This window comes from Melozone crissalis, unplaced genomic scaffold (assembly GCF_028551555.1).
Source record: "Melozone crissalis strain CALT ecotype California unplaced genomic scaffold, PUWL_Pcris_2 ptg000034l_1, whole genome shotgun sequence".
NCBI classification, from domain to species: domain Eukaryota; kingdom Metazoa; phylum Chordata; class Aves; order Passeriformes; family Passerellidae; genus Melozone; species Melozone crissalis.
The window spans coordinates 1,914,213-2,202,570 of NW_026535812.1; the positions used below are offsets into that span (position 1 = coordinate 1,914,213).

Consider the following 288,358-nt stretch of genomic DNA (forward strand, 5'->3'; position numbering starts at 1 on the left):
CGCCATGATGAGCGTGGCAGCGCCCTCACCGCCGCGGCCCCTTGGCGGGCAGCGCTGGCGCCGTGAGCCCGGGGCTGCCGTGATTTCACGGAATCAAATATGCTGAGTTGGACGGGACCCACAAGGATCATCGGATCCTGCTACTGGCTCCGCACAGGACCATCCCTAAGAACCCCACCGTGTACTCCTGAGTGTTGTCCAAATGCTCCTTGATCTCTGTCAGGCGTGGTTATGTGGCCACTTCCTTGGGGAGCCTATTCCAGTGCCCAGCCACCCTCTGAATGAAGAGCCTTTCTCTAATAGCCAACCTAAATCTGCCTCGACACAATTTCAGGCCATTCCCTCAGGTCCTGCCACCGGCCACCACAGCTCAGTGCCTGTCCCTCCTCTTCCCCTCACGAGGAAGTTGCCATGAGGTCTCCAGGCTGAACAGACCAAGTGTCCTCAGCCTCTTCTCATATGGCTTCTCAGGACTGTTCTCCATCCTTGTGGCCCTCCTGTGGACACTCTGGAATAACTTAATATCTTTTTAATATTGTGGTGCCCAAAACCCTCCAGGAATCGAGGTGAGGCTGTCTCTGAGCAGAGCAGACCAGAACAATCCCCACCCTGGCCTGACTGGTGATGCTGTGCCTGCTGCCCCCCAGGACACAGTTGACCCTCTTTGGTTGCCAGGGCACTGCTGATTCATATTCAACTTGGCACTGACCAGGAGCCCCAGGTCCCTCTCTGTGACACTGCTTTCCAGGGTCTTGTTCCCCAGTTTGTAGGTACATTGGGGTTTTCCCATCCCAGGTGCAGAATCCAGCACTTTCCCGTTTTAAGCCTCACACAGCTGGTGATTGCCCAGCCCTCTGATTTATCAAGGTCTCTCTGCAGGGCTGATTTATTGAACTGCCCTCTAGAAGCCTTATGGAATAAGCAGAGCTTGTTTCTCCCTAGCCTGCAGCAGTCCAGGAGGTGCAGTGGAGGCTGGAGCTGCTGCCTCAGCATTGCCTTGCTCCATGGGTGGCTCCATATCACCTTGCCACACCTCAGCACCTTCCCTCCCTGGGCTCCTCTGCCCTGCCCCACCTCACTTCACCCCACCCCACCTTACCTCACCTCACCTCACCTCACCACCGGGCTGCTCCAGCAAAGGGCTGCTGGGTGACCAGATTCCCACCCCACCAGCTCCTTTAGGTCTCTTCCCTGTATCTGTATCAAGAATAGTTTAACCTGCAGGACCAGTGGAGTGATCATCCCCTGTATCAGCATGGGTGAAGCCACACCTCGAGTTCTGCATGCTGTTTTGGGCCCCTCACTAAAAATGACATTGAGGCGCTGGAGCGTGTCCAGAGAAGGGCACCAAGGTTTAGAACACTTGTGTGATGAGGAGTGGCTGAGGGAGCCGGGGCTGTTCATTCTCCAGGGGCTCAGCAGGGACCTCCTTGCTCTGTACAACCCCCTGGCAGGAGGCTGTAGTGACATGGGGCCGGTCTCTTCTGCCATGTCTGCACTGAGAGGGCCAGAGGAAATGGCTTTAAGATGAAGCGGGAGAATCAAATTAAATATTAAAACATATTTTTCCCTGTTCAAGGGGTCAGGCATCAGGACTGGTTGTGAGGGAGGTGATGGAGTCCCTACCCTGGAGGTGCTCAACAGGTGTCTGGACCTGGGGCTGGGTGACGTAGTTTAGTGGCTTAGGGGTACAGGAGCAGTGCTGGGTGGACAGTTGGACAGTTGGGTGATCTGAAAAGTCTCTTCCAATCTCAGTGGTTCTATGATTCTGTAGTTACCCACACATGCCTGAGCAGGTGGTACAGTTGCCCCTGTGGTGCCCTTGGTGCCAGCCAGGGTGCCTGCTCTCTGGCACTGTGCTGCCCTTCCCAGCACCTTCTCCATGCCAGCAGAGCTCTGCAGGGCTGGAGAGCTGTGTTAGCAGAGAACAGTCTGCTGTACACACCACCAGCCTCCTGAAATTAAATGGGAAAGCAGAACAGGTGTTTGCTTTGAAAGTAGCTTGTAAGTTGAAGATGTTACATGCACCCTCCTGGTTCCCTGTTTTGCCATGGACATACTCATGGGACAGCAAAGCCACCTACAAGATACCAGACATGCCCGGGCCACCAGGCTGAGTGCAGAGCTGCCAAAATCCAGCAGCAGAAAGCACAGAGGTTTATCTCAAGGGCACACGTGGAGGACAAGAGGCAGCAGTCACGTATTGCAGCAGGAAAGGTTCTGCACAGGTGAGAGGAACACGCTCCACAGGAGAGTGTTGTGCAAATCCCAGCTCTGGAGACCCCTCTGTTGTGACTGGACAAGGCTTGGGTGACCTGAGCCAGCACTGAAACTCTGCTTTAGTGGGAGCTTGGCATCCATGTGGCCTCAAGTTATTTTGTAGTTCATGATGTGAAGGCAAAGTTAATAGCAAGATGAGAGTGATCTGCATATTATAATTGCAAGTAGTTATAAGACTGATTAGTTTATTAAGATGTTGTGACAACTTCAGGAGCAAAATTACAAAGTCATATTCTTTGGAAGTGCTAGGAAATGAATTAACATTGTTCCTCTTTTTTTTTTTTTTTTTTTTTCTCTTTTTATTTCCCCTAACTAGTAGTGAAAAGATTTTGCCTTCTCACCCCAAGGTCAGTCTCTGACGAGAAAAAACCTCTGTGAGCTGTGGTAGGAAACTGCTCTAAATGGTTTAGTACCATATTTAAATTTGCATTTTATCTCTTTCTGATTGTGCTGGTGGCCATGGGTCAGCTCAGAATTTGCATGAACTAAGAAGTGATTAGTAGGTTCAAAGATGTATATTGCTGATGTTAGAAATGCATATATATAAAGGGGAACCAGTGTTGTAATCAATGCTCTTTCTCTGTTTTTCTATGTAACAAAATAAAAAAAGAAGTAAAAGAGGTTTTTAACTTTCCATTTTAGACACTTTTACCAAGCATTTTTGCTTCCAAAGACCTTATCAGCAGTAATTTGTTTATTTAGGTGACTTCAATATTTTTCTTTGCTAACCCTTCCTGTGCTGTGTTCAAACCTCATACATTTTGGCTGTGCTGTTTTTAATGTTGTTACAGTGATCCTTTTTGCTCCCCCAGGGTTTGTTTTTATCACATTACAGCTCTTACCTGCGTATAGCCTATATGTGTACTTTGTGAGGGAAGATGCTCTGGACTTTGTGTGTTTATTCCTTTTTGGTTTATTGTCATTCTCCTTTGGACAGTTGCAGTGCATATTTGCTATCAGCTGTGCCATCACCTCAGACTTGTAACCAGGGCACTGTGTGACAGCTGGTGCAGTCAGGTCCTGTGGGGCAGGGTGTCCACGGCATGGGCTGAAGGGATGGATGTGCTGTTGGAATAAAGTATGATATGGACAGTTCTATGGGGTTTGTGTGGTAGAAAAGAGTCAGGAAGGGTGATGAGGGAGGAGGACAAAGAGAGGAGGAAGAGCAGCAGTAAATGGCTGCAGAGCTGTCCCAGGCTGCCAGTACAGTCTCCTTCAGCCACGAGCCCAGGAGCTCTGTCCTGCCTCGGGCCATGGCTGCAGCCACAAACACTTTGGGTTCTTAATGTCATCCACTGCACAGGGGTCCAGCTGCATATTTCTCCTTTAGGATGCATCCTAAAACAAATGCATAAAAAGTTTCAGGTAAACCAGAAGTGGAAGTTGTAGCAATGTTTCTGCAGTGCTTTGCACTCTGATGGTGCTTGGGCAGCTCAGTGGCCCTGACAAAGCAAATGATATGCCAGGTGAAGCTGAGTATATTTGGTACTAATTTACATTATTTCCTGGTAATTTTCCCTTTCAACATGCCAGATCTTTGTGTAACATTTGGCCAGAGCTTTGACCCTGGGTCCTTGATTTTTAGAATGGGACAAAGGTCCTGAAGAGTACAAAACTTTTGTTTGGGTGATCAAACAGGTCCTCACAAAGTGCTGACACTACTATCTTGCAGGAAGGTAGAGAAAACAGATTAGAAACATACCATAAACGTGAGTATCACAATTTATCTTGCTTTTAATTTGTATTGGTAGATATTGTAATTGGGAGATGAACCATTTACTAAAGCATTTGATAGTTTGCATTTTAAAATGAATTTCGAGTTAGCAAACAAGTAACAAATGGACAAAACATTGCAAATTAAAATTAGAGAATTCTTTGGTTGTCTCCTGTGCTTTTGCTCTGTTTGCATTTTTTTTGTGGCAAATGTGAACAGCAATAGAAGTTTTCCCAAGAAAAAATAAGGTATAGAATGTTCAATTATTCCAGTTACTTGATGGGATTTCCATTTAGGGTGGAACAGATTCCACCTCTACAGTTCCCTTGTGTGATACATTATGTTATAGGTAGGCATTTTTTTTAATGTTTTTGCAAAGGTCAGGCTTGTGTAAAGGTAATGCCATGTGTGTGTGTGAACTGTTTCAACAGGTTTCTAATACCAGAAATTGTGGGGAACATCTTTGAAGAGAACTTCTGTCACAATGGCATCATCCTGTCTACAGATCTGTGCATTGCTGCTGGCTTTAGCAGGATTCACTACATTACTTGTTACCACCATGTCCAGCAGCTGGAAAGTTTTGGACTCCACAACAGAGCTGGTCTCTGCAGACTGGGTTTCTGAAGGTCTTTGGATGGACTGTGCAGCAACTGCTGTTGGATCAGTTCAGTGCAAGAAATTTCTCTACATGCTGAGTTCAGACCGTAAGTGAACTCAGCTGTCATGGCATTTGTTCAAAAAATCCAAGCATGAGGTTCTGTCCCTTCTTTCTGGACAGGGTGTTAGCAGGCTGGGGGGCACAGAGTGCACTGCAGTTCTCTGTGCTTTATAGTTCTCTGTGCTTAATTTCCATTTGCCTTTTCTCCATCAGTGTCTCTCACTGAACTAAAAAACTTCCAGCTTTCAATTTTGTTTCTCCGTGTGGTGTGCTTGCCCTGTGTATGCAAAAGAATGAGAAGGGTTAGGGCAAGATAAAATCCCTGTATACCAAAACCTGTCTCTGCTATGATGACATACCAAAAAAAGCATTGCAGCCAAGATTCAGCCTAAGGATTGCAGGGGTGCACATGTGTGCGCTCTAGGTGGTAGCACATTGTCACCTGTGTCCCTGCATCTTTGTGATGGGATATCAGGGAGCAGCCATGCACTGGAGGTGTCAGAACAGCTCAGTATGGGCTTCATGTCTAGTACGGCCAAATCCAGTCCAAAGGGCCACCATGGAACCCATGTTTCACCCTACAGTTCAGCTCACTCACTGCTGTGGCTTTGCTGCCCTGTCTGGTGTGTTGACATAGAGGTATGGGTGATGTACAGTAAATCTGAGAATTTTTTAAAATTTAGTTTTGGAAGAAACATCATCTTTTCACTCAGCCTGGTTTTTCAATACAAGCAGATCATAGTTCCATGAGCACTGGTGTTTGTTTGTGCTTTGGTGTGAGACAGCAATTATTAGATATTCCAGAACTGATTTGATACTTTGTGCTAAACCTGTGTAGCTGGATTTTTTTCTAGAATTTCTCAGAGGTGGTGAGCTTAAACTAAAATACATCTGTGCAATGGATGCTTCTGTGTTTTCTAGGGTCAACCATGCCAGCAGAGTAATTTATCTGCAGCTAGAAAGTGAAGAAATGTCTCAGTAGGGGCTGGAGAGTATTAGTTTGAATCGTTCTGGATTTTAAAAGTATCTTTCTGTAAACACTGTCTTTATGGTAAAGGGCTAGGAAGGACTGACATTGAAGTTCTTTCCTCAGCGGACTGAGTGTAGAAACAGTAACACTGTAGCTTTTGGAAGTAGTATTTTGTTAAGCTTTCTGTCTTGAACAGAACCTTGCATTTATTGTTTTACAACTTTCAGTTTTGTGCAGTCACTTTATGAGTGCTGTTAATATCATTTCTTCAAGACTTCCGTGCTTTATAGGTTCCTGATTGCTGTCACTGCTATTTGTCTGGACTCTTCCAGCAGTTTTATTCTGAACGTGCAGTGCTTAAACCTTAAAAATACCACGTGTCACAGACTATGAACTTTGTTTTCCTTGACACAGATGTGGACTTCCTTGGAGTCAGAGCTGCCTAACTGTAAGGCAGATCTCCAAAGGGTGAGAATTTAACTCTCAACATGCAGCATGTTCATGGTTCTTCTGCAGGGCCCTCACTTTGGTGGCCTCACCTGCCTTCATCATGAGGAGGCCAGTTTAAGAATAAGTATCAGCATCCATAGTGAGGCCAAAGTTTGTAGGCTCAAAAGGAGGCTAATCACATGCTTCCAAGGATTTTAAAAATATGGCTCATTGCATCAGAGGCAATGTCAGCTTTTCACACCGTCCTGGTACCTGTTCAGCTCCTCTCCAGGGCCTCCTCTGTGTAGGTACCAGGATGGCTTAAGTTTCTGGAAATCAGAGTGATGAGATGGGGCCAACAATGACAGCATTTGGTTCCCAAGCTGTGGGAGGTGCTGATGTGAAGCTGTCAACACCAGCTCTTAAGCCCTGCTGATGCAGAGCCTCCTGCAGAGCAGCACTGGCTGTTATGCCCATTGCCTGACAAGCCACAGTTTTACAAAATGTACTGAAGAATATCCTTGTGGTCTTTAACACATTGGAAAGTGATTTCCTGAAGGGAATTATTAAAATGCCTGGTTCTGTGTAGGAAAACTCATGCACTTCAGGTCTGCAGTTTAATCTTTTCTGTTTATATGTGTGCTTTATGACTGCCTGTTGAAATACATTTCTTAACTAGGAAGAGATTTTTTAAAATTATACTCTTCATTTTTTATTTCTATCCTTGGCTGCAATACAACAGCTGTGGACACTTGATTCAAGGTCCCAGCTCTCTCACCTTCTGCTGTCAGCAGAAGTGATTGCTGAGCTCACCAGCATAGCACCAGGATATGGGGAAATTAGCAGGAAACTCTTTGAAGGACTTTTAATGAAATGCAGATACTCCAGGTACTGGTACAGTGTGTTCATTTCACTATGCCATCATTTTTCAAGTTGCAGTGACTAAGCAGAAGGAGGGAATTCTGTAACAGTCACCCGAGATCCATTCTTACCACACACTAGCTGGTTTCCTTAAAAGATTGCACAGGATCCCACTGCCAAATCTAGTCTTGTTTAAATCAGTGGCAATGATCCTCTTGAATGCCATGGGAGCCAAAATGTCACAGTGGCACTGTAATACCTTTGGCAGCTGAACCTCCCAACCCACAGCATCAGCTCAAAGTGACAGTGAATTTTGATGAAAAACAGCAAATACCTGTTAGGGACAAGTTGGGGCCCTCTCAAAGGCTAACCCTTCTGGTAGTGTTTACATAAATGCTGTGGAACTGTTACCATGTTGCATCATAGCAGAATTATTTTATGAAGAAACTCTGACTCCATTTCCTGGAGATAAAGGTAGGTTATCACTGCAAAAGATGGTTAACCACGTTTGGATCCACAAGTACTTTAAAGTATTAACATGAGTGGGTGATGTGAATTGAGGCTACAATTCTATCTAGCCAAGAGCAGAAGCAACTAAACTGAATTTAACATATGCTTTGCCTAGAATAGCTTTTTTTTTAATCCTAAGATATTCTAACAAACAGATGCAATTTGCTGAGATGTATTATTTTTCTTATAGCTGTATTTCTTCATAATTTGATTCCTTTTGAGACAGGTCTGTCACACTAGCTCCTTCATTTCCTTACATTTCAATTCCATGGCACATACATTATTGCAATTTTAATACATTGTACAATTGTACAGTGTAAGCAGGATGGTTGTTAAGACTGACTGTGTTTAGCTATAGATCAATAGACAGTAAAATATTAATGGAAACCACTCATCCATAAACCTTACCTTCCTGAAGGAAGCTGGCAGTACAGTTGTTGTGGATTACTTATGACCATAACTCCAAAAACTGCTACATTTTCTAGCAGAAGTATAAAGATTCTGTCCTCAAGCTGTTTTATGTTTGAATCCTCAAGAGAATATTACACAAAAGCTTCTTGATTTGACAGCAAAAATAAAATTACAAGCAATCTTAATCTAGTGTAAAATCTAATTGACTTCAGAAAAGAGATGGAAATAAAATATTTGCCTATATTATCACTCTTACAAGGTATTTTGTAGAAATACTGACTGGAGTTTCTAGACTGAGAAAAAGAAAAGGCTCATTTTTCACTTCCTATTAGAAAAAGAATTAATGTGGTCACTTTTTTTACACACTTATATCTTTATCATGAACTGCTCCCACTTCTTATTGTCATGCCCAGCAAGCCTTATCTATGGGGAAAGAGCAAAGAGCAAAGGTAGACTCATTTTGGAGCGAAACCCAGAGATAAAACAGCAAGGAGGCTTCTGAAAGCTTCACTTGATTGTAATCTAATTATAAGGATATTTAACTGTTACTACTCAAAACATGACTGCTACATTGGAAATTGTTGGTTTTATTTTGTCCTTGGGTGGGTTGGCATTTATTGGAGCTACTTTGCCAAATAATTACTGGAAGGTCTCCAGCCTCCATGGTTCTGTGATCACAACATCTACGTTGTTTGAAAACCTGTGGAAGAGCTGTGCAACAGACAGCACTGGAGTTTCCAACTGCAGGGATTTTGACTCTATGCTTGCACTGCCTGGTAGGTGACTTTGTGCAGCCTTGTTTGTATTGCTTAAAAACTTCTTGGCCAAAAGTAGTAAGGCTTTTGTTTTAGTAATCTGCTAATACTGGAAAATAACTGGCCAAGAAGGACTTTGTGGGCTGAAGTAATAAAAATCTCTCAAGCAGCGGAATGTGTCAATGTGTGGCTGTAAACTAAGGCAAATGAAGTCGGTTGATCAAGCATTTAACAAGCATTTAAAGTGGGTTGTAATCTCTAGCATCTCATGGGATGTCTTAGTAGGAGACATTTTTAAATATTTATTTATTTGGAATTATTGTTTAGACCTCATTTTGCAATACTTCATAGCTCATGTACTGTGGTTGGAGTTTTTCATGTAATAGGAAATACTGGTTTTAGCTGAGAAGTGGTAGTGGTTTTTGTGAGTTGACACTGAAAATTGTAGATAATCCAAGAAACACATGATAATATGGTATACATATTATAAGTTATAGAAGGAATATATGCTATAAATTAATATATCTTTAGGCTTGTCAACTAATGCTAACTACTGTCAGTTAGTTAACTGACAGTAACTAAAGTCTATTTGGATGTGGTTTTAAATATCAAGAAATTCAGATCTGCAGTATCAGTCTTCATCATAATTGTGGTTGTCCTCAAATGCCCAACTAGGTGATATTCTGTGGATAGTAAAGCATGTTTATAGACAGTAAAGCTTTTTTTTTAATTAATCCTGAATAATTCAGTATGAAGATACTTATTTGGAATAAAAATGCCTTCCTTCTAGCTGAATCTGCCCTAGGAGGTGGCTAAACTAAATAGGTAGGAGGATACTCCTAATCTGTAGAATGTGTAATATGGGATTAGTTTGGAGCTGGTGTTGGTTTGGGACCAGTGTTGGAGCTGGTCAACAACAAGCCTTACCCTGAAGTAAAGGCTTGTTGTTGACCAGCTCCAACACTTGCATAGCAATTCTCTGAAACTGTGTTCAGTATTTAGGGAATAATCTGTTCTTTTCATCTTTCAGTCTTCTCTAACAATTGCTTTTAGAGAGAGAGAGTGTGTGTGTGTGTGTATGAAGAGGAACATAACCCTATTTAAGCTTTTTAGCCTCAGTAACAGCAGGATCATTCCATCAGACATTATTCTCTGCAGATCACCTATGTCAGTGTGCACCAGCACTGCTGGGTTAGTAGCTGGACTTGATGGTCTGAGAGATCTTTGCCAGCTTTAATGATTCTGTGATTTGATTTATTCTTCTAAAAACCATTCCAAGGGCTGGTTTGTAGCTTGGTGCCAGTGACTCCAGGCAGCATCTTGTCATTGATGTGTTTATATGGAGTGAGTATCTGCAGATCTGGGCCATGGGCCTGCAGGACATCAGCATCTGGAGAAAAAAGTGGGTTTGAAAGAACATGGTGGGGGTCAGAGAAGAGCACCACAAGTGTTAAAGCAAACAGAACAGAAGGCAAGCAGCAGCAGGGCTCCTGAGAGCTACAGATAACAACATGGAATCAGCAAGAAGGTAAAAGTGGGGGCAGAAAGTGAATGACTGAGACAGGCTCTGAAGTGAATTTGTGAAGATTAACTTTGCTCTGTTGAAGAGATCAGTCCTGCAGTCCCACAGTATAGTTGAGGGGTAAAGACAGGGAGAAGCAGAAGGGAAACCTTGCAAAACTGTGAAAGTAAAACATTTTTAGAAAGGAAAGCTGAAAAAGAGAAGTCAGAAGACACTGGATGGCAGGAACAGTTGAAAGGACAGCTGGGCAAAGCAGGAAAGAGGAAGAAAATGGGTTTGGCATAAGGGCTCAGCAGCCAGTGGGACCTCTGAGAAACAGCCATAGTGCTTGCAGACATGAACCAAGGCAGATTAAAAATTACCATGGTCAGTTTAGGTGTGTTTCAAATTCCTGTTTAGAAACTCAACTGAAACTGCTGCCAGGACGTCAGGGACTGGAGGGAGGGCAAAAAGGAAAAACAAAAGCGTGTCTTTGTTACCTGTTATCAGATGGTCAATGAAGATTTTCCTTGAAAGTTTCCTTATTGGCATCTGAGCTATATGGAATAGTTCTGGATTTTGCTTTATGTATGGGAAAAGAAAGGCTTGGTTCTTTTAAACCAATTTAATGCTTTTGAGTTCACTATACCATTTGTCTAAATGACAAATATTTGAAGTGAGGAACTTTTTAAATGCAATATTGAACAAGATTGAAACCATGACTGGCAAGTCCATATGGCTAGCACTGCCTGTCTAGTCACAACTAAGTCAAACATTTGATATAACTAGTTGCCAAAGCATTGTAAACTCCCTTTTTTTTTCTTCCCCTTCTTTTTAAAGTTCCATAGGTGTTTTTTCCAATGACAGGATTTGGAAATAATTTCTTACAATTGGTGTGGACTAATAAAATGCACTGACTTTGTATCTTGTTAAGTTTAAAATAAAAATTTGAGTTTTCTGAATTGTGAACTAAGGTCCTCAGTTAAGGCTGCTGAGGTTATGGTATTGTGGTACAATTTTATGAAATCCCTTTCCCACTGGATTGCAAGCAAGGGTATACTTGTGTGTCCTGGAAAGATATGGGGAGTCCCATCTAACACTGCAGGAGTCCCCAGGAGCTGAAATGTGAGTTGTGGGACTCTGCTGGGTGATTGGCACAGTGTAAGATCCCAAACCTGAAAGCAGCATTGTTGAGTACTTACCTTAACAGTATCTTCTGCAGGCAAAAGCCTTGAACTGTTAGTGATATTTTGAGGGGTCTTTCCACTTTTACTACTGTCTTCATTTCTTTCCATGGAAATTTTAGAATTAGTGCTTAACAAAGCATTAACTCCTCAAATGATTTTAGCCTTTAATTCTGTATATTTATTTCATGGGTGCTTATTGCTACCTTTGGTAACTCTAAAGCTGGTAGGACCAGTACTCTTAAGCCACATTAGGCTGAGTTGGGGTGTGAGAATCACTTTGCCTTCTGTCTCTGTGTCTGATTTTTGTTGTCTGGAGACAGACAGAACTAGCCCAGCAGGTTATTGTGAAGGATGTGGAGGGGGTCAGGGAACAAGAGCTTGAATGCTGGCATCAGTGATGTGAGTGTCCAGTTGGAATCAGGTCTGACCCTTTTGACGTAGGATTGAAACTGTAGAGTCATAAAATCATTGAGGTTGGAAGAGAAATCAAGTGAGCAGTTGTGACCCTGCCAGGTTGTGACGTCTGACATGCTTACCTCACAACAAAGGTGCCGAAACGCCACTGGACCTGGAGCCTGCCAAACGCAGGCTGCCATGTTAAAGGACCCCAAAGTCCCCATGTGACCTTCTTTCTTAGGCTGATTAATACTCTAGTCCTGGCTGTTGTGCAATTGATACCTAGATGTGAAGACCAGGAGCTTAAAGGACACAGAATTCCAGCACAGCAGACTCCCTAAGGTGCCCACAGCAGCTGTAACCTCTGCACAGGAGAGTGTCCCAGGGAGGAGCTCTGCAGCTCTCTGACACACTCACCCCTGCTCCTTACACTGAGTTTGAAGTGCACTGCTAACTTGAGCTCCACTCTTTCCCGTCTCTCCCTGGCAGCAGCAAAGCTGGCACCTTTCTCCAGTTCCTCAGAAGTGCCAGGGCCTTGCACAGCTTGACCATCACCTGGATTTCAGATGTGTCCTGTGCACTCAGCTGTGCACATGTCAGGAATTCAGAAACACTTGTGAGTAGGAGACTTCTTCCTGCTCCTGCAAGTGACCATGTGTACCACTGGGCATTTCCACAGGAATGAGGGATGAGTGGCTTGCTGTAGTTCTTCAGGGTTTACTAAAGACACAAGAAGATTTACTGAGCTTGTAAAGTGTAGGCATAGTTCAATTCTCAAATCTGTTTGACTTGAAGGCTAAACACACTTGGGTTTGGAGGCTTCCTAAGCACACTTGGGTTTGGAGGCTTCTCTGAGCCATGTGACAAAGTTGGACAAGATTCACTCATTACTGTATCTGTTAATTTTACTTCCTCTAATCACTTTTCTTTCTTTCAGCACAAGATAAATGTAATTTCTGTAGAGATCCTGATTTGTTTTCTCTTTTTCTGTCTCAGCTCACGTTCAGGCATGCCGTGCCCTGATGATTACTTCCATCCTTTTGGGATTCTTAGCTGCAGTACTCACATTGCTTGGTATGAAGTGCACAAACATTGGGTTGAGTGATGAAGATGGAAAAATGAAGTTTACTGTCACAGGAGGATTTCTTTTTGTTTTAGGAGGTAATATTGACACTGAAATGAGAGCACTATTGATACTTTTTATGGCTTTCACAGCCAGACTAAATGAAATAAACATTCTTGTTTTAAATCTGTTACAGCCCTTAATGGAATCATTCACCTGTGTGCTTTTTAAACTTTTTCTGGTAGGTCTCTGCTCCATGGTGGCTATTTCTTGGTATGCTGCAATGGTTACTGCTCAGTTTTTTGACCAACTGTATGCTGGAACCAAGTAAGTGAATGTGTCTGTCATACCAAACCCTATCGTGTGTTGGACAGCTGCACTGACCTCAGCTGCTCCAGAGTTTCAGAACCTGGATGGATCCCATTATCCAGTCCTACAGGAGGGATAAATTGTATTCAGGGAATCTTTTCACCTCAGAGATATTGGTGGGGAGGGAGGAGAGGTGTTTCTGCATGAGTTAGTCAATGTGAGAGGAATACCAGCCCCACGTCTGAGGGGGTTTTGTACTGTGTTTGCATTTTCTTCACAGACTCACTTAAGTGTGTATCTCAATGTTATGAAGAAGAAAAGGTAAAAATTCTTAATCTGCTTTGGCATTTAGACCAAAATAGGTACAAAACTCAAGTTCTGACTAGAATAAAGTACCTCAGATGTACCTGCAAGGGAAAATCACCTGCAAAGCAGCTCAAGCTTTGTACTAGAGATGGGCAGAGAAATCTGCTGCCTGTCTTATATATGTCTGTATATTAACAGCTCAACATTTGTTTGCCTTATGAGTTAAAACAAGGCAAAATCTGTGGGATTATCAGCTAGTGCAGTTGCATACAAACAAGTTTTGAGGTATAAAAGCCCTTGCTCTTTGTCTGATATAAAAGTAACAGTTGTCAAAACCAAATGGCAGCTTATGGCACCTTATCTAGGTGCCCTGTTTAGGAATGAGGAACAAGGGTAGAGGTGACTGTACCTCTCCTTCAGAAAGGGGGAAAAGGAGAGGGAAACATTGTCTGTGGAATATGAGCCATCTATAACATACTTCTACCAAGTATATACATCATAGATCAGTAAACTATGAATTGTTAGTTGCTAGGCTCATATTTGAAGTGTTTTGTAAAGTTCCCACCCAGGAATCAGTTCAGGGAAGTCAGAGGTGAAGTGCTTTGTGATAAATCAAAGTACTTTAAGCAGTTGCTTTTGTTGTTTGTCAGTTTTCCCTGGGTTTTCAATGAAGTGCTTGGAAATAAATTGTATTTGTGCAGTTACATTTGTTGCTTTATATCCCCTCGAGAGAACGATATGAAGGGTAATAAATGGATTAGAGAGCTGAAACAACAGTCGATAAGGAATTTCGGTTAGTCGGATAGCTGGTGTGTTTGATAGTTACCTGCTGCAGCTTTGGGGCTCATCATCACTGCCTGTTAATCAGTTACCAGATGCTTTGCATTCAGTAGCTAAAGAATTTTTTTTTTTATATCTCAACTTCATGTTTAAGTTATTGATTCGCTGATGAATTAAGTTTGATCATTGGTGAAGCTGAACATGCAGCCTGTGGGACAATTTTAAATTCACTGGCATGCCAGTATTGATCTTCACTCTTAACAGGCTGGCAAATCTGGTTTTTCAGATTGCATTTTTTTGGTCTGACTTCAGCAAATTACTGATGTTGACGTCTGCTAATTCTTAGAGGAGTTTCTCCTACAGCTCTGAAGGCAAACTAAGTTCTCCTGCAGATATCTCCTATATACTTTGCTTTGGTATGACATCTACAGCATTCTTGTCTGTAGGTGACTGGTGAGCAGAAATGATTGCAGGCACTGGGGCAATGTGCAGTTTGTGCTCCTGGGTTTGTTTGATAATGGCTCTCTGCTTGTTGCATGTTTGGAAGTACCTGAAGCAGTGGAGACCTTGTGGCTCCCACGTGCAGTGGGACACAGAGAGCTGTGAACCTGTGTAAACTCTGAATCCTTCCTGTTAGCAATGAACTCCAGAGTCAGAACCTTTGGCACTTTTCAGTAATTGTGTTTCAAAGTGGAAAGAAAACACAAATCTCTGGTTCCATGGTACCTTAAATGCAGTCCAGGACTTTTTTTTGCCCTTATATTGGGTATCTCAGACCAGAGATGTACAGGTGGATTGTGGATGTAGTTTTTGTCTGATCATGAAAATTGGTTTTCCTCTTTTTATGAGACTCCTGCCAGACTGTTCCAGACTCAGTTGTGTCTAGTCTTTGGGACAAATTCATTATCAATTAATTTCTTGGACTGGACTAGGGGGTTTCCTGAAAGGCATAGTTTTGTACAGTAAAATAGGGAGCTACTCTTTTTCAGCCTGGGACATTCATAAATGCCTTTCAGGCATACAGCCACAGAGGCTGCTGAATATCCTTTAGGGTATCTAAGTTTGAAAATGAGCCCTACTCAACCCTATTCATTGAAAACAGTTTGAAAACTAAACTTCATACTTCTAAGTGACCTAGTGCTGTGTCCATAGAAAACTGATGTCTGTGGTCAGCCTTCTCTCAGCATATAGACAGCAAGATCTGAATGATTCAGTTGCACAAAATCCTTTCAGTGACACAGCCAATAAAAGGGCAAAATAAGTGTTGTGGATTGCACAGAAGATTGTCATTATTATTTATTATCAATAACTTGTTAAATATTGTTAAATTATTCATTGCTACTTATCTTTATGTTGCTTAGTACTCTCTGTACTGTTAGTAATTTTGCAGATCAGCTCCATACAAATAAGAGTTTTACTGAGCAGACACAAAGCCAGATCTGTTCTCTGTTAACTGTTGAAGTGGCTTTCAGTTAGCTGATTTCTACACAAATTAGAATTTGCTTGCATGGTTTTGTGATCCTGTTATAAGTTGTTTCCATAAATTCTTTCATGTTTCAGGTATGAACTAGGAGAAGGTCTGTACTTAGGCTGGACTGGATCTGTCCTTTATATACTTGGTGGGATCCTACTGACCTGTTCCTGCAGAGGGAAGGAAAAACAGAATTACAGGTAATCTTGGATTTGCCAGTTGAAGTAGCAGCTGTCAATCACACACCACTTTCTACCTGTGCACTGTTCTGTCTCTCTGTCACCCCCTGGTATAAATATCTATAAATTACAGACACTGCTGGGGCATGTCACAGACTGCTGATGGCAGGGGATGCTGTGCCAAGCACTTGTGCCTCCCAGACAGGCTGCTTGATGCATCATCATCAGCACTCACCTTTAACTTGTACTTGGTCATTCTGGGCACTGCTGATGGTGAAAATGGGCAGTGAAAGAGCAAACTGTCACCAAAAGAAAAGTATATATAACCCCATAATGAATTATGATCCAGTTTCTCTCAGTACTCACTGTGAGTAAAATATTCACTGTTCAGTCTGCAGAAAGTGTAAAGGCATTTCCCAAAGCACATGGAATTGATCACTAGAAACATTTTTTTCCTTGTTCTTTATAGAAGTGCCTTGTTGCACATCAAATCAGGAAAGGTGAGATTTCTGGCCTCAATATTTAACCTTCCCTCCTTTCTTGTTTCAGTCTTAAATTTTGACACATACAGAAGACCCCTTTTTGAAGGAGAGGGATGAAAGAGGCAGAAATAGCAGAGGTCCATGTCTGCCAGAGCTCAAATAGCTTGGAGGTTGTACTAGCTGAGCTTGAGAGGGTTATAATATGCAAGGAAGAAGCATATTCACTGTTGGTCTATTTAATCTTAGGAAAATTATATCAAAATGTAGTAAGTGAGTGTTCCTCTGGTACTCCATTGCCTAATCCGAAACCATTTCAATTTTATGGTAATATTTCATCAGCCTCGTTGGACTTTAGATCTTGCTCACCTTACTTTGTTACAAAGTACCAAATGCCCTGAAGTGTCCTGAAAATCAGGTACAACTGATCTATGAAATAGAAGTTCAACATGATGAATGACAGCTGAAGGGGTAGGGTGAAGATACTGCTGTTTTCTTTCTTTGTCATCTTGATTCCTGTATGAAAACCTGCAGCTTGTACAAAGGTGCTGTGGGCTTCTGCTTGAGGGCCTTGGCTGAAATGCCTGGAGGAAGAGCACATGGGAGTTAGGAATGCAGAGTGTGGATGAGAGATGCTGCGCAGCCCATCAGGGACCCCATCCATTCCCCCTTAGCTACCACAACAATGAGAACAGGAGGCCTCTGATTTCTGCCCTGTTGTGGAGAATGTGCTGTGGGTGGGCTGGATACCAAGCTGAGTAACTTCTAAGTATCTGAAACCATGGGCATGTGTCAAAATAATAACTCTTATTTTCTATGTTTTTTTCTTGCTTTACAGTCCCAAGAAGTATGCATACTCAGCAGCCCAGGGACCTTCTCAGCCACACATGTACCCCAGGAACTCTGAGACTATCATAAGCAACAAGGAGTATGTCTGAGCTCCCACCCTGCATCACCTGTAGTGTCAGTGGCTTATGAACTCCAGTAAGGAAGTGAATGAACTACTTCTTTATTCTGGTTCCAAGTTGCAATCCTATGCCTTAGTTTGGAGCAGTACCAGCAGGAGGTATGGCTTTCAATGTAAATAGCAATGGTTTTCAGATGTAAATAGCTTTCTACAGAAGATGCTGTGATGTGAAATCCTGTGCCATGAAGGTTTCTGCATGCTGAGAAGCCTGGTAAAATTTAACTGAAGGGCAGTATATGCTGACACTCAAGAGCAATGGTTCCTATTTCAGCTGACTCAAACATGTGGAACTGATAGCTGTATCTGACTGCAAGTTCATATGCCTCACAGTTAGAAATGTGTTTTGTTTTCATTAATGTTTAGCTTCCTTCTTTTGTTTAGCAGCTTAAGCTTTTGACAAGAAATAAACTTTGTTCCACAGACAAACAGATTTTTTGACAAGTGGAATTCTCTAATAAGCATCTTATGTTATACTGAAATTCTTATTATATATGATAGTCAAGGTTTATAAAAGCTACAAAAATATCTCTAGCAAATCTGCTAGAATCGCCTTCAAATCTGCAGATGTGCAACAAATTTTTTGTTGGCTGTAATGTAGATACAGAAGGTAAACAATGCATAATGAACAAAACACAGCTGGGAGTGGAGAAAGCATCTGGTGCAAAAATGCCTTGTGGTAACTAAGAAAATGATAGCCTGAAATTTTAATTTTTATTCCTATGGTTTCAGCTTTTAAAATAACACTACTTTAACTTTGGGAACTTGTACTGCATCTGAATTTTCTAATTCATGTAATTCCCAAGTGTTTTGATTTTCTGTCATTGTTCCATCATTAGAATTTCTGCCTTAAATGACTCCACTGCTGGGAACATATGTTTACTTGTGTGAGCACTCAGGCACATGGCAGTGAGCTAACTTTACTTTGTATTTATGCTTTCAGCAAGGTGGAGTGGAATTTCACCCTGAAGTTCTCAGGTTCCATAACTTGTCCCTTTTAAATTACAATGTGTTCATGCAGTTTGACAAAGCTCTCTTTTGAATGGCTGGTGATGAACATGTAACAGTCTGATCTGGAAGTTTCATGCCCAATGGATCATTTCAGAGGGCAGCCTGTAAGCAGACTCAGCAGAAATGATTTGGCCATGCTGCTTGCATGCAGGAACAGCTGACTTGTAACACATTAAGGCACAAACTGGGCCCTGTTAGACTGAGTAAATAAAGCTAAAAGGAGTGGTGATTGCTTCTAGAGTGCCAGTGTCATCTTCCCTCCACCATCATCTGCAGTTTTTAAAATAATTCCTTTGGTATTTTAGAGAACAATTTCAAAAGCTGAAAAGGCACTTAGCCTGCATGGTGGGAGCAGAACTCCTTACCATTACCGTATATTCTGTCCTCTGGATTTTAGGTAATTTTGAAAGTGCTTTGTTCTTGTTGAACACAAGGAAAATCACAAAGACAAAGCATCAACCACTGTCAGTTTCCCACCAAAGGCTGTGTCAGCTCATTAATATGATTAATGATCCAGTAGGTGAGAGAGAAATTCAGAACTTCCTTGGTCTGGCATCATGTCTTCTAATGGCATCGCTGGGAAGTTTAATTAAAAACCAGGAATAAAATCCCTGCGTGGTAACTCCTTCCTTTGTTCAGTACATTGTTACCATACTCAGTGTCATTCAGGGGGAAATAACTGCTGAAGATTCCAGGCCTTTCTCTGTTTGTTTACAGTCCTTCCAACCATTTTCTGTTTCTGCAGTTATTCCCTGCTTATCTGCCCTCTTTCCATGCATTACCCACAGAAATGCTCTGCATGAATTTAATGAACATCATCTCAGTTATGGGGGTAAAATGTTTTACGTACAGGTGATTTAGGAAGTGATTTTTTTTCCTTTTATTTTAACTCTGTAGCAAGTCACTTCACTTTCTTTAAAGCATCTTCAACATTGCTATTTTCAAGTCCTTTGCTCAGTGGATCAGAGTGCTTTGGTATCTTCAATTCTTCTTCATATCTCTGCAGCTGAGACCAAAATCCTGCATTCGGCTCTGCCACGGGTCTGGCAGATTTCACAGCCTAGAGAACAGGAGAGACACAGTGGAAGCAAGGTATCCTGCATTTGTGGGAGTCATGCAAATGAATTTTGAACTTAAAAATTTAGAGAAGCTTTACTTTGGTTTTGATTTGGCTGCAGAGTAACAAACAGCTATTTTGGTGAGCTGACTTCACTGTGTGCTTGCTAGGAACTGCCAGGAGGCCTGATTACAGAATGGATTCATGGACAGGACACCAGACAGAGCTGTTGATCTGCTGGAAATGGGAAAGTCTCACCAAGTGCAGTGACACTGCTCATGCTTAAGGTGATAGTGTGAAACTTGGTCACTCTCTGCACACCTCAGTCTAAATTAAGCAAATTGGCTGTCTAAAGTGACAAATGGGTGAAGACAAAACCCAGAGAGCACAAGCAGTTTGTATTGGATGGGCTTCCTAGGAAAGCTGGCACGTCATTGCTAACAGCCATGCAGCTGTGGCTGAGAGCAGCTCCTGGGCACTCTGCATGCCGGGCTGGATGTTCCTCGCTGTGAGGGGCTGGCACACAGCAGCAAACCCTGCACGGCAATTCCTGCACCCACTCACTTTGTATCTGTCTTCACTTACCCTGAATGTGCAAATGATAGAGAGAATGCTCCCTAAGCAACCAGCTCGGTATGTTTGCTACCTGTAGAAACCTCACACGGAAAACTTACTAGATCAAGCTGGGCATGAAAAAACTCACAGGGGACTGTTTGATGAAATGTTGAATCTCTGTATAACTGCTGATGGCCAGGCAGGAGGAAGCACCAAAATAATTCTACAAGAAATTACTCGTGAGAAGCATTGCGTTTCTTCCCCAAAAGGGCTGTAAATAGGAATCCGGACGTCACACATTACCTCAAAGGCGTCCTTGAGCGGGAGCTGCCGGTGTCTCATGAGATAAGCGGTGCAGATGGCGGCGGAGCGGCTGCGGCCGTTCTTGCAGTACACGAGGCAGCGGCCCCCGGCCCGCACGGCCGCCTCGATGGCGGCGCCGCAGGGCTCGAAGTAGCGGGCCAGGTCCTCGGCCGGGTCATCGAACACGGGCACGCGGATGGCGCGGACGCCGCGCAGGGCGGGGAAGGGCTGCTGCCGGGTGACATTCACGCACAAGGTCACCCCCTCCCGCAACAGCAGCTCCTCGTCGCACGCTGCCCTGGCCGTGCCCAGCAGCAGCGAGGCCGTGACCGGGCAGAGCTGGGGCATCGGCGGGCACGGGGCACCCACCGGCCCCGGAGGCGGCGCGGGGCTCCCGGAGCCGTCACGGCCACCGCGCTCCGCGGGTGTGTTGCACATTGTGATCTTACCCTGCTATATTTATCCCTCCCTGTGGGATGGCACGTACAGGCTCCAGGCAGGTCCTAGTGCCGGCCGCATCCCGAGAGCTGCGCTGGGAAAGCTGAAAGCACTTTCGGAGCCACAGCTCACTTGTAAAGGCAGTGGGTTTGTACAGTCGCCACCCCCAGAGCAGCTGATACCGGCTGTGTTCTGCAGCATTCCTGCCGGGAATGCTGCTGCTGCTGCTGCTTACCTGCTGTGTTCTGCACAGAAATGCTGCTGCTGCTGCTGCTTACCTGCTGTGCTCTGCACAGAAATGCTGCTGCTGCTGCTGCTGGTAGTGCTGTTGGTGCAGTGATGCAATGTTGAAGTTGTGTCAGGGTGGGTTTAGGTTGGATATTAGAAAAAGCTTCTTCACCCAGAGAAGATCCAGTTGGGCACTGAACCAGGCTGCTCGGGGCAGTGGGCACAGCACCGAGCCTGAGAGAGCTCAGGGAGTGTTTGAACTCTTGGGCACGTGGTGTGACTCTTGGGGATGTTCTGTGCAGCACCAGCACTTGGACTCCATGATCCTTGTGGGCCCTTCCCACTCAGCATATTCTGTGATTGATTCTGTGATTTTCCAGAGCCTCTCGGTGCCCCTTTCCTACAACAAAAACTCCAGAAAATGATTTACCAGGCTGGCCAGATAGCATAGTGCTGATCTGTCTGGACTTCAGTAGAATTGCTGGTGTGCTGCCAGGGCAGAGAGCATCCTGCACCTGAGTGTGCTGCCGTGGGTTTAAACTGCACGGGATGGGTGGGGATGGGCCAAGCCCAGCCAGGTGAAGGTCACCTTGGCCAGTGTGGGCAGGTGCTCAGGGCTGGTCACAGGTGCCAGCTGCTTCCTGGAGGCTGAGCTGCTTCAACCCTTTGCTTTCAGGCCAAACGGGAGCATTTGATTCATACAAAAATGAACCTGACACAAAAATGAACCTGAACTGTTGCAGCAGCTGAGCACAGACTGCTGTGAAGTGCAATGCCACCCATGCAGGAATGAGAAGTGAGGTACAAGGAGGAGCTTATATTCGACCATGGAGGGAGGAGAACTGGACCTGCCACACACCTGCCATCCTTTGTGCCAACAGCAGCCTGTCAGTGAGATGTTGGCTCTGGGGCCAAGGGATTCAGCTCTCTCACATAAGCACAAGAGCAGGCTGTCCCTCCTGTTACCCAGCACATGAAGGCTGATTCACCTGCCCCCTTGCTTCCTGTGCTCAGGGCATGGCTGCTGCAGGGCCCCAGGAGGCTCAGTTCAGGCTGGGAAGGAGAAAGCTCAGCAGGAGACCCCTGATGCTGCCCACCCCAGCAGCATGGGGAGGGCTCCTGGGCCCCTCCACAGCCATTCTTTCCAGGGATATTGGACCTTCCCTGGCAGTGACTTGCCCAACTTAGCATTCCATGGCACACCCCTTATTACCATGATGGGGGCATTCAGGCAAGGAGCCTCTCTGCAGTCACTGCCATGGACTCCCCTGTGGGACAGGCACACGGCAATGCCCCACACTGTGGGAAAGAGCTGCTGCCCTGCCTTCCTCTGACAGGGGCTCACCCTTCTGCCTGCACCCATCAGTGACCTTTCCTGGGCCCCTGCAGAGTCCCTGGGTGGTGCTGTATGGGCACACTCCAGTTCATACCTAAACCGTGACCTTGGTTTCACTTGGCATCACACTTGCTGTGCCACGAACCCTCACTGATCTGCTGGGTGGCAGTAGCCCATCAGATGGCTCTGGGATCCCCCAGACAAGCCTGGTGGGAGTTACTGGTTTACCAGTTCCCTCAGCCCATCCCAGCACTGATCCAGGTATCACCCAGGTGACATCATCTCAGGGCACCTTTCTTGTCACTTTTGCTCCACTGGGGCTGCAGCTGAGCTCCCTGTCTCCGAGGCTGTGGATGTTTTTAGGCTGCCTGCCTGCAGCTGACTTCAGAATGGTCATTCATGCCACCAAGGGGAGCCCTTCCCCCCAGCCCTCCCTGCACCGTGTCTCTGTGCAGAGGAGGAGGTGGGGACAGGGCAGTTGTCACCACACAGAGTAACTGATAAGTTAAACACAAATGCCATCTTCTGGCAGTGAAGGCAGTTGCTGCCTCTGTAAGAAGATGCTGAACTGCAGGGTAAGAGCCTCACCCCTCGTTAGAAAGGGTTTGATGCCTCAGTCCAGATTTCACTGGGTATTCCTGGTTTTGGTGGCCCTGGCAGCCAGGGTGCAGTGCCAGCAGCCCTGTCACCATGGCTGTCTCCTGTCCCCCTGCCTTGGTGAGCTCCCAGGCTGGGCTGGGCTCTCCTGGAGCCCTTGGAGCTTCCCTGCCTGGGGAAGCAGTGATGTGAGGCTGCAGCCGAGGGGGAGCTGGGCTTGTACCACACCCTCCACCTCCTGCAAGCTCTCAGCAGTGAACTGGCCAACATGCAGTGTTCAGGGACATTATGGACTGCAGAAATGCTTTCAGACACCTTTAGTAAACACCAAGCTGTAAGAGGCTGTTATTTCAGATCGTAATTAGACACGGAGGAGGCAAAGCAGGCAACTGGTGTGCACAAAACCTCCAAGGAGAAGACCAATATTTTTGCACTTGTTATATTTATATAAATGTGTGGATGTGGTGCAAATATCTGCAGGAGAGGAACCTAAAGAAATACCTACTCACTCAAGGGTATCAGTCAGTTTATTAAATGTAGCTGATATTTGCTTCCAGGCAGAAAGATACACTTTAGTTTTCAGTTACCAAGTCTCTCAGACATTTCATGAGCAGCTTCCAACTCCTCACCTTGACAGCTGCATTCCCCCTGTTCTGGAAGTGGATGGAGCTGAAGCACAAACCCTTCCGCTGCACCAGTCCAGTCTCAGGCACATGCTGGAGCTCAAACATCCCCCTCACTGCTCTGCCTGCTGTGAGCTGTCCAACAGCTGCACTGGTGCAAAGCCATGGTCTGTAATTACCACAACACCTTGTAATGACCAATACCAAGGGCATTTCTGATTTTTGCACTGCTATGCCATGACTTTCTGTGCTTCTAGATGAGAAAGAGACAACTTAGGATCCTCAAGCCAGGCTCACCTTGTTCCCACAAACACACATCCACAGAACCCAGCAGCTGCTCCTCTAAGTGGTGCAGGAATGCAGGAAAATCCCTGCTGCCAACACTGCCATCAGCCCAACCTGTGCCTAAACATGGTTTCCTTCCTCAGGGCTCCTGACCTGCCCTTTATCTGTGCCTTAACAAGTGAAAAAGAAAGAAAAGCCAGACTTGGCTTAAATGGAGAAGAAATAATTGCCCTGTAAATCCAGATTTGTCTCCAGCCTTTTTATTTATACAAGGATTCAAAGAACATATTTCAACTTTAGATAAACAGTGCAAGAGAGTTACAAGTACCTTGGTAACAGAAAGAAATAGATAACTGTCCAGCTATGCTGATAAGTGAAATAATTCTTACTCCTGCAGATAGAAATGCATCTGTTTAAAGCAAAGGTGGACTTTAGATATTCTGCTATACCTTAGCCCCTACCAAGCCCACCACAAAACAACAGGCAGCTTGTCATCTGTAAATGAGAAGTAGCTGTGCTCTTTTGAGCCTTTTGAGACCCTCACCATCGTTTAAAACATACACATTATGGCACAAAGAGCAGGCTGAAAGACAGAGACACTTGGAAATCCACCGTTTATGGTTCTCCCCTTCCCAGGGATTGGGCCTTTGTAAAGATTTTTTCCTACACCACTACCCCCTCCATATACCTGCCAAGTATGAGCCTGTTCACACCAGAACACGATGGATATTTCCATCCTGATAGCATGGGAGCACATGTTTCTCCCAGCCAGCCCAGTTGCTCAGAGATGCCCCCATGCAGCCAGCCCAGAGCAGCCATGGGGAGGTGTCACAGTGTTTTCCAGCAGGCAGCAGCCCAGGAAATGTCATTTAGAAGCACTGAAAGGCCCCAGGTTCTGCACCAGCCCAGCCACAGGCTCGGGACTTTTCTGGACCTGGGTTGATTTCAGCTTGTTCAGCCACACCAGTGGTAGTTTAGTCAGCAGTAGTTTCAGTTTGCTTTAGTTTGGAGTTGATATCCTGGGGGCTTTCAGCCATTGCAGCTCCTGGGGAAGGTGGCACAGCCAAACAACCCCAGGGCACTTCATGGCAGCAGCTGGGGAAACACCTTCAGGGCAAGGGAGAGCAAAACACTGAGTAACCAGGGAGCAGCAAAGAGCAGCAGTGCAGGCTGACCATGGGCAGATGTAAAAATGAACCCACAGGGCCACCACTGAGCACTGCTGGGCCCAGAGGGGCTGAGCCCCTGCCCTGCCCCACCCCAGGCTGCTCTCCTGGCTCACCCTGGCCTGTGCAAGGTGGCAGCTGCCACCCTCAGGGCCACGAGGGATGTGGAGGTGGGAGCTCAACCCCAGCCCAGAGGTGAAGGCTTCAGGAAGGGTTTCCCCTGCAGAACAGATTTTACTGTTTCTTCAAGGTTTTGCCTTATTAATTTGCACTATCAGGTTTTTATCTTGTAACAGAACCACTAGTTTGGGCTATTAAATTGTTAAAATACTAACTGGATAATCAGTAAATTCCTGGCTTCTCATTTAAGATGTGAAGGGGCCCATAAGAAGCTCTTGAGGATAACAGGCAGACAGCAAAAAGTAATTGCACAGAAATGGAAGTGATTTTCAAGCTCCCATTCTGCAAAGCAAACCACTGACCTCAGCATCCACGTGTTAAAACCCCAACCCAGCTGTGTTTTGAAGAGAATACAATGTTTTAATTCTTCCTCCCTCCCCCCCAGCTTTAATTTTTTCCCCTTTGGATGTAAAACTTCTGCAGAATTGGTTGTGGGGATTGTTGGAACTGAAGGTTAAATTTGTATTTGCAATTCTGATTTAAAAAGTTAAAAAGAAAAGATAGGAACTCTTTAGAGCAGTAAAAATCATGTGAATTTGCATATGTCTAGGAGTAAATAAATCTAGACAAAACCACTGCTTACATTGATCCTCTGCAGGGTTCTGATGGGTGTAGTGGCACTGTCTGTCCTTCAGCCATTGTCCAGCACCCAGTGTTCATTTCTGACACCCAACCAGATCAGGTCAGGGATTTTTGCCTTTCAGGGAGGCGAGGCCAAGGCAGAAAGGATGCACAGTCAGTGACATTGGTCACTGTGGCTTGGAGAGGCTGTCAGAGCTGGCCTAAAAGCTCTGCCTATTCTGAGGCACCCTCAGTGCCCCAGGGAGGGCAGGGAATGAACTGGCTTTCAGCATTACCTTGCTCATGTCCTCATCTTTCCTTAAATTGCACACTTCAGAAACTGTTCATGTTAAAAACGGGGAGTTTTTTCCCCTTTCTTAGAAAACAGCCAAAGCCCAACCCCAAATGTTTGCTCAGCCCAAAGGCACATCTCCTCCGGCAAGACAGAGCAGAAATGCTCAGATGCTGTGCAAAAGCAGGAGACAGCCCAGCTGTGCCCTCCCTCTCAGCCCAGCACAAACCTGTGTGAAGCTCAAACCCAAGCTGTGAGTGCTGCTGGCCCAGGCAGTCACAGGACTGTGCTGTACCAGCCTCTGCTACACCTCTGGCTCCAGCCCAGGCCTGCTGCCATCAGGCACAGCAGCCTCTGCAAGCCCCAACACACAGCCCTAACAAGCACAGACACTCCTACAGCTACAGGAGGACATTTGTAACTTCACCCACCACCCCCAGTCTCAAACCTGGCCCAGAGCCCACCCCACTGAGCAATTTGGGCTTAGGGCAGCTGCCACATCACCCAAAGGCTGTGAGTGGTGGGATGGGAGCAAAGGGTGAGCCTGGCCCTCCCCTGAGCCCAAACAGAGCTGCCAGGGGGGTCTGACCCACTGGCTCAGCCCGTGCCTGCAAGGGGTTAGGGAAGGTGAACTGGATGATGGGGAAGGAACAGGGAAAGTGGGAATCCATTCAAAACCTACAGTACAACTGAAACAAACACCAAAGGTAAAAAGAAATCCCAAACAAAATGTTTCCTTTTCTCACATTCCCCCCTGAGCCAGTGCCCTGGGTAGGGCCCATGGTGGTCCCCAGCAGCCCCTCTCTGCCCTAAGGCAGCTGCTTGAAGGGGCACAACCAGTCCCAAAGCTCCAGTTAGTAAAATGTCCCTGGTCTCTCTCATTACCAAGAAAAAACCTGGATTCCTGTCTATGGCTGGGGCCAGAGAAGGAGGAGGCAGCACAAGTGTCTGTCACACAGAGAATCCCACTGTGCACATCTGCATCTCTCTGTTACCTACAATGGTACTGCACTGCAGGTACAAATTGGACCATTGTTACTTGGGTAAAAAATGGCTTTCCAACTAGCATGCAAAGAAAAAGTACCCAAACCCCAACCCCTAACACTCATTCCCAGTCACGTAGATGTAGGAAACCTACATTTCAAATTGTCCTCAGCTACGAGCTCTAGTCAAGAAACCCACTTGTGACCTTTCCAAAGAAAAGCGAGTTCTGCATTTTTGGGTCCAACAGCCGCTGCCAAACTCGTTCAGTTCAACCCACCAAAGCTGCTCACGCTCCTGTGTACCCCACCGGAGGTGAAGGGCCATCTCTGCCCAGCTAGGAAGCACAGAGGAAGAGCCCAACGAGCCCCTGAGGCAGCACGGGCCGTGCCGAGGATCCCGGCGGGACAGGGGCGGGGCAATTGCATATTCCACTGAGCAGCAGCACAGCTGCCCGTGAGGGCTCGGCCCGGCTCCCCGGAGCCCTCTGCAGAGGCTGGCTCCAGCCCCAAGAGCCAGTTTGTGGCAATAACAAAAGTAAAACAATGAGGTATGGAAAGAAGGGCCCAGCATTGGGGAAAGACCTAGAAAGAAGAAAACAGCTCGAGCACTGCCAGAAATAGCAAACAACTGAAACCTTCTGAAAACCTTTTTCTCCTCCTTTTTTTTTTCCCTTTTTTTTTTTTTTTTTTTTTGCCAAGGTGAATTAAATACGTCCTTTGGTTGGTTGGTTGTTGGTTGGTTGGTTTTGGCAAAGTGAAGCCCTCAGCCGCAGTCTGTGTCCTGGCTGTGCCAGCGAGTTACCGCCACAAGTGCTGCGGGGCCACGGCAGCCACCCAGAGGAGGAGGAGGAGGAGGGAGGCAGAAGGCAAAGATCGGCTGCTGGCCCCATGGACGCCGTGTCCGGACTGCTTAGGAATGGCGTGTGTTTCTGGCTGCCTGGTGCTGGGGCTCTTAGAGAGTCTTTTGCCACAGACGTCATCAGGACAGCTGTCCCCGCTCCCGGAGCCGCTCATGTCGTCACCTGTGCAGAGACAGCGTGGGGTGAGCACACACTGCACACAGTGCACACACACTGCACACACACACACTGCACACACACACACTGCACACAGTGCACACACAGTGCACACACAGTGCACACACACTGCACACACACTGCACACAGTGCACACACAGTGCACACACAGTGCACACACACACACTGCACACAGTGCACACACAGTGCACACACACTGCACACAGTGCACACACACACACTGCACACACACACACTGCACACTGCACACACACAGTGCACACACACACACTGCACACAGTGCACACACACACACTGCACACACACTGCACACAGTGCACACACAGTGCACACACACACACTGCACACACACACACTGCACACACTGCACACACAGTGCACACACACACACTGCACACACACACACTGCACACAGTGCACACACACACAGTGCACACACACACACTGCACACAGTGCACACACAGTGCACACACACACACTGCACACACACACTGCACACAGTGCACACACACTGCACACAGTGCACACACACTGCACACACACAGTGCACACACACACTGCACACAGTGCACACACACTGCACACACACACACTGCACACACACACTGCACACACACACACTGCACACAGTGCACACACAGTGCACACACACACACTGCACACACTGCACACAGTGCACACACACACACTGCACACAGTGCACACACAGTGCACACACACACACTGCACACACACAATGCACACAGTGCACACACACTGCACACAGTGCACACACACACACTGCACACAGTGCACACACACACAGTGCACACACACTGCACACACACACACTGCACACAGTGCACACACAGTGCACACACACACACTGCACACAGTGCACACAGTGCACACACACACACTGCACACACACACTGCACACAGTGCACACACACACACTGCACACAGTGCACACACACTGCACACACACACACTGCACACACACACTGCACACACACACACTGCACACAGTGCACACACAGTGCACACACACACTGCACACAGTGCACACAGTGCACACACACACACTGCACACACACACTGCACACACACACACTGCACACAGTGCACACACAGTGCACACACACACTGCACACAGTGCACACACAGTGCACACACACACACTGCACACAGTGCACACACACACAGTGCACACACACTGCACACACACACACTGCACACAGTGCACACACAGTGCACACACACACACTGCACACACACACACTGCACACAGTGCACACACACTGCACACACACACTGCACACACACACTGCACACAGTGCACACACAGTGCACACACACACACTGCACACAGTGCACACAGTGCACACACACTGCACACACACACACTGCACACAGTGCACACAGATATGGGATACAAGCCCATATCTGACCTCCTGCTGGCTTTAGTCACTGTTGCTGCAGCAGCTGCAAACTCTGGAGCAGACAGAGCAATGGCCCTGTCAGCAGGGCTGGCACTGGGGACAGCCCTGCAGGTTTCAGTGAGGCACTGGGAGCAGCACAGCCTCCAGCAACCCCACAAATTATCTGCACTCAAGCAGCCCCTGAGCAGCCCCAAGCCAAAAGCCACACCAAAAGACAGACCCTCCCTGCCCCCATCTGCAGGGACACTGTGCAGGCTGCAGGGACACCTTGCAGGCTGCAGGACTGCTTGCCCCCCTTGACCCCCCCTTGAACCCCTGTGGTTGTGCTGCACTCACTGGTGTCCTGGAAATCCACATCGTTGCCGATGTTGGCGTTGCCCAGGCGGTTTGTCATGATCTTGAGCTGCATGATTTGCTGGCGGATGGTCATGTCCGGCTTGGTGATGTCCACCTCCACCTCTGGGTTGTTAATCTGGTTAGCCAGGCCATCCCCCATCACCTCGGGCAGGTAACTGGGAAGGAAGGCAGAAGGTTTAGATGTCTGCCCCCAGCTCAGCTCAGCTCAGCTCTCCCTACAGACACCAGGGATAACCCAGGCTCTTTGAGCCCCAGAGAGGCTGCAGCCAGTGCCACTTCTGGAACAGCCCCTGCAGCTGGTGTTTGCTGGGCAGCCCAGCTCTCTGGATGGCCAGAGCCCAGCAGAGGGGTCTCAGCTTGCAGGAGGTGGCTGGGTGGCTTTGCAGCACCCCTGTCCCAGCATGGGGAGGGATTTCCTGCAGGAAAGGCACAGGGCTTGCTCTCAGGCTGGTACCAATGGGCCCACAGTGACACTCCCCTATGGAAAATCTCTGTTCAGATGGGAGGCTGAGGAGCATTTTAATTCCTGCTTGGTTAAACCCTGTGGAGACTGAGCCCCTGGGACCACTGAATGGCCCCAGCCCAGTTTGACCAGACTGGCTCCCAGGGAAGCCTAATTAGCTGGGAGCTGTCAACCAGAGCTGCACTGCTGCCTTCCACAGTGCCCTGGTCCTCCTGCTCCTGCACATCTGGGACACTGCTGGCAACAATGTGAAATATGGAAGAACTGAAAGTGTTGACTTCAGGCTGGCAAAGCCAAGCCCAAGAGGACTGCAGAGACAAGAGGAGAAAGGTCCAGCAGCTGCCAATGTCCCCTCAGCCATCCTTTGACCTTGGCTGGGGTAGGAACTGTTTCTGCAGCTGTTTAATGTCACCCAGGTGTCCCCTCTCAGAGCAGGTATGGAGAGAGGGATGTGTGTGCAATTCTCTGCAGCTTGTGTGGGAAATCCAGCCCTGCTGCCTTCTGAGTGCATGTGGAATTGCAGAACTGCTTCCTTAGTAGAAAACTGCACAGTTATTTCATGCTGAGTGCATTACAGTGCTTAACCCTCAACACACAGCAAAACCACACCAGGCTTGCCATTCCCAGGTACGAGATTTCCTGCAATGCAGCCTTTCTATGGACAGGCACAGACTGCTCACTCTGAACAAGCAGGGCTGGCTGTGATGATGGGTAAGTGCCTTTTCAAACCCTTCCTCTCAGCAAGGATGAGCACTGTGGCACTGTGAGCCACTCCATACCTGCCCTTGGTCATCCCATTCCAACATTTGTCATCTGAAGCTGAGCTGGCCATTACTTTTTTGCTGCACAGGCTGCTGGGCAGGGTGATCCAGTATGTCTTGAGAGCTGTCAGATTCCCTTTGGCATCTAAAACCTGTAAGCAAAGGGGATGCTCAGGGCCACAGGAAGTCTGGGGTGCCCCAGGGCAGAGGAAAGTACAAGGATTCTGCGTATTTTTTGTTTTACTGTCACAAAATCTGTTTTCATGCAAAATAGGTTGTACCATCAACCTTCCCCTAAAGACCAATCAACAACCCAAGTGCCCAAGGCTAAAGGTTACATGCCAAGCACTGCTCCAGTACCACAAGACCAACCAGGAGAAGACCATCAGACTAGGAGCCTCTTCAGGTAAGTCTGGCACCAAATCCCTGGGAAATTGCTTATCAGCAAATTGGTTATCTATTGGTTATTATTCCCAACCCTGCAGAGGCAAGAAGAGCAGGTGTGCTGGGTTACAGCAGCCCCTGATGATCTGATCTTCTCCAGCCCCAGCACAGTGTGACCCAGCCTGCAGGACCCAGAGCAGCTCCAGCTCAAACCCACCAGCATCTCCAGGGCCTGGGCAGAGGACTTGGCCTCCAATGTCACCTTGCCCCGTCTCTTCTTGTCCTCACTGCTGGAGCCTTTTGTGCTGATTTTGGGATTTCCACAGCCTTGGAATACCTGAAAAACAAACCAAACTCTCTATCCCATGTTTCGATGCCATTCCTTTAATTATTTAACACTCCACAGTTATGGGGTTTTTTCCTTCTTAAGTATATTTATCCTTCCTATTGCCAAGATTCTCAGAGATTCTGGCTTAGTTTCTAGTGCCAGATGTGTTTTCAGCACATTGTAACTGGTTTTGGTTACCACTATCATGCAAAATATTCAGCAGTAACACATGTTTTTGGATGAGTCGCCAATATTGATATTAAATTATTTATAGCAATTTTATCTGTTCTTCTTATGACTGGAAAATAAAATCCTGGGAAGAAAAAGATGGGAGTTGCTCACACTCTGCATCAGTGGTGTGGGCTTCGAGACTACAGAGCATGGGAGCTTCACTGATGGACAAGAGACTGATGTGGGACTATCCCCATGGCTCCTGCAATCAACATCCCCACTTGGGAAATCAGTGTGCCTCCAGCAGGGCACTGCCAGGACAGCAGATGTGCCACAGTCTGTCAGGTTGGATGTTTCATGGGCAAATGAGGCAGCAGAGCTGATTTATCTGTTCTCTTCAGGTACCTCCTATCATCCCAACTACCTACCCGGGTGTGCTTTGTGGCCAGAGAGCAGCAGAAGCACTGGGAAAGTCCAAACCCTCATACCTGGCCTCTAGGGTGAGGTGAAGGGTGGAAAATCCAGCTTCTCCCAGCCTCTGCATCAGCAGATCACCAGGGCTGGGCAGCAAGCCCCACTGGTGGCAGGAGAGCTCAGAGGGACAAAGCACCAGAGCCCAGGAGGGACTTGGCACTGTCAGTCTGAGTCAGGATGGGCCAGCCTTTACAAAGGAACCCACCTGATTTGAAAAGAGGGCTCCAAGCTCGTTGTGGTGCCAGGCTGCTGTCAGAAGCTGCTGATAAACCTTGCCTGGTGTCCCCTTGAAGCAGAGGAGGCAGGGCCAGGCAGAGCTCTGCTGACACAGCTCGTGCCACCTGCTGAAGGCGCTGGCTCAGCCACGTGCTAACCTGGCCAGGAGCCCCTGGCTGTGAGGGAGACACTGTCTGAGGGACACTCAGCCTCCAAAGGCCCTCCTGGGTGCCCTGTCCTGCTGGCCAGATGCATCTGATGACTGCAGCAGCTCAGCACCAAGGCACTTTGTTTGTTCATCAGTCTTGTTAGCTCTGTGCAAAAAAACCCACACCCTGAAAAGTGCATGTAGAGCATTTTCAACTTGGTTCTACCAAAACAAAACCTTGGTTTCACTGCTCTATCTTGCTGGCCCCTTCCCAGGAGATAAAATCTGGGGAGGTGTCCAGGACAGTGGCAGCTCCAGCACAGTTGAACCAAGGTGAACCTCTTGCCACTCCAAATGCTTCAGGTGAGAGATGCAAACTGCTGCTGGAGAAAACAACTGCAGCAGACTGAGGGGCCAACAGTCCCTGAACAATGAGAGCAAACATGCATTTGCAGCCTCTGACAGCTCCTGCTGCCTGAAATCCATGAGAGCCACAGGGAGAAGGGGAAGTGTGAGGAAGCAGGGAGGGCTCCATGCTGCCCTGAACACAAGGCTTGGTACCACAAGTGCTTCTTTAGAGCTTCACCCAGCTCCCAGGACAGCCTGTGACAGGGTGGCACTGGGGCAAGGGCCACTCCTGGCTCCTCTCCAAGAAAGCATTCTGCGGGGAGGAGGGCACTCTGTGCAGGTGCAGCTGCAGGAGCCAGAGGCTGTGAGCTGCCCACCCTTGGCATAATAAAGGGCACAGGACCTGTGGCACCAGCCAGTGACCAGGCACTGAGAGGGCTGGGTGAGACTTCTGCATGCTTGGACTGTGAGGGGATAAAAGCCCAGGAGTTCCTTTGTTGGCCTAAGAGGCACCAGCTCAAGCTTTATTTGTGTTACTCTGCTGTGAATAAATTGCTTTATGGAAGGAGAGGTCTGACACTGCCATGGGAAACCTGGGGTGGAACCAGTGAGGAAAAGCAGGGACCTGGGGTTGTGCCCTGCCACTCCCAGGGGCTGCAGGGACAGTGTCTGATGGTGGGAGAGTGGCTGCCAGACGCCTCCTGACTGCTCACACTGGGAGGTTACCTTAACAGCAGTGCCCTTGGCCTGGGTCATGGCCCTGCCTCTGAGATGGCCAGGACTGAACTCAGCTGACAACACCATCCTCCATCTGATGGCTTTGCCATGCTCAAAACCAGAGCTCAGAGCTTGGCAGCTGCTGCCCTCTGCTACCTGTGCCACCAGCAGACTGCTCCTGCTCCCCAGGTCATACTGAGGAGCTTATCAATCCTGTTTGGTTGCTCCAACCAAACACCAGTTAGACTGCTTAGCCCCTTTCATGTCACCAGATTTACTGTATTCCCCTTGGAAACACCTTTCTCTGCAGATGATGCTATGTTTTCCCACACCATGGATTTGCTTTTATGTGGAAAGCCTCAGTCTCACCTAATGAGGGAAGAAAGAACATTGCCTTTCATGTCAGAAAAGAAACCTAACCCAGCACTTGGATGCACTCAGCTGTTAGTGTGTTTGATGTGTGCCAGTGAATTCCTGTTTGCCAAGCAGCACTTCTGGCCCTACCCTTATCCAAAACCCAGTTAGAACCTGTCCCACTTCTTTCATCTGCATCTCTGCCCTGACTGTGGGATAGCTGCAGGACCTGAGGAGTGTCAGGGCAGAAGGCAGGAGCCCTGGAGGGCTGCTTTTGTTCCCCAGGCTTCCCTCACCTGCAGCTACAGAGGTGACTGTGGTTAAGTGGATAAATATATTAAACATAGAAGACCAACAGAAGAGACCTTCATGATACTTCTTGGGAGACAGGTGAGCCTCAGGAGAGCCTGGTTTGTACTCTCCAGATGGACTGCCAGATTGCAGCTCTGTCCCCTGGCACCACCTGATAGCCCAGTGTTCCCCCTGCAGGAGATCCCCTGGAGGCAGGTTAGAGCAGCTGCCTCCTGTCACTGGGGACTGTGCACTTGTGTAAATGCCTCAGCTCAGCCAAAACAGCTCAAAGCTTCAGCACAGAGGGCCCTGACTGCAAATGGCACATGCACCCCCATCACTGTGTGCAGTCCCACCTCCTGTGCCTGTGGCCAAAGGAGGCTGCCTGGATATGGCAGGGAGCACCTGCAAAGGTGGAGAAAACAACTCTGCCTGTGTCAGATGGGTGGTAAGAAACCAAGGTAATTTATCATTAAAAGAGTGGGCATTTGCTCTCTCTCACTCTTCCTCTCTCCCAGTTTGTCACAGACATCTTTTGTGAAAAATCCTTTCTTTGGGATTTTTTCCTTCTGGGAAGCTGAGGCCCCAGAAAAGGAATGTAGACAATGGTTGTCTGCTGCTGTGGAATGCAACAGGTGCATCTGTGATTGGCCCATGTTGGATGTGTACAATTAAGGGCCAATCACAGGCCGAGATCTCTCTGGGACAGAATCAGAGAGAGCTCCTTTGTTTATTCATTCCTTTTCTATTCTTAGCTTGCTAGCATTCTGAGAACCTTTCTCTCTATTCCTTTTAGTATAGTAATAATGTAATATATATAATAAAATAATAAATCAAACCTTCTGAATATGAGGTCAAGATTCTCGCCTCTCTCTTCACCCTGCAACCCTTGCAAGCCCGGCAACACCAGTTCAGCTGAAGAGTGAGCACAGAAGAGCACCTGGTCCTGGCAGTGGCACATGATGTATTCTCAGGCAGGCCCAGGCACACTCTCCTACCTTGCTTGTGATGGAATCCTTGTTCTCCTGCAGGTTGGAGATGGCTTCAGCAATCCTCATGTGGATGGTGCCTATGACGGTGTCCACGTTGTAGGGCCCGTCGATGCGATCGGCCACCCCCATGAGGGAATCTGCAGAGCAAGGCAGGCACAGCTCTCACCACCACTCTGGGCACAGCAAGGCACAGATAGCTCATCCTGAGTGGGACAAGCTGCTGGGCCCTTGGCAGCTCTCCTTGCTGGGAGACAGCTCTCCATGTTCACCACTGCCCAGGTGCACTCTTGTTTTCCCTAATTTTTGTTTTCCCTACTTTAGGTAGGCAAAGCCACTCTTCTGTGGCAAAGGAACCTCCTGCAAATGGTAAATACACTTTGGGTAGTGTTCACCCAAAGTAACCAGCATTTCCCTGGGGGACAAAAAGGAAAGGAAAAGCAGAAAACTGGTGCAGAATTATTAAGAAACACCAATACTTGGCCCTCACCCTCCTAACTCAGTGCATGTCTTCAGCAAAGCACTGCAGCCAGGAGAAAGTGGGAGAACTGGGGTCAATAAGGTGCCAGGGACAGTGGATGTGGGAAATATCTTCTGTGGCAGGGAAGGAGGGAGAAAAGCAGTAATTGTTGTCACCTTCACCTCTGGAAGGACAGCAGCCAGGGAGACATCAGGCTATACAGGTACACAAGCAGACCAGTATTAACTGGTAAACAGCACAGGGAGTGACTGAGGGCTGCCTCAGCTCCTCTAGAAAGCTCTGCTGTCCCAGCACTCCCACCTGCCCTGGAGGCTCCTGCTTGCATGGCTGCTTTGGGACTGTGCTTGGATACTGCTGGATTTTGGATGGTTGGATTACTGTATAGAATTTTCTGTAAATCCATTTCCCACAGCTTACAAAGAATTACCAACCTGTGCCTACCCCCAAAGACAATTCTCAACACTCCAGCTGGGTCTGAAGGAGGGACAGCCGATATGCTCTCAATATAAGGGGGTAAATTTTGGTAACTTTTTGTATTCTGGTAAATAAAATCTCCTGTAACACTGAAAAGCTTGCAGTTTAACTTTGCTGCCACTCAGGGGTTGTGGTGTCATCTTTGTGACTGTATATTTCAGACAAATAGTGCCTTGAAGAGGCACTAATCTTGAGATACAAACATTTAAATCAAAGGTTGCAGCCCTAAACAGTGAAAAATTATATCTGAACCACTTACTATAAAAATCTCCCTTAATTTGACCTGCCCTAATTTGTCAAACTGAAAGAGAAACTCTGTTTTTAGTGTAACAAAATCATCTCTGGCTACACAGAAGGGCCTGGAGAAGGGTGAAGGAAGGACACCACCAGTGAACTGCTGCCTCTGACTCCATAATTTGCTCCCATTCTTGATCAGTCTGTGACCTCTGACACTGAAATGTAAAACTACAATTTGAAAGAAGCTCCAATTTCCTCCTAGCTGTCACCCCTTGACAGTGTCTCTTGGGAAGAGGAAACCAGAATAAATGCAAAATGCACATGGAGCTGCTTCCCTGTCAATCAAGGAAAGCTGTACAGCGGTGTTTCAGGAGAGGCTGTCATCTTGCCAGGAGAGAGTGACAGGAACAGTTGGCTGGCTCTGGTCAGAAAGGCCAAAGGGCCACCAAAGCCCTGGGGAAGGGACAATTCCTCCCCTCCTTTGCAGCAGGCTCCCAGTTGCTCCCACAGAGCATTTCAGTTAGCGGTGGCACAGCTGGCCTGGGCACCTCTCCAGAAGTGCCTGCTGCCTCCCCATCCATGCTGCAGTGTCCCTCGAGAGGCAGGTGGCACTCCTTGACTTTGTGGGGTTTTGTCCTTAATGCCAACCCCGAGCCAGCCTGGGGGCTCCAGCTGGGGCTGAGCTGGCAGCTTTGCTGCCAAGGCAAGGCAAAACAAGGCCAAGGCCAAGGCCATGTCCTCTGGTGCTGCCCTCCCTGAGCCCAGACAAGCAGCAAGGCCCCCTCAGGGCTCAGTGGGACAAAGAGAGGAGCTTGCTGGGCAATTCTGTGTGGCCATAAGGAGCTCTGAGAGCTTCACCAGTGCAAACAACATCCCTGAGCCTCCCACCGCCCTCTCTGCTCGCCCAACACAGCCTCGGGGAGCCAGGGGTGATGAGGGGCAGCTTAGCAGGGAGCGGCCATCTCACCCATCAGGTACTTCCACTCGGTGCTGAGGTCGGCCTGGTTGGCCAGGCAGCCCTTGACGACGTTCAGGCAGTAGTTGTTGCAGGGCCTCACGCTGGCCATGCCGCGGCAGTGCGGGCAGTACATCAGCTTCATGATGGCGCGGGTGCACTCCTGGCTGAGGGACACCTGTGGGGACAGGACAGGGTCAGCACAGGGGGGGACAGGACACAGTCAGCACAGGCTGCTCAGGGGCATGGGGTGAGCCCCCCCTCCCCTGGGCTCAAGGAGCTGGCTGTGCTCTGAGAGGCAGCACATCCCCCTGGGGAATGGACTGGGAAAAGCCATTTCCCCCTCAGTGCCGCTCCTTCCCCAGCCATTTCCCTCTCACTGCACCTCCTTCCCCAGCCATTTCCCCCTCAGTGTCCCTCCTTCCCCAGCCATTTCCCTCTCACTGCACCTCCTTCCCCAGCCATTTCCCCCTCAGTGTCCCTCCTTCCCCAGCCATTTCCCTCTCACTGCACCTCCTTCCCCAGCCATTTCCCCCTCAGTGTCCCTCCTTCCCCAGCCATTTCCCTCTCACTGCACCTCCTTCCCCAGCCATTTCCCCCTCAGTGTCCCTCCTTCCCCAGCCATTTCCCCTCAGTGCCCCTCGTTCCCCTGCTCCTCCTCCTGAGGGGCAGGAGCTCAGGGGCAGCTGCAGTGCCTCGGGCTGTGTCTGAGCTCAGGCTTCGGGGGAAAACCTGAGGGCACCATCCCGCTCAGCCACAAGGACACCTCGGGCTGTCCACCAGCTGTGACCTGGGCCCTGACATGGTGCATGTGTGCCATCAGTGCCACCACCATGCCCCTTCTGGAAGGTTCCCTGCCACTGTCCTGCAGACACAGGTGTCCCCCACACTGCACCTCCAGCTTCCTGGGGGATACTCAGTGAGGCCCTGCACACAGAACCTTCCCAGCTGGTATCATTGGAAAGCAGAATAGTCCTGAGAGAAGACTTGCACAATTCAAATGTGAGAGCACTTGACACAGGGAAATGCTGGCTCTCTGTGAGCTTCAGGAACTGCAGGCAGGCCTGGGCCAAGGCACGCTGTGCCAGGAGCTCACAGGCCCTGCACGTGCAGCTGGCTCTTTGCAGGACTCTGGAGGTGGCTCTGCCACCTTAAATTAAACCACAGAGCCAGCAGAGAGCAGGGCCACAGCCTGAGCAGCACAGCAGTGTCCCCCTGGCCCATCAGCCATGGGCCAGTGTCCCCAGCTGCCATGGGCAAGGGCTGGCAGTGCACTGAGGGGTGAATAACAGCCTGGCAGGCCCTGCAGGGCTGCTGGCACAGCTCCACCTCACCCTGTCTTGTTCTTTTCTCTTTTGTGGTCATTTTCTGTCTTTGCTCAGATCCATTTGCAATTCCTTTGTAAATCTTTTAAAATCAATTACTAAACAGAAACTGAATGTCTGCATGAAGTCTCCCTTCGTTCCAGATACTTGACACTCACAAGGAGCCCAGAGGGGAGAAAAGTGACAGAAGGGGCAAATCTTGAAAGGAGAAATCCCTGGGCCTCCAGCTGCAGCTGCAAAGCTGAGAACTTTCTTTACTACTTGTGAAAAATACTTTGAATGTGGCATTCTGGGGGACTCCAGATTCAGTTCTGTACTCTTGGGAGAGTGTGAACCTGCTGAGCCCAGTACCAGAAGCTGTATCAGAGAAAATCCCTGAGCTACCCTCTCCTGAAACTGCCTGTGTGGTAGCTCCTCACTTCCAGTAAACCTTGGAAAAATATGCTGGATGATGCTGAGGCTTCTTTTGGGCAGGTGTGCACTAACATAACCTTGTGAGAATCTTCTTCAGGATGAGGACAAAAATTTCTAAGTTTTGGAGAGAGAACCCAAGCAGAGCCTGCTTCCCTGGCCTGGCAGCCCAAGGGGACTGAGGATAAACCTGTGATGGAGGGGCTGAGCCTGGCAGGACCCCCCACATCCCAAATCCTCCCTCAGCCTCCTGGGCCAGCTCTGGGTCCCTGTCCTGGACAGCTCCTGCAGGCAGAGCCGGCTGCCATGTGCCTGTGCCACCAGGAGATGGAGGCTCTGTCCCGCTACATCACACACACACACTGCCCCTTCACACAGAACAGTGCAACCACCTCAGCACTGCAACAAAGCACAGGGACAGGCTAACAAAGGAGCAGCTCGTTTTTCACCTCAGGGTTTCAATAACCACGGCTGAATAGTGGCTGAAAAGACACCAGGTAAGAGCACAGTGCATGCCAGCACAGGCTGTAGCTCCAGACCTTATGAAACAAGAGCACTCACACAAAAAGCAGGGATGCAGATAGGAAAGGGGCTGTGACCTCCCCTTCCCCAGGCACAGCAATCACCAACATGACACAGTGACACTCACAAACCAATCTTGTAGTCTGCCCAGGCCATCAGCTCCTGGCACAGCCCATGGCAGCTCATTCTGCTCATCCAGCTGTGGCCATGGGCACTGTCACCTCCCACTGCACAAACTGGGACCTGGGGCACAGCTGAGTCCTGAAATGTGGGGCTTCCCACAGCACTGAGGGCAGCCAGAGCATCCCACCGTGTGCCTTTCCCACACACAGCCCTGGTTGCACTGAGCAGATGTTTGGAGCAGAGGGAAATATTCTGGAAAACAGGAACACAGCTCTGCCTGCACGAAGCACCCCTGAGGTGCTGTGGGTCACCCCCCCCCCAGGCTCAGAGGACAGCCACCAGCAAGGACACAAAGCTGCTGATACCCTGCTAGAGCCCATGGCAGGCACTGGGAGAGGCAAGACACAGATTTTGGCTTAAAAAAGCATCTCCAAGGCCCTGTGCTGCAGAGAGCTGCCTTCTGTCCTCCTGCCCATGCCACTGTCACCAGCCACAGTGCCCATCACCAGCCACACCCCCGTGTCCATGGCCCTGCAGCTCCTCTGGGATGCTGCCACTGCCCTGGGGCAGTGAGTGCAGCCAGCAATGGCGCCTGAGCTCAGTTTCAACTCCTGAGAGCATGGGGGGGAAAAAAAGTGCTTGTGCACCTCAGTTTCTGTATGCCAGAGGGTGCACTGGCAGCCTGTCACTCTCACAAGGTGGCTTTGTCTCCTGCAGGACAGTGCAGTGTCCCACTGCCCCAGGAGTGGGGCCTGGCCCCACAGCCTCCTCTGAAGACAAGCAGGTGACCATCCACCACCAGCACTGCTCTGTTCAATCTGGCAGGTGTCGAGTGTTCAGCCTCATCTCCTGGCAGAAAGGATAAATATTAATTTTTGCAGGTGCAAGACACCAGGCTCCACTCCCTTTCCCCAGAGAAGGACCCCAGCCTGTCCCATTGGCAGCAGCAGTCCTTTGGCACAGGCTGCAGAGGTGAACTGAGAAAAACAAGGATAAGGGAGCAGGAAGAGGAACCACACCAAAAATTTTCTCTGTGTTTTGCTTGGCCAGAGCTCAGTTTCTCACTGTTCCACCCAGCCCATGGACTACTGCTCCACACAGGGCAGGAGAGAGAGGGCTTGGGGCTACCAGAACCCTCCCAGCCCTGATCCTGCACCTTCTCTTTGGGGCACTTGAAGCATATTAAAGAACAGAGTCTTTCAAACATCTCGGGGTGCTCATGGATTAGTTTGCTGATGTGAGCTTCCAGGTTTTTTTCATCCATGCAGTATCCACACAGGGGAATGGCAGCCCCAGTTTGGAGGGGCTGAGGATCCAACAACACAAGCAGGGGGTACTGCAGCTGTCCTGCCTCCCTTGGGCACACAGCTCCAGCAGTGCACTGGGGAGAAGAGCTCCTGGGGACACACACACCCCTCCCTCCCTGGCAGCTCCTCCCAGGTGAACTCCCCCAGAGACAGTGAAGCAGTTTCTCCAGGCTGACCTCCACCTGCACACTGAGACATCTTCACTTCCCAGTGCTCCTGCTGTCACCCCTCAGCCTTCCCAGGAGCCTGAAACACTGAGTTACCCCTGCCCAAGTGGGTGTCAGGTGAGACCTGCAGGGAGTCCCTCAGCTTCCCAGACAGACCTGAACACCTGATGGGTCCAAGAGCAACATCCATTCACACAGGTGGTCTGAGGGGAGGAGCATGGGAAGTCCTGCAGTTGGAGTGAAACCTGATCACACTGCTCCAGCTTTAACTGATCTGGCACAGCGTGAAGGAGTACATGACAATAATTGATTTCTCTAAGTGCCATAAGCTGGCCAGCCTGTGGCTGGTTCTCCTTTAAGGAGGCTTTAGTGGCACCTAAAGTCTTTTCTTAGCTCACTGACCTAGAAACTGCATTAAGATGTCAAGAGAACATGCACAATATGGTGGAGAAGCCACTTCCCAAGAATCTGAAGAAAAGATCATTATTATTGAGAGATATGGCTTGGAGCCAGGACACTCATTCAGTTGTCAGAGGTATAAATAAAAATGCAAAATAAAGCTAAGCTCAGCTTAAAAATACATCGATTGTACGTCACTGCTCAGCTAAAATCCACATCCTCTATTCTGATCACAGTGACATCCACAGATACAGTCCTTTGAAGTGTAAGCCCAGTGATGAAGTGATAAGGAAAAAATGTTATCTTCTAAGATACACCCAAAATAGGGGAGAAATCTTACTGAGCAATAAATAATTTTAATTAAAACTACTTTACAGCTGGGGATCCAGTAGTAGCAATGACTAATGCAAGGGGAACAGGTGGCTGCCTCATAAAAAGCCCAGTTCCACCACAAGCAGTGCCATTTCAAGGAGGCTGTCAGCAGCTCCAGCTCTGTGCTGTTTCATGGCCACTTCCCAAAGCCTCATGTGCCCATGTTTTGGTGGTGGAGCCACCCAAGCCCTTTGCAGGCTCTCCTGCCTCCTGCTCTGGTGCTGGAGCTCATCTCAGGTTCTGTGAGCTGGGATTTGCTGTGTGACTCCCTGGCACAGTGTTTGCTCAGCAACCAGCACACAACAGGCACGTGGGGAGATAATTTGACAGAAAATTGAGAACACATAATTCTCTATTCAGAGTGGCATTGGTTTCCTTAATTTTTCCTCCTCCTGAGCAACGTTTAAATCAATTACAGTGAAATTAATGACTTTCACAAGCCATTTGCTGAGAGGATGGGCTGGGGGATTAAGCACTAACTGGATTCCTTGCCACCCCCCAGCCAATTTAGAAAACATTCAGTGTGAAAGGCTTTTAACAAAGGAAAAAAAAAGGCTCCTGCCATGTAGTTTATTAACATGCTTTCCAGGCAGAGAATCACAGACACACAGGAGGCTTGAGGATAACAAGAAGTCACCAACTCTCTCCCTCTGCACTTCAGGAGAGCAAAGTTACCCTTCACAGCACCTAAACACAGCTTTAGAACAATTATAAACTTTCTGAAGCACAAACACAGGGAGGACAAAGTACCTGTATATGGGCAAGCACTCAGCTCCAATGCATGAGACAGCCCTGCAACGAGGGCCCAGAGACACCTGAGTGCTGCCAGTTCTGGCCATGGCCAGGCCTTTAGAGCCCACAGGACACAGCAGCACTCCGGCCAAAATGGGCTACATTTCTCCAGAACAGAGGATAAAACCTTCCCATCCTTCCTCTGTGCCTGTGAAGAACAAATCCAACTTGTGATTTGCACGTTCAGCCCACGTTACCCACGTCTGCACACCTGCAGATGTTCAGAGGTAACAAGAGCAGATCCAGAGCCATGGAACACTTCTCCCTCAGCCCCACCGTGGTCTGTTCTGAAGCTCCTGCCCAGATTCTGTGCTGATTTCCCAAACAGCACCCACTGACCTGCAGGGCTCTTTTTGCAGTGTAAGATTTGGTGCAAAGAGGGGTGCAATTCCTGACCCCAGACCTTGCTCAGCCTGCAACACTGGCAGGGATTTTACTCTTCTGAACTGGGACCTGATTCGAGAGGTCTCACAGAAGAACAGAGGGGCAAAGAGGAGAGGCATTTTCTGTTATTACCTTAATGTCTAGTGCTTCAAAAATATCCAAAGCCTCCAAAAACACCTTGGGCTGTACTGGGGCATGAAAGGACCAAGGAAGTGATGATCTGACTTGCACACAGCTAAAAGCTGCTATACCCTCCTCATCCCAAAAACCTTTTCTTTATACAAGTCAATTATTTCCTGAAAAGGTGTCGGAAGGACCAAAGTGTGGGATGCAGAGAGGAAAGCCTCAGGGAAGTGAAGAGATATTAGTGCTGGGAGCAGCTCTGTCACATCCTGCAGTCACAGGGTCAAGCAATGATCCTTCCTTCCCATCCCAGCTTCCTGAGAGCTGGAGAAAAGTGGAGCTTTAGGAAGCCACAGGCACCTGGACAATCCTTCCCCCAGTGGCAGCACCAAGCTCCAGCCAGAGCAGCACAGAGTGTTTGGGCTCTGCTCTCAGGATGCCCTCCAGGCAATGGACTGAGCCCAGGGCCAGTGGCAGGGCTCCTCTGTGCCCAGCAGGAGATGGGCAGCTCCTCTGGCACCCAGAGCCTGCAGCCAAGCTGCAGATGCTGCTTTTGAAGTGGTGGCTTCAAACAAAGGAAGGATAAAAAAAAAAAAAAAAGAATAAAAGAATTATCCGACCCCAAATCCTTTTTCCTTTTGAAGCCTGGCTTAAAAGCAAATGAGAACCTGCAGCCTAGTTGCAATGTGACTGGACTCCTCGGCCTTCAGGAACCTTTAAGTACATCTGAAAGGCATTTAACACCAATAAAATAAGTTGAGCTCTTGCTGCTATTTTTCCTACTCCCCTTTTCCCCCTGCACATTCCCCCCAGGCTGCTGTGAGCCATCTGTGCCTTGCTTCCCAGGGGAAGCAGGGTTAGGTAGAGTGGAGAGACATGGGGATGGAGAGCCAGGCCAGCCTGGGTGAGAACTCCAGGCTGCTGGAAGTGCTGTCACAGCCCCCAGATGTCAGAGGGGCAGGGGCAGGGCAGCTGATGCAGGGATGAGGCTGAGCTGGTCCTTAGCAATGCTGGTGGAGGTGATGTTCTCTGGGCTCCGGTCCCTCTACAAATCCCACCCAACGCAGTGTGAGGGTGGCCTGCAGGGAGCTCTCTGTGCTGTGGAGTTGGTGTTTCCCACATTGACCATGTCCCTGCCCTGTGGCTGCTCTCCCATTCCCTGCCTGGCTCTCATCTCCCAGGAGCAGTGCAGACCCAAGGTGGGCAATGGGACCTGTGGTTTTGGTTTGGTGTGGGGTTGGTTGGGGTGAAACAAAACAGCTCCAGATATGTCAGATATCTGTCAAAATATGCCTGCACTGACTCTCAGGTCTGTTTTCCCAGGTAGAAGGCCTTGCTATCTGAATGGCCATTCTAACCTCCAGAAGCAGCAGTTAAACCCAGTGACATCAGAAAATTTAGGTTTCCAAAGCAAGGGATGCTCTGGAGCCAGCAGACAGAGGCAGGTCTCAGAGGCAGGCACTGGAAGCAGGAGCACCTGGAGCTGGAGACCTCCCCAGGGCTGGGGCTGAAGCAGCCACAAAGGCTGAGCCATTCCTGGCACCCTCACTCATGGGATTTGTAAAGGCAGGAGAGGGAAGTTCTGCCAGCTGTGAAAAAACCTTTCATGGCAGTGTCTAAGGGAAAGCAGGTCAGCTCTTCAAGCCACAGATCAGGCTGTGTGTGCTGGGAAATGCAGGCAGGTATTCAAAGGCACTCCAATTACCCCAAATCCCTTGGCTGGAATCCTACAGCTGGGATAAAGCTGTCAGTGTGAAGAACAGCAGCTACAGAAACAGGTCAAGCAGAGGAGCTGATCCTGCTGGGCCAGCAGTGAGGAGTGCTCCTGAGCTTCCTGTGGGATGCCCAGCAGCCCAGGAATGGGCTCAGAAAGCCAGCCCTGCTCTCTTTTAGAACAAACCAGCACTCTGAGGAGAGGTTTGTGTCTCGCAGGGGAGCTGGCCAGCTCTGTGGTCAGAGCTGTCTGCAATGTGCCCATTTCACACTGAGAAACATTTCACTTTTACAGTCTCCCCGTGGAGGGACCCTCAAACATTATGATCAAAACCCAGAAGGGCTGTGATGTTCTTTGCAATTCCACATGCATAACTGGAAATGTGCTCCATCCACTGGGCAGTCAGTGCCCAGTTCCTCTGGTGACAGGAGGGGAGCTGCAGGTGTGCCCAGCCCTGGGCTGGTGCAGGGGAGCTGCTGTGGGGAGCACACCCTGCTCCCTCCAGCACATGGTCAGCAGCTGCCTTGTGCATGTTTATGCCAGCCCTGATGTAATTAGCACCTTGATGTGTGTTAAATGAACCAAGCTTTCCCATTTTTCAGAGTGAAACTCTAAAAGAAACAGCTGCAGGGCTGACAGAAATATGATTCTTTCAAAGTCTAATGAATTGTATAATCACTTCAGTCATTATTTTGCATCTTCCTTCCATAAATGCACAGCCACGAGTCCTTGGAGCACGGTGAGGTCTGAGCCTCACCAAGCCCATCATTCAGGATCCATCCAGTTCCCAAACCTGGCAGGGATGAGGGGCAGGCAGGGTACAGGCACAGCGTGCTGGGGGTGGCTGTGCTGGCTCTGGTGGCACAGGGGACACAGAAAATGCCAGCAGAGTTCAGGGCCCCTCCTGCTGTCACCCTTGTGTGATCAGTGCTCGCTGTGGGAGGGATAGGGAGGATGGAGGCTGATGCCAAATCCATGCCCTTCATGCTCCAGCACACCAGAGCTGCTGTTGGGCCTGGGGCCAGACAGACTGCCTGGGTCCAGCCCTGCCAGCCCAGCAGCCACATGGCCATCCTGCAGACTGAGGGAAAAAAAATTAAATATGATGGCTGGGGTAATCAAGGCAAACTGGGGCAGCAAAACAGGGAGGAACACTGTCCCCATCTCCCTCCAGGCAGTGGTGAGGGCACCTGGAGAGGGCAGTGACAATGGCTCCCACAGCTAATTGGGAGGGTCTGTGTCTTTAGATTCCTGTCTAGTACCTAAGTGCCTTCAGATATTAAAAAGAGAGAGATCCACGTAGACAGACAGACTGCTGTCATGTCCTCTTCCTCCAGAGGAAAATACTGCAAGCCAACACCTGCCTGTTCCACACACTCCCTGCTCTGCTCATTTAACACAGGTATTTCCAGCTGGTACAATTTTCAATCCTTTGAAAACTAGATTCAATTGACTTTTAACCGCCAGGTAAATATGGGAGACATATATCTACTTTCCTGCATTATTTCTATTCTATTCAGAACACCTATGGATTTTTATCCCTGAAGGGTTGTGATTGAAACATAATAAGGGATAGAAATACTGAAAAGTAATATGTGAAATACATAAGGATGTATTCAAGACCGCATGCTTCTCATCCAGCTTCATTTGAATCTATCCAAACAAATTCCAATGTTATTACAAAATTCCCTCCCCAGCAGTGCTGGAAAGGAGCAGTGGTGTGTGTGGGGTTGCTGTACCAAGGTGTTTAAAGCAAGAAGGCAGCTGCTGGCAGGGTGATGATGCAGGGAGCACAGCCAGTTCAGGGAAAGGGATATTAAGCTCCTGGGTTTGCAGGGGGAATTGGGCTGACTGGAGCTTAGCTCTAAAATGGTTTCAGCCATGCAATCTCACATACAAACTGCCAGGGACAGCTGACAGGGCAAGAAAACATGAGGCACTTCAGCAGAGGGGACACTTCCCTTGGGAAGGAAGGGCAGGTCCAGCACCCTTCAAGGTCACCCAGCTGTGGGCAGGGCTGGGCAGCTGTGCCAGAGGTGGCAGGGACAAAAGGCAGCCAGCCCAGGAGCTGCTGCAGGACCGGTCCCTGAAGGTCAAGGGTTTATCTCAGCCTGGAGCCTCAGCTGGTCACAGAAAGGGGTGTCTGCAGCACTGCAGGGTTCCCACCTGGCCCTTCAGTCCTCCTTGCCTTCCTCCTGAGCACAGCCAGCCCTGAAAAGGCTCCCTGGGGCTTTGTGCACCCTGTGGATTGCTGCTGAGCCTGTTGACTGCTGCAGCACCACAGACCTCCAGCACAGGCACTGACAGCTCATTTTTGGAAAGCCACACCAGTGGTTTGCCATGACAGGAAGGAAAACCAAGGAAAAGCCCAGGCTGCTCCAGCAGCTGCTGTTGGTACCTGGCTGTGGTGAGCTGCAGCCCTGCACCCTCCCACATCCACTCCTGCTGCTGGCACCAGCACCTGGGGTCCTGCTGCTCCCTGCTGCCACAGGGAAACTCTGCAGGACACAAACCCACACATCTCTGCCATGCAAACCTGCACAGCTCTGGGGCATTCACATATTCTTTGAACAGGGAGAGACATAATTCTCTCTCCCAGGATTTTCCTGGAAGGCTGAAAGTCTGTGAGAAAGCTCAGACAAAGAAGGGAAACAATTCTTATCTTCACTTGCTGCATCTGTTGTTTGGCACATGTAGAATGTGTTATGGAGATTGTTTACCAAAAGGGATTTCTTAATTGGACTCTGGTGATGGTGTTTTGATTGATTGACCAATTAGGTGAAAGCTGTGTTGTGGCTGTCTGTAAGGGTCACAGGTTTTTCTTTAGTACAGTAATAGTGCGGTATAATACAGTATAGCTTAATAAAGCATTTGTTCAGCCTTCTGAAATCATGGAGTCAGAGCACATTATTCCCCACTCAGGGAGCTCATTGCCACAATACAGCTCCAAAGCCAGAGCTGGGATAACAGCCACGGACAAGGAAATAAAAATGGGGATATGAGGGTATTGCCACTCAACACTGCTGTGGAACAACACTCTCACAACATCTACTTACAAACACTAACACTGACTTCTCAGGATCAAAAGGAAGCCAATTTAGATAAATGATGAATCCTTTTACAGAAGTGAAATCCTTTAAAAGAAATAACATGTTATTTATGGATTTGTGTGCTTGCTGCTGATGCTCTCCAAAAAGATCAGCCACTGAAAGGATGGAGCACATGGCACCAGAGTTCACTGCTCTTGAGATGCTTTAGCCCCAGGGTTTCATAGGTGGGAGAAGAAGATTTTATCTTTGTTTAATTCAGTAAGATCAATTTTATTTCTACTTCACCAGAAAAGCAACTGAAAGCTGAAAGACAGAAGTCAAATATGTCCTTTCAAGCTGTGGAAAACAGTGGGTATGAAAGATGGCTGCAGTCTTAAAGGACATGAGGACCATACTGTCTTTGTTATGTTATTGACTTGCTAGAAATGCAAAACATGTTTAGATAAACATTATTTTCCATATGTCCTATCAGCACTTTCACTTAACCATTAAGAACATTTCTAAAAATCTATTTTTAGGACTTTTTAATTGGAATTTGGTTTCCAGACTGACCCACCATGTGTTTAAAAATTACTCATGTGGTAAATAGAAAAGCTGCCATGTACCTTATACTAACAGAAAAGTTAAAAAAAATAAGGCTGAAATAGATTGTGAAACACAGTATTGGCTAAATAAAAATGTACTGATAGCTGACTTCAACTTTCATTGGTGAAATGAAATACAGCATTTAGTGAAAAAGCTTATAAAGAAAATCATTTTATTTTGTTTCAAACTCAAATGAGAACCAGCCTTAAGAACATCTACTGAGAAAAGGAAATGCAAACAGCAATTAAAATCGATTATTTGAGTAAATGTTTTTTGCTTATGTAGCTGGTCTTGCTTCACATCAATCTCCACTACCTTGGGAAAACTTAAAATTTAGAAACAAGAACCAATGAAGACCCAGCAAAGGAAGGATTGTCATAATAACTCATTTTCTGACTGATGAGCAAAATTCATTTCAAATCACTTCCTCCTGCTGCCTTTGGAAATGGAGCATCACGTGTGTGCTCTCCTGACAGGCACAGGCTGCCAGGGCTGCAAGGCGGCTTGGAGGGCTCTGGGCACTCTGGCCTGCCCAGGGCAGCTCTCCTGAGTGCCCAGGGATGCAGCACAGACTGGGCAGTGCCCTGTGTGCCCCTGTCCCCAGGGCACTCTGCAGCACAACTGACCCAGGGGGGCTGAGCAGTGAGAGCAGCACGGGACAATCCCAGCCAGGGTCACAGCCACCACTGTTTGTCACCCTGCCTCTCCCTCAGGGCTTTCTGCTGCTGCTTATCAAGGGTTACCTCTCAGCCCTTGCCATTCCTTCTGTCCCAGCTTTGCTCTCCCACTCCTGCAGTATCCCAGGTCACTTCCAGCACATCTGTCCCAGGAGTGTGCACAGCAACTGCTCTCAGCAGGGAGGGAGGAGCTCAGGGCAGCAGTGAGGAGCTTTGGTTAGCAGCGAGGGAGGGATCTCTGGGCTGCAGTGAGGGAGGATTCAGGGCAGCAGTGAGGAGCTTTGGTTAGCAGCGAGGGAGGGATCTCTGGGCTGCAGTGAGGGAGGATTCAGGGCAGCAGTGAGGAGCTTTGGTTAGCAGCGAGGGAGGGATCTCTGGGCTGCAGTGAGGGAGGATTCAGGGCAGCAGTGAGGAAGGGTCTCAAGGCAAGAGGGAAGATCTCAGGGCAGCAGTGAGGGAGGATTCGGGGCAGCAGTGAGGGAGGGTCTCAGGGCAGCAGCTGGCAGGCAGTGACTCCACCAGCACGAGGCCCTCTCCTGTTTGCATGATGCTCAGAGCTGGAGCAAATGCTGGTTTTGGGCAGCTGCCAATCTCACAGCCAACGAACAGGATCCTAAACAGAACTGGGAGATGTGTTCTCTGTCACCCTGGCATGCAGCATCCCTGGGGGAACTCCTTCCTCAAGTGCCCTGCACTGGGGATTTTGTGGCTGCTGCTGTTTTGGTGGCTGCTGCGTCAATGCCAGAGATGAAAAACTCACTTGGCATTGTGCAACTTAGATGAACATTGTGCAACTTAGATGAAATCCTGCAATTTGTGCTGAAAGCACAGCTACAGGAACACAGAACCTGCCCATGAACTGCTGCCCTGACCCCCCAGGCATGCCCTCACTGTGTGTCAGGGCAGGGTGCCAGCCTGCACATCCATCCTGCCCTGCCAGAGCCACACCAAGCCCAGCCCGGTCCCAGCCCAGATGGCAGCACTGCCACTGCTCTCTGTGCCAGGCCAGGTCAGTGCAGCAAGCACCAATCAGAAGTTTTAGGACTTAGTGTCAGAGCCTGCAGTCTGTCAGGGTGACTTTGCCTTGAAAGCTGGGATGGCAGTAAAGATGAAAAATGGTTCTGCCATTTTCTCCTCATCTGCCCTCAAACTATTTATGCCCAGCAGGTCTCAGAAGGGCTGCTCCCACACGTGGCTCCTGTTCCTATCCCTGGGCTGCCTGGAGCTGTGGCTTCTTCTGAGATTGGGGCAGCTGAAGGCTGGGGAAGAAACACCCTGTGGGCACAGTGGAGAGGGAGCAGGGATTAAAGAACTCTCATGAAATCCACGCCTGTAGCTCACTCAGGGAGGCTCTCCCCCACTTAAAGGCAGCCAGGAGCTCTGGCAAACAGCATCAGCCCTTCTCTGGAGTGCCCAGTGACACTGCCTCTGCACAGGGACCTGAGACAAGGACAGAATACAGGGGATACACTGAACTGGAAGTGTCCCAGAAGCTGAAACCAGGAGTAAAAATCTGTAGTTTTCCTGGGATTCGCAAATAAATAAATAAAATCTATTTGTTCCTGAAGTCCAAAGCTAGCTAATTTATTTCTAGGTGTTCATTTCAACAGGCCTCCTCAGTCCTCCTGAGCAAAACACTCGCCAGTGCCCCATATGAAATTCTAACTCAAAAAGATACTTTTAAAGACTGCTGTTACCAGCTGACAGGAAAGTTGAACTCCAGTTTCTGACCTTCTTCTGATGTCACAAGTACAGAACAACATGAAAAATGACTAGAACCAAGGCACCAGTTGTGGGTTGAGTCAAGCACTTCACATCTATTTGACACAAGTGTAAATCCACAACTAAAATGGCAGTAAAGAAGACAGGGAAAATGAGCCAGTTTTGGTCCTCATAACAAAATCAGCTCTCAAGAAGGCTGTGCTGAGGTTTTCTGACTCAGTTCATGCAACAGCAACACACTGGGTTAAGTGCAATGCCAGGCAGGGCTCCAGTGAGAGAGGAATGGTTGGGACCCTCCTGGAAAACTCCCATCCTGAAGGAATGGACTGGGGGAAGCTGAGGGAAAAGGAGGATCTGTGACTTGTCATGTTCCCCACATCCTGTTTGACAAGTGATGCCCAAGAGAAGGAAAATTCAGAAAGGGGCAACCAGAATCAAAATCCAGTGGGCCAGAAGCCTACATGAAGGTGGGGGAAAAAATCTGCTGTATGTTGGTATCTCAGGTCCTTCCCCTTGGCTGATGCCATGCCTGCAGTTTCCCTGCCAGCCTGTTTTACCCACCAGCCTCAGCTACAGGCAGGATCATGCCCATTGAGCTGGAAATCTCTGCCATTCAGAGGATTTATGAAAAGTATTTTGCTTTTGTCCCCCTGAAATTACATCATTCTCCTCTTTTATCTGTCTTAAGTGCTAGGAGAGTGTGATGTTAATGAGATGTACAAAGGCTTTTGGGTAGCTGAACAGTTTTATAGTCCCACATTGATAAATTAAAGCATTTGTCACTGTTACCACATTAATGTTTCTTCCTGAGATCAAAGCCTGGATTTGCTGCATTAAGTGGGACCGTCCCCTGCTCCGTGTCACCACACGGTACCTTCTGAGGAGATGAATTGTGCTTCTGCATTTCTGCATCCACAGCTTCATCACACCCTGATTCTCACACCTGCTGATTCCCATCTCCACATGAGGCATGTAAGCCTTTTTTTTTTTATGATGGATATTCTCCTTGCTACCTGTGTGGAAAGCCTGACTATCTTGTTTCAGGACAATCACTTTCTTCTGGCTCTGAAAGGCTGTTTCTGCAGTAAAGAAAAGAGACAATTTCCTTCCTTCTGCAACCCTGGATTCAGTCATATTAATTTACATTTATATAGCACCTTTCATCTCTGAGGATCCCAATGCACTTTACAAACTCCCCCTCTCTGTACACAGAAGCTGTACAAATAGACAGGCTACATAAACAGCCACAGGATCCCAGTGCCAGCCTCTGAAACACATTCCTGTGCCTGTATTCCCAGCACACTCGTGGCCATCCAGCTCTGCACACATCCCCATCAAGGAGGAAAACATGGCAGTGTGATTTAGAGGCATGTCAGGAAGCACAAAGGATCTGGGCAGGCAGCAGAGTGGCTTCACAGCCTGGCTGAGCGACATCTCTGCTGCAGGGGTTAAAATGAGGCAAAAGCTCATTTGTTGTGAGTTACATCTCAGTGTTTTAGTGCTGTTGGCAGTGCCTGTAGAAGTCCAGGTTTGCTGCTCCCTCCCTCTGATGGGTAACCCTCGAGTGTGGTATTCACATGCCCTCTGAACAGAGCTGTGAGACAAGCAGGGAAGAAGGAAAACACAATTCTTATCTTGCTTGCTGTGCCTGTGTTGTGCCAAAGTAGAATGCAATATGGAGATTGTTCACCCAAAGTGAGGATGTTTTGTTCCCTTGGCCCATCAGGGTCAGGTGTGTGTGTGGGACTGTCATGGGACAGTCACCAGAGAATGAGAGGTGAGTGCAGGGTGAGCAGTTGTGAGCAAGAGGGAATGCATGGCAGATTCAGTTTGGATACAATATACATAGTATAGTATAATACAGTAATTCTTTAGCTTTCTATGATGGAGTCAGATGCATCATCCTCTCTCTGTCACAGACATCTTTTCATTAAAATCCTTTCATTAGGATTTTTCCTGCTGAAGCTGAGAAGTTTCAGCAACTAAATGTAAACAATGGTTATCTGCTGCTGTGGAATGCAACAGGTGGATCCGTGATTGGTCTCATGTGGATGTTTGGATTTACTGACCACTCATGGCAGAGCTGCTCTCGCTCTCTGCCAAGACACAGACCTTTGTTATCATTCTTCTCTATTCTACTCTTAGCTTAGCTAGCCTTCTGAGAACTTTTCCTTCCTTTTCTTTTTAGTATAGTAATAATGTAGTATATACATCATAAAATAATAAATCAAGCCTTCTGATCATGGAGTCAACATTCTCGCCTCTCTCTCATCCTGCAAACCCTTGTGACCACGGTCACATCTCTCCCCTGTGCTGGAGTCACCTTTGGTTTACAATACTCGAGGAGTTATTTTTTTAAAACTGGAAAGCATCTGCTTGCTTTGCAAGGAAAACAAGGGAAAAGAACCCCCCCTCCCAACAGGTGAGGATGGAGGAGAGGGGAGCAGCAGCATACCTGGGACACCTTTCTGACCACGTCGCTGCCCACCAGGAAGCCCTGTGCGTAGGAGCGCGCCGCGATGAAGGCTCGCGTCGCCTTCAGCTTCAGCTCCCGGGGCACCTCCCCGAAGGGCTTGTGCTGCTCGGCGTGTTTGACCATGCAGTCCAGGTACTCGTCTGTGATGTGGTACTGAGGGTTCAGCAGCTTGAAGAGCCTCTCCAGCAGCCGTGTCCAGAACTCGTTGAGGGCCTCCTCCAGGTTGATGTTGGAGCTGCGGTAGTAGCGGCGCAGCTCGCTGTACAAGTCCTTGAACACCTTCGCGTTCTGAGTGTACAACTCTCCGTACAGGCTTGGAAAGGCATCATAAAGGGCCTTCTCTGACTTGTTCAACAAATCCTGGAAATAACCTGAAAGATGAGAAAAGGAGAGGTGATGCATCAGCCAGACAAGCTGGAATCCAGCAGGCTGTGTTATTGGGCAGCACAACTGAGTACCCTGAGAACAGAGAAGGGCTCTAACAGAGCTTCTCCTCCAACCAGCATTACCCACACTCAGGTCTGAGCCCTAGCCATGAAGACAGGAGGAGGAACCTCCCCCTGCCCCTTCATGCTGGAGAACTGGTCTGGGCCTCTCTGGCAGCCTCACCTGGAAGCAAAGCTGGGTCTCTTTCTGAATCCTCAAGGTGTCACAGTGTCATTCATAAGTTTTCCTCACAGCTGGCATTGCTTACACAAACCCTAAGCTGCCACATGTTATTTCCAAAGCCCTGGTGAGATGAAGCAGGGCTGCCAGCACATGCCAAGCCTGCCCAGGGACATCCCAGGTGGTGTCAGCCAGGCTGGCTCTGGGCACAGCCAGAGCCCAGGTGGGTGTCAGGAACAGGCACATCTTCCTGGGGACTCCAAGGCAGTGCTTTTTACCAAGGCCAACATCATCTGGGCTTCTCAGCCCATTTGCTTACTTGGGCATGCATCTTGCTTTTGCTCCAGTGTAAATAACAGAGTGCTTTTACACCCCTGGTTCAGTGGTCTCAGATGTGACAGAAATGTCACACAGCAGGGTAAGAATGACAGATCTGACTCCTCCCTTACCAGCATCTTTAGGTATTTCCATCATCCCAACTGCCAGCTACCTTCAGGCTGAGACTGCACAGTAGGGAACTCATAGCAGGACTGGCCTGATCCAATTAATAGATTTACATAAGAAACTTTAATCATCATTGAAGTTAGTCAGAGGAAAAATAACTTAAATAATAATTTTAATTTCCATTACACTTGCACTTTTGGGGTCTTTTTGAAGCAAACCTGATTAAACTATTCTTTAAATCTAAATGACTACTATTTTTTTGGGTGATGTGTGATAAGCTCTAGTTGGAAAGAAACTGTTATTCAATTAAAATCAAACAGCATGTATTTAGGTACATAAATTACCTTCACGGTGCTAGACATATAAGAAAAGAAAGTGAAGCTCCTGAAAAATGCATACTGCATGTACAAAGCTTTATTAAACAAAGTATTTTTGAGGGAATGGTGCTGACTACAATTAAAGATCTCTAAAATTGTAGAACTAGTAAAGCTCAGATCCATAAATCTTGCTTATATTCACTGACTGAGAAGGGTCATACAAGCTTTCCTATATTAATAACCTCTCACTGGTTTCTCAGATTTGAATGAAGCTAAAACTTAACAGGTGAATTGACCAAGTGAAAAGAATCCTCTGCATCTGCTCCACAGGTTGCTAACACTGAAAATTCCTGTGCTATTTTAACAAAGCAACACTGAACATTAATAGCCTGGCCTTCTGCAGCCCCCTACAATGTGCTGCTTAATAGATTAAAATTTGATCAAAGAGATTTTTGTTTTTAAAAGACTGTGAGCAAACTAGGTGTTAGCAGAAGTCTGGTTTAATTACTTATGCAGAAGTAGAAAGTAAAAATCTGTTATCTGGAATGTTGAATAAAAACTGGTTTTCAAATGTACTTTGGGAAGAAATTTGTTCTTATTCAACATGACTGGGTGGGAAGTTTGTATCTCCAACCATTTTCACTGGGATCCCTCCATCTCTCAAATGACTGGTCATGCACCTTCCCCACCAAAACTGGATTTCTCCCTACAGACACCAGGTATCAGGGCATCCAAGTCACCTATGACCTTGCAATGGAGTGCTTCTCAATAGGGGAAAAAGACAAAAGCTGATCCCATCAGATTAATAAAAAGAGATGCTGCACTCACCTGCAACAGAAACAAAACACAAAGTTTCTCTGATGCTGAGAGGAATCTAAAAGCTCTTCCCTACCTTAATGTATCACTCCAAACACTGCTGGTTGCCCATTCACAAGTTAATTAAAATGAGCTCAAACTCCCTTCCTTGTACAATCACTGTTCTTTCCTGTGTGACAAGAGACATGAACTGAACAATTTGCTCAGCAATCGAGGTAAGACATGCAGCTTTGCACTCACCATCAGGAGGAAGAAAACACCAACAAACACAGCCCAATTTGTCAATTCAGGGCAAAATTACTTTCTTTGTTTTGCTACAAGAGAAACAAGATATATATCTCCCTGTCAAAAAATTGGAGACTGCTCTCAAAAAAGTCAGAGCTAATTAAGGGCTGATGAACTGTTACTTCTCACCCAAGTGAGGGAACACTGATTACAGCCAATTCATCTGTGGCTGGTTCTAACAAAGTTCTTCTAGATTTCACACACTGAGGGGAAAAAAAATCTACAGTAGCCAGGGAAAATTAATAAGCAATTAAGTCTACACGTGTTTGTGATGAATGGCTGACCTGGCAGGGAATTTAAATGCCCATTTTGCAGCATCAGAAGGTAGCACAAAGTGAGGTTTGTCTAGAGGGATGCAATGTCCCTGTTCCTCAGTACAGTGTCAGCTGAGCTCTCCCAGGAACACTGCATCTTCTCCTGAACACCCTGCCTGCTGATGTCCAACCTTGTAATGAGTTTAGGCACATGTCACAGATTAAGGATGTGCAGGGCCTTGGGACAAGACAACTTGCTGAGGCACAGTTCAGGCTCCTGCCATTCTACCTTGATTTCAGGTAGAGGGAATGATTTATTTGAGGGGGAGCAGCCCATTATCTGCAGCCATGGAGGGTGTGGGACTCTCAGGTAATGGGGTGCTCCAAGTCTCCACTGCTGCTACCAGGAGATCCCAGTAACAGGGCCAGCAGGTCCCTCTGGATGTATCAGTTCCCACTTGGTGACCACTGCAGGGTCTACCCTGGCTCCCAGAGCACCACTGGAGTGTTCAGCTCAGGCAGGGCATGAATCCATGGAGCAGCTTCACCCAGGTCACAGCTGGACACAGCCCTGAGCCCCTGAGCTCTGGTGCCACCACGTTCTCTGTGCCAGCAGCAGGCTCAAGCCATGAACTGCAGCACAGGGCTCTGTCACCCTGGGAATGGCAGGGATGGAAGGAAAGGGCTCAGTGGCACTGCAGCACAGGGCTCTGTCACCCTGGGAATGGCAGGGATGGAAGGAAAGGGCTCAGTGGCACTGCAGCACAGGGCTCTGTCACCCTGGGAATGGCAGGGATGCAGGGAAAGGCTCCCAAGGAGCCCGTGCTGCATCTCTAAAGCCCTTCTGGCTCCAGAAGGCACCACTGCCCTGCCATGCCTGGGGGCAGCAGCACAGCTGAGGTGGCTCTGCAGAGGGTCCTTCCCTCTGAAAGGATGGATTTGCTTCCACTCTGAGTCACAAGAAAGCAGATTCTACAGATTCTGTGGACCTGTGCTGAAAAAGCTCATGGCTGTTCTTGGCTTCTTGGGGCCTTGGGAATTTGACAGTACCAGCCAGAGACACCTCCCTGCAAGTCACCTGCTAAATCCATGACTGGCTTTCCTCTTTTTCAATTAGTTTCCTTCAGGAGCCACTGCCAGGTGAGTCCTTCCTCACCACTGCCAGCTGAGGGACACAACAGTGCCAGGCCCAGCAGGTGGCTTCCAACACCAGTACTTCAGACAAATCAAACTCAATTTTCCCTGGGCCAATGCAAGGCACAGCTCCTCAACCAAGGCTGCTCCTACGTGAAACATCACCTTTCACACCCTTTTGCTGCAAAGTATTCAAAAGAAAAATAAAATGAAATGGAAGTTTGTTTTATTACTATTATTATTGCTTCTCACTTCCAGGCTCAGAAACAAGACAACTGGCTTTGCTCAAAGGAAATTTGTCTTTTGGCAGAGGCCAGGTCTCAAGAACTCTGCCTCAAATGCAAAGGTGCCAGAAGTTATGAGTAAAGAAATCAAAGGTTTCTACATCCAAAACAATTCTGCCACTTTGGCTTTCTCTTGCTGTTGTAGTGACAAAAACTTACTTCTCAGAGAATTAGGTTTTCAACCAGAATCTATAACCTTTGCATTCAAGAGAGATTGCAAATCCCCACCCATATCCCTGCTTCACAGCTTCCCAGTATTCGCAGCTCATATTTTCACAGTTTCCACATTTTCACAACTCTGGATTCAAATTGGGAAGCTGTGAACAGCACGGCAGGGAGCGGCAGTTCCTCTCTGAAGAGAGAAAGTTTTGAGTTTCTCCTTCCTCAGCCCCCCCAGCACTCTATCCAAGCTCTCTGCTACCATTTGATCACTCAACATCTGGAACACTCTGGGGTTTCTCCAACTAATCCAATGATGGAATGGGAATGGATGCAGGAGGGAAAGAGATCACTGAAGGAAGACCTAAATGCTCTTTAGGCAGGCAGCAGAGCTGGCTTCCTTCAAGCTCCATCAAATTTGAGAGGCATGCTAGAGGAAATATGAGAAATGGAGAAAGGTGACTGAGTTTCAATCTCAATATTATTAAAATTTTAAGCAGAAAGCTATAGTACAAAATGTCTTACACACAACAGGGAAGAGTTAAGACTGGAGGAACACCAATGGTGTTCTTGTGAAAATGCTGCAGAACTTTTGCAGCAATGGGTAAAATGAAAACCCTCCTGCTGCCCAGACAGCTTTGCCTGGTGGGCTCTGTTTGTGGTCTGAGGGCCTTGCTGTGAACTGCCAGGACAGATGGAGGTGGGGCAGCACCATGAGGAGGAGGAAGTGTCAGATCTTCAGTTTGGAGGATCAATTTCTCAGTTTTGAGTGAGCACATGAGCCTGTGGTGGAATTCATGCAGGGCCAGAGCCATGGAGCTCAGGAGGAAGGCTGGGCAAGCACTCTGTGAACAAACTGTGGTGTGTCAGGACTGGACTGAAACAGGAGAGGAAATGCAGCTGCTTCTGTGCTGTCCTGAACCCCAGCCAGAGCAGGGAAAGAAAGAGATGGAGGTGTCTGCTGCAGCAGAGCTCCTGCTCAGTGCCAGCCCTGCTGGTCTGAGGAAGAGTCTTTCCCTGGGCTGTGCTCCCTTTAATGCCCTGCTGCACTTCCCAACACCAGTTTGCTTCTCCAGGTGGTTCTAATGCTGTTTTTCAGTTAACCTACTATTAGGAGGGAATAACTCAGCAACAGGTTTAAGCCATTAAAATCCAAATCTAATGCATTCATGCCTATTTTATTCACTTCAGCAAGTACAATGACACTTTATTTATAAAATTGTTATTACTAATTTAAGCACTAGCCATGGCTGTGCTGAAGAGCTGATATCAATCCAAGAGGAGTGATTGACTCTGGTTCACACCTTGGCTGTGTCCTTCCACAGGAAATAACCCCAGTGAGACTGAGAGACTTAGCTCCACATGCAGACAGCCCTGGATGCAGCAATGCTGGTGCCATTTTCCTCTCTCCTCACAGCTGCACACTCCTGTAAAACTGCTGCTCTGGGGCTCTTTCCTCAGTCCTGGGCCCCTTTGGAGAACACAATCCCTCTCTGCTCCCTTCTGGATCACTCCCATGTACATCCCTCCCAACGCCCCTGCTTGGTGGCTGTGACCAAAGAGGCATCAAGATAAACCAAGACTCACACTGCAAAATACCAAACCAAACCAAACCAAAACAAAAGCCCCAAAAAATGGAGATAAAACCAGCTTTTCCCTAGAAGTCAAAGGATGAGTGGTGTGAATGAATGTGCTGGAAGGCAAGAATTATGAATGTGCTGGGATGCATGAATTATGATGCCTTCAGGTAATACAACTTCAAAACTTTTCGGATTTGCTCCAAAGCGCCACTTGACTCATATTTCCTCTGCACAGTGTGTCCTGGGAGTGTGTGCTGAGAACAGGGTGGGAACACAGAACTGAAGAGATGTTGTGGGTCAATGACACACAAAATGCCAGCTCTGCCATGGAAGATCAGTTTTGTACTCTCCTAAAGCTGCTCAGTCCCAGCACAAAAGCACTTGAAGACTTTGACCTCACTCCTGCTGGAAGGTTGGTCCAGGGCACCTCCTCTGATAGAAGGATTTCTTTTCTCAATTTCTGGTCAAAGTTCCTTCTTTATCCACTTGGTCTTTGCCAATACGGTGCTGTAGTTCAATTGTTGGGCATTTTTTCCTGGAGTTCACTCTTTGAGACATTTACTCACCAAGTCTCACACTTTCTCAGCATCCATGCTGCCTTCCTACACAAATGAAGGTACTTTCCCCTCTTTACACCTGACAGGCTCTCCAGCCCTCTGGATCACTCCACTAGCACCTCTCCTGGTTGGCATTAACTCTTCCTAGGTGTGGGTGGTCAGAAGCACAAAGAACAACTCCTTTCCTTCACTGGCAATAACACTGTGAATACTGCAAGGACTGCACTTGCCTTTTTTAGGAACACATCACATTAGCATTTCACAGACTCTCTGCCACCAACTGGTACATCTCTAATTCTCCCCCTTGCTATTTCCAACCAATTAATCCCTAGCTGTATGCCTAACTCTGAAATATTGAATTTCATCCTATTTCTATTATTTTGGTTGTCATGGTTATCCACTATCCTCTTCAATAGTGACAACTTTTCCCAGCACTATGCCACCAATTAATCTCATGACTGCATTTCCTATCATTTGTGCCAGTTTTTAATGGGGCTGTTAACTAGGATGGGGTCTAGGCCTGTCTTGAGAACCACAACTGGGACCTCCCTCCAGGCCAGGAGCTCATCTTTCAACACAGTGTATTGCTGCCTCCCCCTTTGCTAGTTCACCTGATAATTCCTTTACTAATTTCCATCTTCTTCAGCTTAATTAACTACTCAAGGCACAGATGCAAATGTCTTTGAAGTCTCCTGAGATGGATTAGCTGATAGAACAGACACGAGCAACAGTGAAAGCAGCTTTGGATATAGGATTTGACAGAATCTCTGCAATCTCTTACTCAAGCTGCCTTTGGGTAAGAGTAAAAGCTGGTCTTTCTTAAACTGGTTTAGACTGGGACACACAGCAGACAGCTTGCTTCTTGTGCTAGGGAAAAGGAGAGCTTTTTGAAACAACAAAAACCTCTCCCTGCAAAGGAGAGATGCTGTTGCATGGAAATGCTGTTTGGAGCAGGGCTCTGCTGGTGAGCAGAGGAGTTCTGCCTGGGAGGAAGCACCTCCAGCCACTCTAAAGCATCTGCACTTTTCCTGCCAGGACCTGGACAACATTTTCATTTCATGGTGTTCAATGGCAGAGAGATGTAATTATTTGCAGCTATTTCTTCTTCTGCATATTGCCCCTCCTCTGTTTGTACAGTTTTGCAAGACAGGTTGCCTTTATCTAAGTGAAGCAGGACTGGATGCAGCTATCACAGCAAGGGAGTGGAGGATGTTCCCTGGAAGGGAAGCTCCCCAGAGGAAAGAGCTGCCCTTACTCCAGGAACAGGGGGAAGCTGGATATTCTGCTTGTCCTGATAAACACTAGGGCCCAACAGGGTGTCACCCAAGGTGACAGCAACAAGCCTGGGTGTCACAAGCACAGCCACAGAGACCCTCTCCAGCCCCAGCAACAGCTCTCTCCAAAACATGGCTGGTGAAGAAACCACTTCAGGCTTTGATGATCCCAATGAACTCAGTATTTCCATCCTCATGACCCTTGGAAACAGCTCTGTGCAAACCTCAAGATACCCCTGAAATGAAGTCCAACAAATCTTCAGAGAAAGGAGACACTTGGAGCTGGGGGTAAAGAACCCAAAATGATCTGTAGGAGGGGCTGGACACAGAAGCAAAGCCTGTGATAGACTGCAGCACTACCAGGAGTCAGTGATGCCCTGTGAAGGGTGACCTAGAACAGAGACCAGACAGAGCTAAAGAATAAAGCAGGGATTTGTTAAAAGGCCTCAATGGATCCACCTTGGGCAGCACAAGAGCCCAGCCAGGGCTGCACCCAAGATGAACCAAAATGGGCACAAAAGGGACACGAGGTCACAGGGTCTGTCACTGTGATCAGTTCTGCTCCATTTGCACCTTGCAGTTCATTGTCCCATCCCAGCTTTAGCCCATGCAGTCCCACCCTGCTTGTTTTTCTCTCTCCAGCCCACGGTGTTTGTGCTCTTGGGCTGAGATTTGGATCATTTGTCCTTGGTGCCCAGCTGGAGCAGGAATTGTTTCGTCTCCCTGCTCTGTGCACAGAGCTCACCATCCCCTGATATGAAGCCCAGAAGTGCACACTAAAGCAGCACAGAATGTGAAAAAGATAAAAACTAAAACCTGAGGTATCATTTCCCCCCTCTTGGAGCACCTGAGCCTGCTCCAGCACTCCTTCCTGCCTGGCAGTGTAAGGGTGAGGAGGGAGCTGGAGCAAGCAGCCTGCACCTGCCTGGAGAGGAATTCAGGCACCACACAGCCCCTGGGATATCAAATGCCACAACACATTCTGCCAGCTGCTTGGTAGGTCCTTGATAGCTTAGCCTTGGAATTTTCATGTTGGGAACTTGGGAATAGTGTGGGGTGAGGGCACTGGTGCTCCAGGGGTGGAGTGATGGAGCAGGAGCTGGCATTGAGGTGTGCCCAGTTTGTGTGGCTGTGAGCGGGTCAGCAGGGCTGCACTGCTGCTCCTGGGCACAAGAACAGTGTGTGAGAACCTAAGGCAAGCTGCACCCAGGCCAGACTGTTCACAGAGGGTTTTCAACCATCTAATTCCAACCCTGCTCTCCAGCCTGCCTGGCAGAGAATGAAGAGCTGTGCTGCTGTGAGGAAATCTCCTCACAGACTGGAAGCCCTTGTATAGGGGATTTGCTCTGTTTGCATCCAGGGTGGGATAAGCAAATACAAGAGATGTGAATCTGAAGATTATTTTACCCACGTGTTTTCCTGGGATCTGAGCTGGCGAGGGATTTTAATCATGGCACCTTCTAAATATACCTATGCTACAACCAGAGACTTGCAGCAAATGATGAACTGCAAATATTGCCCCAGCAGGCTCTTATCAAAGAGATTTCAAAGCAACCTCTCTGTTAGATAAGGACTGGGGAGATGTGTGGGTGGGATTCATAACCTGGGAGTCAAGTCTGACCTGGCAGCTCAGTCCTCACTTGAGGAAGGGCAGGCACCTCCCTCTTTAACATGAGCTGAGCTCTTCTTTACAGCCACTCCTCTCCCTCTGGACTGTAGTAGGAGTTGGGATAACTGAGCCAGAGCAAGCTGAACTTTTGGATAAATGAAATTTTGTGAGATAAATTTAGCTCTCATTTTTCTCCTCCAAGAAAGCCTGCATTTAAAGGCAAAGCAATAAGCACCACAGCTATCACTGACAGGAACATAAAGGTACTAAAATTAATTGCTAATACTGCCTGTTCCTTTCCAGGTTTACTCAGTAAGACCTGAAGGGCTCCATTTCTCCAAGGGTAAAATAAACTCAGATGTTTAACAATACTGAGGGTTGCTGGCAGTTTTAAAAGGTGTGATATACACCCTGGATTACAGCACAGACCTCTAGAGCAAAGGGATTTTTCACTCCTTTATTCCAGCTGAGCACTGGAGCTGGTGAGGAGCATAGATAAGGCAGGAACGAGACAAGCAGTGGATCTGCTCAGGATGTGCCCATGAAGGTTGTCACTTTCCCAGGAACACCATCCCAGCCAGCCTCACTGAGGCTGAGTTTGAGTTTCTGCCCTGTCTCAGGTTGGCAATGGGTGTGTGTGTTCTATCCCCCTCTGTCAGAGCTGGGGTAGTTCTCTGCTGTCCCTGGGGCAGTTGTTTCTTTATCTCTCCCACAGCCAACCCTCCCTCCAGGAGATCTCTGCTGTCCATGGCCACTGAGTGTCCCTGCAGGGCTGATCCAATCCCAGCATCCCATGGGGAGATGCCCCGCCCAGGGGAGGAGCCAAGCATTCCTCCCTGGATCCAATCTGAGCCTGGCACAGCACAGCAGCCTTTGCCCCCTGCATTGCCAGAGGAGCAGCTTTCTGCTGCCCTGCATGGCCAGAGGGAGCCCAGGCCCATCTGCAGCAGCCCTGGAGCTGCAGAGGAAAACTCCCCCCTTGTGCAGGATCCCTGCTGCAGCAGAGCCACAGCTGGCACTGCAGGAGGGCTGAGCCCCCATGGCATGGGGCTGGGACACCTCCCCCATTCTGACTCTGTCAGGGTTGTTTTGTATTAGTGGGATTTTTTTTTGTTTGTTTTTTAAAATTTTTTCTATTGCCTAATAAAGAACTGTCATTCCTGCTCCCATACCTTTGCCCCTTAATTTCAAAATGATAATAATTTGTAGGGAAGGGGTTTACATTTCCATTTCAAAGGAGGCTCCTGCCTTCCTTAGCAGACACCTGGCTGTTGAAACCAAGACATGCCCCTTCAACAAGCTCCAGAGAGCTGCACCTTAACCTGCACAACACCTCAGGGTGCTGCCCTTGCTCCATCTGCACTGCTTGAGGCTGAAAATAATGAAGCTTTTATACATTTCAATATATATATTTCAACTTCTTCCTGCCTTATAAAATATACCATGAACCAATTTGTCACTCAGTCAGGCTCTTTGCAGTATTCTTTTAATTGAGAAAAATATCAGTGAATTATTACTTCTTTAGAATTAAATGTATTTGTCTCTGCAAAAAAAGCAGAGGAAACAACCCCATGGTTTGTTTCTGCATTCACAGAGGAGCTTGAGCATCCCCCATTACATGGTTTTACAGATCAAAACTCCTTCTTTGAGTTTTGCAAAAGCTGTAGCAGTGAGACAGAACTGGCTTTTTATCTTCTTCATTAGCACTGCCCTCTGCTCTGAATGGCCTCTAGACAAACTATTTATTGTTGGGTTAATTAGATCATTTGGATCTATGCTTGCCACTGCATTTTTGCAGTCTAGAGTATCTAAGACACATGGTCCTTGAATCTCTAAAAATCTTCAGTATGTGACATGTGGGCTTTCCCAAAGGAAAAAGGAGTACAGGAATTACTGGCTGTGGGGATAATATTCCAGACAGGCTAAGTTCCCCTGTTATTATTGCAGGAGTTTATCTAAGTCTGTATAAAGCCCTTAATCTCTACTGTTCTCTCCTTCAGTGCCTTCAGAAAATAACTTGCCTCTTTGTGAAAATATTTTGCTCCCATGGAACCAGTATGAAAAGAGAAATAGGTAGAGATGGCTGCAGACAGCTGATGCTGAGATGCAGCCTGAAGAATGCAGCACAGGTGTACCTCTGACAGCTGGGAGTGGGCAGAATGTACATACAGACATGCACATCTGTTCCTGGAATCTAAAATTAGTCTCAATGGCTATTTTAATAGAGATGGAATAGGGATATCGTATATACAGCTCCTCTAAAATAATAGTAATTAAAAATATTTATATTTATTATTAGTAATTAATAAAACATATACTACCAATATATTAATATACTACAGTAATATATTATTATATTTATTAATGATAAAATATCTATATTTATTATTAATAGTAAATCACAGCACACTTAGAAATTTGGAACAGTCAGAAGGATGTGGGTAACAAAGCACCCCCTCAATGCATGGGGATTTTTCCCAGGGATAACCACATGGTCTTTCTTTCCCCACGTGTCTGCTTCAAAAGAAGCAAATTTTAGCAATTCTTGAGGAAAAGAAATTCATGTTCTCTGGCAGATATTACAATAATAAATTCAGTAGCAAATTTTAGTTTCTGCTCCATCAGATGGCATCTGCTCTGTTAAATCCCTTTAACTTTACCTTATCCAAAGAAAAAAATCTAGATAAAGACAGATTTTCAAAAGACCCTAGCACCATTTAACTAGTTCTGTTTTAAAATACAAAGTCCCTTAAAAAGCAATCCTAAAGGGAGATTTAAGCTCAGCTTATCCAACCTTTTCCTTCAAAGTGTTTGTTGGCTTTTTTAAAGGTTGCTAGGCCTATAGTGGCTGTGACCAGACTGGGATAAAACCAGTGGATTTTCTGAGTAGGGAGTTCTGCTGAACCCCCAGGCAGTGCTGGCTGCAGCAAGGAGAGGTGCTTGAGCACTCAGGGAGTGTTGGATCACAGAAAAGCACCTAAGTGGGAACAGTTCTTTCGAAATGGATGGATGCAAACGTGGCACCAGACCAGCCCTAGCTCGTGTCCTGTCCCCTGAGATGGTGCTGCAGCCTCATGAAGAGAATCAGCTCAAAATCAGAATGAGTTAAACACTGAGATGCCACAACCTACAGCCACCTAAGCTGTACTGTACATCTACTGAATTACTGCTGGCTGATTCTGCTTAATTTCATTGAGGTAGAAAAAATACCTTGTCCACTACTTAGAGCTTTTATAATTATGTCTGAATATATTTTCTAACTGACATAAACATATTTTCTTTAGTTTGTGGACAATACACATTCCATATTACTAGCCTGATTTATTACTTGTGTATAAGTCCTAGCATGGAAAATCTGCCACAGAATCTATTTGCTTTGGGATATTAGCAGTCACCTCCACACTGCCAATGGACATTTAAACTCATGTCAACCTCATGTGGAGGAAACACAATGGCTTGGGAAAGAGTCTGCAAAGAGTTGAGAAATGTCTCATCTCCTATCCTCACTAAGTCCATTCTGAGATGTACACATTACACACATATTTGAAATTTTTATCAATCAAACATGAATAATTTCAAATCTGCAAACACAATAAAACCTTAAAAGCCAACATGCCTGGGTGCCTTGTGCCTCTCAGGACTGTCCCTGGACACATCAGTGACTGAGGACATCTGCACCCACCCCTGGCTGACACCCAGCTTATGGAACAGGGATCAAAATGCAACTTAAATAAAATATTAGCTGGGAACTGGAATGGTTAACTGAACTCTGGCTGCAGCTACACTTGGGAAAAAGCAGAGAGGAAATGACACGTGCTCTTCTTTTTAAAAATTCATTTACAACAACTAAAAAAAGCCTTTGGTTACCCTGAGATGTTGGCATGCTCCTCCTGCCTGAGTTGGGGTTTCTGCTGCTTTTGAAGCATCTCTGGCTCTGGTCCAAATTTGGATGATGGGAGAAATGGATACTTGTTAAAAGCATGTGCTTGATTCACTTAACCACATAAAACTTTCTTTTTTTCCTGTCAGGTTTTTATCTGAAGTACATTGCACCAGTGAATTGGACATGAATAACAAACCCTGAGCTCCTTAAAATATCCCCCTATGAATATAGATTAAAATCCTCATTAAACACCTTGACAAATTAATGAATTTCTGGGGATGCACAGGGAGGTTGACAAGCAGCTGTCATCCACCTTTTCCTCTAACCACAAATGTTTGAAGCCAATCAAAATAATCTCAGATCTGGCAGAAGATTTAGAACAGACAAAAGGAAATACTATTTTAAACAGCCAAGTTATGGAAAACCTGCCTCTTGTTAAAAAATGTCGTGGATGCTGAGGACTACAATAAATGCAGAAGATGATCAAATCAGGAAAAAAAACCCAAAACAAGTCCATTGGGTGGACATGAAACAAAGCCAACAAGACATCCAGGGTACCAGAATGGAACATTCTTGGGGCAGAGGCACACAGGATACCTTTGGAGCTTTCTCTGTAAGCCAGGGTGCACCTCACTAATTGCCATTACACTAATTGGCCCAGGATACTCTCAAGATCAAGGTAAAAACCAGAGTGAATTTTGTTCTGTGGGAAAAGAAGACTCAGAGCACAAGCCCAGCAAACCCAGCCCAGGGCCAGCCCTGGGTCCCCACCCCAGCCCAGGGATGGGGCACCTGCAGCCTCCTACAAACAGAACTGGGGCTTGGCCAAGCTCCTCTTTCCAGCACTGCCCCCCTTCCTGATGCAGATACCCTTCTGTGACCTTGCTGTGCCTCAGTGTATCTCCAGAGATCTTCCATAACCCAGAAGCTCAGTGATTACTTAATTAGGACAGTAATTATGTAGCTCCTGTGAATGAAAAGCTGAGTGCTGCACCACTGTCTGCTGATGTACAGAGGTGCTCTCTGGCCAGGAGCTCACACTGGGTGAAGCAGATCATGGCATGGCCCAGCTCAGTAACAGCTTGTCCAGGTGACACAGATCCAGCTTTTTCTTTACAAACACACCAGTGAGTGAGACCTGAGCATCTCCTCTGCCTGGCAGTGAATCCATGGAAACCTACAGAGTTATTTCATACTACCACTGAAACAACAACTGTAATAAATGCAGCTCAGTGTCAGCCCTGGGCAGAGGCAATAGATAACAAGGCAGCCTGAGCAGTGCCCTCATTAAGGCTCTCTGGTAAGGAGAGCCCATCCTATAAATTGACTTTTCCATGCCTGTTGTGGTGCTGGGTAATTCGACAATTTGCCTTTAATTCCCTCAGGATGCTCCATCTGGGTTCAGATCAATGGCCCACCCAGCTGTTTCAGCTGAACTCTGCTTTCAACTTGCTGACTGTAAAACAGCCATATCAATTCCTGGTGTGCTCAGGAGAAAATACAAGTGGTGAGGTGATGGATATTCCCCAGAGAATGTCTCTGAGTGAGCCAATCTGTGTCTGGAGGAACCAATTTTGGGTTGTGTGAGCTTTTCAAAAGGACATAAGTACAATTCTGTGCAGCTTAAATAGCAGAAAGCAAACTGAATGACATTTCCCAATGTTTGGGGGAGCAGAAGAGCACTCCCTGCCCTAAAAACCACAGATGTGGAAGCAGCTGACTGGAGGAGGTCCAGACCTTGACTGCCACATGCTGTCACAGTGCCTTTTCCCAAATCCCCATTTACACCCTGGAACTGCTGCACAGAACCAACAATTTACAGAGCTGATTTCCTTCTCTTTTAATTCCCATTTCAGCTTCATGCTCGGCAACTTTGTGTTTATGCTGCTCTAATCTCTTTGAGGAGAGAAAGAGTAGCTCAACTGTTGATTAGCAAGTTGAAGGGTAATCTCAGTTCCTTCCAAGCTCCCTGTGTCCCTGTGTGTCCCTCTGGCACTCTGCAGGGCCCACAGCACTGCATTCTGCACACAGAAAAGGACAAGAACTACAAGGAAGGGGTGGCATCTGTGTGCCAATATCAGTGAGGAAATGATCTATGAGGAGACACTCCCCCACCCCATTTCACACTGCAGATAACCAAACCTTCATCCTTCACAGCTTCTGACCCTGTTGCCTTGATCCTTGGTTGTTATCATTCTCCTACACAACCAACAGAGGAGTTGCTCTGCATGATCCACCTGCCCAGGCCTTCCTTCTGCACCCTGTGGAAGTTCTGCCACTCATCCAGAGATGTTTCCTTTCACTCACCCATCTCTACTTGCTTGCATCACACAAATGGAGGCCTCAAGCTTCAGCCTCCCCTCAATTAATTAAATTAACATGCTATTCTCATGGGACCCTCCATAACAAATGCCTGGGGAAGGAAACCCCTGGCACTTGGGAGCTTGCTCCTGCTCCAGTTCCCTTCATCAGTGTTCTGCAGTGATACAATGCACTGCTGCTTTTTGGGGCTGGAAACAGGGAAAAGGTCCTTGCAGGTGTTTGCAGCTGCTGAGTTGGTGACAGAGGGGCTGATGCTCCTTGGTGAGGTTTTTTGCGTGTAGTCTCACATAGCTGGCAGTGTGTAATGTGTCTGTAACATCTCTGAAACCAGCCCAGATGTGCACGTGGAAATCTGTGCAAGTAGACTGAACAAGTTAAAAGAAAAGGGGAAAAAAAAGAGCAGAGTTTCTTGTCTGTGTTAGTCCATCCTCTAGGGTGGGCCTGAACATGCTGCTGCTGCTGCTGAATAGGATGATGATGATGAACATGAATGCTAGTGGATTCAAAGCAGGATTACCAAAGAGTCTGAAGGAGATGGGCATTAACACACTCCTACCAGTGTTGGGAAATGAAGGAGTGCAGGCCAGGGAGGAGACAGACACCCTCAGCATGCTGTCCTGAGTCATAAAATCACAGAATGGTTTGGGTTAAAGGCACCTGAAAGATCATTTAGCTACAACCCACCTGCCATGGATAGGGATGCCACCCACCAGAGACCAGGTCACTCAGGACCCTATCCAGCCTGGCCTTCAACACTTCCAGGGATGGGGCATCCACAGCTTCTCTGGGCAGCTGTGCCAGGGCCTCAGCACCCTCTGAGCCAAGAAATTCTGCATGGGAAAGGCTCAGAGAGCCTTTGTCTCACTGACTGCTAGAAGAATATGCAGGGGCAGCCACTACAAACACACTGAGTTCAGGAACAGCTTCAGTGGGATCCTGCACCTCCTCTGACATGGAAATCAATTGTGCATGAAATACAAAGCCCTAGAAAAACAGATTTCATTAGTTCTAGTGCTCATGGAACTACTTGGACAATATGTTAAAAAATAATAGCAAATATGGTCATAAAATATCAGCAGAATGGTGCTGCACGTCCAGAAGCTAAAATGAGTCCTGAACAAGATGCCAAATAGCTGCAACTTATTTATAAGAGATCTATGGAATAAATGACCCTAGTGTACCCATGGAAACTACTGTACCAACTCATCCTTAACAAATGAGAAAGCAAAAGCTGTTTCCTTAAAGAACTGCCTTAGAATGAACTAATCTGTAACAATATTAAAGCAGAATATTTTCATGTTGATTTTTTGTAATTAATTTTAAATTCCACAGCACTACTTTCTCCAGTGTAACAGGCACCTTCTGGGCAGGACCTGTTACATTCTTCATGACACTTTTCAGGGGAAAGCACCTGAATGCAAGTGACTGGGAACAGAAGTCACCTGCATTTGCCTGTGAATAGAATCACAGAATCACAGAATTTTTTGGTTGGAAGAGACCTTTAAGATCATCGAGTCCAACCCATGTTCTAACACCTCAACTAGATCATGCTACCAAGTGCCACATCCAGCCTTCCCTTAAACACATCGAGGGATGGTGACTCCACCACCTCCCTGGGTAGATGATTCCAGTATTTGACCACTCTTTCTGTGAAAAACTTCCTCCTTAATTCTAGCCTGTATCTCCCTTGCACAGGTGTGGAGCTTCTCTGTACATCAGTATGGGGCAATTGGTCCCTGAGGGCTCCTTGACCACAACATCACCACCACAAATCCTGGTGATTCAGCCTGAAGGTGGGAGACAAAAATGGGGGTTCAATCCTAAGCAGAGCAAGCCATGCCCTTCCTCTCTGCTCCTCTGCCTCTGCATGCAAGGGCTGTGGGACTGAAACTGGGATGAGAGCACTTGGAGAACACACACACTATCAAAGTGGAGTGTGCGCTTTGGAACTAACTCCAGCTGTGTCACTGAAAGCTTGAACTAAGTCCAATTACTGCTTGAGCCCTTGGCATTTCTATCACTTGGTCTGATCTAACAGCACTCCTGTTTCTAATCCCCTTAAAATAGGCTGTTTTAAAGGTTTGCTCAGGCTGACACTTGGACCATGATGCTAAAGCACTGTTATTAAACAGAAAACTATTTGGTGCTCATTAGCAGGGTGACAATCAGCTGCCAGACAATTGTAGCTTGAACCACAGGACTCATGCTCTGTGTTGACTTGATCTGAAGCTCCTGAGGCCACCAAGGCACAGGCAGTGCTAACAGAGGTGGGACAGTGGCTCCCAAGAGGGCAGGACCCCACACAGACCCCAGGCAAGTGCCCTGCCCTCCTGGGAGTGCCACTTGCCCAATCACAGCCACTGGCTTTAGTTTTGTGGAACTTTCTCCCCAAAATGTTCTTCTTCTTCCTTTCCCTCTCATCTTTTTCCTTTTCTTAGTGAGGCTCTGATGTATCTGAAGGCCTTCTGCAGTCTGGTTTTGAACAGAATTCGCTCTATCAGATTTATTTTTGTCTGTCTGTGTCACGTGAGGCTTGAATGCCTTTCTCAAATATCACTGTGGCAGACTTTGGGGACAACAATACTGATTTTGGTCTTCAACCAGCTGTCTTCTCAAACATAATCCATGGCTTCTTTTCTCTCTCCACAGCAAGAATAGTTAGTTTATATTTGAACTTTTCCATCTTTGAGAACATGTTTACCACTGCCTCCTTGAAGGACACTGGATCTCATTTATTTGGACTTCCTCTGTTCTGCTCTTGCTGTGAAGAAAAGCTCTTTATGTTGATGTGACACTATAAAAATCCATAATCATAAAGTTAAAAATAAACCCCTTGCTAGAATAAGATCAGCTGAATATACTTAATTTCTTTATATTTGGGTCAGCCTTGTATTTTGATGTTTGACTTCAATTAAATGACTTTTCTTCAGCAATTCAGAGACCTTTCAGTAACCATGTGCCACTGAATATAAAAATCACAAATTTATTGCACAGATAAGAGTGCACACCATCCCAGGGTGTCTCACTTCAAAGTCTTATTCCAACACAAACCTGCTTTTTATTGCCCCAATGTGAGGAAACATCAACCAGCACCACCTGAATGTCCCCCTCGCTGCAGGGGTCAGGCATCAGATCTCCCTGCACATTTTCTGACTTCTACAACACCCACTGATCCTGAGGAAGTGTTTAGTAGGTAAGAGGAGGGCATGAAGAACATCCTTTAGTAATAGAATTCTTCATCCAGAGTATTTATTGCAATCTTGAGTCATCTGCCACGGTGGGGAGTTTGATTCGCCAATAATTTCACACTACATAAAAATCGAATCTGTGATAATTTAGGTAGGCTATCAAGTACTGCTGATCTCCACCATAAACAAAGCAAAACCAGTAATTGCTTTTACTGAAAAATTATGTGTGTTTTAGGGTTTTAACACTGGGCTATCCCTGGGGAAGGAGAAGAAGATTGGAAAGCGGTGGTTTCAACAAACATGAAATTGCACAAAAAGTAGCAAAAATTAGATGACACTGAATTTCCACAGATAAAAGCAAATAAAAATGCTGTAATATTGGCTTCTTCAATTTAATCCAGTCATCTTTGAGATTTCCATTTGTTTTGATATGAAAAACATCAATTCGTCACAATAGTGAGTTTTGCAATTACTCCACTGTGCTACCATTAGTAAGAAAAAGCTATTGATTTAAACAGTGCACACATAAACATGGCTTTCAAACCAAAATTCCTGTTTTTCTTAAAGCTTTTTGCTATTAATTATTAGAATTCATCAGCACAACAGCAAATACCCCCAAGCACAGAGGGCTCAATCTCACAGCCCTTGCTGGCAGTGCCCATGTGTGAACACTGCATTTGCAGCCCTATTTTCTGGGAACGAAGAAATAAGAATGATTTTATGGCACCAAAAGCTTTCCCCTCCTGTGGCTCACAAGCTGCATGGCAGCTCCTGGCTGCTTGCAGTCAGAAGTGTTGCAAAATTTAATATTAAATTTAAATATTTAAATTTAATATTAAGGCTCTGAGACTTCTGCAACTTCAGGAGTTACTCTATAGATGAGGTCAGGAAGGCATGCAGAGGACCCCAGCTAAATTTATTGTAATCAAAGACCTTAAATTTTTTTAGAATTTAAAATATGAAACTTCTCTCCCTATACTTCCAGAGTTTTATTCCCTCCTCTTTGCTCTTTCAGAGTCTTAAAATTGAGTGCCAGTAATTCCTAAAAGAATTTCAGGGTTATCACATGGGATTTCTACTTCTACATATAAAATATTCCTTAAACTGCAGAAGGAAGGCCTGGGGCTTGGTGATGCAAAAAAGGCTCCCACTAAAATTAGCAGAGTGATAGACTTGGCCATAGATTGACAGAGCATCCTGAGGAAAGGAGCAGGGAGGCTGTGACTCTCTGTGCCTCCCCAGGGCTGCAGAGCCACCCCCCACCCATGGGGAGCTCACCTTGAGCCCCACAGCACCTCAGACTATAAAGCACCCATTATCCTCGCCTGGTGCTTTCTTCAATTGACATAGATGCCATTTCCCATTATAAATAATTTGTTCCACAAATAGACATTTTCAGGAACAACATCTGTGCCTGTGCTTAATTTGCAGCATGCTGATTGTCTTACAGGAGTCAAAGGGAGAGGTCACACAAGTTAAACGAGTTTTGAGAACTGAACTCGGTGGGATTGGGGGTCTTTGTTTGCATTTTTCTTTTGTTTTGCCTTTGCCTGTCATGGGTTTTGTGCTTCTTCAGTGTCACGACTCCTGTGGGAGTTATTTAGGGGTGATATTTGTATTTCAGCCTTTGTATTTCAGCTGTTGGTTGAACATGAAACATTAAACATTTTCTAAATCACTTCAGACCGATTTGGAAGTGTTTTTTTTTTGAAAGGCAATTTTTAGGAGCATTGACTTTAACTGTCCCATGCTGCTGGTGCCAGTCTCTCCCTGTTCATCAGGGCTCATCCTGCTGAGCCCCAGGCAGTGCTGAACTCCTCCCAGCAAACATCCCTTGCTCTGCTGTTAGAGGGGCTGTGTGTGTTGTGGCTTTGTACACCCAGCCTCAGCAACACACAGAAAAGGTTTCTGGTGGCAAGCATGAAAGGTGAGAGGTCCCCAATGTCCCAAGGGCACATTGCTGCTTGCACACAGCAAATAGTAGACAACAAAGTGCCCCCCGGAAAATTCACGTATTTGTAAGATCAGGAAATTTTACAAATAATTCCTTTCTCTTCTTCCAACTTTCTGCACACCTCTGATCTATAATTTCATGTCAACCTGAGAGCTTGCAGCCCTGTTGATATGCTGCAATAACAAATAGCTGGTTGTTATTAATGGGACTGTAAAACACATGTTCAGCCCCTCTGGAGCTAATTGTAGTGCTTTACATGCTACCTGCAACACTGCCAGTGCAGTGAACATGGCACTCCCTGCTCTACCCAGCCAGAAAACCACAGAGCTGTGGCTGCTCCAGACACCCAGCAGGGGCTGCCCCTCCAGGCATGAACAAAGGGAAACTTCTCACAGCACCACAGCTGGGTGAGAGAGGATCCTGACAGAAAAATGAATGTTCTCAGGTTTTTATCTCTGGTTAATTGACTGTATGGCTATATGGAAAACTGAAGGCTAATTTAGCTGGTATGGCTGGGCTTGCATTTCTCTTATCTCAAGAAGGATGGGGCAGTAGGTTTTCCCACCCCACCAAGGGATGACACTGCAGCAGAGCTCCATCATTCAGCCCAGGCACAATTTGCAGTTGCTCTGATATAAACCCAGCAGCTTGGCACGTAGCTGCAGGCTGCCAGAGCCCAGCAACCATCAGCTGAGGCGCTTAATCATTTCTTCTTCCTGCTGTGAAACTCTTCCAGGCATTCCTCCTGCACTGCCTTCCTTGTGCTGGGGCTTAGCTCAGGCAGCTCCCTTGGGATCTCAAAAAACAGCAGAGTTGTTATTTTTATGTGCATTTAACAAATGGGTGAGACAGACTCCAAAGGCCTGTTAACTATCTGGATATTTTAAATTAAAAAACCTCCAAAACACCAGAATTCCCTGCTTCCAGTTCTGGTGATGTGGTTAAATGAAGTCCTTGTTCTGCATGGAGTGGGAAATGGGATGGGTGGCACACACTCTTCAGTGATGGAAGGACAGAGGTGCTTGTCCTGCTCCTGCTAAGAGGAAAGTGGATCACATTTCCCCAGGATATCTCCCCATTTCTTCTGCCCTGTGCTAATCAGTAGACAGGTGAAAAGGGAATCATTAAGGTGGGAAAATACCTTCAAGATCACTGAGTCCACAATGACTGAATGAGATGAAGGAGGCCAGGCTCTCCTGGTGTGCTCTGCACCACTGCAGGATACAGCAATTCCCTTTTTCTGTGCGAGCTGGTGCTTGTCCTTCTGCAAGGCCACAGCTGTGTGGTGACACCCTGCTGCCTCATCAGCACCAAGTGCAGGGGATGAAATGCCAGGAGTACTTGGGAGGAGGGTGGGGAGCTGGGGAAGGGCCTGCTCTGATAAAGAGAAACAAAAATGCTCACTTCCAAACCTTCTCTCACCAAAAATCAGGCCATAATAAGCACTTGTCAGCCAGCAGAAGAGGAAAAAGTGTTTCAACACCAGCTTTCAGGAGAGTGAGAAGAGAGCAGAGCAGCAGCAGCAGATGTATCATCTCATTGTTTCTTACAGGCTCTCTGCCCCACAATTAGGGATTTTTCCAAATCTCCCTTCAGGATGAAATTTCCCCCACCAGAGACTGCTCTCCTGAGCTTTAATGTGTATTCATTGCTGAAAGAAGAGAATGTATCCACTACCAAATTTGCTGCTGACTTCTGGCAGGGCTCAGCTAGGTTCTCCTGGCCTGAAAACATGCTGAATTAATTTGGGCTGTGCAAATATAGACAGTAAAACATACTTATAACCACAAGAGCTTATTCTGTATTATTTTACATAATAGAAAACTCTCTGCCCCTTGAAGACACCTCCCTTCCCCCAGGGAGGTTTCTCAAACAGCCCAAAGCATGGGAACTGTCCAGGTCAAACACAGGCTCTTTAATCCCATCAGAAATACATAAACACAGACTTGCCCATCACATAATCCACCCTCCTCCACCCAGTGCCATGAGGTGAGCAGCTTTTATCAGTGCCAGACTCATTATCTTTTCTCCAAAGGATACTGGAGAAGCACCAGCCCAGCCAGTGTCTCCTGAAATGAAAAGACTGTGAAAATGCAGGATGGACCTGCTTGGGCTGAGAGCAGGAGTAAGAGCAGAAAAATATGAGACAGAAATGTATAAACCAAAGGAAGAAGTTGCAAGACCATGAGGAGCCTTTCCTGCTGCACAGGCAGCTCTGATGGGCTCACCTGTCTGGAAGCACCACACTGAACACAGGGTTCTATTGTCACAGAAAAAGAGCAAACTGCAATTAAAATGATTTACAGAAAGGGTTAACCAGCATCACTCTGCCTGAGCAGCACATTCCTCTGGCAGTAATCTCTTCTATTTTCAAGAGATTAAAAACTAAGAGCAGCAGCATCTGGCCTCTAATTTGAAGAAATGACAAATCAAATGCCCCAAAATTGGTAATTTGGTAGATTAAATTATCAAAGCCTACTCTTTTGGTGTCCACATCTGATAGTGCTTTGATCTTGTTTATATCTTAGAAATTGTTTCATGGACTAACTTTGTTGATTATCTTCAAACCGGGACAGGTTTTATTCCATCAGCAGCTCAGTTGCCTTCTGAGCAGCAGCCTGTTCTCTAAAGTGCAAATTAAAAACCAGGGAAGAGAAGAAAGGCTGGAGCTGTTTGAAGGAGCGGCTGGATGTCCACAGAGGTCAATGCTTTGGTTCAATTTCTTAACTACATATATACAAATGACCTGATGCAATCCAGAACTGGAAGTTGTGAGCAAGAGGGGAGGAGCAGCCAACTCCAGAGTCTCAGCGTCCTGAGCAGTGGAGGATGGCTCAGGCCACACCAGCCCCAGCCACTGGGACAGTTCTGTGGAAGAGATGATGGAGGCCACAGGAGATTCCCTCCTGGAAAGCCTCCACCAGAGGGATCTCCCAGTGAGCTACAGGAGAAGGTAGCCTTCTCTTTTTCTAAAAATCATTAACAGCACGTGTAACTGGGGAAACACTAAGCAGAACAGAGCTTATAAAAGTGCATTCAGTGAGCTGGCCACAATCAAACACAGGGAAATGCAGGTGAGTCCACTCCCAGCTCTTGTGGGCGCAGGAGAGGCTGAGAGAGGCAGCTCTGAGCTGGTGCCTGCTGCAGGGGGCTCGGTGTCCGTGCTGTGCAGGCTCTCTGTGGCTGATCCTGCAGGAGGTGCTGCCCCAGGGCTCTCTCCAGCTGCACAAGGCTGCAGGTGCTCTGCCCTGGAGCCCAGCCCTGCTGCACCACAGTGACCACGGGGCTGCTGCTGTGCCCAGCTCTGGGCAGTGCCAGAGCTCAGCCACCTCCCAGAAAGAGAAATGCCCAAAATTAATGTGCCCTGTGACGAGCTGCCAGCGTTGGTGTGGCTTTTGAACTAGCCCCAATGCCACAGAGAGATTAAAGCTTTATTTTAACAAGATTATTATGGTTTCCTAGGCAATCCAATGCACACAAACAATGCAGCTAACAAAACACTGGGTAAAGGCATATCACTTCAATTCCCACATACTGCAAAATATTACTTGCCCTGGGGGAACTCACTGGGGAGGATGAGAACACTTGAAGAAACTTAACCCTGAAGAAATGAGCTGGAAACTTCAAATCTGACCAGTGTGAACATGTTAGAAACTGTGCAGCTGACATACATCTCCAGCAATAACGAGTAAGATGCTTTACCCCTGAGCCAAGGTTTTACCTTAATCACATGAAAACTTTTTACAGATATAAAAAGAGAAAATTTACATATGCATACCTCTATCTTAAGAAACAAGATTCTGCATTTGAGGGCCTGCTATATGATCTTTAGAGAAGCTCAACAATAATTCTATTGTTAGTCTTTGTGTTTTGATGCCTCCATGCAGCAATAGCTAAAGTTAACTTCAAATTATTAATGAAATAAACATGCACAGAGATCCCAGGGGCATGATGCCAAAAGCCAGCAGGCAGTTCAGTAAAGGAGTGTGAATTCATCCAGAGTTAAAATTCAAATGCAGGCTACTCTTTCACAAAGCCCAAACAGTTCCTCCATCCCAGACTTTGCATGAACTAACTGAGTTAAAAATACATGACTTATGCCTCTATGCTTGACACTTCAGGTCCTTTACTCAATCTACAGCCAGTATTCCTGTGGAGGACTCACAAACCAACATCAGAGCCTGATAAAGCAACCGTTTTTCTGCTCAAAGGGGTTTCCTTCTCTGCAACAGAACCAGCAAAACATGGTTTGTGTCATTCAACAAGCTGCTTCTGCAGAAATACTGAAGAATACTCTCAGTTTTGTTATTAATCATCCCTCATCTATGGAGAACTTTGGTCCCACCAACACCCTAAGAAACACAGAATCAGCTGAGTCACCTTGAGACCTCTCTCCCATCTGATAGAATGGCAGACACGCAGCTGCAAACAAAACCAAGCAGCTCCTCTCCCATAGAGGTGAAATCTGCCAGACCCATGGAGAAAATGGCCCAACTCTGACTTGTGGGATTCAGCTCTGCCTGGGCAGCTCCACCTGTGCCCCTCCTGCTCCTCCTGAGGAGCAGTGCCAGCCAGGGCAGTGTCACCCAGCTCATGCTTTACTCCAGAGCTTCACACTGTAGTACAAAATAACGAGTCTGCAAGGCAGGAAAATGAGCAAATAGCTCCTTGGGGGTTTGATGGGGTCCACTCACTGCACTCATTCTCCTGAGTGCTGCCATCTGGGACAGGAGCTAACCACAAGCTGCTGATAAAGAATTGACATTGCTCATCACTTCAATAGCTCCACTCCCTTTCCTTAATAAACCTCAGGAGACATCTTCTGCATTCCCTAACTCGCCTAATCCATGGGGCACCTCTCAGAACAATGCCTCTGTTTCTTCCAAAGGTGGTGGCAGTAATAAATTGCATTCCCACACATGAAATCAACACATCACAGAAACGTTGCAATGCTGATTAGAGCAGAACAATTTCAAAGAACACCAGTTCATGTGAGCCAAACCCCACAGGGCCCAGGAGCTCTTGGAAAGGAGAAGCACCATGGCCCTGATCAACAGACTTGCCTCCATGGATCTCCTTCATGTAAAAGCTGATATGATAAAAGTTGGAGATCCTGTGACATATTTTCTAAAGAGCAAGGATCTCCTGGATCAGGCTTGCAAGTAGTCCCCCCTGTATGGATAGCATGGCTTTGAATGCCCAAGGCTGTGCAGGAACTGAAACCATCAGAGATCCTATTCTTGCCTCCAAAGCTGTCACAGGAAGGTATCTCAGAGCATTAATTATTCTTACCCTGCCACACAGCTCCCTTAGACTCAGCCTGTCTCATGGACTAATCTGGACTCTAGAAAGCACAGCATCTCTGAGAAGATGTCAGCAACAACATATGTGATCCTACTTCACAGAATGACAGAACAGGCTGAGTAGGGACCCACAAGGATCACTGAGTTTAGCTCCGGGCCCTGCACAGGACATCCCAAGAGGCACACCATGTGCCCAAGAGCGTTGTACAAGCACTTCCTTGCACTCTGTCAGGTTTGGTGCTGTGCCCAGTGCCCTGAGGAGCCTGTTCCAGTGCCCAACCACCCTCTGGGTGTGGTAATTCCACAGCTGGAGAGACGCTGAGTGCAGAAGTGCCTGTGGGCCATGCAGGCTGACCAGGGATTTTTCGTGCCAGAGACAGGCAGCATCACAAGAAGCACCCTAACTGGCATTTTGGGAATACACATTTTCCAGAAGGGTTTCTGAGAAATAGACTCCATTGCTCCTCTCAGAAATATGTTCCAGCAGTTAACCTTCCTGGGTGCTAAAACATACAACTTAGTTTACATCAAACTGATGTTAGCACCCAGCAAACTGTGAGTGTGACACAAGCAGCAGCCCTGGAGAGCAGAACCTCTCAGCCAGGCTCACCGAAACCAGACAGGAGCAGCTCCAGTGGCAAAATGCTTGTTCAGGGGTTTAGCAGGAAGCATGGAGTTTCCTCCTTCTCTTTTGGGTGCAGTGGAGTATTTCAGACACCAGAGTTGAGAGTCACAACTGTAACTCTGAAGCAATCCCATGTGAAGCACTTGGGCATCCAGGAGGAACCAGGGGAAGGCACGTTTTGCACAGGTATCCATGTCATTCCTCTCATGCACGGATGAGCTCTTTTTAAAACATACCAATCCTACAAAAATCTCAATGATTCTGTGATTTCCGTCTGTCCTTCACAGGAACTTTTGCCACTAGGATCTTTAGGGCCAAGGACTGTCTCCTCATCCTATATTTATACAGCACCCACTGACTCTGATCTGAAGCTTCCAAAGGTGCTTATCTGAACCTCTGTCAAGGCATTTCTTCAGTCCTGTTGGTCCTGAGTCTTCCTCAGCAACAGAGTAACTATTTACTCAACTATATTTATTTACTTTCAAAGGATATTTATTAATTTTTTTTAAAGACCATGTGCTTGTTGTGTTTTTTTGGCAAAGGGTGCCAAAAAATTAAAAAAAACCACCAAACCTTCAGCAAACAGCGCCAAGAAATGCAGAAATGTGTTTCTTCACCCTACACCTCTTCAACATTTCTCTGCCCTCCCCAACAAGCCTGTGTTCTCTCTAAGCCCTGGGAGCACTGGTGCCCGTGGCCGTTACAGAAGTATTCAGGGTGCCTGCCACAGCTGATGACAGCTCTATAATCGTGGTGCAATTGGATATGTTGCCATGCTTAAGTCAGCTGGTTTGTGTTGGAGGTTTCAGCGTGGCATGCCTTGGAACTGATGTAATTCTCCATGTTTTGTCTGAAAAGTGTGGCTTTTTGGCAAGTCCCTCTGGAGCCCAATGAAAGAAACCTATATTTTCCAGGCCCTCCTTGGCCACAGTGGTGGTTGGTGGTGGGCTGACACATGTAATTCCCAGTCTCTGCTGCTCTCTGGGCAGCTTGCAGAGCGCTTGCCACAGAAAGAACCGTCAGCTGAAACCAACCCAAATTCCTGCCCAACTCTAAAAAAAGAGATTCAGCCATTCAGAAGCAACAGAGAGATCTGCCAAGCCAAACTGAGTCCCTCCAAGAAATTAACTCCCATTTGTTTATTAGTGAGTATTTGCCACCTCTAAGTACCATGAATAGCTGAAACATATTCCAGCCAGAGAAGCTGCCAGGGCTGTTTTCTCCAAAAGGCCAACGTGCATATTCTGGTCTCGCTGATGCCACTCCTTCCCATCTGTGCCCTCTTCTATCAACCCAAACCCCTCAAACATGATCAGTCTTTTCTGTTTGCAGCTGCTGATGGCACACTGGGCTTGCCCAGCCACCTCCTTCAGGACTGGGTGCTCAGAGCTGTTCTGTCAGCAGGCCTGGAGAGAAGTGAGCACTCTTTCCCTTCTCCCCAGCAGACTGGTCCAGGACCATTGCATTAACCTGGATTTTAACTGGCTGTGCCCAGCACTGTGCTCTCTAGGAGCTGCACAGGCAAGATCTTAAGTTCTACTTATCCTAACCATGGGATAAAGAAGTAGTGCTGCTTCCAGAAGGTTCCAGAGGCTGGGAGATGGAGAGTACCATGGCAGTGCCTGACTATAAGAGTATGAAACAGCAATGATTTTCTATTTAGGGAAAATGGGCTCCTATACAAGATTTGTACACTCCAGAACCAGTGGCTAACTTGAATAGAAAATAGAAAATGGAAAATAAAGAGCCACTCCCTTCTGAAACCTCATAAATGACAGTAAATCAAAATAAGAACACCCTTGTCTCCTCTCACTGTAGGCAGGTCTGAACAAAATAGTTGGAATTCTCTGCAATTAATTGCTAGTGTATCCAAAACAACAAATCAACCATTTTCATCTGTTACCTGTGTGTATTTCTGTCAAGGGAAATATAAATTTAGAGCTGATGAAAATAACTTCTGATGACTGGGCAACAGTGCTAGAAATTATTCATTCCTTTACCCTATTTTTTAAAGGTACTTTTCTTTATTCCATTTTAACACTCAGCTACAAAACATTGGATAAGTCATGGGAATTGCCACCTTACTGATATGGCATTAGATCGGCTCATACACCACATAGACTTGGCTCGTTCTTACTAGGTCACTGCTCCAGAAAGAGTTTCAGAAGGAAAGCAGTGAACTAACCTGTACAAAAAAGCCTTTTTGAGGGCTGACTTTAACACCCAGCAAACAAAAGCAGAGATGGCAGCAGCTGAAGGCAGACAGCAAACTTCCAGTGGATCTTTTTCCCTTCAGGCAGATCACTGAATGTACAATACACAACCCTGTACTGGAGACACTCCAAAATCCTGGCTACCACCAGCACAGAGGCTTCCCAAGCACTCCCCTTTCACACTGCCTTTCACAACCCAGCCAGTACACGGAGTTAAAGAAGATCAACTGAAAGTGACCTTTAAAATGGAAAAATGTTAATTTCAGCTATTGTTTTATGTATCCTCAATAATTAATCCCCGCCCTGACCCAGGCTGCTGGGCTCTGCAGCCTGCCTGGCTGTGGCTGTGCATGTGTGATGCCCGCTCAGCGTTCCTGCTGCCTCCCTGCCCCGCTCCCCAAGAGCACAACATGATGATTCTGACAGGCTCACCTCACCTGTGTGGGCAAAGCCGCAACTGGAGAGCCAGGAATGAAAGGTGCTTGGTGAAGGGTGAAAAAGAGAATGACTGTGTACCCAGACATCCCTTACACACAAAGCTGCAAGTGTGGTTTGGCCAAGGTGAGTCCTTTGGCAGGAGGGCAGTGGTGAGATGACAGTCCCATACTGGTAGTGCTCAGTGAGGTTTGTACACACACAGAAAGGTTTGGCCATGTCAATAACTAAGTCATATCTCCCCATGAGATATGCTTTTCATGTTATTTCCTCTTTTTAAACTTTATACATATCATGCTGTTTGATTTACTATATACATAGATGCAAAGAGATAAGTAAACAAAGTATTTGGGCTTCCAGAGTCAGGAATTGGGGCTGCTTCCATACATAATATATATGTTCCATACAAAGCCATGACTAAAGCATTGTGGTGACCTTCAGAGAAGCCTCCAGGTGATGATGCATAATTAAGGGACTTGCTAAGCCTAAAGCTACTGAGAAAAACCAATTAGAGTAAAACCAAACCAAAACAAACCCCTATTATACTTAAATCTAGTTTTAGACACCTGTTGTGGGGGATTTATAAAATACCCCTTAGAGCAAGTGAATCATGAGCTACAGGCAAGTGACAGGCCAGAAACAGAGCCCAGAAGCGGTGAGGAGCCTGGCAGTGTGCTGGGAGCCTCACACAGAGCACCCGTCCTGCCACCCCGACACACCCTCTGTGTGCCTTAAAAATGCTATGACTCAAAAATCCAACCACAAAAACATGTTTCATAAGAAATAATGTGCGGTGGCAAGTTGCCTACAGCAACATTTAGTATTTTTTCGTCTGTCAGAAGGAAATCTGGAATTTTTTCCCTTGCCAGATGAACACTGTCCACGCTGAACACCAAGGGCACACAGGGCTGCACAGTAGGGAATAACACTTCTGGGTTGCTTTCATTAAAATCACTTACTTTCCACAGTAAAAAATTCAGCTTGTGCATCAGACTTCTCTTTGGGACTCATTCCCTGTACCCAGTTGAGAAAACTAATTCTGTCTAAAGACTTTAAAGAGCTTCCTGGGAGTCTAACAGATGATCACTGAGGTCTAAACCTCAGGAACACTTCTATGCACACGAATCTTCCGATGCCAACCCAGATCTTTGAATTTTTCAGAAATGTTCTGGGATTTGAGCTGTTACTTAAGCCAACATTTTCCACTCTGAACCATTCAGAACAGTTTTTTCTAATTAAACCCAAGTGATGCCACAGTGGGAGCCACTTGGATGATGAGCTGCTGTACAAGTCAGGCTGTCGAGATGAATCAGTTTGTTAGAGATCAACTCTGTATTCAAGGAGGAACCCATTTAAGTTAACAGCAGATTTCAGATGCTTCCCTCAACACCTCATGAACTCTCCAGATAAGGTTATTTTTTTGCAGCAAAATCTGAATTTAATTGCAGCACAGGAAAAGATGTAGAAGAAAAATGTTCAACCTGCCCTGAGAAATGAACAAATCCCACGTGTGAAGCACATGTGTACTCTGCTCCACTCCAGCTGTATTTGCACTGTGGACACTGCCTCACACAAAGCCAGCAGGAGGAAATATTCACCAAGTCACAATGAACATCCTTTATGCACCTCAAGAAAGGAAAGAAAAGCAACACATAGAAGAAAGTGTAACATGTGGAATGAAATGAGTTACCTACTCAGCATTTCTGTGGAAAGGCAGACCACACTGACAGCTCAGAGTCTGACTGAAAACCCCTTAAAAGAAATGCTCCTACTGAATTCAGGGGGATTTTGGATCACAGCCACCAGATCCTAAATGCTGTCCATTATCATATGATGAATGTGAATATACAATTTCATTAATACTCAAAATGTCACCTTTTACAAACTTCATAAGCAGACAAATACAGGAGAGTACAGAAAGAGGAGATATGCAAGAGGAACTGATGAAGAAAAAGCTCAAGGTTAAAAAAAGGCAAACAAGCAAATCATTAATGCTCTTGAGACTGATGATGTAACATGGTGATGAAAAACACACCTCAGAGGCAGATGGAAGTCTGAGCTGTGGCTTCAGGTTCTCACACCCTCAGACACTTAAATTCCACCACTGGCTTCCTGGTTTGTACAAAAACCTTATTCAAAAGTTTGGGTTTAGAGAAATGGGCAGAAAAATGACTGCTTGTTGCCCATTTATCCAAGCACATCCAGTTTGCTTTCCTTATGTTGTTTATGTTAGTGTTCCTGCTCGCTCTTTTGAGATCTCTGTTTCTGCTTCCTGGTGAAGTGTGGCAAGGCAAACTGACACAACAGCCATAAGGGTGTCAGCCCCTTCCTAACTCTAGAACTTGCCTGTGCTTAGCTTGATTAGGAAGTGGGCATGGGTTCTTGTATTGTTTAAATTGTATTTTCTTCTTTTTACTGAAAGCTTTCTCTGATACTGTAAACAGTGTTTTAGGCAGGCAGGTAATTAAAACACTCATTGAAACAACTAATTAGTGCAGTACCAAAAGTAAGAGATTTTTATCCAGTGCCTTAAGGGCTGGGGTCTTCAGAGGGAAAAGAGTTGATTTGAACCAGAGAACTGACAGAGATCCAGGGCCTCTAACAGAGCCTCAAATGAAGCCTAAACTGCAATTGATGTACCAGAATTGTAACATCCACTGCGGTCACCAGCAGATGTTATTGAACAACTTCAAAGCGAAACACTAAGTATAGAAGAAAATAAATATTCTTCTGTACTAAGAAAGGGATTAGCACATCACAGCAAGGCCTGCAAAATAAATATCTGACTTCTAATTGTAGCTCTCAGCATTCTAATTACTTCTATGCCCCCCGAGACAGACATCCCCTGTGCTGGCTGGCTCTGAGCTCACGGAGCTGCTGCACTGGAGCTGCACAGTGTGGGGACAAGTGTCCTGATTGCTGTCACAGCACGAGAGCAGCACTGCCAGAGCCCCTCTGCTCACAGCCAGCCAGGGCAGGCTCACCAGCTCCTCATACCTCCACATTGAAATAGAATGCAGAGCTCTGCCCTCTGTTTAGAAGATTAGACTTACTTTGTCAAACAGTTTTCAACATTATTTGCAAATAAATGCTTTTATAAAACTGCAGGGACCGCATTTATGATCTGATATAAAAATCAACAGATGCCTGTTAAGTTGTTACAATGAAGAACTTGTTCAACAGGATTACATTCATTATTGTAAGTGATTTACATCCTATAAATCACTTCTTTGGGGATTTACTTATTTTTCCTTTGGCTGGCAGTGCTACTCGTACTGTTCCTGCTATTTTGGAGATGAAAGTTTGGAACATCTCACATATGTAGAATGAATAAATATTACAAGACATGCTGAGAAAAGCTGTCCTGTTTGTCAAGTGCCTTTGGCTAAAGGAAATTCTGAGCTTCTTGTACCATCTGTGTCCATACCCACATACACTCACCACACTGAACCCTCTTGATGCCACTCCAGCCTCAGAGCGAGGGCTCCCAGCAGGGTGCAGCTCAGCAGATCTCCATGGATCTTGGCTGATCCCAGGCAAGTGAGAATCTTGCCTGGCCCCAGGAATGATTTCTCTAGCTGGTGCAACACTGGAAGATGAATCACAGTGACCTGCAAAGAATCTACTACTGCGTCAGTGGAGGACATGAGACACACTAAAATGTGGCAGCCTGAGAGTGAAGATGGGTTTCATGTGTCCTGAACCTCCTGCATGCAGTGCCAGAGAGGGGAAATCCAGGCTAGGCTGGACTTGGAGTAATAGGAGAGCACTGCAGGCAGAAACCACTGACATGTTTGATTTGCAATCAAGCTAAATCAAAGGGGAAAGGCACCCATAAAGTCTGGATGAGCAAAATGTGATGTGGCGCAGATCATGAAATCAAAATCAAAGGGAAAATAATGCCAGGGAAAGAGACCTGGAAATGGAGAGTAATTCCATCACAGTCCTAAAGGCTTCAGGTGCCTCTCTGTAATTAAAGCATGTCTCCAGCTGAAGCCGTCTTCAATCTACAGAATGTAATGGGGAGACACAAATGAATAAAACTGATTTCATGTATGAAAATCTGCAAGACTGGTCCCAACACCAGAGCTCTTCCCCCAGCAGCTCCCACACAAAACTGTTGCTCAGCAGCTCCGTGTGCTCCAGCCTCCCAATCAGGGATGCAAGAGGAAAGCCTGCTGACTTTGAAGATTGGCTGATCACTGCAAGCTTTGTCTTGCCCTCATCCCTTTCTCTGTGCCTTGGGTTTCAGAACAAACTTCACGTACCCAGATGCAAAGGCAGAATTTTGAGTGGAATTTCTTGTGTGTCTGGGAGCCTCTGAGGAATGGAGGTCCTGTTCCCAAAAGGTGCTGAGAATGGTAACAGAGTGTTAGCCAGCTTGGATACACAGAGCCTGATAGAACTGTATCAGAGCTCTCTGGTAGAAAGGTTATTAGCAGCCTTTGAAATGCAAGCCTTTAACAGGGAAGATTAGACAGGTAAAAACTGATGGCAAACTCAGAGGAAGCTTCACCTTGAAATTGGCCCTTTGGGAACCAGAAGGATGAAACAGGATCAAGTTGAAGGGAAACAGCACTACCTTGGCAAACTGACCATGACCACATGGCTTTGGATGAGCAAGGGAGGCCTGCTGGACCCTGTGTGCCATGCTGGGTCCCAAAAAACAACAGAAAACTAAATAAAATAAAGTTCTAGATAAAATACTCATCTATTGCCCACACAGACTGAATCCTATGGACTTCCCCACATCAGAAATCATACTGTGGAAAACATGAGCGGCATCTGGGGAAGTTCTCAAGAACTTTAGTGTCCTTTGTTTTTTCCTTTTTTTTTTTTTTTTCCTGAAAGCAGCTGGAATACAGAATAACCCAGGGGAGCCAGCAAAAATACTGTGCCTCCAATAACACCAGCCTGCCAGCTGGGGCTGGGCACACAGGCCAGGTGACCAGCCTGGCCATCCAGCAGGGTGTGTGAGCATCCAGGGGCAGCAAGGGCAGCCCAGGCTCGCGTGCCTGCAGCCCAGCAGCTGCACTCTGCTGCCTCCTGCATAATCACTGCCATTCCCCTCCTCATCCCAGAGGGAGTTGGCAACTGCTCCCCTGCCTCCATCTGGAGAAGCAGCTGGACATGACATGCCAAAGGAAAAAAATTCCAATGGGGCAAAAATAAAAAATCTCTTGACAAGACAATTTTTATGCTAGGAAATGTTACCAATGCAAGTCCCATAGGCTCTCTCAAAGTGGTAATTTAATCATTCAAATCCAAAGGTGCACTATTTCCCCCTGAAGAAAGCAAGAGCTGGTGACTGGCAGCCCTGCAGGGAAAGGAATGTCTCTGTGGTTTTTCCTCCCTTCCCCTCCCAGCTGAAGCAGTGTTCCTTTGCTCCATGAGCACTATCTGGCCCCTCAGACCACCTCTCTCCATTTAACCACACACCCCCCATGTCTGGTAGGGGCAGTGGGCGCCCACGTGGCTGTGCCTGTCCAGGGCAAAGCCCCCAGCCTGGCTTTGTGCCCACCCCCCTCTCAGCCCCAGGGAATGCTGTAGGGGACCCCAAGGCCAGGGGAGCCCAGGCCTGGCTGGCTGTGAGCCTGGGCACTGCACCCCAACCTGCTTTTCCAGACAGAGGGAAGGCTGCCCCATCTATGCTGTGCCACGGCAAACTGCAGTTATTTGTCCTGAAAACACCCCCCAAATGGAAGGGAACAGTCAGTCAGCAAAAATAACCAGGGCCTCAGCCACAAGGCTGACAAGACCCCTTCTTGTTTCAGGAGGCTGCACTGACCTCTGCCTAAAAACCTGGAGTCACCTCACTGCAATCAGGGCTCCTCTAGGGAGGTTATTCAGGCTTTTAAATACACAGCTGTACTCTCTAAGAAAATGAACAAACACACCAGCCCTATATTTCTCCTGGAAACGTGCACTGTTATCCTTAGTGAAAAGATATTATTTTTAGTTTCAAAAAGAAGCTCCAGGGAACAGTGCTTCAAACCAAAAACCATGTTATTTCTCAAACAGCCAAGAATAGTTGCCTTCATTGTGGCTGGTCTTAAAACTGGGATTTCCCCCCAAACGACCCAGTACCTTTAGAGAGGGATGGACAGAAGTGCCAAGAAAAGCTCTCTCAGGCATGGAAGTGAAGAAGAACATTTAGCCAAATACCAGAGCCCAGGAGGTGTGCAGGCTTCCATGGAAGCTGCCCATGTGCCCCCTGTGCCCTGGGGCCAGGTGCCATGTGGAGAGGCTGCTCCTGTCCCCAGCCTGCCCTGGGAGCTGTGAGGGACCCCTGTGCCACTGACACAGCTCAGGGTACACCTGGCTCCCAGTCAGCACAGGCTGCAGTCACTGCAGACATGGAGAGCATGTGGCCAGGGCAAACCAACCAACCAACCAACCAACCAACCAACCAACCAACCAACCAACCACATGTTCTGTGCAAGGATGAGCTCTCCTCTGCTCCTCTTTTCAACTTCACAGGATCCTCAAGCAAGAAAACTGGTTTTAAGCTGGAAGTTATTGTAGAAATGTGATGTTTAAAAATCAAACATTTTAAAAATACAACTTTAGGCAGAGGCTTAAGCTGTTAAACCATGGCACCTCTCTGCAGAAGGAGAACAACTAAGTAAAACTCCTGTAAGCTCTTCTTATGGTCTTATGGCCCTTCCAGATGCAGGCTGCATGCTGGGCAGCATTTTCCTGTCTCTCTGACACAGCTGTGCTCTCATACCCACAGAACCAGCTCTCAGTGAAAACAAGGCTGGGGAAGCACTGGCACTTGTCAGAACTCTCTCAGTATTTTACCTGTGTAGACACTGCTCAGTGAGCAGGTTCAGTGCTATCTGTGCACAACATTTGGGACTGCACTTCTCATCTCTGATGCTCAGCTTTCCATCTTCATGCAGTGTGCCTGGTTTTAGGCAGACCATTCTCTTCCCTGAGTCTGCCACCTCCTCCCTCAACAAGCAGGAGCAGAGGAATCACTCACAGCCATCAGGTGGTGCCACCTCAAACAGGGTACATTGTGAATGGGGAACCCACCTCGTGACTGTGCCTGCGCTGTTCAGGAATACCCTTCTCCTTTCCAACTTGAAATTTGCTCTGCACTATAATTCTCCTTCCATCAAAGTGAGACTCACCACAACACACTGCAAGCTCTTGCAAATTGCTGTTTTCTGGCCATGCTGCTTTTATTTGTGCAAACATCCCTGCTCCATCTGCTCAGCTTCAGGCACATATTAATGCTGTGGCAACCTGAAAAGCCCCTGCTTGCTGCACAGAGAGCAATGTGACTTCAATGACAATGGTTTGGAAAGGATCTGGTGCCAGAAGGAGAAATGAGGAGTTTACCATTGGCTAGGCTGTGAGCTGATGAGTAGCCCTGGGAGTGAGGAGATACCAAGGACTCACCAAAAGCTGAGAGGAAATGGGAGGCTTCCCACACCATAGGAGGCTTGGCAAAAGCAGCTAGTACTGGGGCTGGTTTGCAAATTTAAGTCCTGAAAGTGCAAATGACAGTAGAGCTACAAATAGAAAATGGCACAGGGACACGTGTGTTGATGAACTTGGGATCAAGTTCAGGCACAGTCACCAGGTGGGTTCCCCATTCACAACGTACCCTGTTTGAGGTGGCACCACCTGATGGCTGTGAGTGATTCCTCTGCTCCTGCTTGTTGAGGGAGGAGGTGGCAGACTTGGGGAAAAGTATGGTCTGCCTAAAACCAGGCACACTGCATGGAGACAGAAAGCTGAGCATCAGAGATGAGAAGTGCAGTCCCAAATGTGTTGTTAAGGGTGAAGCATGTTTCCCAAACCAGAAGTTATAATCCAATTGTAATAATATAATCCAATTGTTCATAATATACCCATAAAAAATGTAGGAGAAGAGAGAGAGGATGTCAGCTAGTAGAGATAAGCATGCACAAGCCTGTTTTGGGCTTGTCAAACTGCCTGGCAGCTGCCATGGCTGGCAAGGCCCAGCTTGCTAAAGACCATGCCAACATCAGTGGCCATGAAGGGAATGGCACAGCCTTCCCCAGCTCCTCTGTGAGCCCAGCCACTGAGGATGGCCCATGGCAGTGTGCACAGAGAGTCACTGACCCTCCCTCTCCCTGAGAAAATGGTGTCTCTGTGGAAGGACATCTCAGAGGGCTCCTTGCAGGGCATTCCCCAGCAGCACAGGAACATGAGCCTGCTCTGGGCAGTGGCTCCAGGGCAGAAGGCACAGGCACAGCTTTGCCAAGGGCAGCACAGGTTAATTCCCCTCTCTGAACATCCCTGCAACAGCACAGGCTCTTCAGAGGCCATGGCAGTGACAAACTGAATGCCTGAGGGGCTTCTGGTTGACCAAGCCTTCCTGCCTTGCTTTATTTCTGCTTCATCATTCAGCCCTCTCTGCTTTTGGGAAGTTGGAGCAGAATCAAAGCAGCTGGTATTCAGCTGGACAAGGCTAAAAATATGCCTTCTCCCCATATTTGTGCAACCTGAATTTTTGTAGCTGTATAGAGCTGCTTGGATCAGAGGGCCAACCTTCAGCGTAGCTTTGCTGATGTCCAGTACCTCTGCCAATCTAAGCCAGCTAAAGGGTTGATAGAAAACATGTCAGACTGAAGAAAAACAGCAAAGGTTCCATAACATCATATGAAATCAGAAGCAAACACACAAAACCCAAATAAATCTAATAAAAATATTATCTGTTGGTTGGCTTTCCCTTTCATGTACACTAAAAGTAAACCAAATTCCTCCAGATGACTCTTGCATGAGTTCTGAAGAGGCTGCAATCAAGGACAATTGATTAAGAAGCCTGAATACTGAATGTACCCAAACACTTCTACAATCTAGCAAGATGTGGGTTGGATAGGAACTAATCTCCCTTACTACACCAGCCTCATGATAAGATCAAAACCTTCCTTTCTGTCCAAGTTCAAGCCTCTATATGGTCATGCTATTAAAAACCTCATCAAATTCCAGTATCAGAACAGGCACATCTGAACCAAATTACAGTCTCATATAACTGAAAGAGATAAGCTCAGGAATAAAGCATTTAGAAAACAGTCCATTTTAAAGTTTTATGTATTTTTTTCTACTCTCAGTTTTATAGTTAAATACTCATGTTTGACCTTTTTTTATTTATTACTTTTCCTCCTGGATTCCAGATTGTGACACTGCAAGCAAGCCCATAATAATGGGGAATATGCATTTTCAGAATCAGTAGATAAGGAAAGGGCTCAAAGTCCAAGTGACTGGACAGAATATAAACTCAGGAATACAAAACTCCAGCCTGGTTGCTGTATCCAAGAGTTTGAACACTGATAGAAGGGGATTACTGACAGCTGCCTCAGCCAGACATCACCACAGAGAAATCAGGTAAAGCTGAGTTGTATCATGGATTTGGTTTGAAAGGATGGGGAGGGGGAAAAAAGAGTGACAAGCACTTAGAAAGCTTAGGAGAGGAGAAGAGATAAAGATGAGTAGGTCAGAAAGAAAACAAAATGGAGGGCAAGGACAGCAGAAGTGCTGACAGCACTAATATAGAAGCAGATGACAGGAAAGACAAGGAAGACAGTTCGTGGTGAAAAGTAGGATTTATGTATCACAATTCTGGCACCATTCCTGAACATTTCTGAGGGCAAAGCCTCCAAAAAAGAACTAAATTTAATGTAAAGTGTAAAAAAAAAGCTTGTGCCTCTGTAGCTGCCTCAGCTGCTGACTCCAAGGTTTCCTGTTCCCCAGCTCAGCTCCCCTGCTCGTTCAGTTTGTGTGACCCCAGCTGGGCTCTCATCACACATTAACAGTCCTGCTCATTACCCCACGAGGTGATGAACACACCAAATGCCTTCAGCCAGTGCAGGAGCTCTCATCTACTTGGAGAGAACAGTTCATTTTTTATGGGAGTCATTTAGAGCTAAATGCCAACCTTTCTGTTCCCACAGCTCCTCTGACACCAAAATATACATGGCAAATCTCCTCAGAGCTTTCAGAGGGGGTTTGTGCAATAAATCTTAACAGCCTGCTAAAACACAGCCAGTTGCTGAGGTCCCAGTGGATTCATGTGAAATTTGCTCCCCTCCCCTTACAGCCTTCACTAAAGAAAAAAAATAACACATGAAGAACATAGAGGGAGAAACCCTGTACAACAGCAGCCTGCACATCAGAGCAGCATTATTATGGTCTTCTGGGCTATTCTAATAGAACAGTGCTTCTTTGTTAAGGCAAATGTCAGCAGCAGACACTGAACACTTCTTCCAGACCTGAGCTTTTCACTGTCCCAGCCTCCAGTGTTCAGCCTTGCCCAATTTATGTCATTGAAACGTGAGCTCCAGAGTGCTTCAAATGCTACAAGCAGCTGCCAGCCAAGCTTCAAGCACTACACAAATGTTAGTTCAAAAAAAAAAAGAAAAGAAATAATCATTTTGTTATCTACAGGTACCATTGAATCATTACTTCTGAAACCCATCCCAGAAGCTCTGAGGATGCAATGTGCAGAACAGTCTGCAGGGAAGAGCTCTGCAAGCTGGGACTCTGTCATTGGGCAGCCTTGGCTTTCACCATTCCAACTATCTTCCTGCAAATATTGAGTCAGTTGCTAAGGGATTTCACTGGACAATATGATATCACTCTGTTATTGCACCAGTGACTGTATATCATCCCTTGAACACAGAACAGCATTGTTAAACCCAAACTTAGCTTCTTGTCACTACAGCTGTGGTGGGAAAGGCTGGAGGATCCATCTGGTGAGGCAGCTCCCCTCAGCTGCTGGGGCTGCCAGGGCTGCCTTCCCCAGCATGAAATGCAATCCTGCCCATTGCAGTGGGAAATCCTGGAGCAGGTAGGACAGACATGAGGATAAACCATGCCTTGAACAGCAAATACAATCTCTCCCCTCACAGCAAATATAGAGAAGTTGATTGCAAAAGGCACGTTGTAATAACACATCACTTCCCAAGAAAGAAAGCCTATTCATAAGAAAAGCTGAACAAGGGCTTTGATTCCCTTAGAAAATCTGGTTTAAGTTAATAATTTGTGATATGGGATGGTTATGCATGTTACAGGCAAAGAAACAGTAGTCAATTATTTAATTAATCATTCTTCTTAAGAACCAACCTTTTATTTGAAGAACCCTAATAATTTCCACAGGCTCTTTTCATTTTCTGAGCTTTAGCACCAACTGTTTGCAAGTAACAACTGTTGCTCTGTATCATAAGCTCCAAGGAATGCCAGTCTCTGCAGCACCAGGAGTAAGTTTCAGTTTCCTGAGTCGGATGAGAAGCTCTGAGAACGTTTTGGGGCTTTCCCACAGCTCATTGAAAGGTGGAGAAGCAGCAGCACCAGGTAACTGCACCTGGGTCAGGGCAAGCCAGGCAGGTGGCACAGGCACCTTTCCAAGGGAAAGGGGATGAGAGCTAAGAGCCACTGCTTGGGTTTACTCTGTGTTTCAGGATTCTGTGTGATACCACAGCCTGAGCTGCCAGAGGGTGAGGAACACTGGTCTGGTGCTGGGAAGCAGTGTCCAACCCTAGTAAACATGCACCACTGCCCTGTTCCCTTGTCACAGGGGACCAGCGTGCTCCTGCCTACACATGGTGCTGCTGGGTGCCTCTCTCAGCCCTGAACTGCCTCGTGCCAGGGCTCCTCAAGCAGAGGATCTCTTGATGCACAGGGAAATGCTAACACCACTGCAAATGCTCAAATGGGCACATTTAAAATTCTCCTCTGCATCAACCTGTTGCAAATCAACCCCTCTTCCTCAGCCATGCAAAGGACTTGCAGAGAGAAAACAGCTGAAGAGTCATGATGTCAAAACTCAGCCACCAGGGAGTCACCTGGTGGTGTCTATGGTGGGCTGAGGCACACCTGTGCACGTTTCCCAGGGGTTTACAGTGCCAAAGTACGTGAAAGTTTGCAAAAGGCTTTCTGCTTCACATTGGAGCTTCCCCCAGCTCTCCCAGCAGAGCTGGATTCCTCTGGCAAACACTCCCACCCAGGCGCTGGGCTGGGCTGCCCCTGCCCCAGCCTTCGCCTTCTTCTCCTTCTCCTTCTCCTTCTCCTTCTCCTTCTCCTTCTCCTTCTCCTTCTCCTTCCCTTGCAGGACAGGCACCCACACACCTACAGGTGGGACCGGCCTTTTTAAAGCATCAGCTTGGACCAGAGTATTTATAGCAAGTCACAGATGAAGGGTACATAATTAGTGATAAATAACTTCCTAACAGGACCAGCACATTTGTTCTTAATTAGCCTCTATTCCCATTCAATGAATTATTACGTTGCTGCTGTTATTAAAAATCTTTGCAGAGGACAATCAATATGAAGTTATGCCAGCAAAATGCTAACAGGCGTGTTCTACATGGATGCATTTGAAAATCTCCATGCAGTGTGAAAATGACCTTCAAACCATAGGAAAACAATATCTGCATTTCTAATATTCCTTCTTCCCAGCCAAATGGATTTTGCTGTACTTTTGGACACAGTCCCCCTCCCTCTGAATCACTGAATGTGATGAAGATGGTTAGGATCACTGATCTGCTCAAGTCACTGAGTTTTTCTGACATCACCCTCCAGCAGGGAAAAACCCCAAACTAACACTACCCCAAAAAGCACCGCCCAACCCAAAAGTGCCCCATGCTCAGAGGGTGTGGGCTCACACTGTGTGACACAGCCAGCAAGGGAGAAGTGCAGTGTTTGACTTCTGCAAAATGCAAGGTGTGACCCTGTTATGATTGAAGCCTCCTTTGCCTGGCTCCGTGCTGGAGCAAAGCTGGGAGTTTTGCTGGGTGGGGATGAAAGAAAATGATCAGAAAGTTCTTGCTACTGAGTCATGACACAGTGGATAAAAATAATTTAGCTATTTCACATGCTTGGAAAGAAAATAATTTCAGCCTGTGGGGATAAATAGGGATTATCTAAATCAAACACAGAGAAAAGTCTGACTCTGTCTGGTATTTCTTGTGTTTAAGTATGCAATACTGAGATGGGTCGTTCCTTCAAAATCTCCTAAACTTGATCCAGCTTCTGTGGGTCTGGATTTCAGCACCTCATCAACAAAATAAGTCATCTTTTTCCCCTTCCAAAAGATTGATCATTGCTTACTTTAATAGTTGCCTATTAAAAAATTAAATTTTAATTTAAAAAAATTAAAATAATTACCTATTTCCCTAAAATGGGAATTGTTCCTACTGAGCTGAAAGTTGGCCAGTGTTTCAAACCCATGGCCCTAATGTGACTGGAGGATACAGAGCGTGCTCTGCCCCATGGTCACAGACAGCTCTGTGTCCTGTCCTGCTGCAGCACCACCACCCAGCCTGCAGCAAGGAAACAAAACCCAAAGCACCTGCTCTGGGCTGCACTTTATAAAATGGACAAGGAAAGAGCAGGCCACAGTGTCTGTTCTGCAGATTAGCAGCATTGAATCCTGCTGTAAAACACACCGTCTATTTTTGAGCCCAAATTAGCATACCTTCAAGGATATTAAACAGCCATTAATAACTTATTGAGAAACCAAGTAAATTAAATACATATCATCCTTTTTGACATGTCAAGGGCAGTATGGCAGAATATTGGTGGGCAATGAGGAGTAACATACATAAACTGGCTGACTTTAAAAAAAAAATCAATAAAAACTTAATCATAGAAGAACATAACCAACATATATCTAATCCACGGAGATGTTCACAGGGAATTTCAGTTTCAGCAATAAACTAAATTCATTTCAGGTTAAACTAATATGGACATTTTGAATTTATTAGTGGAAAATGAAAGTAGCATGAACTTTAAGTTTTCGAAAGCAAAAAGACATTTAATAAAATCTTTATCTTTTTTGCCATGGGACTAAGGGAAAAATCCAATAATGTATTAGCAATGCAATTCTGATAAATTATGGATTCTTATTTACAACACAATTTAGCTTGATTTTATCTCAATATACCGTAATGATTTGCTGTCATAATTGAAATTTGTTGTATTGTTAATCATTATACTAACAAAGAAAAATTATTTCGTTTATAACTAAGAGAACACAATGAAATATTGCCCTTAAAGACAATCTGTGGGTATGTAGCCTAAGGCTGGTGTGACCATTACCTTCTATTAAATAGCAAGTATCGATTACTTTAATTGGCAAATTACTTTGAAATAGGAAAAGATGACCAATATTTTCTATGGAAACTTACATGGCTGGGAAAATGTTTTTAAGAAAAGCATTTTGCCAAAAGTGTCATTTTCCAAGGAGGGACCAAACCTGTGATATTTCAGTCTGGACAGCCTGTGAGAGGAACCCACGGTTCAGTCCCTCATGGGAACCATTGGGTTTTGGGTTTGGGTCAGAGCACATTCCTGAGGATGCTCCCAGCTCCTGGGACAGCAGTGGAGCCTTGCAGCCCCACAGGCAGCCCAGGCAGCAAGGATGGAAACATCCCACAGCTCCTGGCATCACTTCCAAATAACAACTCTGGGTCTTGGCCCAAATGTTTAATTTGCAATTAAATTAGTAATGTTTAATTTGCAGCTGAAAAGATAAATATGTTTACAGAAAACTGATGCATGTATTTCCCTGTGTTAACAGCAATATTCCATCTATTTGTGGCTGTTGTCCATTACCACCAAAAGCAGTGTTTACAGGCTTAAATTAAAGATGCTTGCTTAAATTAAAGGAGCAGCTAAAGGGACAAAGCAGGGCTGTGCTGTCCCTGCTGGCACCCTTGGAAGGGGCTGCAGGCTGAGTGCACCAGGCTTGGCACATCCAGCCTCGTGTCAGCAAAGCTTCCTCACACCTGCTCCTCTGATGGCTCACAGGACTAGAAGTTGAAATCATTGTATTTCCAGCTACTAGAATTTTTTTTTCAACTCTGAAAATGCATGTAGTATTGGGATTTCTTCTTCAGGAGACAGTGTGATGAAGGGCATGAACAGGGAACACGATCAGAGCAGTGAATAAAGATTGAAAATCCATCTGACAATGAAAGGCTGCAATGGAACACTAACAATCAGTGATAGCAAATGCTTCCCAGCCCATGGAATTCTGAAACAATGCTGACACAGTTGAAGGGAACACTGCCTACATCTAAATTTTCTTCTTTCTCAATTGTTTTTGATAAGTAGCTCTAAATTTTAGGGTATATTTATAGTACATGTCTCTAGAAGTCCTGCCCACCTTGCACAGGACACCTGTGCCTGGCACACAGCAACCTCCTCCAAACACACTATCACACAGGGATGGAGTCCATGCTCTTAAATACTGCACTAAGAAACTATTTCAACTTCTAAACAGCACCCATTGCATCATGACACCATCTCTGTTTGCTTCAAGACACAGCACAGCCCCAGGATGGGCCAGGATACAGAATTTGCAGGCAGTTCTGACGAGGGGGGAGAATGATGCATCTGATTACATCTTATCAGAAGGCTAATTAATTACTTTATTATTCTATATTATTCTATACTATATTACATTATATTACATTACATCTAAACTGAATCTGCCAAGCACTCAACTGCACAGAACTGCCCAGAATCTCATGACTGTCACCCAACAGTCCTGACATACACACACCTGGCCCTGACAGGCCAAGGAACCAAAACCCCATCACTGTGGGTAAACAATCTCCACACTGCATTCTGCTTTGGCACAAACACAGGCACAGCAAATGGTAAGAATTGGTTTTTCCTTTCTCTGGGATTCAGAGAATATGAAACCCAGAAATATTCTTGGGAAGAATTGTGCCTTGCTTTTCTCTGTGAAGAGAAATGTGGTGACACCAGGATGGTGCCCACAGGTATGCAGTGACCTTGGAAATACCCCGCTGCAGAGCCCAGAGCTGCACTCCACAATGGCTCCTGGCATGGGCAGGGTGCCCTGGCTGTCCCAGCCCTTCCACACAGGCACAGGGCTGCCTGCAGCACCCACAGCTCCTTCTTGCTTTGGGGCTGCTCTGCACTGCTCTCAGAAAGCCTGTGCTGCTGTAAGAGCCATCTTACAGAGACCCTGCTCTTCCAGCCCTGTGCCTCACAGTCATTCTCTTGGCCCTACTCAGATTGCACAGTTCTCTTTTCTGTGAAAATAACAAGAAACCTCAGAAAGAAGCCATGAAAAAACAGATCCCCCAGACATGTAAACAGCAGGTTGTGCACCCAGTGTTTGTTTTTCATCTCCAGCAAGAAGTGTGCTTAGTGATGAAGGAGGCTGAGCAGACTTTTATCCAACCACTTCTGATCTCCTGATTTCTCTTGCACATCCTCAACTGCCTGAAGGCAATGTAGAAAACCCCACAAAAGGCATAAAGCACAAATCCTCAAAGCAATGTTTGCTCCTCTCACAGTTGGCTTGTGCTTTCTTCCCTCACTGCTCCCTTCCTCCGCCCTCTTCTCCTCCCTCTCCCATTGCTCTGCAATTCATTTTATTTCTTCAAAACACACTCCCTACTGGGTACATGCCTATGTGGATCTGCAGTGAGCTCCCAGGTGATGTGACAGACCCTCATTGTCTCTCTTGCATCCAGCCTGTTTTCCTGCACTGCTGCAGCACAGGTGAGGTAGTCCAGCATGAAATGTCAGGAGTGTGTCTGGGTACTATAAGAAATAAGGAGTTTATTTCTTATATAAATATAAATTATATAATATGGAGTATATAAATACTCCATAGCTGCAAGACAAGCCTATACTTCACATCTTTTCAGACATTTCTCAGATTTTCATTCCAAAGGTCCCAAGACAAAGACTTGCCAAGGACCACAAGGCCACCTGTGCTTGCAGCACCTCCCCACCCAGCTCCTCCCATGGAGCAGTGCTGGGCTCCACCACAGAGCTGGTATTTATAGCCATACCTCTCCCAGGTTCTGTGGTCATGCAGTCTTGGAGGCTTTGGTTAGGGCTTGTCTTAGCTTCTTACTCCTCAAGAACAGTAAAACCTTGTTTAATATTTCATGCATGCCTTAAAAGCAAAGGGACACCTCCCTTCTCTCTGCTCAAGCACCAGGGGCTTTCCACAGGGCACAGCAGCTTCTCCTGCTGTCAGGGAGAGGGCTCCCTCAGGGACATTGTCTTTTGGAGGTTTCCAATGAGGGTCACACACAGCTCCCTCAGGGACATTGTCTCTTTGTCTCTTGGAGGTGTCCAAGGAGTGTCACACACAGCTCCCTCAGGGACAGTGTCTTCTGGAGGTTTCCAGGAGTGTCACACACAGCTCCCTCAGGGACAGTGTCTCTTGGAGGTTTCCAGGAGTGTCACACACAGCTCCCTCAGGGACATTGTCTCTTTGTCTCTTGGAGGTGTCCAAGGAGTGTCACACACAGCTCCCTCAGGGACAGTGTCTTCTGGAGGTTTCCAGGAGTGTCGCACACAGCTCCCTCAGGGACAGTGTCTCTTGGAGGTTTCCAGGAGTGTCACACACAGCTCCCTCAGGGACAGTGTCTCTTGGAGGTTTCCAGAAGTGTCACACACAGCTCCCTCAGGGATGGTGTCTTTTGGAGGTTTCCAGGAGTGTCACACACAGCTCCCTCAGGGATGGTGTCTTTTGGAGGTTTCCAGAAGTGTCACACACAGCTCCCTCAGGGACAGTGTCTCTTGGAGGTTTCCAGGAGTGTCGCACACAGCTCCCTCAGGGACAGTGTCTTTTGGAGGTTTCCAGGAGTGTCGCACACAGCTCCCTCAGGGACATTGTCTTTTGGAGGTTTCCAGGAGTGTCACACACAGCTCCCTCAGGGACATTGTCTCTTGGAGGTTTCCAGGAGTGTCGCACACAGCTCCCTCAGGGACAGTGTCTTTTGGAGGTTTCCAGGAGTGTCGCACACAGCTCCCTCAGGGACATTGTCTTTTGGAGGTGTTCAAAGAGGGTCACACACAGCTCCCTCAGGGACATTGTCTTTTGGAGGTGTTCAAGGAGGGTCACACACAGCTCCCTCAGGGACAGTGTCTTTTGGAGGTGACCAAGAGTGTCACACACAGCTCCCTCAGGGACAGTGTCTTTTGGAGGTTTCTAAGGAGGGTCACACAGCCAGTGCTGAGCCTGTCTGCATCACATCTCTGCACTCCAGAACCAAAAATCACTGACAGAATGGACTTCAAACTTAGGGTCAAAATGCAGCACCACCTTGGGGTAGAAGAGACCTTAGAAAACCATCTTCTCTGCTCCTCCTGAAGCTGATAGTGAGAAAATTCCTTTCTTGTCTCTTCTGTGTGGTTGCTTATTAAAAATATTAATTACCATGGACTTCCTGTAGAAGGAGGAGAACATAACCTGAACAGAACAGCTATGCCAAAGTGGTCTTTCTGGAGAGCCTCTGAAAAATACTCCCTAGCCCAGACAGACCCATTCTCCAGTGCAGAATAAAGCAAAGAAGGCTCTAGAGCCAGAAGCAAAATGGACAAGGGAAAGAATATTAAGAAAAAAAAAATTAAGGATACTGCAAAGAGCTTTTACAATTACACAGAGCTATTTCTCTGCAGAACTAGCAGACTTGCCAAAGATAACACAAGGGGGAGAATAATTATATTTCCTCACTATTTAGAAAAAATTCAGATGAATGCAGTGTTATCACAGGGTGATGACCAATTTCTCATTCCAGCAGTAAAGCAGTAACAACTGAAATAGCACATTTAAAAAATCCAAACCCTTCAGCTACTCAGTATCTGTAAGTGCTAAAACTGCTGTAACTTTTATGGTTACTTTTAGTAACCCATAAAGCACTGGACAAATTTCAGATGAAGAAAACTGTGAATGTTGTACAAATTCTGAAGAAGGTAAATGAGCAGCTGCAGCTCTGCCAGCCTGATGCCAGCGCCCTGTCTGACCTGAGGTTTGACTTGTAACTTAGGAGCAGCCTGTCAAACCAACACAGGGAATTGTCTCCAAACAGCTCTTTTGACAGAAAAGAAAGTGGTGTCAATAATCAGTAACAAGAAGGTAAAGAGGATTAAGCCACAGTTATTAATTGTGAGGGTAAAACCAGTCTGCTCTACAAGATACAACTGAAATCCCCACCACAGGAAGGGCAAGTCCAGTCCAACCACACAGAAAATAAAATCTCTCCCTTGCCTCTTAGTCTGGCCATCAGTGGTGCTGGAGCAATGAGGTCTGGATCTCATCTTAAAAACTCCTCATGCCCTGCTGCAGAAAAGAACCAAGAGCACAGAAACACTCGAGGGCTGGGAGGATGCTGGAGGGAGGATCCTCTGGCCTCTTTACACCCTCTTCAGTTTTCTAAGCTTCTTCTGCAATGCCATTTCTTTGTCCCAATGCTCTAATCCATTTACATTCTCTTCCTTATTCTTCACAGTTTAAATTTACCACCCTCTTTTGTTTATCATGCAGATCTACTTAGAAATTGGCTGTGATACTCTCAAAATACTGCATATTGCAGAGCTAAATCTCACTCCACACTCTGCAGTCCTTTCTATACCTAGATTTGATCCCAGAAAATCACTCCTATCTTTCTGCAGGCCACAGTTGGCCAGGATCTCACTGTTGCCAGAGGTGGATGCCATTGGTAATGTGTATGTATTACATACAAGCAGAAATCAATGCTGTGTGCTGTACATCTGGATCAATAGCACGGAAATAAAAATGGATTCTGGACATATGAATTAAAAAAATATATACGACAAAGAAGAAACCAGAAAATCTTTAAAGAAACTCATAAAATGACAGGCAGGAAAAAGCAGCAACTGCACCACATAAAGGCCTAAATTCATTTGCAGTGTGACTATTTTTAGATACCCCATTTTAGTTGTAACCTGCATTTATTCTAACGTGGGGTTGGTGGTTTTTCTTTTAACTGTCTGTGCAAGCTTTTTGGTCAGATATAGTAACGAGCACTCACCACAGTAATTTTAATTAACAAGCTCTAATAAATTTGCACATGTTGCAATATAAACTCTAAAAATACCCGTGTGCATCCCCAAACTGTGGCCAGATTGCTGTGCAGGTTCCCCAGGAGATCCTTGAACATCAAACCCAAGCCCAGCAGCCCTGCCTGTGGCTCTCTCTCCCAAAAGCTGCCCCAGCTGCTGCCCAGCCCTGGCACTCACATCCTGATCCACCCACCATGGCCACAGGCTCCTGCACACCTCCTGCTGCACCCAGCTCTGCAGGGATGAGAAGTTCTGCTCCCTTTTTTGGGTCACTTTCACCCATTTTGGCTGGAGCCAACCTGGCAGAGGCCACATTTGGCATTTGGCACAATCACAGTTAGGCAGCTGTGCCAAAGAGGGGAACAAGTCACACTCTTGTCAAAATGTTCCAATTCTCACTGAAACCTTTCAGTGCACTGATGTTTGCCCACATTTTTTTTAACCTGTACAAGGCCATTCACTGTCAGTGTGGGACACTGAGCAGGAATGGAAGGAACGGTTATTTTTTTCACCAACTCCTATAGTTCCCAGACCTGACTCCCTTTCCTATGGGAACACTGCACACTTCCATCAAGGGCATTGATCCCAGTATAGAAACCATCCCCACGCACTCCTCCCATCCCACGTCGCGTTCCCAGGCTTGGTCCTGATCTCCAGGGGCTGAAGTGATCCCACTAACATCAGGAACTGCTGCCAGGAACAGGACTTTAATCAGTCCAGTGCACTTCCAAGCAACCCACATCACAAAGACACAGAGCTGTGCTTTCCTGGGGACAGCCTTTCCAGCTGGGCTTCCTGCAGCTGCCTGTGGGTGCCCAGACCTGCCAGCACAGCCCCTTCTACTGTGTGCTCCTGATTGCCACAGCAAGGGAAGGGCTTGGAGCCATCTGCACAAAGCAGCAATCCTGAGAAATGCTGCAAGGCCAGAGCTGGGACAGGGTGGGGACAGGGGAGCAAGTCCTGCAGTGCAGTATGTGTGCAGCCCAGGGAACAGATGCTCCTGACACACCAAAATTCTTTAGAATTTACCACCTGTGCACAATCAAATGGCCTGGGATACACAGATGGCCAGTGGGGAGTGGGTGATCTCTGCTGTGTGTGCTGCTCAGTGCATTCCCCACTGGGACCTGCCTTTCTCAAAGGACAGAAAAAATGGTTTCACATGGGTATTATTGCTCACATCTCTCCCATCACAGGCATTTTAGAGGTGTTGTTGGTCACTGATCTTTCCTCTTAACACCAAATTCTTTCTCAGTCAAGGGAAACACACAGAAAAGGGTGTAATTTATTTAACACATTCCAGAAATATCCAGCCATATCATCATGTTTAAGTGTTTAGAAGGACTAAACTATAAATGAGAGAGGATCAACATATGCTGAACAGAAGCAGGAGAGCTGCTGCTAGGTTTTGTGAACCTTTCCACAGTTTGGAGAACTTCAGAGAATTATACCCTGAGCAGAGACAGCAACAAGCTCATGGAAGCTTTTTCTGTGCTGTACATTGTGCTGGCATATGGGAATGTCATACCAATGCTATTAGCCAGGGCTCTTTTGACATGATGTAAAGCATATAATAATTATACAGCAAATATGACGAGATGGAATTGAACCTGATCTCAATTAGCAACCAGAAGTATCCTTCCAACTGAGATTAATATTGATTAAACCATAACAAGACAAGTACTTGCCAATAAGAGCTCTATAAAATCAAGGAAAGGTGAGGCCAACCTCTAAGTTGGGAGCACTTTGTCATGAGCTGTAAAGACAAGTGATTGTCCTATGGCCCAATTTGTCCTTTTCAAAAATGGAAGTTTGGCTCTGTGTAATTCAGGAAATTACAGTCATTTCAGCGGACAGCCAGTCTGGCCAGGAGCCCAGAGCAGAGATCAACAGCCTTCAGGAGACAGCTCTGTCTTCCTTTCAGCTTTCCCCATCCCTGGGACAGCATTAATCACATCAAATCCCACTCCTCTCAGCCTTCCCCACTCTCAGAAATGCAAGACATGGTTCCCATGACTGTTGTACTGTACTTCAAAATATAGGCTTGTGCTTTTTAATTTCCCCCTTTGCACCAAATTAAGGTGGATATTTTGGAGTTGAACAAATATATTGGATTTATTGGCTCTTCCCCTGAGTGAGGTATAATTGTTCCACCAGTCCAAGCCCATGTTTCCTTTACATGGAAATGATTGGATTTATTGCTAGCCATTTTTAGATTATATTAAGTCAAACCATAACAACTAAGCATCCTTTAGGGCTTAGTGCAGATTATAAAGTGATGCTTGAAAAACAGACATGCTAGGGTATGAGAGGCAACAATAGAAAGCTTAAAACAAATCTTATTTTCAAGATTCTTGATCCTATTTAAGTAATGTTTTAAGATGTTCAGGCCAACTTCAGAGAGATGCTGTACAAAGAAACACTGAGTGCTAATATTCTTCAAATGTAAAAATAAATACACACAACATTTATTGGCAAGTACCTGACAAAGCAAACTTCTTTTTAAGTTTTTATTAATACTTTTCTGATAAAGAGCTATTTGCAAAGAACAAAGACCAATATGACAATTGTTAATTTTCTTAAGATGAGAGTAGGAGGCAAATGAAGCCTGGAAACCTCTACAACCCAACAAATATTGGGTTGGGAAACAATTAATGCCCATGTGCCAAACCCAGAAATGTGTCCCCAAAAAGTGGCTTGTGTGCTTTCTGACACAGTAGCCACATGGCCCTGGCCAGGCAGCAGTGCCACAGCATTTCAGTAACAGAGGGTGCTCCAAGGTGTGTCCTGAGAGACAGACCTTGCCTGTCCTGGTGAATTCAGTGGCTCAGCACTGGAATAGAAAGAGGCACTGGGAGTCCAGGAGAAAGAGGCCACAACCTTTCCAAGTTAATATTGGAGAGATCAGCTCTAAAGGTAATGCAAGAAATATTACTGCAAAGATACAGCAGGCCCAGGACTAGAGGCACAGCCAAGAAATGTCACCTTGTCAAGGAACCTTTCTACCCTTTTGAAATTTCACCTATGCACAAAATTACAATCCTTCACATTCAACAGCAGGCAAATATCAGCCTAACTTGGGGAGGATAATAAAATGTAACACAGGATCTTATTAGGAAATAAACAAGTCTGATTCTAGCAGCCACAGAGCACCAAGATGATTTTTTGCTGGGTGCAGCCACTGGGACTCTGCAGGTTCCCTGGGACAAGGGCATTACACCAGCACACTGACATTCACGTGCCACAGAGTTGTAAGAGAGCAGTAGCTGCCCAAGGATGTGCTCATGCTTGCTAAGCCTCTAATCCCAGCTTTGATTCCTTCTCCATCCATAATCAGTTCAAATACAGCTAGAATTAATCACTGTTTGCAAATTTAAAGGCTGCTTTTCTTCTCTCTGCTTAAAATCTGCCTTAGGTCACACACAGAGCCAGCATGGGTGAAGACAGGGGCCAGATCCCCTCAGAGTCCGGCATTCCCCTCTTGCCCAGAACACAGTACAGTGTGTTACTGCTCAGCAGTGCTCAGAGCAATAAATAATAACAGTAATAACAGCAACAACAACAACAATAACAATAATAATGCAATAGTGCTAACCCTGCAGTACCTACGTGCTCAGCAGTGCTGTGACTGGAGTCAATCACTCTTGCTGGTTTCCTGGATCCAGCTCTGAACAGATTCTGACACCCCTCTACAACATCCCTGCCCACCCTGCCTCTGCCAGGCTCCAGAGGCTGTGCTCATTGACCTCCTCCCTCCTTGGTGAGCTGTTCCCCCACCCAGTCTGTTCTTCCCTGAATACCACAAGGGTTAAGGAGAGGCAGCATGGGCTGGATAGGACAGCACCTTCCCCTGAATGCTGGCCAAGCTGATCCTCTTTCACACTATGAGCCTTGCACCTTGCTCTGGAGCTCCAACAACTGCAACTGATTTCCAGCTCAGGTCACCTTCACATCACAGTGACCACCAGCCTTCAGTCATTAGGTTCCCCAGCTTTAAAGATCCCTTTGTCATGCCTCTAGATGTTATTATATTGCACAAAGCTTTGTTTAGGTTATCTCAAAGCATCCCATTTCTTGCTATTATAGAAAGTCAAGAAACATAACATGAGCAGTGCTCCTAAAAATGAGATTTATGCCCAGCTGCACCGTGCAAGCAGAGTTACGGTGCAGAGAAAATTACAGGCAATAAATAAATGTGTATATAGATAGAGGATGTCTTTTAATACATATCTGAAAAGCATTCTTTGGAATGCTTAATGAGAAACCTATTTCAGATCCTATAAAACCATTTTCTTAAGACTTAGTGAGTTCTGTACCCAAAAAGAGGTTAGTGGAGCAGCAACCAAAGTGTTTATCATTTCCATTTCAAAGGATTCCAGCAGAGGCAGATATTTTCAAACATTGCACTTGCAAAATACTGATGCCCTTAAACCTGTAAGACAAACTAATTGCATCATCCACCACAGAAAATCTCAAATGTCATTTGGAATGCCAGTGGAAGTGCAGAGGGACAGTGGGTGTCCCTCCAAACAGACAGGGTGCGTCCACAGATCCTCCTTCACTCAGCCCACGAGGTTCTTTGAATCTCTAGGATCATGCTACATTTCTGGAGCTGACTTTCAAAAAATGGACATTGCTGGAAGTCTACAATAGTAAAGTTCTTTCACCATTGCCTTCCATCTTCCATGGTCTAACAAAGATCCACATCTTATGTGGCTAGACTGGGCTCATTTGATAGATATCCCTACTGAAACAGCTGCTGATATCAAAGATGATGTGAAGAATACTGTCCAGCATGGTTCATTCCCCACTGCTGCTTCCCTTGCCCACAAGCTGCCCAGGGTTAGTGAGCATCCCTTCCTCTCACCCAGCACACTCCCCAGTCCCACTCACTCATCTCCTGGCTCCAGAGCAGTTGCTGTTCCTTTGACAGCCCTAGCACCCAAGATGGACAAAGACCAGAAGAAAACAGCAAGAAATGCACTTCTACCCCTTCAGCACCATGTGTGTCCCACAGGAACAGCACAGCCTGTTTCTCAGGTGTCAAACACACTCATCCAAGCCAACACCCAGATCAGAAGAGCGCCCTGCGGACAGGGACCATTGCCAACGTGGACAAAGACCACAGATGTGGCACAAGAAAGAGTAAAGGATGAGGATACAGCATCACACCAATTTCACAACAAAGAAAAGGCGGGGGTTGAGAGCCAAACCAGGCAACTAATAAAGCCTGACATATTTAAGTTGAAGGTGTGATGACAAAAAACCTAAAGACTCCCCATGCACCGAGAAAATGAGCTTGAAAAAGCAATGACCGCCTGCACTAGCGATTTATAATCTCTCAGCTGCTGAGATTGTGAACAGTGGCACTTTGTAATCTTATAGGAAAAGCAGCTCTAATGCCATCTGGTCATACATTTCTGGCCAAGATCATTTAGTGGAGCCTGTAATGAAAAAAGTTGCACATCCTCCTAAAAATCTGAATTATGCCAGCTGTGCCACAGTGTCACTTGTGCTTTCAAGGAGAAGGACAGCTGTCATTCCTTTTCTCTGAAGACAGCAAGCACACTGCCTTGCTTAAGAGAACTAATTTTTCTTGGATCACTCTAAATTATCTTACCTGCCACTAGGAAAAGAAAGGCTGAAGTCCCTATTAACATTTTTTGCTTGATTTTTGCTGACATGTATATACAGCACTTGGTTCTATACCCACCTTGCTGAGCTACTCTGAAGAAGGTGATATTTGGACCTTGACTCTAATCTGAACTGAAGCCAGCTCTACAGCCTTGGCATAAAACCAGTTTGAGGGAGGGTGCAGTTAAGCTCCTCATCTTCACCTCTCCTAACGAATGAGACATTTCATATTTTAGATATTACCTCAGCAACTTCCTGCCAGTTTTAAATTGCTCTGTCATCTCAGATTAGCACTCATCATTCATGCTAATGTAAACTAAATGGTACCTCTCCTGAAATATGTGAAAGAAGAAATGGGATTACAATGAGGGCTGCAGAAGATAAAATTTCTAATCTGTGAGCAACTAATTGCTGCAGGTCCTTCTCAGTACTTCCATCCACCCAACCATCCATTTGAACCCCTCTATTTGCTATTTTTTTATTTTAAAGGTAAATCTTGTTTGCCTCAAGCACACAACTATTCTCCCTGGCTCCAAGAGCCTATTTCAAAAGCAAAGCTATGTAACCTGAAATGAGCAGGGAAAGAGATACCAGCACTGAGCAAACCCATCCACTCCCAGGACAGCGGGGCTGAGGGCACGCCTTCAAAGCCACGTCCCGTCTAGACTCCTCCACCCGCTCCCAGAGCACAGCAAAGCAACAGCAGGGAGAATTATAGCCCAATACTCACTGTGACAGGAAGGAAATAGCATTGGGAAATGCTTATTTTAATGACAGGAAAATATTTGCCAGGCTTGGGCTTAGCAGCAGTAGAAATGTTATTACTTTCGAAGCTGGAAGAGTAAATATTTCAAGGGCTATTTTTTGACACCTTCACTGTGGCTTGCTTTCTGCATCTATTAAGAAAAAGTCTATACAGCCTGTGGTGTGGGAGCTTTGCAAATCTTTGCATAAAACTCCATTTTATAAGGCAACAGTGCAATAGGACTGTATAGAATTTCCATCAGTCTGAAGTGCCACGAAAGGTAAATGTACATGAAAATACTAAAGTGTCCTTGTTTTGTTTCCAGAATTAATGCTAAATTCCATGTCTTCTTCATTTTATCACTTCTCAGAGTACATGGAAACAAGACAGAGAAGTGTCCCATGAAGCACTGCTATGTAAAGAGGCCTGGCTGTGTATAGCTTCCTTCCTAATGTGTAAATCTGTTGTTTTTTTAACCCAAAATAACTTTAAAATGCTAGGCACATAGAAAGCTGTATTTCCTAGCAATTCACAGTTTCATCTTCCCAGCATGCTTATGTCGAGTGAAATCCATTTCCAAACACCATCACTGCAAGCACTTCAAAGCCTAGGAAACATCCTTTAATGGTCATTACTGCACCTACCTTGGGCCATCCTGAGCCTCCTTCAGATGTCCATTGATTCTGGTGGGAGTGCAGAGCACTGAGCAATGACACTGGAGAACATCAGCTCTGTTACCCTGCCCTGGAATTAGGCAGAGTAGAACCAATTGCTGTGCTGTAAAGTTCCAGTAACCCAGAAAGTCCTGGGAAGTGCAGAAAGTGAATGGCTTTGAAGGATGAACATTTGCAAATGTAGGGCCATCTAGCTCTGGAAATTACCTCTCAGAGTTATGATGATGTGCTTTGGTATCTCCCTCGTTACGTGCAGCAAGTTCTTAGTCTAATTTCTGGGTTCAGGGCTTTCTGAAAAGGAAGTCACTTCGTTTTGGAATAAAGAGGAATGAGAGTGAAGAAAGACAAGGTAAAGATTTGTCTACAAAAATGATTTCTCCAGGGTATTGCTTAATTCTCAAATGCTCCTCTTTAATAGAGCCAAATTGTTTTCAGCACATAACATTATCTTTCCTCTAGCCTACTCATTCTGTGCATAATAAAGTGCATTCAAGGCACTTACATGGCTGTTGTTACTCAAGGATGTGAGCACCTCCTTGGTCTATCTATCTTTGTAATACCTGTGGGAGCTGGGAAAGTCCTATTACAGTCTCAGGCTCAGAACATCAGAGATATTTAGGGACCTGCCACTGAGATAAATGGGATTAGTTGCCCCATGGCTTTTCTGGCTCAGAGCCTCCACTGTGTCCCTAAAATCACAAAGGACATCTCAAATGAAGCAGGGAACCACTCCTAAGACTCTCACTGCCTAGGCTGGGGGGCTCATTTCTGGAGGCTTTCCCATTTTGATTTAGTCTTATGTTGCACAACAATGAAGGTATTAGGTAAGGTAAAATCTCATCCCTGCTCTCCTCTGTCTGTGAATAACTGAAAAGCTTTCAGCACTGTTGGCATACACAGGCTGCAAAGCACTTTGGTGTGTTCTGCTTTACTCCAGCTCAGTTTTCTCTCACAAAGCTCTACATAAAACTGCCAAAGTAACAACCAAATCTCCTATTTAGCTCAGCACTCCTGGATTCTTTCCCTACAGAGCGCAAACAGACTTTTATTGCCCTCTGCACCTGACTTTGCTCTGCAGAAGCACCTGTTCTTCTGCATTTGTTCCTGCAAAGCAGAGTGTGCAGAGGTGAGGGCTGGGCAGTGTGCAGTGTCTGTACACCCCCTCCTCACCAGCATCGACATTTACAAAGGAAATTTCCATCATTCCTGGGGACTCCACCAGTTCCCTGCCCTGTTCTGAGCAGCAGACACACAAAACACATCAGCCACTCACCCACATGGCACAACAGGAGCAGTGTCCTGTTGCTCCTGTCCTCCACACCTGGGAATTTGTCTAAACACAGTCTGCTTCCAAACATGGGTGTCTATTTCCAGCATAACACTTCCCAAAAGCAAACAGCAAACCAGTCTAAGACAAGGTAATAATACACAATTTTCATAATGAAACAAACCTCACTGTGTCAAAGCTGGGCCTTCCATGGGCACCTTTGGGTGGTCACACATGCAGCTCTCCTGAACTCCTTGCCTTGGGGGTGTCACCATGAGCACCTTGGTCTCCTGATGCAACGCTACCATGACCTTTGGTAGCCAAAGATTCATCAGGACAGCACAAGTGGGTATTTTTTTAATTGTGACCACAGGAAGATGTGATTTTTTCCTGCATGGTCACTCAGCAGTCCACAGTAAGCCCAAAATAATGTTCCATCCTAATTGCCACAGACACACTCCTTTGAATAAAGAAGAGATGATATTTTCCATTTGATCAAAGCAATTACTTCTTAAGATATGCGTTAGTTCAATCTTTCCAGGATTTAAATTAAGCCAAGTATTAAATCATCCAAAGGTAACTACCTGAACATTTTCAATGTCTTTCAGCGTCTTAAAAACAGTCTTTGATGCTTGTTACTTTAAAGGCACAAAATTTTGCCTGAAAATTGACCACTTAAATTCCCTAAAGTGGAAGCTGAGAAAAACTATACTATCTATTTCCAATCTCAAATTAATACTTTAGGTGCATTTTTGTATAAACTTGAAGTAGTCTAGAATGTGAAAGGGGGATTCTGTATAAATTAGAAACACAATATCCATGTGCACTGAGGGGGGGAGTGATGAAGCTGAGAACACCTTTAGGGATAAAGGTGAGAACTGCCTCCATAAAGGATTATATTGTGTTTTGGGGTTTGCACTGTTCACTTTGCCTTAGATGTTAACATGCTAGCATGGCCACAACTGCAGTCCCTCAGAGTATGAACCCAGGTCTCGTTCAGCACATCAGCAATTACTTTAAATAAGAAATTAGAAATTGGTCCTTAGATACTGGTTTTGCTAATCTGACCGTGCTGAAAACTAATTCTCTTCCTAATAGGAGTTCAAACTGCTTCCTTGTCCAAATTGCCTGTTTGCAGCAATCTGAAATGGAAGTATTTTATCAGCTTAACTTGACACAGTGAATTTCTATTATCGGAAGAAAAAGAACTCAGTACCTGATTTCAGGTTCCAAATTGTTTCAGTTCATTGTGACTCTCTGGAATTATGGAGAATATGTACTCTATTTTCAGTTTACCATCACTACAAAACACCCTAAATGTGAAACTCTACAGATAAATGTCTGGCCTTACATACAAAGAGGACAAAACTCCAGTGAAATAATTATCAAGATTTACTGCAGTGCTATGACTGCAGAAGAGGTCTGAAAAGATTTAACTGTGCTGTTGGTGGCTGCTTCCTTCCTGGGTTGCTTGGGAAGCTTCTGGTACAGAGCACAACAAATATCACAGCCCAATTCCCAAGGTGGAAGTGTGCAGTCAAGGTGCTGTGTCCCATCACTCAGCTATGATTGGGAAGTATTTTATCCCTGCTGTGGTCTGTGTAGCATCACCTGCTCTCTCAAGTGCCTGCCTTTTTAAAATATATTGCACTACAGAGACCTGTAAGTTTTATGACAGCAGAGATTCCAATCTTTATAGCCCTTTTAATGAAAATTACCCATCATACTTTTTTTAATGGAAAAAGACTAAACCTAAACTGTGTCTGCTGACAGTGTTCCCTCCTGGCTTCTTCAAATGTGTTTTCCATGTTGTAAGAAATATCCCTGTTCCCTCTTTGCCTCTATATCCCAATCTATCCCCAAGATGCTCACACATGACTGCTGCTGATCAGGCTGTTTTTTCTTGACTGCTGTCTGCCCAAATCTCCCTCCTCTGTGCTCAGGAACATGTCTGAATGGAGGGTATGCAAGATACCCATTATTTATATATTCTCTTGGTGATAAGCTTCCCCCATCTTCCAAGCCAGGTCACCTTCTGCATAGATTCTTTCTGTTCTGCAAATGTGGATTGTGCACAGCAGCAAAATTCTCAGCCCTTGCACTCAGGAGGGGCAGCCTGGTAAAACCCAGCCTCTCCAGCTTTTTCACACCTGTGTCTCAGGGTGGTTTTACACCATATCCCCATGGGGTCCACTTTAGTGGCCATGGAAGTGCCCCTCCAGCAATTTCAACAGTCTCTGTGTCAGATCCTTGCCATGTGTATGTTTATTTAAACAGAAGGGAGGCTTTACACTCTATAAGGAGGGCCAAGGGACTAGGAGTGTGTCTACTCATCTTCTATTCATCTTGCAATGAAGAGCAGAGACACCAGGGAAGGAGCTGCTGTGAGGACAGGCCAGTTTGCATCAATGGCATTTTTTTGGTGGTGTCAATCTCTGCCTGTTGCAGAGAGAAGTCAGAGATCCCCTGAGAGGGATGTATGCCTGTGCTCTTCAGTGCAGGATGAGGCAAGTGCCTCCTCCTCATCCCTGTGGCCACCAGCTCCCATGTGGAGCCCAGAGCATGGACAGCCAGGATCTCTGCTCCCCAGCACTGCAGCACTTAGAGACCTTCCCCAGAGCGACTCTTTAGAAAGCCTTGCTCAGGGCTTACCTCTGCTCTAATAAAGACAGCTATTCCCACAGCTGTACTTCTGCTCTTCACTCAGCACTTGGGTTTGATGAGCTGATTTCTCAGGGTGACTCATTCCACCCTGACTTCACCTGGGCACACTCCCTGAGGCTGCTCTTATCTGGGTGGTGAGGGCAGGCTTACAGCAAGCTGTTCATGCTGGCTGCCTCCTCCCTTCCCTTTGAAGATGCCTGAGCAGGTGCCTAATGACAGTCCACTGTGGACACCTCCAGTAAAAGTGTTTCAAACTGCTGCCACAGACACTGCCAGGTCCTGATGGCAGCATTACTGACCAAAGAGCTCCCAGCTCTGAGCCTGCACCACCAGCACGGGGGATGAGCCAACAGAATGATCCCACAGAGCTCAGGAGACTGTGGCATGCAGCTATGGGCTGAGTCCAACAGGCTGGCTCCCAGCTCAGTGACTACAGACTCAAATAACAGACAATCAGATCCTGCAAACTCATTTCCCTTAGCTCCACAGCCACTGGCTTCTTCCTCTGTTTTACACACAGCAGACGAGGACTTGTTCTATTTCCTTTGGCCCCAAGAGATAAAATTTATATTTGTTACTGTGTATTTAATTTTCTGGGTTTCTTTCAGAATGAGTCTGTCACAGCTGTATTCCCCAGTGGAAACCTGGAAATCACTGGGCCATGTCCTAACCCAGTTACATCAACTTATTCAGTGTCAAAACTTGGCTCAGTTTTACAGAGAAGTCTGTTTGGTGAGTCAGCTTCCCAGTAAATCTTCAGGGATGTTAATCCACAGGCAGATCCTACTCTGTATGATACATATACAAGGAGTTTCCCTTGGCTAGGAATAGAACAGAACTGCTTCAGACACACTGTGCTTCAGTTGTATAAAATGTCTTGATTAGCATTTCTTGTTTTGTTTTCAGAGATAAAAGGAAATAACAATAGACTCCAAATCTCTTTCTCATTCATAGCCAAAGCTGGTCTGCATAATTAAAAGTAATTGTTAGCTTCTAATAGCTTGGCATTTTTCACTGCACCTTCCAGAGAAGAGAAAAATCCAGACAGAAGAACTACTGAATTGTGAATGTTCACTCAACATTTTCAGCAGACATCTGAATCTTGTATTTAAGCCAAAACAGTAATGCAGCAAGAAGCACAGAGAGCAATTGCTTACTGGTGACCAAAGGTAAGAAAGGTCAAACGTTTATTTCCTATGTTGCTCCTATGCGTGCAGTGCCCAGAATCTTTTAATTATATTTCATGGTCCTCTGAACTTGTACAAGGACATAAAGTATATTTATAGCTCACTTAAACTCTTAGCAATGAAACAGCCACCCTATGCAGGACCTCTGCTAATCAAGTGAAGACTTTCTGTGCATTAACTTTAAAAATGTAAAAGAGTACTTGTTCCTTCTCCAGCTGAAACGCTTATCTCAGTCTAAAGACAACAACAAAGAAAAGCTATTTTCTTCCTAGGTAACAGTTTGAGTCTGTATCAGTTCACCTGTGATGTCTGAAGTACAATTTCACTGGCAATGCACATTCATTATAACTGTTATTATAGAACTGGAAGCTCTCAACCACACTGTGCCAAACACCAAAGAAACATATAATAAAGAGATCAGCCCTCTCTAAAGCTTTTCCTGCCTAACTGTGTCATTTTCTCTTTTAGACAACAACAAAAAAGGGGTAATCAAATAAAGAGGTCTCCACTTAACTAATCATACTCGATGCAAATTCCAGATGAGCAGAATGAAAAGCTCCCAGTGTAATTATACACCTCACAACAAACCTACCTGGCACATCCTACACCAACCTTTCATGCTGGGAATCTGCTTTGAGATGAATTTTAGGGAAGATCAGCCAAAAACATTACTTGTGTGTGAGGCTGAGATGAGGGAAAGGAGTTGGTGCTTTACAACAGGACCAGCTGCCCTTGCTTTGCTTTCCCCCAGAAGCGGCTGGGCCCTGGCACACTGGAGTGGGCAGTGATGGCAGGGAGGGAGCCAGGCTGGCACCTCCTGCTGCAAATGGGGCCTTACATGAGATTTTAAAGACTCCACTCAAGGCTGCCGTATTACTGCAAAGCCAAACACCCCCAGACTGAGGATCTGAGAAAATTCAAACTGCTGCTGAAACCTTAATTCAGCTTCCTGATGCACATGCTTTATGATATGATCTTTAATTAGCCTGTGAGGAAATTAATAATTATTTCTGAGTGTAGGATTTGGCTAATGTACAGTAAATAATGCACCATGCTACCCAGTGAATGGTGATGATTCAGCAGACATCATCTCTCATGTGTCCTGCAAGAGGCAAGGGGCCTGGGAGGCAAAAAAACAGTGTAGGATCACATCAATGAAGAGTAAATATCAATAGTTTATTTGTGCCAGAGAGGGAGACATGAATTAAACTAAAAAAAAAAAAATTAAAAAAAAAAAAATCTCAGTTCTTGTGTTTTGCCTTCTGGCATTCTTGATATGGAGTATGGAAACATAAAAATATTTAGTGTTTCTTATCTGCTGATTAGTGTTTCATATGATCAAACAGAAGCTGGGCTGTGCAGCAGTTCAGGGGCCTGGTGGTGACAGTCAGGCAGCACCAGGAAGGCAGAGGCACCACCGGGATGGGCTTCACTGCGACCTGCAGTGAAGGGGGATGAGGGGAAAGCTGGGCTGGCTTAGCTCAGCCTTGTCCTCTCCAACCTGGCTGAGAGCTGCATGGCAGATACAAAAGGCACAGGAGGCCAAATCCTGCAGAAACAAGGTAATGCTGCTTTCAAAGGGCTCCTCAAGCTGGACAAAGCTCAGCTGTGTTTTTTCAGAGCTGCAGCAATTGCAGGCTGACATGTAAAATACTGACTGTATCTGTCATGCTACAGCCAACTGCACAGCTCTCTGTTCACCTGCAGGTCTCAAGGAGGAGGATCAGCCCCTGCTCCAGCCAAAGCACTCAGCACCACAGCAGGAGGAACCCTACCTCCCTCATTATTACCTGTGAGCCAGAACTGGAGAGCAGACACAGCCAAGTCCTTATTTACAGTGCACCATGACAAACAGGATGCTCCACTTTGCCCTCAGATGTCACAAATAAAGCACAAGGCCAGCAAATTGAGGCTATCCATTATTCTTGGTTATTTCCACCTAAGCCCTTGCCTTTCTTAATGACCTGGAGGGCAGGAGCAGAGCCACAGGCACGGATGGGTGCATCAGAAGAGAGCTGAAATCCTGCTCTCAGAAAAGTCAATTCCAGCCATTTCCTCCACAAGAAGTTTACTACATGCTGCCACACAATACTTTTATTGGCATTCATTACTCCTTGAGGACTAATTGATTCATTTTTAGCAGCATTAAAACAAGGCTGCATTTTACAAGGGAATTGCTCTACTGCTGGGGCTGCAGGAAGCTGCTCAATTATCTCCAGAACACTAAAAGCTGAATCCAAACTCAATACTCAAATTGTAACAAGCACATTTCCCCAAGCCTTGATTAACCCACAGGCTGATCCCCAGCTCACAGGTGGCTCAGGTTTTGGGAGGGAGGTTGGGAGTGCTGGGGTTTGTTTATTTTATCATTGCCACACAGCTTGGGACCCTGCAGAGCACAGACAGTCACCATGGGCTGCATTTCTTGCTAAACCCTACTGGAAGTGAAAACCAAAAAATTGAATTCCCTCCATACTCACAGTAAGGTTGCTCCTCTTTTTTGTATCTGATGTCTCCTTCATTTTGGAGCTTCCTTTCTGTTTAAGAACAGCTGGAAACCCACAATTCAGCATTCACATTTAACTAGATATTTGTGGTATTCCAAAGTCAAATTAACAAGCTTGTTACCTCTCAACATGTAAAAATACCATAATATTCATTCCCAGCAACACCTACAAAAGAACACAACTGAAATACACACATCTATTACATACATACATATAAATATATATTCCTTTATATAACCCTCTGCCTTTATCAGCATCTCTAAGCCACTGAGTTTAAATGGATTCACAATCTTAACTGTACTGCTTTGAAAAATAAAAGGCAGATATAGTGACTAATGTGAAAATGTACAGCTTGGAGATGGAGGTAAGACAAAGGGAAATGAGTTCCAGCACTACATGCAAAAACAAAGGTGGGTAATCAATAACAAGGTGCTTCAGAAAGAAAAAAGAATTGTTTTTATTTTCTCTACTAATGAGCAGCCTCACTGTTTCTCTCCAGCCTGGGGGTGAAGAGTGTGCTGATGTTACCCCTTGGTCAGCAGGAATCACTGCTGAGCAATGTCAAACAACTTCCTGCAAAGGGGAGACCCTGCTGGGAAAGCTGTGGATTAGAAGGAGTATTACTAAAGACAAATCTTAAAATTCCTCAATCTTTTTTCCATGTACTCTCCTAAAGATCCCAACCAAGCTGAAGTAAAACTCATTGTTAATCCTGCCTGGGTCACCACCTCAGAGCACCTGATGCTGCACTCACATTTTGTAATATCAGGCCTGAGAGAAGCCGGGATTCCTGATTTCTACTTTTCTTTGCAGTGAAACAAACTCAGCCCATTGGTGTCTTGGCCAAGTCTACAGGTTTAATGAGAATGATGCAACACCATCTGGTTTCTTCAGAAGTAGCTACGAACTGCTGGGTAAAATGAGAGTTTTCTTTCCCTCTACCATGGGTAATTTCTGAAAATACAAGAAATAGAATTAAGATACCTCAACATTGTTTGGACAGGAAGTGAGGCACTGGAAAAAGCTCTGCACACATTACACCATTTTAACTGTGCTTTTAAATGCAAGAAGCTGTATTTGCCTGAAGGGAGAAAACAAAATAAGGATGGGAGGGGGGGATAAGCGAACAGTTTACATCCATAAGCAGCTATAGAAAATACAAAGGTGAAATGTTCATCAGGGAAGGTATTCAGCCTCTTGTAACCACAAAAAAGGATTACCTTTGAGTCTCCCTGCAGACAATAAATTCTCAGCCTGTTTTTCATAGGCAGCCATTACCTTCAAGCTCTTATTGGCACTACTGGTACACACATTACACTCCAAAACCCAGATCAACTCCTCTAATCACAACAGGTTACCTGACACCAAAAAACTCCTACACACTTGCCCCCATTAAGACAAGCTGTTTGCAGACCTCCCTCATGATTTGGATCATTACTTCCACTTCAGAAGGGGCCTTACACAGAAAAAACACAAATACCAATGACCAGAGAGCATTTAGAGGCAGTGCCTGCTCCCTCTTAGGCTGGGGTGCTGAGAACAGAGTTCATATCCCTGTAAGACAGGGAATGACATGATGTTTTTTGGTGTCTAACTAGAAGAGGATCACTGCTTTATGAACTAGAGGTGCTCCTGCACCTCACTGAACACCCAGGGACTTGAGCTCTGTTCCCATCTCTGGCACAAACCTATGGGATGACCTTCCACTCATCTTTTCCTTCCACTTCTCTAAACCAGATGTTTGTCTGTTTATTTTTGTTTTCAAACCAAGTCCTTGGATCATAGGTTGAGGCTCAGACAGGCAGGATGCCCTGCAGTGCATTACAGCACTTCTTGGCTCTATGCTGCTTCAATGGCAGTAATTAATAAAGCAGAATCAACAGTTTACTGCAAGCATTTCTGGTGAGACAGAACAAAGTACTTTTATCATCTCAAATGCGAACAGATACCTTGAAGTACTCAAAATAACTAAGCTCCTATGTCAGGACATGCCACATATTTCAGTAGCATATTTCCCAGCTTATTGTGTTTGCTGATCTCTAGGTGGGGACAGCATCTTGTTGCTGGAGCCCCCCAAGTTCCCAAATATCCACAGCACCTGGCTGGGAACAGAGAATAAATTCTTGTCAAACATCAAGGTGGAGCAAAAATATCCCCTCAAGAGCTGATTCAGAGCACCTAAACTTCTTTGCAATAAAAGCAGCCCAGGAAATCCCATCATTTTCCTCTTAGGAGAAACACTGGGCATCAGAAAGATGAAGGGTGACAACTGCTTCATGTGAAGCCAGCAAACCAGCTAGAAAATGGCTGAGCACAAAGTGGTTCAAGACTCAGGCTCTTCTGCAGAGAAAGCTCAGCTGCTCATCTCCCATTCCCTGCCCTGATTTCCATCCAGACATCTGGGAGTGAGGCTCTGCAGCCACTGAGGGCAACACCAGCACCTGGGATAAAAGTTAGGCTGCTTGGCTGCTTGCTCTGGGAAATCAGAGGCTTTCAAAGAGATTCATGCACTGCGTCCTGAATGTTAAAATAAACTCTGCCAACACCTTCCTCTGAGATTACTATCTGGGCATCACTAATTTCTTGCAAAATATGCCTGTGTTATCCCTATCTCAGAAGAGCAGGTGCTTTCTTTTATGTCCCCAAGCAGATGCACATTTCACTGTTCTCTGAGCACTCAGAGGCAGATTTTTTGAGTGTGTGACAAAACATGGAGACAGCTGCTGAAACTCAGATGCCTGATGTACCTTTTCCACCTAAGCTGACTTTTGCAAGGATGAAGCAGCTCATCTCTTGGGGTGTGCAGGCCCTTGCAGGAGGCACCCCAGTGCAGTGCTCTCATCCCAGCCCCTTCAGCATTTTGTTTTCTTTTCTTTCAATAAAAGATAATATTGTGCCTATGCCATCTGTTTAGCAAAGTGCAGCACGTACATTGCAATATACCCTGCAGCACAGAGCAGAGCCTTCCAGATTGTATGTGAGGAGAAGTGGCTGTAAGGAGAGAGAAAACTCCAGGTGCTGGAGCTGTTACAGGTGAGCCTAAACGTTTGCTTCCCCGAGGCAGAGACCTGTCAGGATTAATCTTGTCTGCCCAGGAATGCACCTCTGCAGACACCACACCCCATTCCAGGAACCCATAAATACCAAATGAGATGCTCAGCACCACACATGAAAGCATCTCCTTTCTCTGGACTCTCACTGTGGGGGAGTGACAGCCTGGCTAGCATCAATCCTGTCTTGTGCTGGGCTGTTTTTAAGGTGGTTCCTTGGGGGGAAACAATGTATGAAGTGAGCATGGCTGTTTGCTGCCTTTTTCCTATGGACACCTCCAAGGGAACCCCCATATTTGTTCCTCTGTCCTGGATCCGTCTGAGACTCTGCTTTTTTATTTCAGCTTAAAGGAGGTGCTCTCTTTGTCTGTATCATCCTCAAATCAACCCTAAGGGAAGGAAGTCCATGGGAGCCAGAGGAATCATCTGTGATGGACTCTAAATCCTTTTGATAACACATCCCAGACGTAAAGCTGTAGGACAAATGGGCTTTTTCTGAATGATGCTGCCCAAGCACTGTGCAGAAAGAGGCACAAAACAATGGTGTTTTAGTAGCGCAATTTTAACAAAAAGGTTGCCCCTGGCCTGTCACAAAAATGCAGTGCAGGTGATGAATACTCAGTGAAAGAGACTCATTCCCAGGTTTCTTTTCCTCCTATTCCTTTATCATACCACTAAAAAAAGAGGATCAAACATCTTCCTGTCCTTAACTCCCCCCTCTAACTCAGTCTCCCTGACTCTACCAGCCTTTTGTTCAGGAGCTGAAGTGTTCTAGGCCCACTCATTCCTTTCCATTTGGAAAAACATGCCCATGCACAGGCACTGTTTCATAGCAGATGTTCAGTTGAGGGACAGCCGACAGCTAATGCAAGATTGATGCTAGGACAGACCAAGCTCAGGTGAGCTGTGGAAGCCCTGCCATGTCCCCAGCACATATCCAGAGGGATAGCTGAGCCTGCTGCCTCCCATCTGCCCAAGGATGCTGCAGAGGTCAGAGCTCTCCCACAGTGCTCAGCCCATGGCCAAGGCCACCAACTGAGCCACACGCCACAATTTCAGGGCAGAGCCCTGGCCTGGGGAGTCACCACAAGAAAGAGTGCTCCCGGGCAATTAGGGGTTTCTGGATCAAAAGCAATACATTTGAAGTCCTAACTCAAATTCCTGGCCCTAAGGAGCAGCCAGTGCTGGTGCCAAGGGCAGAGGGAGCAGGCAGCTCAGAGAGCAATTCTGCTCACTGCACAAGGGCTCCCTTCCACAACCTCTGAAACAAAGGGACTGATTTCTAAACACAGCAGCATTCCCACATTTTAAGGCACATCACTTCTTCCCTGTTTCTAAATAAACAGTACCTTTTAGACAGCACCTCACCAAACCATGTGATGCCTCGAGGAAACACCCAGGGCCGAGAGCAGTGGCAGCAGGACATGGCAAGTGTGGAGCAACGGGACAACACATCTGGGGACACAGGAACTGCAGCCCTGGTGGCCCAGAAAACCCTTGCTCGGGTCTTGTGTCCATCATTTCCTGCACAGAGAAGTCCTGCATCTCTCTTTCATGCATGGGCCACCAAATTCAGATACTTTAAAATTTCAGGTCATCAGGGCTTGGTCCATGGACTCATCAACTGAGAAAATGCCAGCAAAATTCAGATTCAGGTCTGGATTTTATAGTCCAGAACAGAGCTCTGCCTGCTAGGCTTACTCCACAACCTCCTGATCAGACTCCTTAAGCATTCACAGTATATAAGAATGTAAACCAAAAATATTTATATATGCCTCTCTCCAACAGTGCTCTTAGGGGGCTGCAGCTGTAGGTACTGAGGGTTATATAACTCAGTTCCTCTGACAAAGACACATTTGGTTGAACTTTAAACAAGGGACCTTTAGAAATCTGTAAAATTTTAACCATCAGTGTGTAACAGCTTCTGGGACGTTTCCCACCTTGTAACATTTAAAACAATGATTCATCTTCATAAGAAATATGTAACTGTCTGAAACTAACTCTCAAATAATGTTAATTATCTGCATGGTCTGTGTTTCTGCATATGCAGTTTCCAGCTACCAAGACTGGACATTAAGAAAACTTTTACATGACATCAGCTTTCCAATGACCAGCCAGTTATAAACCACAAAATTTTTAATCTGCATTTGATTGTCACAGCTTAAAAATCACAGATTTTACGAGAGTTACAAATCATTTTTAGACTGTGCAGTGTGGACTAAAAGCCAAGGTTTTTTTGTTTTGGCTTGTTGATATTTCCTGAAAACATGAAACAATTCTGAAAGGACAGATTTCCTGGCTCACAGCTAAAGGTCAGCAGTCACACAGGGACTGCTTGCTAAGTGCACCAAAAGGAAAGATTGGCGCAACATTGCAGCGTTATTAAAAAGTGGTTTAAGTGGGGGAAAAGGGAGAAAATGGAGAGACAGACAAAGATTATACTCTCAACAACTGAGCTTTCACAAAGATTAGAAAAACAGCCTTGTTCCTTGCTGCTTGCAGCCCCTCAGTGTCACTCCAAGCACCGCTTGCTCTTGCTCCCTCTTTACAGCCCTCTGCAGCCATCCCTGACTGCCCGGCCTTGGGAAGGGACTGCTCTGACCACGCACCACAAATCACTGCTAGAGCCTCTCCTGAACAGCCCAGAGGGTTTTCCAGGCTCCTTGCTGCAACAGAGTATGGCAGCACGAGTTTAATTTGTACTGGGAAGGACAGGAGCTCAGAATTCTGATGACTGTGAGCAACACGGACATGCAGTTGTGTGATAACCAAAAAGAAAGCTCATTTTCCACAGGAATCTCCCCCAGACCTGAACAATGTTTTTGTAACTCTCTCCCAGCACGCCTGAAGAGCCAGTCCTGTTCTGCAGCTGTCAGAGGGGCACAGCCAGCTCACATCTGTATCCTGAACCACTGCATGGACAAAGCTCCTTGTCAAGGTATTTAATTTTTTAATAATAGATACTGAAATTTCCCCATTCACTGACAAGATACCAGCTTGAAAAGAAGCACACTCTGCAATCAATGTTGGAAGCACCTTTAAAACAGTATTTAGGATGAGTCTCAACAGAGGCTGTATCCCAGCTCCCTTTAAGACCCCCAGCTTGTTTTTATTTTTATTATTCATGTTTTTCTTTCTAAGTATAGGCTATATATATATATGTATATTTCAGGCAAATAAATGCCAACCAAAACCAACCTAGCAGCCTCAAGTGGGTCTCTGCTACAGGCCCTGCTCCCAAGTACCTACATTTCCCTCCCTGTCTGACCAAGAGCCCTGGGCCATCAGAATTAATAAAGATTTTGTGCCTTTAATCCTCTAAATGAAATACTTCTACTCTGACCACAACATCCTCCCTAGCACTGAGTTATCAAAAGCATATGCTCCCATCACTCATGCTCTGTGCTTTTGGCTCTTTTTCTTTCTTTTTTAAATTAAAACCAATTGGTTGTAGAGCAAAATGCTACCTTTTCAGTTAAAAGGTTAACAACAAGCTATGACCACATGTATAGCTTGCAACTGATGTCTCCAAATTCTGCTAACTACAGTAACATAAAGTAAAACAACAAATGTGCTGGTAAGCAGCTAAGCAATAGCATAGGCTGTTTAAATTTAGCCCTGGCAGATCCTGGAGGAAGGGCATCTCCAGCCATGTGTCCTCTGCTGTGCAGAGAGAGCACTCAGACTGTAGGATCCTATTCCACACACCTCATTTTCAATATAGGGCTGCACCTATTGCATCTCATCTGTCTCTCACACGTGCATTTTCTCTATTGAATGAGATAAAGGGCACTCAGCTCTTGGACACAGAATGTTTGTCCCAAAAGCAGCCAGGGAGACTGAAACCACAGCCTCTGTAATTCCTTGCAACAGCACAAAGCTGCAGCTCAGAGCAGAGGCATGCTGACAATTTAGGGCTTTACAGACCACAACCTGCAAAGATGAATTACTCTCCAAAGCAAAATGTTGACCACAGGCATGGAGAACATTACTTCAGAGGCAGATTGCTGTGGCCTTGCTATTTTCTATCTGGAGCTTGGGGAATTTCCAAGTAGAGACTATTGCCATGATCAGCAGTGAGATTACAGGCACAAGATTTGCTGTGATCAATCCAAAAATAAGACAGCTCCAGGCCTGAAGTTCAGAGTGCCACACCTGCTAGCAGAGAATACATGAATAATCTGATCTCCAGGCCACAAATACTTTGAGAAAGGGTTGGACATCCCCATCCAGTGGAGCCTCTCTGCCTGCTCCTAAGGCCAAATGAAATCACTAATGTGAGGACAAGCTGTGCATTGATACCTCTGAAACCCCAAAAGCTGCACTCCAAGCTGCTGCTGAGGAAATCCAACAAAATCAGGCATCCAGTGCCAGCAAGACTAGAACTCATCCATGTGACATAAAAAGCTCCTTTATTGAATAGCTCTAAGCAGCACTACCTGCAAAAGTCTTGTTAACTGTGAGATTAATAACTTTTCCTGGAAGCTAGGGCAGTTTCTGTGGCATTGTTTCAGGAGCTGAGGTGATCCCATTGCCCCATCACCAGAACTCCCTCAATTTCAAACCATTTATGCAGTAGCTAAAGAAAAATTAATAGTACTATTTCAAGGTAAAATCATGCTTGAAACTGAGACACAATATGATGATTTTTTTAATCATGTCTTGCATAAATTATGAACTCTGCATTGATTACAAGGGTAGTTAAGCACATGAAAAGGGTATAATGGGAGCAGGAGACATCTTCCTGGCCTGTGGGCTCAAGTGAGGTTGTTCCCACTACAGAACACCAATGATCTGTGCATTATGGTCTGTAAAAGTAATACTTGGCTTATTGAACATTTACTTTGTTTGATACTTAGAAGAAACTTGTGTATGCACGACAGAAATAAAGCTCTATCTTAGTAAAATTCTGGGGAATAAAACCAAAATAAAATAAAATACTGGGGAATAAAACCAAATGGCTCTAACTGACAACACAAGCATCTCCCTTTTATATACTTTGTTTTGCTTACTGTTACTCTTACTGCTGTTATTATTATTATTATTATTAATCCACCAAAACATCACACTTAGACTAAACCAGTTCCCCACTAGGGAATTTCTGCTTATTAGTATAATCCTCAACACTTCCATCAAATTTTGCACTCCCTGACATGTCAGATGCAGAACTCTTTGGAGTGGCTGTGGTGAAAATAAATAGCAGATACAGCAGGCAGTGCAGTGACAGGGAGTGGAGAAAGAGGGTGCCAAGCACTAACCCCTGTGGAGGGCTGGATTTCAGAGCTTGGGGATTGTGCTCAGCAGCAGCTACGTCAGGTCCATTCAGACATCAGTCTGAGCAACCACCATTGTCAGGCTCTTTGAAAAATCCTGATTGTCACCTTTTAAAGCAGGTGAAAATCAATTAATTTTGAGCTTATAAAGGAATGCCTTTGCTGTGGCCAACCTTGGCCACACACACAATGCCTTTCGCAGAGATGCACTGCCTTTTCTTCCTATTTAGTGTAAAAGCACTTCATCATCTTGGTTATAAGCCTGAAGGTCAGGCTTATTTCTTTAGATCTATTATTTACTACTTGAATTTCCAGTTCCGCCTTTCTGGCTATTACAGCTTCTTTTCCCAACTCCTTTTCACGGTAACTCCGCGATGATGACTGTTTGATAAAGTTAGGAGGGCCATGATTCTAAGTGTCTGACCTTCTTCAAAATCTGATAATGGATACAGTTGCTGAATCACAGGTCATCTCAATTTTGTCAGTAAACCATTTATTTACAGTGGCCTTCAGACCTCCAGGCTCACTGTGCACTGCAAAATGGATTTTTCAGGGAACAATAAAAGTAGGAGAGCCATCCTTAGCCTTTGCTTAGGTTAGGAGGGATACTGGACTTTGGAGACAATGTTTCTCCACAACATCTTATGTACCACAATCCCTAAGAGCTTTCCTGCTCTGTAACATTTCCTGATGTTTGTATGAAACTGACAGTTATAGGATCCAATACCTACTAACCTTATTTTCACTTGCAACCTACATGGAAAGGACAAGAAAAATCCATGTCTCCTTTAACTCTCCCCACCTACTGAGGCCTATCCAGTCACCTTTGCAATATTGTTCAGCTTACAGTTCAAGGCACACTGCCTCAAATGCTACTCTGCTGTGGCAGGAGCTGATTTCAGCACACCTGTCCCAGCTGTGTCAGTGCCAAGGCACACCAGGGTCTGCCAGCCTCTTCCAGTGGCTGCTCTGAAATGGAGATCTCAAAATGCCTTGGTCTTACAGAAACCCTGCCAGAGGTACAACTCCTACAATTCCAGCAGCTCAATGCTTCACACAAAGTGTTGAGTGAGATGCAGAGAAAAACGTGTAACACACCAACTCCTGGCTCCAACAGTGCCTGGAAAAGTGAGCAGTGAGTGGATCCTGAGCAGAGGAAGCAGGCAGGTTTTACTTACTGTCAAAGCTCCTGTGCTGTGCTGTTAGGATGGCCTGCACAGAGCGACCAGCCTCTTTCATCATGGCTTCAAATTCACTTCGGCTTTTGTTTGCAAAGTTCTCCTCCATCTCGCTGGTGCAGCAGGTGTATCCCTGTGGGCAGATTCGCAGGTGCTCCCCTAAAATGAGAGAAAATGCTGTTTAATGGCCAGATCTGGGAAATGGAGAACTTAATGCTGGACAATCTCAGCTTAAAAATATCTCAGCTCCCTGGTAACCTGCATCTGCATCGGGTCTTTCTGTCAAATTTACCACCTAATTTGAGTTCTTCTGCTTTGATACAGTGGTTGGTATCAACGCAGGCACAAATTTTCTTACTGTTGACTGTGAGGGAAGAAAAAGCAAGGAAAAAAAAATCATATTTGGAGCAAGGAGAAGGGAAAATCTCCTGCTCAAAGTCTGTCCTAGAATCCATCTCTGCCTAGAATCCCAGAAGACATGAAAGTCTGATTAAATGACAGCTGTACTCATTAGACTTAATATGTACATTAGCACAGCCATTTGAAACTGCTTTGTAAGGAAAAAAAGAAACAACTCCAAAGTGCTCCCTGTCCTACCAAATGTAGCCAGAGAAGGCATTTCCTTAAGCAGAGAGGTGAGGCTAGTGGAAAGTTTTCAAGAGACAGAGATGTGATGAATATCAGTGGAATTTGGGTGGCTAATTCCCTTCCACATGTATTGAAATTTTCAGTGAAAAATTTATCTCCTGGAAAGAGACAAGACCATCCCCAAAAAGGTTGTTCTTACAATCACTGATTGAAAATCACCCTTTGCTATAAGGAAGAACAGGAAAGGTAAGAGGACTCAGCAGTCAAATTGAAAAATTCTCCAGTGTGGAGCTCCTCCTGCCCTCTGCAATTTCTTTACTTGTGGAGAAGCAAGTGCTCGCATAGGCAAAGTTAGCAACATTTAAAAAATAATTGCTTAAGTTCTTATGAGTCCTTACAAAAACACATCCACCTGCAAACACACTCTATGTTTCTCTTTACCCAAGCAATAAGAATTCATTTGAATTAAATCAAACATTTATTAAAAAAATTAAATAAAATACCCCTCTTGTTCCAAGCATGTTTTGAGATAAACCAATTACCAAGCAGTTACCATATTTAAGATAATTTGATTGGGATTGCCAATGATTTTGCTGGCACTTTTACAGGACTGCTGTCTTAATGTCACAGCTGAGCCCAAACATCTTTAAAATTTTGTTTTATCTTGTGTGTCTAAACAGCTTCAAATCCTGAACCTGCACAGCCTTCAGAGTTACCCACAAAGTCCTTAGCTATTTCCAGTGTAAAGCTCTTAGCAAATGGGTGGCAAAGGGTCTCTGAAACTGGGTATGTGTCCTACCCTTGTTAAAGTTATCTCATTAGCAGCCTTAGACCAACTGGAGTGTTCTGTAGTTGATGTATTTTAGGCAGAAGCCATTCATGATGAGTTTGTATTTTGCTGGCCCTTGAGCAACCTCTGCAGGGTGTGAGGTGAGCCTGCCCTTGGCAAACAGGTTACCATGGGCATCTGTACTGCCAATCCTCCTGTCTATGTGACAGAAACTGCTGCTCACCACCTTCTGTAGGAAACAAACTCCCATCTCCAGCCCTGTGTTGTGCTGCCAGCTGAGAGGAGTGTCAGGGTGGTGTGTCCTGGGGCTGTCTGTCTCCGTTTGTGCCCACTCTCTGTCCCCATGAGTGCCCAAATCAGCAGGAAAAGCAGCATCTTACTTCAATGTAAAACCTCAAGAGTCAAATATAAATATCATGTGGCTCCATGCTTGCCACTATTGAATTTCACAGGCAAACCCTGAGGAGGGGAGAGAATGATGCATCTGACTCCATCTTATCAGAAGGTTAATTAATTACTTTATTATTCTATATTATTCTAATATATACTATATTACACTATGTTACATTACATCTAAACTGAATCTGCCGAGCACTCCACAGCTCAGAACTGCCCAGAATCTGTGACTGTCACCAACAGTCCTGACACACACACACACACCTGGCCCTGACAGGCCAAGGAAACAAAACCCCATAACTGTGGGTAAACAATCTCCATATTGCATTCTGCTCTGGCACAAACACAGGCATAGCAAATGAGGTAAGAATATTGGGAAGAATTGTGCCTTGCTTTTCTCTGTGAAGGGAAATGTGGGGCTACATGCTACACCAAATACAAGCCAAGTTCCAGGGCTTGCCTGAGCCTCTCCTTCCCTCACAAACTGGATTGTTCTGAGTCGTTCCCTGGGCTCCTTTCTGTAGAGCTCTATTTATCTGTACAGCGTCAGGGCTGCTGACATGTGACAGACAGGCAGGTAAAGGGAGCTGGAATTTTTTGACAAGACATGGCTTTGATTCCTGTCACGGCAAATTATAAAAACTTTTTTCTTGTCCAGCCTTTTCCATCCCATTTCTGCTGCCACAGGATTTCTGGCAAGGACGGAAGTTTTGTGCACAGCAGTTTTACTGTGGGATGCATCCGTCCATGAGGGCCTCGATGCCCTCAGGACAAAGCGAGGCCTTTACAGGGCCTGGCCTCTCTGAAAAAGCCAGTCAACAAAGAAATGGAGCCCAGGGGATCCCAGCCATTTCCAGAAGTGCCTTTACCTCCTCAGTTGATGGTGAATTCACCAGTTGATGGTGAATTTTGGTGGTGAGGTCCTGGCCATGCTCAGAGGCCTCACACTCCACAACACGAGCACTGCTGCCATTTCCTTTGGGCGCCATTACCCGCCAGGGCTGGCAGGCTCAGGCAAAGGCTCCAACAGCCCTTCACAAACGCCCTGCTTTGGGAAACTGAGTCAAGTCAGTGGGAGCCCTGAGGATCTTTGATCTCCCAGCCTGCTGCCAGCAGGATTCAGGCAGGAGGTGTGCCTGAAACATGGACGTCCCTGCAAGGAGACACCATGCGTTTACCAAAGCTGCCCTCCAGGCAGGCTCCCTGCACAGGCTGCAGAAACCAAGGGGGAAGGTGAGGGGATTGTCCCCAGCAGGAGAGGAGGGGAGGAAGAGCCCCGTGCCTGAGCTCCCTGAGGAGCAGCAGCGGGGAGAGCTGAGTTAATTAAACTGGGACACGTCCAGGCAGCGCTCTGTGCGCTCCCAGCCCAGGCGAGGCACAGCGTGTCTGAGCAGGATGGCCCCAACCCTGCTGCGACACCACAGCCTCCACACAACCTAGGGATCAGGGGAAAAACAGGCAGAAAGCAGGGGGAAATCACACCCATAGCTGAAATTGGTTAATTTTACACAACTTTGTGAATTGAATATAGAATTGTTTCCATTCTTGAGCTCCAAGCAGCTTCAATCCCTTTTGAAGTAGCATTTATCTTAGCTTTCTGCAGGTGTTTGTAAGGTACTCAGCAGGTCTTGCGTGGTGCTCAGCACCACCACACTCTATCTCAGTGGGAAGCAAAGTTTTTATTATTTATCTCTATAACTCAAACTCAGCACACACAGAACAGTCTTACAGCACTGTGAACATGCTCTGCTTTCTTTGCTTTTTAACGTGACCCACCCTGGAAACATTCACTATTATTATTTAACCTTTTTCTATTGATTCCAAAATAAATGTGCTCCAGAGCATATTTTGGTTCTCCTTATATTTCAAAGTCCCTTTGTTTGCCAACCTGCCTTTCTCCTATTGCTGAAGCTTGCACTATAAATATCTTTGGGTTCACTTGGCAGGAGATATCTCCAGATAACTACAGAGAGCCAGAGGTGTTTTACAAGGAGTGAATATCCACGATAGAGGGTGTGTCCTCTGCCTGCTGCTGTGCCACACGAGTTCTCCGTGTGTGCAGCTGACCTGTTGCTCACCACTTGTTGGACAGCATGTGCTCCCACCCCTCCAAGAGCTTTGCAGAAAGCAGACAGGCATGGCAAAAACAAACTGGCAGCAAAGGGGGGGGCTGCTCAGATCTCCTGAAGGATAATGGATATGATTCCAGTGACCAAGGCCAGCTCTGGGTCATGCCCAGAGAACCCTGGATTTACTCAACACATCTGTAAGCAAGAGAAGATGCACCTTGAGATGCTCTGAAAACAATCAGCTTGCCCACGCCTTCCAGAGTGACAGTGTGAGGTTCAGTGTGGGTCCCTCTGGAGGAGCCAGCTGTCCTGCAAAAGCTGCTGAAGCTGGGGTGGGAGGTAACCCACCCACAGTCCCATGGAAATGGAAATGAAAACAGGGTAGAGCAGGCAGGAAAACAGCATCAAGCAAGGATCTCATTTATGATTAACTGTCCTGGAAAGGAAAGGAATAGGCAGGAGGCTGATGACAAGAGAATATCCCACTGCATAGCTACAGGCTTGGATTGTCCTTGAAACACCCTCTCAAGCTGGCTGGGTTAGCAGATCATTCTGGCTATTAAATTCATTACTGCACTTCAGAGTGCTGAATATTAAATCACTTGACCACTTCCCACTCAGGGATGGAGTTAGGCCCAGGGTCCCTGCAGGGGAACAGCCCTGCCCACAGCCACCACTACCAGGAGCTGAGACAGGGCTCAGTTATGACAGGGCTCAGCTCCTGCTTCTTCTGCTGTGTGCCCCAGCCTCTCTGCCCTGCCCACGGGCTCCCTGCCACGGGCTGTGTGCTGTAACACCCAGGAGCTCAGGAGCTGTGCCCAGGAAAGCTCTCCAGCTGTTCACTGCTCCTGCCTCTCACCCCACCAGGAGGCTCTGGAAACAAGACAGAAGGACAGTCACAGGGGTGTAAAATGCAATACTGAGAGAAGAGTCCTTGGCTTCTTTAACCATGTAAATGCTGCTATTTCTATCCCTCTCACAGGATGTTGGAGATTGAATTAATTACAATGTTTGCAGAAGGTTTGGGGTTATGTGGCTGTGTCAGAGTATCTAAATGCAAATTATTACAAAATCATTCCTCCCAGAGGTTAATTTATTTCAGGCTGTGATAAATCCATCATAATTCTTCCCTCATATTTGCAACCCTCCTCCCACTCACTCTCCAAACTGTTCCAACAGCTCATTTCATGCTCCTACCCTCAGTCCAGCCCCCCATGCCAGGAACAACTCCAGCCCAAGCTCCCTCCTGGGGGGTTTCTGGGTGGCCATGTCTCAGGCAATCAGGTTTGCTCAAGTGCAAGGCATGCCAGGCATGGCAGGGATGCCAGGACACAGCCCCTGGCCAGGGGCAGCCAGAGCCTGAGAGCACCTGGCAGCTGAGGAGCTCCAGCCCTCTCCTGCTGTCCCTGGTAGGCACTGCTGTTCTGCTGGCCTCCCCCTCCTCACACCTAAATCCCATCCAGGCTAATGAGCATCACAGCCAGCAACTGAGGACAAAACACCAGTTTAGAATATGGGTTCTCTTTTTTTTATTTTTTTTTAAACCATGTCAGAGTGTCTACAGCTGATGCAAAATGAGCCTGGAGGTGGTACAGATGTTAAAAATACCTTGCAAAGAGGTAGTGCAATGAAAGTAAATTCCTTTCCTTATGCCTCCCAGCTTTTCCTGCTTCAGGTGCTCCTGTCCCCATTCATCTTCAAATACCCATCTTTACAGAGGACACAGCATAGCCAGCACCAGTACAGTGATGCTACCTGGAATCCCAGTCTTGCCTCACACAACTCCTAGGGGGAAACAGAGGTACCCAAAAAACATTTAGACTAGGAGATAGTCCTGGCTGACCAGCCTAAAGAGCTCTTCATGCCCTTTTCACTGAGAACCACCTGCTGGCAAGCTCTGCCAAACACCTACACCCCATAACACCTGTAAGGTGCCCAGCTGTACAGCTCCTCCCCTGCTGTAGCTGCTGCCATCACACTGAACCAGAGACCAGACTGCTCTATTAAGCAGTGTGACAATCAGATCTTTTCCCATATTGCAAAGGCAGATGTTAGCTGTGCAGCCTGTTTCTTTGATTTGCAGTCAGCTGTTGGCAAAATACGATATCTTCTATTTTCTGATTGTGTATTAAGAGTATCATCATTTTGGCTTCAGTTTGCACATAATGTCAGGGGAGTCACAGCAGGCCTGAATATCAAGTATCATACAGCAAACACTGATCACAATGCACTGAACCATGTTCTCCCTGGTCCCAGTGATACTGCAGGCTGAGCACAGCAAGGTGGGGCAGGGCTGTGGGCTGGCCCAGAAAGAGGGGGCTGCTGTTGAGTTTTTGGGGTCCCCAGGACAAGGTGAGAGATGAGGAATCTGACTCCAAGTTCTCAGAAGGCTGATTTCATATGTTATGATATGACATTATAGAATGCTATACTAAAACTATACTACTAAAGAAAGAGAAGGATACTGACAGAAGGTTTAACAAGAATGAATAATAAAAACTCATGACTGACTCCTCAGAGTCTCAACACAGCTGATGGTGATTGGTCATTAATTAAAAACAATTCACATGGAACCAATCAAACATGCACCCGGTGGGAAACAATGTCCAAGCCACATTCCAAAGCAGCAAACACAGGAGAAGCAATCAGATTATTATTGTTCTCATTCTTTTCTGAGGCTTCTCAACTTCCCAGGAGAAAAAATCCTGGCTAAGGGATTTTTCAGAAAATATCACAGTGACGGGAGGAAGCATATGGTCATGAGGAAGAGTTGTGCTCAAATGAAGTCCTTATTTTCCTGCACTTCCCAGGAAGATGCACTCTCAGGATGGGAAGCAGAGGTGGTAGGGTGCAGCTGGAAACCAGCCCTGCCATGGACTCAGGGACATCTCATGAGCTGGCCTGGGAGTTAATGCAGCAAGGTGAAGAGGACAGCACCCACAGGAACCACTCATGGACCTCAGCTCCTGCTACATGGCAAGACCCAGGCTAATCTCAGCTGGCCCAAGGCCACCACAGAGCAGTGTCACAGCTGACACATGAGCAGGACTGCACAGGAGGCAGGGGCTCTCTCACCACTGCATCCACACCAGTGATCCCACACACATCCCTGCTACCTCCTGGCCTCAGTAAGCAGAGAAGGGTTTGTCTCTGGCACAACCAATCCTGTCCCTTTGCTGCTGCTGGGTGAGTAGCTGGTTATCGCAGGGGACTGAAAACAAGGGCATGAAGTATTTTCAAGCTGCACACCACAGGTCTGGATTTGTCCCATGTCAGCAGCTTTTGTAATGCCTTGCCATCTGAAGGCTGATCAAATAGCTTGTGCTATCTGAGATGAACTAATGTTTTCGTTCCAGATAAAGAAAACAAGCACCATGTTCCGCATCAGTGATAAAAACAGCAAACTGGAAAAAATAGCTAAAGAATATGCTTACTCTGATAAAGCAATGCACATGTTTAAGATGGGACAATAGCAAAACATTAAAGGCTTGTTCCCACAGCTCATCATTCAGACCAGGATTATACCAACAGGAGTGAACAACCAAGAGCAGATAATCCATAAGATTTGTTCTTTCCACTCTTATCTTTCTACTCCTAGTAGGATTTAATAAACTATCAAAATACTGTTAACCAAATAAGACAACTTAATCTGGCTACTGCCTGGAGTTGGCTCCCTACCAGGTTAGTGCTGTTCTGTAATTGCATTACAGTGAGAGCCTGACACAGTGAATAAATACAGGTACTTGTGAGAAATGTCACAACTGGCACCTGGAGCAGAAAGCCACCGATGGGTGGGAGGACTTTGGGACTGCCCCATTAGTACTGACAGGGGCTGCTCAAGCAGGGAGCCTGGCAGGAGCATGTGGAGGAGGCTGAACAGCACTTCCCTCTGTATTTGCTCTCTTCATGTGTCAAAATACTTCAGGCTCTGAGGCTGTCAGCTCAGTGTCAAGCTCACACACACTGGAAGTGTGGTATCAATTTGTTTAATCCTAGACCCTGGTGTCAGAGGAATTTATAAGACAGGCAAACATGGGCAAAAAAAAGTTAATTAACAGAGGAGAAAGAGCCACCTCCGTGTCCTGGAAAAATACTAAGTACAGATTAGATAAGAGTGCCTTCAGAAACGACAGTCTGCAAATCCTAATGTCATCTGTGTATGTTACAGTGGCAAACTGCCCAGAGGAAGGGAACAGAGAAAATGTCACAAGTGCTGACAACAGACTTGATTCTTAGTGAAAAGCTCTGCATGAAAGCACTTCACCCACGCATTGCTCCTTTGGGTTTTGGGAGTGTCTTTCTGAATGAAACAGAATACCCTTCCCATCACTCTGCTGCCCCAGTTTCTCTCAGGACCTGCCTTTAGCTACATGGGCCTGACTCTGCCTCTGAGCTGTGCACACACAGCAGGAATCAGCACAGGGTGAAACAATCCAAGCCTGTATTTAAGGACAGAGTAGGAAATGCTTTATAATTTGCAGTAGAAAATATCTTTTTCAGTGGTTGAGAGAGGAATGAAAGAACAAGGGCCAAATCCACATGTACCACAAGCAGTGAAAGACCTCCAGCTAGCAGAACTGACTGAACACACTGAATGCAACATACCCCATATGGGCACTGGGCACTGGACACACAGTGGGGGTGTTCTGAGCAGGACTGCTACAGGAGATGATCCATTATGAAAGGCTCCCACTGGGAGTCAGGACATGCTCTACAATTAACACTGTCCAAGTAAACCAATCCTGAAAGAAGCCTTCAGTCCAAGCTAGACCAGTTGCAAGAATCATGGAGAAACACACAGGGAGTGCACTGTTACACTCTTCCCTCTCCCCTTCCCCAAAAAACAGAAAACTTTTAAAATGAATCTTAGACAAGGGAAGAATTATCTTGTCTTTCACATAACACTTGTGGGGACCTATTGAAGTTGGGTGTCGCAATCCATCGCTATCAACCTCTTTCAGAGTTGTCCTGAGCACATCAGCTTCTCACCAGATGTTTGGTTCTGTTTTTTTTTTCTTGGAACAAAGAGTCTTTTTATCCTCAGTTTGCTGCAATCTAAAATAAGATCAAACTGGAAACCTATCACTCTTATCAGATGCAGCTTCACTGCAGGCTTCATAACAACATAAATATGTTATTACATAAGAGGCAAAGCAATTCATTAAGCAGAATCTTTTTTACTAGCTTCTTCTCAGAAAAAATATCTATTGGAGACACTGTAAGCTCCTCCTCATGCCTGGCAACTCACTGCCAGTAGGATCTGACTGCAAAAGGAATCTGGGTAGTAAACTAAGCATTAAAGATGTAGTTCAGACTAAGAAGTTTTAGAAATGAAGGCCTTTGGATTATTCTCTATAAGAAAACCCCAAACTTTGGGGAAATAATTCATATAATGCATGTCAGGAACTTGAGGAAGGGACAAAACAAAAAGGCTTTTCCAGTTCACCTGCTAAAGCTCTGCAAGGAAAATAGTGGTACTGCCCTTGGGATTGGTTTGAGATAGAGACGAAAGAGCTTCAGCAAGCTTGTAAAAGCACTGCCCAAGAATGGAGAGTGCTCATGGCTGGTCCCAGCCATTCCAATGCAAAGAACAAACCTGTATTAACCTCTCATGGAGGAGTCAGCAATTAGAGAACATTTCCTTTCAACCCCAGCAAAACTCAAGCAGCTGATGCTGGTGTGAAAACCATGAAATCATCTTTCAGGGTTTCAGCTGCATGCCCAGCCCTGGGCTCCTGGAAGGCACCCCCGGTTCCTTGTCCCTCTGCCAACCCTGCAGCACCCTGGGATGAGCAGGAGGTACCACACCAGAGGAGAAGGCTGGGAAGGCTGCACAGGGCACTGCTGCCCACCCTGATGAGCCCACACTGGCTGCCAGCTTGCCCAGGTGAGCTGCTCTGTGCACACAAGGAGGGTCTTACTCTAAACAAAGACCTCCCAAGGGAAAATCGGGAAGCTAAAAAACCCCTCAATCCCTCTGTCTGCTGGTAAGAATGAAATTGACTCCTGAATTTGCAAAAAACCCTCTTTTTAAGTAGTTATTAAACAAAGTTTCTCAACATGAATCTGATTCTGAGAGTTTACAAAGCCAAAATGTCCATGCCTCAAAATTTAGATTAGATTAAATGAAGCTCATTAATCTGAAATTCCATAGATGTGTGTACACTTACCGAAGCTAAAAATAAAAATATGCATGTCTGAATTGTCTACACATCACAAATTCAAGATAATTCCTTTTTTAGATTTCTGTAAAAAATTAAGAGACTTCACCTATGAAGAGTTGTTGACTTATGCCATAAATTAGAAGTGCTTATACTTCCTCTAAAACTCCTTGCTGTATGTGTTGGCAGGGATGTGGGAAGGTGCAGGATTGGAGGGGCAAGTTCTGGTTGCTGTGGGCTTTTTCACTTTGCAACTTGAAGCTTTTTTCAGCCCCAGAAAAGCTTGGCTCTCCTTCAGCCTTTGCTTTGCCTTAATTGTCTCATGAATGTTCTGGCCAGCAGTAAAAGTGCCAAACTGTGGAGCCCTTCCCTACAATTTAGGCACCATGAAAGCAAACGGCCAACATGGGGTCATCCTGTGGGAACACGGAATTGCAGACTTCCAGTCTGACTGAATGGGTGCAGCTGATGCAGAACTGGGGTGGACAAGGAGCAGCATCCAGGCTGGAGCCTGCAGAAGCTGCAGTGTGAGAGATCTGCAGCAGAAGGAATTCAATATGCTGCCTTTCCCTTCTGGTTGCACATAAGTGAAACCTGTGCCATTGCTCTTCTTTTTATGCCTCCATCTGATCTTCCAAAAGCAGATTACAGAAAGCTGCCTGTAAACCTGAAGATGCAGAGGACATCCCTAGGGACCTCCTCCTCTGCCCTTAAAATTAATACAGGGGTGAGAGGGGATAAGGACATCAGTCTGGTCCTGCCAGAACTGCTTCATGAACAGATCTTTGTTTCCACAAACATCAAACCATCAACTCTCACCCTGACACAGAGGGCTGGATCCAGAGGACCATGTTTAAACTGGGATGAACATTTAAAACTCCAACACCCTGCTAGATCTCAGTGTGGCTTACAGTGCATGTGCCCAAAATTTTACCATAGAAATGTATTTTAGGCAGCTTCTGTTTGAAAACTTAATGGAAGTGTAGCTGTTCTCCCCTGAGCGTCAGGAACAGATGACTAAGAAATGTTGCCAGTATCTGTCTTTCAGTGAGATTAGTGTTGGGTTTGTGTGGTATCCTATTTATAACTTTGACAAACAGCTCAACCAATCATTTCATACTTAATCATAGCTGTCTGCCCAGCTCCCTTCAGAGAAAAGCTTTTCAAAAACTATGTGCCAACACAATATGAACAAAAAGAAGCAAACCACAGTAAAGAAAAAAAGATCTTGCTCCCCAAACCAGCAACAGCTATACAGAAAGCAGGTCTTGGTAAATCGTAAGGCGTAATTAGGGCGTCATTATTCATGGCACTGCACAGCTATAGTTAGTCAGTGTTTCCACTGTAAACCCTTATTTTCATAGAGGTTTGCAGCTCAGCTGCAAGGAATTAGTTTGTGATGAAATTTGGCAGTAGACATTTTAGAGCAAGGATTTTTTTTTTAAACCGTTTAAAGATTTTTTTTTTCTGCCCCCACTTTCAATTCCCCTCTTACTTCTGAGGCTGTAGAAGTACTTATGATAGAAATAAAAATCACTTCTGTGAGCTGTTTGATGTTTGGTTTCTGTGCATGTCTCTGTGTGGTTAATGGGACCAAAAATATAAATTTAGCAGGGGATTTCAAACAGAAGTCTTAAAAACTTGGAGTTTGATTCCCACAACAGGTACAACTCAACTTTCCTCTGGATGTACCCATGAACATTCATACCTACACTGTTAATGCAGTAAGCAACCCTGACATCCTAAGTAAACTTGCATGCCCATCTAATGCCAAAGATGGGTTTACATCTCATGGGATAGAGCTGTTGGATTTCTTTACACGTTTTTGCTTTGAAAGAACATTTTCCAGGGATTATAAGAGATTACTTTTTGCTGGACTCACCCCTAAGCTCTGTGTTCACCTGCCTGTTTCCTCCTTGCCTGACACTTCCATTAGGGCTCACATTTCAGCATGAACAAGAAATATGGTGGGGACCACTCACAGGAATTGTGAGGAAGGGAAAGGGACAGGAGAAACATCCCTGTGGGACATTTTACCCCAGACAAAACTAAACAGAGCATTTCACAACATTTTCAGCTACTCAAGAAAAACAGACTGCTGTTTGCATTCTTAAGAACATCAGAGGAATGCATCTACTCTTTTCCAGCTAGCTTTGGCTGAAGCATCCTAAGTGTTCAGCATGCCTGGGCATGAATGAGATTTGCTTTCACACATATGGACCACACTGCAGAAAGGTACAGCAGCCCCTGGGCACCGTGCCTGGCTGTCACTGCCTGCCACAAACAGCACGAGAAGGAACTACCTCAAGTGCACTCCCAGCTCTCAGTGGGGCAGAGTTACACAGCTTGAAAAAAACGAGTGTAAAACCATGAGCTGGCACACTTACAAGCTTCAGTCTGCAGCTGGATCACTGTGAATGGCCTGAGTGTTCATAGCAACATCTTTGGTGCACAGTTTCTAAAGAACAGAGTAGCTCTCTAAAGAACAGACTAGTTTATCCAGGCAATTTGATTTTCTGGTGAAACAGATGGCACCATTTACCCTCACCATGCTTCAAACCCTCTTTTCCTGGACTGTGATCTTGGCATATGGGAAACTGGGCCACCTCTGAGCTTCTCACACCTTGCAAGGTTCATGCCTTCCTCAGAGCTCCCCATCCCAGCACTAATGAGCCTCCCCTTGGACAGCTTGGCAGAGTGACAAGGACAAGAGTGCTTGCAAGGTACCAGGCAGGATTCCTGAGGGCAGCTGCCTCCAAGCTCCCTGAAATCCCAATGCACTCTTCAGAGGACTGGAACAGCAACACCAGCTGTCTCTGCAGACACCCCACTACCTTGACCACCGTGATTTGTGAAAGCCATAAAAGAGAAATTCTCCCTTTAGAGTGAATGTGCTTTCTCTTTGCTAAAAATTGCAGCAAGCACAGCATTTATGCTGCAGGAAGGAGGATCTGAACTCCTGCCATGTCTTAAAAACAGAACAAAGCAGCCTTTCTACCTATAGTGCCTGAATCTGCTTTTCAAGGTGGTGCTTAGAAATTAAGAGGCAAATGAACTCAGTAAGATTACTCGTGTACCTTGAATCATTTACAGGAATGTTAGCCAGGGCTGTGCTTCAGAGGGCTGGATCACACTCTCCTGCTGCAACCTTTATTAACCTGACATAACATGTTCATAGAGGATGAGATGATAACGATGCTGTAACTGGTCTCCCTAGAATATGGTTATGATTAGGGAATATCTTTGAGAAACTGTCACTCATTAAGCACTCAGCTAAATGCAGAAAGACGGCTCAAGGAAAAGTTCTGCAATTTCAGGAATTTATCATTTGAAAAAGGTCCGTTCTCAACATTTTGGTTATTGGGTCTTTTTCTGCTTGAGTGTTGCTAAGAAGGGGTAGATTCACATTAAATGCAAACTGCATGGCTTTTTCCTTCACCGTCTTTCCCCTGAATGCAAGCAATAGATCTTCTACACCCACCTTAGAAGGGCGAGTCAGTGAAAAACACAACTTTTGAAATCTGAATTTAGTTCTCCTGATAATGTGTATCCAAGTAATTATGCTCTTCCTACCTGGGAAAATCCATACTGCTCCAAAGTGCATCAGGTCCCAGGTACTTAACTTGGTCTAAACCCAGGACCCCAGTCACAGCAGCAAGTTCTCCTTTTGATCCCTCTGTTCTCTCACTCACCGAGATGCTTTTGCTCTTGAATAATCACATCCTTTGTGCATCATGGCACAATAGTACTGTCACCAAATTTTTCTTTCTTGTCACAAGAAAAAAAGGGACCATCCCTGGGAAGTTTATCAAGTCTGGAAGTCAACTCCACTTCCAGATTCAGCTATGCCAGTGGGAAATGTTCTTGGCACTCCTAAAGATGTGGCCTCCAGACATTCAGCAGATTATTGTCCCCTATTTGCCTAAATGATGAATGCAGTTCAAAAGCATTTTCTCCTTTTGAAAGCAATGAGGGAAAATTGAATACCAGTCTGACCAGTAAGTGACAGTGACTACCACCACAGTCAGTACATTTTTCAGCAATGCCTTGCAGAGTGCTTTCCCCTGCCCCTGCTTGCCTTTGGGCTTGTTTCTGAGCTACTGACATAAAACCAAGTGCCCCCTGGAAGTGGAGCAGTCTTCCAGAGCAGAAGACTGTTCTGTAGAGCAATCACAATTCTGTGCACCCTGCTTGCCTCCCACCAGCTAACTGAGTGGCCTTTGCTGACCAGTTTGGTAGGAGAGTGGAGAGGATTTGATCCTCTGAGCACTCATGGAAGTAAATTGTGCAATTCTCTTGGTTTTGGTATTTATAAGCAAGTCATGTTCCAGCCTCCAGGCTTACGCAGGGTACTGCTGAGGGACTGCTGCTCTCCTGCCATATGTGCTCCTACAGCTTGAATGCCAGTCACAGTGAGCCTCAGTGCACCTGCACTGGAGAAAATCCAAGTGGAAATCTCATGGGAACAGGTGCTGTCACTGGGGATGCTTAGAAACAGGCTGGGCAAACGGCTCTAAATAGACTCCACTGATCCACTCTCATTGCTGTATCTGCTGAAACCATGGGGTCTCATGACTTTTTCATTCTTCATTTCCCAGGATGTGATGACCTGCCCATCTCCCTGGCCAAGGTGTCAGACAGTGATATAGATGGTATAGATCATTCCCCCATCTGGGAATCAGGACAACAGACCTGTCAGTGTGAGAGTGACAGGAAACTGCACTTACCCAGCATCAGAAATAAGAAAGTGCAACAAGATCTGCACCTTTAATTGCATCCTCACTCCCTGTGACAGCTGAAACCCCCTTAATTAACACACTTCATACACTGTCTATTTTTGATCTACTTCAAATTCCAACCATCAGCAGAGGATGTTTGTCCCATTCCTGCTGAGAGCCCCCTGGGATTTGTGATGCCCATCATTCAGCCTTGCTAGCAGGAGGACAGCTGTGGGTACCCCTCCCCTGCCTGAAATACCCCCTTTCCCTCCTTTCTTAGTATGGCTGGCTCACTCAGCTTCCTCAGCACTCCAGACTGCCCTCCTTCCCTTGGTGTACAGAAATTCACCCTTTAATAAAACAAACTCACTGTCTTCCAGGTATCTTTCAGGCCCCATCTCTGAAATTCAGCCACGACACTTCCCTGTAACATTGATGAAAGGTACGTGACTGATCTCCTGTGACCAACAGATGATGAACATGTAATTCCACACGTCCTCACACACACAGCTGTGCCCACACTGCACTCCTGCAGAAAGGAGACCAGGTGGTGGACTGGCAGCTCAGTTGTCACCTCTTCTTTTTCCTCTCCAGGCTGTTCCCACTGACACTGACTATCCACTCACTCCTTCTTTGACCCCCCTTTGCTCCCATCTTTGGTTCCCCACATTTGTGCTCAGTAAAAGTGCAGTGCTGGAGTGGCAGAGCAGCAGCTATGCTCCACACTCCAGGATCCTGAGAGACAAAATCCTGGCTTTCCTCAAAGTCCTCATATCCCTTGCAGCAAACTTGTTGAAGATTGCATGCAAGTTGTTTTCCATTACCATCTGTATGGCAGATTACCTTTGTCAAGTGGGCAGTTTGCTTTATCTCTCTCTTTGAGTGACCACATTCACTCCTCCCTCGGGAGGGGACATTGCTGATAACAGCTATTGAATGTCCCTGCATGGCTGATAAGAACTGCAGCATCCCATTGGGAGATGTGAGCCCAGGGGGAGGAGCCAAGCATTCCTACCCAGATATAATCCTGAGGTTTTGAGACACCAGCACGGCTTCTCCACTGGATTCCCCAGAGGAACAGCAGCTGCCTCTCCTCCCACTGGATCTTCAGAGGAAGACTCCACCCTTCTCTACAGGATCCCTGCTCCAGCAGAACCACCCCTGACACTGCAGGAGGGCTGAGCCACAATTCCAATGGGACTGCCACCAACACCCTGACCCACAGGGTGTCAGGCTGGGTTCTGACTCTGGCAGTGCTGTTCTAGTGTACTGCATTGTTTATTTTATCCTTTTAGTTTTTTTCCTTTTCCCTATTAAAGAACTGTTATTTCCTGCTCCCATACTTTTGCCCGAGAGCCCCTTAATTTAAAATTTATAGCAATTGGGAGGGGTGGGGAGGGTTTACATTCTCCATTTCAGGGGAGACTCCTGCCTTCCTTAGCAGACTCCTGCCTTTTCCAAACCAAGACAACACTGCAATCACCTGGCTCACAGAGGACATGGAGGAAGTGTCCCCGATTCCATCCCAGCATGGCCTTCCACTAGCAACTGGCTCCTTCCCCTCTGTTTCCAGAGCTCTGCATCTGCCTTGAGACATTCACTAGGGCACACAGATAACAAAACCTGCACTTTGATCAGCAGTTGCTTTAAAGCAGCAGAGACAATGAACTACCAACTTCTGAGGCAGCATCTGATGGGGGAACAAAGGGAATGGATCAGATCTCCTTGCAGATGAGCTGCTGTTAGAATTCCAGATCCTTTTCAGTGTGATGCAGAGCACTTGCTGTAACTTCAGGCTGTTGGCCACCTGAGGCTGGAGCTGCTCCCACTGAAGTCAATGGCAAAACTTGTGCTGCCTGACCCCCAGTGATTCCAACTCCTGTAACCCACCTGTGTGCTTAACAGCAGGGCAGCCCAGATGGGAAGAGCTTTCACATCCATCTTCTGAGCAGACAAGAGAGGTCTGTCCCAACACTGGTCAAGGCTTTTGCTCCATTACTTTAATCACAACCACTGCACAGCCACTGCCTTTGGGTCAGCAGCTAGAATCAAATGCTGCTTTTCAGAAGTGTGGTGTGCTGCAAGTCAGATGCCTTACAGACACTACTGACTTGAATCAACATTTCTTCCAAGGTGGACTTTGAAAGATCTGTGCCAGATGCCCACCTAGTACCTAGCTGAGGCCTTCAGACTGTAAATAAAGGTACTGTCAAAAGACAAGCTTCCTTCATAAGTCCTGAAAATACTCCAGTTCCATGCTTTAGCCTGCCAGAAGATTCTGGATGAATTATAGGGTTTGTTTTTTCCCAGTCTGACATATGATATTTCCAGAAGGGGCCCAAGGGTCACAAGGACCAGCCAGTGTATACTTCCTGAGGCAGCTGAAAGTTACCAAGATTTCACATGAAAACAAGAACAGTGGAACAGTACCAGGAGAGGAAAATAATCTCAAAGCCTCATCATATTCTAAACATGGACAGCTTTCACTGTGTCCCTTATTCATATTATCTACTTCAATTCCTAACAAATTTCACTTTCATTGCTGATTTGTAATCAGAGAAGCCAAATGGAGCAGCCTGCAATCCAGCAGAACTGTTTCAGGACACTTTTCAGGATAGCTGCCATTTTGGAATATCCTACTCCTCCCCACTTCATAAAAAAAAATAAATAAAACTCACACAAAACCCCAAGAAACTCACAACACTATTCCAATTCTAATGGTTCTCTGAAAAAGTCTCTACTATCTGACCAAATGGAGGGAGGGAAAATACATTTCCTCTAAACCCCTGATGCAGCCGGCCAGGAAGCTCCTGAGCACAAGGGGCAGAAAGCCCCAAGCCAAAGAGCAGCTGCCCAAAGAGCTCTGTGAGCCAGCACAGATCCAGCCCTGGCTCCCTTCCCTCAGCCCTCTCCTGCTCAGCTGACATGGGCTGCCCAAGGGGAGGCTTTGCCTTATAAAGGAATGAATGCACAGTGATCCTACAGGAGGGATTATGCAGAAGGGCACTCCAGAGGATCACAATGCCTTGTGGCTTCACCACCTACCAGTTAAATTCTGAGGACCTGGTGCTGGGAAAGCTCAGTGTTAAAACATGCTCTGCCTTTCAGGCTTTGCTCTTCTCAGCAGCCTGTTCTCTCTTCCTCTGAATTCACTCATTCACACTTCCTTGCCATCATGTCCTTCTCCCCATCTCATAAGTAAGCAGTGTGACAATTGGGAATTTTAACTGCCTGAATGCAATGGTGAGGTTGGATGTTACAGTGGGAAGAAATAAACACCATCAGCTGCAGTGCCATGGATTCAGTGTCTCTGCAAGGCACAATGGGCATCCCTTTGGTGTTTCTTTTTAAAAAAAAACAAACTCCTCATAGCAGAGCTCTCAGGATGTCAGAAGAACACTTAACGAAGCAGCCTTTCTATAAGTGTGTATTGCACTAAAGCTTACAATAATAATTTGTGCTTATCTTCAGAGAACCACTAAAGCAAAGGCGCTGTTTCCTCAGGATGAGCTGCAGACCTAAAGCTCAGCAGTGTTTTGTGCCCTCAGCCCTGGGCGGCTCAGGGAAGATCCTGAAGGGTCCTGCTGCCTGCTGGTACCTGGTCACCATTCTCTCAGACAAATTATTCCAGTGAAGGACTTTGGCACTCTGTCCATCTTGGACAGGCCCAGCAAAAGGCACAGCAAGATGGTCAAGGGCCAGGATGAGAAAAAACCCATTGTGTGCTGTGATCAAAGCTCACCCATGGAAACCTAGCAGTGCCTTGGGCTGGGTGTCAGCACCCATCCACACACACCACACTCCCACACAGACACGGGGCATCACCACAGCCTCCTCAGCAGCCAGCTCCCCTCCACAGGAGCAGCTCTGGAGAACCCTGCAGGAGCAAACCCAGCAATTCAGATGCAAATGTCAAACCTGCCTGTGCTGGGGGAGCACTGGGGAACGTGGAGCAGGCACAACCCTGAGCACTCCTGCGTAACCAGCAACAAGTCTCTCCACAACCGAAATGAAAATATCACTTCCCTGAGGAATGGGATATTAATTACAAGCCCACGCAGTTCCAGCAATGCCTGCTATGTTTATTTTGATCCTCACTACCACACACATTGCAGCGGCAATACCATCTTCCCTTGGAAGTACTAGACATTACAAACCTCATTTAAGAAAACAGATTTTGCCAGCAGGCCATCAGAAAGATAAGAAATAACCTGACTACACTCCAGGCCATAATTGTTTCAGGATTTAGCCACTGAAAATACACCTTTTGTAGTCTGCTGGGGTTGGGAGATAGCATCTTCTTTGATCACCTCTGCTCAAGCCCTTCAGATGCTGCTTAACAGCTCTATTCAGCCTGGAAAGTACAATTCTGCTCTGTCTGTCATTCCCGGTTGCAGTAGCTATTTGTTTCCCCGAGCAGTAAAGAGCTGCTGTCAGCTAGGCTGTATATTTTCTTTATACTAACTGATGAAAGTAAGATTGTGGGAGGCTCTTACAAGAGCTTATAGCCCTTGTCTTTCCCTGCAGCACAGCCACAGTTTTGCTTTTGGTTCAGCTCCCAGCCCATGAACCTCTGTGCCAGTAAATTAAGCAGTGTCTGGTGTTTATATCTCCCACTGGTCACTGATATTTTCTCCCCCAGGGCCTGACTAACCCTCAGCCTTTTCAGCTCATGCTTATCCCTTGTATTTTTCAGTCATTGCAAATCTGGTTCAGCATCAGCTGAAGTGGCATCAACAGCTGAGGGTTGGACCCTGACAAACCCTTGCTCACATCCACACCCAGGGACCAGACCAGCACAGAGCCCCAGCTGGGGACCACACTGCAGGGACATCCATGTGGGCTCCGTTTCCTACCTGTGCTGTGGGAGGGATGTGTCCCCCTGTGGAGCAGGGTCTGCTGTCCCCTGCTTCCAGAGCCACTCAAGACTGTGGAGTTGGATCTGTGCAAACTGGTATTGTATTTGCAGGGAGCCCCATGGCAGGGAGGAATGATGCAGCTGACTCCCATGTTCTCAGAAGGCCAATTTATTACTTTATAATACTATATTATATTAAAGAGTACTATAGTATGCAAAAGAATACAGAAAGGATACTTACAGAATGCTAAAAAGATAATAATGAAAACTCCTGACTCTCTCCAGAGCCCCAGCACAGCTTGGCCCTGATTGGCCAAAGAGTGAAAACAACTCACAGCAGAATCCAATGGAACAATCACCTGTGGGTGAACAATCTCCAAACACATTCCACACGAGCACAACACAGGAGAAGCAAATGAGATCTGAATTGTTTTCCTTTTCTCTGAGGCTTCTCAGCTTCCCAGGAGAAAAACCCTGGGCAAAGGAGTTTTTTCAGAGAATGTGAAAGCCACAAACTGGTGCTGTTTGTACCATGTACTTACTGCCATCGACCAGCAGCTGAGTGACCCTGAAATGTGGCAGTCCTTAAACCTGGCTCTTGAGGTCAGGCTCATACCTTAGTCTGGGTACCTTCCTGTCCACTCCAGCCATCATCCCCCAGGGAGCTGAACTATTAAAATAATCTGATTAATATTTTCAAGAATGTTTTGTTATTTTGAGTGCCTAACTCCGGGCATCTTTAGGAGCCTTGCTCTCAAACAGCACTGAGATTTGATTTCCAAAATTCAGAGTCTCTCCAGTTGTGAAGGGAACAAGTTAAGGCAATGGAAATAACTATGAAAATCTGGTAGCAAGTGGAGAGCATGTGCTACTCAGGAACACCCATCTTTCTGCACCCTTTCTCCCACATTTCCAATGTTTCAAATCCAGATGGATTTCTTTTTAAATTCTCTTTCTGTTGAGCATGATGAGGAAGCCACAAAGGAAGAAAATGCTGACTACCAAGCTACACCTGGTGCCAGCTGCAGGCCCTGGGGCTCGTGGCACTCTTGGGTCCCTGGTGTGGGGCAGTGCCAGGTGAAGGGGAGAGGGCTGCAGTGGGGGCTGAGAGCAGCACAGGAGGGTCCCGGGGGAGGGGCTCAGCAAGGCCAACACAGAGCTCTGACAGCTCTGCTCCACATGTCCTGGCTGGCTGACAGGAGCCACGTGCAGCAGGACAAAGCAGCAGCACAGCTGAGCTTTACCTGAGGCACCCGCTCCAGCTCTCTCCAGTGAGCTGCAGCCAGAGCTGTGACTCCCTAGAGTCACTGTGGAGCAGGTGACTCCTCTGGGCCTCTCCAAAACCCCAGCAGGTGCAAGCTCCCTGCAGGAGCCTGCTTTCCCTGCAGGAAAGTTCCCTGGCTCCCTCACGTCAAAGGGCAGCAGCTATGCTGACAGAGGAGAACTTGAGGGTCCCTCTGATGAGGTAAAAATGAACCTCAATGAGCATGAAGGGGACTACAAAGCATTTCACACTGTGCCTGCAAGCCCGGACACACCAGGGCACTGGGTAGCAGAGAGGGGACAAGGATGGTGCTGAGAGCTGCACAGCTCTGCCTTGCAAGGGTGCTGCAGCTCCTGGGGTGAGCAAAGGCTTTGGGTTTATATTTATTCAGAACGGCAGATGTTCCTCTGAGATGGGAGCAGAATCACCACATGGAGCCTTTTTGAAAACACCAGGGAGCTAAATGGTATCTTTAAGGACAGCAGTAGGTTTATAAGGATGCTGCTGTGCCCAGATCACGTGGCAGTGAGCTGAGCAGCCAGCCTTGCTTAGGGGGAGACAACACCAAGCTGTGGGATTAAGGAAGCAATCACCCACCCCACAGAGACAAACCCAGCCAGCCAGAGTGTGCTTCCCTACCCACCCTCCCTCAGCTCCCCGCTGCAGCCTGGGTGGATGCTGCATGCCCCCAGTGGCTTTTCTGTGACAAGGCTGAAACTTTCCCCCAACAACTGCCAGTCCCTGCAGTCCATCTGCCATGCTCCTATCTGCTGACTGAGTGCAGGAGCAGAGCCCCTGCCAGGAGCTGGGCTGGGTTTGATCTCCCCCTGACAAGGAGTGGCTGATGCTGCTGTCTGTGGCTGCCATGCCAGGAGGAGAGGCAGAGGAGGGGTGGAAAACAGCAGGAACACACTGCTGGCTGCCCAGGCTGCCCTGCTCACACCCAGTGCAAATCTCCTGGGAACAGGAGCAGGACAGCCCCTGCCCTGGGGCAAACCCACAGAGCCCCTGCCAAGTGTCCTCTGGGGCAGCCTTGGGTGCTGCTCCTCCAGCAGAGAGAGGGAATGCTCCCTGGTGTGTCAGTTCCACACCCCTGCCATTCCCCCTATTCCCTGGGGCATCAAAAGCCCTCAGGTGGAGTCCAGGTACACTGGGTATTAATTTTATGCTGCTGTTAATGTTTTAATAGACAATTACAAGCTAGAATAGGTATTACAACACATTGCAAAGATAGTGCACATGCAGTACAATAGCACACAGCTAGGAACAATGGTTTAAGTAGTCATAAATTCAGCATTCTTGACATTACAGCAGCTGTCTCCTGAACCCAGGTTGTTTTGAAGATATCTACCATTGGCAGGAGAAGATATTAATAGTTTTCCTAAGTTTCCTTTGGAGAAAAGGTGCAATAGGATGCAGAAGGGATAGTTTGCCATTTACTGTTTAGGCAGGTTTCTCTTGCAGAACAGCTCTGAGAGCAGATATCCACTGGACAGGGGTTCTTGTATGTGACAGGCACATTGCATACCTGAATATTTGTATCAGTTCTTTGCTTTGTCTGTATATAAAGAATTTACTTTACATGGAAAGAGCATTTAAGTCAGTAATTGGACTTTTAATACAGTTGCACCCTCAACATCCTAAGAAGAGAGAAGTGCCTGAAAAGCCTTGTCTAAACCACCTAAGGCACTCCAGACTGTAGCATATGCTGCCTTTTCCTACCACCTGTCTGCAGAAGCCACAATACCCAAAATGGAATCTTGAGACTAATTTTCTTTTTGTGGTCTAGCTCTTCCCCCAAGACTCCTTGGTATGTGCCAACAATATCTGGAATTTCTTTTCCACCTCCCATCCAAGGTCTGGACAGGGCTAGAACAGTTTGCATGCAAAATCAGATGCAACCCTGTGCTTTCAGCCCAGGACAGACCTGAATATTGAACACATCCTTGTTTCCAGAGACACTGTCTCTTTCCACTGGGTTAGAGATGAGAATAAATCCTGCTCAGATGATCTGCTTGGCAAACCCATCTAGCAGCACATGCAGCTGTGCCTGAGAGCACCAACCAGGAAAACACCTTTTTGATTCACCACAATGGCAGCTAAAGAAGTTCAAGAACCAATACTTCATCCTCCTTCTCCTCCCTGCCTTCAGCTTGTCACTGTCTTCTGGGCTGGCCATGGTATGAATGGTTTCACAGCCCCTGTCACTGAAAAGGCACATCGTGCAGCTAAGCCTGGGTGTGTTCATGTTCCATCCAAACCAACCCAGAAGCAGGGAGTGAGACAGCCTGCCTGCTCAATTCCCAGTCCCAAATGCTCCCCGTCTACTGGGAAAGCTGCCATTTGCATTCCCCAATTTCCAAGTGCTGAACAGAGTTGATCCATGCTGAATACACCTCTGCCTTCCTCCCCAGCTGTTCTGTCTGCCTTGTGCTTCCTTTGTGCCACTGATTTGTGCTCCATGTGTGCACCAACTGGAAAGCAATTAGGGGCAGAGCTCCTTGACAGTGACTGCAGGTTTGCACTGAAGCAGGGGAGGAGATGTGCACGTGTACGATATGCATGTATGACATGATGCATGTATGTACGATGTGCATGGCTGTGTGCATGCATGCAGCTGACACACATGTTCTTCCCCTAACTGGCACCTTGCAAAGTCAGTTTGGGAGAGCTTCTGCTCCCTGGCACTGCCAAAGCCTACTAATTATTAAATATAGACTCAGCAGGCCTGGTGCAGTTACACTGTTCCCTGTGAGGAACCAGGTGAACCTCCAGCTGAAGATGCAAGAAAGAGCACAGCAAACAGCTCATGCTCAGCCCGCACAGGGTCACACACACCCTGTGCTAACAGCAACACTTGCTTATGTTGGCTGCAACTTCAGTAAACCACACTTGATACAGGCCACCTGCACATCTATTGTGCTCATTTTCCAGAGGAGAACTGTTCTTCAGGATCAACTGTTTCAATGAACCACAACTTACAAATTGTTTTTGTTTAAAATAAATCACAGAAGAGTTCCCTGCAAGGGCAGCGTCGCTGCAGTCACTTACAGTCTGTTACTCACTTGCTGTTTCAACTCCACCAGGGCCCTGGTACTAGTGTCACTAAATGATCTCCATGAATGTGCAAGGAAGCCAAGTTCTTCCGAGTTTTCCAGAGGGAAAAATCCTTGTCAAACTCCATTATACTGCGACAGCAGAGAAGACACAGCAGGCAGGCTGGCAGCACAGGCTTGGGCATGGAGGGCTCAATGTTTCCAACCTAAATCCAGCTGGATGAGCCCCACATCCTGCTGCTGCTTGCAACCAGCTAGCCTGACAGCCCAGCTTGAAGCCAGCAACTATCCTATAGTCCACAAACCCATGGCAAAGCTGAATCCTGGTTACAGGGCTTCTCTTTGGGAACTGGCATTCCTCTTTCAAGACAGACAGTGCCATTCTGAGGGACTGCAACACCTCAGGATTCATTGCAGCCTGGACAGGACACAACCCTGCTAAACTGCAGGGCTTGCGCTCTGTATTCACCCCACCCAAAGAGGACAACAGCTGATAGATAATTGTGATTGCTCCAGACCACTGAATACTTCACTATAACCACTGCGTGCTTCACTATTGGAAAAGAACATCTGAGAAGTGGATTCTTTACTTTGCAAAGCTACTGGTTAACATCAGTAGGAACACAACACACAGCGAGCCCAAAAGAAAGATGACAGTGCCTTCCTGCCTTGGCTAGCTGCCATGCCCGCCTTCTCAAGCACACCTTTCTTTGCACCTTCCACCTAGAAGCAGCAGATTGGCAGCTGGCACATCACTCACACTAGGGCAAAACTCCCCAGCTTCCTTCCCAAAAGCCTGAGCTCTGCCACAACTCCCACCCTGTGGCCTTCTTTCTATTCTCTCCTGGTGAGCAGACTCCCTGGTTTCCATCATGCCTTCCTGGCCTGTCTGCTCGACTGTGACACATCACTGAAGGCTACAGGAGCACAATTCTTGTACATCTCAATATCCTGCCTGTTCCAGAGGAGAAGCAGGCTGACCATGTGAGTCCCAGCTGAGAGGCAAGGTCAGCAGAGAGTCACTGGGTGTGGGAAGTTCAGCACATCAGCCATGTGTGTTTGTTGTTGCTTTAAAAATTCATTCCTGTGCTTGTTTCAAGGAACACCTGGGTTGGTAAGACTTCTATTACACATTTTTAATAACAGTGATACTCAAGGATAGTCAGATGAGCTGGGTTGGATTTGAGGCCTGAATCCAACCTTCAATTACGATAAGAAAAGCAACAGCCTGTGATTGATGGATGTAGCTCCGATTCAGGGAATTGGCTGCTGTAAGCCAGAGCAGTTGAACTGGGCCTCATTTGCTAATAGCTGGCATCCATTAATTACCCTCATTGCAGAGGAGTTTGTGTAAGGGCTGCTCAAATGCAGGAACTGCACTGCTTCATCTTGTGCTTCCACAGACCTCCCCACAAGGGCCCTTCCTGAGCAAGCCTCCTCCATGCTACTGCCAAGGAAGAACTTTTGATCTCCTGGCATGTTTTGGAGGAACAAGGGACAGGTGGGAGATGGTTGGAAGGAGCTGGGGTGCTGCTGGTCCTTGCAGGACTTGCTGTGGGCAGACCCTGGGAGGAGAGGCAGATGGGGAAGTGCTCACTCCTCATTAACAATCACTGCTAATAGCCATCAGTGTAATGTGGTTCTGGCTGCATGCTGTGTGGATGGACAGAGCTGATTTCTTAGCTCTGGGAAAGGTCTTTCCACATTTAAAGAATTTCCAGCCTCACTGGACACTCCAGGAAAAGGGCAGGTGAAGGAAGCTCCATGCAAATGCAGCACTGCCGTGCTCAAGCTTGTGCACGTCTGCAACGTCTGCAAGTCTGCAACAGAACCACAAGCTGTAACTACAACTCCTGCATCTCTTGTTTGCCCTTGAACCACCAGGCTGTTCTTTGTCTGTCCCTGTGCTATGACTGACAGGCATGTAGCAGGAAGGGCCATCTGCATAGGCCATGAAAATGCAGTATATCCAGCTCCAGAATCTCAAAACTCCATCTTTAGACGGAAGTTTTGTGATAGAAAAAGGTTCTGTGAATGTCAGCATTTCCATATTATCACCATCTGTACATAGATTGCCATGGCAGTGAAAATTTAAAAGATAAAAAAAAGAAATTTAAAGATAAAAACTGGTTTAAAGTTGATAGTCTTGAGGAGTTTCAGTGCCTTGCCTCCCTCATCATTTTCCATTCATCTAATGTTCTCTTTTAAATACACTTGACAAACTCAGATGCTAGGAAGTGCTGTACCCAAGGATGCACTTCTGCCTGTCCCCACAGCACCACAGCCCAGGCAAGGGCTGTGTCCTGTACCCTGTGCAAAAACCCCCATGCACATCACAGCCACCAGCCAGGGCAGCTCCAGCAGAGCCCACAGCTCCCAAATGTCACAGGTGTCACTGCTGGCACGGTGGGGTCACCCTGCACACGTGCACAGAGGTGCTCTCTGGCACAGAGCAGCAGGAGAAAGGATAAACATGGGATCATGAAAATGAGACAGTGGCCCGAGACCTTGCCTGTGCACCCGGCATTGTCATTTTGTGGATTCAACCACCAGTGGCTTTTTTAGCATTTCCTTAGTCAGCTCTCCAAAGACAAAAGGCCAGGAATACAGCCAAGCAAGTAACATGATCATAGTGGTTATGGCAATAGCCACCTTCTAAAAACCATCCTGCACTCCTTCATGATAAGATAAAGGAGCAGAAATTTGAAGCAGTGGCTGCCTGACTTTGTCCTTTGTCCAAGGAAAACACTGACTCCTGCTATTTGGAAACATGAGTTGAGCAGACCTGCTGGAAGCCAAACTCTGAAGACAGAAACCATCCTGTGAACTCAGCCTGGCTCTCCTGGCACAGGCCAATTTCTTGATTTCACTTCCACAGATAAACACCTCACCAGGGAGCAAACACAAGGTAAGCACAGGGCAGCCAGCACCTGCCCCTGAAAAGAAAATTGGAAATGCCTCTGGTGCTGCTGAACAAGTGCAGGGATGGGGACAAAGAGTCAGTCAGGCCATTCCTCTGGGCTGGGCAGGACAGTGGCTGGCACCTCCTGAAGCTGTGGCAGGGTCTGAGCACACTTCACTCATGATTTCAGTCCAGCTGAGCCAAACAAGGCTCTGTGCTCCCACGTGAGATCTGTGCATGTGCACCTACCAATGCCCTGGGGAGCTCTGCCGGCTCAAACACTGCCAAAGGAGCCAAAGAAAACAAACCCCCAAGTGACAGAATCAGTCCCAGAGCTCAGGATACCTCCTGCTCCCAGGATTATTCCTACAGAGCAGGGCAGAGCTGAGCTGTGCTTGTTGCTGAGGAGCAAAGCTCTCCCGCTCTGTTAGAGGCCTCACGTTTGCCAGCAGCACTGGCAGGTTTTGTTCTAAGATATTTTGGGGCTTGTTCATACCTGAGACAAACTGCTTCTTACACGCTTTCCTCTGCTTTTTTAGGTGACCTAGAACATTTGGGAGGTGTTTAATTTCAGAAGACACCTGGATATATTTTGAGATTTTGTCCGTGCCTTTTGAAAGGGTCCGTTTTTTGAATTCTCCCTTGATTTCAGGGAATGAAATGAATAATGGCTCCTTGCCTGCCCACCTTTGGCCTTCTGATGAGAAACCAAGAGAAAAACAGCTCCATTTCTCCAGCCAGCACAAGAGAGGGACTCAGAGTGGTAGAATGAATAGCAAATACCACACTCCTAATGATCAGAAATGATGTGGTAGGGGTAAGCAGAAATTGTAAAACAACAATGTAAGTAGTGGAATAAAACAGGGAAGAATTGCTCATCATTTGCACTCCATCTGCCTTGAAAGGCAACTGTGTTTTATTTCCTTTGGTAGAGGAAGGTTTGCATAAAACATAAGCAAGGTTGTACAAACCCTTGGGGTTTAATTTGATTCTAGTTTATCTTTTGATCAGCACATCAAACAATTGTGCAGCATTTTCTCCTCCTGCCTCCCCTCCCAGTTTCTAAAAGCTGCCTGAAATATCTGCGTGCTGTCTCTCATCAGGGCAGCATAGAGGCTTCAAGGTAATACCATTATATTTAAATAAAAGTCTTTGCCAAAATAGCCCAACACAGGGGCAGCCCTGATGCCTACAAAGGGCTTTTAACAGCAGGTTAAAGATGCCTTTCAGTTTTTTGAGCCTCTCTTGAGTGGAGAGATTACTAGGGAAGGAGAAGGCAAAATTATTTCCCACCCCAGCAGCTGCCAGAGGCCAACTTGTGGCATCTGCAGCACCAGGGACCCATCCCAGCCAGGCAGCAACCCAGGTGTGAACAGCTGTGAGCTGTGCCCACTGTCCCCAGGTGGGAATTGATGCTGTGAGCTGTGCCCAGGTGGGAACTGACAGCTGGGACCTGTCTCCACTGCCTGCAGACCAAACCAGCAGTGAAGTCTCATTCTGCTCACACCTTGGACTGCACTCAGCATTATTTCAGTCCCCACTTCAAAGCAGCGAAGCCTTTGACCTGTTAGTACCAGCAGAAATTCCAGCTGTGCCATTTGGGATGGGAAGTGCAGAGGGAACCACTCAGTGCCACAAGAATGAAAGCCCCTGTGGGTAAGTGGCCAGCTCAGTGGTGTGAGCACAGCACATGGCTTGGGAAACACACACACACCTGGACACACCTCATGGCTTCCAATAAAATAATGATGGTGCAAGGAGAAAAGAGGGTTACATCTTCTTACCCAGTCTAGGAGCTGCACAGAACAGAAAACAAGCTTTCCAGGAGATTCGTGGGGGACAAAAAGCCAGGAAATGTGAGTGAGTGAGCAAGGACAGTGGGAGATGGATCAGCTCAGTCCTTGCTGTAGCTGGGAGCTAACAACAATCCAGAGCATGCAGTTTCACATCTTTTTGTGGTTGCTGTGGCTAAATCATATCTGGCTGATACCTCTCCCGTCATTGATGTTTGCTGTTCAGCCTCACAGAGCCACAATCTCCACATGGACACCCCTATGGACACACTTCACCTTCACTAAGTATTGCTTAAAAAATGCAACTGATCTTTAATGCAGCTCTGTGCCCTGGAAAAGGCTTTATGTTTCCAGCCCCACAACCCAAAGCCCTTTCTTACTTAAGGAGTGTCAGTGACCCAAGGAGTAGTGTCACAGACATATTTTATCAAAAATCATTTTGCCAGGATCTTTTCTCCTGAGAAGCTAAGAAGCTTCAGCTTCTCCACGTTTTGCTGCTCTGGAATGTGATCTAGAGAATTGTTTTTACTTGATGACCAATGACAGCCACCTGTGTTGAGGCTGTGAGCAGTCACAAGATTTTTTATAATTCCATTCTATTCCTTTCAAGCCTTCTGATGAAATCCTTTATTCTTTTAGTAAGTTTTAATGTATCATTTTAATATCATATATATCATAAAATAATAAATCAGCCTTCTGAAACATGGAGTCAAGATTCTCATCTCTTCCCTCATCCTGGGACCTCTGTGAACCCCACCACAGAGAAGGGTGAACCCCAAGACCCCCAACCTCCATGTAGGGCAGCAGCCCCAACCCCTGCTGACTCCCACTCTCTCTGCACCCACCTGTACATAACAAAAGCTGAGTGGAGTCCCCTCCTGCTGTAAGTGTTTCTGCAAAAGCCCCAGCCCTCAGACAGCCCTGGCTGCAGTCCCTGGAGCAGCACAGGCTGTGGCCAGAGCCGAGGTGAGGAGCTGTCCCAGCAGTGCAGGGTGTCCCTCACTCCTGGGTTTGTCCTTGCACAGACTGTGCTGTGACTGTCACGCACAACATCAGAGCAGGGCAGCAAGCACAAGGCCCTGCAGAGCATCAAACACTTTGCTGTGCTTTGTATTATGTTCTGCCACTGTAACACTCTGATTTAGCTTGCCTGGGCTGGACACTGGCTTATTTTAGACATGCTTTGTTTCCTGTTTTCATTCTCTTCGTATTTCTCATAATCTGGTGTAAAACTCTGGGTTTGCTTTCAGCAACTTCTGTAGCTTGATTTAAAGGCCAACAAAGAGCTCGGTGCATATTTTACATTTGAGGATAATGGGGGGAAAAATCCTACATTTTTATGGCCAGAAGGGGGCCACTGGATCATTTAATGTGACCACCTGTAAAGCACCATTTCCCCTGCTGAGCCCAGTGACTGCCTCTGACTCAATTAGAGCTCAGAGCATTGACAGTTCTGGTGCTCCACACAAAGACCAAGCACAACATAAAACAACTGCAGAATAATAAAAAAAGTTCTGAGAGTCTCCCGGGTGTTCCTCACATATCACAAGGAACTTAAAATCCCTCAACGGTCCCTGTAATGTTTTTTTATGCCCCAGTCACACTTTCTCTGAATAAAAGCAGGCATTCTTCATTGACCCAAATAAGCTGCAGTAATCATAAAAAAAGTGATCTTCCTTGTGGGGTTTGCTGCTCCTGATATTTAAGGGATTTTCTTGGGAAAGTAATTTTTAAAACCTCTCCATGCTTGGCTACATAACCATTCACATCCTCCTGAGTTCTTAAACACAAGCTCAGCAACTCCACAAGGATAGCAAATTAAACTGAGGAGTTATGAAGACAGAGGCAGGACTCCTATCTGAGATTCTGATGATAATCCCTCTGCAAAGGCCACCTCTAGCTGCCTTCTATCAGTTCTCTTATCCCAAAATAAAAATCACAAATCAGCTCAACACAATAACCATGTTGCTGCATGCACCAAGCTCATTACATTTCCTTCCTCACTTACAGAACTTAAGCTGGCTCAGAATCCCTTTTCATTTAGGAACCAGTGCCATGCACTGTCCCACTGTTATTCCAGAATCAAACCCCCTGATTCAGATGCCTCAATCCCCCTCCTTGCACTGACAAGGGGGCACTACATTCCTGGAAGTTCATTTTCAACACTTCTGCCCTGGGCTTGCTGTCAGGGCATGGTCTGAAGGCCAACAAGAATTGCTAAAATTTGTCCAGCTTTAGAGTGCCACCATACCTGAATAAGCCAACAGGTGAGAAAGGGCAAATGATGAATGAGAGCAGAAGAAGATGACAGAGAAACAAGAAAGCCAAAGCACAGGGAAAGGCAGCTGTGGAGGAAGGATGGGACTGAAACACACCCAAAACATTTCCCAGTTAGAGCCCAGTGTGGGGAGCATTGCTTGGCTCTGCAGAGGCACTGCAAGGATCAGCTGTCCAGCTACCCAGCAGCTGAATAATGGCTTTGCTAGTATGTGTTAAATTCACTCCTTGTCTCTTTATTCTGCCAAGGACCTCCTGCTATGTTAAAAAACCTTTTTGGAGGCTTCCTACCTAAAGAAGTGCCTGTGAGTGAACAAAGAGCAATCACACACGTGTGAGTTACAAAGCGCAAATGTTTTCCTTGTGGGTGATTGTGACACAGGTTGGCTTCAGAATTGCAACACAGCACTTCCTCTGTCCACTAAACAACAGAAAAAAGAGGGAGAAAAGAAGGAAAATTCACTCAATCTCCTGCTTGCACAAACGTGCCAGGAGACATACTGATCCCATAACCAGCAACACTTTGTCCCATGCACTTCAGCTCTGTGGAAACAACATTTTCCTGCAGCAGAGAAGTCCAGTGCAGAGAGCCCCTGCCGTGACCTCCTGGATCTGTGCACCAGAGGGCTGAGACTGAGCTCTACTCCATTTACTGGTGCAAGCTTTATCCCTGCAATGCCATGAGGCTGCCTTGATGAATCCAGAAGAAAGAGGTTACTCTTGACCTTCCTGCAGCTCTCTCTCCTTGGACCTGCTGAGATCACCTCAGAGGAGTCCATCCTGCATGCAGAGTGCTCTCCATGGCATGCATCACTGCTCCAAATGTCAGGTACTTTAAAGGCCTTATTGAGGTACCAAAGATTTAAGCCAGCCACGTAGGCACTGCTCAGCAAAGCTCTTTTTCTTGTTTAGAGCCACCAGGATGCACAAAATCATTTTCCTCCTAAAAACTGGGTTACCACAGGAAGCCCATACCATAAACTCTCCTACCCAGACTAAAACATCACATTCTGTGCTTGAGACCATACCATAAAGCAGCAGTCACCTCTGACCCCGCAACCATTTGGAAGAGTTAAACTCTGTTATAAATCCTCATTTATATGCCAAGTGAGTACAGTCATGGAGCAAGGGATCAGCTCCAGCACTCACATGTAAAAGCCCACAAAAGAGGAGAAAATGTGTCATTAACATTTACTCCACAAACAGGCCCACTGGAAAAACCCCACATTTCTCATTTCTACAATATGGTTTGCAAAACTGGAGAATATCAAAGCTCACACATCATTCTGGAAATCAAAATCTCTGTTTAGATGCAGGATGCTAATTCAGCTCTGCCTTTCTAAGTTAAATTAAAGGTCAAATATAGATCTGAAATCTTGTTTAAGCTTCTTATTGCTTTAATAACAAGCACTGAATTACTTGAGGGTTTTCTCAACAGTGAACCTCTTCTGAACATATTTCAGCCAAAGATATTATTTCCACTGTCTTGTTACACCAGTTCCTAACTGAGAGGTAAATTCACATGACATGTAAAATTAAAGCAGATTGGGCAGAGAAGATTCCCAGTGCCCCCCTGTTAATGGGTCAGAGTTAATGAAACACAGGAAATTAATTTATTGGGGAAAACTTTAAAGACCTTAAACAACCACCCATTTTATTTGCTTACAGTTAGCAGAAAAGTGACTGCATTGTTCATCCAGCAGTCAGAAACAGCTCCCCTTGCCCTGCAGGTAAACACTGGCACGTATTTTGACTGATATCTTAATTAAATTGTTTAATTAAGCAGAAAGAACTGCAAGCACCCACCCATAGGTGCAATGTTTGTCATGAGGGCACAGGAGATTCACATGAAACAGAAGTGGCTTCTGGCACATCTGCTCTCTCCCATCTGCCTAGTGCCCACCAAGGGAGCAAGGAAGGAGCACCAGCCCCTCTCACACACAGGGAGAAGGGGAGAAGCTCCTGATCCATCCTGCAGTGCCACAGGAACACGGGCCAGCCTTACAGAGAAAGGTCCCACAAGGAAATGGTTCTGCTTGCTGCAGGCAGTGGGATGTGACCCACCTGCAGCCCGTGGGACAGACTGCACTTCCTTCCACCAGAGTGCAGAAATGCTCTGGGGCAATGCCAGATGTTGATCTGAGCAGCTGTTTGAGGCAGAAGGTGCTGTACAGGGGTCTCCAAGAGGTCTGGGTGATCCACAGGGCAACAACAGCATCGTGTGCTGATGGCTCTCCAAAGGTGGGTCAAAAGCAGAGAGAACATTTAAAAAAAACAGGTTTATTTGGATTTCCACTGGCTTCCCTGCCATACAGGGTTTACCTCGAGATCCCAGTGACTGGACATTGACATAACCTCAAAGGATCAAGGGAAACCCAACACTTTGCTCTCCTGTGCCAATGGACTGCAGTGACTTTTGGCAGGGAGAATGGTGGGCATGATATGACTGACAGTGACACCAACAGGAGTTTTATCTGTTCAATCCCAAGTCTGTGATCACACCCATTCTTCCTTTGGCTACACTTCTGCTTAGGAGGACATTCTGCAGTATCAGAATAATGAAAGATAAAAAAACAACAAAGCCAGAAAGTTGTAATATAAACGCTTGTCAAGATGAGCACTGGACATGAGCCACACAGCAGCTGCTGTGCAACTCCCAACCTCTCCCTTCCAAGATGTGGGCATGACTTGACACCCACCAGAGATTTCTGAGAAGATATGAATGTGTGTTTGTTTGGGTTTCTAAATTTATTTGGTCAGTCAGCTCTACCTTTTAATTATGTCTGTCCTTGATTGCATTGACAAATGACTGGATGCTCAGACATATTTATTGTTCCATAATAAAATAAACCCTGCTTGATACCAACAAAATACAAACAGGGTTTATTAGAGGCAGGAGGAATTGTCCATTGTATTAATTAGTTTCATTTCTCATTTAAAGCTGGGCATAATAGTGGATAAAATTAAGTAAATTTTCTCAATTATGTGAAGTGCATATGGTGAGCTGAATTGTGTATTGTACAATTACACATAGCTTTGGGATTCAGAGAATAGCTCTGTACCACAAAACTCTCAGCAGTGAGGAGCCTGGGGCTAATATTAGTGAAATTACTTACATAACTCGCTCTTTTATTAATGTGAAAACAGACTATGATTAAAAGCTGGAAGCTGGAGAAAGGGACTATCTGGACCAGTTAACTAGACTAATGCTATTTATTAAATTCCAAAAATTACTCTAGGACATACAGGTTAAAAAAGGAGGTATTTTAGAACATTTAGATGCAGTTGGCTGGGCTGCACCACCCAGCACTTGGCACGCTCTGCACATTCTGTGTGTCCATCTGAGTTCAAGGAACAGTTGGTTTTATTGCCATATCCTCAGAAAATTAAGGAAAGACAAAACAAGTACAACCATGAAAAGGCTGGATGAGGGCTGCAGATTGAAGTGTGCAGCCAAACTGCAAGCAAAGGGCCCAGCCTGCATAAAGCAGAGATGCACAGGGCTGAGCTCTGCCCTGGGCAGCCCAAACACCTTTGCAGAGCCTCTGCACCCACACCTGCACACAGCTGGCCACCCCAGCTCCACCTGGAACACCTGGGAGGGCAGGTGTCTGTCCCAGCAAATTACACACTGCCTGTCTACACACAGCTTAAGTGAATTATTTTCTTCTGGAAGATGCATGTGCTTAATAGACCTGTCTTCTGTCCAGTCCTGTCTGTGGCAGCTGGAATTTTCCAGCTAACAGCTCACCGTAGCAAAAATGAGAATACACGTTCCTGGGAACCTCAACTCCCTTCCTCCTTAGTCTGCAACTAATTTCCTTTAGCTGTTCTGAAAGGTCTGCTTGTTTTTTTCTCAGGCTTTCCCCATGGAATGGAATGAGAATTTAACAGGGCTTTTGCAACAGATGTTTGGGGAATCTGGTATTTAGTCTGCGACAACCGCTTTGTAAAAGTGTTCCTTACTTTTGCATAAGCCACTTGATAAACCCAAATAAATAAAACTGTTCCAAAGTAGCCCTTGCTGACTCTGTTAGCACTACTGCTGCTGCACTACAGGCTGCAGCTTGAGCTTGTTGAAAGCCATTTACTGAGCTCTCCACCGTGGTACGAGGGGGCATCAGATAATTAGATGAAAATTATATCCACTGAGATAGCTGTGATCTTCCTAGGAGGGCACTGGAGACCATTTGTTGACAGAGAAAGGTGGTACAAGATCAATATCCCCTCCTTTTGAAGAAAAGGAAAATCTCATGCTAGGAGCAAGCTACCACCTCCAACCAGGACATCTGCTCACCCAGCACCCACCTGGAAAACTCAATGGAACTTAGGGAAATCTGTCTGTCTGGGAAGCACTCAAGCTTCTTCCAAACTGGCTCCAGCATCATTTGTCTGCACAGGATGATTCATTTTGACAGCATGAATTAAACATTAGAGCCATTCATATGGCTGGACACATCTCAGGGGATTTCACTCAAGGGCCACAGGAAGGGCTGTTCCCACAGCAGCTCTGGACTGACAGGAAGCCCTCTGTGTCTCAGGGGATTTTTGGAAATCCAGGCACTGAAATGGGGTCCCAGTATGAGCATGGGCCATTGAACACATGGAAAGAGCAAACAGAAGATTCCAGCAGGTAACACAAAGTTAATTCCCCAAGGGCAGTCATCTGCAGGGTGCTCAGAGCTTCAGAAATGAACAGGGAAGGTTTTTTGAGTGCAAAATTCTACAATCAGAGTCATACCAAAGTGTGTACAGGTTTCTGGAAGCTGTTGAGCCGCCCTTCTGAAATTGAGAAAATACCTCCGTTTGGGCTGAATCATATTTGGGTTCCTCTGTTTGAAGATTTCTATATACTCATTATGTCAAGGCTGCTGCAAGCTCTCCCAGCGCCATGTTTAGAATGGCTTCAAGTCATATGGAACTGGATTTTGAACTTTAGACTTTGCTCATCCTCCCAGAATCAAACCCCAGCCTCACTGTGTTAATGCCAGCAGCAATGGTGACAATTTTACTCACCCCTCTGGGAAAACAATACCAGAGATATCAGAAAACTGGGCTTGAAAAAACAAGATCCTCAAGACTACATATAAAGCTGAAATACGCTTTAACAGTTTTACAATCATATCAGTACTGTGAAAAGGGAATTCTGACAGGATATTTTGAATAACACAAATATCCATCAGTCCTTTAGGAGAGCATTCATTGGGCTTGGCACTGTGTCAGTCTGCATCACTCCCTCCTTCAGTGCTTCCAGCCTCCCACAAACCAGAACTCCTTCAGCCTGGAAGACGGCCTGACAAAACCAGGAAAAGGAAAGAAAATCAGGTAATGATGCCATGGCTGTGCCTGTGGTGCAGTTACCTGGCAGGAAGAAGTGGGAAGTATTGCTCATCAAAACCAGGTTCCACATCCAACTTTGGGCTTTCTGAAACGTCACTGGAAAAATGAACGATTTCATGAGCCCTAAGGATGAGCAATACTTCAGGCATGAACTTAATATTAATTTATCTCACTGACAAACAGGCAGCTCCGCATTCACATGAGCTCTCCCACCTCCTGCATGGCAGGGCACCCAGCATAGCTAACCTTACACCTTGCTGCTGAGCAAGCCCTGGTGAAGGCTTCACCTCCTGGAGGCTGCCAGGAGGGGATCAAAGCAGCCAGGGAGGCTTTCAAAGCATCATTAGCCAGCAAGTGTGCAGTGCTCTGCCCCTGCCAGCTCCCAGGACCCAGGAAAGGTGGAGAGACAGCAGCTTTATTGTCTTATCTTCTATTGTGCTTTTAAATTAACACCTTTAAATGCCAGCTCTTCTTACCTTACACAGAGACTGTAACATCACACCTCTGACCACTGAGAGCATGTTCTTCCTCTCTTTAACAAGAACATTGTGAAATTTAAGAGGTTTTTCCCTAGCATGGCAGATATATCTATTTTTTCACTTAAAAGCAACTTAAATCACATTTGGGAGAACAAGGAAATTCATTGAAACATATTCTGATCTTGCTTAATGTTTTAATCAAGTCTCCTACAACTCATGTTGCCTTTTACTAGCACCTAGGCAGGTTTAACATATTATTCAGAATCACTGCAGAAAAAAAAGCCATAACCCAAAAGTGAACAGGTTCCAGGGCACAGGGACACCACCCCTGAAGCCAGGGTGCCACAGCAGAAGGAAGAGGTGATGATTTTCCAACACTCACAAGCTGTGTCCAAAGCTAACAGCTATTCCCAAACTGACAGCTACTCCACACGGCGCCTCCTGCAGCAGCAGAGCACGGGGAATCTGCTCAGAACCCGAGATAAAGGCAGCAACACAAACAGTGGCTGACTGTGTTCCCTGCTGGAAAAGGGAGAACAAACAGCTCACTTAGTCTCACACTGCTGTCAGAGACGGAAGGACCTCTAGTCTGCTGGGGAGCCAGCCAGAGGGGCGTGCTGGCCTCCAGAAGCAAGGCTTTGTGCAAAACTGCAAATGCTGTTTCCATATGAAACACAGAGGGGTGAAAATATGGAGAGCCACAAGGAAGAAAATCGCCCCTTCTCCATCCCCAGCTCAGCCCTTCAGCTGTGTCTGCCGCCCTTCTGTGAGAGAGAAGAGCTCCACCAAGCTTTCTCCAAGAAATGTGTGTTGTGTTTGCCCAAATCTGTGCTTGCCCACATCCACCTGGGTCACTGCTCTGCTCCACACCATGGCACAGCAATGGACACACAGGACATCTGCTCCTTTGGCCATAAACCACCACAGCAGAACCTGCTGCAAGCCTGGGGCCTGCACACAACAAAGGAATATATACACATCCCCTGCCTGCTAGGTGGGCAATGTTTCTGCTGGAAGTAAGATGCACCACTGTGGGAATCCATACATTCAGAAGGTTTTGGGAAAGCTGCAAAAGGCAGCCTCAGATACAGCAGAACTGTGATTAGAGCTAAGCAGTAGCCATGAGATTGGTCAGTGGAAAAGTTATGTAAAACATAGAAAAGCAAAGACAAACAGAACAATGGTTTGTGTATTAATGCTTGTCTAGAATAACTCCCTAAGCTACAGCAAAGTTTATCTAGCAAGATATTAGGAAGTTTTAAGCTTAATAATGGAGCTCTGTGCATTGTGTTTTAAGGCTCACAAACAGGTATTGTATTTGAAATAAGCAAGCATTTGTGATGGTGTTCACAGGGGTTCTTGGATGAGGGAAGAGACGAGGATCTGACTCCATGTTTCAGAAGGCCTGATTTATTATTTTATTATATATTTTACATTAAAACTATACTAAAAGACTAGAAGAAAAGGTTTCATCAGAAGGCTAACTAAGAATAGAATACCAAAGAATGATAACAAAGGTTTGTGGCTTGGGCTCTGTGTCTGAGCCAGCTGGGCTGTGATTGGCCATTAATTAGAAACAACCACATGAGACCAATCCCAGATGCACCTGTTGCATTCCACAGCAGCAGATAACCATTGTTTACATTTTGTTCCTGAGGCCTCCCAGCTTCTCAGGAGCAAAAATCCTAAGGAAAGGGTTTTCCATAAAAGATGTCTGTGACAAGCATTGTTTTAACCAAAGGTACGTGTGCTTGTAGTGATTGGATAGAACTACTGTCAATGTGCTTCTGCTTTGTGTGATTGGTCAAAAAACTTTTAAAGTCAGTTGTAACATTAAGTTCTTGGTCTGCTGCCTGGGATGTGAGCTGCTGTCATCTTCCCATTGTCATAACCATGTAATGAGACTGATGCTGGAAAATCAAACAGCTCAAGGCACGTTCCCAGCAGTCCTGTCCTGTTGGTGATTTGTACAGAGCCCCCAGCCAGTGATACAGCACCAAGGGGTGCTGAGGACAATTAAGGCCAAGGGAGGGATGTGGCCTCTCCTGCAGGACACAGTGTTCGTGTGGCAGCCCTACTTCCAACATGGGGCACATCCAGTTTGCCCCTGCAGCTGGGACATGGCAGCTCCAGGTCGGAGCTACAAGTGCGATCAGGAAGGACCCAGAGAAGTGGAGAGGCTCCTCACAGCTTGGCAAGGAGCCCACTGCTTCCTCCAAAAAACCACCACAAGCCTTCCAGCTGGGTTTCACAGCAAAGGCCTCTGTTACAAAGCTGTGTGGGAGAAAGAAGAAATAAATGCCCCCAAGGCTGCTGTGAAGAGCACACTTCAGAGCAGCTGCTGTCTCTGTTATCTAATCTGAATTTTAATTGAGCTTTTTCCCCCTGCGTTGCCCGGGGTACCCTGTGCACGTGCTGCTCCCGGGAAGGCAGCCCAGCGTGCCCGCACACGCCGCCGGGGCAGGAGCCGAGCAGGCCTCGCTCTGCGCACACTGCCCCGCGAGACATCCCCCAGTGCCACCCCTTCATCTGCTAAATGTCTCCCAATTGCCAGCTCCCTCGGGGATTCTAAATATTAAATGAAAAAAGGTTATTACAACATGCCCAGCAACAGAAATTGGGGTGAGGCTGGCGGTCACGGATAGCCCGGGCCAGAGTTAATTAATACATGCTCGCTCCAATTTTTTTTGCTGTTTTGATAAAGGGCAATTTATAGCTGGCATGACTGTCACAATGCCCCATGACCCTCAGTCTAATTATAAAATATAATGTGAAAGTGCAAATGCAAGATCCTAGCAAAGAAATCCCGGTCTTCTGCAGCTTTTACTTTTTCCAATTCCAGCTTTCTTTCTCCCAGAGTGTAGCTGTGGCTCAGAGTGCACGATAAGCCCAGCACGTTAATGTGTGTTTATTTAGAGACCTCTCTAATGTGTTTGTGTTGTGCGTTTCTAGAACTACAGACCAAAACAGGCAAGGTAACAGCTACCCAACACAGAGCAAATTCCCAGAGGGAAAGACAAGAAGGGTTAGTTGCTGAATGCATCTTAGTCAGGAGAGAAGCTGGAGCTGTTTTAATTGTTCATCAATCAATTAACGGCACTCTCAAATGTCTAATTAAGCAGACAACTGGAATTAAGCAAAGGGCATCTCTGAAATGCCAGCCCTCTTAACGAAAGCACTTCTTATGTTCAAGTGAGTACTTGATTAAGGTGTGCTTGTGTGGAGAGACGTGCAGGAAAATCCCCAGCCGAACCATTAGCATGTCTCCCTGGCAAGGCTCTGAAAAATCAATCCTCTGGTGCTGCAACTTAACCTTCACATCCAAGCAGGCACCTGAGCTGGGTGGCAAAGCCAGAACAAATCAGCCTCGTTCAGGTGTGGCACAAACACTGAGGTGCCCTCTGTGGGCACGCTGGGCTGGGTCAGCACAGAGGGAACAGTGACACGGGCCATGCCCATGGACGTGGGCACCTCCAGGGTGGCAGGGGCAGCACAGCAGGACAGAGATTTGATGTGAGCATCCCTGCATCAGGATGGGAAAGCAGCAGCAGCTGCTGGGGGTTTGCTGCTCTTCCAAGGACAAAGCTCTGCAAAGAGGGCAGAACTTCCCAGGCCCCATCCATGGGCAGCTGAATCACCAGCACAGTGGGGGATGTACATCCCATGGCAGCCGGAAACCACATCCACACAGAGGGGCAGCGAGAGCACCCCGGCAGTGCAGCAAGGGGGACATTGAAATCCTGTCATCACTGGGCAAGGATGGCTCCCAGCTCCCTGGGATTCGATACAAACACAAGCATGAGGATGCTTCCACCATTGAGTCCCTGTACATCAGGGACACCACAGCCCTTGAGTGAAACCATGCATTAAAAGCAAGCAGGAGATTCAGCATGGAGCAGAGAAGATTCCAAACTGATCCTGTTTTTCTTTCGTGCTCCCAGGAATCGAGAAGTATCCACAAAAGCTCCACAGCTGGTTGTTCACACTGCATCACACAGCACATGCTGTGGGTCTGTGCTGCAGCTGTTTAATTTCATTTCCACAGCTGTGTCCAAATACTTACAACAAAAAAAATATCAAAATTAAAAATCACAAGAGACAAGAAAAGAATTTCCAGAACTCCCCTGGAACTCTTCTGCCAAGGGCTGAGGCTGTTTCTGTACAGTAAAGTTACCCACAAAACAGCCTGGTAAAGAAAAAAAACCCGAAGTTTTCCTTCGAGAAGATGACAAAAAGCAAGAGTTCAGTTGGCTCCTCTGGCACATTTACTTGCAGAAGGAACTCCTGAGCCTCTCTCCAACAGGATAGAAAGTCCCTAAAAATAACCCAGTGAAAGCTGATAGAGCCATCCTAAAAATCTCTCTGGTGGGTTTAGTCCTGAAGTGTGATACTTTGATACCAACTTTGGCCTAAAGCCGAACTTACTAGCACATACCAGTCCAGGGAGATCAGTTTTCTTTCATCTTTAGAGGTTTTTTCCACTCTGGCAGATACTCTGTCTCCTTGTCTGCTTCTCCAGTTGCCCCAACATCACAAATTACCATCAAAACTTTGTGTACTTGCTTTCCAAATGTGTAAGGTGATAAAATAACAAGTGCTTATTTTGCAGGAAGGGAGCTGTGATATTAGGATTTATATTTCTGAGCAGAGTCTGTCTCTTAAAAACAAACCCAAACAAACCAAACCATAAGAAAGAAATTTTTTAAAAATCTGAGAAGCCATCTCCCTAAACAGGTGCTCTTGCAATGGGTATCTAAGTGAAGAACAAATATTGCAAGCTTACAACAGTAAAAACTATTTTAATGCAACAGTTCTCACATATATAATCAAGGTAGAAAAGCCTGAAGTGTGACACATTTCTTGTTTTTCTAAAACGTTTTTTGCAAATTTCAGTAATTATTTATGCTGCTGCTTCTGTAAATAAATACTCTCACAAACTGAAAAAAGAAATGGAAAAAAACCCAGTCATGATAGCAGCTCCAACAGTGCCTTGGAGCTCAGCTTCAGCAAACTTTCATTGGCCTGTTGCAATATTGATAAAGTTTTTTATTGTATCTTTTTTAAAATTCTACATTTCAAACTCTTGCTATAAAGAAGCCTAGATGGTACAAAATTATATCTGAATAAGAAAAACAAACCAAGGAAACTCTTCCACAAAGGAAATTACTATCAAAATTGATGCTTCCTGCCATGTTGAAATTCCAATAAACATTTATCTCACCAAATCCTCGGCAGCCTCTGACATTTCTATTATTGGGGCTGACTGGGTTCATCCTACCCTTATGAGAACAAATAGTGCAAGACCCCAGGGGAAGGGACCTGTGCAATAACAGGCACATCACTCAGAACCTGAAGCAGGGGGAAAGTTGGTTTTTCCCAGGTGTGATGCCAAAGGGCAGTGGGAGCAGAGGACAGAGCCAGCAGCTGGATGTTCTCTGGCATTCAGAGGGGCTGTGGTGGTGACATCCTCATGTCCTGAGCCAGGCAGTGCAACAGGGACGGGCTCCAGCCCTCTGGGGAGCACGGAAGGTGCCTGCTCCTGCCAGGCGTCCTGCCCACTGCCCAGCCCATCCCCAGGTGATCATCAGCAAGGGAGGGAGGCAGCAGCCTGGCCACAAATGGCACAATGAACCTGAAATGGATCATACCCATGCCAGATGTGGTCCACAGCCACCTTGCCTGGTGCTGCCTGGGATTGCTCCAGGTTGAAATTGGACAAGAACACAACAGGGCTACAGGGAAAGGCAAAATCCAGAAGTGCAAAATAAAGCAAGGCACCCCAAGGGAAAGAAGGCCCCTAAGTGAAATTTGTGGTGCACAAACTGCTCTAGAAAATTAATCCAGGGCTGTGCATTTATCTGGGGGCTGCTCCTGCCATAACAAGGGACAGTTCAGTGCCTCGCTGAGCCCAGTGCCACCACAGGGGGAAACTCCCTGTGGCCAAAGGAGCCCCCTGCCCAGCAGAAGGGTGTGAGAGAGCTCTGCCTCATCCCCAGCTCTTGCAGGGGCTGGTGTCCTGATGCTGACAACAGCCACCATACAGCACTGCCTGTGCCTGAGCAGCACCAGTGCCAAAACCTGCCTGAGAACCAAGTTCCTTGGTTAAATGTTATTTCTGTGACTCCTTCCTCCCAGATGTACAGCCTTAATGCTTTTAAGAAATCAACAGAACTTGTCCTGTGACCTTCCATCATACATTTGCTCTTTCAGAAATAGCTATCCTAATTCTCTTAACCTTTTTTTTGTGTGCTTGGTGTTTTTTGTTTATTTTTTTGGGTTTTTTTTTGTTTGTTTGTTTTTTGTTGTTGTTTTTTTTTAAATTGGAACTCCTCCAGTTCCTAAAATTAGTGGTCAATCTGTCCCCATAGCCCACAGCAGTACTGCCAGCAAACCCAGAGAAAGAGGCCTTGAGGCTTGCCCATGTGCTCACATTTAGAAAGCCATAAGCAAAGAAACAAGCAGTATTGTAAATCCTTGGCTATTTGGAAATTATTTTCTGAAATAACTGCAAAGGTAGAACCTCTCCAAGTGACTCTGTACTACTGCAGTACTATATACCCTCATACCTCACCCACTGACAGCTTATCCATTCTCACCCCATTGATCCAGGCAGATCCCAGAAATCCCCCATGGAAGAGCAGACTGGGAATACAGAGATCAGATGCTATGGATTATGCACAGAAGAGAGAAGGAGAACTCTTAGGGAGCCTGGTAACCAGCAGAACTAATGATGAAATACCTCTCTTGTGCTTATGCCTGATGTGATAACAACATTTATTTTCCAAAGGTACCCCAGAGGCTAGAGAAGCTCTGCTCTGCCAGTGGGCACTGCCTGGCAGCTGCTGTCAGTTTTTCCCCCTTGCTGCTGCTGTTCCATGGGGCAGCCTGGACAGAGCCCTTGCTCCTGCCTGGCCACGTTCCTGCTGCAATGTCCAGCATGGCTGTGATGTCTTTTTGGGCTACCTAAAAACAGAGGCCAGACAGAATTAAGGCAATAAAAGCAGTTCTACTTATTGAAGGCCCTTCAGGTGCATTAAGGACAGATGAAGCCCCCCAGGGGCTACACCCAAAAATGCACCATGGCTCACAGGTTTTCACACTTTTATAATTGGTCCATTTGCATATTGGGGGTAAAACTGACAATTCCAGCTTCAGGTAATGAAGCCATGTACCCCAAGTTTGCTCCCCACAACTCACTTTTGTTTCCATCTCTCAGGCCTGAGGCAGTGAGGTGTCCTTGATTGCCAGGCCTGGAGAGGAATTGTTGTGTCTGCCCAAAATGGGAAAGCAGCAGCTCCCACTGTGTGTGGGGTTTAGAGTTAGACACTAAAGAACTGCAGGATTACAAATACATGAAAAACACCAAAGCTAAAATCCCAAGGCATTAACTGAGCATGAGAGCCCAGCCCGGTACCCTTTGCTCAGGAAACAGTCCAAGAGCACTCAGGGAAGCAGAAACCATCCCGACACAGGTGCTCCACGTGCTGGGAGATAAAATGATAAGGCAGCTCTGAAGGGCAGGGTGTACCTGGGCACTGCTCACACAGAGCTATGAGGGGCAGGTTGTACCTGGGTATTGCTCACATGGGGCCTGTGCAGCTGGGAGGGGCAGGGTGTACCTGGGTGCTGCTCACACGGGGCTGTGCCCGTGGCAGCCACACCAGCTGTGTGCCCACAGAGCCCCGAGGGATGGGCAGGTGCTGCAGTGAAGGCAGGTGATCAGCAGAACGGGGCTTCTGCAAACCCAAACACCACTTAGCTGTGAGGAGGAGCACTGCTCCAGAGCCCACAGCTGCCTCTGGGGTAGCATCAACACACCCAAAGCTTCTTTTGGCCCCAAGCTTTCCTGACTAGGCTTGAAATCATCCTAAAAGCATAGGAGGGCTTTTTCTTCCCTTTCTTTCCTCTTCCCTTCGCTCTCTTTCTCTCTTCTCTCACGTGACAGAATTATGCATCACAGTAGGTTTTTGTCCAGTTTATCCAGATAATGGCTCTGGATAAATATAGAAATATATTAAAAATATATATTTATGTACAAATAACATTTCAATATTATATATGATATATATAATATAGTTATAGTTAAATATTTATTATTTAAATATATATGTATTATATAATTTCAATATAATATATTATATATATAATATAATTATATTTAAATATTTATTATTAAAATATATATGTATATTTGTATATATAGTTTAGTTATATTATATAACTAAATGACATAGATATATATATATATATACACACACACACACAATCTTGATTAGTAAGATCAAGCCCACTCGAGGCCCTGCCATGGCAGGAAGGAAGGTGCAGCCTCACAGCATCACTGTTGGAGGGAAGGAGGCTTGGGGTGTCTCAGCAGTGTGTGCAAACACCTGAGGGGAGGGTGCCAAGAAGATGGAACCAGGATCTTCTCAGTGCACCCAGGGACAGGACAGGAGGCAATGGGCACAAACCCAAACACAGGAGGTGCTGTCTAAACACTCAAGATGTTCCTGTTTGAGAAGTGTGGTTGGAGAAGACACCTCCAGAGATTCCTTCCAACCTAAAGCATTCTAGGATCCTGTGACATTATTATGTCACAGGTTGAAGCGCAGCCTGGCAAAGATGGGCTTCAGATGAGCACTGATGGCCCAGCTACAACAGGAAAAGCAGGGAAATCACTCTGCAGCCTGAAGTTACCTTAGGTCTCAGAAAAGGCAACTACCCATTCATTTTTACTGAATTGTAAAGCCAAACACTTTTTTCATTATTCTAATAGAATGGGAGAAAAGTTAAATTAGTTAATTTTAACGTAGTTGTACACTTCCTAAACTAAAGGAACACCTCTGGTAAGCTCAGAGAGCTGCTCTCCCTGGGAAGGCACCCTCAGAGGCAGAACAGGAGCTGCAGCTGCACTGGGCAAGCCTCCAGCACTGGGGATCAGCATCCAGGAGTGATGAGCAGAGCTGTCACCAGGCAGAGCACCTTAGTCTGCTGGCTTTCCTCTCTGCTTCTTTGCTTCCAGTTTTGTAAGCCAGGTACAAAACTTTTACTCTGCTGGAGTGCCTTTTGACAATGTTTATTTTTAATGTCTTCTGGCAGTAGGAGTAAACTTCAGATAATCTGGCAGGTGCTATGCTCTGTTCCTCAAAAAGCAGCAGTTCTGCCTGTAGCAGGATGTAGATTTCTTCTCTTGTTACTCCTGCTCTGAGAGCAGGGATGATTCATTTTTCTCACCAAGATACAGCACGAAAGAATTTCTCTCTGAAGACTTACACAGTACACCTTTAACCTTCAGTTTTGAGGACACATGTTCAGACATCTACTCTGCAACATTTTGTTAGAAATTAGTATTTTTCTCCTATCACAGAAATTTAACAAAAGTGAAAATATATTCTTGTAACACTCTGGCTTAACTTCCACATATCCCCTAACATCCAAAACCTCCAGGCTCCCCATATCTGTTTGAAGATGGTTGCAGAACTCAACAAGTCTGTACTCTTCTATTTTCCATTCATTTTTTTCCCTCACTGATACCACAAAGCAATCTCTAATTCATAATCACATCCGTGTCAGGTTCCCAATCTCAAGAGAAGCACTTGGCACTTTAATCTTCAAGCAGATTACACATTTCCTGTTAGGACTTGAAATCTAACTCTGTGCATGTGTGGGTGCCTGCACGTTTCTTAAGATTTGCTTTAAAAAAAATAATAAAAGGGAATGTTGAACAAAGGGTTGAGACTTTTCTGTCGGGGGTCTGGAATTAGTTTTGCTGATGATGAAAAGATGAAGTGGAAAGAGCTGGGCTCCTTTTCCTCCACTCTGTGAGGCATCATGGACACTTTCTGCACTAAAGGAGCGTGTATGTGCCCCAGCTCCTGAGGAGAAGCCACAGCACTGTAATTACACAGAGCAGGGCCATTTGCTGCATGCATGTTTGGAAAATAAGGCTGGCTACCCAACATGGAGAATCTGACCCTAGAGGAATTTACAAAAGGAGGGAAAGGCCAAACAAGCCATTTTTGACTGTAAAACACACCACAGAGAGACTGAGACAACGAGTTTGAGTTCAGTGGCCCCTCTCTGGGAATGAGCTGGCACTCAGGAGCTGCTGCAGAGCCTCTGGGGTCCAGCCCAAGGGGAACACCAAACATCATCTCCCCTCTGCCCTCCCTGGGGTGGGCACAGGAAGCCTGGGAGGGGAGCCTGGCTCAGGTTACCCAGCACTGGCATGAGCCCTGCTCAGAAAAGTGCAGCAGAGATGAATGATATAAGGCATACAATAAAGTTTTTGAATAGTGAAATTTCACATGCTAGTCACTGCTTTAAAAACTATTTTCCCCTTAAATCTGCCCTGGCAGCATGTTAGCAGCAATGTTACTGATACCCAGGACACAAAAACCACAGCCAGGGCCAATTCAGAGCTCTCTGCAAAGCTCTGCTTTAACCCTGATCCAAAGGGTCTGCTTCTGATGCCCAGAGGCTTCTGGGGTTCCAGGTTCTTCCATTCCCAGACTCCCCATGTGAGGCTCCCAGTAACACCTCCAGCTGGGCACTGGTGTGATGTGGGAGGCTGTCTGCAGTGGGGTCCATAAATCAGAGCCCATACTGGGCACAGAGGAGCTGCTTTTCTACTGCAAAGCTTGTGGGCACCAGCAGCCTGGGTCTGATTCCAGCCAGAAGCTGCAGTGCCTGAACACAAGCAGCACTTTTGTATTCAAGTGATGCAAGGCACAGCTTCTCCCATGTCACTCCAGAATGGTGTCGATTTTAGCTAGGGAAGAGAGTTCCTTACACTGAAATGTGGGCATATACATACACACACATTTATCAATCTCTGTACACATATCTATAATCTATATATTCTATTATCAACTATCTATTAGAGAAATATATATACACATATATCTATCTACACATATATGTCTATATATAGATATTATCTATATATTCTATTAGCTATCTACCTATTATATATATGCTCATATCTATCTATATATACACATATATATCTATCTATATATAGATATATATTGTCTATTCTATTATCTACTATCTATCTATCATATATATATATATATATATATATATATATATATATATATATTTTCATTCTCTTTTACATTCATTCTCTTTTGAAGCATTTTGCCAGGAACTAAGCCCAGCTCCTGGAGTTTCAGCTGTGTTGTGGGCTTGCTGCTCCTCAGCATGACAGCAGGACTGTGCTGATGGCTGAAGAATATTCCCTCTCCAAGGGACAGAGCAAAGAGCTGTCATGGCAGGAAGGCTTTGACTAAAGCTGTGCCTGCCAGTGAGCCTGATGACAAAAACATGGTGGTACCTAAAAGCCAGCAGTTACAGGATGTAGCACTCCCTCACACACTCATTTTCAGAACCATAATAATCAAAGAGCGCTCTTAGCAGTTTGCTTTGCTCTATATAAATAGGGGCAGAGGCCAGCAGAGTGGTTTGCAGTTAATCACAGAGCACAATACAGAATAGTTGTCAGTGAACTGCCCCTGTACTATTTATTCAAGGCAGAAATAGAGCCAGAGTGGTAGCATGTATCTTCACTGGCTCAGCCCTGCTCAGAGTGGCATCACCTCATCAGAGCAGCCTCTTGTGAGGGGTCTGCTCCCATGTCACAGCTCACCAAACCAGTGCTGAAAGAGTGATCAGTAAAATGCAGGAGAGCCCCCATGAGCAGCCTTCTCACAGCATATCCCAGATGGAAATTGGGCTGGCTCACAGGAGAGGCAGGAATAGCTGAGAAGGAATAGCAGGCCTCATAAGAATGTAAAGTATGATGGAAAGCAGCAGAAGTAAATTCAGACTGAGCACTGGGGCAAGGTGGTGCTGAGATGTTACAAACACAATAGTGCCCCCAAACAGTGCTAACAGACAGCTACTTAGAGCTGGAATGGAGAGGAGTTGAAAAGACAGCTCTGTCTTGCTCCACATCAACGTGGCCTGCAGGTCTCAGGATGCTGTTGTGCCTCTGAAGCCTGTGGAGTTTGCATTCCCCTTGTCCATCTGCTCTCTGACCCCTCCATAAAAGCCATGTCAAGGCCAGTTAGTGCAGGGTGAGGTGTGTCTTCCTCCACCTCACATCTCCTCACCTGGGGATGACCCCAGCTCTCTGTGTCATTCCACAAACACAAGAGAGAAGTGCCAGTCAACAGCTTGGAGCTGCTTTTCCTACAAACACACACACAGACAGACACTCTGTACTTGGCACAAACAGCCAAATCTGATCCAAACCACTGGCTGAGCAAACAGCTCACACCCAGCAGAGGCTCATAAACCTGGCACTGGGGCACTTCCACAGGAAATGGCACACACAGCCTGAGAGGGCAGCTTGAAATGTGGACTTCTACCATAGACACACTGGGAGCTCAGGAAGCAAATACCCAATATTCACTGGAGATCAGCTGTCCTGCATGATTACAGAGCCAGTCAGGCAGAGGTGATGAGCGAGCTGGGTGCAGTCATTACACCTCTCAGCCTGGGAGAGATTTATTCTGACCCATCAGAAAAAACGAGACAGGACTGTGTGACCTGATTTGCAATAAGCTTCAAGAAAAAGCAAGTCAAGACCAGGATGGGAAATGAGTTTGGCAGAGTCCCAGACAAAGCCAACACACAATATTGGCCCTTAGCTTCTTGATCACATAATAACCCATGGAAAAGTCATAGCAGTGACCTTTAAGGACTAGAAACCCAGCTGAACTGGAGAAATTCTCAAAATGAATAATCTTGAATAATTGGGAATAGTATTGCCTCTGATCCCTAGCTCCACATCCACAGAAATAAAAACAAACCCTCATTCCAGAGAATTTTTACACAACAGTGTTATTTGTTGGTTTGTTTTCAAACATTTATTTCCTAAAATAAGCCTATGTCAAACTGAAGAGCAGGGGACTGGGCAATGCATCTGGAGATATTTGAGAGTTTTGTACACAAACCCATTGCCAGTGTATTGGCCCAGGAACTCCAGAATTATGCAGCCCATATACCTTCCACCTGGGGGAATAAAACAATAAGGAGCATTATAAGGAGTATGGGACTGGGACCTTTACATGCTGCCACTTTACCAATATTTAGAAAGCAATTACTTAAAGACCTGGATACCATTTTACAACCAGCTTCCCTCACCTAACTAAGCTGGTGGTGTTATCTTATTACAAAAGTTCCATACCTTCTTGGTGATTTCTCATGAGCACCTCCTCACAGCACTGACTCCTTCTTCTTCACAACACAGCCAACAAACTCCAGCTCTCTTCTCAACCAGCTAACCCACTCTTTTATAGCACTCATCCTCATTGGACACAGCTGGAAACAACAACCTGCCCATCTGACTCATGGGATGTGTAACTTGGACAGCACCTCTTGTAGGGTACAACACATGGATATGGGCTCTGCCCATCGCTCTGCTTTTATTTCTGTAGTTCTACTCTTACACTTTCCTGCTCACACCTTTTTCTCCTTTTCCACATCTGTCTTTTACCCAGCTTTTCATTCATTTAGTCCTGCTCTCATTTTCTCTTCTTCTCCATAGCTTTCCTGTTCTCCCCAGCATTCCCCTAGTACACAGGCTCCCTTTCAGTTCTGGGTCTTTGCCCTTTTTGCCCATAGACTATTATTCCTTCCTGTTTTCATCACCTCTTTCTGGACTATTTCACCTGTTTATGAGAAAGGCTTTAAAGTGACCAATTTTTGTTAGGAAACCCCAGTCAGAGGTTGGGTTCACAGTGCCACGTGCTGTACTGAGATGGAGCACTCAGCTCCCTCCTCCACAAGGACTTTAATACTTGAGCTTAGCCCTTCTCTGCCTCTGCACAATCACTCCTCTTGCAGTGTGCTCTCAAAGAAGCCACACAATGACACTTGTGTTTAGGCAAGGCACTGAGGTTTTCTACCACGGCTGGGTGGAGGATGAGGTGGGGTGTCTTTAAGTGAAGCAGATTTTGTGACTGAAGGCCAGCCAGAAACGTGTGGATATTGAGGTCAGCTCTCTCTTTCAGCTTTTAATGCTAAGCATGTTCCATAGGTGTAACAGTCCAGTATTTCCAGAGGTACCCTATGGCACTGGACTTAGAGGAAGGAGCAGCATAATTGCTGCTGCCTCCTGAGAAAACAGGTGTTTGCTCTCCACATTTATTTTAATTCCTTCAAATTTGCTGCAGTTCATAAGAGACTAAAAATTTATTACCAGAGCAGTATGAGAGTTACACTGTTTCTGCTTTATCACAGAGAGGAGGGGCATTGCAAACTAGATGGAAAAAATAGATAAAAAAAAAAAGGTAAAGAAAATAAATAAATCAAGCAAACTCTAAAACCTAACACTGTGGGAAAGCTCAGCAAGCACAGTGACTAGAAGATTTGCAGAAGTGTTAAGAGCATACTGACCAAAACTATTGCCACAGACTGACCAGAGAGATTCCAAGAACAACTGATGCCTCCTTGAAGCAAACCAGGTATTAAAAAGAACCTTATGCCCTTGTATTTCTTATTATTTTTCAATAACCATATAACACTTCTGTGGTAAAAGAGTAACATGAACTCATGCTGACCTTTGATATTTGAACTCAGAGCAGAAGAGAATAGGAAATGCTGAGCCCACAGGCAGCAGGAGTGAATGGGGTTATTCATAACTCGGGGCTGTGGGGAGGCTCACCAGTGGTGGCAGCTCCTGAAACCCAGCACTCACTGTCCTCCTCGTTGGTGCTTACTGCAAAACCATCACTGTCACCTTCTCCAACTGCCTGCAGAATGTGCTGTGCCTGTGTTCCCCCAGGCCAGGCTGCAGTTTGCATTAGGGAGGACAGACCACGTCCCCTGTGTCCCACAGAGCTCAGCCTTTGGCTGGGGGCATCAGTGTGTGCCAGTGCCATCACTGGTTAGCTCATTAACAGGGCACTGTTCATGGCAGCCAAAAAAACCCCATGAACCTCAAAGTTAAAAGCACATGAGGTAATTTCGATCCTGCATTCCACCCTCGTTTTATTAAAAAAAAAAAGAAAAAAAATCCAGTGACATATGATATGTCTGCTAACCTCAGGCTCCCAGCCACCAAGTAATTCATCCTCCTGCAGGTACCTCATCTGAACATGCAGGAGAAACTCTTCAAAGGATTCCTTGGACGACAACTTGTCTCACTGAAACTGAAGGTAAGCAGATCTCAAGAGAAGTCAGTCAAACTCGGCTTCACATCTGATCACACTCATATGTCCCAACAAGAGCCTTTGCTGCAAACGCATTTGAAGTTTTAAGTGTGCTGCCAACTTTCTAGGTGCTTAACTCAAAGAGGTAGCCAGGGGAGATGCCCCAAGAGAAACTTAACTGTAGAGGAAAATTAAAAAATATCTTCTGAGTAGAGACCACAGAATGTGAACTGCCAAAACATGCTCAGAAGTTTCCTTCATAACCTTGTAAAACACTGGAGAAAGTCACAAGTGAGACAATTTCTCCTTTTAAGAGGAAAATTTATTCCATTGTAATTCAAAATGCAAGCCCTGTTAAATTTATAGACTTCACATTTTATTCAGTTGTAAAATTCTTGCCCTTATTTGCCAGATCTTGTCAGAGAGCTCAGCCCAAGCCTGCAGCCGTGCTGGCACTGTACTGCTGCAGGCAGAGGGACACTGCAGAGCATCAGCACCCCAGCCTGCCCCACCACACAGGAACACAATGAAAAAACTGATTTTTCAGCTTCCCCTTTGACAATTTACCCCACAAAAAGAGGGGTTTTTTTCAATAAATAATTTCTCACTTGCTCCCACTGTTTGTGATGCTGGCAGAGGGGATGGGGAACAGTGCAGTGTGGGCTGAAAAGGTTGGTGGTCCCCTCTGGTTTGCTGTCAGAGAAAAGCCAGGGCAGACTGCAGCTCTGCAGCTGACTCAAGCTCATTTCAAACAGAAATTGGATTACTTGTGGGTAAAGCTCCCCCAAGGATCACAGTCTGCAAGATGGACTGCTCAGAACATTTAGTTGAGTTACCTCCAGCTCCATTCCTTTCCCCAGAGCCCCTGGGAGCTCAGCACCACAGTTCAGTGTTGAGACATCTGCAAAGCTTCCAGAACACACCCATTACAGGTCCATCTTCTCCAGCTGCTGAGCAACATCAGGTGCCCTTAATGACAGTGCCAGAGACAGGGCTGCTCAGACCCTCCACGTTTGTCTACCAGCATTATCACACACTGCACTAAAATTGTGAGAGCATTAAATCAAAAAGAAAAGCCAGAATAAAAAATAGGCTCATTAAAAGGAAACTGAGCTGATCACCAAAACGGCCCTAACAAGCCTAGAAAGTTGAGTTTCTGCAGCTTAAATCAGTTCAAAGAACAATGCTCAATGAAATCCATTCATCCTCATAGCAAGTGCACCAATTGAGGCAGGTAAACACTATTCTTTGAGCCACGCTGCCACTCAAGTACCCTTATCAAAACCGTTCATTTAAGACTGTCATGTGAAGAAGCCACGACATTTTGTCCTTCTCTAGACTGATGCTGCTGTGTCTTTATGCCCAACTTCCTAAGACACGTCTTGCTTTTATTTTATTAAATGCTGGAATCGTTTTGCTGCTCGTTGAAGGTGACACACGTTTAGGGTGGACAAATAAAGTTCACGCACCTCATTTGTGATCTGAGCAGCTCTTTGCAGATAATTCAGTTTTCCAGTCAATCTAATTATAGTCTGAAGTTCCAGCAGCAAAGACTTTCAAGTACAAAGCAAAGCAAAGCGTGTAGGAGCTGAAAGCCATTCATTAATCCCGGCTGGTATTGGTAGGAGTGGCTCGTGCCCTCGGGCTGTTCTCCACACCTTAGGATCAATCTTTATCTTACCTATTATGTGAATCAGATGGTAAATATTTTACTTTCTCTAAACTACAGTAACCCTTATGGTGATCGCAGAGACAGTTTGTTTTGTGATATGAATTTCTTTCTTCCAATCTAAAACATTCCTGAGCAAGATCCCCAAACAGCATTAACTGACACTGTGGCAATGATTTATTGAGAGGATGGCAATAAGCAAAGAAAGCCTGTTCATGAGAAGAATTTATTCCTCTGTAATACCTTTAATAAAAACAATAATCTATTCATCCTTCTTTACTTTTCATCATCTCTTATTTGAAGAAACTACATCTGCCACATCAATTGCTGCTAGAATGTAATTTTTAAAACTTCAAGTCGTTAAGATCACAGGTAATTTTATCCCAGGCCTCACCACTTCAGGGCATGATTTGTTACAAGGGTGGGGGGAAACCCAACCCCAGCCCCAAACCCTGCAGGTAGGAATTGTGCCTTTCCCTTTTGATTTTGCAGGGCACCCAGTGTGTCTCCTGAGGGAAGGGGAAGGAGGGAGGGAAGGGGAAGCTGCCTGGGCCAGTGAGGTCCCACAGGAGCGTCCTACTGGCTGCCACAGGCTCAGCCCTGTCTCTTTGAACTAGCCCACAGCACTTTGAGGGTTTTCCATTCAGCCCTGCAACCAGAGGCCATTCCAAAAAACACCGTTTCTGGTGCAGTTATAATATGCAGCCATCTGCAATTTTGCACCCACAAAGCAGCTTGTAAATCACAGCAGGGCTGGCAGAGCACTCCCTGTGCTGAAGGACTGGAATGGGGGGGTTTTCCTGAGGGCAGGACACCTGGGAGTCCTCAAGGCCTGCGCTGGGCACTGCTCCAGGCTGGCTGTGGGCAGTGGGGAAATGGCTGCTTTCTTCAGGAAAGGAGCATTTGTCCATCCAACAACAGAGCCCAATCCCACTTTTCTCCCACGAGGAGGGACATTTTCCTGGCCCTCACAATAAGGCACAGTGCTGCCTGGCTCTGGGAGAAGCACCAGGGTACAGGGACTGAGCCCTGCCCTCAGGAGCTGAGGCAGAACCAGGCCGTGCCTCAGCCCAGCTCCACCCCAGGAGCCTCCCCAGAGCCAGACCCAGGCCATGAGCAGGGCCAGGCCATCCCAGCTGTCCTGCAGGGCTGGCTGGGGGCAGTGAGGAGACCCTAGTACCTGTGCCCCCACCATCACCACAGAGCCATGAGCATGAGCCCTCCACACAAGGGCTGTGTGACCCTTTATGAATGATCAAACCCAAACTGAAGGTGTGGGACTGCAGCACGATGTTCTGAACCCTGTGACAGTGACATCTCACACCCCAGCTTTCTGTTCCCTGTTGGAGGCAGCACCACCACAAGCTCACAGCTCTGGTGCAAGCTCTGAGCAGGATGTGTCAGTGGGGCCACCACGACACTCCATGCTTGCTCTCATTTCCAAACACACCTGGTTTTGGGGTAGTGACACTACCCAATGAGCCACTGGTTTCCAGGTTGCCAACAGGCCCACAGGGACTGCCACCTGTCACACCTCCCAGCCATGGGGCAGTTCCTGGCACTCACGATGAATGGTGAATGCTCCAGCCTGGCACCAGTCCCTGGCAGTCCCCAGTGCCCAGAGGCAGCTGGGCAAAGGTGCTGGCACAGTGCTGAGCCACACTCCTGTCACTCGGTGTCCTGGTGCCACTGCTGAGCCACACTCCTGTCACTCGGTGTCCTGGTGCCACTGCTGCCTGCCCAGGCTGCAGCTCTGCTCCCACCAGCCCTGCCCTTCCGACGGGACCTTTGGGGATGGATGATCTCTGAATGAGCAGAGCTGGCCTGGCCTGCTGGCTCCAGGGGTGCTGTCAGGAGGTTTCTGCAGGCCCTGTGCCAGGGGGAGGCAGTGTCCTGGTGCTGGCACCAGCCAGGCTGCAGGTGAGGCAGGTGAGGCAGGTGACCAGCACTCCAATATTTCTCCTGGCCTGCAGCCTGCTCACTCTGCCCATTTACAGAGGCTGTCCTCCTTCCCAAAGCACAACCTGTTCCACAGGAAAGCCCATGCACCTCAGCAAGCAGCACTGGTTTGGAATCCACTGCGGGCCCAGCAGCACCTTAGGGTGCCAAGTGCCCAGTGTGGGGAGTAATCTGAAGCAAAGCACTTGAGAAAGACCAACAGTGCATCTCTAACAATCCCTGACCCTCCTTTCCCAGCTTCCAGGCTCTCAGACAGCCCCAGCACTGCAGTGCCAGCTGCTCCTGAGCTGCACTGAGGACAGTGGCCCTGTCACCTGAGCCACACACACACTGCCAGGTCCTGCACAGAGCCACAGCAACCCTGCAGCTGAGGATGGAAGCACTGGCTGCTCCTGACTAAAGCACCCAATTCAAAGGTGTTGTAACTGAGCAAAAAACATGAGAGGAGACACAGAAACCTGAGCTGGCATTTGCTGCCCTGGGAGCAGAGCTGTGGCTAATGCTGCCCATGGGAGTTTGAGGTCTCACACTCATTGATCATCTGTGCTTGCAGGGGATCCTTTCCTTCATGCTGACTCCACACCAGCCAGGCAGAGCTCACTCCTGGGAGCTGTGGGAGAGCAGGAGACTGACATCTGCTACCCAAAAGGAAGGGATTCCCCCACCTCCCAGCCAGACTCAAAGTGGATGGATGCTGACACTGCCTGGAGCTGCAATCTGCTGTGTGGGCAGATCCCACTCCAGCAACACTCAGGGTAGGATCAGACAGAAATAAAAGGAAGTCTGAATGAATGAAGGGAGAGTGTCACATCTAGGCACACAATCTGAAGTCCAACTCAATTTCTCCATGGGCTTTTAAATTAAATTCTTGCTTACTTCATATGCCTTTTATTTAAGGCTGTGTCAGAGAGTTCTGAAAGATAGCTTTCATTAAATGTACTTAGCTCCTGAATCCTTTTTTTTCCAAAAACTTCTCTCTTCTACCATCCATTATTCCCATCTAGCAGTCTCTCATTATTTGTTCTGCAGTGTACAATGCTGCTCTTTCTTTTCAAAATTATCCTCACTTGATTGCAGTGATCAAAACCGAAGGAATATAACGAGAATTTCTCTACTCAGTAAACAGAGACAATCAGCAAGAGATGCCACAGGGGAGTGTTTTTGCCAATTCTTCCAAACCACATCCCTGAGAGGGGCAGGAGGCAAAAGGCACCTGAACCAAATCCTGAGCCCATCAGCTTGAAACCTTTTGCTTGGCTCAGTTAATTCCTCAGCTGTTTTTCTCAAATAAGTCCAGTGGAGACCACCGAGAAGTGTTTTCACATAGTCAGGTATGTCAGAAAGTCTGATTCCCCAAAAATCCAAACTCAACCTTCAAAAAATAAAGTCACCTCTTCAATACCCTGAAAACAACTAAAGCACCCAACCAAAAGACTTAAAGAAATTGCTAAAAAAAAAAAGCAAAACCCAAAACATTGTATGGTTTATACATATCTTTTGTATGTGCCTTCCAGAGTTTAGTGCTTTGGGTTGTATCTTTTATCTCTTTATCCTGAAGAGGTTTTGTTTTCTATTGTGTGAGGTTGTGTGTTTTTAATTGGAGTCAAACTTCTCACAAAGCCCCACTCTTGGCAGCTAAATGCTCCCTATCATCAGGCTTGTGATGAAACCTCATGACTTATCAGCACTGGGATCTGTTACAGCAGCAGTGCAAGGGTTTCCCCTCAGAGCTCAGCCACAGCAGGGCTGTGACAAAGCCATTGGTCACACACATAAATAAATCTGGGCTGCTCTCTGTGCCTTGTGCTCTGCCAGCCTCCAGGCACGTGGATATTGCCACTTTATGTAAAACCCAACAACTTCCCATGGCTGCTCTTTACTCTGACAAGAGAGGCTTCCTTAACAAGGCACCTGCAACAGGAATTTTGCCTAATAACAGCATTGTCATATTAAGGAATGGCACTTCATGACTTCTCCAAAATAAAACATGTTCCAATAAAATCTGAGGCAAGATATTTTTATATTACCTAAACCAGAAATCCAAACCAAAAGGGAAGAGAAAAAAATCAATCAATTAGTTGAAGTGCACGCTTTAGATTGCATCCTTTGAAAAAATAAACCCCATCCATGGTTAACAATGCTAAACTGAACCAACACACACAGAAAAGCCAAACACAACTCAAACAGGAGGTATCTGGGTTTGAGCAGTTAAAACCCACTAACTGGAAAGAGAGCAATCCAGAACACACTGAATGAATGATTTGATGTGAAATGCACAGCTAACAGAAATGATGGGATCAGGGGAACTGGGAGCAGCAGCCCCTGAGGAGGAGCTGTGGTTCCTCCCATGCCTAGGACAGTTTCATGCCAGGGTTGGTGTCCCAGGCACACAGATTATTAATCAGCCACTCTCCTTCCCCCTGCACCTCTGTTCTCATGGCACGTGTGTCTGAATGCATTTCTAGGTGGTGTAGAGAAGAATTTCTGCCTTAAGCAAGGACCACCACACAGCTGAGCCCTCCCAGACCCCGGGAGAGACCAAAAGGCAGAACTCCCTGGCTGGACATTCCCACAGCTAGTGTCTGTGCAGCTGATGTACTGATGAATTTAACTAATAGACACCTCAGGACACACACAGAAAGGTGCAAGCCACAGCTCTTGGGAGGGGATTTCTACCTAATAGCTGCAAGTCATTTGAGATTTTCAAAACACAAATTAATCAGTGTAAAGACAGCAGGAGCTAAGTCTTAGCTATTTAATTATAAAGCCTCCCCCTGCAGAGTTTTGTCTGTGCTACATTTCTGTAAGGAGAGTGAAGAGCATTTCTCCACCCCACAGTTCATTTCCAGTTCAATTCCATGGCAGTCCCTGATGGGCACAGAGCAGCACCCCAGCAGGTGCAGATCCAGTGGCCACCCAGAGCCCTCCACATGATAAAGCATCAGCTGTCATCTTCAGGGCCTTTACATGATGACCCCAATGTGGTTCACAAACCAGGGGGAAAATCCCTGACTGAAATTCAACATCTTCCTGGAGCACACCGTGAGTGAGCACCAACCACAGACTAGAACTCCTCAGCTGCCTCTAGAGGAACCTCAGCCTGCTCACACAGCCCCAGAGCTGAAAGAAAACATCAAACAAAACATCCTTTGTATGGAACCAAGACATAAACAGGCTCCCCCTCCCTGCTCTGCGTCTGCCCCCATCGTTAGTGATGTGCACACCAGGGTCCCATCAAATCCCCTTCTTCCTTCAATGGCTCCAGGCAAATCCCTGAGGGAGAGCCTTGCCTGAACACCCCCATGCTTTCATCCCAGCACCCTGTGGTGTTCCCTGAGCATCCCCAGCCCTCCTCAGGGCACCAGCCCAGTCTCAGGGCTGACTGGGGCCAGCACCCCTATTTCCTCAGTGAGTAACAGGTGCAACAATGACTGCAGGCTGCTCTCAGGGAAGATGTGGCAGTGACACTGACTCTGTAACAAGAACCAGAATCAGCTGGTGCAAGAACAACCCCAGAGAGCCAACAGCTCAGTGATCTTCCCTAAATTACCAAGGTGCAGCCTCCATATCGCAACAGCCAGCAAGAGGTGGAGCGACCTGCACCCGCCCACGGTGTCTCCCAGCACAGACATCTGGCTACAGGCGTGTTCAAACACAGAGCCCAGACCTGCACAGCTCCCTGGAATCTTCCATTTCAAGCTGAGTATCAATGAGGCAGCAAATTTTATCAGGAAGAGATGATTTTCTTCTGATATCATCTATTCTGACACTGCAACGCAAGCAGTTCAAACACAACTTCAAACTCTGCAATCTCTAATCCAGAGGGCTGAGGGAAAACATCCTTCACTGGGCTGGGCAGAGCTTCTGCCTGCTCTGTTTGCAGGAGCTCCAAGAGCTGAACTTTGAAAGCTGTTGGACTGTGTAAAGAAAAGAACACGAGCAGAGACACAGGACCACAGCACAGCTCCCTGTGCCCAGCATTTTCAAGCTGCAGTCTGTGTTACAGCACTGTTTACACCTGGATTTGGTGAACAGAACAGGCATCCCAGGAGTCCTTCATAGGTAAAACTCTCAGCTGGTTTCATCTCAATGATCTGTAACAAGCCCTCAGAACAATATGAGTTTTACATATCATGAATGTTGCATAATGAAAGCATCTCAGCAAACTGGTTGTGGGGTGTTGTAAAGTTTGGAGCTGAATTTCAGAGTCAAGCACCCATTGTTTGTTTCTGAAGTTAAGGAGCTGTGGACATTCAGCATCCCTTGGGATTGACTGTTAGGAACAGGGATTCTCCAAATGCACAGCAAAGACTGACATTGTTGAGGCCCCTGTTAAATTTCACAGGCTTAAATGGCCACATCTGTAGCTCATTAAAATGAGAAATTAAAAAAAAGCTTAACTAGCAGAACACATCCAGACCAGTATCATCCTGAAGGATCAGAGAAGATATTAAATGAGACATATGCTAAGTCATATTGCTTAACACGTGGTTGGAAGGTACTCAGGAACCCCAGTGACAGCAATATCCAAACCTGAGAAGATCGAGAGACAGCTGAATGTCTCCAGGGAGCATTACAGCCTGTGCCCAATGTCAAAATAAATAAATAACATCTCAACTGACTACAGCTTTCAGAAATGGAAGAGAAGATCAATTCTGCTTTCAAACAATAAAACTAGAAAATCCCTTAATTCTGCACCCTGTGCCTTAGGTACTGACTTACTTATATAAATCACTGATTTTCTCACACTCTTTGCCCTCATAAACACCTGGGTTTGACCTCTTGATCCCTTGTGCTAGTCAGGATTTGTGAAGGCCATAACCAGTGGTTTCAGCCATGGCAGTGCTGTCTCACAGGGGATCTCGGTGCTAACCCAGCTCCCAGGGTTTCCCTCTGTCAGTTTTCCATCCTCAGGAAGCAGAGGCTGCACTGGCAGCTCCTGTTCCAGCCCCCCCTGGCAGGAGCAGGAACCCAGAGCAGCTGGGTCCAGGTGGGTAGTCTGAGAGCAGTGGCTGCTCTGCCTCCATGTCCAACCAGACTCCTGGTTCAGTTTGCAAAAGAAAACCAACCAGACTTGCCAATTTGGCTGTAGATGAGCCCTGAACCAGCCTCACTCCCTGGGACCTCACTTGCTGGGACTTGCAGCCCTTTGATGTGCACAGAGACAGGAGAGGGAAGGTAATGACTGCTCTGCCATGAAATCTGCATCAACTGTGATGTCAGCCCTTTTCTGGCTACACAAGTCCAGGAGAAGGAACCTCAGAGGCAGGGAGATGCAGGGATGACACCACTGGGCTGCAAAAAACCCCTAAAATACTTTAGCAAACACTTCACAGAGGCTTGTATGAAAGCCAAGAAGAAGTGCATAAATAAAACCCACTGTACTGGTCACAAGAGTTTAATCACTTAATGACTGATTAGATATCCATGCACAACAACACAAAAAGCCATCATTTCTAAGTCATCTCAGGCCACATCACTGTGCAGAAAGCACAGTCAAATGTGGCAGCCAGATGGCAAATCAAAGTCTCAGGCTGCTGAACAGCCCTGGGGTTAAACAGTGTCCAACAGAGCTCACATCCAGCAGGGACAGACAGAGAGAAGAGCCAACAAAACCATCGGGACGTACCAATCATCTGCTTTGCTAAAGAAGATTTGAAAAACACTTTAAAGAATTCTGATTGCTTAAAAGGGAAAATCTTTTATCATGTAGAAGTCATAACACTGGCCCTAAGTGAAACACAACTAAATGCAGGAATAGACTGTGGGGAGAGGTATCATTATCAGACTGCTGGAAAATGACAAACTTCACAGCCACAGGTCTTCCTTGCAGACTAAAAATGAAGCCATAAATCAAGCAAAGTACAAATGAAGAATGCTAATTACTGGGATCTAGTTTAAGAGAAAAGTGCTTGTGGGACAGGAGAAGGAGGAGGGAGACCTACAATTAGTGCCTGTGTATCTGGGACAAAGAAGGGACCTGGGGAGTGTGTGTGGAAAATTCAATTGTGACATAAACCCCATCATCTTTACTGCAGTTAAAAATCAGAGACTTAGTGGAGTTCTACATTTTCATTTACAGATTTGTTTGACTGCTCTCCTGTGAGGTTTATTACTGAAAGGAGTAAGATGATGTGGATGTTTGGTTATAAATGTTCTCCCATTAGTAAATGGGTATTTCCATGCTCTACAGTGACTTCAGAGCTCTTCAGTCATTTGCTGGAATCCACATCAATCTCTCAAAAGCATCTTGTACAAAACCAAAAAAAACCACTGCACTACAGGACATATTAATTCAGTGACTCTGGTGGTTCTACTGAACTCAGGAAGTTTTGATAGTGATTTGCAAACTGCTTCAGAAATTTTAAATTTGCCATGATCTGATCACACTCAAGCCTCTGTTAGTCTGCAGAAAAATTGCTTAATGTAGTAACACTGAGGGTGAGGAGGTGAGGAGCTCCTGCTTTCTATCCAAGGAGAGGGGCTAGGACCTAGCTTGTCTCAATTTACCAGCTGCTTTTAACAGGAGTTATTGCCTCCCCAGCCAACCTAGCCCTGCTTTGAGCACAAAGCCATAAGAGCACCAAGACTGCAAAGACCATAAAGCTGGGGGAAGAGATACCATAAAACTCCTGAGTCCAAAATAGGTGAGAGAACAATGCAAGCAGAAACACTGCTCCAGACAGGTGAGACACAGAGGGCTCTGTCCCCATGGCTGAGAGGCGGCTGCCGCCACAGAGCCCCTTCCCTGCCTTCTGCAGGCACCAGGGTACATCCTCTAAAGGTCATTTGCAGAGGACACACAGATTTGCCTTCCAGAGGGAGTAAATGAGAGCAGCAAACTGGAGGCAGAAGTTGAAGGAAGCATTTGTTAGCAGCACTCTGTACAAATGGAGCTGTGCCTGTCCTGAAACGCTGCAGGGAGCTGGATGCAGCTCAGTGGCTGGGTGGGAGCTGCCAGGGCAGGGGCAGCTCGTTCCTCTGCTCCTTGAGGCTCCATCCTGAGCCCCAGGAAGATGGATCCAAGGCCAGGGCAGGTGCCTGAAGTGCCCTCTGCAGCACATCCTGGCCCTGCTGCCCTACACTTCAGCCCTTACCAGGGGAAGGACCCAAGCAGCAGCTGCTGCTCCTGGGATGGAAACACCAACCAACACTTCCCAAACCACTGGGCTACTTCTGCTTCCCAGCAGTGACTGACTGCAGGGTGGTTCCTACACATTATGTGGGAGAAAGGTTGTTCCACTCTCCAATATCACATTCTTTGTGTTAATTTGTGCTCCAGAGATGTATAGAAATGCTTTGCTGTCCTGGGCACTTTGCATCATCACAGTCAATTTTTGAAGGCAAAAGCTGTTTTCAGGGCATTCCCCAAGAAAGGGGAGATAAAATGAGCAATCCCCATGTGTGCTGTGCAGCTGGGGGCACAGACATCCCCCTGGCAGCTCCTGAACAGCAGCTCTTTGTCACAGCACTGTGACAAGGCCATGCAGTCCCTAAGGCAGGGTGCTCATGGCTGCAGAGCTGCCAGCATCCAAACCAGCATCTCCACACAGCTCCAGGCAGGGACAGGAACTAATGCCACCAAAAATGCCAGAAAAATGCACAAAAACAAATGCCAGTTCCTGGGTGCTGCCTACACAACCAGGAGCTCAGCACTGCTTTCATCAGCAGCTGTGGGGCTCAGAGGACGTGTTCAAGGTCACAAAACCGACCAAAAAATTGCTAAGTTTCAAAATTCTACCTCTGGAAGTAAAGCGTATCAGGAGGGTGTGACCCTGTTCACAGGGGTCTTAGGATGAGGGAAGAGATGAGGATCTGACTCCATGTTTCAGAAGGCTTGATTTATTATTTTATGATATATATTATATTAAAACTATACTAAAATAATAGAAGAAAAGGATTCATCAGAAGGCTGGCTAAGAATAGAATCAGAAAGAATGAGTAACAAATGTTTGTGGCTCGGGCTCTGTGTCTGAGCCGGCTGTGATTGGCCATTAGAAACAACCACATGAGACCAATCCCAGATGCACCTGTTGCATTCCACAGCAGCAGATAATCATTGTTTACATTTTGTTCCTGAGGCCTCCCAGCTTCTCAGGAGGAAAACTCTTAAAGAAAGGATTTTCCATAAAAGATGTCTGTGACAGGAGGGGGTGTGGAAAAAGGCAGGAGTGTCCCTTGCAGCAGCCTCCTGCAGCTAAATGATGTTAACAGAACGTGGGGTGCACTGAGTTGTGCATGGAAAAAAGAAACCAAGCTCCCAGAGTTGTCCTGTGGCTGCAGGAAGCACGAGCTATCAAGGAAGGGACAGCAGCAGCAAGGGCTAGAAAGAAAAATGGAGAGTGATAAGAGAAGCTACCAGCAGCTCCAGCAACTGCCTGAGGACACACTAGGAAATTTAATGTACTAAAAACCCACTTTTAAATAATGATCTATTTAATTGATGCTAAATTGCAGCTGAATGCCTGTAGAAGTGCTTATGACATCTGCACTACCAATTCAGTTCATCAGGTTAATATTATTCTAATACATGCCAAAGGAATGAACAAGTACTGGTACTTTAAAGATTTTGAAGTCATGTTTTGAGGTGGTTTAGCTTTCTTGTGCCCCTTCTCCTTCCTCTCAGTCCTCATGAAAGCTTGCTTGCAAAACTTACTAAAAAAAGAGGTGTTTTCACAAATCCCATCCACTTGGATGATGTTGTTGCTCTTATGCTACTTGTTACACCTGAAGATTCAAGGAACACTTCACCTCCTGCAACCACCAGAAGAAGGGATGGGCCTGGTACAAAAATAGCACTCTGTTAAGAAAACATGCCCAAAAAGGAGATGGAGGCATGCACAATCACACCACCCAGAAACAAGAGCAAAACCTGAAATATCACCTGTTGGCCAAGCTATGATTACAGCAGTAAAACAAACCCCAAAGTTTCACTCTTATGTTCATGTACAATTAGGGTTCCACACTGTAGCCACATTTCTCTTCACAGAGAAAAGCAAGGCACAATTCCTCCCAAGAATATTTCTGGGTTTCACATTCTCTGAACCCCAGAAAAAGAAAACACAATTCTTATCATTTGCTGTGCCTGTGTTTGTGCCAAGGCAGAATGCAGTGTGGAGATTGTTTACCCACAGTGATGGGGTTTTGTTTCCTTGGCCTGTCAGGGCCAGGGGTGTGTGTGTGTGTGTCAGGACTGTTGGTGACAGTCACAGATTCTGGGCAGTTCTGTGCATTTGAGTGCTTGGCAGATTCAGTTTAGATGTAATGTAATATATAGTATAGAATGATATAGTATAATAAAGTAATTAATTAGCCTTCTGACAAGATGGAGTCCTCCTCATTTCTCTCCCCCTGACCAGGGTGATCCTGATTGATACCACACCTCCTTGCCACCCTGCTCCAGGGCACTGGGGCACAGAGGGCTGGGCTGGGCAAGGACAGCAGCTCTGCCAGCACTGCCCTTCTCATGGTGAAAGCCCCTCACAAAGCTCAGAGGCACCAAAAGCAGCAGCAGAGCAGCTCTGATGCTGAGCCCAAGGAGCTGCTTCCACCACTCCTGACCAAGGAGCCTTCCAGAGTGGCCAATATTTCAACTCTGCTGGCTGCAGGTGTCAGCTCCCAGCTCTCTGCTCTTATCAGTCTCAAGTGTTGATTTTCCAGCAGTGACACACGAGGAGTGGTATCTGAAATCTCATTAAAATTGAAGAGGATTTGGCGCCCTTCGCTTTCGGCTTCCCAGCGAAGTCTCCAGCTCAGCTCGTCAATGTTTTTATTTTCATGTATCACATTGCTTCTCTCACGGTGCCACATGCTAGTAGAGTAATTCAGCAGATGACAACCAGCCTTTCATACCTTCCAGCCTTCATCACCCTTCACATTTTCTTTGATTATTTGCTAAAGATGGTTTCTTTTCTCCATCCTGTTTATTTTTGTGTGAGGAACAGTCTATCCTCAGAGCCCACTTTCTCCTCCTGCAACTTGTCCAATAATACTGGAGGGAGCTCAGGAGGAAATGACAAAAACCATCACTGAATGCAAAGCCTTGACCTACATGAGAATATTTAGGGTCAATTGGGTGTTTCTAAAATGACCCTGGTGAGGTGACTTGTGCTGGGATTGGACAGCATCAAACTCACTACAGCCATGGCCAAATCCTGTTGATCCTGACTCTGGGTTAGGCACTGAAAGAATCCCCTTCTCTGGGGTTCAGGGTTTGAGCCAGTAACACCTCAAGGGAACATAATTACGTAAAAAAAAATAATTACTGGATATAAAAACCCCAATGAAACAGAAACCAAGTCCCATGCCAAGTACAAAAAAACCTCCCCATGTCCAAAACCATTTATTCCCACCTTGGATGTGCTGCAGTGTCCTCTGTGCCAGCCACCATGATATGGCAAGTACAGGCACAACTGTCAGAAAAGTGGGAAATGAGAAAATGCTGGGACATGTCCAGTGATGTCAAGACTGATATTTAAAGGCTGTTTCAAAACCTGATAAAAGACAGAGATGATAATCTTCTTTAAATCTAAACCAGAGAAGAAGTAAAGCAAAAGTAACACTACGGCCACAGAAAGCCCTTTGATCCTCATGGACCATCATGAGATCTTGCTTTGCAACTGAGATCCAGCAGTCCAAATTCCAGCTGTGCCACCAGCTGCTAAAAACACCTGCAAAAGTCCCCCACACCCACCTATAATTCTCCTTTCACTGACATGTTATCTCCAATATAATTTTATAGGAGCACTCCTGTTTGCCCAATAAACAGCACGCCTGCTGCTGTGGTGACAGAGACCAGAGGGAGATGTTAAAAGCAGGTGATAAATTATTCACCAAATAGATGTGGCATAAACACACCCAGTGGCATGAGGCAGTGTGAAATTTTTGTAATTTTACTACAATGGGGCAACTCTAAGTCAGCAGTGGCCATCCTGCTTGTGAGCAATGTGCCATTGTCAGCCATGGCAGTAAAAGCCAAAAAACAGCACTTCTGAAAACCCACAGTTATCACATCCCCCTTCTCCCCTGCCTCCTTCTGCAGGCAGGCTGATACATTTCACCATCCTGGAAAAGAGTGGCTGAAACCTGCTCAGGAGAAGCTCATAAACAGAGGTGGGGCTGGAGGAGGGCTCAGATGGGACTGGCACTGCAATGATCACACAAAGCATCAGTGATGGAAGGAAGGCAGGGACAGCCCCAAGAGCTCTGTTAACATTTAAGGCACTGCTGTAGACCTGGGCCTTTGGCCACCAATCCAGCTGCCCCACTGAACAACTCCAACAGTTCAAGAGAAAAATGTACATGTAGTTGAAAAAATAAATTATATAAAAAAGTTATTGAATTCAGAAGCCTTGAACTCCAGTTCTTTCTTTGTGTAATGCTCTTCTAGTCAAATTTATACCCTAAACCATTATACAAAACACATTTAATGAAGAAGAAGAAGCACCAAAGCTTTCAAATTCTCTCTTCTCTCAGACCCTTTTGTTTTCTCTTTTGTGTGAAGATTATTACTTAGCTGTTAAAAAGCATTTCTGTGGCATATATGCACAACTAAGCCATTTTCATTTCAATGTGTGAGCAATGCTAGCTAAGCAACCCATTGGAAGCAGGATCCTAAAAGCCAAATATCAGGAGGATGGCCCATTGCACCCTAAAAACCCCAAAAAACCATGTAGGTGTGGTGCTGGTGGCAATGTGCAGCCAGCAGGATGCACACAGGGACCTGGGCTCAGCCATGCCATGCCCTGGAGTGACAATGGAACTGTCCTCATGCCAAGGAAGGCTGGGCAGCATCCAGCAGGGTCTGGTGTCCCTCTGAATGATGGAATCCAGCAGGATCTGCTGTCCCTCTGGTGATGGAATCCAGCAGGATCTGCTGTCCCTCTGAATGATGGAATCCAGCAGGATCTGCTGTCCCTCTGGTGATGGAATCCAGCAGGATCTGCTGTCCCTCTCAATGATGGAATCCAGCAGGGTCTGCTGTGCCTCTCAATGATGGAATCCAGCAGGATCTGCTGTCCCTCTGGTGATGGAATCCAGCAGGATCTGCTGTCCCTCTCAATGATGGAATCCAGCAGGGTCTGCTGTGCCTCTCAATGATGGAATCCAGCAGGATCTGCTGTCCCTCTGGTGATGGAATCCAGCAGGATCTGCTGTCCCTCTCAATGATGGAATCCAGCAGGGTCTGCTGTGCCTCTCAATGATGGAATCCAGCAGGATCTGCTGTCCCTCTGGTGATGGAATCCAGCAGGATCTGCTGTCCCTCTGAATGATGGAATCCAGCAGGATCTGCTGTGCCTCTCAATGATGGAATCCAGCAGGATCTGCTGTCCCTCTGGTGATGGAATCCAGCAGGATCTGCTGTCCCTCTGGTGATGGAATCCAGCAGGGTCTGCTGTGCCTCTCAATGATGGAATCCAGCAGGATCTGCTGTCCCTCTGGTGATGGAATCCAGCAGGATCTGCTGTCCCTCTGAATGATGGAATCCAGCAGGATCTGCTGTCCCTCTGGTGATGGAATCCAGCAGGATCTGCTGTCCCTCTGAATGATGGAATTCAGCAGGATCTGCTGTCCCTCTGAATGATGGAATCCAGCAGGATCTGCTGTCCCTCTGGTGATGGAATCCACCAGGATCTGCTGTCCCTCTGAATGATGGAATTCAGCAGGATCTGCTGTCCCTCTGGTGATGGAATTCATCAGGATCTGCTGTCCCTCTGGTGATGGAATCCAGCAGGATCTGCTGTCCCTCTGAATGATGGAATCCAGCAGGATCTGCTGTCCCTCTGGTGATGGAATCCACCAGGATCTGCTGTGCCTCTCAATGATGGAATCCAGCAGGATCTGCTGTCCCTCTGAATGATGGAACCCAGCAGGATCTGCTGTCCCTCTCAATGATGGAACCCAGCAGGATCTCTTGTTCCTCTGGCTGATGAAACCACCCTGGTGTGCCATGTTCATTCACACATATCCCTGCTATTTTCCACTCCTTTTGTTTCTCAGCAGGCCCAAAAGCTGAGTTTTGGGGCTAAATGCAGGGGATGTCTGCTCAGGACAGGGTTTGGTGGGAGGCTTAGCAGTGCTGGGTTGGTGGTTGCACTCAGTGATTTTAGAGGTCTTTTCCAAGCTAAATGAATGCATGATTGCAATACAGAAAATGGAGTGTTAGGCAGACAGGAGTGTAACCCCTGTCAGAGGGTCTGTTCTGTGAGCTGCACACAGATCAAAGGAAGGAAAAACAAACTATCTTTCTAGCAAAATTCCAAGTTGATTAAGGACTTTAGGAGACAAAGTATTACAAAGGCCTCCCTTCCAAGATAAAGGTGTAAACACAGCAGGGCCTGACTTGCACCAAATATCTCTTTTCTGGTTGCCCCACAGTGGCAGCAATGTCAGGGTGTTGGGGGGCTGTGGGATCCCTAAAGCCCTGCTCAGGATACTCTGCTCGTCTGCAGCATTTGGATGAAAAGTTTAAAACCCTCAAAGACACAGTGGAATTGATTTGTGATTAAAGGGAGGATTAAATGCTGAATCTAGGGCAATCAATAGCCCTGCTAATGCCTAGTGCAAGATTTCCTGCTCCAGTCAAACCCCCTTTTCTTTGCTTTGAGACCATTGTCCTTATCAGTGGAAAGATGATCCTTTGAAGACAAGGTCTGGCTTTGTTTGCCCACACAGCCCATTCCTCAGCCCTGCTGCACGACAGCACCGTGCCTGGGATGCCACTGCCACACAAACCCTGCAGGATGCTCATTCCCTGCTCCTCAATTCCCTGCTCTTCAATTCCCTATTTCTCAATTCTCTATTTCTCAATTCCCTATTTCTCAATTCCCTATTCCTGTGCTCATCACTCAACAGCCCTTCCCCCAAAAACCCAAACCTGCCCTCTCCCCACAACATGTGCACCTCTCAGTGTCCCCAGACATCAATCCTTCCAGTCTCTCACACACCCCAGCCCCAAAATGCCACCCCCAAAATCCCCACATACCCTTAAAAGCACCAAAAGCATAAATTTAACTCTTAGAAATGGGAAGGGCTCCACTGGCCTGGGTTCAGCTTTTTCCTCTCTCCCAATCTCTGCAGCATGTTTACAGACAGTGATGTGGGATGTGGCTACCCCCACTATTAATTTTAACTTATCAGAATCCATAATAACAGCAATTAGTCCCCATTAGGCAGAGGATCTGCATGCTTACACTTCACAGCCACAGATTTTATTTCTTCTCCAGCAATTAAGTATTTTTATTAGCCAGATGGATCATGAAATTATTAGCAGAACCGGGGTGTAAACTCTCTAAAAGCACCTTAAGTAATTAATACTGATTTATAAACATTCAGGATTAGAGAACAAATACTTAATTCTCCCCTAATCCCTCGGCCAGCTCTGCTTTGTGTTCAGCACACAGGAATATGGATGAAGCAGGCTGGAGTTAATAGCATTTGAAGGACAGAGCTGATCAGTCATGCATGGCACAGTGATGGGCAATATGCTTCCACCACTGATTCACTGTAACCTGTGGGATTAGGACAAATTCAAGTGACTGTCACTTTCCTGTTCCATTTCCAGCTTTCCCCATAAAGTGCCAGACACTGAGATTAAAGATATTGAACCTTTAAAGAGGATCAAACTGATTGGTCACCTTATAAACCCATAAACCAGTGCACTACACTGGGATTAAGGGACAAAACTGCTATCACCTACCCACTGTTCCTATTGAGTTTCATGAGAACTGATTTCTGTTCCCAGCCCTGCTGATAACTCGGGGCAGTCACATCTGGAGATTTCTGTGTCTCTTGTCATCCTCACCCCACAGGTGCCTCCTTCCCTGTGGCAGAGCTCCCACAGCACCACCCACTCTGAACCAGGCCACCACATGCTGTTGTCATACAAGTAATCAATAATGATAAATAACAATTAATTATTTGACCACACCAACATCTGGTACTATTCACCTCCATTTCAAGCTATGTATCAGCACAAAGTGCACTGCTTTGGGTGTTAGGAGGAAATAAGTTCAATTTTCTGAAAAGCTGCTAGGTGCAACTCGTTCAGCCAAAAAATGTTTCTCTTCTCTCCTAGCTGGGAGTGCCATTTTGTTCCTGCCAGTTAAACAACAGCTTTAAAACCAAAATATTTTCAATTAAAAAAATAAATCTAGTGCTGAAGTGAATATTTGGTGTAAGTGAGAAGAAGAAGAGATCTCTAAAACCTGATTTCAGACAAACACCAAAACTGCTACCCCAGTGCATTTTCACACAGGCACAGACACAGCTAAAGCCAGCCTGGCAAACCCACAGAGCAAACCCTGCTCCAGTCTGCTCAGGCAGGATTTCACTCACATGCCACATCCAGGTGCAAACAAACAGGAAGGGAGAGGAGGAAGAGATACACAGAAATAAGAATCACACTGCACATTTAGCTATGGGTCACCCCATTTCATCTAGGCAGAGTTTTGGGAGGGAAAAGACTAAATGAAGCACTGTTGCTGTTCTGCAGGGAGGGAGCAGCTGTGCACCTGCACCAGCCAGGAATTAGCATTTCAATTAGCACCATCACCAGCTCAGGTGTTCTGCAGCAGCACCTCTGCCCACAGCACCAAGGTCTCCTGCACAGACTCTTTCAAACCCTCACAAAGTCCACTTTGCCCTCAGGTGAGCTAACACACATCAGGATCACTTGCCACAGCGCCTTTTCCAAAATAATCAGATCCTGCACTTATGTAGCACTTCAGCTCTCAAAAAACATCTTGGTGTTTTATGGATTTAACAAGATAAAGTACATATTCTCTTTCCAGGTCACTTCACCCAACACTGAGGTGTGGGGTGCTCAGGGATTAAATGCTGCAGCTGCTGCACTTTAATAGTTCACTACAAGTTTTATAGGAGCAAGAAAATACCATCCTCTGCACTAGAAACTGCATTTTAATACTTGAAATTGGGAGTTAGCCATGCATAAGGGAAAGGAAAAAAAAAAGCAAGCATCACAACTGGCTTGGTTTGTGCCTGACACCTGGGGTTTTTATTCATTGCTGCCCAACTCATGGGTGGAGGAGAGAGGGAGGCGGTTTGTTTTATCCTCCCTGACCGATCTGAATTTGATCTCTGGAATTATTGTGTGTGTGTTTCTATCAGAGCTGTGTCCAGCCAGCTAATGACCAGCAGTGAGACCACCCTGAAACAGAGGTGCCCTCTGGAAGCCACCAGCTCTTCTCCACCCACATCACGCAGCTCCAGCAATGCAGAAAAGCAAAGTATCAGAGCAGAATTGTGGATTTTGCAGTGTTTTCTCCCCCAGTGATCTGCCATCAGTGCTATCTGACAAATCACCTTCCAGCACATGCAGGAAGCTCCTGTTTGCTCAGTGGAAGTTGGGTCACTGTTCTCAATGCAAAGCACGTTTCTTCCTCTCCCAGTTCAGGTCTCACCACTTCCTGTGCTGTCCCCTCAGATTATTTTAACATTATTCATAACACTGCATCCCCCCTCGCCTACCTCTGCTGCCTGGAACAGCCTCTTATCTGTCAGCCACGTCAATCCTCCAACTGCTTCCAAACTTTCTTCAAAAAACCTCTCTCCTGTCACTTCTCAGCTCTCTTGGTTTCTTTCCTCCTCTGTGATTTTTATGTGGTCATTCATCTTAATGGAAATTTCCCCCAGAAAGCTGGGTATGTGCCACCAGTTACCTTTTTCACATGGTTTTTAGACATTTGATCCAATGAATAAAGTCGCATATAAAATAAAACTATTTTATTTATGAGCTGCAAGCACTAATTCCCAACATTTGTTCCAAGAATTCAAAGTAAAATACCTCTCTCCTGCTTTGTGTGCCTGCCACGAATGCCACTGGATATAACATACAGCCAGTGAGGAGAGACTGCTCTTGGGTGAACAGAAAGAGTTCATTTGGGCTGATATTTTAAAACAAGACAGTCTGTTTAGCTCCAGGGCTGTTCAGTGGCTCAAACCACCTCAGAGTATTTGGCACAAGGAGTCCCCTGTGCAGGCTCAGCAGTTTGGGGCTGGATGTTGAAGCTGCAGTGCTCTATCACAGTGAATAAGTTCCATTCTGGGAGATGGGATAAGGTCCTTGGAGGGCAGGCTGGAGGTAATTAACAAAACACTTTTTATGTGCTGCTTCACAGAGCCCCTGGACAAACACCTCCAGGAGTCTTCCCCAAAACCAAGAGGGTTTAGATTGCTCTGTGTGGGTAGAAATGCAGCAATTTCAGGATTTCGAAAGCCTGGGAGTCCAAATTTATACTCACATTGAAATTACTGTGCAAGCCACATTACACAACGTACATGGGAACCTAATGAGAAGAGATTTCCTTGCTACTGCTCATTCTCACAGGTAAGAAATAAGTCCAAGGGAAAGCAGTCCAAGCAGCACATTAAATACAGGCTGAAGACACATTACTTGCATAAATATTTACCCTGGCTCTCTGAGGAGGCTAATCTCCTTACATAAGTGATGCAGACAGACCACAACTTGGAAAGCAAGAACAAACACAGGCTGGCCTCTGTAAAATACCTGAAGCTGGCCTTGGGAATACCCCTCTGTGCAGTGTGTGCCATTTTGCAGGCACGGCATGAAGTCCCCAGAGCTCCAGATCAGCTTTCCAAAGTCCCAGCCTGACTGCCTGAAGTTTTACTTTCTCTGATAAGGCAGAAACTCCACGTGCAAAAGGATATTTTGGGCACCCACTTCCAGCATTACTGCAAAAGGAAATGAGCTCATACTTTCTCAGTATTTCCAGCATTGCCCATACAGGGCATATCATCATTTGGTCAAACTCTAAAAATCTCCAAAGCTGTGTATGTGGAAAAGGCAGATAAATCACTTACATATCAGCTCTCTTCAACTCCCAAGCCCCCTGGAGAAGCCTAGAAACACTTGGAGAAACTTATCATTCAGCCATTTGCTTTCATATTTGTAGGGGGATAAACTATAAGGTAGTATAGAAAGTAATCTTACCCCATTAAAGAGTCGCAGATGAGCCAATTATTAAAGATGAGGAGCAGGCCTGATTTTAACAGGCCACAGCTGTAGCCAAGAAGAAGAGTGCTATAAAAGAGTGGGTTGGGTGGCTGAGGGGTCCTGGAGTCAACTGGCTCCTGTGAGGACAAGGAAGAGTCAATGCCTAGAGGAGATGCCCACAAGAAACATCAAGGGGGTATGAAACTCTAGCAATATGGAACTTTTGCAATATAATGACAACACATATTCACCCCAGGTATTTGACACAAAGGCTTGGAATGTCCCTCTGAGCAGGAGCCCACAAAGCTCAGGGGATCCCTGTGCAGAGCCAGGGCCCCCCCTGCACAGGAGTGACCTTGCTGGAGGCGGCCATGCTGACAGTGGTGACAATGGTGACCAGGGGCCCAGCAGGGCAGGCCGGGTGGGATGTCCCTGCAGAGCATCACCACAAACCCACATCACCTCCTGCTGCAGCCCCTGGAGCCAACTGTGCTGGCTGCACGATTCCATACTGGCCATGAGCTTGATGAGTGATATTTGCTGCAAAGCACCTTGTTATGTTCTAATGAGAGATGCCAGGAAAAATTAATTATAGGGAAGTAATGCTGCCTTCTAAAGTGAAAACCTGGAAAGTGTCCAGGGAGATCTATGCAAATCATACACTTTAACCACAGGATTTCTGCAATAGTTTTCTATTAACCATCAATCACCAGCTGTAAATCTAGTCTGCCTTTATTAGAAACCAGACACAGGAACAACTGTAGTGGTCTTCCACACTAAATGTATTGCACCCTTATGCTGCAATTTGCCTTTCTCTAAATAATGCTATTTTCCCCTATGCTTAATATAAAGAATATTGCAAAGACAGCAGTACAGTTAATTATTTGCAAGGGAATGGAAAGGTGAAAGGCAAACACGATATAAACTGTTATTATTTATAGACCACAATGCTGTGCTTCCTGCAGTGGAAAAGCAGAAGACACTGCCTCTTCCCCAGAGAGATTTCACTGTAAGTGAAGCAGAAACAATACTGAACAGTCACAAACACTACATGGAAGAACACATTTGGAGCTGCCCTTATTTCTGCACAGTTATGTACAGTGATTATGTCAAGACTTGTAACCCCTCATACTTTGTGTCTGTGTCCAGTGTTTTAAAGTCCAGTGCCTCCTAGAAGAAGTGCATTTTACAAGGAAGGTTTTATGCAACTCAGTAGAGTCACCCTGAATTTAACTTGAGGCTGTTTTTCAGGTGAGGGAGGCATCGAGCAAAGCCCAACACACAATGTAAGAACTCTTTCAAAATCCCCACTTATAAAAACAAGGAAGGTGTTCAGAAAGATCCAAGAGCATTATGAGCTACAGGATTAATGCCTTAAAAATCTGATTCAGGGCAGACTTTAACAGCTGAGTACTAACCAGGGCCAGGAGCATCTGTGCAGAAAAACAGGCACTCTTCAGTTTCTCCAGTCCTGACTGTTACCATACAGAGTAGAAGAGATAATTCAATAACTGATGCTCTATGACCAGGGTTTGCTTAGGTGTCTTTGGTACTTGGGTGCCAAAATCCCAGCCAGGTTCAGTGGTTAAAGCCTGGGGGATGGCAGTGTGGAAACACAAGGGTTTGTGGGGCTATTTCTCCAAGGACACAGGGCACCTTCAAGAGCAACAGTGAGCAGCTGCACCAATAGCTGCAAGAGAAGCATCCTCACAGCACAAACATCTCCTCTGGATTTGTCTTCACTTTGAGCAACTTCACATGATTTACTGCACTATAAAATGCAAAAGAAGTGATCTCCCACAGCTTTGTTGCATAGTCCTGTTGAGATACAGGGTTTTTACCAAGTTTTTCTGATATTTTGCTGTGATTTAGGATGTGTTCAAGTCTAAGGTTAAAACCCACTGCAGCAGGTGTTAATGTAGTTTCATTAGCAATCAAAGGCACTAAAAAGAAACCTCATGAGCAATAACTCAAAAATGGTCCAGGACAAATGACATAGTACAAGAAGCACAGTTTGCATCTGAGGTCCTTACTTACAATGACTTAGCTACCTCCTCCAAAAGCCAAGGTAATTCTGAAATGCAAAAAGGTAAAAATAACATCCTCCTCTGAGTATCATTGCTGAGGTACTGGACTGTTGCCACTTTCTTCAGCAGCTGAAAGAGAAAGGCAGATTCACTGTCCTTTTCTCTTTTGTTGGTACAGAACATTCACATCCAAAATTACCAGAACACCTCTGGAAAATCTCCAAACCCGAACAGCTTAAAGCAAAAAATTACAGGCAAACCTTGTGCAACATTCCCAGAAACTGGGATTCTAAAGGCTGTGTAGGGTTTCAAGGCTCTGTTGTCCAGAAGATAAATGGGATTAGCACAAGGAACAAAACAACATCAGCCTGGTGAAGCTCCATCTGCACACCGCTGCATGGAGCACGTTTGAAGGATGACCCAATGCTTCCTCATGGAACTTAAATATCACAAGGAATGCTGCCGCTTTTGTGAGGCACAGCAGCCTGCTGTTCCTGGTGGCCTGGGGGGACAAGCTCTCCTTCCTCCCAGCACCCAGCTCTGAGCTGTGTGTGCCGTGTAAGCCCTTCTAGACTGGGGGCAGAGTGCTGCCCAGAAAGATCTGGTTTATTGTTAGCCCTGGTCTAAGCCCTAGGAGCTCCAGAGAAATCCCAAACCCCACTGCAGCTGATGCCTTGGAATGGCTACCTAGAACAGAGGCTAGACAGAGTTAAAGTAGGTATTTATTAAAGGACTTCAATAGGTGCACCTTGGGCAGTGCAAAAGCCTCCCAGAGGCTCCACCCAAGGGGTTACATGGCACACACAGCCCAGGGCTCAGAGCTGGGTGCTGGAGGAAGGAGAGCATGTCCCCCAGGCCACCAGGAACAGCAGGCTGCTGTGCCTTAGGAAAGCTGCAGCATTTCTTGTGATATTTAAGTTTTGAGGAAGCATTGGGTCACCCTTCAAACGTGCTCCATGCAGTGGTGTGCAGATGGAGCTTTACCAGGCTGACGCTGGTTATCAGGGGTTAATCATCCAACTAGAGCTTCAGCTAATGAAGTCATTTACCCCCAGTTTGCTTCCCCCCAAATTCACTTTTGTTTATACTTTTTGGGGCCTGAGGCTGTGGGGTGTCCTTGGTTCTCAGGCCTGGAGAGGAATTGTTTTGGGTGACCGAAATGGGAACGAAAGAACAAATGAACGAACAAACAAACCAACTAACTAAGTAAATAACTAACTCTCTGTGTGGAGTCACACACTAATGCAGTTCAGGATCTGAAGAACACAGCAGCTGAAATCCTGAGGCATCCCAGCCCTGCTGGTGCCCAGGGCAGCGGTGGCTCCGTGCCCCAAGGACGCGGCCCCGGTGCCAGCCCAGCTCTGCTGTGATTCACAGGCCTGGGCACAGCTTCAAAAGCTGCAGCAGCAATGAGTCACGACACCACTTACTCATGGCTTGCTGTAATGTTTAGGGAAGTGATCACAAGTATTTATACATCCAATATACAGAAACTGCCACCTCCTCCACACTGGGCTAAAGCTACAGCTGCTACTTGCCTCAAGCAGACAAAATATAAAAAGATTGGAAGGCTGAACAGAGGCGGAGGGAGCGCCCAAAGAACACAACCTGTACAGGCTCCTGTGCGTGCCTGGAACATCCTTGGGTACTGCAAAGGTAGAGGGATTTAAAGCAGCAACAAAAGGGAAAAAAATAAACCCCTAAATTCTCTACTCATATTTTCAGCTCTGGGTTAACTTCTGCAGTCAGAAGACTTTCATAAGATTTATGAGGAATCACTTTGTACATTGCCAGACACATCTAAAACCAGATCTTTAAAAACAAAGAGACTGAAAATAAACATCCAGTGGTTTTTATAACCTCCCTATGTGCTACTGAATTTGAGATAAGGGCAACCCCAGGGAAGCACATGGGATTGCCAGGGTAAGAGAGCTCACAATGATGTGAGACAGAGCAAAGAGTAACTGGGTAAAACATCCCCCCAGACCTGACCTACAATTCATCTCTAGTAAGTACTTTTTGTTTCTATCCTCAGCACTTGCATCATGCCACTGACTTGCCTTTGTTTAACTGAATGTTTGAAGCCTGACTCTCCCCAGCTATCCCATGTTCATCTTTTCCCAAGCATGAGGATGGGAATCATCCCATCAGCACTGAACACCAACCAACCAAAAACTGCTGTGCAAACAGAAATGTGGAAGTTGTTGAAGGCTGTGAAGAGCCAGCCTTTTATTCTCCTTCTCCTTCCTGTCATTCATGGTCCTACCTGTTGGTTAAACCCCACAATGGCTCCCCTCCAAAGCATCTTGTTTGCTCATCTGCATGGATTTCAGTCAAAAAGCAGACAGATAAAAATGCCACACCAAACAATTCACCAGCTCTGGTGCTGCCTCTTGCAGAGAGCTTTCAGCTAACCAAAGTTTAAATTAACTTTCTGAGAGGGCACAAAAGCCAGACCTCATGTAATTACATACTCATCTCTCCCTTGGGCTCAATATTTATTTATTTTAGGATGTCTAACAGCTCTCTTGGGCTTCCTCTACAGCTCTGGAAAAATGATTACTTAGTCCCTGAACCTACAAACTGTATTCTGTGTAAATTTTACATCCACAGCTATGCCAGGTGATTAAAAAAGGCAGAATTTATCAAACTTTCTGAAAGCTTGATTTGCTTCATGGCTCACCTGTCTTCATAAAACCCACTGCAGGCTGAAACAATGGGTAAAATTTCACAATCAGCACTTGGGTAAGAAAGAGAAGGTGCAGGCAACCACTTAACTTTATTGATTTTTATCTTGTTTTCCTTCACAATAATTGGCAAGGGTTTTTTGGTTGTTGGTTTTGTTTTGTTTTTTTTAACCCACCTTATGAGTTTATTAATAAAAGTTCTCAGCCCACTGTACTTTAAATCTTTTTTTAGCTCTCAAAGGGGACACAACGCACAGTCTGAGATGGAGACAATCTTTTTGGCCTTAAAGATCTGTTAACTCTAACATTGATATTTCAATTCACACACAAGTCATTCCCCTACAACACCCAACATTTGACTCCTGTGGGCTTCAGAGCTCCCCCATTACCAGAAGGATTTCCCAAGCTGTGGATTTTGTACCATTAGAGGTCCATGTGCAAAAGCAGATGTTTTCCCACCAAGGTGCTGCCCTGGAGGTCCATTTGAAACACATTATAGTGGATATATGAATGCAGGGAAACACACAGCTTTGTGTTTGTTTGTTTTACAAAAATGATATTTCATAACATGCTGCCTCAACAGCTGGAAGAAGCAAGGACTGGGCTCCTCCAAAGGGGATATCCCATTAAGATACATGACAAATTGAGCACTTGTGTTGATATAAGATCTGCTTTTCTCACGCTCCAGGAAAATGTGGTGTATTATCTCTTTGTCTGGAGTCTGAGGGGAACTGAACTGAGGATTATGTGAGGCTGACAAGGACCTTTGTCCCCCTCCTTTCTCTACAGGCTGCACACGCAGTTTTTACAGCCCTCCCACACTTCACTGCAGACAGAGCAGCCAGCCTTGTACAGAGCCACCTTTCCTGGAGAAGCAGAGACACAAAATTTGTTTTTCATTCACGCAGTGGGTCTCCAGGAGCCTTCAGCTTTAATGTGTGCCTGCTCCATGCAGTGTCAGTGGGAAATTCAACCATTTACCTGCAGACTCCCCTCCTGTCCTCACACCAACCATGCCAAGGCACCAGAGACACAACCAGGTTCTGATCATCTCACCAGTGAAAAGTCATTTTGTCTATTCATGGTCTGCACTAAGGACTAAAAAATATAAATTTCATGCGAAACCATGAAAGAGCTGATTCTCAATTAATATGAATTGACACCCCCATAACTGTATGGTGTCTGGTTTTTAAGGTTGTGGCATGTTAGTTTGTAGCTCAGGTTTTATCCATTCAGGCTCTTTACTGTACCCCTCACATTCTGGCCCAGTCAGCCTCTCCTGGATCAGCAGCCTGGGAACAGCTGGATTCACTCAGCAAACTTTGCTCTCTGGTGTAGGGTGACATGGCCAGCAAGAACCATGCTGCCAGCCTCAGAAAAACAAGTTTAAAAGCAAGCCTAAAGCTGCAGTGGAGGAGAAGAGGAAGAGAGACAAAAGTCACATTTTTGTCTATATCACAAATTTAGTTTTATTTTGTTCTTAGCCTGACTGAATCAATCCCTGTTCCCCATCCTGTGTCGCTCTTAAAATACAGTAAAGAGTGAAACCCTATTAATGAAAATCAAGGAAAATAGGAAATGTAATTCTGAATGCTGAGTTCTCAGAGCAACCTTGAGCAAATCATTCTACTTCACAGCAACTTGATTTCCCCAACCACAAAACAGAAGAGCAAATGCTGTGCTGTTACTTTATTTGAGAGGCTGTTCTGAAGTCTCTTAGGATATGCTTCGCAGATGGAGAAGTTGATGAGGAGAGATATATATATATATGTATATATGTATATATATATGCATATATGAAACATTCATTTGCCCCAGTGTGTTGAGCTTCCAGCATGGCAAAGGCAAAGCAGCAATGGCAATGAGAAAGTGGAAAATATCATTTAACTCATGATGGCAGCTTTCAAAAGTATAACAGCATGAGTTCCTTCCTTCCTTCCACAGGTGCAATTGCCTGGGTAAGTGAGGTGAGGTGGAACCTCATTTTGCCAGCTATGAACAGTTCATCCTTCTAGCTGGTCACTAGCAATACACTTTTCTATGTTTTAGGGCCTGGACAAACAGGAGAAAATAAATTATCTTATCAAGGGAGAAGACTGCAGATATTGTTTTATGACCTGTGGGAACAGAGGTCCTAACAAGCCTGCAAAACATTGCATAAATGTCTCCAGATAAAACTGTTAGCTCTGGATGGCGCCCATCTCCTCAATGCTTAATTGTGAAATTATTTCCCAGAAGAGTTGTTTGTGTTTTGCTAAAGCATTAAAGACAGGCAGCCCAGATCCATGCAAAACCCCCAGCAAGGAAATACTTAAAGCATGGCAATGTTTTAGGCCAGCCAGAGAATTGGGACTGCTAACAGAAATCAACAAGTTCAGACTCCAAAATGAAGAAGGCAATACTTCAGGACTGCTTTATAACTCTGACATAAAAGAGATGATAACTATTTAAAATACTTCATAAAAGTACTGGAACTGAGCATCTCCTAGAGCAGAGCCCTGACAAATCACCCAGCCACCTACATGCATTTATGGTTGTGGCTGTCCAGGGATCCCTTAGAACTAAATTAGCAACGGAAGTCATTACCCAAGGAATAATTCCAAGAAACTGGAGTGTCAAAAGCACAAAGTGAATGAAGAAATTGAAATTGCAGGCAATGGGGCAAAATGACAGCATACCAGACAGACTATTTCCTCAATGAAAGAAATGTGAATTATAAAAAAGCCAGGCAGTCAGCATGTGTCAGAAGTGCCCTGAGGAGCCTATCCTTATTTCCCCCTTTTGGCTGCAGAGGGCCATTTAACGCTTCCCATTTAGGTGAGAAGGCACATGATGAGGTTCCTTAAAAGCCATGAGCACTGAGCCTGAGGATTGCTTCTGCCAGGTGTAATTGCAGTGCCCTGGCCCTGTCAGGCTGTGGGCAGCCAGCACCCACCACACAGAAAGCTGAGCTGCTCTGCAACAGATTTATCTCTGAGAGGGAATGAAATTCGAGGAGAGCTGAAATTGAAGCAGAGCGCAGAAACCACGCTGCTATTTCCTGTGCCCCGCTTGACAAAATGGGACCTGATATTTGAGATGGGCAGAGCCCTTCATCTCATTACTCTGTGACAGGATGACAGAATTTGTGCAGGAAATCGTGCTACATTTCTGCATCCTGGTGAAGTACAGAAAAGGTGCTTGAAACTCGCAACATGTTCTTCATTGCACAGCCCTGAAGAGAAAAAGTCCAAAAGGGCTGTTAAACTCTTAGATACCTGAAGCCACAGATACCAGCCTCTTAAGGCATGGAGGGCATCCTGGGGCAAATAATCACAGTATTCTCACGCTTGTCCTCCTCTCCTCCTCCAACGTCTGCACTTGGACTGCCAAGCCACACAGATGTTTGCTCTGGTGGGTTATCCCCTCTCCTCAGCTCTCTTCCTCCCCTCAGGGATGGCTGGCTCTGCAGATGCACCATGAAGGTGGCACCATGCCCAACTTCAACCCAGTTTTCATCCTGTGCCCCTGGAGCAGGGCAGGTGTGTGCTGTAGAGCCAGGCAGTGCTATCAGCAGCACTGATGTGGCTCTCCCAAGACAAGAGAAATTCCTGTCCATGGCTCCATCCCATCCAGGAGAGGAGCAGCTACACAGCTGCCAAGAACTGCAAACCACAAAGGCTGATCAAACGGGGGCCATACTGGTAGACAAACAGGGGGCCATACTGGTGGACATGTGCACCAAATTGGGACAACTCTTTTTTGCCTGTGTCAGTGAGCAGGGCAGAGGAAATGCACTCCGGATACACACACGCACCCAAACCACAGACAGCTTGCTCTGGGGGAGCTCAGTCCTAATCACAACCAGCTCTCTGCTGCTGCAAGCCCCTGCTCTGTGTTTTTGAGCCTCTCACAGCACAGACCCAAAGGCACAGACTCTTCTCCATCCAACAAGGCAGAGTCCCTGGCAGAGTGGTTGGTGAGCAGCAGCTTTCATTTGGTCAGGGTTTTACACTCCTTCCCTTTCTGGCTGAGAGGAGAATGCACTGAGAGCAGTCCTGAGGAGAGGATTTGGGGTGTCAGTGGATGAGAAAGAGCCCAGCCAGTGGGCTGCAAGGGCAATGGACTCTGGTTGGACTGGAACTGCAAAAGCACCTGTTCCCAGCCTGTGGCATTCACATCTCTGATAAAATCCCTTCAGCCAGGATTTTCTCCTGGGAAGCTGAGAAGCTCCAGAGAAAAGGAAAACAATTCTGATCTCATTTGCTTCTCCTGTGTTGTGCTCATGTGGAATGTGTTTGGAGATTGTTTATCCACAGGTGATTGTTCCATTGGATCCTGCTGTGAGTTGTTTTCACTCTTTGGCCAATCAGGGCCAAGCTGTGTCAGGGCTCTGGAAAGAGTCAGGAGTTTTCATTATTATCTTTTTAGCATTCTGTAAGTATCCTTTCCGTATTCTTTAGTATAGTTTAGTATAGTATTCTTTTAATATAATATAGTATCATAAAATAATAAATTTTCCTTCAGAGAGCATGGAGTCAGATTCATCATTCCTGCCTTCATTGGGACATTCCCAGCAAATACAATACCAGCCCAGTGGTTTAGCTCTAAGAGAAGCTTTAATAGAAGCAGTTCAGTCAACACAGGTGGCTTTGGAAATCACACTCTTAAAATCCTTTGTGTGCTGGCAGCTGCTCCTTGGCCAACTGGGAAGCCCTGAGGCTTCAGCCAAGCTGCTTCTCCCCATTTGCTGTGGGCACTGAGGCTCCTGGCTGGCCTGAGCCTTGCTGCCTGATGCAGGATCTAACAGCAGCATCAAGACTGAGGTTGCGCTCTGCTCGGGGAAGTCAGAACCCCCTGGCTGCATCTCTGCTGCAGAGATTTCCAGCCCCAAAGCCACTGGTGCATATCCTTTCCTCATGACTGAGCTCAATAAACCTCAGCACCCTGACCCCTGGGTGTGACATGTCTGATTTTCACCTTGTCAATCCTGAGGAAAGGTCTTTACAGACTGCACACCACGGGCAGCCCTCATGGGCCTTATCAAGCACTGCTGAAAGGAGAGGAGCCCAGACAGATGGCTGGCTTGGGAAGCCTCTAACCTGTAATCTGGACATGCAGGAAGCTGCTCCAGTTTGTCCTGACTCCTGGTTCCTTTGCAAGAGGCTGATGTTTGCATGAACAAAGGGAAAGCAGAGGCTGCAGTGGGGGCAGAGCAGCCCTGAGAGTTCAGCAGAGGCCAGCACCTAGCACAGGCTGCATCCCAGCAGCATTTTGTAAAAGGCACTGTTGTTAACTCTCAGGCTGGACAAGGTAGAGAGCTCTCCTTCATGAATTATAGATAAGCCCAAGTGCCAGATACCCTGATGTGCCTCTATAGGACATGAAATAAAACCACGTGGACACTGTAATCTCCAAGGTAGAAAGAAGAACGTTTCATTTCTGACTCCAACATTTACAGATTTCCCGAAGTGACAGTGGATTGGAGGGTGACAGTGCCACCTCTCCAATGACACTGGACAAACCAACAGTCCATCAGATTTGTCCCTCCCCAGAAAAGAATGTAAAACAATGAGTATTTACAGAAAAGTGTGTGAGAAAGTTCATTACAAGAATGTAAACCTCAGAAGAACTTAGAACAGGGTGACACTGATGCTCAGCTAAATGCAAAGGAGAAGGGAGAAAAACCATGCAAACACCTCATTTCCCAATCTGCTGTGAGTTCATAATGAAAAACTTTCAGAGGCTGAGGAACACACTTCCCAAGTACCCCCATAAGGCTGCAGACAAGCAGCTACATCTTCAAAGAGGGATCCAAGCCTCTAATTCAGGCACATAATGAAGTGGACAGATTAAAACAAAACAAAGCAAACCCCACGCTGAGACAAGAGCAGCTGAGAGGGAAACGTGGCCACTGGGGAGGGCTGCAGCCTGGGCCAGCCCCTTCCCCTGCCAGCTGCTCTGCAAACCCTGCCCAAGGAACAGGCAGGGCATGCAAACCACCAGAACGTGTTATCTCCATCAGGGGATGACACAGGCTCACAAAGCATCCCCCAGCTGGTAATAAAGATAAAGGGTTCTGTGGGATTTTGTGACTCGAGTGCTTGCATTACTGCAAACAAACACTTGGAGCTTTTGCAGATGTCTGAAGGACTGGCAGGCAGCTGTGCAAAAGGAGGATGAGGAAATTGCCCATAAGAAAATGGTTAATTCAGACCAAAAAGGCAAGAGCAAAGGGCTTGGCTGATCTTCTGAGGGCAAAGTCACAAACCCCCCTTACTGAAAGTCTGGATCTGGGAAACTCAATCTGAGGCAGTTAAAGACACAATTTTGGCCTGTCAGAGCCCTGAACCAGCCAAGCTCAGCCCAGCTGCTGCTGTTCACAGCTACAGTGGCACCTCTGAGCACTGAACCAGAGAAACAGCTTTCCCAGCACATCAGGGACCTCTGAGCAATGCCAGATAATTGTACAACATCAGCTACAAAGAAAAAAATCAGATTTATTTGGGAATAGTTACATATTGGAAAAATACTGTTTTTAAAATATAAATTATGGCAGTGTTGTGAGAGGTGAAGGTGAGGCATTTTTAAATAGTTTCACCTTGTTAGCTGAAGGTGATGGTGGCTTCCTTCTTTTGTGTGCCCCACCAGTGCTTTGCACTACCATGTCAGAGTTGGCTGCCAAAGTGAGAAAAATTTCTTAAGGAGGTATCCAGGTTTTCTCCCAGCAGTTTTAACAGCTGCTTTCCTTTTGCCAGTGCTGTGCTTGGCCCTCCTGTGCTCCTCCCCAAGATGTTTCTGCCCATGAGCAGACCTGGCAGACAGGGCCAGTTGTGAGGGACAGAAGGCTGCAAACACAGGGCAGTGTCACTGAGGCTCACAGAGCCCAGGGGTTCCTCAGTTCTGCTCCCACCTGGCTCCCTGAGGACCAACCAGTGCAGGTGGCCTGTCCTGACCTGCCAGGTTCCTGGGTGGATCTCATGAGGAGCCAAAGGCTGGAGCAGGTGGAAGCACCAGGAGATGTCCCTGGTGTGCAGGATCAGGGCTGCCAGCACACAGCTCCCTCCAGGCTGGAATTACTTGCAAGAAAACAGCAGCAACACCATTATTGCACAAGACAAGTGACAAAACATCACTTAGTTTGTACCTACTGAGCCTTCTGCCTCATGGGGTGCAGAGATGGGCTGTTCAGAGAGCCCTGATGTTGCTCTCTCATGGAGAACAACAAAAAGCTTGGGGAGTTCTTTACAGGTCCTTCTCTAACATGCACTGGGACCCCAGTGATGCTTTTGCTCTGCTTGACTTTTCATAATTGGCTTTTGCAGCACCTCAGGTACACAGGGAGGTGTTTCAGCAGAGCTCAGGGCATGAGGTGTTTTTAGAGACCTGAAGCCATGGCCCAGCTGTCCTTTCCAACTCCTCTCCTCTCTGAATATTGTCAGGCCAATATTCCTTCTTGCTGAAGGAGGAATGAACTCAGGTAACTCAATTATCAACAAAGGATCAATTAAATTAGTGCAGAAAACAGAAGATCAGGCATGACCACATGGATAGTGAGTTTCTCGGAATATTAAACTCACCAGGATATCCCATTGCTCTCCCTTTTTCCACATGAATTTTCCAAAGCAATTTTTTGACCCTCCACAACCCTGTTTCTTTCCCAAGCAGCATCCTTTCCTTCTGCCCCAAAACTAAAGTCTGCCTGGAAAGAAGAGCCAGGCCCTCAGTATCTGTCACTTGAGAGCTTAGCTCAGATTGTTTTTAATAGTTTGTGCTGCTCATAACTGGTTTTAAACTGACAGGGGAAAGCGATAAAAGAGTAAGATCTGTGTTTCTGAGCTCACATCAAAGAAGAGCTTTAAAGAACCAGTAAAAAGGCTGTCAAAAAAGGAAGGCTTTACCTAGCAGCCTAACAAAACAAGCTTTAAAAAAACAAGAAATAGTGTCCCAAAATAAATGAACCAGAGAGGGAAAACGTTAGTTGAAAAGTAAATATTTAACAGGGCCTGTACCTGCTAAGAGAGAGACAAAAAAGCCTGAAAAAAGCCCTGATCACAAGAGAGATGGTTTTTGCTGCAGAAAGAAAGGCTGGCCATAGGATTTGGAAGTACTCACAGTTCTTTTCTGCACTACTGACCACGTTAGAGCCATCAGCCTGAGCCTGGCTCTGCATTACACCGCTCAGAGCCTCCGATTATTCACTCCCTGACACAAACTGCTCTTCCAAGGCTTCTCTAAACTTCCCTTTGTACCCCCAGCTTTTTAGCTGCCATCACAAGCCTTCAAGGTTTAGTGCTGGGAGACAAAGCAGCGGCCTCCTGATGCAAAGATTAATGGCACTCCACAAAGAAGTGCAGACACATGAATTATCCCCAGGTCTTTCATTCTGCCAGAGCCTGCCCAGAGCAGTGGGAGACAGGTACACACACACACACCCATCCCCCAGAGATGCCCAGGGATGCAGGGCTGCAGCCACCAGATTTTCCCTGTGGGTGCCTGTTGGAACCCTGGTTATTGAGAAATTTCTGACTTTCTGTGCTGACAGGCTCTGACCCTCTAGAGAACACTGCATTGACCTGAGGCCATAAAAAAAACTTCTAAAATAGAATGACAGAACTGAGATTGTCGGTGTGGAGTTTGAATAGAAGTGTGTGATATCACATGGTGGAAAACTTAAGAGTTTAAGGGTTTAGAATACAGTAATATATATAAAGCAAGATGGAGGTTTTAGGGCCGAGGCTGGTCCTTGTTCTTCACCTTCTTCTCCATGGGTTTGGGTGGTTTTGTGTAATTAGACAGAAAAGTCCACATTGCTGGTCAAGGGTAGATGGTTATTGGGTTAAAAGTAAAAAAAAAATTAGGTGTCATTTCTTTATTGGACTTAAAAATTGGACTGAAATGAATTCTTAATTTCTTAAATTTGTTCTTAAAAGGCCTTGTAGAGAGAGAGATAGGGCTCCCAGGGGCTTCACAGAGGCAGCATCTGCAAGGTCTGCTCTTGGAGAACACTGCATTTCACCTGAGGCCATGGAGAAGCTTCCAAAATGGAATGATAGAACTGGGATTGTGGGTGTGGAGTTTGAATAGAAGTGTGTGATATCACAGGGTGGGAAAGTTAGAGTTTAAGGGTTTGGAACATAATTATATATATAAAGCAAGATGGAGGTTTTAGGGCAGAGGCTGCTCCTTGTTCTCAATGGGTTTGGGTGGTTTGGTGTAATTGGATAAAAAAGTCCCCATTGCTGGTACGGGTGGTTGATTATTGGGTTAAAAGTAAAAATAGTTTAGGTGTCATTTCTTAATTGGACAGTTTATCCTTAAAAGGCCTTGCAGAGAGAGATAGATGGGGCTCCACTTTCAGCTTGTTAGAGTGAAGTGCTGTGGAACTCAGGATATGTGAGACTGTACCATAGATAAGAACTAATAGACATCTGAGTCTGAACAAGAAATTCTGTCTCACACATTTAATCCTGACCCTGGCAGGAAAGCAGCAAAGCCTCCCTGGGTGCCTCCCCCTGGATCCAGGCTGCAGGAGTGGCAGCAGCTCCCCCAGCTCCTCCTGCTCCTGCTGAGCAGCCCCAGAGCAGATGGTGCTCAGGGCTTGTACCTGGAGCAGGGCTCAGCAATCCCACAAATGCTCTGTTCTGATGTGCATTTCCCCTAAATTGTCTTTGCCTTTCCCTAAACAAGAGCTCAGCCGCATGGATTAGTGGCTCCTCAGTCGCTTGGCTCACAGGGAGTCCATCAGCCAATTCCAGTAAGCACTCCTCAGCCAGGATGCAAAGAGAGGTTTTGGCAGCTCCCACTGCTGCTGCCAGCCAGGATCTTCCAGGTCCTCAAGTCACTCCAAGCAGCTCAATTTCCCTTCTCAAGCTGCACCACTACAGCTCTCTGATATTGTCCCCTTACTCCAGGCACCCCTTATAGAAAAGAAGATGCAATCACTTCCCCAAATCTTGAATTGTCTTTTGAATGTATCTCCTCCCTGGTATTAGGCTTATTAATAAAAGCCCTTTTACAGATTCATCCAAGTGAAGAAGAGCTGTGCAAGTTCAAGGGCTTTGCTGGTTTAAAGGAGAGAAAAGTGCTGTTTTATATAGGAGATGAACTTACAGAGCTTGCAGCCCTGGGACTTTGTGGGCAGGCCTCATCCAGCAGGTTTAAAAAGATAATTAGATAATATGCATGCACAAAAGGTGTGTGCAGGACTGGGCAGGGATGTACCCCTGCTCTCCCCTCTGGAGAAGCTGAGGGTGTTTGGGAGTATGAAGTGACAGACTTCAGAGAGGTGGCACAGAAGAGGTGACACAGCCACACTCAGCTCCTCAATGTGTCCCTGGAAGCACTGTCAGACACAGCCTGCAGCTTGATCAGATGTTTCCCACCTTCCTGCAGGGCCCCAGGCCCCTCACACACCACTCCTAGGCTGTCACAGCAAGAACCAGCTGCCATGGAGGCCACCAGACACCACAGATGGAACCTGCAGAGCTCAGAGGCTCTGGAGTCCTGCTCAGAAGCTTCTGCACCTTCATCAGGCAGAATACACAGTGCAAAGCACAGGGTGGAGGACACTGCAGAGGAAACCTCACTTAGAGTTGTCATCACCCTGCCCAAGTTTCTTCTGCCCAAACTCCAAAGCCTTGCCTCAGCTGGGGGGTCAGCCCAGGGAATCTGGGTGTGCGGACAACAGCTACAGGAGCACCTCCACATGCAATGGGGGAGGGAAACAAATCACCCAATCCACGTCAATTTTTATGCCAACTTGATGTGTTGCATGTGTGATTACTGCAGAAACCAACCTGGGTAATTGGAGCCATCTGCACCCATTAGTGCCATTTGTGTGTGTATTCATAGAAACTGCACATTAGCTAGGCATACCATTGCACAAACTTATTAACCAGCTAATTAATTAAGAGAACAGACCTTCTCTGCTTAGGAGGAGCCCATCACCCACTAATCACAAGGATAGATCTTCTCCATCTGTTGGATCACTTGCTGCCTCCCCAGGGTCGCCAGGGCAGATGCAGCTGGCCTGCAGGGTCCAGCAGGCTGTGCTGGGGTGTGAGCATTCTCTTCAAGTGACTTCCTTTGTGCAGCCAGGCTCCAGGAGCATGGCTGCTTCTGGAAGCATCACCATGGCACTCCCACAGTGCTTCTGGATCACCTCAGGTGACCTCTGGATCAGACACCAAGCATCCCTGCTCCCCTCCCAGTGCTCATTTGCCTAGCACAGGGGGCTCCTCACCTGCCCCTACCAGGGCAGTGCTCTAGCAGCCCCAGTGCACATCCCAAAATCCCCTCCTGCCAAGCTGGGCCCTCTTCTGGCTCCTGTTTCTACAGCAAACTCCCAGAGCAACAGCAGATTATAAATACACCGGGGATGGCTGTGCCCCAGAGCTTCCCTGACATATGGTTCTGTCTTCAGTCAGAAACCCTGGATTTAAATTTAGGGATGGAGCAGGAGGTTAGGTTTCAAAGTTCCAAGATAAATCCCCTGGGAGGAAGCACTGAGGCCAGATTTTTGTCCCTGGTGTACAGCCTTAAAGCAGATGGGAGCAGGGAGTCAGTTCTGTCGAGCCAACCACTTTTTGTGGAGCCCTGAGAGGCTGTGCCCAACTTCTCAGGTCTTTGAAGACTGCTGGAGCTCCAGCCCCCTGCAGCAGCTGCTGCTGCACCAGCCCTGACAGGGCAGTCACAGCTCCTGCTGAACACCCAGACTTTGGGAAGGAAAATATGGCTCTGATGCCTCAGGTTTAGCTTTTATATGTTTCACATTCTGTGCTGCTTTAGTGTGTGGGTCTGGGTTCATATCAGGGGATGGTGAGCTCTGTGCACAGAGCAGGGAGACAAAACAATTCCTGCTCCAGCTGGGCACCAAGGACAAATGATCCCAATCTCAGGCCAAGAGCACAAACACCGTGGGCTGGAGAGAGAAAAACAAGCAGGGTGGGACTGCATGGGCTAAAGCTGGAATGGGACAATGAACTGCAAGGTGCAAATGGAGCAGAACTGGTCACAGTGACAGACCCTGTGACCAGTTGTGCATTTTGGGACCATTCTGGGTTGCACTACCCAAGGTGGATCCATTGAGGGCTTTTAATAAATCCCTACTTTATTTTTTAACTCTGTCCAGCCTCTGTTCTAGGTCTGCCTTCACAAGGCATCAGCTCCAGCTATTGCTTTAGAATAACTCCATCTATTACCTTAGATTAACTCCTTCTATAGAATAACCCCTTCTATTACCTCAGATTAACTCCTTCTACAGAATAACTCCTTCTATTACCTTAGATTAACTCCTTCTATAGAATAACTCCTATTAAAGGGCAGCAGTATCTGCTTCAGGGTGTCTCAGTGCCTCCATCAGCTCCCCATCCCTTCCAAAACAAATCTTTGTGTGCAGGGGTAATAAGTTACAGGCCCAACAGCTCTGGCCATTTTTCATTTGTGATGAAAAAAGGAACAAGTCAGTTTCAAATCATTGTGAAATATTTGTGAAACAAGCCAAACCCCTCCTTCCTGCACACATGAAATGCAGTGCTGAAGAAGTTACTGCAATCCAATAAAGCGTAAAATGCTTTCATCATTGTACAATATAAATGCTTACCCTAGTTATAGACAAGTTCAAGACAACTCCACTGTAGATTTAACTTTGATTTTCCTAAAGCTAGAGAAAATTTTGTATCTTTATAAATTAAAAAAAAAAATAAATTCCATTGCTCCCAGATGTGGGAGCCTGGTTGCAGATGATGGTGCTCTGCCAAGTGGGACCTGTGCAAATATTGCACTTGGAGCACCCCAGTTGTGTCTGATCACTTTTACATTGTCAGGAAGCCTTCTGGTATCTCCTGCCCAGCCCTCTCTGTAGAACCTACAGCTCCAGAGATGTCCTAACTCTACAAAACCAGCAAAACACCAGAGTGCAGCTCCTGCCTGCAGCTTCTCTGGACTGAGCAACAAAGGATCCAGGGCAGGACCAAGGGATCACAACACACCTGGATCATTTCCAGATGATTCTGCTGCAGGCCTACATCACCACCACTCTGTACATGTTCAACACATAGGCACCTTCCTCACACTCTTCTCCAAGCACAGACTTTTACTGCTCTGCAAAGCACTAAATTACGTGGCTGGATCCATGATTTGGTCCAGTGCCTTCTGAACTAAGGAAAAATGCCTTCAAAGAAACTGCATTTAAAGGTGGTCTGAGCAATGCTGTCTCCTGCAGGAAGCACAGAGCCAGGGCATGGCTTCTGGGTGCTCCCACCCTGCAGGAGCTGCTCCTCTCCTTGTGCCTTCTGACCACCTTGGCCCTGCTGAACCCTAAAGTCATCCAAACAAAACCTGCCATCCCTGGCCCCTCAATCACTGAGAGGCAGCAAACATGCTGAGTTAAGTGCAAGGTAAGCAGTATTTTTATTTGGTTAATTAGAATTGCTCATCAAATGAAAACAAAGGAGTGATTTACTGCAGAACTGGTACAGGTAGTTGTTGCATAAGTACATTCCTGCATATTTGGCTACATTAGGAATATTTTTTTAATTAACAGTTTCTCCTTGGCTAAAGCAAGCCATAGAAAATAAAGAAAGAGAAGTTTCACACAAAGATACTGCTGAATCCCTCAACTGCCAGCTACTTTTTTTTTTTTCTGCAGGGAGGATTTTAAATTAAAAGCAGATTGCCTTCATTAGTGTTACCAGAAGCCATGTAGCTGCCAAAGCTGACAGAAACACAACTGTGATTTGCAGATTTGGCAAGTGCCATTTTCTCTCTCTGCAAATGTGGGTAATGTCATTTGTATTAAAGGGCTTTTGTGGGGGACACTGGAAAAAAGAACTCCTTCCCCAGGAGAGGAAAAATATCTCCAGAGCAGTAATTCAGTCATCTGGGGCTCTCAAGTTTTGTCTCCTTGTTAACTGTGCAAGAAAGTTCATTGCATTAGATGTGCGCAGGAAATGGTCAGACAGTGTGAGTGCTACAAACTGTCTTCTCCTGATGGCTGAGCAGAATACAGCAGCAAGCCCAAAATAAACATTTCAACAGTGATCTCTGACATATAGCCATACTCAACCTTTCCATGACAGGCTGCCAAACCCTCAGAAGCCATTCAGCATGGATCTCACCAAAACCCCTATTTTCTTTACTTCATTTTAGCTGATGGTAGGAAAGTTACATTTCTACCAGGGCAGCTGTGTTTGCAGGCTGCATGCTCTGCTCCAGAGAGGCAGCCTGGTGATGAGGGGAAAGCTTTGGTGGTGTTTTTACTCTGATTGCTGTGTGAGCAGAGGGGATGCATGAAGGGATCCAAACACCCTGGTGCATCACTCTCCCCCAAACCCTGCTGGGTTAAACCCACACAGGTTTGTGCTAATGTGTGCTGGTTTTGGGGCCGAGCTGAGCTGCTGATGTGGCAGCAAAGCCACAGGTGTGACCCTGAGCCCTGTGTGCTCCCTGGGGTGGGACAGAGGCCTCAGCAGCAGCAGGGCCCTCCTCAGTGCTGCACCCACCCTGCTCTGTGGGCTCACAGAACATCAAAACTCCAGGATAAAGGAACAAGAGAAAGGGCAATGCCCTAAAAGAACCCAGTGGCATGGCACTAGAGATCACAGCACCCCGAGTGAATGAAGGATTGATTTGATTTGTTCCCCGAGCTGCAGCCAAAGTGGGAAGGCCTGAGCACAGTGCTGAACTCTGCAGGAAGCAGTCCAACACAGCATTACCACAGTCACAAATGTAAAGCCTGTCTGCAGCAATTAGGATTGTACTACATATGATTTATTAGACACTGTCTTATAATCAAGACTAAAATAGCTGCCTACATTGGAGTTACCAGTTTCTTAACTGTCTAAAAATAAAGTGACAAATGTAATGCAGTGCCAGACAGGGAACCCAGAGAAATAATGTTAACCTACATGGAGCCTGCAAATGCAACCACAGTGTGCCTGCTGGTAACCTTCAATGCAGCCTGGAGTTAAATACTCAGTGACTCTGCAATTTTGGTTTGTGCCTTCAAAAGAACCAGAGAAGCCAGTTCTGTCTCTGCAGCCCAACTCTGTTCCACCACACAGTGAACAAAGTTCATTATCCATTGAACTAAACACTAAGTAATGAGTTAACAATAATTAAACTGAAAGAAACACAGATTAAAGGAATTTATTATTCCCTGATCTGCCGAGCAAATTGTTTAGATACCTGCAATCAATGAGTAATGATGAAACAGAATAAAACCCCAACAAACCAAAGGGCCAACAACAGGCTCGTAAAAATCTGTTCAGCAAGGCCCATGTATCTTCGTTAGGCTGAACAGCACAGCATTTTAATCAACAAAACCCTCCTGTCTCTATGCATCACAAGATCAGGGGCAGAATGTGGCCCAAAATGATGCTGTTACTGTTTATTATTCATGTATCACAGGACTGATGAAGATTTATGGTCCCATTGTGCTCAGTACTGTATAGCGAAATTCAGAGAAATAGTGAGAATCTGTACTCCAAACTTGATAATTCAAAGATAAATTACAAAAACAAGGTATTGTAATTTAAAGACACTAATGAACAGATGGGGATTGGAGATACAGACAGATTAAGTAACTTGCCCAAGGTCATGCCAGACACATGTGCCAGAGCAGAAATTTAACTGATCTCTGGTGTACCAGCACAGGATTTTACTCATGTAGGAGAATGCTGTTGCTCCTCTTTGATTTCACTAGATGTCATATTCCATAAGCTAATAAATAAGTTGAAAATTTGCTAATGCTACATGGCAGTACTGGCAGGATTTTCTTTCATCCCTCCCTCCTCAGAAGACCATCATTAACAAAAGGCCTGTGCCTACACCTGATCTGGCACAATTACAGCATTTGCACAGAATCACAGAATCATTGAAGCCTACAGGTCTTGTGCAGCCCTTTAGTCCAACCCATCCTTCAAAGCAGGACAAACTAGAGCAGATGCTCCAGGGCCCGGTCCCCATGAACTCTGAGTATCCTCAAGGATGGGGATGGAAATCCCAACACTTCTCTGTGCCCGTGTTCAATCACTCAGGGTGAAAAAGTCCTTCCACGTACAAAAGGAGAATTTCCCCAGTTCCAGCTGTGTCCACCACTCCTATCCTGCTGCCAGGCACCCAGTCCAGCTCTGTCTGCTCTGTTGCCATGCCTCTCCTGGACACATACCCTGAAATGGGCATTGTGCTCCAGATGCAGCCCCAAAGCCACCAAATACAGGCTGCAAGGCCCTTTGTCACAGACATCTTTTTACAAAAAATCCTTCCTTAGGATTTTTCCTCCTGAGAAGCTGGCAGGCCTCAGGAACAAAATGTAAACAATGGTTATCTGCTGCTGTGGAATGCAACAGGTGCATCTGGGATTGGTCTCATGTGGTTGTTTCTAATTAATGGCCAATCACAGTCAGCTGGCTTGGACAGAGAATCTGAGACAGCTGCCTTTGTTATCATTCTTTTCTATTCTTAGCTTAGCTAGCCTTCTGATGAAACCTTTTCTTCTATTCTTTTTGTATAGTTTTAATGTAATATATATAATAAAATAATAAATCAAGCTTTCTGAAACATGGAGTCAGATCCTCATCTCTTCTCTCATCCTGGGACCCCTGTGAACACCGTCACAGCACTTCACACCATTTTTAAATAAAGGATGCAAATACCTAATTTTCTTTTATTAGTTATTGTATTTTTATGCACTCCACACTACACAAACCCTGCAGCCTCCAGTTTACAGAACAACATTTTTTTTGCACAGGACTTGTGGATGTTTGCTGTTCCAGGGGTCTCAGCATGTGCAGGCACACCAGGCTCCCACAACCACTGCTCCCCTAAAGAGTCCTGCAAAGGGACATTGCACAAGTCTTTTTCTGCAGCTGGCAAAAAGGATAGCCAGGTCAGCCAGAGTGATGTAAAGTGCTCAAAATATATCAGTGACAGCAGGATAACACATGCTGCTGGACACACATACATCAGCAGACACATTTAGGAGTTTCAGTCCTAAAACCTGGCACACAGTGTTTTGCTAACAGTGAGAAATATTTAATTTACGACTGTGACAGGAGATGTCTTCAGTGCAACACAAACAGTAGCAGCAGTGTTACTAATTAAACCAGAACTCAAGCTCCCAGACAGCTGATCCAGGATAGTGGGAGAAGTGATACTGCATTTCAACACAGTGCCTTTCTCCCCTGGTTTACAAGTATAAATGTGCCCCCTCTCAAAAGGTGTTTGCTCTCTGTTTATTTTAAGAATAAAGTCATAGCTTAAGCTTTGCTTATTTATACTTCCTGACACCTATGAAGATTCACCAGGTTAAAATTTCACCATTCACCATTAAAATTTCATTTTAATTAGTTCTGCAGAAGTGCTATCAATGTTTGCATGAGGTTTTCCCTGAATGCTCCCAGGAGCAGCACAGTCAGCACACTGGGCCATCCTGACACTAAAGGCACAGAGACATTTGGGGCTCCAGTGACCCCACAGCTGAGCACTGCAGGACACACACTGAGCTGTGGATATGGCAAAGCAAGTTGTGCCCTGTACTGCTGTCCAGGTGGGACAAAGCAGCTGGGTGGCAGAGGCAAGCTCTGGATGCCAATGGCACTTTGATACCAACTGTGAAAGCAGAGCAGTGGATCCCAGCTTTGGGATTACTCCATTTATGGACACATTTAAAGCCACACCAGGCAAAGGTACCAGCTACATCAAACCCAGGGATCACACTGTGCCCCAAAGAGGGCTTTGCCTGCTTGAGAGGTGTGTCTGTGGGCACTGGGCACACTCCAGGTAACATCACCCCTCACAAGCTCAGCATGCAGCCACACACACCTGTAAATGTTTGTGTTTGGGGCACAGAACAGACCTGCCACCAGTGACAGGATTGCTTAGGCTGGAAAGGACCTCTAAGCCTTTAAACAATCACTGCCAAGCCCAGCACTTGCAAAAGGCAAACTGGAGCACTCCTCTGACCTCCCCAGGCTCTTCCCAAGCTCTCCTGCACACCAGTCCCCAAGCCAGAAGCAGCTGGGGCACTGCCATCAGCCAGGATGGGGCACAGGCTGGGGGAGCCTGCAGCTGAGCCCAAGGGATTTGTGGTTCCCACCATTGTGCAGCCCTTCCTCAAATGCACAGCAGATGAGTCCCTTAGCTGTGCTCTGGCCTTGAGAGCCTCTCTAATAAAAATACCAACCTCCTCCCTCATCATGGAAGCCTCTGTGAGACCTCCCGCAAATGCAAGGGGAGACAGAGAGGGGCTTTTAGCAGGGGCTGTTTGGCATTCTGTCACAAAGCCAAACAGATGTTTGTAAAAATCTAAACTGGTTCTACAACTGTTTTAAACTCACACAGCTGTGCACAGTGAGCAGCTCCATCAGGGGAGAAGACCACTGCTCTCACACCGAGGGACTGGGGTTTAATAAACCAAACTTCCCGTGCCTTACTCAAGCTGCCCCATTCCAATTTAGCGTTTATGGCAGGGGAAACTGCTGGAACAAGAAAAGTGAAGTGGCTTTTCCAGCTCCATGGTGAAAATCTGCCTCCAGACGGGGACTAGGAGTGAGTGCAGCACTCAATTGCACCCACAGCTTATATGGGGAGGAACAGCCAGACCTCACCCAGGAGCCTGCTGTGCTGGGCACTCACCTCAGCATCAATGACACCGTGGAATCACTGCAAACGTCAATGCAGCAACAAGAATCCAGAGCAGAAGAGACTGGAGCAGCCTCTTTGTAGCAGTATTTCTAAAAATGTAAAATTAATGCTAATTTCTGACAGCACTTTTAATTTATTTATGAATGAAAGTTAATGTCGTCCTGATTTTTTAACATTTGCTAAGCCTTCTGATGTTTACATTCTTGTAACAAACTTTCTCACACACTTTGTGTAAACAACTCATTGTTTTGCATTCTTTTATGGAAGAGAAGAAATTTGATGGACTGTTGGTTTGTCCAGTGTCATTGGAGAGGTGGCACTGTCACCCTCCAATCCACTGTCACTTTGGGAAATCTGTAAATGTTGGAGTCAGAAATGAAAAATGCCTTTATTACCTCGAGAGAGCTCCATTTCCATGTTGTGCTATTTCGTCTCCTATAGTGACAAACTACAGCTATGGATTTCTAAAACACTCGCATTTTAGAAATATGCCTGTCCAACTGAATTATACAGGATAGTTTTACAATCCTATAAAATACTAATTTTTTGCAAGCCAAAACTATTTGTCATAGAATATTTGCATTTTAGTAATATAAAAGATTGACTGTCTACGTAAGTACTACCATGCTGCTCCCCAAAACCACAGCAAAACTTCTGTTGTTGTTTTCTTCTCTTTTTTTATACTTCAGAAGAATGCATGGCAATTGAAAAACTGGTTTTACTCATGTTGCTAGCACAGGAGCCTGTAACAGCTGGGTAATTCTGTATTTCTGATTCACGCTGCACTATACAGAAAGGCATATAAAATCAAATTAGTTTTATAATTTCTGTACAGGCAACACAGTTGTGATGAGTGTATTTTTTTAAACTCAGAAGCAAGAGCATTGGGAAAAACTGTCACAGCACTCTGCTTATTTGAACTTTAAGAAAGAAAAGTTTTCCATAATATCTGAAGAATTCCAAGTAAAACAGGAACACATTACCAGGCAGAAGGGACTGACCAAGCTCACAGCCCTGTCACGTTCAGACAAGAATTTTAAGTGCCTGCAGTCTAAAGCTTCATTATTTTTTGCAGAACAATCTGGCAACGGAGGTAACCTGATTCCCTGGGAATCAAATGTTACTTAAAGACAGGTTTCACCTGTCAGGGATAAAACATATTCTGAGCCACAGAGTGTCAGGGTATACAGACATCAGAGGAGAGGGGGTCTGTCCTTCACAGCTAACAGAATGGAAGGAATTTTCTGCTTTCACTGAGTTTTGAATTTTATCTATTTTTTGTAACTTTGAGGGGAAATTTTCTAACACAATGGCAGCTCCACCAGTGTTGTGCAAACAAACTACAAAACACGGTGGAATAACAAACAAACAAACTACAGAACACTTCAGGCAACTGCTATGATGGTTACTGCAAGTTTTAGGATCTGCCCTCCCCGGTGTCTCTCCCCTTGGGGCAGAGTTATCTCCACAGCCATCGGTAACACACAGACAGCAAACCAAAAAGTGTCACTTTTCCCAGGTAGATTTAAAGATGAAGGGATTGCTATGGATTGCTCCAAGCCACCATTCATGCAGGTGGTGTCTGTCCCACCAGCTGCCCACCTAGCCTCTCCTTCCTTCTCACAGCTGTGCCTGGGAGTCAATATTGGAGGAAAACTGAAAAAGAAGGCCCAACTCTTGCTTAACTTACAGAGGTAGAAAGGAGTGGTTTAGGATTTTCAGAAAGACTCAATCCATGCAGCAGTTCAGAAGGGGCAGGTGAAAGCTGAGGAGAACACTTGTTGGTGACTTTCCTGCCACCCAACCAGAATTAGCACATCCAGCCCCTTTCTAAATTCACACTGAGCAGCAGCTCCTGCAGTGTCACAGACATCTTTTAGGGAAAATCCTTTCCTTAGGATTTTTCCTCCTGAGAAGCTGGCAGGCCTCAGGAACAAAATGTAAACAATTATTATCTGCTGCTGTGGAATGCAACAGGTGCATCTGGGATTGGTCTCATGTTGGTTTGTTTCTAATTAATGGCCAATCACAGTCAGCTGGCTCAGACTCTCTGAGACACAAACTTTGTTATCATTCTTTCTATTCTTAGCTTAGTTAGCTTTCTGATGAAACCTTTTCTTCTATTCTTTTAGTATAGTTTTAATATAATATATATAATAAAATAATAAATCAAGCCTTCTGAAACATGGAGTCAGATCCTCATCTCTTCCCTCATCCAAGAACCCCTGTGAACACCATCACACCTGCAGAGGAAAAGCCAAGGAGGTGACTCTGGGTTTGCTCTGTGCCCTCTGCAGGGCAGGGCATTGCAGGGACAGGAGAGGCCCCTGTGCTGTGCCCAGGGCAGGCAGAGCCCAGCCCTGCTGCTGTGGGGCTGGATGTGCTTCCATCAGGACAGGACAGGACAGGACAGGACAGCTCGCTGAAGGCAGCTCTGTGCAGGGCTTTTGCTAGGGCTCCCCTGAGCAGGAGCACCAGGAGCACTCAGCACCTTGGGGGAAGCAGCACAGTGTGGAGGCAGCACCTGCCCTGCCACAGGAGCTGGGCAGAGCCAGCTGTGAGCCAGAGCAGCCTGCTGTTTTGACAGTATCCCCTCCCTGGGGCCACCTGCCTGCTGCATGTACACAGCAGCATCCCATGGGGCGAAGAGAGAAACCCAATATACAGAAACATGCAGCGTTCAGCAGGGACCTGGGCAGCAAACAGAAATTAAAGCTGTTCTCCCCAAGGAAGCCTGTGGATTTCCACAGAATTGAGATGTCTGTTTCCCTGGTCTTCCCCTGAAATTCTCAGTTGAATGCTGGAAGCAAACACGAAATTTCTCCTTGTGCCAGTGACAGCTGTCAGTCACTGTCCCAGCCACCCTGCTGCTCACATCCCCAGCCCCCAGGACAAGGGAGGAACACAGGAGCTGCTGCCAGAGAGCAGAACTGCAGCACTGTGCTGAGACCACTGCAGTCAGCAGGGCCAGGACACTGCTCACACCAACAGACCTCTGAGGCTGGAGCCATGCTTTCATCCTGCCTTCCCCTGCCGCACTGTGCCTAATGCAATCTGATGCTACAATAAAAATAGATGATCCTCAACCCCACTCTCCAGCCCAGGGGGCACTGGTGGGTTGGGCACAGAGCCTGTGCTCAGCTGCTGCTCATGGGCAGGTGCTCCAGGGACTCTGTTTCCACTTATCGTTGTTGTGACCTACAAGGGAAAACCCCTGGCTTTCAATACACATTTTTGACAAGGAAGTTGCCAGCTCCCACCCTGCCTTTGGCTAAGTCAAAGCACACTTAATCATTGAAATCACCCAGAGGAACACATCTATCTGGTCCCCTCCATGTGAGACAATGCTACTGAAAGCAATAGAACATCAAACCAACTGTTTTATAATCTCTGCCAAAAGCCACACAACTCCTATCAGGCCCATGCAGAGAACCCAGACACTGACTGACACGTGTTCTTAAATAAAACAGGGCACTTTTAGGGCAGGAACAGGAAAAGAAGACATGAGGTGAGCTCTGAGCTTCACACAGTGGTGCTGGTGGGTGTCTCCAGCGATACATCCATGCAAATTTTCTGGAAAAAGAAATAGCAGGCTTTTGCTTCACCAACAAAAGAAGCTGTTGAAATAGAGGGGTTTTTTTTTCAGACACAGCTGATAAGGATAATTACGTGGTGGAGAGCTTAGTCATCCATCTCACAGCGACAGAAGAGCAGATTCTCTTAAAAATAATGCCAGCAGTGCTCAGCAGTGTGCGGGTGCCGGCAGGAGCATCCCGGGCCGGGAATGCCGCTAGAGGGCAGCGCTCCGTGCGGGGATCCCAATGCACAGCGATCCCAATGTACAGCACAGGGATCCATCCCAACGTACAGCGATCCCAATGCACAGCGCTCCGTGCGGGGATCCCAGTGTACAGCGATCCCAATGTACAGCACAGGGATCCATCCCAACGTACAGCGATCCCAATGCACAGCGCTCCGTGCGGGGATCCCAATGCACAGCGATCCCAATGTACAGCACAGGGATCCATCCCAACGTACAGCGATCCCAATGTACAGGCTCCGTGCGGGGATCCCAGTGTACAGCGATCCCACTGCACAGCGCAGGGATCCCACTGCACAGCGATCCCAATGTGCAGGCTCTGTGCCAGGATCCCAGTGTACAGCGATCCCAAGGCAGAGCGATCCCAAGGCACAGTGATCCCAATGTGCAGGCTTTGTGCAGGGAGCCCAGTGTACAGCACAGCAATCCCAATGTACAGCGCTCTGTGCGGGGATCCCAATGTATGGCGATCCCAATGTACAGGGATCCCAGTGCACAGGCTCTGTGCAGGGATTCCAGTGTCCAGCAATCCCAGTGTACAGCACTCTGTGCGGGGATCCCAGTGTACAGTGCAGGGATCCATCCCAATGTACAGCGCTCTGTGCAGGAATAGAACCCCAAAGTACAGGCTCTGTGCAGGGATCCCAATGTACAGCGATCCCAACATACAGGCTCTGTGCAGGGATGGACCCCAATGTACGGAGAGCTCTGTGCAGGGATGGATCCCAATGCACAGCAATCCCCATGTACAGGCTCTGTGCAGGGATCCCAATGTGCAGCGCTCTGTGCAGGGATGGATCCCACTGTACAGCACAGGGATCCCAATGTACAGGCTCTGTGCAGGGATGGATCCCACTGTACAGCAATCCCAATGTACAGGCTCTGTGCAGGGATGGATCCCACTGTACAGCAATCCCAATGTACAGGCTCTGTGCAGGGATCCCAATGCATGGATATCCGGCCCGAGCAGCACCAGCACACATCGCCCCACTTGCTCTGGGCACCGCTCACTGCCTCCCCTGACAGTCCCACCAAAACACCTCCCACATGGAGGAGTAGGCACAATTCCCTGTCTTTTGCCTCATCAGAAATAGCACTCTAAAGCCAGCAGGCTACAAAGGCCATTCTGATCTGACCCAAAGGAATTCAGCTCATTCACAAGATGCCATTGTATCTGGGAGTCCTCCGTGGAGCTGATCCTGAGAAATCCCTCTGCCCTGAGGAAATACAACCCAAGTGGAATGATCACCTCAAAAAAGCATTGGAGTGCCCCTTTTAGTCATGGGTACAGTCTTTTCTTGGGAAGAGGAGCCCCAGATTTTATGTTCCAAACCATGGATGTAGGCTCGTCCCACTTTGGAAGAGCCAGCAGCTGAAATATCCTCCAAGAGATGAGGTTCCATTACCCCCTTCCAAGAGCCTGATCAAGTCCCAGCTGGTTGCCAGACCTGTTCTCTACTTAGATAACACTTCTCTAAAGGGCTCAAACACATACACTTGACAACGTTTTCATCAGAAAACCTAATTACACAGCCTAAAAGGACTAAAAGGTTAAAACAATTGTTCTGACTCTTTTCAGCTGGGGAGCCAGGGAAGGATCTGCGTGGGATGTGTGACTGGATGGGCAGCCTGGCAAAGTCCAGCTGGCTGTTTTCTGTACCCTCCTCTTCTTTGGCTGCCCTGCACCCAGTGCCCATGTCAACAAGACCAACCTAACAGCAGGCCATGTCTAGTGGTTAGACAATTAGTCTCAGGAATAAACAAACCAAAGCAGAAGTACAAACCAAACAGAGAAAAAGGGCCAAGCACATTCACATGAAATCAGAACTCTCAGCTCTTCTCCAGTCCATGAGGGAACTACCTCTGCTCGAGACACTGGGGAGCAGTCACCCATCCAACATCAGTAACCCCAAGACCTCCCATCAGTCAGAGAAAGCTGGATATCCCCCCACAGGGCAATATTTTGTGGTGGTGTAGGCTCACTCTCTTCCATCAGAAGGCACACTGTGAGCCTGAGGTAACCAGTCCCTGACACAGGCACTGAGAAGCACCCCTGGAGCAGGGACCCACAGTGGGGTGATGGTGGAACGTGCGACAGTTCAGCAGGAACACAGTGACAGTAGGAACAGCTGCTGCCTCCAGAAAACTGAAGAGGAAATAGAAAAACTGGAAGTTCTCAAACTGGTTTCCCTTATTTTGTAGCAATCAGAGAAAGGGTGTGTGGGTCATCAAAAAGGAGAGTGGGAACGCTCCCCAGCACGCAGGAAAGCTCTGATCAGTTAGTAGTACATCTCATGGGAGCAAGTGGTGTAACTTTCCCAAACTCAAGTTTGGGGGCTTTTCCCTCAGCATTAGAAACTTTCTGGTCGGCAGATCTTCACCCAAGACTCTGGGTGCATGCTGTCTGTCAGGATTGCTAACACGAGCAGACACTGCTTTCATGTTTGGGAATTTTGCCATTGACTTCAAAGTACTGAGATATAACACCTTGTGTATTCCCTAAACACACTTAATAACAGCACCTGACACATTTAAAGTGCTTAGACATGTTAAAGGCATTGTACAACATTAGCAAAAAACCAGGAAACCCCGTCTAGGTGGTTCATGAGAAATCTGGTAAGCCAAGAGTCTATCCCTGCATCAGATGCTTATCTATTAGCCAGCTAATAACTGTGTGACTCTTCTTCAACTGATCCGTGCAGCCACAAGCAGGGACTACCCTCTGGTGAGCTGTGGAGATACTAGGTTATTCATAATCCCCTTAAATCATAACTAAGAATACAGATTAGAAGGTGTAAAGCGTGCAGTAAGTGTTCTAAACCCAACACAAACACAGCCAATGTCAGTGTGAGTCAGAGCCTGCCTGTGGGAGCTCGCTGAACTCCTTCTGCAGGGCAGCTCTGGGTGCACTGTGGGCTTTGGCTCCTGGGCTGGGCTGCTGTGACACCAACACACACCAAGCAGTGCCTGGAGCCAGGGACAGGCAGACAGGAGCAAGGTCAGCACCACTTTGGGGACAAGGACACAGGGCTAAGAAATTAATGGTCCCCTTTGCTTCAGGGCAAGCAATGGAGGGGAGGAACAGTGAGGAGAGGGACAAAGGAAAGGGCTTTTTTCTCCAGACAGCTCAGAAATAAAATAAAAACATGGTTCATGGGGTAGCTCTTAAAACATGGAGAAGGCCACTATCAGGAAAGTTCAGCACACATCCAACTGGAGACAACATTGAACTCACTTCATCAACATCTCTTAACTTTGCCAAAAGTTCCCCAATCACAGAATCGCCAAAGTTGGAAGAACCTTTCAATATAATTTCATCCAGTCACCACCAAAACAACCCCTTATCCCCCATAACAACCCCTTATCCACACCGAGTGACTCCACCAGCTCATCCTAACGCATGGCTACTCTTTCTGTGAACATTTCATTTCAATATCTGATCTGAACTTGCCCTGGCACAACCTAAGACCCTTCCCTCTCCTTTCACTTGCCTAAGACCCTTCCCTCTCCTTTCACTTGCCCACAAGACCCCTGCCCCTCCTCAGCAGTGTGCCCAGGGATGCATTCACAGGTGTCAGTGGTGTCACCTGGCAAGGCTCCATGCAGGTGACAATCCCACGATCAGCAAGCTGAACTGCTGCCACTGAAACCAGCCTGAAGCAACGAGCACATGTGGAATTATCAACTGCACGATCCTGTACTTGGTACGTGTGGGGATACTGCAAGGGGGCTCCTGAGACTCCTCTTCTTGGAGACAGCAAAACTGGCACCAGCCTTTGCACTAACCTGCACAGCTGCTAAGAAGCACAGAGGATACACAACACTGTGCTTTGTCAGGGTTTCTAAAGTTATATCTACGCTCACTGATGCTTTAACTGCACTGGGCAAGTAATGCAGCGACACAGAAGCGCGTTGCTGAACGTGCATGGGTCAGGAGGTAATTACCAATGAAAATCATCAAGTCTGGCAGCTGTTTTATACACCAGGCTAATGGCAGCAGCAGCAGGGTTACGTGTGGGACCTTCTTCGAATTACTTTCCATGCAGTACTCCTCAAGTTTTCATGGCATTTATCTACAGAGTTTCCCTGTCTATAGAAACAGCCAGAGGCGCCGGGTTTGATAGAAGTTAAAACCACTGTGCCTTGAGCCCACCAGTGTGCATGCTTGTACCAACACACAGCAGGAACCAGAGCTCCTGGATGCTGGAAATCCCTGTCATGACACTCCTGGAACCTGCACAATTCGCAGGTACAAGGTGTTTAGCTGGCTGCTGACCTGCAATCACGCTCCTGGTAGCGCAGCTGCTGCCGTGAGCTCGCTGCCTGCCCATAGTGCTATCCCGTGTGCAGGCTGCAGCCACCTCCAGCACTGTTTGTAAACACTCAGCCTTCCAAGAACTTCCCACTTGAAACACGACAGCTAATGTATTCACATCTGCAATAATTAGATGCAAACTCATAAAAAGCCGCTTTCTTGCTCAGCTCAAGTGCTATTCCATTAATAGTGATGTTCAAACGATTCTGAAACTCCCCACTGTTTAACTTTGAGGGCTGCTCGTTTTACTTTGGAAATTTACTCTCAGTTGTAAGCTGACAAAGAAGGTATTAATTTATTCACATTTATGAGGCGTATATATAGTTCAGCCTTCTCCATTCATTGGTCAGACAACAAATTTGGTTCATCTGAAAAATTACCTGATGAAATATTCAACATAAGGCATTGTGTAGCTTAGATGTGCAGTACAAACTGCAGTTTTACTGGGGTGTCCCTGTGGGTTGGCTCTGGCACGTACGCCTGCATGTTTTATGCTTTGTCTGAAGGAGGAAGCTCCCCACAAGTGAGGAGAAGGCTCTTGGATATGGGTCACAAGCTGGTGTATCAAAACTTTGATGAGAATTTAAAAAAAACCCTACAATGCATCAGCATATGTTCCCCAAGCCTTCAGAGAAAAAAAAAATCAAATCCAAACCCAACACAAACCAGACCTTGAATATTCTTTGCTATTTCAGTTGTTTCTACAAAGAGGAGGAAATCAACCAAGATTCATCCAAAGCCGGAATGAAGGCAAGAGGACACGCTCTAATGTAGGTTGCACGGGTTTCCTCTGCACTCCACGTTTGACACAGTCATTTTACTCCTGCTTCATTTTTAGTAAGCGGCAAATACCATTTACGCGTTTGCTTTCCACCCAGAAGAAGATTTAAATAAATCAATTCCTCTCTCACAACCTCGTGGCGTTTTCCAGCTCCGACACCAAAACCCATTACACTCCGATTATCCTGATTTCCCAATCAAAACCCTGAAACCCGTTTCAGTTCTACTCAGAACAGAAGCAACGAGACAATGAGAAAAAAGAAAGAGCCACCGCCGAACACTTGGTGCGACCACCCCCCGCTCTCACAGTTCCGTTCGCATCCCCACCGCCGGCAGAGACCCTTAGAGCTCGGGCAGGCTCCCGGCGGTGCGAGAGGGGCCAGGGGAGCCCGCCCGGCTCTGGGGAACCCTCTCCGCTCCGCTCCGAGTTCTGCCGCCCACGGCCCGAGCCAAACTCCAGCGTGGGGCGGCGAGCGGAGCGCTCCCGCCCGCGGCTCCCGAGCCGTGCCCGGCATCCCCCGGCTGGCAGCGGCGCCGCGGCACTCACCGGAGATCTCGGCCTGGGGCACGCCGCTGAGGCTGAAGCCCTTGGCTCCATACAGCTGCCGGACCTCGGCGCAGCTCCTCGCCTTGCTGCCGCTGTCACCGCGAGCCGGGGCGGAGGCGACACACAGCAGCCAAAATCCCCACGGGAAGACACGCATCCTTCTCCGCTGGCCCCGCCACCTGCCGAGCGAAGGGCAAAGCCAAGGTCCCGCGGCGCGGGGTGCGGCCCCTCCGCGGGCAGCCCCGGCGGGACGGGCGGGCGAGGGCGGCGGGCGGGCGAGCCCCGGCTGCCCGCGGCGTGAGGGGAGAAGGCGCCGCCGAGTTCAGCCCCGGACGCCGCCGCGGCTCGGCCGAGGGGGGAGCAGAGATCCAAGTTCGGCCGCGCCGCTTCAAAGCCCCGGAGCGAGAGCGCGCTGAGGGCTTTTGTTCTTAGCGCGGCTGCATCCCCGGGCAGTCCCGCCGCGATGCTGCCGGCTGCGGCGCCGCCGGGCCGGGCGGAGCGCGGCGGGGCGGGGCGCGGGGCGGGCTGCGGGGCTGCTCCGGCGGTGGGGCCGGGCCGGGCTGGGCTGGGCTGGGCTGGGCTGTGCCGGCACCGCTCCACCTGCGCGCCGAGCGGCGGCGGGGCGGCTCCGGGCGGGCAGGGCTTCCCCCGCCGGACGTGGCATCACGCGGCCCGCGCCAATCCCGCGGCAGCCCCCGCCCCGCCCCGCGCCCCCGCCGCGGGCGCTGCGCAGCGCCCGGAGCCGCCGGAGCGCGGCCGGAGCGGCCCCGAGCAGCCCCGAGCAGCCCCGAGCATCACCGAACATCCCCGGCCAGCGGGGCGCGCTCAGCCGCGGGGCCGCTCCCCGTCCTTCGGCAAGGACAGCGCGCACGGAACCCTCCGTTCGTTCTTTGTCTGCGGCGGGGCCCCGGGGCTGAGCCTGAGGAGCCGGAGTTTCCCCGGCGGCTGGGAAACGGCCGCGCAGGAGACTGAAACCATTGCACACTTGGACCGGCGAGGAGAAAGCGGCTCAGCTGAGAGCCGGAGAGTCCCAGCAAGGAAGGTCCTGGGCAGACTGAAAGTGCCCCTTTAAGAGCACATGTGGGAAGAGAGGCAATTCTCTACGGCAGATTCTCAGCTTTGGAGTTTACTTCGTACAGCAGCCTGCCAGCTCCTGAACCTGGTGCTCTGCAGCTCTGCCAGCCGCGTTTTGAGCTGCTTCCCACGGAACTGAGGCGTGTGTGATCACCTGTGTGTCAGGCAATGCCCGTGTGCTTCCTCAAATGAGCCCGCAGGGTTTTGGCCACCGTCTGACTTGTTTCCCGACCGACAGAAGACCCAGCGGTCGCTCCCGAGCCTTTGGAGAACAGTTGTTCTCTGAAAAAAGGGGAGGGAATCTGCCCATGCCTCGGCTGGAGCACTTGTGCGGGCTTAAACCGTACGAGATAGCAGGAACCCCGCACATAAACACCATCACTGTGCCCCCCCCCCCCCGCCCAAAACGCAGCAAATTTTATCAGAGATTGTAGCTTTTGGACTACTCAGTCACCCAGATGTGCAAAACTACACGGGAAACTGATGTTGTTTATCCCATTGCTTCAGAACTGCTTGTTCTGAGGGATGGGAGAAGTGACTGCAAAGTAGGAGCCACGGGGAGTGGAAGGGGGGCAGTAGGGAAAAGTTGCTTCTCTATGAAATCACCCTATTATTTCCTCTTAAATCTTTCTAATTAGATTTATCTATGAGATACGACAAAGCAGATGGAGAGGACAGGGAGAATTCCTGCAAAGACAGGGAGAATTTTGTAATGAAGATCATGACTGAGGTGACACATCATTACCACCAAAAGTTAACAGCTTTGAGTCAGATACACCCATACAGTCCAAATCTGAATTCTCTCACAGATGACACTGTGCCTTTTGGCCTCTGGCATCATCTCTCAGTGATGCACAGTTCAGAAACCCGAGGCTCACAGAGTCCCAAAATACACCTCAGCTTGGAGCTTGCTTTGGGAGCCCTCTGGAATGTGGAAATACTGTTGTTCCTGGAGATTTGTGAGGAAAAATCTGTCCTGGATGAAGCCTGATTTACCCTGTTTTTAAATGAAAACGCTTTTGTAAATGCAAAAGTACTGCGCACATCAGAGATTCCAAGTAGGTTATGTGGCACGAGGTTATTTCAGCCTGTACTCCTGGGGATTTATTTTAATTTTATAGCCGTAGCTCTTTCCTCTCCCCAGGCTTTGAACATCTCACTTGAAGACCCATGTCAGAGGTCTCATCTAACTAATCTGAGTACAACAAGGGCAGAAAACAAGCAGCAGAGGAATCTGTACCTACATTGTTCCTCCTCTTGGAAAACCAGAGTGAAAACCAAACACTTGCAGACACACGGGTAACAACAGTCTCACTTGAGTCTGTTGAGGGGAATGAACTCCAGGAATGCAAACTCCAAAGAGACAAAAGTACTTGATAGAGAAGAAAGGCAGAGTCATAAACCTTTTATCTGCTCTGGCTGCACAGAATGACTTGGGGTGGGTGACACAGGAGACCAAAATAGTTCCCAATTTCCTCTTTTCCTTCTCAAAGCCAGGGATTGGATACTTATTGCCATTGTCTACGGAGTGCTTGTTTTCAGCTCTGCCTGTAGTGACTTTGGGGAAGCTCCCTGTGAGCTGTGGCTGCACCCCAAGGTTGCAGCACAAAGCTCTGAGCGCTCACACAGCTGCTGGCAGGGGACTGCAAACCATGGGTTCTGCCCTTGGAGCCATCACCTGAGCTATAGATCATTTCACAGGCCAGACTACTTCCCTTTTTCCCATACATCTCACTTCCCCCAGAGTATTTCCCTTCTTCCCATACACCTCAGTTCCCCTGCTGGGTGACGGTGCCTGCGGCAGGGCTCAGGTCACGGTGCTGGAATCCTGGGAGAGCACATAATTCCACGCTGGCTGCTGTTCCCTGCTGAGACACCAGGCTCCAGCCCAGCACAGACACACTGCCAGCTCCCAGGCTCTTCTCACAGCTACAGCTGAGCTACAAGCTCTGCTGCAAACCTCAGCCATCAAGACACCACCAGCAGGTCGTTTAACTCTAAACAGAAAGAGTGTTTCTTACCTAGCCACCTGCCTTTGGGATGCTCACATACTATCACAATGAGGAGCTTAATAAGTAGACAAATTTAAAATGAACCCAAGCTGATACAAGTTCTTCAAGAGAAAAGATAGCTGCAAGTCTGTGCAGGATCCAGTCCTGAGCAAACAAATCTTAAATGGTGAGGTGTGCTATTTTCGGGGTCCCTCAGTCAGAGGAGGAATTGAGAATCTGACTCCATGTTCTTAGAAGGCTAATTTATTATTATATTATATTATATTATATTATATTATATTATATTACATTACATTACCTTACATTACATTACATTATATTACATTCCATTATATTACATTCCATTATATTATATTATAGAATGCTATACTAAAACTATACTAAAGAATACAGAAAAGATACTTACAGAAGGCTTAACAAGATACTAATAAAAAAAACTCTCCAGAGTCCTGACACAGCCTGACTGTGGTTGATCATTAAGTAAAAACAATCCACATGAAACCAATCAAATATGCACATGTTGGATAAACAATGTCCAAACCACATTCCAAAGCAGCAAAACACAGGAGAAGCAAATGAGATAATATTGTTTTCCTTTTTCTCTGAGATTTCCCAGCTTCCCAGGAGAAGAAATCCTGGCGAAGGGATTTTTCCAGAAAATATGACAGTGAGGCACGTCTCATTTTGCTGTTAAGTTTTATACACATGCAGGGTTTGACTTAGGCACATTTTAAGTAAATTGAAATAAACATCTTCAAAGTGTCATGATGAAAACGTATTTTTGGCATCCACTGTAAATTGGATTGTCTAGATCTGAGGACCAGGTCCAGTTTCTGAAGATCCTCAGCTAAAAGAATGGAACTTGGCAAAAAGTAAACAAAAGATTGTCCAAAAACAGTCAGAAAGAGCTAGAACTGGGAAAGATACGAGAAGGCAGAGTAAAACACAAAGATGAGTAGACAAAATGCAGAGGAGGCAAAAAGCACACAGCCAGGCAGCAAGACAGCCAGAGGAAGACAGAAAATCCATCCTGCTCTGGAGATCACCTCTTGACAGTCCCGACAAAAAGCACTGCCCGCTGAAAAGCTGACCCAAGCATTATGAAGCAAGAAGGATGAAGAAGAGCCAAATCATCTGGCGCAGGTGAGGAAAGCTACCCTTAACAAACAAGAAGTGAACAGGGAAGCTTTCTACAACCTCAGTTTTCACAGGGATGTCTTTGTTTCTCTAGCACTTTCCAAAACTTTTGCAATGCAGTGGACCTGCCTCTCTTTTTCACCTTGATGCAAGTCAAGAACTGTACAGGCAGCGATGCAATTACGCCCACCAGACTTCCAGCTGGCTCCAAAATGCTGAGTTACAGCAACCTGGAGTCTGACAGCAAAACCAAGCCAGGAAAAAACACAGATTTTTTCAAAATTGCCCTGTATCTTTGATGCCCCACAAAAGAACAGGGCGTTCTCCCTTGAATTCAGTGGTGTTTCTACTTTTTCCCCCTATGTGTCAAGTGCAAAATTCACACAGAGTGGGGAGAGAGGAAGGAAAAGAGATGGGCAAAGCCTGACTGGGCTACAGCTTCCTCACTCCTCCCAACCTCATGGAATGAAACCCTCTGCCCCTTCCCCTTAGCCAGTTCCATGATACTTTTGATTCTCTGGCAGCATCAGCAAACCTGGCACCTTTAGATTAAAAATCTTCATCAAAGCAGGACTATCTCAATGCCTCTTCTGCCCAGTTCCTTTAATCCCTGCAGTAGCTGTTTCCTGCAGGATTCATGAAAGCCCCTGCCCCCCCCAACACTGCCTGGTGTTCAGCAGAAGCTGGACATGTGTTTTGCTGAATCAAATCTAATTAAGTTATTCAGAGGATTTACTAGATTACACCTTGCTATCTGCAGCTTCTTACTTCTTCACTGGCTCTCCCTTCAGTGGAAATGTGACATCTCCTCCTCCCCTCTGCTCACATTCCCCCAGGAAGCTTTCCTGACGTGCACAAACAGCACGTGCCTGGTTGTTTTGATCACCAAAAATATCAGATCAATCCCTTCAAATTGCTGGGGCATCTATAAATCCAGCTTGATCTCAGTTGACTTTGTAAGACACCAAGACGTTTTGGGATTTGTGTGCTAGGATTAATTAATCAGGGATAGTGTTCAGTGGATGTACAGAACTGGGGATTCTTCCCAGGTCTTGAGGGAGCCAGAGTGAGGCCCTAGGGCAATCAAAATCCCAATTCTGGCTGTGAGGAGCAGAGGAAGAGGGGCTGCACAGAGCACAAGTGCAGCAGTGTACGCCAGGGCTGGGCCAAGCTGCTCTTTGACCTTTGGTGGAAACGACAGATTCCCTTCAAATGGAATTTTCATTTCCCCAGTGTGGCTAGCACTAGGAATGTTAGGAACAACTAAGTAATTTCAGACAGAGAAACGGGCTAATGCAGGTAATTGCCACTCTGTGCTGTGTTTTGAATTGAACCACACAATTTTACAGCAGCAACTTAAAGGAATGTATTGCTTAATGACTCCACCCTGCTAGACTGTACTTGTATTATATAAGAGTCAGAGATTTCCCAGCAGAAAGAAGTCTTAAAGGCCAAAAAATAAAATTAAATGCCATAAACTTGTTAGAGAAACTGCTGTGAATTGGGTCTGCCCCAGGAAGTACATTTCATCCTTTCTGGGAAATTTCAGTAAAGCTTTTCCCACTCTCGAAAACATAGACATCAATGAACAAAGAATATGGACATGGCACTTGAATGTGATTTATGTTTGATAAGGAGAGCTTTGATTGTCACCATCATATTTTCTGAAAAACCCTCTATGCCCAGGATTCTTCTCCTGGGAAGCTGAGAAGCCTCAGAGAAAAAGGAAAACAACATTATCTCATTTGCTTCTCCTGTGTTTTGCTGCTTTGGAATGTGGTTTGGACATTGTTTATCCAACAGGTGCATGTTTGATTGGTTTCATGTGAATTGTTTGAACTTAATGACCAATCATGGTCAGGCTGTGTTGGACTCTGGGAAGAGTCAAGAGTTTTTCATTATTATCTTTTAGCCTGATGTAAGTATCCTGTCTTTATTCTTTAGTATAGTTTTAGTATAGCATAATATTAATATAATATAATATAATATAATATAATATAATATAATATAATATAATATAATATATTAGCCTTCTAAGAACATAGAGTCAGATTCATTCCTTCCTGCCACAGGGGACCCCAGAACACACTCTGACAGTATGAAATGGCTCAAAATGGCCCCCAAAACTTGATGAGAAAAGTGTCCTTTCAGCATGCCCCTGTGGTGATGTACAGAAGATTCCTTCCCACTTCCTGCAAAAGTTGCAATCAGAAGACTTCCTCTTATAATTCAAGAGGTTGTATCCTGAAGCTAACTGGTTTGGAAAGAGATTTTTCAGGTAAAAAATCCCCCCTCATTCTCATTGTCACCTGTCTGTGGCACTGGCTAAGGAAAACAGGAGCAGGAACACTCTCTGTTCCTGGGAATGCCAGCTCAACAGCCTGTTCCTGAGCACTGCTGCAAGGCAAATGGGTGTGGGAGAAGCAGCCCAGACTTCTTTGAGAAGAAAAAGTTGAGAAGAAAAACTCATTTTGATAACCCACATTAACATTTCCAAATTTCTTTATAAAGGAAAGGATGCTCTTGTTTCACTTGGAAACTATAAGAATCTCAGTCAGGCTGTAATTATTTTTATATTCACCTCATATTGGGAACAAACTAACAGAAGGGAAAGGAAAAAAAAGGAATACTTTGTGAGCTGGCACTCATTGAAAGGACTCAAAGCCACAAAACCTGGCCCTGAATCTGTGTTCAAGTCTGCTGAAGGTGCAAACATCAGTCACACCAGAACACTATGGATCGAAGTTTATTATAATGTAAGCTTTCCCTGGTTCATCTTTTCCTTTAACTCTGACAGGGGAAAAATAGGGGAGCCTGGAAAGTGAAGAAAATAAAAAGTGTGGAGTCACAACATGGGCATCTGGCATCCCTAATGGAACTTCTGAGCTGGCACTTTATCCTCAGCTGTTGCTACATTAAACACCACAGACTAAAGCACTTCAATGCATTAATAAAAAATTACCTTGAGTTCTGCTCAAGTTTGTATTTTTTTCCCCCTCACATTCAGTTAGGTACAACATAACCTGGTTTTTTTAGGGAAACTGACTGTGAAACACTGACAGGGCTGGACTAAATGCACCCAACACCTCCAGCTCGGACCAGAGGCTCTCCCACTCCAGGAAACACCAGCTGGTGTCAGAGCAGGTAAGCCTGGCTCAGCACAGGTAGCTGGCAGGACAGCTCAGCAAATGCTGGGCAGCTTTCCACACACAGGGGAGAAAATCTGACCTGGAGTTTGGAGCTGTGTCCTTCCCATGCACTGGTAGTGAGATAATTACCAGGTGACACACATTTGTAATGTGTGCCAGCTTCACTGCTGATGTAGCTGCACTTGAGCAGAGGAACAGCTGGAATGGATTTGGGCCAGTGTGGTTTTCACCCTGTGCATTTTGTAGCACAAAGACAGTGAATGCAGCTGCTGTGGCTGTGTCATCTCAAAGGTGCTCCAGGACCAGGCCCTCAGCAGTGATGCCAGTGCAGGTGCAGCAGCTCATCCTGGCTCCAGATTAGGTGCCCTTAATTAAACATCCTCATGGAATGTTACTGTTTCTTTGCTCAGCACTGCACAAACACCCAGTGCTGGATTTCTTCAAAATGCCAGACAACACAAACCCATCTTCTTAAGATTGAAAATAGAGCTCTTAATCTGATTTAATTTCCTCAACCTGCTAGATGCCAGAGAGCATGACTACAGGGAGATGCAGAGACACAGGGTGTTGGAAATGACAGAACTCACCAGGACACTCAGTTCCTTTCCACAGGTGTTCAGTTGGTTGCTTGGTGTGTTTTCACAGTGCTGCTTTGCCTGTGATAGCTGTGTATTTTCACACCACATACATAATTTTGTGTTAGGAAGGACTTTCCCTCTGTGGCTAAAGGAGCAAAGCTTCCTTCCCCTGCCTCTATTGCAGCAGATGCCAGGGACATGGCTTTTTAAAGCATTTTAAATAGAAGTTGGTGGACTGGGGGACCCTGGAGCACACTTTCAAATCTTCCTTGCTGCCTCACAAAAGCTGAGCAGTTAGGTGCAATGACTCACTCACACTGACATTTTTGGGAGAGAATGATGCCTTTTATAATAACATTGATATTCCTCCATTGATGTCTCAACACTAGCTAATTTAGAAAAGAAACATGTAGTGCAAGGTTGAAAGGTCACAGGCCAGCCAAAGAACTCATGAGATCATGGGGCCATGAAAGAGGCTTTGGCTTTAAAATAAAATACTCTTTTTTCTTTTCTTTTTTTTTTTTTTTTTAGGAAGAGAAAACTTTTCTGAAAGGCCAGGAATTTAATCTGAACTCTTCTTTCACATACTGTACAAATAAAAACTACAATGCAGAACTACTTGAGGGGGTTCAGTAGAGTTTATCTCCAGAGGTCACTTTAATCTATATTGAGTAGAGAAATAGAGGGAGAAGGAAGGACCCACATTCACTTTTAGAAAGCTGCCAGACCTGTCTTTAAGCTCTGATGTTACCATTGTCAAGCCAATAACTTTCTTAGATTATTGTCCCCACAGTCTAGTGGGGACTCTGCAGCCTAGTGAGTGTGAAATTAAATTATGAAATATTGGATTATTTCTGGCTGTTGTGTTCTACTCCTCTTTCCAGTCTCCCCAATTTTTCCCCTGTCAGAGTTAAAGGAAAAGATAAACCAGGAAAAGCTTACAATATAATAAACTTGCATCCATAGTGTTCTGCTGTGACTGATGTTTGCACCTGCAACAGACTTGATCACAGATTCAGGTTTGAGACTAAAATGAGGGCCAGATTTTGTGGCTTTGAATCCTTTCAATGACTGCCAGCTCACAAAGTATTCCTTTTTTTTCCTTTCCCTTCTGTTAGTTTGTTCCCAATATGAGGTAAATATAAAACTAATTACAGCCTGAGACTCTTTCAGTTTCAGTGAAACAAGAGCATCCTTTTCTCTATAAAGAAATTTGGAAATGTTAACATGGGTTATCAAAATGAGTTTGCAAAAACAGGAGAGGCCTAAAGTGCTGTGTTTCCTCTTCCTCCCAGTGCAGCAGCTAACAAATATTATTTGTTGATCCAATATATATAGTCCATATATCTTTAGTATGAGAACTTGTTATTAAACCAATTAGGCACAGAGTGCTTTCATAACTATAGCTGCTCAAAATGAAAAAGACAAAGTGGTTTCCTAATGGAACATGTAGTTGATAAGGGAAGAAATTATTCTTTCATGTTTTCAGATATTAAGAAAATAAAGACTAGCTCCTACAATGAAGCAGCATATATTATCCTTGCTGTCCTCCCAAACTTGCATAATCAAATGCTTAATTCCTCTGCTTTCTTGTTTCTATAACATTAACAAGGTCCATAAAGTCTGAAGTAACCAAGTCTAAGTCACCTGTAAAGTTCCCTGAGCATTGAGAAGAATTTATCACCCTCTTAGAAACAGCAGGGATTTGCTCAGCCAGGGAAGGGCTTGTGCTGGATCCCAGCATATCCAGAGCTCTCTGCTTACAAGGAGCCTGACCCAGTGTCACAAAGGAGAGCTTTCTGAAGTCTCTGTCTGCCTGTTCCTCCTGACTCCAGCCTGCTGGAACAGGAGACTCCCTCCTGACCTTGGCACAATGTCCTGGGTTGGAAGATTTAGCTGGGTGTGTGTATTTGCCATCTGTCAGAGCTGGGGCAGCTCTCTGCTGTCCCTGGGGCAGTTGTTTCTTTCTCTCTCCCACAGCCAACCCTCCCTCCAGGAGATCTCTGCTGTCCATGGCCACTGAGTGTCCCTGCAGGGCTGATCCAATCCCAGCATCCCATGGGGAGATGCCCCGCCCAGGGGAGGAGCCAAGCATTCCTACCTGGATCCAATCTGGGCCTGGCACAGCACAGCAGCCTTTGCCCCCTGCATTGCCAGAGGAGCAGCTTTCTGCTGCCCTGCATGGCCAGAGGGAGCCCAGGCCCATCTGCAGCAGCCCTGGAGCTGCAGAGGAAAACTCCCCCCTTGTGCAGGATCCCTGCTGCAGCAGAGCCACAGCTGGCACTGCAGGAGGGCTGAGCCCCCATGGCATGGGGCTGGGACACCGCCCTGGCACACAGGGGGCAGGGCATGATCTGACTCTGGCAGGGTTGGTTGTATCACTGCATTTTTATTTTATTTTTATTTTCTTCCCTAATAAAGTGCATTTATTCCTATTCCCATATCTTTGACTGAGAGCCCTTTAATTTCAAAATTATAAAAAATTGATGGGAGGGGGTTTACATTTTCCATTTCAGGAGAGGCTCCTGCCTTCCTTAGCAGACACCTGTCTGTTCAAACCCAGGCACACAAGAAGCTCATGAGGAACTTGCCTGTAACAAAGGTGTGACCTGCCTGGCCCTGTGACACCCTGTGCTCATACAAGCTGCAGCTCCAACATCCCTGTGACTGGCACCAGCCTGAGAGCTCAGCTTCAATCACCAGTGCCATACCAGACTTTAGAGCTGTTCATTTAAAAGCTGCTCCCATGACCTCAAGGCAGACAAAAGCTGACCCAGCAGTGGCTGCCACGGGTTTGATGGGTCACAAGGCAAAAACACCATGCAGTTTGTCCACAAGGGCCTTCTTGGGTATGGAGGCACAGCAGTGTCTGTAAATCCTTATAAATTATACCAGTATGCTATCTAACCTTCTTACATAGGCTTGGACAACTTCCTCCCTCCTCCCATTGCTCATTTTCCACAACTCACAAATGTCTGTTTCACACCAACAAGAAAAATGAGCTGGCAAACACCCTGCCCATAACTCAATTTTAAGGCAGAGAAATACAATTTCCCCCAAATCTTTCCTTCCTAATGTTTTGTGAAATGAACTGTTCAAAGCTATCTATTGAAAAGAAGATGAAAATCCTTCCCTTCAAAAAAGAAGCATAATGAATGCACTCTTCACTCTTCAAGAGCTGCAGCACAGCCTGCCAGAGAAAGTCCTCTTTTCTCCATTTATGGGGTTTGATTAAGTGTTCTGTTCATATGGATTTGAAAGTTTTGATGTCATCCTTTTAAGCACTGGTTTTGTGTACGAAAAACAAAACTTGAGGTTGCCAAATGCAGAGGTACAACTGCAAAATTCTCTTTGTCAGCAGGGTTGACTGAACCTCTTTGCTCAAACTTAGCATTAATGGGAATGTCACATTGCTGTTTATCCCAGCCATCATTTTTGGCTGGAATGATGCTGAGGCACAGGGGCTGGAAGCTCAGAGGGTCAGTGTGGGAGCTCTGTTGTGTGCTCTCCCTACAGAGCCATTGGTGGCCATGGCCAAAGCCAACCCTGGGCTCTGACCCCTCTCCCTGCATTTTCAGACTCTCAATTTCCTTCTGTGGGTGTCTTTTGTATTTGCAGAGACCCCATGGCAGGGAGGAATGATGAATCTGAATCAGGAGCTCACCTCAGAACTTGCTGTGCAGGAGTTGTAGCCATAGCTCTGGCTCAATGGTTCATCAATTTATTTGATTGACAGGGTTGGTGGAAGGCCTTAAGAGCTCTCCTGAGAATCAAAATCAAAAGAAAATCCATATGTGAGGGTGTTTATATCTTTCTAAAGCTTCACTTATTTGGGAACTAAGCTCATCTACTTTTAATTTCATATAATGAGAAAGTATGGACTTACCTTAGTAAGAACATGGCAAATATTAATTAAGTACTAGCAAGTAAAAAGAATTTCAGTAGCTACCAGGGAGGATAAGTCTGAGAGGTTGGGGTTTAGACTATATGAGGCTAAAAAAAAAATAATAATAACCAGAAAGCATGAGAATTAAATGAAGTGCTTGTTAATTAGAGAATATTGAAAGCAGTGGGATATTAAAAAATGTCCACTTTTCACCTGTGACTGTGGAGACAACTCCTGCCTGGAATTAAATCTCTGGTCTTTCTGTGCATGATGCTGCTAGAGTGGGGTGTCACATCATCACTGTTAGATCACTTATTTATTGACATGGAAGCATCAGATGGTGCCTTAATGTGCCCTTCTCCCCAAACCCTGTGCTGGTTTTGGGCTGACCTCATGACGCTGAAATACCCATTTCTAAGAAACTCTCACATGGAAAAAAGTCCAGATTCTGCCATTGCTGCTCCTGCACTGGCAGAGTTTCAGGGGGACACCTGCCTGACTTTCTGTACCCGTGGCTCCCTCCCAGCTGAGCTAAATCAGCTCAATCAGCTGGGGACCTGCATCACATTTCTGCTCTCAGAGTCAAACCTGCTGTATTGGGAGGACAGAGACAAATAAACTATAAATAAAACTGCATAAGGGCTTTACAAATCAGTGCTTTAAAAACTTAACTTTTCATCAATCTAACTGCTGCTCTACTCTCTGTGATGCCACTTTATCTCAGCAGAGACACAGGCAGCCTGTATTCTTTTAACCTCAGCAGGCTGTCACTGGTCTTTGATATAGCAGCTGTCTCATAGCTACTACTTGATTTCAATTAAACCAGGCTATATTTAGGGTGAAAATAGGGCTATTTTAAACTGCCATACCTGCCAACTTTTATTCATTCTCAGCAGTAGTTATTTTATTTGATGTACCTGGTTTTAAGCTGCGCCATCCATAAAATTAAAAAGATACCCGAAACTGTGATGTATTTCACATTCACAACACCAAAAATCTATCATTAAAAGCAGCAGTTCTCCAGAGAAGAGCACACTTTAGGTGATAAATAACAAAATGCTCTCTACACACAGCCAGGGATGCTAGCACAGCCTTGCTGTGGTGAGATGATACAAATGATTCTCTGGTGCCAAGGAGAACTGAACTGAAAAATCTACTTATTTTTCACTGATCACAGGGGTCTGTTGCTAACACAGAGAGACTTGGTGTGTGGAACATCAGCAGAGCGCTTTTGTGTGGTGGTCCAACATAAAATGCTTGTTTTAGGGACAGATTATATGATTTGGGATTGAAGAGTTCTGTATCCTCACAATCTCACTTCAGTCATTCCTTTCCTCCTCCTCTATCAATATCACACATGCTTTGTCAGCAGAAAACAGGGGAAAACCCCATTAACAGAGACCTCAACCCTTGTTCCCTTTATGGTGGGGAGCACTGTATTGAAATATCCTAAAATACTGGAGTGCTTAGGTGAGTGTGATGCCGTAAAATCTGTGCCTTGCACAGACACCCTGGGGCACTGCCCTGGCACTGGGAGTGCCCCTCTGACAAAACGTGTGAGCAGCCCTTGTGTCTAGATAATGCAATTACTTGCGTGAAGAGATGGGGCACAGTTTTACATGAACGAGAAAGAAAATCTTCTTTGAGTCATCCAAAATTTAATAGGCTACGAACACGGCTAAAGCAAAAGATAACTCTCTCATGCAAAAGCCTTCTCATAAACAGGCTGTAATTACACTTGTGCTGCTGTTTGGTTGATGGCACAGGCTTTATTAAGTGCAAGAGCTGTTTTTCTGCAAGGAAGCTTACTGGAGAGTGGATTAAAACAAGCATGATCACATCCTGACATGCATAAAATGCTGATTGTCTCACTTGCCCTAGATGCCAAGTGCTTACTCTTGCAAGGTATTTGGAGCTGTCAACGCCAGCTGAACTCAGTGAGGCACACAGGTGCTCAGCACATCTTAAAAAACCCCTTGGCATGGAGAGCAGGCCTCAGACACACTCCATGTTTGCCAATAAAACATACCAGGGGAGTGATGGCAATTACAGAGCAGCTATTTGTGTGAGCATTACTGGAACTCTATCCCCTCCTTCAGAGAGAGGACGAGACCAAAGGGGGATGCAGAAGGGCTCCAGCTCTGGCTCACAGGCTAGAAACCTGCCTGACCCTGACAGAATAAATAAAGTGAACCTGTGGCTCGTTGCATGCAAATCCAACATGAAAACAAGGCTGGTTAAAGGGCCAAATGCAGGCACCCTGAGAATGCCAGACTGGTTACACCTCAAAGCTCTGCAAAGCATTGTGCTGCAGCCTTCAGCTGGGGATGGCTGGGGGGATTCATCACCTCCTGCAGCTGGGCCATAAAAGGGACAGGGCACACGAGGACACACTCACTGGGGCATTGGGACATCATTCAACATTCTGCTTTAACACTGGTGTAGGGGATACAGTATGGGTAAATGAAGGTGGTGCAGAATGTAATCTTACCCCCCAAAGAGGTGCAGCTGAACCAATTACTAAAGATTGGGAACAGGCCTGATGTTAACAGGCCACACCTTTAGCCAATAAGAACAGTGTTATAAAAGAGTGGATTGGTGGGATCTGGAGTTGGTTGGCTGCTGTGAGGACAAGGAAGAGTCAGTGCCCAGAGGAGCTGACCACGAGAAACATCAAGGAGGTACGAAGCTCTAGCAATATGGAAGCCTTGCAATAGAACTCTTGCAATATAAGACAACACACTAGTATTCCAAGCAAGGCCCTAAACTCTGCCTTGTTCACTGTAATTTCACCAAGCCCAGCTACAAAGACAGAACACAATTTTCATTGTGTTTTATTTTTAAGTGGCTCGATGGTATCAGAGCACATCAAAGCATCATGGAATTTACATCCACAAAAAAGATACCAAATGCTCATCCAGGCTGCTTGCTTTTTTTTTTTTTTTTTTTAACTAGTAAAAACAAATAAATAGCTCAAAAGTTGTGCTTCTCTCTCCTTTTTATTCCACATAATGGATCATTTTGGCTGAGACTTACAAGAAGAAAAAACCAAACCAAAACAAAAAAAAAAAAAACACAAAAAAACCAAAAAACCACAACAAGTATTTCCTTACCTTGGAAGGAAAATAACCCTGACTAGAAAATTAACCTAATGGTTCCCCTTTGGCAAAATGATACGAAATTGGTAAGGAAAGAATCCTACAATGAGAAGCATGGGGCAACCATCATAAATTCCCCAAGGCTGTCACAGAGGGAGTTTAGTGCTAAGTGTGAGAGTGGAGAGGGAATTCCTCAAAGCAGAGAAGGATCTTCATTACCTGAGAGATGCAGGAGTAACAAAAACCTCTGAATGGCAGAGATTCAGATGAGATGAGATTCTTCCTTTTTTAACCACCAGGGGAGTAGGTATCAGAGCAGCCTCTTCAGGGATGTGCTAAAATTTCCATTTCTTGAAATCTTGGAATCCCCAGCAGACACACAACTAAAAATACATTGGTTCCAACAGATGCTGGGGCTCAGTGCCAGAATGTTGCAGTGCAGTGGCCAGAGCTGTGTGGGATGGGGGCTGCAGAATTCCTCCTGCCCCCAAACATTCCTCTCCATACAGTGAACACACTGAGTTGCCATGACTGTCTTGTCAAGTGCATGAGATTTTTGTTCTGAAACCCATGGCTGTTGCTTTTTTGGGTAGTCAGAGGTCTTTTAACCCTTTTTCCCCTTTTAGTGTGCACACCAGAGCTCTCCTTTCCCTGGGAGTGATGCCACGGCAGTGGCTGATCCACACAAGGCCAGGGTGCAGCAGAGATTGCCTTCAGAACAGTTCTAGTGAGTAGCAGTTCAGGATGTGCTTAAACTGGGTACTCAAACCCCACTGGCTTCCCAAAATTTTGTCCATGTCTCTGCAGTCACTGACAGACACACAGCAGTTATTCTGCAAAACCTCCTGGCACCCCACAGTTCCTTCTTCTGTAACCAGAGCAGAAGAGCAAAAACTTGCAATCTGTTTTTCTGTTTGATTACCATAATTTCTGCCTCTTCTGGCTTCCTTTTGCTGGAGCTTAGCACCATCTCTTATATTTTACCTTTTCTTGGCAATGTTTACAGATTCTTCACCTTTTGTTCTAATTCAGAACCATTCCTGGTCTCTTAGAGCTTGTGTGGTTTTTAACTGCATGCCTAAAATACATCTTTAGTTCCTTGCTGGATTTTCAGCATTCTTGGGCTCCAAGGCCTTCATGCTTCTCTAACCACTCCTTATCAATTTATTCCACCTCTGATTCCCTGTGCCAGTTGCCAATTTCTTCCCGTTGTTCTTTATTGTGAAGCTGACAAGGAGCACAGCAAAACTGACACAGCAAGGCACAGAAATGCTGCGGGAGCAGCTCAGAATTGACAAGTGACAGCCAGAACAAGTGGCAGTGACCAGGTTTGCTCCCTGAGATCTGATTTCACGTTCAGCATTCCCTGAGATGAAACAGGAATAAACAGGTATTTTGGTTTTACTGTGATCTCTGATTTAGAAATATGACAAGTTTGCTCAGAGGAACCTCAGTTTGGCTGGGGTTATTTGATAGGCTGGCACTTATTTCCTAAAGCTAAAGCAACAGATAGATGACTGGGGGGGAAGGGGAGGACTTCAAGGAAGGCCAGCGGGTCTGAGAGAATCTGAATGTGATGGTGGGGAGGAACCAGGCAGAAATTCAGATTCAGAGATTCAGATGAGATGAATTCTTCTTTTTTTTAATCACCAGGGCAGTAGATGTGAGAGCAGATGAGTTTTGCTGGCCCATTGATGGTGCATCAGGGAAGGTGTGAGGCTGTGGCCCTAAATCTCCACTGGGCACAGGAACCTGACCATGGAGACAGCTCAGGGGCCTGTGTGCTCCACCTGCCTGGGGACACCAGGACAAAGGCACAGAGGACCTGTTTCAGTCACTGCACATAAACAGCAGCCACCCACTGTAAGCACTGCCTCTGTTCTTCTCTGCTCCAGCCCAACACATCAGGCTTCCACAGCAGCCTGACCTTAAATCTCAATTCACTCCCAAATCCCAGGGGAGAGGGAGCTCTGTGAGGGAGATGGGTCATTAAATTAACATTTTTGTCTCATTAGCTTTTGAAAGCAGCAGTTACAGCACGAGGGACCTGGCCTGGTGATATACCTACACAGGCACAGCATGTTTCTACTAAACCCACTAGACCACATCTGCCCAGAGCACATCCTTGTGGCCAGAACCCATAATATTAATCTCTGCTGTGTCCTACATCCAAAATCTAATTTTACACTTGCTGTACTGGGAGATGCTGCATGAATAAAGGGATATGTCATCCTCCTTCCTTTTGCAGATGGAGCCACTCTGGGTCCCAGTCCTGTGCTGCAGCAATCACAGTCACTCTGGCAGTGACATGGGGACACAGAGGACACCAGGGGCCCAAGAGAAATGGTGGGAGCAAGGATGGTGGGGCTCTGGCACAGAGGAAGGGACCCTGCCCATGGCAGAGGGTTAGAAGTAAATGATCTCTAAGGTCCCTTCAAGTCACACTGTGATTCTGAGAAACTGTGCAGAATACACCATTCTGTATGGATCTGGTGGAAAAAAGACAAAGCTACCTCACTCTGCTACTGCTGATGTTTCTATACAGTTCCAAAATTTGATTAACACATCTAATAGGACAGACAGTACCTAGCAGCTGTCAGTAATTATTTAGCCTCTGGCTGGCTTGCTTATGCTGAAAAGATTAAAGAAGCTGCAAATGTACTTCACAGCAGAGACAAGAACTAAACAAGATTATTAGCCTTTATGAGAATGAACAGCAATAAAATGACATGGCAGGGCTTAATGCTATTTCTTCAACAAGAAGTCACTATTCTTTATAAGCTGAATATTTCACAAATGCCAAGATCATGTATATTGGGAATAGCAGTGGGAAGTGGATCACAGATCCATTCCCTAGGCACAGGCACTGTGTGGGATGCAGTCTGTGAGAACAGGAGTGCCCCAGGATGGAGAAAGGCCATCCACAGGAGATGTCAGGTTCTATGATGGCACAGAGAACAGGAGTTTTTCTTAGGAACCAATATCCCCTGGATTGTCTCATGTATATCTGTCATTAATCCGATGGTGACATTTGGGGCTGCCTCATTTTCCTGCTGCTCTGATTGTCAGGATTGCCCTCAGCACCAGTTTACTTCTCAAGCTTGCTGCAGGCTGAATCCCAAACTCTCAGGAGTTTGGGCAAAATTTTGGGCAAGGCACTGGGGAATCTCAAGAGTCTCAAGCTGCATCAAGGGAAATACAGGTTGGATATCAGGAAAAAGTTTTTCATGGAAATGGTGATAAAGTTCTGGAATGGCTGCCCATGGTGCAGTCCCCATCCCTGGGTGTGTTTAACAAAGCCTGGATGTGGCACTGGGTGCCAGGGGTGAGTTGAGCTACTGGGGCTGGGTTGGACTCGATGATATTGAAGGTCTCTCCCAACCTGGTAATTCTATGAATTCTGTGATTCTGTGAATGTTGTATTTCCCTGACAGCCAGGAGAAGTCAGAGCAGAGAAATGGAAATGGATGGAAAGCAATCAGCAGGGAATCCAAGTGATTTAATGGATATCTGGCTCTGCCAGGCAGTACCACACTAAAGGTTAAACCCGGTTTTAAGTGAGACACTGCACATTTAAAGCACCTCCCTCTGCTTAAAGCTTGTTACAGCAATCTACAAAGTCAGTGGATTGCCTTCTGATTACATCTAGGAGACTGCAAACATCCCAGAGGTGGGGTCTTTCCTCCTGCGAGTATTTGCTCAGCGTGCAGGACCAGCAGTGTCTTTGTCAGGCACTCAGGACCATAATGAAATACAAACAGCAGCTACCAGGAGGCAGCTGCTCAGTGCCACTGTTACCTTGGGCAAGGATAATGCTTGGCATTAACTGAGAAGTGACATTGAAAACTGCTGAATTAACCCAGCATTAGAGGTGTGTGTTCCATACTGTGCTGTGCTTCGAGGAATTTGTGAGCTAAACACATTTCTCTGTCACCTACTCATGAAATTTTGACGTCGGAGTACAAGAGAATTAAATATTAACTGATTCCTCAGAGGTTTGGAGATGATTTCTTTCTAAATGGGCTAAAGACCCCTTAGTTAAAAATTATAGCTGAAATTTTAAAACTCAACAAGTAATTTCAAGTTACAGTAAATAAGTGGGAGATCAGAGCTGATATTGGAATTGTTTTCCCTGGCTCCTGGTCATCCTCTCTTTCATTGTTTCCCTCTTGCAGACACAGTGACTGGGGGCAGGCAGGGGGGTATAACATGTGGCACCTTAGGAAGTGTAGTCTAGCATTAATTAGCATCCACTTTAGATAAAGTTAATGGCCAACATAGCTGTCCTTTGACTAAATTAAACTTGAAATTGGAGTCTAATTATCAAAGGAAGAGTACAAAGAGTATCTGAGAGCTTTTCTTATTTTTTTCCCCTCTAATTCTGATTAAAACCTAAATCAATAACCAGGTATAGCACAAGACTGTGTTTTAATTTGGCTTTTTTGGCTTTTTAAAAAATCTTTTACATGGAGCAAAGTTAAATTCACTGATTTTCCTTTAAGTTTAAATCTGACAAGGAAATATGTGCTAGCTGTGTTTAGCAAAGCAATGCCATATTTGTGGAATACTAATTAAGAAGCTCCAACCCAAAACAATTCTCTCCCCTCTGTTTAAATAGAAGGCTGGTGCATATCGAACTCTGTCATCAGCTATTATTCAAATTGAAATAGGTCAGGTCCCAGAACACCTGGAAATTAGCCTGGAAATTCCCTCAATTAATGAAACCCTGCCTGCCTGAATTCATGCTGCCTTACCCATAACACTTGGACAATCATAGCTGTAGCATGTAAAATTAATCTCATTCTGTTACTTTCTGTGGGAGGGCATTTTGATTGGGCTCTGACCCCTGAGAGAAAGGTTAATACTTGTTCGCTCTCCTGCACAGTCTGCTCAGCAGACACCCAGCTCCTGCATCCAGCTCCCTGGAGCTGCCAGGGCACAGAAACACAGGAACACAGAACCCACATTTACCCCCAGTGCATGTCTTCAAAGCAAAATGATACCCTGGTTTGATGAGACACCAGGGTACAGCAGCACTTTATTTTCTTATACTCTAATATACAGAATATTTCATATTTCATTTACCTCAAAATATTTCATTTACCTTTCATTTACCGTATTATTTTTCATATATACTTATATTCTTACTCATATATACAGTACTTTTCGTATTTCATTTACCTTAAAAATTATTATTTTTCATAAATTCCTTCAGTTACTTAAAACGATGTGGTGGTTTTAGTTTGAAACTGGGTAGAAACACTAATTTTGTGTAGTGGTTTTGGTTTGTTAACTTGAGATTTTTTTAATTTTGAGATTTTGAGATTTAATGAGTGTGGTGGGTTTTAGTGTTGGTTAATCACTAGTGTACTTATTTTTTTGTTGTGAGGTAGGATTAGGAGGAAGTAAAGTAGATTAAAAATTTTAAAAGGGTATAAAGAAAAAAATATTATTCGTAATTAAAAGAAAGAGTAATGAAAATTAGGATAAAACTTTTAGAATATTTTTCTTCTCTTTACAACAACTATAAGTTGTTCTCTCTCCTTCTTCCCTTTCTGCACACAGGGTTTGTCCTGGAGCACCTCACTGTGCTGCAGGTGCCAATGCCCCTGGCATTTACAGGCAATTCCACCCAACCAGGTATTTACCCGTCCTGGAGTTTGCTTCAGGCTTTCCACAAGGCTGAATTTGCAGTGCTGGGTGTGAGGAGCTGGGTGCTGACTCTGTTTGTAACCAGCTCTGACCCTGTCACAGATCCGTGCTCTGGAAACTGAGAATGGACTCAATGATTGCTCTTCATTCAACCCAATGTGCCAGCTTCAACAATAATGCCATTGTCACAGTGATTCCAAACAAACACAGCAGGCACAATGCAAGCAGCTGAAGTTCAGGGGTGGATTGAGTTCAGCTTGTGCATAACCCCAAGTCCTGGTCCTGGTTTTGATGGTGTGGTCTTCAGCCACATGGAAGAAAATGCTCATTTGCACTCACTGCGAACGTCCTCATCCCAAGCTAGGGCAAAATATAATAATATGTAAATAAAGTACAGGGGCAGGGGAGGATTTGGTTGAAATGCTGGGCTAGGATGAGAGAAATCCACCTTTCCCTCAGCCTGTCCAGGGTGTGCTGTCCCATCAGGGCAGTGAAGTGCTCAGCTCTGCCTCAGCCTCCCTGTCCTGTCCCGAGGCCTTGGCTCTTCATCATCTCCCATCAATATTATCCCTCATGGCTCTGCCATGGCCTTCAAGGGCACTTTGGCCAAGGCTTTCTGCCTGCTGCTCTCCCAAGCCTCCCACCATGCCCCTCCCTGTGACTTTACCTGTCGCAGACATCTTTTCATTAAAAATCTTCCTTAGGGTTTTTCCTCCTGAGAAGCTGGGAGGCCTCAGGAACAAAATGTAAACATTGATTATCTGCTGCTGTGGAATGCAACAGGTGCATCTGTGATTGGTCTCATGTGGTTGTTTCTAGTTGATGGCCAGTCACACCCAGCTGGCTCAGACTCTGTGTCCAAGACACAGGCCTTTGTTGATGCATTCTTTTAGATTCTTAGCTAGCCTTCTGATGAGAACGTTTTCTTCTTCTATTCTTTTAGTGTAGTTTTAATGTAATATATATCTTAGAATAATAAATCAAGCCTTCTGAAACATGGAGTCAGATCTACGTCTCTTCCCTCATCCTAAGACACCTGTGACCACCATCACACTTACCCCTTCTGCTCCCAAAGTTCCACACTGCAGATCCTGCCTCTGTCCTTGTGCTGGCAGACTCCCTCATCCAACACAGCCTGGAAATGGAATTTTTACCCTCAGGCCCTATTTCAGTCATGTTCTGCCAAAATCTGGTGCTGAAGATAACTGCTGCAGAAAATTATCAAAGTGCTCAGTCTTCAAGGAAGACTCAGTTCTCCTCACAAGAAAGAAACTTGTCCTTTCCTTTCTTTTCTAAATTCTTGAAATCCTTTATTTTATCTAAGTGAACTTAGATGAAAAATGAATTTATATATAGATATGGATATGAAGATATATATATATATATATATATATGTATGTAAATATAATGGCCCTAAAGGACCCATCAGACATGAGCTGAGAACAAACCTTGAATGATTTAAGATGTTTCTGCTGGTCAGGACGCAGCTAAAACAAAGTGTACTCACCTGGCATGAAACAAGTGAGTTTTAAGTCACCTTCACTGACCAGAGGTGCCCTTAAATCTCTTTAATGGGGTAGTCAAATTAACAATGAAGTTAAAAGAGCATGTCTAATTTACATGCATAATTACATCAACCATATACCAAATTATGGCCTGAAGCTGTGCCCTTAAAGAGGCAGAAGCAAGAAGGGGATGGGGCAGGACTGCAGAGTAACAGGCACTTCCAAACTCAGATTAACCTGATGGCCAGAGCCCCTGATTTGGAGCACAAAGCCTGGTCATGGCAATGAAAACTTGGGCTCTGATCTGGCAGGGCTCACAGCCAAGGTCCCTGCCCTGTGTTGCTCCATGTGCACAAAGAGCTCACTGCTCTGTGCCTCATCACCACTGCTGCAAGGAGAGCTGATCCCAGGCACTGCTATTTCCAGCCAGGCTGTGCCAGAATAGCAAAAATCCAAGAGTTTAAGAAATGTGGAGCATTTTGCTTAGGAACTGTCATTCACTTGAGGCTCACCCTGCCCTGTTCAGCTGCTGTTCCCATCTGTACCCTCTGTTTGCTTTTCTGTTCCTATTCTGAAACTGAATTAGTAAGCAGAAAATTTTAGTTACTGAATAAACTACTGCCAAAAATCTCTGAAGAATACACTGAAAAGGAATGAGGCTGCTGTGTGATAGGCAAAGAGCAACTTCCATCCAGAGAAACTCAGGCAGAGACAGACCCTGAGCATCACTTTTGTCCCACAGGAGGTGGGAGCTGCTCCTGTCCAGACATTGAATTGTGCCATTTTTAACAGCAACATCTGAGTGCCTGATGGGATCATCTGTCCTGGATTCTCTGGCACACAGCAGCTGCTCCCACTGTAGCTGGCACTGAGGGTCTGACACTGTCACCATGAGTTCCACAGAACACACACTCTGTGTGTGAGACTGTCCTGAAGGGCAGCATTCCTCATGGCTCAGATTGTTCAGACTGTGTTTTCACTTACTTCACTGAGATGCCTGAAATTGCCTTATTAGGAGCATTCAGCTTATCAGTTAAATGGATTTTTGAGTAGCTCTTCATCATCTCCCTTCAATATTGTCAGGTTTTGAGGGAAGATGTTTATAAGCCATTATACAGAGATGTCTTTTATGTGCGATAAAGAGCTCTTTCTCCAAGATCTCTACACTCACACTCCAACATCTAATCAGCTTTTACAGCTATAGTAAAGTCTTCAGAATAGGTGGTTGGTTTCTACACTGGGAATCCCTGGTATATCCCTTAATTACACCATTGCTCAACACGAGACTATAGGAATACATTTAATATATATAGGAATACATTTAATATAATACGTACAACATTTTATCATGAAAACTGCAATTACTTCCAATAGAACAACAGTTTCCAGCCAGAAAGGCTGACCTGACTGTTCTTCTCCTGGCAAATGCTGAAACCAGCACATGCTGAAAGCAGCACTTACATGCTGCAATACAGAAGAGAATCCCTCCTCTGACAGGACAAATTCTAAAAACGAATGCTTGTACTGTAAATAGCTTTAAATGCCATAGGACCTGTGTGTAAATGAGACTATCCCCATTTACACCAGGCCTCTAAGTAGCCTACAACCCCGTCCAGCTCCAGGATTAATTGCTGGGGCTTTGTTAGTGAATGGTTCTTTGTTAGCTCTCTCAGCAGGCGTCTGCCTCTCTGGTGGATCGCCTCACATGAACCTGATACACCAAGAGCTGGGGCATATCCTGTGCTCTCCCTGCACGGCAAAACACAAGTTTTAATTGTCTCTTCTTATTATACCTCCAAATACACTTCCTTTGTGCTTGTGGAGAGCGGAGCAGGAGCGACAGCGGTTTAGCCTTTTCCTAATCTTTGCAATCAGATCTTTGGGGCTTTGCTACCATCACACGCAGCAATCACTTCCCTCAAGTGAGAAATCAGCACAGCTTCAGCTCCTGATAAAGCTCAGGACAGGAATGAGCTAAGCCTGGGCATGCCACATCCATCTTTCTGCTCGGTGCTCTGTTTTGACAACTGCTGTGTTTGTGTCCTTTCAGATAATATTTGTCTAACACTAACAAAATCAATCTAATTTGAGAGTCAAATTTAACATGTCTCAATCTCTACCTAGGCTCCATATGTTGTGCATTCTGGTCTGTATTAACACAGCTGAGTGCTGTGAGGCATATTAACAAATCTCATCTGCAATTTGCTACTTGTTCTAAAAGAACTTTGTTGGAGGAGCTCTGCAGACAATTCACTGCACACGTGAAGTCAGCAGAACAACTCATTTCCTACTCTAATAAGACTCCAGTCTTTGGCTGGGATGGTTGGGTGCCAGAAGAACTGGCTTTCTTAAAAATGGAAGCACAAAATTGCCCTTCTTAGCTGCCCTATTATTCACTGTCAATCTAATGACTTTGCCATTCGTTTTGTCAGCGTTGATTCAGAGTTTTCTTTTGTATTAAAAAGGTCACATTGCCTTCTCCTCTTCCCCTCCCCTCAGATAATTTTCTTCATTTTTGTTACTACTCATTTTCAGAGCTGCTTCACTCACATTTCCACCTTTTCCTCATTTCTCCCCCAAATCTATGTATTGGCCAGCTCCTCAACCAGCACACACAGATCCAATTCCAGTGACTGGCAAACCCACTCCAGATCATCTCAATGTTTGCCATGCATCCCCAAAACGATCAGGTAACTTCTGGGAGTCACAAACATGAACAAATAAACGATCCAAAGCTGCTGTGTGTACATCAATGCAGTCTGGAAGGTTTGCATAGGAACCAACATGGTTTGGTCAGAAAGATGTGCATCTTCCAACAGCCCAAATCATATATTTTAACTTGTAGAAGCTCTTATTTACTCCATGTATTTTCCTTTTCTCCACAGCTGTATTGCTTAGTCTAATAAAAGGTTCAGGTCTCTGTGCCGAGCTTTCTCATAATTAGTAACTGTGAGCAAGCTAGCTGCTGTTATCCTTGGCCACTCTGGTGGCACTTGGGACATAAAACCATAAATTAGGTCACTTGTCCTCAGCAGACTCTCCATTTCCTTTCTGTATTTTTACTGCACTTTTACAAAACCACTCAGTACAGAGAAAGAAGAAAAATAATCTCATACAGAGAACTTTTAAAATTCAGGTTAAAAAGGCAGGGAGAGGGTGAAGGAGTATTTGAGAATTTTATGTATCTCTGATTTCTGGGCACCAATCAGTGAGAGGATTCCCTGATCTGTGTTTATTTTTCCAGGACATCAATTTACTTTCTCTGTTTGAATCCACTGCATTTTCACCTATTGTTCTTGCCTTTCCTTTGGGGTTAACTGAAGTGGTGGTTTTTTCCAGCTTAGAAACATTTAATAGTTTTCAAGTATCTATCTCTAAATGAAAGCAGAAATTAAAGCAGTCAGTTTGCTACAGAAGACAATTTGTTTTCTTTTATAGCTTTCCTGGCTGCTCAAGGGAAATACAATCAGGCTAGAAGTGCTTGTAGTCTTGATAACCACTGATAATTTTTCTCTTAATTTTCTGACAGTCTCCTGTTACTGCATTTATCTGAAAAAAAAATATCTGTGAAGTTTTCCAATTGCACAAACAGCACAATTCCCTTGGGCTCTGGTCAATATTGCACCCATTAATGTCATGACATGACCTGAGACTTCATCTTCTCCTTCAATCCCCTTAGACAGCCCTGAGAACATGGCAAGGCACTGGATCTTGTTATTAACTCATTCATACTCAGCCTTCATTTCTGCCACCTTGGGACAATAAAGGATTGTTTCTCTACTTAACTCCAAGCATCAGCTCTTTTTATAGCTTTTAATTTTAACTCAAGTAGGATGCCTCTTGCTAAATCCATCTTCCTTGGACTGGCTGTCTGTGTGGAGGAAATGAAGCCAAGTTTGGTGAAACAGATCAACTAAATATTACAAATATGCACTCATCTCTGCCCCCTCACACACAGAGCAGGCAGCAGCACTTGCCACTGAGACACAAAAAGGAAAAGGATATTTAATGAGTGAAGTTTTTCCTGAGTCACATGAACTTGTTCTGCCTGCCTAAGTGTGCTAAACTCACCTACAGACTTCCCATCAGCATCTGTGACACCTTTAAGGGAATCACATCTCAAAAAGATATAGTTTGTCTCAGTAAAAATGACAGAAATCTTTATTTAGCCCTTATCTGAGAGACTGGAGAATATTCCTGAGACCAAGAAATTATACATAGACAGGGTCAAAGTTCTTTAAGACAATGCAGATTGAAGAACTTTATTTTTAATGACACATTCTGTTCTGACACCAGTATAATATGTATATATATATAAAATGTATTATAATGTTTATCATATATATTGTATATATTATAATATATAATAATTTTATATTATATAATATCATATATTATTTAATATTATTTTATATGTTATTTATATAATATTATAATATATCATAGCTATATAATGTATATAATATAAATTATATATATTTGTATATAAAATGTATTGCAAATGTACTGCAAAATGTACTGCAAAAATCATCCAGAAGTATAGAGAATTGAAATAATTTTTTTTAAAATTCCCTCTCCATAAGGAGTTTGACTCCAGTTCTTCCGTGTATATATAAAATATATATAATATATATGATATATATTATATATATCATATATATAATATATATAATGTATTATAAGGTATACAATAGTATATTGTATATATTATAATATATAATAATTTTATGTTACATAATATTATATAATATTTTATATATTTTATATTTATATTATTTATATTTATATTTTATATGTTATTTATATTATATTATAATATAGCTATATAATGTGTATAATATACATTATATATATATATGTATATAAAATGTATTGCAAATGTACTGCAAAAGTCATTCAGGAGTATAGGGAAATGAAATAATTTTTTTTAATAGCCTCTTCATAAATAGTTCGGCTCCATTGCTTCAGTGTAGCTCACTGTACTGAGTACACAAGAGACTTTGGCTTGCTATCATTAAGAATGAATTAGAATAAACTGTGAATCCCAAAGCTCTAGTTAATAGAAGCATAAAGAGGAAATTGGCAGGTAGCAATAAGGCAGTGGGCTGAACAGCTGCCATCAGCAAGGCCTATAAATAGATTTTTTCAAAGACATACACATTTTATTATATACAAACATAATGCATTTTTCCACTTTGGGCTAGTAAGAGATCCTCATTGTTAAGAAACATGGAGAGCAGCCACTTCACAAGTTTGTCTCAAGAGCAGATTCAAGCACTGCATTTTTATTCAAAAATTTTATTTTATTTAGTCTCTGCTGTAGAACAACACAAAGCGGATGTGACTCCAACTCCCCCTTGCACACATGCACTCCCAAACTGCATTGATGTCTTGGAGGCTTGCACAAATGGGACAGAGGTGCTGGGATACATTCCCTGAGTTTTATTCCAGCATCAGTTCCATTACATGGCTGAGACAATTGAAAGATGGCAACAGATCATGTCTTGCTAGCAGCAACTAAAAATTTCCTTTGTTACAGAGTATTTTAAAAGCTTTCCAGCCAATAGCATACTGCTAAAGCTTACAGATAATTGTTTTAGCTAATCACTAAAAGCACATGTACACCTTTACTGTTTCCCACACATTTATAAGCACTTCTAAAAGTAAATCTGTCAGGTCTCATGTTGAGTAGTGTGATGGTGTTCACAGGGGTTTTTGGATGAGGGAAGAGATGAGGATCTGACTCCATGTTTCAGAAGGCTGATTTATTATTTTATGATATATATTACATTAAAACTATACTAAAAGAATAGAAGAAAGGATTCCATCAGAAGGCTGGCTAAGAATAGAAAAAGAAGGAATGATAACAAAGGTTTGGGTCTGGGACAGAGAGTCCGAGCCAGCTGGGTGTGATTGGCCATTAATTAGAAACAACCACATGAGACCAATCCCAGATGCACCTGTTGCATTCCACAGCAGCAGATAATCATTGTTTACATTTTGTTCCTGAGGCGTGTCAGCTTCTCAGGAGGAAAAATCCTAAGGAAAGGATTTTTCATAAAATATCACGGCTACAGAGTAGCATCTGTGTGTGAGCGGGGCAAGCAGTGCTGCTCCTGGGCAATGCTCACTCTCCACCTTGGCTTTGGCAAAAGCAGCAGCCAGCGCTTCAGGACAGCCTGAAAGGGCCCTTAGGGAGTGCTCTGAACACTCTCCAGGAGAGCAGGACAACTGCAGAACCCTTGACTGGGCTGCTCAAAACCACCTGCACTTGTCACACTGCTTTACTGCTTTCCAGTGCAGCCAACAGCAGCTCCACCACTGCCCCCAGCAGCAGAGTAATCAGAGCAGCGCTGGAGGGCTTTCAAATGCCTGTGATGTCCACACACAAATGCAGATACAAAATGAAAACTGCTCATGCAGACACCAGCAGCGACAATGAGGTCCGATTTGGGCACCTTGCTCATTGAAGCACCACAGAGATGGACTCAAAATGATGTTGTGCTCTCTGTGAAAGTCCTAAACAACCAGCCTGCAGCTGGAGTGGATCTGTAGGACTACCTCCCTAAACCAGCCTGAGATCCAGCTGCACTTCACGTCATGCCTTTCACTGGAGTCATTCCTGCCAGCCTTGGTGGGGTGGTACGAAACCCAAATGGAAAAGGCTACAGCTCCTGGTCAAATGAAATTGGGGTAGTTTAAAGGTCAAATGGAAAAGGGTACAGCTCCTGGTCAAAGGAAAATGGGGTAGTAAAATAGTCAAATGGAAAAGGGTACAGCTCCTGGTCAAATGAAATGTGGGATAATACCAAAGTCAAATGGAAAAAGGTACATTTCCTGGTCAAATGAAAGTGGGGTAATACCAAAGTCAAATGAAAAAGGCTACAGCTCCTGGTCAAATGGAAAAGGGCACAGCTCCTGGTCAAAGGAAAATGGGGTAGTAAAATAGTCAAATGGAAAAGGGTACAGCTCCTGGTCAAATGAAATGTGGGATAATACCAAAATCAAATGGAAAAAGGTACATTTCCTGGTCAAATGAAAGTGGGGTAATACCAAAGTCAAATGAAAAAGGCTACAGCTCCTGGTCAAATGGAAAAGGGCACAGCTCCTGGTCAAATGAAATTGGGGTAGTTTAAAGGTCAAATAGAAAAGGGTACAGTTCGTGGTCAAATGAAATTGGGGTAGTACCAAAGTCAAATGAAAATATCCCCAGTAGGTCTTGGTGCTTATTTAATTGTTTTACCAATGTAAGGTCCATCCCAACAGGAGTAGGTGACAGTCTGTGATGCAGTTCCTGGTCAAAGGAAAATGGGGTGGTACAAAAGTCAAATGGAAAAGGGTGCAGCTCCTGGTCAGTCCTGCTCACTGTGTCTGATTTCCATCTCTCCAGGGCATCTAAGAACTCAGTCTGATGATAATTCACTGGGAGATATTTTCTCAAAAAAATACTTCAGGATGGAAGCTGCCTCAGGAGAGAAACTTGAAGGAGGTACAGGAAACAAATACTTTGGCAGATGAAAAATGCAATAGCAGGTGAGAAAGAAGGAACCAAGACATACAATAGACATACAAAAAAGCAAGATTGGCACACAGCAAGAATATGAAGCAGATTGGAACAGGTCTCTTCAACAATCTTTTTGTTGGTTTTGGTTTGGAAACAAATAGGGTGATTTAGTGAGCTTTGGAGGAGTTTTTGTTTGTTCATTTCTACCTTTCAGAAATCAACAGCTTTCAACCTTAGAGTGTGAGCTAAATTCAAAGGCTTCAGAGCACAGGCAATAAAAAATGACACAGAGCAAAGAAAGGAATATTGTGTCATAAGGCTAAATACACGGTGCAGACAGATATAATTACTCAGGCTTCCATCCACCACCAATCTCAGAGCAGCAATATTAAAAGAAAGACAAAATGAGTGAATGTCACTGAAAAATCCCTCTAGTTACACTTCTGTGCCTAACAAAGGCAGAAAGCAGAGGGTCAGATGCTTTTGTTTGGGAGGGATGTTGTAAGCAGGATTTAAGGCTGGCCACACCTGCCTGCTCCTTTCTGTACGAGGCAAATGATGCTAAATCCACACTGTAAATCAGCTCCCAGCTAAACCACAATTTAGGCAATAGCCCTGTAGGTTTCCATTACAAAATGGACTATTAGGATTAATGTTTTTGGAGATCATTTTGTTTAAATGCAATTTTGCTTCAGCATGAGCTCATGTTGTTCTAGTGGTGGGGATGATTACTGCTCTGAATGCCCTTGGAATCAAGATCTCCATATATTAAACCTAGTTTGGAATCAGACTCCAGGGAACTTTCTGCTTCTTAGCAAGTCACACCATGGCTGGGTGCAGAGCCTCTGCTTCAGCTGGATGCTTAATAGAGAATCTGCTCAAATTCAGGTACACAAGGAAAAAAATGCTGTGAGCAGCTCTCCCCTCAGTCTCCAGGGAAATCACTTTTCATTTTGGGTATGTTGATGGATCATAGGGCAACACACAATGAACTATTAGTGAGTTTGTCCCATAAGTTATCTGCTCTTGAGATAGAGAGAAAAAAGTTTCATTTGCCTTAAAGGCAGAAATGTTCCACCAGAGGGGAATGATTGACTGACCTTGGAGCACTAAGGCTGATCATTTGGCACCAGTGTAAATGAAAAATTCAACATTACCAATGATTTTTGACTGCCCTAGAAAAACCAAATATTAATATGGTTTAATGCAGCACAATTGAAAATCCAGAATGCAATAAAACTCTCCTATCTTGCTAGCACAGGGATTTCTTTGTGCTATTCATTCAAGGAGCAGGATATTCTCCCTCTCTGTTTCAAGCCATTCTTTCTGGAACTGAAACAATGTGGAATTACACTGAGAACCTGTCACCACCCTTCCAATATATGGGCTCACAGGTGTTTTCAGTCTCAGAGAAAGGATAAAACTTCTGTCTGCATCTTCCCACAACTTCTGAACACAGAGTCCTGGTATTATTTCCTTAAGAAATATTTGGACACATGCTTTGTAGCAGTCTGTGAGGTACTTTGGCACTAGGAAACTTCTCCAGAGCAAAAGCTGAGACAGAAAAAGGGATTCTCTCCTGAGACAGGTGATGGTGACTTTAGAGACCCAGATAAACAGCCCAAGTCTGTGACATAGAGACCTTCAAAAGTCAGAGGCCAAATACAAGATTTCATATTTTTCCTAATCTGGAATTGGGATGCCACTTGTAGTAAAAAAATAATAGTCTACCTTGGAATAGTGTAAAATACAAACCAGCCACAGGGGATTCACATTTTCTAATTAAATGCCGATTAAAATCAATTAAGAAGCTATAGCAGTCCTGCACTAACGAGGGAAATCGTATTATTACCTCTGCATTAAGTACTGTATCATCCACTAATTCCATTTAATCACAGTGATATTTTTTGTAATACAAGGTCCTTGACTAATTTTGCAGCAGATTTGAACAAGAAGTGATGCAGTTGCAGTGTTTCCCAGCCAAAGTTACACATTTTCCTGTTCACTACATGCTATGGTGCCTCTAAATGCAATCTTGTGACAATTGTAAGAGACATCATTTCCATTTTTTAATTCCTTCATGTTTGAATAGGGTTTTTTAACTCAAAGGATTGCTAATAGTAAATTTTACTAGTATTGTTAAAATGCAGGTAGAACACTAAAGTGTTGTGATCCAAGATGTATAAAATCTTGCTGCTGTGTCTGAAGGCTCCTGTAAGGAACAAGAAGGAGCACAAAGGTGAAGGCAATATGTGATCTAGAAAAAGAACAGAAATAGGAATATTCATCAGGCTGTTAGGGGAGGAGACAAAAGGATCCAAACATCTTCAGGGTCCGATGATGTCCTAACTTTCCAAACAGAAGAATCAAGAATGGGCAAGGAAAGAAAGCTGGATCTTTCCATTTGGACTATAGAAAAGAGCAAATAATCCTGTGGTCTGGGTGGCACAGCCCCAGCTTCCAACCAGAGCAGGAAAGACATTCCAGGACACATTGAGCCTTGACTGGGTTCAAATAGCTAACCAACCCCCTCAGGAGCAAGTGAAAGGCTGCAGGAGTTAAGGAGTATCTCTCTTATTCAGTATTAACTTGGATAACACACTCTGCAGTTTCTCTTCTTTGTAACTCAGTGTCATTTTCCCAGAGTATGTCCTGGTAGCAAGCAATGAAGCTGATTCTCTACAGACAGCCCAGCATCCCTCTGCTCCTTCAGGGAAATGCAGTTTGTTACTCAAAGGTGCCCTGCCCAATTCCTGGAGTGAGGCACCCCACTGGATAGGGGTGGGAAGGTTTTAAATGTCGGTGGAAGCCAATGCTGGAGCTGCAGAATTTGTTGCAGCAGTTTAACAGACCTTGCCCATTTGTAGGGAATCAGAATTGGGTTGGCAGGGGAAGAGGGGCTTGGCCAATGGGAAGGGTGAAGTGAGGAGCTGAAACTCAGAGCTCAGGCTGGTTAGTGGATTCTGGTCTCTGTTTTGTAGCTGCAGGACTGAATTACAGCTTCCCACTCTCACCAGCCACTAAACATAAATGTGTCTTAAAATGCCTTATAGTGACTGTAATGTTAGGCTGAACGGTGCTGACAATTTATTCATGGGTCACCAATAATGATGATTTTAATGTGATTTCTGTGCTTCCCCAAGCTTTTTTGTGCAATCTCTCAGTGAGACATATTTAGTCTGTCATTACACAGAGAACTGGAACAGAAGAAAATCTACAACTGTGTTGGCAAACATGATTGAAATGAGAGGGGGAAAGGGAACAAATGTTATCTTGGAGAGTGGCACTGCTCACCACGCTGACACTCACAGGGAACAGAGGGATCCTGTGCTGCCACAGCATCCTCAGGGACTTTGGGACCTGCCACACTCCATCCAGGCCAGCTGGTCCTGCAGCCATCCCTCAAGGGTGCCCAGCATGAGCCATTCATGCAGAGACACAAAACTGCACAGGGAGGCTGGGGAAATGAAGTATTGAGCATTGTGTTGAGCATTATTTTAGAGCACAAATTCATCAGTGCAAAGCTCCTGGTAGGTGAACTACTACTACACTTCATCCCAAACTTAAATGGAGCATAGTGACACAGAGAGCTACAGAACCAATGGTTTGTGGTGACTCAGGGAGCTGAACACAGGATAAACCCAGTGTAATGAAAATTATTATTGTACCATTATATGTATTATTTCCAGAACACACAGCCCCTGCTCAACATTGCTGGGGTCTCTGCTTTGGGGACTCTCTGGTAGCCAGACTTTGCTGTGGGTCCCAAGCAGAACTCCAGCAGCCCATGGGGGCTGCAGTCCTGCATACCCTGGAAACTAAACCATGGTCACTAAAGCAATTCATGGGGTTTAGGGAGTGAGGAAAAAAAAAATAATCAGAGAATAAAAGAGGAAACTCCTAATAAGCAAAGTAATGAGCTGCAAAATGTCTTTAAAGTGAAATAGTATTTATCTAAATCTTATCCTTGTGAAACTTTCAGCCTCTTCACAAGTCTTGACCAGAATCACCAAGCTGACAGCCTGGGCAATTCAAGCATTTTCTGTCCAATAAGAGGAGAATAACCCATGTGAGTTCTCCTCATTTTGGCCTGAGCCTTTACACCTGATGAAGATAAAAATCCAAGGAGGGGTTGGTAGTACAGCGTGCAGCTGACAGAAACAACACTTTGAACGGTGTATGCTGTCAAAAAAATTTCCATGTTGGCTTTTTATTAAAAAGCTTGCTAAGCCTTTCTAGGACTGAGAGAGAGAAGGAAATGTCTTGCAGCAGTCAAGGCTCACAGGGCAATTGTTGCAGTTTAGAGCTCATCATTTTTCCCTCCTTTCATTATTCCTCAGCCCGCTGTGGCTGACATTATGCATAACCAGCTCACAATCACTTCCTTATTGCATTTGATTTCCCATGTTTCACCCCGTGGATTTTATCTTGCTAATGAAATCCAGGGTATTTGTCCTCAGGTATTCACATGGTCCCCATTGCCAGAGAGCCTGAAGACCTGAACATCTTAATGGAGCCTTACAAATTCCACGGGCTGCTTCTGAACCACCCGAGATGAAAACAGGCTCGAAGTCATTGAGGCTGGGTCACTGGTGTTGTGTATCAATTATGCAGATTCCCTCGAACGTATTCTGAAAGCATCTGTCACACATGAAAGAAAAGCTCTGTGAGCCTTTCCAAACAGAAATGTCCTTTGTTTTCTGACGACTGGGTACATAAAGGTGTGAAACGAGGGGGTTCAAAGAGGCTTTCCTGTGACAGGGAGCGAGGAGAGCCCAGTGCAGGGATGTGGGGAAGAAGCTTTTCATGGATGCTAAGCACTGCATGGCTGAGGTGGGGGCTGCCCCCGGCCCAGGACTCACCCTGGGGCAGTTCTCACTGAGGGAAGAGCATAAAGCGAATTCTGTTCCCTCTCTGAGCACACAGGAACCTTGCAAGGGGAAATGTGCACAAGCACAAGGCTGTGAAGGTTTCAAAGAGTGTATAATGAGAGTGATATGCTGATAATCAGCTTAATTCCCATTTCAAACACCAAAGTCCTTTTGTGAATCGGGCCCTATAGACTTAATCCTGCATATAGCTTAATTAGCTTAATTGTTGGCCGTGTCTGGTGAAGGGAGGGTGGGCAGGACAGTGTGCTCTGGGGAAGCTGTCCACAGCCAGCAGGTCAAAGGAAAGCTTGTGGTGGATGGGGCTTGGAGGGCTCTAAATGGAAATGGCTTTGTTTCAGGAACAAGAAGCCTGGGAAGAGGCTGCAGAAGTTTGTGTTCAGATAGGCAGAAGTAACTGGGACTGAATGAAGAGGAACCTCTTAAAGCTTTGCAGCAGCAGAACGGTCCCATGCCCAGGGCACTGAGGATTGCTTTTTCTTCCTTGTCTCCAGACAAATGTCTCATTTCCCCGTTCATGGATGTGTGCAAGGATCCTGTGACTTATTCCTGTTCACTCTGAAGGAGCACAGCTCAAACTGGGCTGGATTTCCTCCACGTGCCCCTTTCCTTCCCTGCACAGAGTCCATTTGCTGGTACCTTGGGACACCTTGAGCACCAACATCCCAGAGCTCTGGCCCTGCCTCCTGACAGCCAGGAGATTGTGAGCCTGGGATCTTCCTGTGGAGGGGCTCTCAGGCATGGAAAGGGCTCTGGGGCCAGAGCAGGGACACAGTCTGCCACATGTCCCCCTGGCTGACCTTTATCACTCTACACTTCAGGTGTCTGAAGTTACACTTCCCCCATAAATCACTCATAATTTGGCGAAAGAACCACCTGAGCATCATCCTTTCTTTAAGAACAGTAAATCACTAATAAATCACTAATAATAAATCACTATAATCACTAATAATTTGGCAAAAGAACCACTTGAGCATCATCCTTTCTCTAAGAACAGTAAAATAGAAGTTGGTCCTGCCTGGGAAACTTCTGGGAAAGTATTTTCTGTTGCACACAGGGGACATGCTATTTTGCTATATGTAGCAAAAGGCAGGTGTGTAATTGAATGAATATCCTCCTAAATATCCATACAAATCTTTTTAGGTCATTGAGACTACCAGGACTGAAGTGGATTTTAGAATTATTTTTCCTTTACCCTGGTGTGCATGGTTAAATGAGGAGAAAGTTGGGTCAAGCTGTCTCAGTTTGTAGAAGCCTCATTAAAAAGTAAAATAAGCTATCCTTCTGCAGTGAAGAAACCATTAAATGTAAGTTCCATAAATATTTACTCACGTGAAAGAAAACCTTAATCCAAAGAGTCTGAGAAACAGGCTTGTTTTACTTGTCCTGCTATAAAAAGAATCTGAGCCTGCCCAACCTGATCAAGCTGCCTCTCTAATATTGTAAACATGTGTATGGAATTGCTTTTTACATTTTCCCACGATGCCCCAGAGGACAGCATCGTATTACATTACACACCAAAGCCACAAGCATTTAAACAGACAGAAAGTTCATCCTGGCTATCAGTGAGATCCTCAGCCAGTCAGGCAAGGCAGTTACACTGGAGTTAAGGAGCCTTTAAAGAATGTGGAGTCACCCACAATCCCAGATCTTCGTTGTACAGCACAAACTATGAGACTGGGGCACATTCAAACAGCCAGAAAAGGGGAAGCAATGTCCCTAAAATCCTGTCAGGGTGGTTGGTGCAGCACATGAGGGATGCCTGCCTGGCAGTGCAGACTTGGCTGGAGTTTGTCCTTCCTCCTGCCCAGCACAGATGGGCCGATGAAAAATCCACCTGATGCATTCCACAGCAGCAGATAACCATTGTTTACATTTTGTTTCTGAGGCCTCAGCTTCTCAGAAGGGGAAAAAAATAAATCCTAAGAAAGGATTTTCACAAAAAGATGTCTACGACACTCACCTACCAACCAGGGGCTCCGCACTCCTCAGCACGCACATTAAAAAGTGAAATTCCTGCTTTGGAGCTGCGCTCCTGAATGCAATGTGAACACACAGCAGCTTGAGGGAGTCACCATTGCTGCTGAGAATGGGGACTCTTCTGCCTACTAGGAGTCAACCACTGTGTTGTTGTCCCTGTAAGCTCCACTATCCGAGTCATGGTCACTGCTGACAGCGTCCTTCACTCATGAGCTGTTCCCGGCCTGGGTGTAAAAACCAATGCAATCCCAGGGCACCATAACCAAACCTTTCCTTGCCTCCTGACCAGGTGTTTTCTACAGCCAATGCTCAGAAATCTGCAGAGCCAACCACAGCTTCATACCAATCATAGTAGAACCCACTCCACTCGCCACCTTTGAAAGCTGATCCTCTCTAATATCATCCTAATCATCAAGAAGCTGTGAACCAGCATTAGCCTTTTAAGCTAAAGAAAGAGGGCTTCCCCTCCTCAATGGTATGCCTCAACTAAACCCTGGCCCCTGATTTTTTATCATGCTCACTTCATAGCTCACTTTCTCTTTAATCATCCAACCCATTTCTGAGGCTGAGGCCTCAGAAATGAACTTCTGTGGTTCATATCAATAAATCCCCCCTCTAGCAAACCACCCACACTCCAACCTGACCACACCTCCTGAACCTGACCATGAGTTTAAGCTTCTTCAACCAATTTTCAAGCCCATCCTTCCTAGGAATCCCACCAATTCTCATCTCAATAACAATGCCAGCTCTCTTATTACCCTCCCTAGATAATCAATTAATTACTAACCAACTCTCAACCCTCCAGGTATGATTTATAACCTAGTCACAAAACAACTAATGATATCCCTAGACAAAAAAGACTGGGGCCTCCCAAGCACCTCCAGCTCCAATGTTTGAGGCAAAGCTTGGTTCCTGGCAGACCCAGGCTCCCTCAGTGATGGCATTCACACAGTGCTGATGGATCAGTGCAGGGTGGGCACTGCTGAGCTGTCACAAGCCCTGTGAGCTCAGGGCTGGGTAAAGCTCTCATTGCTCTCTGTCTCTGTTCAGCTGAACAAAGTAGCTGTCAAACACTTCCCCTTCTCTCCCCAGTGCTTGATTTGCCTGTTATTTTGGCTCCTCACACCACACTATTTGTTTAAAGTACCAAGTATTAGCATGTCTTTCTCCCCGCACCGTGCTCCCCAATCTGTTGTGCTGTTCAGACAGGTGGTGTGCCTTGGTAGACCATGCAGCTCCTCTTCCTCTCTGTCCTGACAGTCTCTGACCCCTGCACTCACTGTTCACACCTCCAGTCCATGGGCATCTGTGTTCTCCTCCTTATGGGAAGGTTTCACCACACTCTGCTCCCTAACAGTCATTCAGGAACTCAACAAATAAGAATTTTCTAGAGGAATTTTGTTTGACTGTTCATACAAAAGCCTCCTTTCCCTCTTGAACACACTTTCTCAAACTTACTTTGCACCTAGTTTCTCCTGTGAAAGTAAACATATGCAATATGGTTTTTTTTTTTATTTAAGGCATAACTACATTATTCTATTAATTAAAAAAAATATCCTCATCTACTTTTCCATTACAAAATTGTGGTCCTGACTTGCAATAAACACTTCTTACTGAAAGCTTAATTGATGCTTCAGCATGGGCGCTTATTATCATTCAGTGTTTGCTAATATAGACAGTGCTAGAATTTATATTTCTCACAGAAGTGGTGTTTAATTTTCTCCCAGTGTTACCTCCCATTAGCAGATTTAGCTTATCAGAAAATGCAGCAATAAGCATACATAACTCCCAGCCTGTAACTGGAGCAAGTTAATATTCTTCACTTGGGATAAAAAAGAAAAGTGAAGGCAGCTTTTTGAAGGGCCCCCAATATTACTGTTTTCCTGTGGTTTTTTTAAAAAAAATTAATGAAAATATATCTGGCATGAATAATTTTTAGGCAGCAGAAACATTACTGAGCCTACCTCCTTTCACTCACACAAAGCCACTGGCCATGCCCTCAGGTTGCAATTGCTGTTCTGCTGCACCCTTCTGTTGCTGGCTGCATGAAAGATGAATGAAAAACTCTGAGTTGAGACTTTTGGGATTGCACAGCAGCATTTAGCTCACATGAACATGAGGCAAGCAATGTTTGCTCTTTTGCCTTGTCCCTCCTACAAGAAGGGTTACCAGTTTGCTGTCTGTATCCACGTAGAGCCTGAGAAAAAAATATACTTTATTTCAATTAACATAGACAAAGTTCATTTAGACCCTCTCAGTATTCAGAAGAAAACTAAAAGTGAAGCTGGAAAAGCTCTCTGCAGCCATGGCTGAGTCATCAGAGTGGAGTTTGCAGGAGTGCACACACATATGTGCATGGAAAGTGTGTGTGATTGTATTGATATTAACTTACAGCTTATGGAGATTATACCTGGTATCTCCAATTTTCTGGATATTTAATTTATAAATACAATTTAATGTATAAATATATTAATTTATAGTGTTTTTCTGGATCACTATAAAAAGCCACTTCTTTTGGCTTTTCTGCGTATACTGTGGGACTTGGAAGATACTGTGGGACTTGGAAGATGCTTAAAAGACATCTTTTCCAGATATCTTGTGAGGCAATTTTGACAGGATTTATCCTTCTTAGAACCTACCAGTACTGCAGAGTAAATATAAACAAAAATAAATTCTCATTTATTTTTTATCCAGGCAAACACATGCACATTATGGATATCCACAAACTCTCCATACGGGGTGCATGTGTGATTTTATGCACATGTGTCTCCATGTAAACTGTATGCAAAACATGTATTTGGGTTCCTGCAGGTAGAACTGACATGGATGTATGCAGATATGTTAAACTGGACTGCAGTCTAGTTTTATTTCATAAAAACTGTACAGGGAGAAGTTGGAGCACTTCACAAAGGGACACAACACAGGCTGCTGTATTCCCCCCCAAGAGGAAGGCCCTAAAAAGCTGCAGGATTTCAGCAGAATAACAGATATTTAAACTGCTGCTTCTGATCCACAGAGTTTCTGCAGCAGGGACTGAGGGAATGACTCTGGGACACAAGATCCCAAGGCTTTGATCAATCCCTGCTCATCTTCGGCTCCTGAGTCCCAACCAGTGATTTTGTGTGAGTTTATTTTTTTAAGTAACTGCAGCTATCCAGATTTCAATTATTATTTTTTTTAAATTTTGCTACAGAGAAATACAGATGCAGCATGAAATTCCTTCTGAAATTCTGCGTGGGGAATCCAGAGAGAGTCCCAGTCCTTTTTGAAGAGGATTATCCATGTCCTCATTCCCCTCTGCAGGGACAACAACAGAAGCTACTGCCATCAGTCTGTCTCCATTGCTCTGCCAAATCCAGCAGGCAAGGGGTCCCTGCTGACACAACTCCATTAAAATCACTGGATTTTCACCTTTGGAGATTTTTCAGGGATTTCCTAGGAGGCAGAGCACAGATTGACCTTGAAAAGAAATTAAAGGCTCTGTCATCAATTGCCAATATTTGAAGTTCAACAACCATAAGCTCAGGGAGGAGCAACACCTGGAAAAAATTCCCCAAATTGTGTGGATAAAAAACATGCCTAAACAAAACAAGCACATGTTTCTCTGCCTAGCCCCCAGCAATGGGAATGTCATGTATAATGTGTGTGTAAACAGGTTTATTGCTAAGGTTTTGAGAGCCTATGGTACACAATGCTATGGGTAAAGTCCATTAAGCACACTGTCTAAATGCTTGGAAAACAACAAAAATGAAGAGTCTCAACATATTATAAACCTTCATTTCCAAAGTTTGGATTCCTTCATTTGACATAATTCACATTAGAAATTGACATGGATTAAATGTTCTTGGGATCTCTTGGTACTCAACCCTAAGTGTACATGAGAGGAATTCAAAACCAGCCCTCCTTGTTCCACCCAAGCTTCCCCCTCCTGCTGTAGTTTCCAATGCAGTCACCACCCCTGCAGCTCAGCACAGCTGTCACCAAGCCCAGTGAAGCTCTCTGAGTTGCATCAGGGATTTATTTAGAACCTTATGCTGACTTTAACACGAGAACCTGTGTAGCCACATTTCCCTTTACAGAGAAAAGCAAGGCACAACTGCCCAAGGATCTTCTGGGATTCACATTCTCTGAACCCCAAAGAAAGAGAAAACAATTCTTATTTCAAGAATTGAAGCTTGCTGCTCCTCTTGCTGTTCACAAGTGGAATGCATTGAGGAAGATTGTTTACCTGAAGGGAATTGGTGATTGGATTCTGGTGTGAGTGTTGTGATTCACTGACCAATTGAATCCAGGTGTGTGTGGGGACTGTGGGCTGGCAGCCACGAGATTCTGGGCAGTTGAGTTGGGTGCTTGGGCAGATTCAGTTTGGATGTAATGTAATATAGTGTAGAATAATATAGCATAATAAAGTAATTAATTGGCCTTCTGATATCAATGGAGTCCTCCTCATCATTTCTCCCCAGCACAGGGGTTGCCTTGTTTACTATAAATGTGGAACCAGACCTGCATGAGAAGAAAGAGCTATTTGAAATAAACTTCTGGGTAAAAACAAAGGAGACAGGAGAGCTCAGTGCTCTGCACACATCTGGAGCTGCTAACAGCCAGGATTGCAGTTATGGTGGGTAGGTACACCAGGGTTAGCTGCAGTCTGTGCCTGGCTGGCACCTGCCATCTCCCAGCCCTGCTGATGTTGGGCTGTTTGTTTGCTATCAGTGGAAGGCAGTGAGGATTGGGCATGATTTACTAAATGAGTGCATTTCCCTGGCAGGACAAGCAGCAGGAATAGTTCCTTCCAAGGAAAACGGTGTTCTGAGACACAGCAACCACACTGAATGCCCTCAGCAGTCACTGCTTCCCTTTTCACACTGGGATGGGAGATGGAAGAGATTTTCCTGCATAGCTCCAGCGAGTTGTTCACATCAATAGATCAGACTGCTGAAAGATGAGATTTGAGGAGGGTCTGCCTGGTCATTGAAGCCTCAGCAGACTGAGTAGTTACCAATTAATTAGAAACAAAATTCACACCTGTTTAAAAAAATAAGAAGCTTTGGCAAAATAAGAATTAATGTGTTTTATCTCGGTCCACACAATGATGTGTATTTCACAGTTTAAAAAAGCAAGAAGAGATAGAAGATTAACTTTTAAGGCAAAAATGTGAAATACTCTTTGCAACTACTTTTAAAACAATTTTGACATCCTCAAATAAGAAATGTTTGCTTTCCTAGTATTTTCTTCCTTTTCTGTAGTACAGAGAAAGCAAAAAAGAGTGAATGGAAAAAAAACCCACTCCATGTTTTGGATCACTTAGAGGACAGAGCAATAGCAAAGAGGGCTGCTCACTCTCAGGAAGGACGAGGGTTTGCAGAGCCTGTGGGAGCCTCTGTGTGCAGTGGGTCTGGAACTCTCAGTGCTGCAGGAGCAGCATCCCTGCATCCCTGCCCACAGCAAGGGCATCCACAGCACAAACCTGCCTGAGCTGTGCTCCTCAGCACTGCCACCAGAGCTTCCTGCTTTTCCATGGCCTGTTCATGAACCTCAGCCTGTGTCTGGGTCCTTGGTGCTGCTCTCAGCCTGAGCTGGAAATGCATTTTCTGCAGGCCAGCTCAGACACGTTTGCCAAGACTGCAAGGGCTGATTTTCAGCACCTTTAGAAAAGGCTTTTAAATTGTTTTCCGTTTCTCTCTGGCTTTTACACAATCAGCTCTCTCATCTAATTCTGTAGATGCCACTGACCACCCATGAAAACCTTGTCAGCATGTGCTGCCTCAGTTTCACCTTTGGAAACTTGAGAAAAATTTCCACAGTATTTATCCAATGAAAAAAATCCTGCAAGCACTGTACTCTGCTGAAAACTTGACTTTCACACAACAGTGCCTTAATCAATAATCAAGGGAACAGCTTTGAATGCATACAAATGATGCAGGTCCACTTCACCACAACGATATGCTGAAATTTATTTTTGAACAGCAAAACATTTTCCAACAGATTGCATGTTAATGACAATGCTGCTGGCAAAACAAACTCCCTTCACCCTGAGCTGGTTCCAGATGCTAAACAAAGCCTTAATAAACCCAGGCTGTCCTTTAGAGGTAACTATCTCTGAACCTGTGTGAATGATTTAACACACAGTGCTGTACATTCACTATCACTGCTATATAAGATATTACCTCTGAATATGCAATGAGAGTTTTCGATTAAAGCACAAACAGAATGAGAGATTAACAACTTCTATGAGGTTCTGCAGCTGGGTTTATTCAGCAGCTGCAGAGATTGTGCAGAAATTCACTTTGTGCAAGATAACCATCTCAAAATGTATTCTCTCTCTATATATTTTTTCCCATATTATTTATTTGTTTCACACCTATGCACCTGCTTCAGTACATAGAATGAAAATAAATTCTGGGAAAGTCCTGCTGCTGGAAGAATATGGTAGCCTCAAAAGAGTGATGTTTAATCCTTGCCATTTTGCCATATAAATATTATACCCCTAATTTCTTTGATTAAGCCAAAGAAAGATGACAAGTCAGTTTACACCTCTAAAAACATCCTAATTTTTAAAATAATTAATAAAATAAACATCATAATAAGCCAATGTGTTGTCTTCCAAAGACAAATGTGTATTGGTAGAAATAGACTCTTAAGATAATGCTTTGGCAAAGAAACAAGCACAATCCTGGTGAGTTTGGCATCTAAGGTGTTAATGACTCTGCATTCTATACCTGGCATGATTTTCTAACTTGGAAAAAAAAGGAAAAAAAGTAAAATATAAAAAAACCCACCCCTGTGTTCAGGGCAGCCCAGAAAAGCATTGCTACAACAGCAAAACAAATCAAACCCTGATCAATGTCCCTGTGGTCCCCTGTCAGAGACTCGTGCGGTGCTTCCAGTGCACTTTGTATTGCAGCCATGAGATCCCCTTTCCCTGGTGCTTTATGGAAATTGGACACATCTGAAATCACTTCTGGAAGAAGGACAGCCCTCGTATTCTGCCTTCACACATCCTTTGTGGTGGTGCCTAAATTACAGCTGAGGGCTGGAAAACAGTGCTTGCTGCTAGATGAGAGTGAGGGTGGCAGAAAGCCATGCCAGGGACAGATCTGAAGGACTTCAAACAGGCCTCAAACAGAGTCACTTCTGTCACGTTTTGGTGCCATTAGTGTCTGTTTCAAGCAGCTTCTGTCCTTCCCTCTCCATTCACATGGAGCCTGGAAGGCAGAGAGCAGGGCGGGGACTGTTTTGACTTTATGACTACAGAGGAATAAAATGAAAGAATTCTCTTTTAAACACAAGCACCTGAATTTTAAGTTCTCCAGCAGGCTGTTCCATTTACAAGAACTATTAACAAGGGAGTAAAACCCTGTGTTTGCTCATCCCCCTGCCAGATGGGATTTGTCAGGGTAGCGGAGTTGCCAAGCCCTGAGTGGTATCCTTGAAGAGGCAGCCACTTTCCATGAATGGAACTTTGGGAAATGGGCAGCACCACACGGCTCAGGGGTGCTCCTGCCTGGGCACAGTCTGGCAGCACTGCTCCAAGCACAGGGCTGGTGCTGACACCTCCAAGGTGACAGCAGAGACATCTCTGTGGCTCCCACAAACACCTGCAGGGCAGGAGATCCCAGCCTGCTTCATTCTGCAGCCACCCAAAGAGCAGCCAGAAGGGACATCCTGGGACACTTCTAAGTAAAAGGGGACAGGAGGCTGGGCTACAGCAGGAATCCAGCAGATGGTAGGAAAGAAACCCAAACCAAGCCATCCCTCACACTAAACATGCCCAGTCTCTGATTTCCCACTGCTGTAAAAAGAGCCAGAGCCACCCCTGAGCAGTCCCATGTGGCCAACAACCCTTTGACTGCAGCCTGAGCCTCTGCTGCCTTAGATCAGGAAAAGGCTGGAGAGGTGTGTTTTGGCCAGCCTGGACCTGCAGGACATGAACTGAGAGCATCTTCATGCTCCAGGTAAATACAGCTGCATGTGAGACCCTTCCTGAGGGGTCTCTGCTCCAGTGGGAATGCAAGACAGGCCAATTCCTGGAGCCCAAAGTAATGGATGAAAATGTAATGGGAGTCAAATCAGATGCTACTGTTTTAAAGAAAACCAAGTTTTCTGTCATCTTTGAAGCCTTTGAGCAGCATTAGTCTCCCTCCCTTACCTCTGCAGCAGAAGCAACCCCCACACACAGCTGGGCTCCATCCCTCCATGCTCTGACAAGGGTGGGTTTGTGTTTTTATCCAAGGCCTGCACTTGACCCTCTGGGCCAGATAAAAACTTGGAAAAGACAAGGAAACTTTGTACTGGCACCACACCCCATTTCCACGGAAAGCTACGCTGCCAAGCAAGGCTCTCGTGTAAGAAGCTTTGCATAAAAACACAAAAGAAAGAAAATCAGTGTGTTTTCCTGATTGTAATGACTTAATACCACATTATTTAGGGTCCTACTTATCTTTATAGAAAGAAAATAAACCCCACATTTTGTTTTGAAAACAATCTGTATTTTCTTCATATGTGCCTCACAGTCTGGGGTTTCCCACTGGCAATATCCTATGAAAGATGTGATTTGTCAGGATAGCTTCTCATTCCTTTCAGAGAGTCTCTACAAGATGTTTCAAAAGGAAATTTTAGGGATGCCCATGGAGTGGAGAGTTGTCATTAGTAAAGCTTTGTGTTGGATCCCTGATTGCTGAGAATTTTAGACTTTCTGTGCTGACCCCCAGCAGAGCCCTGTATTTGACCTGAGGCCACAGAGAAGACTTCCAAAATTAAATAATAGAACTAAGATTATAAATGTATAATTTGAATAGAAGCATATAATATCACATAATAGAAAACTTAGAGTTTAAAGTTTTAGAATGTAATTATATATATATATAAAACAAGGTAGAAATTTAAGAGCACAAACTAGTCCTCCTTCTTCATGAGTTTGAGTAGTATTGTGTAATTGGATAAAAAAAATCCTCATTGCAGACCACAAGTAGTTAGTTATTAGGTTAAAAGTAAAAATAATTGAAGTGTCATTTCTTAATTAAACAATTTATCCTTAAAAAGCCTTCTGGAAAGAAAGATACAACTCCATTTTTAGTTAATTAGAATAAAATACTATAGAAATAACAATTGTGAAACTGTAACATAGATAAGAACGAATAAACATCTAAGTCCAAACAAAAAATACCATCTCACAAATTTAATCCCAACCTTAACAAAAAAATCCCAAAGAATCCCCAGGTTTGAGCTATAAAGGACCCATGCTCATAATTGCAGCTGTGCTGGCAGCACACAGAGGGAACACAGGGGGAAGAGCCCCATGCCCTGTGCCAGGGGACAGGACACCTCACCTGTGTCTGTTCTGCTCAAGAATCTCTCCTGTAGATCTGTCTCCACATAATTTATCTGTGCTTTACTGGAAGTATTTGATTTTCTCACTTGAGGATGCAAATTTCTAGTTTTGACCACAAAAGAACAGAGACGGATGACAATCAGCCCAAGCACGAGAGCCCTGTAGGAGACAGCTGGAAACAACCCCACGCCCACCAAGCTTTGATGCTGAAAATCCAACACAAAAACCATCCCCTCTTCTTCACAGGCTCTAAAGAACATTCACAGCAGCCTGTCCACCATCTAACACAACTGCTGCCCTTCCAGCTGCTGGGATTCCTTCTGCTCCTCTCATAGATCCAGGTGACCAAGTCCCACCTTGTGCAGAGAACTCATTTTGGGGTGACACTGCAGGCAGGAGAAGCAGGGACAACCTCTGGCATCATTGAGCAACAGGCTGATGCTGGCTTTGGCTAAATTGCACAAAGCATGAAATAATTGTATTCACAGCCACTGTGGTGTTTTAGGGAGGATCTTAATGAGGCAACACTACTGGGAAAATGCAATCTTTGATAGAAAAAAAAATAAAACAAGTCTTCAAGTATAAGAGGTTTTTTACTCTAGATAAAAGAGGTAAATAGGTAAAAAAAAAATCTGTAGATTTAGCCTGGCCTGAGCCCAGCTTAGCCATGGAAGAAAGGGATGTGCGTACATGACCATTTAGGTTGTTTTCTTTCTGAGCTCACACAAAATCTGCTCTCAGTGCAAAGTTTTTATAGGGACAAGTGGAAATCATAACAAGCTCTCTGGAAGCAAAACTCCATGAACTCCAGGGTTATTGCAACTCTCTCCTGCTTTTTTTTTTTTGTGATTAGAGCACATAATATCACCTGCCAAACCTTCTGTTGTTCACAGTAGAAGGTCAAAGTGCTTTAATAAGAAAAGATACAGCAGATGTGCTTTGGATAAAACTGCATTTTTGATCTGGCCACAGGCTTTATGAATGCCATTCTAATTACTTCACAAAATCTAACTAAGTTTTAATCCTACTCTTCTAGAGACTGACTTTCAGCCACGCTTTAATTAGAGATTAAAAATGCCCTTTTAAAAAGCCCTCTTTAGACAACAAAACACCTTGAGAACACAGTGCACACTTTGCCACAAAAACCCCCATGATACTGCTCTCCTAAATCACCTCTCCTTGAGTCAGACAAGGACAGACTACAGCAAAGACTCACCCCTGGATTCCCAGGAACACGAGGCTGGAACCACAACCTCAAATCCTCCCATCATCTCAGTCTGCTATTGCCTACTGCCATGCAAGCTGAAAAACTCAAGCCAGAGTTTTCAGGTGTGGCCAATTCTCCCGACTGCCAGACAAAAAAAAAAAAAAAAAAAAAAAAAAAAAAAAAAAATCCCCTTCCTGCCCCAGGTGCTTTCAATCAGGCAGCAATGAAAACAAACCCTCAGAAGGCAAATCCTCTGCCAATCCCACCCAGCTGATTCCAATTGCATAATAAGCCCAACCAACAGAGGGTTTCAGGTCAGTTCCTGATTTCCAGTGAATTTCCAGTGAATTCTATGTTCAGGTTCCCACAGTTCTGGGGACTCCTTTACCTTTGGGGTATCATTTCTGATTTATCACCCTGTAATATCTGAAATTCTTTCCCACCAATGACAGCAACAGCCACCTTGAGTCTCCAGAGCTTTGACACATAGAAAATTAAAACTCTGGCACAATGGCATGTGAAGTAAAAAAAACCACAACAACCTGCTATGTTTATGTCTAAAGGAGGATTCAGATATTCCCATCTTACAGATCCATGTTTCTAGGCTGGGGTTTTCAGAAAGGGTACTGAAACTCCATTGGCCAAAGCTTATTTTAACTGGAAAGATGCAGCTCTTAGCTCACAGAAATACATTTTTAACAAACAAGAAGGAGAGGAATGCTCTCAGTCCCCTGGATCTGCAGCAGGTACACAGGCACTGGCAAACTGTTCCCAAGATAAATGAGTGGAACAGTCAGGTCCAGAAATTTTGGAACATTCCTATCAAGGAGACTTGCCTGGATATGACATACGAGTTGAAATCTGCTCCCTCAAGCTCTCCTTTCATTTTCAGCAAATCCCAACACGTAGTGGTGCAAATTATAGAAGGCACCCATAAATAACAGAACCTCAGACACTGAATGAAAAGGGAACAGGGTTTTGCAGGATTTTTTTTTTTTACAAGCAGTCTAGTCAAGCTCTGAGCCACAGTGGATTGGTGGCCCCAGTTAAAACCTTCTCAGATGTTTCCCATCCAAGCCCTCCTCTTGCACTTGTGTGGGGCCACTGAACATGAAATGCAGGTTTGGTGCAGCAGGACAGCTCTGCTAAAAGCCCTGTTCCTGTTCATTTCCATGCAGTGCAGCACAGAGGGAAGAGCTTGTGTTCCTTGGTTTGTTTGAAGCTCCTTCTCCTTTGGAAATGCCTCTCTGGCACACAGACTCTCCTTTCAGAGGCAGCTTCTCCATAGGTGCTAATCTCTCATCACCCCAAAAGGATGTGATAGCAGAGTTTAGTAATGAGGGGTCCAGTCATTCTCTCTCAGGCAGTGACTCTCCTTAAATGGAGGTGATTTCATTATATTCTGCATTATTTTCTTACAAATCTTTGCCTCACATAAGGAACAGTGGTTTGCTTGCTGCTGCCATGAATAAATAAATAGTAAACTGAGGGAGCTCTGAAGTTAGACATCCCAGAGAGTTCAGAAGCTGCTCAATAATTGTAGGGTAAATGTTGTACAAATATCTATATCATGTCAAGTAATGGTCTATGGATCTTGGATGCTTTTTGAAAAGCAGCCTGGAGTCAGTAAGTCATGCTGACACGTTACCCATTTAGGCCCTAATTGATGATCTGCCTGAAAAGAACAAAGCTGCTACTTTGGTTTTGGTTTTGGAGACTGACCATAAATGTTCACATCCCAAGACTGCTGGATTTTATTTGACTGCTCTTAGGAACAGAAATACCTCTGTTACAGCAGAGCCAAGAAGCCAGACTGAAACCATATTGTGTTCGAGGCACTGCACAGAGACAAAACTACAAATAGCCAAAGGAGGAAAGGGGGAGAGATGAAGAGGATCAGCAATAGGTAAAACAACAAGTAAAAGAGCACATGCCTGGTCAGCAGAGGCACTTAAAGCACTGACAGCTTTTCCCTAATGGGTTTGTCCCCTGCCAGAGCCATTTGTGGAGTGATGCTCCTCTCCGCCTTACCTTGCTTAACTAGCTGCTTTTCCTATTTCCCTGCCTTCTTGGGGAGAACAGACAGTGAGGTTTCCATAGGACACAGGAAGACAAAAGCAGCTTTTAACTAGGAGTGGGGAGAAGACAAAGGCACAGAGTCAACTTCCTTAGGGGGGTGCAGAGAGAAAGAGGTTGGAAAGCCACATATACCTCCCCCTCCGTGCCTCCATCTGTCCCACATCCTCCCTTCTGCAGAGGAGATGCCATTCCAGAGGCATTCTCAGACTGGAGCTGACAGATCCCTGGAGTTACATGAGAGCAGAAGACACTACATGGTTTTATGGAGAATGTGAGCATGCATAATGTGGGAATTCTGGATTTGGGGATATGTAAAAAGATCCTCACCACCAGGCAGCTTTTTTGATAAATCTGTGTAAGATGACTTTCTCTGAGTTCACTTGGGGAAATTCTGGCTGCACAGCCCAAAGTATTGGGCTTTACATTTCAGAGCTGGCACCAGGAGCAGCCTTGCAATGTGTGTGTGGCAATTTCAGGAGTCTCGCAGCCAACGCAAACCAGAGCTCCTGGCTTTGGGGCCATCATCATCCTCTCGGTGTGGGAGGTCTGAGGGAGGATCTCCCTGCCCTGCTGGGTGTGGTACCAATTCTATGGTCACCCCCTGAGCCCATGCATACACCCCGGCTGCACAGAAAGAGCCAAATCTGGGCACGGGGAGCAGCACAGCTGCACTGGCTCCCTGCCCAAACACAGCCCCTTTCCAGGAGGAAGCCTGGGCACCTCTACTTGGCGTAACACTGGATACTTGCAGATCTCTAATTTCAGAGTTAGAGTATTAGAATAGACACAATATGCTCTCATTCTTTATGTAAGACTTAAAAAAAAAAAAAATCAATTCAAGCAACAAAGCAAATTTGATAAAAGTTTGATGAAAGTGTTCTTCCTGGGCCTGTACAGCCCTTCATAGCATTCAGGATGGATACCTCTGCATGGACTCGCTGCTTTGGACAGTGTTTGGACAAGACTGGGTAGGGAAATCTCTCCAGCAGTTTCCCACACAGCACCCCTGCACCCACAGGGAACAGGGATCAGAGGCAGCCAACAAGCCAGCAAGATCTGAAGGAAATCAGCGGGACACTGCAGGATTATATTATTATGCCAGCCCAGTCATTCAGCTGAATCCATGTTAAATTCAGCCGCTGGCTGGGGGCCAAGCACCTCTTTCCCCTCAGGGCTGAAGAGGAGCAGTGTGCTTGCAGAGCTGCCCTGCACAGCCAGGCTGCTGGGCTCTCTGCACTGCCCAGCCCCTGCAGTTACAGCATGTGGAACAGCACGGCCCCTGGGATCTCCTCTGCTCTGCCCACACAGCACCAGGCACTGCCCTCCAACCCCCCCAGAGAGGACTGGGCCCCCCTGCAGAACAAGTGCCTACCAATTAGTGACACTTACTGATTGCATCTGTAGAGAATCATTATGAAAAATGCAGAGCATTATGCACCCACTATTAATCTTCTGCTTTTGTTGCATTTACTCGTGGTTTATGGCCCTCTGAGGAGGATAAATGATCGAGGCATGTACTCACATTGTTATTTGTCTATTTGTCTGTGCAACAATACACGTGCTCAGCACTAAGTAGAAGTTATTTTTCATGAGGAATGCAGTTTTAAGGCTTTTCAAGGTCAGAAGGCTTCCTGAGGAAAAAAACCTGCAAGTGACTCCGGCTCATTTGCTGCCAGCTCTTCCTTTTAAAGTTACAACCCACACAAGACCATAAGCAGGCTAAGGCTCAGGAGGAACGGCCAGAGGAGTGCTGAGGAATTTTTGTCTTTTGCTAGGGCACAGTATGGCACACAGGTGTGTGTGCACACAGATTGTTGTCAAATGACAGCTCCTGTTCCAAGGTGTTTAACATATTGCTGAAACACCCCTTCCACTCTGCATTTGGGATAGTGAAATATCTCCTCTACCCACTGCTGTCCTCACTAGCTTATAGCTCATTGTGAGCAACTATTTTGGCCAAGTTTTGTTTATAGCAGGGATTTATTTCTGGAGGTTAAGTTCTAGCAAGTTCAGGCTTTGGTACATCTGCAGTGGTGCTTAACTAGCCAGCAGACACTAACAAATAGCACTAAGAAATGTTCCTTGGCACTGCACAGCTCTTTGCAGGAACGGCCGGCTCTGTTATGAACACAGAGTACTTAAAACAATATTAGTTCAAACCTGGGAATGCAAAAGCAATACAAATATTTTAGTAGCTGCTACAGAAACTACATTCTGGTTAAAATGATCAGATTTCCATGTTTACTTTGAAAACATGCAGACTTAAGTTCAAACCTCTCCCAAGTTTTTAGTCCTAATATAGAAACATGATATTACAGTAGGGGTGGCACTCTGTTATTTGAAAGATGATAAAGATGAGAAGCAGTGTTTTTCATCTAATATTACATGGCAAAACACAGCCTTTGTCCCTTCCTTGCTCAGAGAAAGAGCAAGGTTGAACCAGAGCCAACTGTGTCACTGTGAGTCTTCCTGTCACTTCTGCAGCTTTGGGATCTAGCCTGGAAGCCCCACAGGACTATAAATACAAACCATGGCCTTAGCACCGTGTCACACACAACAGGGAACTAAAACCTGTTGCCAAAGTAGCTATCAGGTAAGGCCAAACATCTGCTGCCTGATTCCCCAAACAAAGCTCCTTTCAGGCAGAAGGTTATAGCAAATATTTATAAAACACAGTCACGGAGGAGCTCTGTTTCACACCTCACGATTATCTTTTCTTCCTGTAGTTCTTCCTCTCTCTCTTTCAAAAATAGCAAGAGAAATAGGAGAAGATGACTTTTCCCGAGATACTTGTTAAATGTATTCCTTAAAATAGGTTTTGTTTCCAGAAAACTGTTCAGTGTTCACATTTGCATGTATCAGATCCCCTCAGCCATTTCCATTGGTAGATCAGCAGTTCAAGCAATCTAATTTCAGTAAGTTAAGATGTGCAAAGAGCAAAGCTAGTGGAGTATTTGACAATAGATATTCAGACATCATGGAGGACACTGAAAAATATTTTCAAACTCCTTAATGAGATATGACTGAATAGATCTTGCCAGGTGATAAATGGGCACTGTTTGAATAGCAGGTAGTTTGCAGAATATTATCAATGCTATGCCATGAATATTGTATTGCTAACAATAAATGTTTTGACAGATAATGATGCATTTATATATAAATCAATCAGACACTACACTCTCAATTATCCTACTGTTAATTGTTCAATCTTTTTAATTGTTGTGAATGGTGCCTTCATCAAGGGCTTTGTGTGTTATAAATCAGAATGGTTCATTTAATACCTCAATTTACCTTAGTCAAAGTGCAGAGATGTGAAAAGAGTAGAATTTGGCCTATCATCTTTGGAAATGATGGATTTCTCTTAAACCTAAAATGTTGTCTCCTTTGGCTTCATTTACAGCAGGTGCTGGCATAGATACCATGCCTTTTTGGAGACTATGGCTGTGCCCAAGCTCCAAACATTATCTTGCCATTACAAAGGCGTAGGGCAGGAGAGGCTAAACAGTTCTTTAACATTTGAAAATCACTGCAAAAGCCTTTTTTCTATTTATATTGTTTAACTACAAAGATAGATTTCTATCCCTGCCTTTGGCATTACTCTGAGTTGCCTACACTTTCTCCTACCACCATTCCTGTAACTGCTGCTCTCCCTCCTGGGCACACCTGGGGAAATGCTGTTGTCTGTGTGCTCTGATGAGATGGCACCTGTGCTTCCAGAGTGACCTGACCTATTTGCCACTTTGCACTGCTCTACAGGTTCACTTGGTGCCCACCATCATTGTTGGGCTGCACATCTATTGCCCTCTGTGCCACTGAATCTCTGGATATGGAGTTATTTTTCCTCCCAGAGTTCCTCTATTTTTCCTTCACTTTGAGCAGTATCCATACCAAGTCCATTCTGGCATTGTATCTACTTTCAAAAGCCAAATAAAACAGGTTAGGCAATAATGGATCTCATATGAATGTGGTAATTTTAACTAGATATCATGTTCATCATCCCCCTGCTTTTATTTCTAATTGTTTCTTTCCCTTCTACTTGTCAGCAAGCAAAAGACACTTATGAATTCCAAAATATTTCAAAATTAAATTTTATGTGTAAGATTTCACCAGAAGCCACTTTAGTATCAAGTCAAGCCTTCTTCATACCCAACAATCCAGGTTTCAGGTCAGGTTTCACTCTTACAGCCCAGTGCAAGGCTATAAAAGTGTTTGTGACTTTGCAGGGGGTGCTGTGCAAGGTACCTGAGCAGTCTCACAGGGAAACCTCTGTAACTGGAAAAGGAGAGATCTGTTCCCCTTTCCAACAGGGGCCCACGTCAGGGGGCGAGTAGGAGCAGGCATTCCTGCGGGTAGGGACTGTTGTCTTCTATATCAAGAGTTCTAATGTCATTATGGTGCAAGGGTTCCGTGTCGCCAGAGTTTCCTACCTCCTTGATGCTTCTAGTGGTCATTCCCTCTAAGCACTGACTTTTCCTGGTCCTTGCAGTAGTCATCTGACTCCTGATCCCACCAATCCTCTCTTTTATTCCACTGTTCTTATTTGTTACAGGTGTGGCCTGTTAACATTAGGCCTGCTCCTAATTTATAGTAATTGGTTCAGCTGCAACTCTTTGGGGATAAGATTACATTCTATACCATCTTCATACAGTATCTCCCTACAATTCCCCCTTTTTCTTTTAATTACAGAGTTTCAGCATTACCAGAAGGATATATTCAAAAAAATTAACATTATGACATATTTATACATTTCATTTAGAACTGAGAGTTATACAAAGGTTCAAACAGCATATTATAGTACAGACATATATTTCTGTATACTTCTAAATGCTAGTTCAGTTTTATAGCTTTCCTCAGTTTACTCATATTTAACAAACACTAATAGCTGTAATTGATATATTTTGCCAATAGTTTAGTATTCAAATCCTGTTTCCCCGAATCCACAGGACTATATGGGCTAGTCCCAAATCACATCGGGGTCACCATTTGTTGTCTTATATATCAAGAGTCCTATTATCATTATAGTGCAAGGATTCCATATCACCAGAATTTCATCCTCCTCAATATTTCTCACAGACATCTCCTCTAAGCACTGACTGCTCCTGGTCCTTGCAGCAACCATCTAACTCCAGTTCCCACCAATCTACTCTTTTATAACACTGTTCTTATTGGCTACAGGCATGGCCTGTTAACATCAGGCCTGCTCCTAATCTTTAGTAATTGATTTAGCCCCAACTTTTTGGGGATAGGATTACATTCTATATCACCTTCGTACTGTATCTCCCTACAGGGACATTTTCAGTGCTCATTCCTTCTGAGCTCTGGCTGCTGTTTGAGGTTTGCAGGCATGGCTGGCGTGGAAGCAGCAGCTCCATCAGAGCTGTGGCTCCGGCTGGATTGCACAAACAGCCCCCACACAAGTGCCCCATGTGTCCTTGCACACACATACTCCTCTCCTGGGGCTCACCAGAACTGCCAGCAAAGTGTTGAACATGTATCCACATTATGGTAGGGCAAATCCTCACAGGAACTGTTCAAAAAGCATCACACCTACTACACATCTGCAGGACACCTTGCAGAGGGTTGGCATAGGCTTTCCTTTTCATTTGGAAAACCCAGAAATTGCATTTCAGCCCTTCCTTTACAAGAGCAGAACTTTGTACCAGCCTGTCTCTGTCCCTGGAGCTTCCTTAGGGGAGCAAGTCTGTCTCTGCTGTTGCAGAAGGGACTGGGTGCCTGTGTTGGCAGCAGACTGAAGAAGATAAAAAGAAGAGGAGGCTTCTGCATGTCAGACCTGCACCTGTTTTGGGAGAATCTGTAATTGTCAGGTGTGACTGACCTTTCTGGTCATCTCCCCACTGAGGCTTCACTTTAAAGAGAATCACCTGCTCCTAGTGCTGACCTTCAGTTTCTTTCCATGGTCTTACTAGAGCTTGAAATCAGATCTACCAGATAGGAACTGCCAGGCTTTTCTGAATTCTGGTATTTCTAAAACATTCACAAATGCTAGACATGTCTCTCCCTCACCTTACACATCCTAGAGGTCAGAGGGAAACCTCAGAAAAGCGTGACAGCTCAGAATCCAGAAATAAAAGCTGTCAGACAGTGGAGTTTTATTAGAGTAATAAAAGTTATCTGACAGAAATAAATGAGCCCCTAAGAACATTCTCCT

General features: G+C 45.9%; 3 protein-coding genes across 5 annotated transcripts; 1 reads left to right on the forward strand and 2 right to left on the reverse strand.

The window, feature by feature from the left end:
- The first annotated feature begins 4,385 nt into the window (after positions 1-4,385).
- On the forward strand, positions 4,386-17,966 carry LOC128940949 (claudin-19-like). 2 transcript variants are annotated; one of them, XM_054282776.1, is made up of 5 exons: positions 4,386-4,698; positions 12,669-12,833; positions 12,981-13,062; positions 15,691-15,801; positions 17,098-17,966. In XM_054282776.1, exons 1-5 carry the CDS (start codon positions 4,479-4,481, stop codon positions 17,195-17,197), a joined length of 678 nt encoding a protein of 225 aa, XP_054138751.1. In that variant the 5' UTR covers positions 4,386-4,478; the 3' UTR covers positions 17,198-17,966. The 2 variants fall into 2 exon arrangements, with proteins under 2 accessions (XP_054138751.1, XP_054138750.1); XM_054282775.1 differs by having other exon boundaries at positions 12,669-13,062.
- On the reverse strand, positions 16,248-20,587 carry DUSP28 (dual specificity phosphatase 28). 2 transcript variants are annotated; one of them, XR_008483320.1, is made up of 3 exons: positions 20,150-20,587; positions 18,600-19,294; positions 16,248-16,843 (listed from the first exon to the last, which is right to left on the reverse strand). XR_008483320.1 is itself a non-coding variant. In XM_054282778.1 (2 exons), exons 1-2 carry the CDS (start codon positions 20,585-20,587, stop codon positions 19,136-19,138), a joined length of 597 nt encoding a protein of 198 aa, XP_054138753.1. In that variant the 3' UTR covers positions 17,979-19,135. The 2 variants fall into 2 exon arrangements, 1 of the variants encoding a protein (XP_054138753.1); XM_054282778.1 differs by lacking the exon at positions 16,248-16,843 and having other exon boundaries at positions 17,979-19,294.
- A 5,366-nt stretch (positions 20,588-25,953) lies between these two features.
- Positions 25,954-233,365, reverse strand: GPC1 (glypican 1). Its single transcript, XM_054282771.1, has 9 exons — positions 233,109-233,365; positions 126,855-127,013; positions 53,574-53,965; positions 37,458-37,623; positions 35,308-35,438; positions 31,480-31,599; positions 30,897-31,030; positions 29,634-29,809; positions 25,954-27,860 (listed from the first exon to the last, which is right to left on the reverse strand). The coding sequence occupies exons 1-9, from the start codon at positions 233,263-233,265 to the stop codon at positions 27,637-27,639; spliced, it is 1,659 nt and encodes a 552-aa protein (XP_054138746.1). The 5' UTR covers positions 233,266-233,365; the 3' UTR covers positions 25,954-27,636.
- Between the last annotated feature and the right edge of the window lie 54,993 nt (positions 233,366-288,358).

What these genes read in the sequence shown, in the direction of transcription:
- LOC128940949 (XM_054282775.1), top strand. Translation starts at nt 4,479, where the DNA reads ATGGCATCATCCTGTCTACAGATCTGTGCATTGCTGCTGGCTTTAGCA. An exon ending in CAACTGTATGCTGGAACCAA is followed by an intron (nt 13,063 to 15,690) that starts GTAAGTGAATGT and finishes TTCATGTTTCAG; the next exon opens with GTATGAACTAGGAGAAGGTC. An exon ending in AAGGAAAAACAGAATTACAG is followed by an intron (nt 15,802 to 17,097) that starts GTAATCTTGGAT and finishes CTTGCTTTACAG; the next exon opens with TCCCAAGAAGTATGCATACT.
- DUSP28 (XM_054282778.1), bottom strand. Translation starts at nt 20,587, where the DNA reads ATGTGCAACACACCCGCGGAGCGCGGTGGCCGTGACGGCTCCGGGAGC. An exon ending in CGCTCAAGGACGCCTTTGAG is followed by an intron (nt 19,295 to 20,149) that starts GTAATGTGTGAC and finishes CCTGTTCTCTAG; the next exon opens with GCTGTGAAATCTGCCAGACC.
- GPC1 (XM_054282771.1), bottom strand. Translation starts at nt 233,265, where the DNA reads ATGCGTGTCTTCCCGTGGGGATTTTGGCTGCTGTGTGTCGCCTCCGCC. An exon ending in ACAGCACAGGAGCTTTGACA is followed by an intron (nt 53,966 to 126,854) that starts GTAAGTAAAACC and finishes CTCATCTTTCAG; the next exon opens with GTTATTTCCAGGATTTGTTG. An exon ending in AGGATTCCATCACAAGCAAG is followed by an intron (nt 31,600 to 35,307) that starts GTAGGAGAGTGT and finishes TTTGTTTTTCAG; the next exon opens with GTATTCCAAGGCTGTGGAAA.